The sequence below is a fragment of the Ictidomys tridecemlineatus genome, chromosome 3 (assembly GCF_052094955.1).
Source record: "Ictidomys tridecemlineatus isolate mIctTri1 chromosome 3, mIctTri1.hap1, whole genome shotgun sequence".
Taxonomy (NCBI): Eukaryota; Metazoa; Chordata; class Mammalia; order Rodentia; family Sciuridae; genus Ictidomys; species Ictidomys tridecemlineatus.
In genome coordinates this window covers 47,710,958-47,936,863 of record NC_135479.1, presented here as the reverse complement: position 1 = coordinate 47,936,863, position 225,906 = coordinate 47,710,958, and the positions used below count along the sequence as shown (strand labels likewise).

Below are 225,906 nucleotides of genomic sequence, written 5' to 3'. Positions count from 1 at the left end.
CATATTGCCTTCTGATTACCATGAGTTGTCCTGTGTTTCCTGGAATCTTTTTAGCATGGCCTCCATTTTAGATTTCACTCAGTATTAGACCCCTATTTATCTAACTACACTGACTACCTAACTTTAAATCTGGCTTCATTCCCCCCTCTAATTTGGGAACTCCTTACCGCTGTGAGGAAGGGGGACGAAGAGGATCTCTCTTAGTTAGTAAATACCATACAATTTACTGTTTAAGCCAAGAGGGGTGTTCATGCTGAACAAGGTTTCCCAACATGTTATCAACCACTATAAACTACTGGGAGGGTCATCTGGCATCCCAGGTATTTCCCTGTCTCATGCTGATTGGTGGCTGCTAGGGGGTTGCTATGGATCCCCACCTAGCCTGACTGAGTCAGGGACACCTTGCTCCGAAGATCTCTCCTGTTATTTGTAGATAAACAACTTAGCAGGGTGGGAATGTGCCTAGGAGTGCTCTGTGGTTCTTTCCAAGGAAAAAGGTCACCCCCCCTTCCTTGGACATGCTTTGCTCTGAGGTAGAGGCTAGTTTTTCACAGGCTGCTCCTGTCTGCTTCCTGGCCATCCTGTGAGGGGCTGCCCGGAGCTCCCTCCAGAAGGGGTGTTGGCAGCCCATCTCTGCTGCCTCTCCATTTTAGCCCTCACATCTCTCACCTCCTTATTGTTCTCCTGGTTGTGGCCATCAGCCTTCCAATCCTGGCCCTCACAGGCTCTAAGCACCTAACTGGCCAGGCCCCAGCCCCTCTCAGGGGCTGATCAGTAGGCTTTCTTCTGGGTCTGCTCTCCTGACTCAGGCTCCATCCATGCAATCCCCCTACCCACCGCTTTTCAGGCCTACCCCTTCCTCCAGGGCACTGGCCTTCCCCAGTCCCTGCCTTTGATTGTCAAAGGTGGTCCCACCCTCTAAGGCCTATTAGGCAGTAGGAACTTCCAAATTGCTTTTTTTTTTTTTTTTTTTTGTACTGGGGCTTGAACCCAGGGGCACTTAACCACTGAGCCACATCCCAGCCTGTTTTATTTTTAATTTTGAGAGAGGATCTCTCTAAGTTGCTTAGGGCCTTGCTGAGTTGCTGAGGGTGTCCTTAAACTTGTGATCCTCTTTCCTCAGCCTCCCAATTTGCTGAGATTACAGTTGTGCACCACTATGCCCAGTAACAGTGGGAACTTTAAAAAGGAACACAGATGCTTAATGTCATTATCTCTGAGTACAACTCTTCTAAGAGGCACCTCATAGGGAAATAAGCCCAGAGAGCAGTGAGTAGCCCAGTGACACATAGCATGTCAGAGAAGAGCCTGTCTCCTGCACACCCACCTCCACCCAAGCCTTCCTACACCAGCTATCAGAAAAACTGGGAGCCCCACACATCTGAGAAGATCAGAGACAAGAGACACTTGTGTTTTTGTGTGTGTGTGTGTGTGTTTTTGGTACTGGGGATTGAACTCAGGGGCATTTGACTACTGAGCCACATTCCCAGCCCTGTTTTATATTTTATATAGAGACAAGATCTCACTGAGTTGTTTAACCCCTCACTTTTCCTGAGGCTGGTTTTGAACTCATGATCCTCCTGTCTCAGCCTCCTGAGCCGCTGGGATTACAGACATATGCCACTGTGCCTGGCCAGAGACACTCTTCTAGAACTCACCACACAGGGGAGCTCAGCTGGGCAATAGGGGGCCCAGCTGAAGGTTTGGGAGGCACTCTAGATATCTTGGGCTCCTGATCTCCCACAGATCCTTTGCCTGGTTGACCCCTACCCCAAACCCTCTCAGCCTACATGGCAGTCTTACCAGGGGAGGAGAGGGAAGGGTGTTCAGAGCCACCAAGAGTTCCAGCTTTTCCAAGGGACACACATAAACACCCCTCAGGTTTCAGGGTCACTCCCACCATGCCTAGGCAGACATACTCGCACAGCCTCCCTTTGGGCAAACAAGTTGACCTGTCTACTGGGCTGTCTCTCTGGGAAGCCATGCAGTGGGTGGTGCTGGGTTCTGGGGTCTACTGAGGCCCAGGAGGAGACCAGGAATATCTGGAGAGGAGTCAGTCCTCTCTCTCACCACTGACAGAGCCCCTGGCCTGCAAGGACTGATTCCCTGTGCTGCTCTGGCCCCTGCTGGACAAGGCCCAGGTCAACTGTGTTCCTGGGTTCTAGTTTCAGTGACATTCCCTCCCCCATACACACTTACTCAATTCTACCTCTGAGACCTTAGACACATCTGTTTTTCCAGCTAGGATGACAAAGCCTGGGTCCTTTTGACCTTCAGGCGCTGCCTGTCCCCACCCACGCTGTGCTGACCAATTTGTCATCAGCCCAGCCTAGCTTTGTGGTCAGCTTTCCTGCTCTCCTCACTGCCTAGGCTCCGCCGTCTCCAAATCACCTCCTCCAGGAAGCCTTCCCTGGGCCATATCTGTGATGTGTAATCTGTGGTGTCATTGTCTCTCACAAGACTGGGACCAGGGCTTCTGCCCACAGCCTCACTCATTGGCTGAGCCCTCTTCCCAGCTTCTCCCTGCCCACTTACTATTCCCCGCTGCTGAAGATCACTGGAAGGGCATCTCAGCTGAACTGCTGGAACAGGGCCTTCTTTTGGGAAATCCTGTTCTTTGTACTTGATCCCCACTAAGCCCTTTCTCTGCCTGTTTACCTCTGGTCTTTTCTGGTCCTCTGTATTCTGCTCCTCAACTTACAATGCTCAGATCTTAGTAAGAACTACATTTCTGTCCTTTTTGCTTTCTGAAGGCAGCTTCCCTGTATTTCAGCATACTGTCCTCTCTCAGACGCCCTCTGCATGGGCTCTCTGTCCCATCCCCGGCAGGACTGGTAACTATTTGTACTAGCCATGGTCCATGTGGTTGGTGGATGCCCTCTGCACTCTGACCCCCAGCCCTTTGGTTCCCCCCACCCGCGCAAACACTCACGGCTTTTGCGCAAGTCTACACTGAAGGAATGGAATCAGAGCTCAAAGCAATGAGGAACTGCAACACTGTGGGCATCTGCTAAACAATTCCTCACTTGGTCTTCCAGAGTCCAGGAGGGTCCATGCCTAAGTCACTGAAGCTTTCATAGGGAGAGGACATTGCTCTCAGTTGCTCCCTTTTCCTTTAAGGCCGTATCTACCCATTTCCCTGGGAACCCCACCCCAAAACTGAGAAAGTGCTCCCCCTGTGGTCTGCCTGCTCCCCTCCATTCCCATTCAGTCTAAAATCTAGGCTAAGATTTTAGCCTAGCAATGTGTTACAATCTCCTGGGAAGGGTTTAAATAGTCTTGAGGCATGGGCCTCCCTCTCAGAGACTGATCCAAAGGTCTGGCTGTACTCTGGGTATCAGCTTTTTTTAATTTTTAGATTTTGGTACCAGGGATTGAATCCAGGGGCAGTTAATTACTGAGCCACATCCCTAGCCATTTTTGTTTTTTATTTTGAGATAGGCTCTTGCTAAGTTGCTAAGGCTGGCTTTGAGTTTGTGATCCTCCTGCCTGGGCTTCCTAAACTGCTGGGATTACAGGCGTGCACCACCATGCCTGGATGTCAGGTGTTTTTTTTAATGAATAGATTTCAGGGTTTTTTTTTCCAAGTAGTTTCAGATTTCTAGAAAAATTGAGCAGAAAGTACAGACAGTCCTTATATACCCCCAACCTCCACTTCCTGCCTTCCAGTTTCTCCTATTATTACCATCTTGTATTGGTTGATTAATCAATTTTGTTGTTATTGCTGTGAAAGTTCAAAGTTCACATTAGGATTCACAGTTGGTGTTATAACTTCTAAGGGTTTTGACAAATGTATAAGGACATGCACCCACCATTATAATGTCATTGACATTATAATGCTGCTCCCCGACCCCCAAACCATGGATCAGTTTACTGTCTCCGTAGATGTGTCATTTCCAGAATGTCACATAGTTGGAATCATACACACCCAGGTAATTTTAAAGAACTGACAAGAGTAGCTCTCATTTGAAGTTGGTAGGGGGTGGTGGGGGTAGATCTGGTGTTCTATGCATCTAAATCTAGTGTGGACAGAGGCCTCATTTTCTTTTGCTCAATCTATCTAATATTGTCCAGGGCCCTCTGTAACCTGGCACTGAGTTGGACAATCAACTAAACCAACACAGTTCCACCAGCTCTCAAGGCTCTCCTGGTCCATCTCAGGAGTCAGACACTAATCAAGTTGCCATGCATGTGTGCAGATGATTTTGAACTGATATAAGCACTTTATAGAAAATATTCATGGTAGATGGCTCTTTGAGAGCAGATGGAGAGGCTCCACAGAGGAAGAAAAGATCCAGTTGAGATAAAAGTTGAGGAAGAATTAACTAAGCTAAGGGTGGGGAAGGCAGGGGAAGAAAGTCCCTATCAGAAAGATCAGCTAATGCAAGGGCCCTGAGGTAGGAGGGAGTGTGGCACTTTCTAAGAACTGAGGTGGTGATGTGGGCAATGAGGAGAAAGCAGTCCAAGATGAAGCTGGATGGGAGCTGGGTAAATGTGTGTTGAAAAGATCACTGGCTACCATGTAGAAGACTGGAGTGGAAGAAATAGAAAAACAGAGATCAGTGAGCAGGCCACTGCAGTGTTCAGATAAGAGGTGATATAAGGGTGACCATGGTGGGTGGAAGCTGAGGGGTGGTAGCTGAGGAGATGGAAAGAAGCACACGGATATGAAGATATATGCACAAGGCCAGACTGACAAGACTATCTGGCCGGGCTATGGGGATTGGAGTGGAAGGGGTCAAGGGTGGCTCCTGGCTTCCAAGCTTGCCTACTTGGACTGACTGTTGTGCTACCAGGGAGGTAGGGAACCCATGAATGGACCTCCAAGTGGAGTCTGAGGTGCCTTGAGACATTCAATAGGCAGCTGGCAGGTGTTTTGGAGCTGAGATGAGAAAGGGCAATGGAGACCTGGAGTTCCTCAGGGTATCATAGCAGTAGAGCTGGAAGCCATGTATTGATGAGCTAGCTTAGGAAGTGAGCATGGGGTGAGAAGAAAGAGAGCCCAGGGCTGAGCCATGATAGACTGTCCCTGCTGGTGGAGGAGAGGAACCTGCAACGGCACTGGGACAGGAGCAATTGAGATCAAAGAACCAGGGGCAGCATTATTACAGAAGGATGCATATGGTTTCAAAAATTAACGAGTGGCCAGTGGCATCCATGATAGTGTACAATTAAAAGAGGTGGGGCTGGGGATGTGGCTCAAGCGGTAGCACGCTCGCCTGGCATGTGTGCGGCCCGGGTTCGATCCTCAGCACCACATACCAACAAAGATGTTGTGTCCGCCGAGAACTAAAAAAAAAAAAAAATAAATATTAAAATTCTCTCTCTCTCTATCCTCCCTCTATCTTAAAAAAATAAATAAATAAATAAAAGAGGTGAAGGCCATACAGAAAGTGAGGGAAGAGTCTTTCCAAGAATTTAGCCATATAGTGGTGGGGGGACACGGACATAGCTCCCTTCCCAGGGCCATTGGCCTCATGACCTTTTCGTTTCCTGTGGAAACTCTTTCTTAATTGCTGACCTGCATATGTTACAAGGATAAAAGTGAACTGGAGGGTTTGGGGTAAGGGAGTTGTAGGTGCCTGATTTAAAACTGTGTTAAGGATCATCTCTGCTTAATTAGCTGGGCTCACCTCAGGGGACCATTTAGCGGCCCTCAAGCAGCATCTGATTTCACCTTTGAAGCTTATATTACCTCTTATTTATTTTTGTGGTACTGCCTTCCCTTCACAGACATTGGTCTCCTCAAAGCCACTAATGGCTAACAATTCTCTAGACCCAAGCCAGATTTCACTGTGAACTTGTATTTGAAGATTCCTTCTTCTTCTTTTAATATTTTTAGCTGTAGATGGACACAATACCTTTACTTTATTTATGTATATGTGGTGCTGAAGATCACAACCAGTGCCTCACAAGTACAAGCCAAGCACTTTACCACTGAACCCCAACCCCAACTTGACAATTCCTTCTTAAAACTCTCTCCCCAAGCAGTCCCAGTTATCTACCTTTCTGGTTTCCAATGTAATGGTGGGGCCTCTGACCTTAACCCAAAGTTGGCAACCCCAAGCACAAAATTTCTTTGAAATATTCCCTAAAATGCACACAAATGCATTCTACGTATTCAATCCCACGTTGTAACTATTTTGTGCCCTTTTCATCAAGCAAAATCAGTTTTCTAAAAAGTTCTATCTTGAGCTGGGCATGGTGGCTCACACGCTTGTAATCCCAGCAGCTTGGAAAGTTGAGGCAGGAGGATCAGAAGTTCAAAGCCAGCCTCAGCAACTCAGCAGGACCCTAAGCAACTCAGCAAGACCCTGTCTCAAAATAAAAAATAAAAAAAACTAGGGATGTGGTTCAGTATTTAAGCGCCCCTGGCCTCAATCCTTGGGACCAAACAAACAAACAAAAAGGTTCCATCTTGTGTTTGTCCTATGGGTTATCCCCAACTTCAGAAAAACTATAAGGTACTGTGCCACTTTCTGTTGGCTCCTGTATCTACATAATTATCTCATTTAACTCTCTCAACCTTCTTTGGAGGTAACATGGTTCCACTTTACTGATGAAGGATCTAAGGCTTGAAGGGTTAAGTGGCTTGCCCAAGGTCATACATGTTTTGTCTGACTCTGATCATGAGTTTCCTTGGTTTACAGTTATTTGTCCCTCCATGAGTAGAGCTGGTAGGGCTTCAGAGTAAGGTCCCAGGCACCTCTTCCTCAAATGGGAAGACAGACCCAGAAAGAGGCTAGAATAGCCTGAGGTTATACAGGGAAGAAGATACAAAATCAGGACTCAGAGCAAAACCTGACAAGGGGCACCTTCTGGAAGCCTAAGCATGCTCTCTTTCTCAATTAGGGTCTTACTACAAACATCTGTGGTAAATCTTTGCTCACAGGTCTCTGATGGATGGAGCCCTCAGGAATCAGAAATTGGAGTCCACACTCTGACCTTTGGGTGGGTCACTACCCTCTTGGAGTCTCTTTTTTTTTTTTTTTTTTTTTGCACCAAGGATTGAACCCAAGGGCTTCTGACCACTGAGCTACACCCCTAGCCCTTTTTATATTTTATTTTGAGACAGGGTCTCACTAAGTTACCTAGGGCCTGGCTAAGCTGCTGAGGTTGGCTTTGAACTTTTGATCCTCCTGCCTTAGCCCCTGGACTCGCTAGGGTTACAGTTCGGTGCCACCACGCTCATCATTCAATTTTTTAATATATGAAATGGAAGAAAGAGACAAGGGTTTACATGGTAATTAACTTTGTAAGCCTACAGTCTACTAAGAGGTGATAGAACAGGCTCATTCTGGGCTCTTGGTGCCAGACTAGAGTGGGATCCAGGCTTTTGTCTCTTAAAGAGCCTGAATCTTGGGTAAATTTCTGCCTCAGTTTCCTCACAAGGAAAATGAAAGTAAAAATAAGACCTAATACCTAGGATTGTTGTAAGGGTTCGAGCACTTGGAAGCGTCTGGCACACTGTGATCCATTTGCAGTTAGCTTTTAGGGCAGGTTTAGTCCTCGGTGTGCAACATCGGTAACTTCAGACGACCCCGTCTCCTCCAAGCCCCGCCCCCGTCCTTACTCGGTCCCGCCTTCACCTCGCTGGGTCCCACCCCAAGCCGGCCCGGTTCCCTCCCGCCACCGGGGGGCGGCGGCGCTAAGGGCAGCTTTCTGGCAGAAGCAGGCGACGCTCTAGGTGACGACCGCACTCGTCTGTGACCAGTGGCGGCGGCGCTCTAGTCGGCGGGTGTGCGGGGCGGGTTGTCAGTGGTGCGGCCGGCAGGCAGCGATGGCGGCCGTACGCGGCCTGCGAGTGTCTGTGAAGGCGGAGGCCCCGGTGGGGCCGGCCTTGGGGCTCCCGTCGCCTGAGGCGGAGTCCGGTTTGGAACGCGGCGAGCCGGAGCCCATGGAGGTGGAGGAGGGCGAGCTGGAGATCGTGCCGGTGCGGCGCTCCCTGAAGGAACTGATCCCGGTACGGGCGGGGGGTGGGGGGCGAGGAGGAGGTCGCGGAGCTAGTGCCCCGCGCCGGAGGGGGCCGGAAGGGGAGGCGGCCAGCGCGCCGGCCGGGGGAAGTCAGGGGAGGAGGAGAGAGGCGCGAGCGCCGGCGGGCGGGGGGCCAGGCGTGAGAGACCCCGAGCAAGAGAAAGGACGCCGGGGCGCCCGGAAATGGGTGTTGAGAGGACTGGAGGAGGTGGGGGAGAGCCGAGAGAGAGTTGAGGACTTACCCTTTGCTGCCCCTCGGAGCTAGGCTGTGCGGGGGAGTGAGTGAGGAGAGACTGGGGTCCACATTAAAGGGGAGTCCCGGGCGGGAACCCAACCAGAGCGATCCAGAGGGAACTGTGAGGTGGCGCCGGCATCCAGGTCTCCCTGTGGGTCCCGCTCTGATAGAATTGGTGTCTGTTAAACATGGCACTCGCTCTTTCTCTTGCGAGGACTGAGCTTGTCAGCAGCAAACAGTATGTTGCTGTTGTGACTTGAGGGTCGTCTTGCCCCCGCGCACCTCCTCTGCCTTGTAGCACCTCTACCGTCGTCCCAGCATCTCACTTGCAATGAAATCAAATGATCAGGGACCAGCATTTGCCCTTGGTCTCTTTTACCACAGCGGGGATGGTGAGTGGTGTTTTGCTTGTGGTTTTGTAGTTATATGTCTGGTTCTTAGATCAGGTCTCAAGTCTGGATGACTTAGTTGCACACATAATATGAACTATTTGAAAAAAACAAAACAAAACAAAACAAAAACCAAATAAACCCCTGCATGTCAGCAAGTCTTGCTTTTAAACTGAAGTTATGTGAGTTATGGAAAAAGGCTAAGGTAGGATAGCTAGTGATGGACAACAGTAACGACCATGGTAACAACATGACATTTTGACAGTTGCTACTCTATGTCATTTAAAAATAACTGCAGTTGTTGGATAGGTAGTATCATCCCTTCATTCATTTTATGCAGCCCCCACCATGTGCTAGGCATAGTCCTATGTGCTAGATCAAGATCAGACTTCCTCCTAGAGTTTGTGTTCTAGTAGGGACATAAGCAAATAAATGATTTCCACTAGTGTTAATGCTTTGAGGAAAAAAATATGCTAATGAAATAGTACAGGGGCCAGGGGGGTGTGCAGAACATAAAGCAGAATGTGATAAGATGGTCAGGGAAGTCCACTGAGACAGTGACAATTAAGCCGAACCCTACATGACAAAAAGGGGCCAATCATGTGCACAGTGGAAGTGAACATTCCTAACAGGGGCAACAGCAAACACAAAGGGTCTGAGATAGGAACAAGATTGCTTTCTTGGGGAAATGTTAACTTCTGTAGCACAAAGGGGAGAACAGAAAAAGAGGTTAGGAGATAGGCATATATCACGGAAAAGGCCTAGACAAGTCAAAGTTGTACCATATAATGTAATTAGTGAAAGTCACCCTTGAGACTTACCCCATCCTTTCATTGCAGTGTGTGTTTTCCCAGGAGTTTTAAGTGAAGGTTGGGTTTTCTACATTTTGGTGGAGGTTTGTGCTCCACCTGGTGGCCTAGTGTGGAAAATCTGTCCTGTCTAGGGTGAGGAGTTTAGTGACTCTATCTCATCTTTAACATTTTTCACAAAAGCCTTTAGATTTTCATTTACATATGTACTTTCAATTGATAAAGGTACTTGAGATTTTGAACAGGCTCTGATCTAGAAAATACTTCTTATTAAGAGTGGTTGATTACTACTGTGGAGTCAGGGGATTGTCTTCTTAATAAGGGGTTGTCAGGGTTTAGGGAAAGGTTGCTGAAAAGAATGACTTTTCAAAAAGAAGCAGTTGTTAGGCTGCCTTTTATCATGGATTTTTCCTCCATTACTTTCAGAATTTCTCACCCTTCCTCTTTGTGTTAGGACACAAGCAGAAGATATGAAAATAAGGCTGGCAGCTTCATCACCGGAATTGATGTTACCTCCAAGGTGAGACAGACCATGATTTATTTATTCAGTTTGACAAATGAGTAAATTTAATGAACTTGGTCCCTAGGACTTTTGTAGAACAGTAAATATTCTTATCCCCTTTTTTTCATTTGTTGCTGGATTAAATTTTTAAATTTCTTGTTATGCAATGGTGTCTTCATGAATCCTGAAACATTCAGGCAGCATTTGTGTATTCTTGCATCCACAAAAAGATGAAATCACTATATCTGGATTTCTGAGTTTAATCATTTCCAAGAAAGAGTGCTGCACTGGGATTTATTTACTTATTTATATTTTTTTGTGAGGGTGGACACACACTATTTTTGATGCTATGTCCATTCTGATAAAATGTGTTTTGTTTCCTGAGGGCTCCACCCATCAGAGACCTGTGAGCACCTAGCACATAATAGGCCCTCAGTAAATGTTTTTACTCCTCACTGGTTGCAAACTTAGAAAAATAGTTTCCTAATTGTGTACCTGTCTAAACTTTGAAGATTAAATCAACTAAATTATTCTCAGTACTTGAGAGCAAAGATTTACCACAGATGTTTGTAATAAGACCCTAATTGAGAAAGAGAGCATGCTTAGGCTTCCAGAGGGTGCCCCTTGTCAGGTTTTGCTCTGAGTCTCCTGATTTTTGTATCTTCTTCCCTGTATAATCTCAGGCTATTCTAGCCTCTTTCTGTCTTAGATTACTTAAAGACCAAAAGAAAGAACTAATCATTTTCTGGACAGACAAGAAAATAGACGAAGTGAAGGGCTTGGATTAAAACTAAGTGGTAGAGCTGGGCACAGTGGTACACACTTGTAATCCCAGTAGCTCAGGAGGCTGAGGCAGGAGGATCTTGAGTTCAAAGCCAGCTTCTGCAAAAGTGAAGCACTAAGTAACTCAGTGAGACCCTGTCTCTAAATAAAATACAAAAAAAAAAAAAAAAAAAAGACTGGTAATGTGGTTCAGTGATTGAATGCCCCTGAGGTCAATCCCCAGAACTAAAAAAAAAAAAAAACTCCAAACAAAAATAATTAAGTGGTAGAGTGCGTGCCTAATACAAAGCTCTGGGTTCAATTTCTAGCACCCCCCCACCCCAAATAATAATACATAAAGTGAAAGTGTTTTCTTACTATGCTTGAGAAAGAAGCAGACTGTTCTTAATTCTACATCATTTGCCATTATATGATACAGGTATATGGGGAAAGAGTAGAAGTCCCAGAGTTAGTATCTAAATTGTTACTAAAGGAAAGTAGATTGTTGTTTGTAATAGGAAGACTTCAGTGAAAAGAATTAGCATAACTATTGAGAAATAACAAAAGTGTTGCTGCTTTACCAATCCTCATAAGCTTTCTATAGTCAGACCTTCAATTAGTGTGACAAAGTCAATATACAATTAATGAAGGGTTCCCAAGAGCCAGCCACAGTTGGACCTGGATTATTTTAGCTCCTTTTTTTTTTTTTTTTTAAATTTTTTTTAATATTTATTTTTTTTAAATTTCTCGGCGGACACAACATCTTTGTATGTGGTGCTGAGGATCGAACCCGGGCCGCACGCATGCCAGGCGAGCGCGCTACCGCTTGAGCCACATCCCCAGCCCCTATTTTAGCTCTTTTAAGACACTTACAAAGCTGATTATTTTTTCAGTAAAGCATCAGTGCTTATTGTCACTTAAAAATGAAAACAAGCAATTCTGTGGACTGAAGGATGGAATAGAGGAGTTTCTTTGCTTCAGTGTTATTTTTAAACAGGAAACTAGCTTTAGGGAGTGGACTTTTCAGGCAGACATAATGTGAAAGAGGGTGATAGGTGTGATTACTGTGCCCACATAAAATGTGAAGTGGTGGCAGGGAGTGCTCTTAAAAATAGCATTGGATTTAGAAGATCTGTCCCCTTAGCTAGAAAAAGTACATCCAGCAATTTTTTTTTTTTTTTTTTTTTTTTACTCATTTATGCCTCAGTTTCTGCAGCTGGAAAATTGAAACGTTCAGATTGTTTAATTGTAATTTGTTGGAGGGATTGCCAATAATAGATGAAACTTCATAAACATATAGTCATTGATTTCTTACTATGTCCCAGGCATAGTAATCAACTGTGTTAGGATGGAGGTGATTATAAATTATAACAGTATTACTTTATACCCTCTAAATGCGAATATCTGATTTTTGCAAAACTCATTCAATGTGCAGTGTTGCTTATTTCTTCTGATTTATTTTAGAGTTGTCATTGATGCATCATGTATTTGTGATTTAACTTTCTGTTTCTATGCTTTACCTCTTTGATTTTTTTTTTCTGGACTTTCTAGGAAGCCATTGAAAAAAAAGAACAGCGAGCTAAGCGCTTTCATTTCCGATCAGAAGTAAATCTTGCCCAAAGAAATGTAGCCTTGGACCGAGACATGATGAAAAAAGGTACAGGGTGTTTTGGGGGCAATTTTTTCACGTTCTTCTAGAGAGTGGCTTTTCCCTGACATTGCCTCATGCTTTTGGCTTTGTCTTGTATGTCCTTTTCTCACCCCAGTACTCCCAACAGAAGGAACTTGTGAAATCTTCCATTCTAAGGTTACCTGTTAAAAATTGAGATGCTGTCAACTATGTCTCAGATGTTAGAGGTGGAAAAAGATTATCTTCCTTAAAGCGGCCTAGAGAAAGAATAGTTAAATGCAGAGATGAGATGAGAACCTATGCTTCTATGGACCATTGCTCATTTTCTGCTTTTGTCATAAAGGTTGCTTTTAAATGTAGTGGAAAAGTATCACAATGGGACCTTTTTCTGGAATTGGAGCAATGTAGGGACTGGTGGGAGAAAGCTGTTAATACTTTCATTGATAATAAATATGTAGAAAATACAAACCACACATTAATATCCTGTTGTCAGAGCAAAACTAATCCTGCTCTGGATTTTAAACCTGCTCCTATAGTTGAACTCATTATTTCATTTTATTTTTGTGTTTTATTGGGGTATTTTGCTCCCCAGAACTCACCTTGACTTATCATGTATGGTAATCTGCCCAGTCTTACCAAAGTAATTTATAAATAAAAGGGAAAATTATTCCGTTTAAATGAGTCTACATCCTTATTTATTATTCTACTCTAATATAAAATCGTGAATGTAAAAGGTCTCCCTCTGTTGAGTTGCAAATTTGTGTTTACAAAGGGCTCAGAAGGCAGCCCTCTGGATGCCTATTGAAGGTCTGTGCTGTGCTGTGTAAGTTTCTTCAGCCTTATGTTATTATTATTTTTTTTTTTTAAAGAGAGTGAGAGAGGAGAGAGAGAGAGAGAGAGAATTTTTAATATTTATTTTTTAGTTCTCGCCGGACACAACATCTTTGTTGGTATGTGGTGCTGAGGATCGAACCCGGGCCGCACACATGCCAGGCGAGTGCGCTACCGCTTGAGCCACATCCCCAGCCCCAAGCCTTATGTTATTAATAAAAGCAAAAGCCCAGTAAATGAGTGAATGAAAGAATAAATACTATTCTTTTTTGGGAGCTTAGCTTTCTTACCATATTTATTATTTACATATTTATTTTTTATTTGTTTCTCACAGCAACCCTATGAGGAATATCTTATTTTATATTTTGTTGCTGGGGATTGAACCCAGGAACACTTTATTTATTTTATTTTATTTTTTTTAAGAGAGGGGGAGAGAGAGAGAGAATTTTAATATTTATTTTTTAGTTATCGGCAGACACAACATCTTTGTATGTGGTGCTGAGGATCGAACCCGGGCCGCACGCATGCCAGGCAAGCGCGCTACCGCTTGAGCCACATCCCCAGCCCCTGAACCCAGGAACACTTTACCATACTGAGATATATCCCCAATCCTTTTGATTTTTTATTTTGAGATAGGGTCTTGCTAAGTTGCTTTGGCCACTAAGTTGCAGTTTTTAGAGAGGACCTGGCAAATAGTAGGTATTCAGTAAATGTTAGTTATCATCATTATCTGGCATTCTCTCTCTTCTAAGCAGTCATTTAAGTAACCCAGCCTCTTGGGAGAGTGGGGAAGTTGGATTAAGTATCCTAACTCCTCTATAGCCATATTAGGCATCAAAATTATTTCTTTATTAGTGTTAGCAAAAATAATAAAAGATACTGTTTGTTAAATGCTTACTGTGTTCCATTTACTCTAATATGTGGATAACTTACTTTTAGGAGTCCTCTGAGGGGAAGGTATTTATCATTTCCATTTTACTTATGAGAAAACTAAGGTGCTATGAGGTTGAGAAGCTTGCCCAAAGTCCCACAGCTAGGTAAGTAGCAAGGCTGGGACTGAAAGCTGATTTAATAGAAGCATGTAGTCCTAATCACTCTGCCAGCTTCAGGGATGCAATTGGGACTATTCTGCCTCAAAAATAACTTGTTAGCGGGATGTGGTGACACATGTCTATAATCCCAGTGACTTAGGAAGCTGAAGCAGGAGGATCACAAGTTTGAGGCTGGCCTTAGTAACTTAGTGAGGTCCTAAGCAACTTAGCAAGACCCTGTCTCTAAATAGAAACTAAAAGGGGCTGAGGATATGGGGATATGGTTTAGTGGTTAAGTGCCCCTGGGTTCAATCCTCAGTACTCCCCCCCTTTCCGCCCCCTGCAAAAAAAAAAAGTGACTTGCTACTTTTGAATGGCTAGGTGTTGAACAGCTTTGGTCTCCCTATCTCCAAGATCAAAGTTCTCATGGTTGGAGGATTGGAAGGACCTTAGAGGTCATCTAGACCAACCTCTTGCTGGCCACTGCAGGCTTTTTGGCAAAGTTCCTACTGGTACTTTGGCCTCTGCCTGAATATCAAGTAATGAGGCAGACAGCTCTCTCTTTGAACACTTCCTCATGTTGAGTATTACTTTCTAGGAAATTTTGTCTTGAGGGTTGCTGTGTGACTCTTAGAACAACACTGTTAAGTCCTTTCTTCCTTCACATAATAACCCTTCAGGTGATGGAAAGCTTACTGCCTCTTCCCTGGACTTCCTTTATGTGGCATGGCTTTCTGGTCTTCCTTTCCTACTTTTTTCAGCTTCTAAATGTCTTCCTTGGGGCTGGGGATGTGGCTCAAGCGGTAGCGTGCTCGTCTGGCATGCGTGCGGCCCGGGTTCGATCCTCAGCACCACATACCAACAAAGATGTTGTGTCCGCCGAGAACTAAAAAAAATAAATATTAAAAATTCTTTCTCTCTCTCTCTCTCTCCTCTCTTACTCTCTCTTTTAAAAAAAAAAAAATGTCTTCCTTAACATCTTGTCGGATAGATAAGATACAGATTGCAGGTGTGGTTGGGTACATGGAAGGTGGCAGAATTATTGCTACCTTTCATCTCTGTCCAGCTAATTCATAGTATTGTACTTGTGATCCAAGTACTCAGGTCTTCACTTAGAAATTTTCCAAGCAAAATAATCTTTCTCATATTGTGCATGAGACACTTTAAAAATTATTTTTTAATTTATTCCTGTTAAATTACATCTTGTTGATTTCAAGCTTCCACTTTTAGGCTATTTTCATTTTAACTCTAATTTCACCTTTTTAGCTACTCTTGTGTGTCCTCTTCACCGTAATATGTTTGGCTTCTGTTTCTCATCAAGTTATCAGAGAATGTTGAATAGTATATTCCTGTATCATGCCATGAATCATAAATGGGCTAATTATAAGTCTTTCTTTGTTATCGTCAGGCCCACATTTCATTTTATTGTCAGGAAGAACTGGATTATATGTCTTAATGAACTCAAGATGAAACACGGTCTTTTATATTCTTTGAATTTCTTGACCTAGTAAACCTGTTAAAAAAAAGAAATGAGGTTAGTGTGACTTTCTTCTTTCATGTCATTTCCTTTGAGAAAGACTTAGTTTCTTAAAGAATCATAGATTTATCTAATAAGTGACTTTCTTTTAAATTTCAGAGACTGATAAGCTTTCCAATCTGTAGTTTTGGAAATTTTTCTTTCCTCTTAGGAGGAATTGGTACAGGATTAGTCCTTCTAAAGGATTTCAGGTACTTCTGTCCTAAATCACAACTCCATGTTTTTTTTTGTTTGTTTGTTTTAATGTATATTTTTCTAGGTGTAGATGGACACAACACATTGCCTTTATTTTTATGTGGTGCTGAGGATCAAACTCAGGTCCCACCCGTGCTAGACGAGCGCTCTACCGCTGAGCCACAATCCTAGCCCCACAACTCCATGTTTAAGTCAGTACATTGGGATAAAATTCTGGATTGGGTGGTTTAAATCTATTAAAATTAATTCTTATGCTATTGTTTTCTGTCTTAGGTTTTGACGCTTATTTAATGATAGCTGTTCTATTGATTAGTAGAATAGTAGAATAAGTCAACAGTTCTGCCTTTTTTCTTGCATCATCTTCCCAGAGCAGTATTTCTCTAAACACTTAAAAAAAAAGAAAGTCATCAGCACTTTTTTAAAAATATTTTTTTAGATGTTGATGGACTTTTATTTTATTCATTTATTTATATGTGGTGCTGAGAATCAAACCCAGTGTTTCACACATTCGAGGCAAGTGCTTTACCACTGAGCCATAATCCCAGCCCAGTCACCAGCACTTTTAATGAACCTGTTCACTTTGGACTACAACCTTTTCTTCATTAGGTATTTTATAAGCAATTCATACTCACCAAAGAAAATTTAGAAAGAATAGGAAGGAAAGTGGTCGCAGTTGTACTCTCATTCATTGCCAGCATTTTGTGTATTTACTTTTAAATCTTATTTTGGGCATGGACTTTTTTTCCTTTTTTGTCATACTGCTTTTTTCATTTTCACTTGACGGTTTATCCTCAGTGTTTTCTGTATTGCTGTATAGTGTGACATCAGTCTCTCAGATTGTACTGTTCTTGTTCTCTTTGTCATCATAATTTACCCTTTATCCATTTCCCATATGTGTTCTTTTCACCTAAGTTTTGCTGCTTTCTCTTTCCTTGGGACCATCTTTCATGTTGAATTGTTGGATTTAATGACTTTTGACTTCTTGGATAATTCTGATTTGAGGCCTTAGAATTGATAACTTATTCTCCAAAGACTTTGAGTTTTATATACTATTACCCCATTATTTGTTAGGGTAATAGAATATAAAAATATTTATATTAGTATATAAAGAAACTTTCCCTGTTAGAACATTTAAAGTAATACCCTTAACACCTGGTTTGTACTTGACACATAGTAAATGTTCAGATCTCATCCCTTCGTGCATCTGTTCATTTCCCCCCTCAATACTTAGCCCTTTCTGATTGATTGGGCAATAAGCCTAGCAGCCTGTTTTGTTGCTTTGATTTATTTTGCGTGGTGACACTGTTAGCAGGGTAAAGGCCTTCTTTTTTGGCAATCTTGATTTTTAATAAAATTCCCATTTATAGTGGATCTTGCCACTGCCAATTTGGTTCTCTTTTAAGAATATATTTTTTTTCCCACGAGCTAATTTTGAGACCTGTCTCTGCATTGATAATGCTTTTGCTCGCCCCTTACTCCTTACCTACTTCTTTGGAACATAATTGTCCATGGGTCAATTCTTGATATGTATACCATTCTGTCTGAATAAAAGTAAACGTTGGGGCTGGGGATGTGGCTCAAGCGGTAGCGCGCTTGCCTGGCATGCGTGCGGCCCGGGTTCGATTCTCAGCACCACATACAAAGATGTTGTGTCCGCCAAAAACTAAAAAATGAATATTAAAAATTCTCTCTTTCTCTCTCTCTCTCCACTCTCTCTTTAAAAAAAAAAAAAAGTAAACGTATGTGTCCAGAGGTTTTGTTCTTTTTTAAAATATTAAAAACATTTATTTATTCTGTATGTGACAGAAGTTTTGTTCTTTACATTCTTTTGTACTTAAATATTTTGTCATTTTTTTTTTTCCTCCTCTGGATGTATCATTTAAAGTGAAGTCACTTTTTATAAGTTCACCAAGTCTCCTACCTGAAATTTTTTTTCCCCTAATTTTCAGTGTGTTTCCTTTCCTATCACTGGGTGCCCTCCTGTTTTTCCTTACCATCTGTGGAACCATCTCTTGACTTCTCAAAGGCTCTTTTTCTTCCCAAATTATAGTTTTCTGCTCAAGGAACCGAGGAGTCTACCTGGGCAAAATCAGCCCTTGTTTCCTATGTGTATTTGGGTTTCTATTCATTCTTGCACTGCTGGACTCCAATGAGGACATGCTGGAGTTCATAAATCTTTAGGGTGTCTATGTCTTCATGTATCTGGACTGTCAAGAAAGTACTCTCTTGAGCTGGGCATGGTGTTGTACACCAGTGATCCCAGCAATTTAGGAGGCTGAAAACAAGAGAATTGTGAGTTTGAGGCCAACCTCAGCACCTCAGCAAGACCATCTCAAAATAAAATAAAAAAAAAAAATAAAAAGGCCTGGGCCCTGGGCTCAATCCTCAGTACCAAAAAAAAAAAAAATCCAAAAACCCCTCACCCGATTTAGTCATACCTACATGGGTACTCATTAAACCTGTATCTCTCTCTCTTTCATTTAGTACCAGGGATTGAACCCAAGGATACTTAACCACTGAGCAACATCCCCAGCTCTTTTTATTTTTTATTTTGAGACAGAGTCTCACTAGGTTACTGAGAGCCTCACTAGTTTGCTGAGCCTGGCTTCAAACCTGTGATCCTCCTGTTTCAGCCTCCCGAGCTAATGAGATTACAGGTGTGCACCACCATGCCTGGCTAAACACATTTCTTATTCTTCAGAATAAAATGACAAAACAAACATTAAATTTTTTTGTATTTATAAGTATTCATAAGTATTTTAACTTTAAGTAAAAGTAATATATTGCATATAAAAAGTATTTGGTAATAGCCATTCCATTTTTTTTCTTTTTTTTCCTTCTGAAATAGCCATTCTTTTTTTTTTTTTCTTAAATATTTATTTTTTAGTTTTTGGTGGACACAACATCTTTATTTTATTTTTATGTGGTGCTGAGGATCAAACTCAGTGCCTCATGCATGGTAGGTGAACGCTCTACCTCTGAGCCACAACCCCAGCCCCTCATTGTGGTTTTGATTTGCATTTTTCTGATAATTAGTGGTTTTGAACATTTTTTTCATACGTGCTGGCCATTTGTCTTTTGAAAAATGTCTATTTAGATCTGTTGTGCACTTTGTAATTTTTTTTTTTTTTGCCATTGAGTTTTTGTAGTTCCTTTTATATTCTGTTTTTCTCTCTCTCTCTTTTTTTTTTGTTGGGCGTGGGGGGTACCAGGGATTGAACTCAGGGGCACTTGATCACTGAACCACATCCCCAGCCCGATTTTATATTTATTTAGAGACAGGGTCTCACTGAGTTGCTTAGCACCTCACTTTTTGCTGAGGCTGGTTTTGAACTTTCAATCCTCCCGCCTCAGCCCCCCAAGCTGCTGGGATTACAGGTGTGCACCATTGTACCTCGCCTGGCCCTCCTTGTATATTCTGGATAACAACCTTTTTAGTTTGCCAATAATTTTTCCCATTCTGTAGATTGTCTCTTTACTCTGCCGATTGTTTCCTTTGCTGTGCAGAAGCTTTTTAGTTTGATGTAATCCCATTTATATATTTTAGCTTTTATATCCCCTGTTTTGGGAGTCTTGTCCAGAAAATCTTTACCTGTTCTAGCATCCTGAAGTGCTTCCCTGTGTTTTCTTTTAGTTGTTTCATGTCTTTCATTTTATTTATTTATTTTTTTTAGTGATTCTTTTTAAGAGAGAGAGAGAGAATTTTTTTTAATATTTATTTTTTAGTTCTCGGCGGACACAACATCTTTGTTGGTATGTGGTGTTGAGGATCAAACCTGGGCTGCACGCATGCCAGGCGAGCGCACTACCGCTTGAGCCACATCCCCAGCCCCATGTCTTTCATTTTAAATCTTCAATCTATTTTGAGTTGATAACAAGTGTTGATGAGAATGTGGAGAAGGAGGAACCTCTGCATAGTGTTGGTGGGAATGTGAATTAGTTCAGCCATTATGTTAGAGTCATCCCCACTCCCCCTACGGTGCTGAAGATTGAACTCAGGCCTCACACATGCTAGGTAAGTATTCTATCCGTGAGTTATAAACCAAGCCCTAATACAGCCATTAGGGAAAACAACCAAAGGTTCCTCAAAAAATTAAAAATAGAATTACCATATGATCCAGCAGTCTCACTACTGTGTGTGTGTGTGTGTGTGTGTGTGTGTGTATATACAGTCAAAGGAAATGAAGTTGGTATGTCAAAGAGACATCTGCACTCCCATGTTTTTTGCAGTACTATGTGTAGTTGCCAAGATATGGAATCAAACTAAGTGTCCATCATCTGATGAATTGATAAAGAAAGTGTGGTACATATATATATACACTGGAATTTTTTTTTTTTTGTAGTTGTAGATGAACAGAATACCTTTATTTTATTTGTTTATTTTGATATGTTTCTAAGTATCCAACCTAGTACCTCCCACATGCTAGGCAAGTGCTATGCCACTGGCTACAACACCCCAGTCCCTAAACTGAAATATTATTCAGCTATTAAAAAAAGAATGAAATCCTATCATTTGTGACAACATGTATGGATCATTATGTTAGGCCTGGCACAGAAAAACAAGGACAGCATTATCTTAACTCAGAGACTGAAAAAGTTGAACTCACAGTTATCAGAGACTGGGAAGAGAGAGGGATGGGAAAAGTCTGGTCAGAGGGGACTAAGTTACAGTTAGGAGTAAGAAGCTATGATTTTATGTGTCTGTTTGTGGTGCTGGTGATTGAACCCAGGGCCTCTTATATACTAGGAATGTGCTCTATCTTCAGTGGGCTACATCCTCAGCCTTAGAGTGAATATATATATAACAGTTATATACTGTATCTTTCAAAAATCTATAAGAAAAGATTTTTGAATGTTTTCACCGTAAAGAAATCGTACATATTTGAGGAGAGAGATATTGAACCTGATTTAAATGTAAATATATATAATTTTTTTTAAACATCACTTAGCAACCATTAATATGTGCAGTGCAGGAAGGGAGAGAGGGATGTGGAACGATTACAGGGGCCCCCATTTTATACGAAATGTTTTACTTGTCTGATCTTTTAGAAATTAAGCTTAAAATTATGAAGTAGACATATAGGTATTTTAAATTTTTATGATATGTTTATATATATTTTGAAATTAAATAGATTAAATGATATAATGTACTTAGAAGTATTTTGTGTAAACATAACAGAATTCTGATGAGGCTAACTTTCCTTTTTGATCACAGCTATCAATCTTTCTCCCTCCTCAGAAGTATCAACTATTATCAGTATAGTGAGACTCATACCAGGCTTTTTTCTAGGTATTTGTGTATACAAATATATTTATCTCGAGAGTGGATGGTTGTTTAATTTTCTACAACTTTTTTTTTCTTTTTTCTTTGTTGGAGATTGAACCTAGGGCCTTATGCAAGCTAAACAAGTAGGCAAGTGCTCTACTACTGAGGCTATATTCCCAGCTTTTTTTTTCCCCTCTTTTGAGACAATTTGAGTTGCCCAGTCTCTCTTTAAACTCATAATCATCCTGCCCTAACCTCCCAAGTAGCTGAGATTACAGGTGTCTACCACCATACCCAGCTCTCATTGTTTTTTTTTTTAACTGTATTATATTCTATAATATGGATAAACTGTGCTTTATTTAATATAGATAAACCACAATTTGTTACTCTTGCAGCTACTTAATTGTTAGAAATAGTGCTGCCCTAAACATCTTTGTGTGAGCTATTTTGTGAGTCTGTGTGTTAAGGTAGATAGGACTAGAGTTTCTAGGGGTGTGTGCTAAATTACATCCCTGTTTGTCCTTCAGAGTGGCTGTGCCAGTTCCACACTCCCACTGGCAAGGGGAGTAACTCCCCACCCACTGCCAACACTTTATACCAAAATGCATAAAATCTGTTCAGTGAAAATTGGTATCTTCTTTTTAATGTGAACTTTCCTGGTTAACAGAAAGGTTAGCCCATTTCTTCACATGTTTATTGGCCTTTTGTAGTTTCTTTTGTATAAATTGCCTGTTTATGTCCTTTGCCCATTTTTATTTTGGAGTGTCATTTTCTTAAGGACTTGAGGATTTCTTTTTTCTAGTTTCATGCCATAAAATTTTTTTTTCTTTTCTTTCTTTCTTTTTTTTTTTTTTTTGGTATTGGGTATTTAACTGCAGGAGCTCTTTGCCACTGAGCCATGTCTCCAGCCTTTTTATGTTTTATTTTGAGACAGGGTCTTGCAGAGTTGCTTAGGGCCTCGCTAAGTTACTGAGGCTGACTTTTTTTTTTTTTTTTTAATTTTTTTATTTTTTTAATTTTTTTTTTTTATTGGTTGTTCACAACATTACAAAGCTCTTGACATATCATACTTCGAACAATAGTTTCAAGTGAGTTATGAACTCCCATTTCTGAGGCTGACTTTGAACTAGCAATCCTCCTGCCTCAGCCTCCCTAGTCACCTGTTACAGGCATGCACCACTGCATCTGATTTCGCTCTATAATTATTTTAGTTTTGTGTTTTTATATATTCAGCAGCAATTTCTTATCCTTCATGATTATCTCCACTATTGTACATCTCTCTTTGACATGTACTTAAAACTTTTAGAATCAGATTGTCAAGTATAGAATAATCCTTTTGAATTTAGTATTGCTTTCCTGCGGGTTAATGTGGGGATAGGTATCATGTGCTTTACTAACATCATATTCTGAGCCTAATATCCCTTTTCTGAATTAAATCATTTGTTTAATGCTGGTGTTCATTGATAAAAATTAAAACATTTTAGTTTACCATCTTGTGTTCTTTTGAACATCTTTCTTTCAGCATATTTCTTTTCTAAAATTTTATAAATAGTACTAGTGGAATGTGTGATTGCAGGTGGGAAAATTCTGTCATCTTTTCTGTCTTATTTTTATAGCAATTCCCAAAGTGAGACTAGAGACAATCTACATTTGTGGAGTAGATGAAATGAGTACCCAGGATATCTTTTCCTATTTTAAAGAATATCCTCCAGCACACATTGAATGGTTGGATGATACCTCCTGTAAGTACACCCAAGTTTTCTGTTGAATATGCTTTTAAAAATGAATTATTAAGAATTCTTGCTGTCTAAAATGGTAAATGATTATGGCCCAAACTCCTTGTTTATGCCTAACCTCTGTCCTTAGCCTAGAAGAAAAATATTGCCCATCGATGAGAATCAGCATGCCTTAACCAGTCTGTTAACTCATACTTCATGGGTATTCCAAGTCAACTCATAGAAATCCAGGCTGTAGCAGATTGATTACTGCCAACTGCGCCTTATATACTTGATTAAGACCTCTCTTTCTCCCATGGTCTCCCAACAAAGGGGTGGATCCAGCTGCATAGTTTCAGGGCTATGTTTTTAAGGCTTGAAACTTTGGCATTGCTACTTGCCATAGTTATTCAAAGGGTTGAATTTGCTCCAGTGTTTCTGATCTAGAACTAGACGAGAATGCTCTGACAGATGTCTCACCTTTACTTGCCTTGTACTGTGTTTTCTGGAATATCACCTACCCTAACCTGTGTGTTGGCTTGGGAGCCAAATGTAATTTTTAACTTGCCTTCCATGCCAAGTCTGACTTGACCTCTGGTAACTACTTTACTGGCTTCTTGTCTTGGCTTACTTCTAGTCTGGCTTTACTTGCTGCCAGCTGGCTGACCTACTAGGCAGTGCCCTAGATGGCATCTAGTTTCTCAGCTAAAAGGTGTTGATTCAGTGTTTTCATTGAAAGAAACATGACTGAGACAAGGGTTTCCTCCTTTTCTCTTTTTACTTAACTTTCAATATCCAAATTCAAGGTCAGTAAACCTTTTTCTAGAAAGGAACAGATTATAAATAGTTAAGGTTTTATAGCCATATGGTCCCTGTAACATATGTTAACGGCTGTGGTAGCATGAAAGCAGTTGTAAACAGTATAAAAACTCATAGCCTGGCTGTTTTTCAATAGAACTTTTTTTACAAAAATGGGCAGTGGGTATGTATTTATTGTACATTAATTATTCTTTAATAAAGATGGTTCAAATATAAAAAGTACATATGATGGGGCTGGGGTTGTAGCTCAGTGATATAGCGCTTGCCTAGCATGTGTGAGGCACTGGGTTCAATCCTCAGCACCACATAATAATAAATTTTAAGAAAGGTATTGTGTCTATCTACAACTATAAAAAAAAGGTGACAGATGATGGGCTGGGTTTAGCCCATGGGTTATTGTTTGCTAAACTCTGATTTAAGTCATTAAATCTATAGCTAAGGATATTAGAATTAAAGGGATCCTTGGAATTATTCAGTTCAGCTACCTCATATTGTGCATCAGAAACTGAAAAATAGATAAAGGAAATTGTTTGCTCAAGGCTTTGTAGCCTAACATAAGTGAAAGTCTTTAGGCCTTAATTTCCCAAACCAAGATATAGGGATAACATAATTTTGAGAAGTGCTATTTGAAACAGTTAAAGAGGTCTTTATTCTACATGACTTTTCAAATCCTTTTTCTTGGTTAATTTTCTTTCTTAAAGGGGTAAATTAGATTAGTTGCTGCAAAGCCAAGTGGCTATCATATCTCCATGGTACACATCCCATGGATACCTTACTTACCCACACTTTATTATGGGGGAACATCACTTAGCATGTCTAGATAATAAAGAATAACAGGGGGCAATAGTATAATAGATAATCCAAATTTACTTGACAGTTATCATCATCATCATCAAGAACTGCTAACAGGACTGGGGATATAGCTCAGTTGGTAGAGTGCTTGCCTTATATGCACAAGGCCCTCTGGTCGATCCCTGGAACCACCAAAAAAAGAAAAAAAAATTGCTAACATTTAGCTGGATCAGTGCCTATAGTCTCTACTATGAACTGATAGAGAAGGATTGCTTGAGCCCAGGAGTTTGAGGGTAGGCTGGGCAACAGTGAGATTTCATCTCAAAAAAAGAAACTGACTAACACTTGGCATATTCTATTTTTAAAATACAGAATTCTTCTTCGTGGAATATTTAATAATTATTTTGTGGAACCCAGTTTGGGAATATAGCTTTAGGCTAAATCCATCAAAGAGATTTTTTTCACTACTTTTATACTTCTTTTCATTAACTGATATGTATATTTATTTACTGATGACTGTCTATAACTAGATTAAGCTGTAACAATGAATATGATGCAGAATCTGATCTCAAGTAACTTAATCATTTGGATGCATTGTAACATTTTATTTTAGGTAATGTGGTTTGGCTGGATGAAATGACAGCTACACGAGCCCTTATCAATATGAGCTCTCTGCCAGCCCAGGATAAGATCAGAAGCAGGGATGCCAGTGAAGACAAGTCATCTGAGAAAAGTAAAAAAGGTAACAACACAAAGGAGGGAACTTTGGCATGAAAGTCCTGTTCTTTACATAGTCCAGTCCTTGGGAAGTGAAATATCATATGGTATATCATCAACCCATGTTTTTGAGATAAACTATGTTGTTTGGAATCAGCAGTAAACATGAGTAGAAAATACTAGACTTTAAAAGTTCTATGAGATGGCGTTATGTTAAGGTTCATCTTGTCCTTTACATTCCATTTTAGACAAGCATGAAGACAGTTCAGATGATGACGAGGCTGAAGAAGGAGAAGTTGAAGATGAGAACTCAAGTGATGTAGAGGTTAGTAATAGGGCAAAGATACCTGTAAGATTTTATTGTAAAAAAATTACTTATTGGGGCTGGGGCGGGGGCTCAGCGGTAGTGCTCTTGCCTGGCATGTGTGAGGCACTGGGTTCGATTCTCACCACCATATATAAATAAATAAAATAAAGATCTATTCACAATTTAAAAAATAAAAAAAATTACTTATTGTTGTTTTAAATTTAATTCTTAAAAACTTTGTTGTGTTCTTCATTTAGCTTTTACCATGAAACCTTCTGAGGGTGCACCAGACTCTTGGCCTTTAACTTATGTGGTTGTAATAGTTTATCTTGAGATCTTAGAATAGTGTTCATATTTCTTCCTGAAAGAAAATGGTTTTAGTGGGCATGGTGGTGCACACCTATAATCCTAGCTACTTGGAAGGTCGGGGTAGGAAGATCCCAAGTTTGAGGTCAGCCTGGTCAACTTGGCAAGACATGGTCTCAAAGTAAAATTTAGAAAGAGCTGGGGATATAGCTGGTAGAGTGCTCCTAAGTTCAATTCCCCATACTGGAAAAAATATGGTTTTACTGAGAAATATTTTGAAGTGTTATTTAACAAATAAAATTAAGGAAAAGCAAAGTAGGGTTGGGGCTGTAGCTCTATGGTAGAGTACTTGCTTAGTATGTGTGAAGCTGTGAGTTCCATCCCCAGCACCACAAAAAAGAAAAAGCAAGAAATGGTATATTCCCTAATGGATTTTATATTATTAGAAATATGAGTGTATTTATTATAAATATTTAAATTTTAAATGTCTACGGTGTACCAAATTCTTGGTAATAGAGTACATCATCAAACAAAACAAAGTTCTTACCCTCTTGGAACTTACATGTTAGTGGGGAAGATCGACAATACAGATACACACATACATGAAGGTAATAAGTATTATGAAGAAAGATAATGATTAAAGGAAAAGAGAGTGATGGAGACTATTGTTTTAAACAGGATGGTCAGAGACAACCTCTGACTTTAAAATTCTGCAGAGGAGCTAGGCTGCCAGGTTGATGGGTATTAAAGGTAGAAGGCTTTTTTTTACTGGTTAATTGTCAACTGAATAAATATAAAAAAGATTTATTTTTACATTGAAAATGGTCTTTATTTTTCTTAAGTTGGACACATTGTCTCAGGTAGAAGAAGAGTCTCTGTTAAGAAATGATCTTCGTCCAGCTAACAAACTTGCTAAAGGAAATAGGTTATTCATGAGATTTGCTACAAAAGGTAAAATAATTTTTTTTGGCATTTTTACCTTCAATCAAAAATGATTTATTATTGAGTGACATCTCTCTCTTTTGAAAAGAAGTTAGATCAAGTCATTTCAAGGTTCCCTGTACACTGTGGTATTCTGTGTTTATGAAAAATGGTTTGTAAGCTGAAAGGAATTTCTGACTTTCAAAGTGAAAATCAACTGTTTGTGTATGTTGGTGAATTCTGGCTACCGTAAGTTATTTTCTGTTAAAGTGATTTGCCCCGTGTGCTTTTCAGCCAGTTATCTGAACTATGAAAACTTTAAAAAAATTATCCTGTTAGCTTATTATAGCAATAACATCCTGGTGACATCACTAATATGCCTTTCAGCTCTGATTCTTTTCTAATAAGACTTTTTGCACAATGATTTTTGGTGGGAATTAGAAAATATGTATGTATATGTACATATTTATATATACACATATATGTTCTTTTAATCATTTGAAAGCAAGTTGGCATTAACATCTCTTTACCTCTAAATACTTCAATATGTATTTCTGAAGAATAAGGACATTGTCTTAACCTACAAGCACAGTTATCAAAAATCAGAAGATTTAACTTAATACCATACTTAATACCTAATCCATAGTCCATGTTTAGATTTCATCAGGTCTTCCAAAAATAGGTCCTTCATGGATTTCCTAACCCCACAGATCTAGGATCTACTCCAAGATGGAGTATTTAGGTATGTCATTTGTCTTTTTAGTCTCCCTTAATCTGGAACTACCCCTTCACTTTGTTTTCCTTGACTGAGAAATTTTTAGAGTATATGGGCTCAATATTTTATAGACTTTCCCCCAGTTTGGATATGTTTAATATTTTCTTCTGATTAAATTCATATCATTTTGAGGCAAGAATACTACAGAAGTGATTATGTGTCATTTTTAGTGGGTTGTATAGGAGGAGGTACATGAAAGCTATTCTTCCCATTCTCAAAGATATTAACATTATTTACTTAGTTAAGGTAATGATTTCCTGTTTTTCCAACTGTAAAGTTAACTATTTTTCTGTTTGTAATTAAAACAGTTGTGGACAGACACTTTGAGATTATATGAATAGCTTGTTGCTTATTGCACTTACATGCAGTAGCTTTAGCATCCATTAATGGTTATTTCTTTATTAGTTGGCAGTCTACTCTAGGGAAGAACTTTCTTTTTTACCTGTTTATGTATTTGTTTATTTACTCATATAAGTTTAGACTCGGATTTTTATTCAATAAGCCATAATCCATAGCTGTCATCATTTTGTTTCACAAATTGTCTTGGATTTGGTCCAGTAAAGCTCCTTCAAGCTGTATTTTGATATTCCTACAGTTCTTTGAGCACTTGCTTACTTGCAATACAACAAAACATCTTATTTTTCAAGACTTAATTTGTACTTCACCTTCCCAGATCTGAAATCAGCCATTTCTTCAGGGAGCTGGTTCACATGGTCTTTTGGAGAATAATATAGGGGAGGTACACATACTGATAGTTGATGTCCCGTTTTCCTGTAGCACTGGATACATTTACAGTGTTGTTTGTCCTTTGCAATCAGAGAGTGCCCAAGCAGCTGTTGAAGGCCTTTATATTACTGCTTTGACCAACCACCTTTCTTTCCTGTTAACTAGCATTTTAATGTGACAAATGTGATCTTTTCCACATTTACTCATTTGAATGTTTTTTTGAATATATTTGAAATGTTTGGTACTCAATTTTGTTTTCTTGAAGTCAATTTGAGGAATATAAAAATAAGCTAGAAAAAAAAAGATTTATTCAATATGTGAAATTATGGGCTGGGGTTGTGGATCAGAGGTAGAGCGCTTGCCTAGCACGAGTGAGGCACTGGGTTAGATCTAAAGATATTGTGTCTGCCTATAACTAAAACATAAATATTTAAAAAAATGTGAAATTATGTTGTTTTATTCTTTAACCCTTGTTCTGTGTTATTGGAGAGTTTGTCATTCAGAAATGAGTATCATCCCTCTAAGGACCACAAAAGTGTTATCTCTTCTAAAAAAAAAACCTCTCATGCCTCTTAGAACCTTGTATCTTGTATCTTGTTTATTTTTTGTAGTATTTCTTCTGTCAAGTTAGTCAGTCCTAAACAGCAGCTTAACCTCAGCCATCTGTGTATTTTACTCCACCTCCTCCACACTTGCATTGCCTTAGTGAACACTCAGAGAGCAAATGTTTATAGTTTATAGGGGCTCTGTCCTTTTTTTTTTGGGAGATTGCACTGATCAGATCCAAGCTACGGGAAAACATGCACTTTTAAAAACCATTCAACGTTGCCTTCATGACCAGGAATATCTAGCTAACTGTTTTAATTAATTTTTAGATGACAAAAAGGAACTTGGAGCAGCCAGAAGAAGTCAGTATTACATGAAATATGGGAATCCAAATTACGGAGGCATGAAAGGAATTCTTAGCAATTCTTGGTGAGTCCAAAACCTTTAAAATACAGTAGTTTATATAGTAATTAAGCTTTTCTTAATTGTTCAGTTGGTATTCTGTAGTGAAATGTAAAAACCCTTTGTGGACTGAAAAAGGAAGATGAGAAAAAAGAATTCAAGCTTCTTAACTGTGGTAAATGATACGAGAATGCTGTGCTGTTTCATTTAAAATATCTGTTTCAGCACCTACTATTGTGTCATTGTGCAGTTGGAATGAATTAGTAGTTTTCAAAATCCTTCCTATTGATTTCTGATTATGTGCTTATTTTGGCAATGTTCCAGGAAGCGAAGATATCATTCCCGTCGCATTCAGCGGGATGTGATCAAGAAGAGAGCCCTGATTGGGGATGATGTTGGCTTGACGTCATATAAACACCGACATTCCGGTAGTTGCCTGCTCAGCTCTTGGGTAGACACATGTTTGGCTCTCGAAATCATATTTTTATTCTTAATACAGTCTTTTAAGGTTCCACACTTTATCATCCTCTCTTCCTTGCCCTCACCCTCTGCCAACATATAGGAAAGTAAGTCATGTCACAATTAATTTTAAATTGCCCGTGCAAAGAGGTCAAATGATTTTATAAAACTGTTCTATCAAAAAAGGCCAAATGTAACATAAGAAAAGCTAAATAAAACTTTTCTTAGAAACCTAATTTTTCTACTATTAATATCAACAACTGCATGAAAAATAATTTTTTAAATTATCTGATCAAATGGGCTGATTTTATTGTTCCTTTTCTGATAATGTAAATAGGCTGTTATGTTGAGTGCTTTATGCTTATTGATTTGTGCCCAAGAGTACCACAGAAAAATGGGATATCATGACTTGGGTCTTTCTCTTTCTTTTTTCTTCATGCTTATTTAGTAAATTAATCATTTTCTTAATGTTTTATGAAGATTTGTTTTTATTTGAACTTAATGTGTGGAATCTTCTACATGTTTATAGAACTAGTCAAGTCATCATACAAATAGAAAAACATGTACACTTATATCACTGGAATGGGATAGGAAGAGGTGAAGTCTATATATTTTTACTTAATGAGTTTGAAATCTGAGTATTAATAATGTGTATATTTTTCTATTATACTTTTCCAATTTCAGTTAAGATATCCACTCTTTATGCTAAAGAAATTAAAAAGTAAATTGCCCCTAATTCTAGTCCCTAATATAACAACTGATTTCATTTTATATTTTTCCCATGTTTATTTTCATAATAAATATTTATAATTCTATAAATATATATTTTATATTCACTTATTATAAGCATTTTTCCACAAACTTTAAAATTAATAATTGACTTTCAGTAATTGGTGTGGTTGTGTACTATGAAGTCACTGCAAACATTAAAATAGTAAATACTAACAATACGAAGCCTCAGGTCACACTATTTTCATCAGCTGTTTAAAGATACATTAGTTTACATATATTGTTGATTAATTAACAGTGAATTCACAGTCAACAACAGTACTTTAACTTAGTCCTGAATGAGGCTTATCTAACCACATGTATTTACTCTTTAAGTCATATCACAGCCTTCTTGCACTTAACAACAACACGAAGAATGCTGTGCTGTTTCATTTTCACCAACAAAAAGCATAAGAAGCAGAAAAATAAGACAGTCAGTAGACTATAAAAAGGATGTTTCTTACAGTATGAGATGAAACAGAAAAATAGAGTGTTGCTTTGTTTGACCTCTGCTGGAAACAAACTCATCCAGTGACTCAAATTTCTTGGTTGCTCTGCACGTGCCTGCAAATGACCTTGAAAGTACCCCAAATATTGATTTAGGGTTACAAGTAATTTTGACAGATTTGCAAATACAGAACTTGTAAATAATGAGAATTGACTGTAATTTAAATAATTTTATATATAATATTCCATTAAGCTGCTAGATCATACTTTACCCAGCCATTCTCTTCTGGACATCAGAATGGTGTCTGGTTTGGCTCTGTTATAGATAATGCTCCAATAAATCTCAGGGGTAGGAATTTTTCTCCTTTGTAGAATAGAAAATCACATTTACTAGTTTTAGCTAAGCTTTTCCTAATGTCTTTTGGTTAAATTTCTTCAGCATTAGTGAATGTTCCTGAGGAACCTATTGAGGAGGAGGAAGAGGAGGAAGAGGAGGAGGAGGAAGACCAGGACATGGATGCAGATGACAGGGTGGTGGTAGAGTACCATGAGGAGCTTCCAGCTCTTAAGCAGACCCAGGAGCGGAGTGTGTCTAGGCGGTCCAGTGCCAGCAGCTCAGACTCAGATGAAATGGACTATGATCTAGAACTGAAAATGATTTCCACTCCTTCACCAAAGAAAAGCATGAAAATGACTATGTATGCTGACGAAGTAGAATCTCAACTGAAAAATATTAGGTAAAAGTGTTTATCAGTAAAAGTTCCCTGTATTCCTAGACCCTCATGATAACAATTGTTAGCAGTTAAGTGAATAACCTTCTAGTTATTTTATGCATATACATAATATACAAAGAAACTATAGGTATATTTGTATAGAAATGACGCTATGGTATTTATATTATTTGCAGTGTGCTTTTCCCCATTTAATATATTATAGACATCTTGTTTTTTTCAACCACATGTAGTCTATTGTTTGAAAGTATCATGATTCACTTAATTCCTTATTGATGGGCATTTAGATTTATTTTCTTACTATTTTATTAACTAGATAGATTCCTCAAAATCTAATAACTGTACTAGATTTCTTTCTAGGTTGTACCCACACTGCACCTATTACCCAAATCTACACCAATCTTAGGTATTCCATTTTTCCTAATCTTTTATGAACAAAAAATATAGTTATTTTAATGTGTACTTTTTTTACTATTAGGGATGAGCATATTCAGTGACTGCAGATAGTATATCTAAAACTCCCAAGAGTTAAATTCTGGGGATGGTTTATGATGTTCTTGGTGATACATTTGGCAGAAGGAAGAAAGACCTTTAAAGCTGATTGATTTGTTTGTATGGACTTGTTCACATCATTAGTATTTTTAAAATTAATTTAATTAGGTGTATATGACAGCAGAATGCATTTTGATTCATTTTACATTTCTGTGGTTGTACACGAGTAGTGTCATACCATATATACAGTCATACATGTACCTAGGTAATGATGTCTGTCTCATTCCACCATGTTTCCTGCCCCCAAGCACCCTCCTTACCCTCCTCCCCTTTGTCCAAAGTTCATCCATTTTTCCCATGCATCCCCCCTCCCCATTATGAATCAGCATCCACTTACCAGAGAGAATATTCAGCCTTTGGTTTTTTTGGGATTGACTTACTTTACTTAGCATGATGTTCTCCAACTCCACCCATTTACCTGTGAATACCATAATTTTATTCTCTTTTATTGCTGAGTAATATTCCATCATGTGTGATTACCACAGTTTCCTTATCCATTTATCTATTGAAGGGCATCTAGGTTGCTTTCACAGTTTAGCTATTGTGAATTGAGCTGCTATGAACCTGGTGTGGCTGCGTTACTATTGTATGCTGATTTTCTGTTTCTGTAAGGAATGACATTGGGATTTTAATTGGAGTCACATTGAATCTGTATAGCGTTTTGGGTAGTATGGGCCATTTTGACAATATTAATTTTGCCTATCCAAGAGCATGGGAAATCTTTTCTATCTTCTAAGATCTTCTTCAATTTCTTTCTTTAGTCTCCTGTAGTTTTCATTGTAGAGGTCTTTCACCTCTTTTGTTAAGTTGATTCCCAAGTATTTTATTTTTTTGAGGTTGCTATGAATGGGGTAGTTTTCCTAATTTCTCTTCCAGAAGATTTCATCACTGATGTATAGCAATGCATTTGATTTATGGGTATTGATTTTATATCCTGCTACTTTGCTGAATTCATTATTTCTAGAAGTTTTCTGGTGGAGTATAGAATCATGTTAGCAAATAATGATAGTTTGAGTTCTTCTTGAACTCACATCATTATTTTTAATTTTCATAGAACTTCCTAATAGAGCCTACTGGCAGAATAATATTGGTACATAGCATGGTATTAGAACTTGTTGACAGAGAAGTCTGCCCTTTAAAGAAGGGGATTATAGACCCTATATGTGTTGACTACAGCCAGATCACATTCTAGGTGAGCAGAAGCTCTTTGCAGGCCTCAGCTTAACATTTGTTTGTCCCAGAAGAAGGGTGCTTATAGTTATGTACTCTGTGATAGTGTATGGGTATCATGAGTGGAACTCACCATGGGAAACAGCATTCTGCTCACCCTTACTAGTCTCTTCACAGCAAGATGATCTTGGTTTTCCTTAGTAAGTTATAATCATATGTGGTATTTGTAAGTGAATGTTGGCCATTTTGGGTTGTGTCTCTTAAGTTGTTTTTTCTAGAGTATGAGATTATTGCTTGGGCTTTATTTCATAGTTGAAGTTGACTAACTGTGCACTTTACTTTTTTTTTTTAAAAGGAACTCCATGAGGGCAGATAGTATACCCACGAGCAATATAAAAAACAGAATTGGTAACAAATTGCCACCTGAGAAATTTGCAGATGTCCGACACCTGTTAGATGAAAAACGCCAGCACTCCCGTCCACGGCCACCAGTCAGCAGTACTAAATCAGGTATCTTTCTTCGTTTATGTTCCTGGTCTTCATTCTGAGCTCCAGCGAGCAAACTGGGGCAAGGATAGGTTTTTTGATAAAACTTTGCTGTTTTGAACTGATTTAAATTTCTGTTCATCATGTCAAAATTTTGGTTTTATATTGGAATTTCAGAACATGAAAAATAATTGGACTTTGGCAAAACTAGCTTTTAATATTTTTGTCCAAAATAATATTTTACTCTTTATGTCACTGGTATACATTGTATGCAAGAATAGTAGAAATTAAATTGGGTAGTTTTATAAATGGTTAAGAGTTTAAACTAGACCATTTAAGCATGCATTCATATAGCAGGTATACAGTTGTGCTTGCTGTCAGGCCTCGGTTAGAAGCTGGCATGTAAGAAATCTTTGGAAAGACTACAAAACCATCATAGATCTACTGGGAGAATTGTGGAAGGCTTCTTAGAGGAAATGGTTTATGTGTTCTAGAAAGATAACTGGAGGGTGGAGTAGGGTGGGTTAGAGAGTTAAGTAAATAATGAGAACCTGAACTAGGTCAGGGACAGCAGAGACAGAAACGGTGAGAACATCCTATTCTCAGTCTTGGGAAGGAAGACTTGGTGCTGGGAAGTAAGGGGGGAAAGGCAGAGAAACATAGAAGGGGCTCAGTCTGAGTGATCAGGGAGATAAATAGGTGCCTCTCTCTGGGAGCAGTTTAAGTAAAATGGGCAAGAGCCCCAGCACAAGGCTTTTGCTAATGAATGTCACTAGTGTTGTTGCTGTTAGGGGGAACCAGTTCAAATAGCTTTGTGAGGAGGGGTAAGAGGAAAAACAAACAAATTTGGCTTGGGTATCTGGCCTTGATCCTTTGCTTTTTGCCAATCTTATTATGTTTACTGGTTAAATGAAATAAGTTTATCGAGAACAACTTATTTGTTCAAAGATTGTGGCTTCTCCCCTTGGGGAACTTGGAGTTTTCATAAGTTATTTAGTCTTGCTTGGTTCCCCCCTGCCAAAAAAAAAAAAAAGGTGTTTCTGCTTCAGAAATTTTTTTCTGAATTGAGATTCTTTTCCCGGTGATAGCACCTGCCTCTGAAATTCCCTAGCAAAATAATGTAGATTAATTATGAAGAACAGAGTCTTTTGGAAGGTTGATTTTGTCTGGTCCTATGTCCTCACTCAGGGAGATTTGGTACCAGGTCTATAAGAAATTTCAGGTTAACAGTACAAGTAATGAAACATGCACATTTGATCACTGTAGTACTTTTTTCTTTTTCCAGATATACGACAGCGGTTAGGAAAAAGACCATATTCTCCAGAAAAGGCTTTTAGTAGTAACCCAGTGGTTCGGAGAGAGCCCTCTTCAGATGTACATAGTAGGCTAGGTGTTCCCAGGCAAGATATTAAAGGCCTCTACTCTGATACTCGGGAGAAGAAATCAGGTAGGTAACCTTAAAACTGATGGGAATGGGAATTGGACAAGAGCAGAGGCAAGGAGCATCACTTGCTACAAATAAATTATTTTTCTCTTCCATTATGTTATCATGGTTATTGTCATCATTATCATAAGGCTAACAAGAAAGTTTAGACAGTAGAAAAGAATACATACCCCTGCTTCTTTTAGATTAGCACAGTTCTTTTTAGTTTCATGTATGTATTCCAGTCTTTGTCCATATACATATCCTATTCTTTTTAAATGGTATTTTATTGTAATCATTTTTCCATATTGTTATACTCTTCATAAATTAAACTTTTAAATGCTTTATAGAGTATCTGCACGATAAAATTCTAAACACGTATTTTTCTCTTGTTAGATTTTAATAAAGTATATTTTAAAAAATGAATGGACATATGCTGAAAATAGTTTACAGGCCCCCCTCAATTTGCAGAATGTTAGAGCTACAATTTCCTGGCAGAGTGAAGCAGCACACAGTGTGGTGAGTCTCACCCAGTCCGGGCAGGTGTGGCAGGGAATAGCCTCTCATGTGCTGGACATGGGGGCACCTGCTCCTAGCAGTAAGGATCGCCCATTCAGTCCTGACCCCTTCATTTGCAAGCAGGAGCTGCTGCAGCCAGGGAAGTGAGTTTTTTTTTTTTTTTAAAGCCTTGGCTTTACAGTGGTTCCAAGTGTTACAGACATTAATATCTCTTGCATGTCAGGGGTTTGTCAGTGCCCCTGCTTCCTCAGAACTACTCTGGATCTCAGCATTGGCTGCCAAACTAAAATGCCTTCTCACCCAAACAGGTAGCTTATGGACTCGCTTAGGATCTGCACCCAAGACCAAAGAAAAGAATATGAAAAAAGTGGATCACAGGTCACCTGGCACTGAGGAAGATGACTCCGAGCTACAAAGGGCGTGGGGGGCTCTGATTAAGGAGAAAGAACAGTCTCGCCAAAAAAAGAGCCGGTTAGATAACTTACCATCTCTCCAGATTGAAGTTAGTCGGGAAAGCAGCTCTGGTTCAGAGGCAGAGTCTTGATGCCCCCAGGGCCTTGCAGCTGCCTAAAGCCTGACATTCTTCCACAGGGTAGGGTGAGCCGTAGGAGCCTGCCCTGCAGGAGTTGGCGCCCCTCCCTGCTCCTACTCATACAGTCACCCTCAGCTCTTGCTGCTTCAGCAAGTTTTCTTAAGAATGTGACAAGTTTTGAAGGGCATCTCTCTTTTGCTGCAGTTATAGTTTTGGGCCCTCAATTCTTTCCCCACTACCCCACAAGCTTTACCCTTTGAGAAAAAGGCAGCCCTGCAGATTTTGTAGACGTTTTTCTTAATATTTTTAACATTGTGTCTTTTAAAAAGAAATGTTTTACACAGTTCATCCAAAGAGCAGAGAACTGAACTTCTCACTATTGCCTTGGCCCTGACAGCTGTTACCAGCACCCTTTTCCCAAGAAAAGTCAATTCCCAGGTGCTTATTGGACAGCCTCCGAGGGGGAAGATGAGGGAAACTGCCAGCTCACCCTTCCAGGACCGTAATGTGGGGGTCGAATCTCGTGGACCTGACCTCAGAGGTACACCAGTGCCGCCCAGGTAGATAAGAGACGCAGCATCAATCGCGCTTCCGTTCCTCCCTTGGGAATTTCTGTTAGAGGCCTCTTACTGGCTGTCAGCTTGATGTGAAGATAAAAGTTCAGTGCTGTGGAATTTTTAGGAACAAAAAACTGTGACTTCTGGATTTGGGGTTGATTTTTGTGCTAGGGGTGGGGTCATGGGTTAACGTTGAACAATTTTTTAAGTCTGTATTATGTTTTAAAAATATTAATGATTTAAAAGTTTAAATTTTTAATTTTTATATGTGGAAGTTTCTCCTGTTGGCTACAGGGAAGTTCAAGTGGTGTCTTCTTTGTGCTGTTAAATATATATTATATACTTTAGAAGAAGACAAAGAGAGGAGTCTCATTATTTTTAAATGATCCTAAGTGTATGGTCTGTTTTTTGTACATAGAATTTAACTTGCTTTTTGGCCACTGTAGAAAAAAAAAAAAATCCATCCATCTGAGATGAGATCTTGTTTATTATCACTTTAGAAGTGAAACATTGATAATTTATTCTTTCTGTCTCTAAGTTGTGGCTGAAGACTTCTTGAAAACTGGCAAATGAGATAATAGTTTCAGAAATTTTTAGTTTATTTTTAGCTCCTTTCAGATTATTTTACCATATAAAGGAGGTAGATTATTTTGTCTTCCTGTCTGATTTTTATGTTGAAGTATTTAATACCATATTCTTCTACAGGCTTAAAAGTTGCATTTCACTTCACTTCATTAGAACTTGGGAGTTAAAGAGATAGTAAGTAGTAAGGCTTTAATCCCTTTTGTGATGCTACAGTTCTTCACTTGCCCGGATTGTTCCAAACCCAGTGCAATGGATCCTGGAGATCTTGTGGCTGAGTTGATGTCATATTGGTAGTTGATTACACTGTGATGCTAATAAATGCAGAACAGTGTTGTTAATAAAGAGAGTAAAGGCTGTGAGTCTTGAGGGCTGTAATGAAAACTGTATTGTACTATATTTTGTTGGTTAATCTGCTTTTTTTCCTCCCTTTAGAAAGATGAGCTCATATAACCAAGGCATATTTCAGCTTCCTAGGATTCTAGGAAAGAGGTGGTTCTGACTTCTTTGCCAGTGGAGACAGGCCTCTGTGATTTCCCAGCTCAACTCTACTTGCCTTGTGAAGCACTCAGCTCAGAGCCAGGTTCTTAGGAAGAGGATTTCAGGGTTTGGGGGATTGGTAGAGTTAGAAGTGCAAGGCCTGTGAGTCACATAACCTGTGTGCCAACTGCTGGCTCTGCTCCATGGACCTTAATTTTACACCTAGCAAATGAATGAGCCTCTGGCTTTGTTGGAGCATCTCAGCGGTGTTTTATTCTTCCCAAAGCTGCCTTTGCAGTGGACTATTCAGTACTGCTTTGTGTTGTAGGTGGCCAAAGGGTCAAAGAAACAATGGCAGCATGAGGTTGTGGATAGGACTTATCCCTATCCTATCATAGTCTCTGGTTCTACTGATGGGTTAATGATATCCTTGTGGTTTCCTAACTGACATGGTCTCTATAGGGTTTAGAAAATTCCCCTTCAGAGACTTTCCTTTTTTTGTTTCCCAATAGGAGTTCAACTCGTCTGCTCTATGGCTTTTTAGAACTCTTTAATCTCCTAAATTTACTGGCTTCTCTGCCTCTCTCACTCTACAGCCACTCAGGTCTTGCAGTGTCCCAAGTGTGCCGTGGATGCTCAGCCCTATCTTTGGAGCTTTGGAGTGAGAAGATGGGCCTGGTGCACCTCTGTGATAACAGAGACTCTGGAGGCTAAGGCAGGAGATCCCTAGTTTGAGGCCATCCTTAGCAACTTAGTAAGACCCTGACTCAAAATAAAAAAATTGTACCAGAGATGTAGCTCAGCAGTAAATATTCCCTGGATTCAATCCTTAGTGTTGGGGAAAATAAACAAAAACAAAAACGGGCAGGACAGTGGAGACAGATTGGCGAGCACTCTGGCATGTTTTTTTAGGGCACTCTCTGTACATGAAGGCAGTAGGGCTACATGCTTTTTGTATTCCTCTTAGTCCTTTCACGTAGGATATTTTAAATACAATTTTGCTTCTTGATAATGACTGCAGATACCTCATTTCAGTTTACCACCCTCCCTCATGGGAGAAGTACTAGGTACTCATGAGAATTTTAAGAGCCCGCCACGAGATGTAAACTATCCTCCTCTGCCACCCGCTCCTCCCAGTCTATTTCCATAAATCTGGTCTCCTTGTTTCACTGTGTATTCCATTCCCTCTTCCTTGGCCTCTGCCTGACTGTCCCTCTCCATTCTGCACACTGCAGCTGGGGTAGACATGTGTTATTGGCAGCTTAGTTGAGATATGATATGCATAGCATATGATTCACTCATTTACAGTGTGTATATACCTCAGTGTGTAGCCATCAGCATAATAAATTTTAGAACATTTCATCACCAAAAAAGAAATGCTGTACTTCTTAGTAGTCATTCCCATTATTTTCCCTTTCCTAGCCCCTGGCAACTGCTAATCTTTCTTTCTTTATGGATTTGCCTATTCTGGACATTTTTGTATAAATGGAGTCATATATTCTTTTGCTTATCATATTTTCAAGGTTATCCATGTTGCACTATATCAGCACTTCATTCTTTTAAATTGATAAATGATATTTCATTGTATGGATATACTAAATTTTATTTATCCATTCATCAGTAAATGTACATTTGGGTTGTCTCCACTTTTTGGCTATTATGAATAGGTTTCTATGAACATTCATGTATAAGTTTTTTCATGGATATAAGTTTTCATTATTCTTGGGTTTTTACTTTGGAGTGGAATTGCTGGTCATATGATAACTTTCTTTAATTTTTTGAGGAACTGCCAGGCTATTTTCCTAAGTAGCTGTGTTTTTTCCTTTCTTACCAGCAGTGTATGTGGGTTCCAGTTACCCCCACATCTTTGCCAACACTTTGTATTTTCCAATATGAAATGTTGTCTCATTGGTTTTAATTTTCATTTTCCTAATGACCAATCATATTGGGCAATTTTTCATGTGTTTTAGGATGAACTTTTTTTATGGGGAGGAATACTGGGGATTGGACCCAGGAAGGCTCTACCTCTGAGCTACATTCCCAGCCCTTTTTTAAAATTTGAATACAAGGTCTTGCTAAATTGAGGCTGCTCTCAAACTTTTGATCCTCCTGCCTCATTCTCCTAAGTCGCTGGGATTACAGACATGTACCACTGCACCCTACGTGGAATGAACTTTCTTAAATATAAATCTGATCCTGTGTTTCCTCTGCTTGAAATCTTTCTAGAGCTTTACCATTACTTTTGGAATAAATTCTTTTCCTTTGATAGCTTATAAAGCTATTCAAGATCTAGCCTCTGGCATTATTTCTGTCCTGTTCTCCCCATTCTCCCCTGCCTTCTGCTTACTAATTCTCTGGATCCCTCTTGATCTCACCAGCCTTCCAGACTCTGCAGTTTGCCCTTCTACCCCATAACATGTTTATTCCCATTTTCTCCTCCTCCTGCCTCGGCCTTGCCTTCTTTATTCCCCTTATTCTTGAGGTGTTAGGGGCTCTTACAGGAAGTAGCCTAAATTTCCAGAGCCAAAGTACAGGCTCTTTCTGTGTGTCCCATGATATTGCCACAAAGGAGTTGTAGCTGAGTCCAGGGTTAGGTTATAGTCAGCACCTAAGCTGCATGTGGTGGTGCACACTTATAATCTCAGCAATTTATTTTGAGGGTCTGAGCCAGGAGGATGATGAGTTTGAGGTCAACCTTAGCAGTTTAGCGAGACCCTGTCTTAAAATAAATCAAGGGGACTGGGGATGTAGTTTAGTGGTAAAGTGCCCCTAGGTTTAATCCCAGTACTAAAAAAAAGAAAGGAAAAAATCATCAGCATCTAAGATCATAAGTGAATATAATCGAAATTCCAAGGCAAGTGCCACATTGAAGAACACTATCACAAGGTCCCTTGCAGCTTGCAGTCAGTTTTGTCTGTATGGGAAGAGATCACTGTTCCTTTGGTTGAGTAACATTTGAAGTAGTTGACCTGCAGTTAGAGCCATGTTATACAAACTCACTGATATTTAGGTGTTAGAATCACACTAAGTGAGAAGGTCACTTTTGAGGAGCTTGAAACTTTGGCAGGCCACAGAGGCAAAAACTTGCCCAGGCAGTACTGCATGTTTAGGCTTATTGAGGGAAGGAGAGAAAGATGGAATGGCCAAGCCACTTGAAATTGTTTTTCTTCTTGTCTTATTTTGGGGGAGGGGTACCAGGGATTGAACTCAGGGGTACTCGGCCACAGAGCCACATCCCCAGCCCTATTTTGTATTTATTTAGAGACAAAGTCTCCATAAGTTGCTTAGTGCCTCACTTTTCCTGAGGCTGGCTTTGAACTCACGATACCCCTGCCTCAGCCTCCCAAGCCGCTGGGATTACAGGAGTGTGCCACAGCGCCTGGCTTCTCCTTGTCTTTTTTTTTTTTTTAACTTTATTTTTCGGATAAATACTATTGTGTTAACTAAGTGAAAAGTGTACGTATAATGCAAAAGCACTACTGCCCCAATTCAGCACCCTTATACACTGGACTGTAATTTCCTATTCTTAGTTTGTCTGTTTTGCTAGACTGTAAGCTCTGTGAGAGCAGGGACCATGTCAGGCTTGTTCATCAGGGTTTACCCAGTGCCTGCCGTCATGGTTGGCACCTAGCAGGTCTTCCATAAACAGCTGCATCCTTGAGGCCCGTCCTCTTACAGGCTACTCACATTTCTGCCATGGATGTGCAATGCCTTATTTTCCTGTTTTGTTTTCCATCTAGCCTATAAGCTTGTAACAAAGAACATGTCTCCATGTTGTTTTCTCTGTAGCCTAGCACCAGGAGAGCCCAGAGTAAGTAGTGCTTTACAGGTGTTCAGGAAATAATTGTTATAACCCTGTCCAGATGAATCACCATTATCTGCAGTTTAGCCTATTCTAGATGAGCCCACCAGATACAAAAAGGGGAAAATTATTCAATGGTATAAGAAAAAAAAGTTCTCTGGCTGGGGATGTGGCTCAAGCGGCAGCGCGCTCACCTGGCATGCGTGCGGCCCAGGTTCAATCCTCAATACCACATACAAAGATGTTGTGTGCGCCAAAAACTAAAAAAATAAATATTAAAAAATTAAAAAAAAAAAAAAAGAAAAAAAGTTCTCATTACATAGACCTCAGTAAACATCAGATTTTGATGGTTGGGCTATATCTGAGCTGAAGCTTCCCCACCTCCTTAAAGAATTTGTTAGGAAATAATGCAGATAGTTCAGACTGTTTTTTAGAAAAACAATTCTGCCCTGGGATAGGAGGGAAAGGAAGCTGGCGGGTGAGAGGCATGAAAGAGGCCCTGCTGAGTCAGTTTGTAGCCTCTGGTCCTGTTGGTGAGGAAAGTGACAGCCATCCAGACAGGTGACAAGAAAGTTTATTCCAGCAGCAGAAGAAACAGTTTATTCCAGCAGCAGCTCTGTGGCCTAAAGCAACATTCCTCAAACTTATTATGCCGAGCATCCTTTAAGGTCATGATGAAATGCTAACATGCACTTTGGATTACAGTCAACAGCAAATTGTGGCTTCACAGATTAATTAACTGGTAAGAAGCAAGTTTGATGCATGAGTATTTACTTTTAAATCTATATAACAAGAAGTAAATTAGAAGTTAAGTCGTTTTTTTCTTTAAGATAAGAACTGAAAGGAGAGAGTGCTTTTTGTAATCTTGAGAACAGCACATTTGCTTCAAGGAAGATTGTGATTGCATAATTTGACCAACAATAAACATCTACTTTTCTTACATGTTTATAAAATAAAATAAATGTTAGAAGAAAAAATACTGTAATGCTTTTTTTAATTTTATTTTACCTCAAAGAAACTCTATGAGAATTTTATAGAACTTCAGTGTTCCTGGGAGATCTTAGGGAAATGCTGCCTCAAAAGCCTATTTTAAATAATTGTGAGGCATTAAAGTAGGATTTTGCTGTACTGTATATAAAACTCAAAAGAGTGTGGGTAATATTTGACCTACCAAAGTCACTACTCTGCTTGGGGAGTTCACTACTCATCTATTTGAGTGATTCCAGAGGCCCTTTCCAGATGCCCAGATTCTTATGTAGTTAAGACTTAGGAGTACTTCATACTGTTTATCACCTTCAACCCCATACCAGTGTAGGTTAGTGAGGACCAAGAGGCCCCTATGTTGGCAGGAGAGAAGACATGGTCTTCCTGTTTTTCTCTTCCTAGGGTTGTTGTGGAAGTGTTTGATTTCATGATGTGTATTCCTCAGAGGGCATGTAAACAACTGGCAGCATATTTAGCTCAGGAGGACTGTCTTTTGGGGAAAGTCAAATAAGATGGTGGCTGGAGCTGGGGCTAGGACCCTAGGGACTCATTCTACCTCATAGTCAACTGGGAAAAACCAAGTAAGTTCTGTCCTCTCTGGGCCTTAGTTGCCTTGTCTTTCAGGCAACTTGGATGATCTTCAAGTTTTCTTCTGGTGCTAATGTATGTCCAGGACCCCTTGCTATACTTTCCAAGGAGCATTGGGAATTTGAAGTTAGACAGGAAGAAGGTGAGGCAAGGAAGAAGCCTGGTCCCATGCCCCAGTGCACTTTTCCTAGCCTCTCAGCTATGAAAGGATAAGAGAGTCCTCTCCCTTGCTCTCTCTGCCACTCCTCTGACTTCTAGCACATGCACATGTATGTGTGTAGACATACCATACAAATCCCACTCAGTCTTGTTTTGGGTAGGTACCCAGTGTATCAGTCTGCTCAGGCTGCCATGATAATATACAGACTGCATGGCTTAAATAATAAATATTTATTTTCTATTAGATCTGGAGGTTAGGAAAGTGAGCTCAGGGTGCCATCATGGTGAGGGCCTTCCTGGTTTCCTAGCTCATGGCCTTTCCTTTGAGTGTGCATGTGACCCTTAAAATGCCACTGATTTTATTGGACTAGGACTGGGCTCCACTCTTCTCACCTCAGGTAACCTTAATTATCTCCTAAAAGACATGTCTCCAAATAGAGCTATATTCGGGGTTAGAGCTTCAGTGTATTAATTTGGAAGAGGATGCTATTCAATTTATTGCACCCAGTGATGTAATGATGCCAATCTATATTTGTGGAAGGAGCCTCCCCCCCTCTTTTTGGTAATGGGGGATTAAAATCAGAGGAATTACATTCCCAGTGCTTTTTATTTTGAGACTAAGTTTTGCTAAATTGATGAGGTTAGCCTTGAATTTGAGATCCTCCTCTGACTCAGCCACTTGAGTCCCTGGGATTAAAAGCATGTACCACTGTGCTGGGCTAGTCCCTATTGTTTTGTTTTAATTTAGTTGTTGATAGATCTTTATTTTTTATTTATTTATATTTTATTTATATACTGAGAAATGAACCCAGCGCCTCACACATGCCAGGCAAGTGCGTTACTGCTCAGCCCCAGCCCCAGCCCCAGCCCCAGCCCCAGCCCCATAATTCCTAATTTTTTTTTTTTTTGAAGTTCAAAACGTGTGTATTTGAAGGCAGGAGGTTTATAATGGTTCAGTGTCCTGGTTCTGAAGGAGACAGACCTCTTTGATTTCCACTTCAGCCACTTACTAATCATGTGGCATTTGGCAAAGTACATAACTTCTCTCTGGGAGTTGGCATCCTCATCTGTGAAATTGGGGTACCCTCGGAAGAGGGTTTACCTGAAAGGCCTTGGCCCTGAGTTCAGTGCTCCCTATTGAGCATTCAGTGAGTGGTGGTAAGTACCATTGCTCTGCCCCCGACTCCCTTGCACCCTTAATAAATTTATTCTTCTAGCTTTCTAGGACTCAGAAGCTAGGTGGGTGTCTAGAACCTTTTTTTTTTTTAATTGTTGATGGACCTTTATTAATTTATTTTGGTGCTGAGAACCGAACCCAGTGCCTCACATGTTCTAGGCAAGTGTTCTACCAACTGAGCCACAACCCCAGCCCTGTTTAGAACCTTTTCCTGTGTCTGGAGGCTAGGGACAGGCTGGGGGACCAACCCCTTCCACTTTCAAGACAATGTGGGTCCACCTCATGCTGCATACTTCCATCCCTGGATTATTTTAAAGAGCTTTTTATTATGAAATAATTTCAGAATAATAGAGTGTCAAGGGCAACAGAACATTTTGCCACATTTTACTATTCATTCTTTCCTTCCTCATCCTCTGGGCTCCTCCTTTTTCTTTTCTTCTCTCTGAGCCATGAACTATTTAAGAGTTATTTGCATACATCATGCCTCTTCATCCATACAGAGTTTTTTAGTGTATGTTTTCTAAGAACAAAGGCATTTCCTCACATATCCATAGCATAGTTACCAAATTCAGGAAATATGTAATCTCTGGCCTATATGAGAGCTGCTTATTTCTATGTAGTTCATCCCTCAGTTTTGTCTGCTGGCCCAATAATGTACTTTAAAAAATATTTTTTCTGGTCCAGGGTCCAATTCAGCATGGAGGACTTTCCTGCCTTTAGTAATCCTCTCTTGTTTCCTTTAAACTGGAGAAGTTCCTTAGTCTTTTTTTGTCTTTCTTGACATTGATTTGTTTTGAAGATTACAGTCAAATTGATGTAGGATATCCTTTCAGTTGGCCCCTTAACATTCATTTAAAGTAAAATGAGTTAGGAAAACACTTTCCCTTTTCTTTTGTATAAATATGTATTTGCTGAACACACAACCTTGTATTGCATGCTGTGAGGGAGGGACAAAGCCTGGTCCCAACTTGAAGACCTTAAGTTTGGGTTTGTGGGAAAGTATTTCCATCAGGTAGGCTGAAGGGACCCCCTATGTTCTTGTGCCTGGAGGCACTCACAAGCCTGGATACTTATATCTTGGATGGATGCAAGATGAGTCGGCATTCTAGAGGCCTACAAAGATGCAGAAAATGGCCCTGCTTCCTTTCCAGCATCAGTCATCATTACCTGGACTCCTGAGGTGCTCCAAAGATCACACTCCAAACACGAAGTTTTGTGGAAGTCTTGAATGAGCTGCAGCCATGGTTTCTAGCCCTGCCTACCAAAGGATCTGCTCTGATTTGGGGATACTCCCTTTCCTTCTGGGCCAGTGCTGGGAAGAAGAGTTCCTGTGTGGCTCTACTAAGTGCCACTGGAACTCAGGATGAATTGGGGAAAAGAAAGTCACTGAGCCCTGGAATGATGGGAAGATGGGCTGCAGGTTGCAGGCCTCAACGCAACCTGTGACAAGGTTAAGCAACCTTAGGATGATCTGCATTTTGACCTGGCTGGCAGATTAGATCCTCAGACCTGAAGCTTTGCTTTTTTCAGCTTTTTAGCTTCTCTGCTGGGTGATACACATGGAAAATCTAGTCAAGTATTTTGTCAGACCAAAGCAGACAGTGCAAAAACGTTTGAAGAGTCATTGAATCTTCACAAAACAGTGGCCAAACGAGGTTTCAATATGAGAAACAAAATAAAATTGATTTTCATGTGGTCATTAAGTCAACACCATTGCCTACTTTGTTAATACACTAACATTTCAAAGTACTATCTGGGCTGCAGACATTCCTATAATAGATGAGAGACAACCCTGCCTTTCTGAATTTAACTTAAGTGTTAAGTACAAGCTGGGCATAATGGCTCATGCCTGTAATCTGAGCGGCTCAGGAGGCTGAGGCAGGAAGATTTCAAAGCCAGCCTCAGCAACTTAGCAAGACCCTAAACAACACAGTAAGACCCTATCTCTAAATAAAATATAAAAAAGGGCTGAGGATGTGGTTCAGTGGTGAAGAACCTATGAGTTCAATTCCTGGTACCAAAAAAGAAAAAAGAATAAGTACAATATAAAATTCAATCCCTGGGTTGCTTTGATGACATTTTAAGGGCTCAGTAGCCACATGTAGCCAATGGCTACTGAGTTGAACAGTGCAGTTCAGAGCAGTTCCACCTCTGCACAGAGTTAAGTTGGACTGTGCTCCCTGCACTTCCTGAAGCTTGAGGAGCTGTGGTGTGGAGAGGCCTCCTTCCCTGATAGACTTTCACAGGGGCAAATTTGACAAAAGGTGAAATTTGCCCTTAAATGTGATTGGAAGCTATTAGTAATTTGGTTTCTGGAAGGCTGGGATGGGTCAGAGGTGTACTGAAACACTTTTGTGCTAGACTGACAGCCCAGAGCCCTGTGAAACTAGTTTTAGTATCAGGGTGACTTAGCCAGATTTTTTTAAAAAAAATTCTAGGCAATTAGATGGAGCAGTGGTGTCAGCTGGTACATGGGGTCTTTCTACTCACCTGGTCCCTTGTAGCCCCAGCCCTTTAGTGCAGGGGCAGGCACAGGAGCCCAGTTTCTAACAGTGGGGGCACTTCCTTGGGGAGGGGAATCCCTATCCCAGTTGCCGAGGCAACTGCCACCAAAGACCCTGGGCTGGGAGTTGAGCTGAGCTGTCTGGTGGTAGATTTTGAGGCAGGACAGGCTGGGAACTCACGTGGATGATACAGACAACAGACAATGGACTGGATTGTTACTGCTCCTGCTCCTCCTCTGCCAAGAACATCCAGAACCACTACCCCAGTCAAACCTCTGTTCACCATTCCAAGAAAGTGGGGTGTAAGCGTGAGTGAGGGAGTGGGAGGACAGTTGTCTCTAAGCTCCTGGGACCCAGCCCACAGCTGCTGAGGAAACCATACGGCTGACTGCACACGCGGGAGTGACTGTGGCTCTTTGTAAGTGCCTATCTGCCTGTGGGTCCTTGCCTCTGTGTGTGCACCTCTGTCCCCGCCTCCCAGCCTCAGCTAAGGAGGGGAAGCTGAGTGCCTGGCCTGGCCCATCTCTAGCTCCCTACTCAACTGCTCAGCTTGAACGCACCTGCCTCTGCTCCAGCTAGGATGTGGCTCTTCCACGCTCTGCTCTGCATGACCAGTAAGTCAGTCTCACCCCATGCCTCAGCTCCAGCTTGATGTCTACAGCATGTAGCCTTTTGTTTGGGGGCTCAGGGCCAGTGTTAGAGAAAGCAGGAGTTTCCCCAGGGATGTGCTCTCACTTGATGGGTCAAATCTCCAGGCTTGTTGAGAAGGACCTATGGTGCTCTGCTTCGACCATGTTGATAGCTTGTGGCTATGGATTCCAGCGTTCTGCCACCCAGTTCCATCTCCAGCCAGTCTCCTCTTTCCAGGGCACCCACTCAGGGCAGGTCCTTAGGTCTTTGCCAGGTTAGTTGATCAAAGGGCAAAAGCCCAGCTCCACCCAGCCGAGCACCCTAATGTTACAGAGCAAAGCTTTTGCTGTTGAAGGTGAGGACCCCATGGGAATATAAGCACCAAGAGACTGGGGTGAGTATGTTAGGAAGCAAGAGACTGCTTCCTGTTCCTGTGGTGTGTGGGTGGCAATAGAGAGGCACTTCTGCTACTTGGGGGTCCCATTCTGGTCTTTAAATTCCTCACAGTCTGGTTGTGCTTGTGTGCACCCATAGTCTTAGCTCACTGGCTAGCCTGGCCTTTTTTAGGGAGAATGTAGGCTCCTAGGGGCCTTTATACTGCTCTTAGGATTACTTGAGCCCAGGAGTTCAAAGCCAGCCAGACCATGTCTCTAAAAACAATAAAACCTCTCAAGAAAGATACTTTAGGCAAGCCAAGTCCTGAGTCTGCCCACGAGTCCCTGGGGACAGGATAGCATGGTCAGGGAGCCCTTGGAGGCTGTTTAGATAAGAAAAGTGATTCTCACTAGTGGTCCGGCAGACCTGGGATCTTCACGTGGTCGAAAGCTTGGCAGAAAAATTAGGTGGACCTCAGGCATGGTAATGCAAAGGCTCCTAGGAGCCTGCATTCTCCCTGGAACAGGCCAGGCCAGCCAGTGAATGCCAGTGTCTGAAAGCTAAGTTGATGCTTAGAGCTTAGAGGATTAACATCCTCCATGGGCCAGATCACCCAAGAAACACACCAGAGCATGCTCTGCTTTGCTGTAGCACCAGCAAACATACATTTGGAACAAATTTTTTTTTAAATATTTTTTTAGTTGTTAGTGTACCTTTATTTGGTTTATGTGTGGTGCTGAGATTCAAACCCAGTATCTCACACATGTTAGACAAGTGCTCTACCATTGAGCTATAGGCCCAGCCCCATTTTGGAACAAATTTTGATATTTGATATTTCAAAGCATCAGAGTAGTCATTATGGAAAAATCAAACCTTTGTTGAACTTCCTTTTTCTTTTTCTTTTTAATATTATTTTAGTTGTAGATGGACACAATACCTTTATTTATTTATATATTTTCATGTGGTGCTGAGCATTGAACCCAGTGCCTCATACTTAGGAGGCAAGCGCTCTGCCACTGAGCCACAATCCCAGCCCAAACTGCCTTTTTCGTATTGCATGGTTTAGACTTGTCTTTATTTTTGTTATATACGGGGTATGGAGCAGATTTACCTTTCTTATGGCTTTGATGCTCAATCACCAGGAATATCTGGAGATATTTAGACTAGACTCTGGTTCACCTTCATCTAGTATGGAGGACGTGATGAAGGCCCAGAACAAGACAGTGACTGTCCAGGGTAGCAAGAAACACCAATGAGTCAGGGCTCAAGCCCAAGCCCCAGTAGTCTCTGAGCTCCAGAATATTCCCATAGCCTGGGATGCTAATCCTGGCATCTTCACTCTGGGCTCCTGATCATCTGTCTCCTGTTGCTCCTTAGACAACCACCATCACTTAAGAATCTTCACCAACAGGTACCATTTGTCAAACCCCTTCTGAGGCCTAGGCATGTCCCACATTGGTGGACAGCAGAGAACAAGAGGAGAAGACTGGCAGCACTAAGACCTCTTAGCCTACAGCTTATCTACACTGTGGGACTGGTGAGAGCAGGGCTCCAGCCACTCAGTCTGAGTGGGATAAATGATGCTGTGACAGTCCTGCTATATGCTGTGAGACCCTGAGATCTGGGGATAAACAAGTCTTGGGGGGCTTCCCAGAGAAGGCGAGACTGGTTCTGAGAGTCTTGATGGCTGGAAAGAATCTGGAGAGGAAGCGGGGAGGTACCAGGGAGGATGGGAAGAACCCCTCAGGCCATGAATTCAGGCCCACCCCAAAATTCTGTGCTGGGTTAGCTTGGGCTGAAGCAAATCCAGAACTATTTCTGGCTTGGCTCTGACCTTCTACCCTTTCCAGGCCACCTGCTGTGGCAATGTCCTCTTCTAATCACTCTTGGGAGCAGATGAGATAAAATTATCTAAAGGTTTGGAAAGAGTCAGGCACAAATAAACAGACACCCTGAAACGTGGAGCCACTCACACCTGAGTCCCCAGCCCCAGCATACCCTGCTTCCATGTGGCCCCCCGAAGTCCCTAGGTCACTCCTCAGCCCTTACTCATTCTGTGGCCACAGCAACTCACTTCTCCCTCCAAGGGAGAACTTAAGTCTACTTCCCTCATGGTGTGAAGAAGGAACTGTGCTATTGACCTATGAAACCCTGGGGGTGAAGAAAAAGGAACCAGAGTCTAGGGCCTGCTCTGGTCTGACACCAGCTCAGGCTGAGGCTTGTGGCTCTGTCCAGGGGGCAGAGGGGGCAGACCTGGCTCTGCCTGGCATAGCCCTGCGTCTGTGTACAAGTTGGTGAGAGAAAGCTGGGGATATAGCTCAGTTGATAGAGTGCTTGCCTTTATACACAAAGTCCTGGGTTCAATCCCTAGGACAAAAATAAGTGTGTGAGAGAAAGCCTTGGTCCTCATGGAGAACTGTGGTTTCAGCTGGCCCTGGAGGCTGGGGAGGTCATTAGCAAGTAGTCTGGTAAAAACAAGGGGCTTTCTGGTTTGGGAAAAGACCAGAGATGGAAACCTGGGTGTGTGGAAGATGGAGGGTGAGGTTTGCGTGGGACCAGAAGACTGTGTGTTCTTGTGTTGTCTGTCCTACTCCAAGATCAGAACATCTTGGACCTGGTGATAAGGGAATTGTTCCTCTCCTATGTAATGAAAAGATAGCACACACAATAACCTCTCTAGCCCCATCAGAAGACCTAACAAGGGTGCCCCCAGGACTTGATGGGGAGGGGTCAGGCCATTTCAGGTGTGGGAGTGAGGATAGCCCAAGCCAAGAAGAGCCAGCATGGTGACCAGTGACTATGGAGGCTAAAGCAGGAGGACTACCTTATCAATGTTGCAAGACCTTGTCAAAAAATAAGAGCCTGGAGCAGTGGCACATGCCTGTAATCCCAGCAGTTTGGGAGGCTGAGGCAGGAAGATTGAGAGTTCAAAGTCAGCCTCAGCAACATAATGAGGCACTTACCAACTCAGCCAAGATCCTGTCTCTAAATAAAATGTTAAAAAGGGTGGGGGATGTGGTTCAGTGGTTCAGTACCCCTGTACCCAAAATAATTTTTTTTAAATAAATAAAAAGGGATAAAGGTAGAGCACCCCGGGTTCAATCCTTAGTATTGTGGGGGTGGAATGAAAGAAATAAAAGAAAAATGTCAGAGAAGGGCAGTGCTTTAGGAGCACCAGGTGGAGTATGGGCCCTGTGGAGCCCTGGGAAATTGGCTTGGTATGTGAGGTATGTATGGAGTGTCTTTGGTACATATGGGGTATGTATGGGATGTGTATAATATATATGTTGTGTATGGGGTATGCATGATGTGTACAGAGTGTATACAGGGAATGTATGGGGTGTATATATGTGTGTGAGGTGTATGAGGGCCAGATAGTGCGTTGGAGGGGTATATATGGGGTATAGGAATGTTATGAGGTATGTGTGCTGTGTGTGGAATACATATTGTGTATGGGGTATATATGTTGTAGATGGGTATATAGGATGCAGGTAATGAGTATAGGGTATGTGTAAATGTATAATGTATAGATGTGGGGGGGATATATAGGAAAGCATATATGATGTGTGGGTGGTGTTTGGGGCATATGAGGTGTAGGGGTTGTATGGGAATGTATATGGGGTATAAGGATATATATGAAGTGTATCTGCTGTATGTATATTGGGTGTGTATAGGGTAGGGTGTATGTGTGTGTGGTATGCATGGGGTGTGTTTTACTGTATATGGGGTATATATGGGTATGTGTGTGTGCATTGGTGTACATGGGTGTGTAGAGTTTGTATGGTGTATGGGGTATATGGGGCTCATGGGGACACACAGGCAGCCAGTCCTGAGAGGTCCATGGTGATGGAGGTAAGGAGTGTGGAGGGCCCAGAATGCTAGGCTGAGAAAGCTTGGAAAGGGAATAGGAAGCCATGGAAGGCCTCAAGCAGGGTAGTGACAATGTCACCTTGCTTCAGTCTGTCTTTGAGACACAGGGACACATCGACAGACTTGTATGTTGTATGGAAGGTGGAGTATAGAAGAAAGAGGATGCAGAGAAGCCAGCAAGAAGGCTACAGTCATGGTCTAGTCCACAGGTGCTGAGGATGGCAGGCATGAGGAGGAGGAGGCACTCATGAGAAATAGGAGGACAACTGGAACAGCAACAGGTGCTTAGCATAGTACCCCACACATAATGTTGCTCAAGACCTGTGGCTATTGTTTCTAGCTAGCCTGTGGAGGGCAAGGGAGCCAGTGACCTCAGGTGACTAAGGTTTGAGGTTGAGATGATAGAAAGACCAAGGGAATGGACTGAGGATGTGGTCCATGGGCGGCTCCCCTGGGCAGGCTCTCTGCAGATTGTTCTGAGGTGTAATCCTCTCCCAAAGCCTTTCTAGGCATTCTGGGCCAGGTGTCAGGACACTCGAATCTAATTCCACTTCTAGAAGCTATGAGCTATGCAGCTCATTGCATAGATTTGGGCAAACCATGTCCCCTGGCCTTTGGTTTATTGGGAATGTCAATGATCACTGTACTGCAAAAATGTGTATTTAAAATGCTCAAAGCAAGCCAGGCATGGTGACACACTTCTGTGATCCCAGCTACTCAGGAGACTGAGGCGGGAGGATCTCAAGTCTGAGGCCCTCTCTCAAAATAAAAAATGAAAAGGGCTAGGGGAAGTAGCTTAGTGGCAAAACACCCCTGAGTTCAATTTCCAGTACCACAAAAAGTAAAAAAAAAAAAAAAAAAAAAAAATGTTCAGTGTAATGGGGAAAGGGAGAGGCAGTGGGGCTGACAGGATGGAGGGGCTCTTGGTCTGACTCAACAGGCCCACGTGGAGAACAGACCTGTGGGTAGTGTGGTGACAGACACTGGTTTAACTGCCTGACAGCATGTGAGGGGGCTTGTGGTGAAGCGTGGGTGAAGCTGTAAGACAATGTGACAGACCCTCACCTGTGGTTACAGCTCTGTACCCTCAGCATCCACATGCTGGGCCTCCACACAGCCCTGGGTCACAGAGGCAGATACTGAAGTGAGGTGACAACTCAAGGTCCTTCAGTATGTAGAGCAAGAATTTGAACTCAGGACTGAACTACCTCTAGGGCCTGTGCTATTTTCTCTAAGTCTCAGTGTAAAGAGTGAGGGAAAGGGTTGCGTGACCTAGGGGCAGCCCAAGCAAAAAGTCAGGGGCCCCATGGTGGAGCAGGGTGAGTGGCTCTGGGCAGACATAGGCACCAGATGGTTATCAGGGAAAGTTCAGCAAATATGGTGACTCCACCATGACACACATACACACACACAGAGGTTCTCATGCCATTCTCCTCCACAGTGTTCTTATCAACCTAGTCACCATCTCTAAGGTAGGGCTGTATCCTAGCAGTGAGTGGCAGAGCAACAGGAACCTGAGCCCAGCAGGGGCAGTGCCCAGCTCCTCCAGGCACTTTTGTGATCTGCTCACTTTGTTTACCAACTCCCCAATGCTTCCAGCTTTGGAATCAGGCAACCCTGGGCCCCAGATACAAATATTTAATTTACTGATGCTCGACCTCTTTGAGCCTTAGCATGTAACATGGTGCCTGGGAGATAGCAGGTACTCTGGGAGGATGGCTGTGATTGTCTCTCTGCTCATTTCTTCCCTATTCCCACCCCTTCAAGACCTCTCCCTTGAGCACAGCAAAAATGAGGGTGTGGTTGATGAGGAACATGAGTATCTGGACCATTTTGACATTTTCAGGACAGCTGTTCTAGGTCTGGCCCTGTGCTCAGCTGGGCTCTACAGTTGGGGGTTGTGGTGGATGATTCAGGTTTATGGGAGACAGATTTAATCACAGTTACTCTGATCAAGACAGGAAAGCCAGAAACACCACAGGTCGCTGACTGAGCTCAGGGACCAGTGAGCTCCTCTGCTAGGGTCACCATTGGCTCCTTGTTCCTGGCTGAGTAGGGTCTCAAAGGCTAGGCTGTCAGAGGGGCAAGACTGATGAGGAAGGTATATGGATGGAGGGAACAGCTTGGGCAGAGGAGGTAGGAAGTGTGCAGGTAGCAGGTCCAGAGCATGCCAGGCTGAGAATATACTAGGCGGGGTGTCTCAGATGGCCAAGTGACACACTGGACTATTCTCAAGGGTCTCAGTTGTAGACAGTAAAGGAGCAGGGGAGGCCCTGCACTCACACTTGTAGCAAGCTGGGAATTCCCACATATAACACAGTGCTCCACCTGAAAGAGGCCAAGGAGACTGTCCCAACTCCTACCAGACATCTTCCCTCTAAGCTCTGGAGGACAGTGCCACCCTCTTCTTGACCTGGGAGTTCTTGGCCTGGAACCCTGAGGGTCTACAAGTAGTCTTCAGGGGTCCACTCATCCAGGCCAACCAAGTGTAGACCACTGAGCCAGGCCCTGGGAGAGCACGGTGAGCCAGGCAGTTGCACATCTTTGCCCTTGTGGAAGTCATTGTCTGGGGGAGGAGACACTCAAAATAACAAGTAAACAAGAGAAGAGCAAAGTCAATCCAGATTATGGTAAATGGTCAATGCTTGTGGGGAATATATTGGCCCTCTGGAGTTTGGAGGCAAGGAAGCCCTGTGCCAGGAGGTGAGCAATGAGAATGAGGAGGAAGTCACCTGGGGAAGCAGTCTGAGGGAAGAGCACTTCCAGCTAAGGGAAGATATTTTACTGGGCAAGGGAAGAATGACTTCCCTTCAGCCTTCTGGGTTCTTTGGGCTACCAATTGAACTGACATAGGGCAGCTTAACAAGAGAAAACAGATAAAAAGGATCAGAAGCAGTGTCAGGTGAGTAGCATCCTGAGCTACAGAAAGAAATAGGGGCTTAGGAATTTGGGGGGTGGAGACATGCTTTGTAGGAGGGTCCAGGAGGAACTGAGTGGTGAATAAAGTTCGTTGTGGTTTACAGATAATCTCTCTCAGGTAATGAAAGTAATCTCTTCCTATAGATTACTAGGGTTTATGTGTGTGTGTGTGTGTGTGTGTGTGTAAGAGAGAGAGAGAGACAGACAGGCACTGGGGATTGAATCCAGAGGTGTTTTACCACTGAGCTATATCCCAAGCCCTTTTATAATTTTTTATTTTGAGATAGGGTCTCACTGCATTGCTGAGGGTCTTGCTAAGTTACTGAGGCCTCGAACTTGAGGTCCTCCTGCTTCCGCCTCCTCGTTTTTGGGATTCCAGGTGTGTGCCACCACACCCAGTTAGATTTCCTTTACAAATAAAATTTCTCTTACAACAGGACAGCTTTTCAGAATTACTCACTCCTCAAAATAACCAGCTCAAACTATGCCAAAGAAATAAATTTAGGGGTGACACTTTCTTGTCTCCTCCAGTCATATCTTGGGGGGGGTATGTCTTAAGCCCTTTGGTCTACATAAGGGGATGGGAAGAGCTCTGATGCTTGCCTCAGATTCTCAAAGGTATCCCTGACCCCCAAACAGGGTCCTGTTATGTTCTACTTTGGGGCAATGGCAGGGAGAGCATGAATCACAGCTCTGGGAAATGAGATTTGGGGTCTGTTCAGTGTTTTCACTAAGAAGAAATCCAGGGAAATATTTTCTGGCTTGAATAACAGGACTAGTTGTGCTTCACCAGAACAATTTCTTGGGGGCTGGGGATGTGGCTCAAGTGGTAGCGTGCTTGCCTGGCATGCCTGGGTTCGATCCTCAGCCCCTCATACAAAAAAAAAAAACCAAAGATGTTGTCCGCCGATAACTAAAAAAAAATAAATATTAAAAAAAAAATCAGAACAATTTCTTTCTCCAATTTTGTGGACACTGTGAATGATGCTGACTGATCATTTTCATCTTTATGTTGGCTTCAAGAAAGCTTATTTCATTCATGTATGAATTTATCCAATGAATAATTTTATTAAGCTTCTCTTAAGTGCCAGTGCTATGTTTACAGCAAAAAGTGGGGTCATCACAGAAAGTGCCAGCACTGGTCGATATGTATATAAGATGTCAGTTGACCGCCTTCCTGTCTGATTAGATTCTTTTTGTTTGTTTTTTGTTTTGGTACTGGGGATTAAATGCAGGGGCACTCCACCACTGAGCCACATCCCCAGCCCTATTTTAGAGATAGGGTCTCACTGAGTTGTTTAGCACCTTATGCTGAGGCTGGTTTTGAACTTGCAATCCTCCTGCCTCAGTCTCCCAAGCTGCTGGGATTATGGGTGTGTGCCACTGCACTAGGCAGATTCTTTCCTTTTCTTTCTTTTTTTTTAAATATTTATTTTTTAGTTTTCGGTGGACACAACATCTTTATTTTATTTTTATGTGGTGCTGAGGATCGAACCCAACGCCCCGCACATGCCAGGCGAGCGCTACTGCTTGAGCCACATCCCCAGCCCTTCTTTCCTTTTCTTAAACCACTATTTCCATTCTGTCTTTTTTTTTTGCCTGCCCCATAATTGTGACTTTTATTTTACCATATTATATATTTTTATGAGCCAGCACAAAATTTTCTGGGCAAGGTAGAAATATAAAGAAAAAGAAATAGAATATAGATGCCTACTGTGATATTGGCAAATATATATTTAGTCTTTGTTCCTCACTTCCTGTCATACAAATCCTAAAGTCCTTGGACTCTCCAAATGATACATGTCTTTCTATGTGGTAATGCACGGCTGATGGCAGCCCCTAGGCAGCAGGTTGGGGCTGTTCTTGGGAAAGATGGAGGCAGGATTGGAGGATTGGGACTTTCAGCCCTACCTCTAATCCCCAAGAAGAGAGAGGAACTAAGTTGTGAAGTTGACCACCACTGACCGATGATGTCATCAATCATGCCATAAACTCCAGAAGGACAGGGTTCAGAAAGCTTCCAGGTAGTGGAATACAAGAAGGTTCCTGGTGGTGGTGCAACCGGAGAGGGCTTGGGAGGTCCACACCCCTTCCCCCATACCTGGCTCTATGCATCTCTTTCTCCGTGTTTTATAATATCTTTTATGATAAACCAAGAAATTTACCTGTTTCCCTGAGTTCTGTGAACCACTCTAGGAAATTAATTGAACCCAAGGAGGGGGTCATGGAATGCAGATTTAGATCCAGTTGGTCAGAAGCACAGATAAAATCAACATGGGGCTCACTGTTGGGATCAGAAGCATGGTGGAGGATGGGACAGTCTTGTGGAACTGAGCCCTCATCTTGTGGGATCTGACATGGTCTCCCAGTAGAGGGTATCAGAATTAACCTAAATTAGAGGTCATCCAGTTGGTATCCATTGCTGAGGGACTTTTGTTTGGTGTTTATGGGAAAACTCCCATGCATCTAGGGTCACAGGAGTATTTTGAGTAGTGAGAATGTAGGAGAAACTGAGTTTTTCCCTCTATCCTCTCACTACTTTGTTTCTTCTCAGGGAGAGGAACTGGAAATTGAGTGATGAGAAACCCAGAATAGCCCTCAGAACCCTTTAAAAGATTGCCACTCCAATCTTTAAAAGATTTTCAGTAACAAAATCTTAAGCCTGTGTGAACACAAACAAGACAACTGTAAGAAACCCAATACATTCATCTCCTAGATGACACCATTATCAACATTTCATCATACTTACTGCATTTATTTTGCCCCAACTCCTTTTTTTTTGTTTCATTTTCCAAAATATTTTGAAAACTTTCAACTCAAAATGGGGTCTGAGGACCAGTAGCAGCACTGGCATCACTGATGAACTTTTTAGAACAGAATCTCAGCCCTGCTCCCTGACCTCCTCAGTCAGAATCTTCAATTTAATGAGATTCTCAAATGATTCATTCACACGTTAATTGTTCAAGAGCATTACTTTAGAGCAAATCACAAATAAAATGTAGTAATGTCATTTCACCCCTCAGTGCATTTCTGAAGAAGAGCATGTTTTCTTACACATAGTGTTCTCATCAACTAATAAAATTAATGATAATTCTTTGGTATCATCTAATATGCTGTCCACATAAAAATTTCCCTGTCTTAAAATGTCTTTTAACGGTTGATTTGTCATATTAAGATTCAAACAAAGAAAAATAAAAGGGGATCAGAGGCTCTTGGTCTGATGCTACCTTCCTCTAGTCTTACTCCCATGGGGGGAAAAAGATGGGGGTAGGGGGCTCACTTTTCTCATCTGTGAAAGGGGGAATAATGACACCACAAGATTTGATGAAATAATGGGTGATAAAGGCCCAGACTCCTTCATCAAATGTTCCTCTTACGCCCATAGGCCAGGTTCTCCTGGAGGCCTTCAATGTGGATGTGACCCGGCCCTGGATCACAGCTGAAAGAGACTCACATTTCGTGCTCAGCTCCCTTCTGCACCAAGACCCTAGCACCAATCGAACCTGGTGAGTAGAAGGGTGAAGATTGGTGGGTTTCTGGGGAGCCTGAGAGGCATCCCAAGATGGTATCAACACCTCACCCCTGCAGTCTGGACAGAAACTCCCTTCACTTTCAGAAAGATACTCAGCAGAAACAAAAGGTACAGGAGGAGCCCTGGGCCCAAACTGGTCTGTAGAGTCCATAGAGCCCCCATCCCTCTCCTCTTTCAATCCTCTTTCTGCTCCACTGCTTGGGGGAGGGAAACCTAAAAACTATTTTAGAATAAAGTTCATAATGGTTCTTTTGTTTCTTATAAAAGCAACATGTGTTCAACATAGACAATTTAGTATATTAAAAAGTAACATGTGCTCAACATAGAAAATTTGGAAGGCCACCAAAAAAAGTTTAAGAAAAAAAAAAAAAAGAAAGAAAGAAACTGAAACTATGAGGCCCAAGAACTAGTGATTAAGAGGCAGGCTATGATGTGCTGGACCCAGTGTCACATCTCTACTATAATCCCAGCAACCCAGGAGGCTGTCAGGAAGATTGAAAGTTTGAAGACAGCCTCTGCAACTTGGAAAGACCCTGTCTCAAAATAAAATAATAAAAGGACTGGGGATGTAACTCAGTGATAATGCTCCCTGGGTTCAATTCCCAGTACCAGAAAAAAAGACAAGAAAAAAATCTGACAGCAGTGTGCAGTAAGGGATGTGGTAAAACAGGGTTGTAGGGGGTGTACCTTGGTTTCACCACCTTGGAGAGCAATTTTGCCATATCTGGTAAAATCGGGGATGCACGTAGCCTTTGACTCAGCAGTTGTACCCCAGATACCAACCTTAGAGACACTCCCATTAAAAAAAAAAATTACACACACACACACAAACACATTTTTAATGTGGTTCTTGGGATTAAACCCAGGGCCTCATACATTCTAAGTACATGCTCTGCCACTGAGCTATGCCCCTAGCCCATAATGTGTGTGTGTGTGTGTGTGTGTGTGTGTGTGTGTGTGTGTGTGTGTGTACAGGGTCAGAGTGCTGGGGATTGAACCCAGGGCCTTGTAAATGTTCTACTGCTCAGCTAGACCCCCAGCTCTTACAAATTGTTGATTGTATGTTGCTAATAATAGTGAAAGACTAGATAGATTCATCATTGGGAAAATGGAAAAATAATATATGAATTATGTGAAGCAGTTCTAAGGTTAAATGAGTGAAACTAGTACTTTGGTGATTAATGCAGATCAACCTCAAGACATACTGTGAGATGACAAAGGGTAGGTTGTGGAATTAAATATACAATAGTCATTTACTCAACAAATATCTGTGGAACACCTACTAATGTGCCAAGCCTTAGGGATGCAGTGAGCCCAGCAAACAAAACCCCCAAGGCTTGGGGAGCTTACATGTTGGCAGGGCATAAATAGGTCAAATATGTCTTCTATTATGTGGTGATAATGATGGTATGCTAGGGTAGGATTATATCTATATTTAAGAGAAGCTTCCTGTTGTCATCAAAATGGCTTTTATAGCTGTGTTTTTTTAAAGCAGGATCTGGTTGTATTCATATTGTTGTTGTGTCTTTCTAATATATTTTTAAAGCAGTCCTTTCTTGCCTCCCTCCACTTTTCTTTTTCTCCACAATGATTATTGTTTTTTTTCTGTGCTTGTCCTACCACGAAGCCAGGCTTAAGTCCAGCCCCAGGATTCTTCTTTCTGTCCACTTTCACCATTTAGTTTCTAGTCATTGGTCAAGTGTTGACTTTAAACTAGCTCATACGAGCCTATGGTCTAGACAGATTTTGGCTAGAGCAATGTGAGGCGCTCAGGGTTCTGCAGAATAGAGCGAGCAGCTCTGCTTGGTGGAGGTTGAGTGGGCAGTAGAAGCTCTTAAAGCAGCCTCATAGGCCCTGGGACAAGGGCTATGACCCTGACAATCAAATAGTCTTGGTCCCTTTTCTGGTCCCTAGTTTCTTTGTACATTGAACAGTCTGGTGTAATCTTGTTTATATTGTCAATAGTGAGTTTCTGTTGTTTATAACCAAGAACTTTAACTGCAATATCAATATTAAAATTGGAAATAGTCCATGTCTATTTTAGTAAGAATGGCTTATAAATCATAAAATAATTACCATAAATTAAACTTTTTCTATGCTGGTCTAACCTCCATTCCTATAATAATAAACTATGATGTTAAGGGCTAGGCTTGAGCCTGGAGCTGGGCCTGAGGCTTGCTTGGTGGATTTAATCAGTAGGGTTAAGTGATAAAGGAAGGTGCCATTCATTCATTTATTCATTCACTCCTTCAGCAAGGATCTATATTCAGGGTCAGCATAGGGGGATGAGATAGTACAGATATGGCCACTGTTCTCATGGGGCTACCAGGCTCCTGAGGGAAACAGACAAGTTGGACAATGGCAAGGTTAATGACAGCTCTGGTGGGGGCATCCAGGGTACCCAGGAACATAGAGACAGCTGTGTTCTTCAGTATGTACAACAGGACTCAGGAGATGAGTAGAAGTTCGTGTGAGAAAGGATGGAAAAGGAAAGTTCAGTCAAAGAGAACAGCCTGAGCAAGATGAAGGACTGAGAAAACTTCATGTGGCTGAGGCTGACAGTGAGGAGAATCTGATGGGAGAGGTGGGTGGTGCTTTGTCACCAGGCACAGAGGGTTTGAAGGACCTAGAAGGGTACTAAGCAGGAATGGATAGTGAGAAGATTGTCAGGGAGATTTGGGCTGTGGGAAAATGAATTAAAAGCCTATGTTTATGGTGTTTTGTTTAGGTGAAATTTGATTGACATATGCCATGTGCAAAAAAATGCACACATCAAAAGCATGCAAGCTCATCCTGCTAAGCTGCCTGTGCAAGCAAAGTCCAGATCTAAAGGACTGTGGCAGCCGGTAGAAGCCTCTGGAAGCCCCATGGTCAATTACAGACATATCCACTGCCAATAGTAGCCTCCTCCTGACTCTTGTCTCTGTAGTTTAATTCTGCCTGTTTTTGAACTTGATATAAATGAAGCATACAATATGTGCTCTGAATTGCTCCTCTCACTCAGCATAAGGTCTGTGAATCTCATTCATGGTATTGCCTGAGGTTATAACTCTCATACCCGTTGCTAGATTTTTCCATTGTGTGAACAGTACTAATGGTGGGCATGTGGGTAGTTTCCTTGTATACTTCCATTTGACGGATGGGTGTACTTATTTTCATTGGGCCCATGAGTAGTATTACTGGACATGGATATGCATTAATTCATCACTGAGTTTTCCAAACTGTTTGTAATGCATCAGAGTCCGAGTTATCTGTGACCATCTCCTGTTCACCTATCACTACTCCAGTGGATCCTCCCCAGAATGTTCCCTGCCCCAGAACCCCAAAGGCCCATGTAGATGAGGGATGTCTGTTTGAAGTTCCTGGTACAGAGGGCTCAAAGCTTGCTCAGGGGTGGAGGAGAACTCAGTGGGGCTCATGAAACCTCCCAGAACACCTACTTAAGCAGAGGGGGTCACGGGTTTTCACATGCTGGGGAAGAGGATGTGGTAGAGGCACTTCTGAGTTCCTGCCACAGATGATAGTCCACGAGACCACGGGCAGGAAATGCACTGGTTGGCCAGTTGGGCCATACAGAACAGGCTGCCTCATCTTGCCTTTTGCATGTCTTTTCCCCATGATGATCACTGGGTTTTTTCTGTGCTTGCCTACCACCAAATGAATTAAAAGTCTATGTTTTCCTAAAAGTCAATTTTACCTAAACAAAATTTTACCACCTACCACCAACTCTCTCTAAAATATAACAGACCAGGGCTGGCAGCACCCTGGGCTTCGGCTGCTGCAAGGGATATGGAGTGGGACATAGAGCAGGCCTCCCCCCTGCCTGAGAGGCTTGGGAATGGACTCCAAGAGAGATAGGATAGATATGCAAGAAGGCAGGAGATAGACAAGGGGTGCCGGGGCTATAGCCAGCCCTCAATAGAATAGGGTCCCTGTAGCTGTTAGTGGATGGCTGATCCTCTGTCACTGCTGGTCAGTCAGTGTTTAGTGGATTTATCAGTCACTGGGGATCACTGGTCATGTGGGAAAAATGGGATGGGGAGCAGAGGCAGCTCAGACTGGGCCCCAAATCATGCTATTGAATGACTGTGATAGAAATGGCAATCTTTGGGATCTGCAGTGTGTAGCTTGCATAGATGTACATGGTAGTCTCTTGGGAACTCAGTTTAAATGGGAACAGAGGACAGGAATGAGAAGGGAGGCTAGTAGTTGGGACTACCTACTGGCCTTGGAGGGGATCAAGTTTCACCTTCCTTTAGGAGGGCTTCCTAAGTAATTGGTGTCTGGATGATTCTTCTGCAGGAGAAGGAAGTGGAAGGCAGAGAAAACAGCTTGGCCAAGGCCTGAAGAGGAGAGAGCTCAACTGGTCCAGGGCTGTATGTGGCCCATGTTCTGAACCCACCTGTTGTGGGGAGCAGGGGGAAAAGTGCTGGGCAAGGGCTGAGGCTTAGGCTGAGGAGAAGTTTGGGGAGAGCAGCAGGGCTGCTGAGGGTGACCTAATTTGGGGGCTCAGCTGCACCTGGCCTTCCTCCCTCTCTGTTGTTGCCTGGGCTGTCATTCATATCATTCAACAAAGATCTACTGAGCCCTTGCTCTGTGCCAGGCCTTGGGAATTACAAAGTGAATGAGTTAGAGACAATCCTTAGGGAACTCACTGGTTAATGGGGAGACACGGAATAAATAGGTAATCAAGTAAACCAGATATGATTAGGTGGCAACAGGTTCTGAGGAGGAAATAAAATGGGGTAATGTAGCGGTTAACAGGGTTGTGAGGTGGGCCTGGCTAGAGAAAACATTTATGAGGAGAGACCATTAAGCAAGGCACAGGAATGAGAATGAACCAAACTAGTGAAGAGTGGAAGGTTCTGGGCAGAGGGAATAGCAAGGCAATGGGCCAGAGGCAGGAAAGGACCAGAGGCTGTCTAGGGTACAGGGAAGGCCTGAAAGGCAGGGAGGGTCTAGACTGCAAAGTCTGTGGGCTGTGCTAGAGGTTTTGACCATTTTTAAAAGTGTGTGGGTGTGGAGAGCGGTGATAGTGAATGGGAGAGCAGTGTCTGAAATTGAGGTCCCTGATGATTTCATGGCTGTGACATGCTTGGTGCCTGGGGAAGTTTCTGTGAAAAGGTACAGGATGCCTAGTTGCTATGGTAATGCCCTCCATGAAGAGGCCCTGTGCTAGAGTCTTATCAGCCTGGACCTTGATCTCAGACACACAACTCCTGGGAATAAAGGAACTCTTTTGCTAGACAACCACAATGTTTCACCAGCTCTGTTGTTCCTGAACCTGCCTGCATAATAGTAACTTTAAACAATGGACTTTCTTGAGAGCTGCACAGTCTCCTAACATTGTACATTGCAACTGTAAAATGTAACTGAGGAATAAACTGCATAATGTTGCTAACTCTGTAACTTTCATGAATACAATGAATAATGCTTGCATAGTCTTTAATCTAATTAGTGAGACAAATATAATAAATATTGCTGGCATAATTCTTTAGACCTGCTTTTCCATCAGAAAGCAGTGTTCCACCTAATCCCAGCTTGTATCTTCAAAAATCTGCATATGTGACTCTTTATTTTTCTAATTGACCTTCAATGGAACCTGCTAGTTTGGCTGTGCTGGTCTCAGGCAGTTGGGGGCCTGTATGGATCCAGACACAGGGGAACTAGCAGGTTCCATTGAGGGTCAATTAGTTATGGAGGTCATAAATCTGACACAGGTCCTACTGGGCTAAAATCAAGATGTCAACAGGGCCACATTCCCTCTGGAAGGTCTAGGAAGTGTTTTCTTGCCTTTTACAGCTTCTAGACACTATCCATATCCTTGGTTCATGGTCCCTTTCGCCAGCCTTACATCCTGTAATATCACATATTCAGACCTTTTTTTCAACATTGAAAAATCAATATTTATTTGACAGATAACTTCTGAATTAATATAAAGAAATGACAATAACTTGTATATACATTCATTCAAAACATTTTCATTAAGCACCAAGTAGAATAGTTTCTGATCTTGAGCCATGTCCCCAGCCCTATTTTATATTTTATTTAGAGACAGGATCTCACTGAGGTTGCTTAGCACCTGGGTTGGTTTTTTTTAACTTTTATTTTTTAGGTGTAGATGAACACAACACAATGCCTTTATTTTTATGTGATGCTGAGAATCGAACCTGGGTCCTGCCCGTGCAAGGCGAGCACTCTACCGCTGAGCCACAATCCCAGCCCCAGCACCTGGCTTTTGATGAGGCTGGCTTTGAACTTGCAATCCTCCTGCCTCAGCCTCCCGAGCCACTGGGATTACAGATGTGTGCCATCACACTGGGCGTTTATTTAGGTTTTTAATCAAGAAATCTAAAGCTGCCAATCAGAGCTTCTAAATGGCATGAGATGACCAAGTTAAAACCCTTATGAGTAAAAAATAACTTTTAAGTTTTGACCTATACACTCCAACCAAGGGGAGATCTGCTGGCCTCAGGCTAGTTATCACAGGTCATAGGTCCACAAGCCAAGAATCATCCTCACAGCTCACAAACAAAATGAGTAATACATATACACAAAGTGAGTATAAAATACATGTTCCTGTATATTCCAGAGCAGTAATGCCTATTTCCCATGAACATACAATGCAGCAAGGGGCACAAAAAAAGATACCATTCACTAACCCACAAGACAGTGGAAGGAATAAAAGTCCTATGCCCTGGGATGGAGTGGAGGCTTTGTGGACCAGGTGGCATCCAGGCCAGACCAGGAACATGAGTGGATATCGAGGTTCATGGGAAGGGATTTTCAGGGTTGGAAAGGACAAAATGAACCGAGACACAGACCTACTGACTATTCAGAAGACAGAGGAGTGTTTGTACTGGCTGAGGGATATAATCTAAGAGTTGAGGAAAACAGAGAAAAGAAAACCTTTTCTAACAAGAGGGCAAAATACCTTCTCCACAGAGGATCCACATGCTCTCTGTGGAGATGAAGGAGCTGGGGATCACTCTGCAGGTCACCTCCACCCCAAGACCTAGCCTCTTAGAATCAAATCCACTGACATTTTTCTGACATATTTACAAAATGTCTGCACTCTGTACTGCTATGGAAGCATTACAAATGTTGTATTAGATTCCTCTTGAGATAGTTAAAAGTCTTGAGACAGCAAATTTACACATTTTTCTCGACTACTATGGATGTGTACTAATCATAAAAGGCCTAAAACCAAATTCCTTCTCCTGATTCTAGGAGTACTTTATTTTTCCCCCTCAGATCATAACAAACTAACAGCTGAGGAAAAAAACTATATATAAACTACATAAAATTTTAAAAACAAGCAAAAAGCCAAGAAAAAAATCTGTGGCAAACTAATAGTCTAAACATTGTTATAGACAACAGAAACAAAATGAAACCTCACTTTGTCTACTAAGCATTTTATAAAGTACTCAAGTAATTAACAGCTCATAAAAATTGGGGAAATTTTTAGGTGGAGATAAAATTAACACCAACTCATTCTCTGGCAAATAGATGTTCTAAAATGCCATGTCCACACAGAGAGGTCTGGAGGAACTATCTGCAGGAGGCTACCTTGTAGCCAGACCTCTCTCCAGGTCACTTCAGAGGTGCAGGGATATTGGCAGACGCCTGCTCCAGGTAGGCCAAGGGGCCGAGGGACTTCAGCCGGCTTTTTATGCTGCACATTGATGTCCTCCAGCACCTGCTGCCAATGCTTCAGCTTTTTCAAGTGCTTTTGCACCAGTGCAACTTTCTGCTGCAACTCATTCCTTAGTTCTGAGACATCCTCTTTGATAACTTGCTCAGGTTTCTGGACAGACAACTGCAATCTTTTTTGTAGAAAAAAGCATTCTGTCTGTCTTAGAAACTTCTGGATACACTGATCAACACTAGTTCAAATTTCTTCCTGATTGGTGCCATTGACATAATCCTGACTCACGAGAGAAGCAAAGAAGCCTCGAATGACGACTCCAACTTGTCCACCAAGGTGCTGCTAGAAGTCCTCGGCATGCCAGGCACTGCCTGAAGAAGCGAAGCCTGGCCGGGAGTCCCAGAGGGGGTTGCGGGGGCGGGCGGGAAACGGGTGTCCGGAGAACATACCACCCCGTGGAGCCGCCATGTCTGAGGTGGTGGGCCTTGGCCCACTGACCTTCAGATCTTTCTCTGACTCTGAGTTTCCTGCTTCCTTCTTAAAGGGGCTAATAGTAGGACTATTAGCCATGTCCACCTGGATAATCCAGGATCATCTTTCCATCTCAAGATCCTTAATTTAATCACATGTCCCCATCTCAAAGATCCTTAATTTAATCATGTTTTCAAAGTCCCTATCACTGTGAAAGGAAACCTATCCACAAGTTCTGGTGACTAGCATATGGACAAATTCTGGGGACTAGGATGTGGACATCTGGGAAGCCATTATTCTGCTCACAGAGCCACAGCTGTCTGGTCTAACATCTGTCTGCTAGAGGGACACTGAGGCCACTGATGTGAAAGTGTGAATTTGAGCATTGATTCAGCACTGAAACCATGGGCGGGAAGGGGTCACCATGGAGAGTGTGATGGTTAGGAAGACAAGGAACAAGTCTTAAGAGCCTGGTGACATTTTAGAGGCCAGACAGCAAATAAGCCAGTGAAGGAGTTCCAGAAGGAGAAGTGAGAGAGCAAGGAAATCAGGAAGAAAGAGCATCAGAGAGGACAGGCCACTTACATCCTGGGCTGCTGAGAGGTTAAGGAAGATGAGGATAGTATCTACCAGATACTGATAACCTTGACAAGAAGTGTAGTAGAGGCAGAAGTAAGCCTGGGGTAGGTTCACCTGGGTTGGGACACATGCAAAGATGTAGACTTCTTATTCTATAAACCATGCAAATCTGTGAATGTATTTTATAATAAAAACTTTGTATTGTGATAGGAGGTGAGGAAGTAGAGACACCACCTCACTTTTGTTCCTCATCCTGTGCTCTCAGTCTGTCCCCTGCCCCACTGTAACCATATCATGATCTTTCAAAAGCACAGACTAGTCATGTGCTTCCCCTTTATAAAGTCCTCCATGGTTTCCCACTTCTCCCAACAGGAAGACTTTGAACTTGGTTGGATCACTGTTACTAAGCCACGCCTCCTCAGATCCCTTTCCCACTAGCCCTGACTTGCAGCCCTCAGCCTGAAGTGCTCGCCCTCTGTCTCAGGGCAACCCGGCCTTCCCCTGGACTACATGGAAAGTGAGAAGGTTTAGTCTGATACTGGACTCCGCCATCTCCCTGTCTGCTTAGGGTGGGGGAAAAATGTAACCAGAATCACATCTCCTGAGGATGGCTTCATCAGGCCCCCACACCTCCAGTGCTGACTGACCTACAGGGGCACTGGCATGTTCTTCTCAGGAAACGCTGTCTCTGAGTACTACCCTTGAGTGATAACCAGGAAGCCAGCAGTGCCCCCCAAAGAACCAACTGTGTTGCTGGTGGCTTCATGGCTCCTCCTACCCCCATCCCCATCACCAATTCAGTTCCCAAGAGAGAACTGAGTCTTTACCTATCACCAGAAACTCTGTCAGGGTGGACAGCAAGCAGAGAGGGGCTGCATCTAACCATTTCTTGCCCAGAGCTGAACAGAAGTAGAGGCTGAGAAAATACCTTCTCTGTAATGCAGAGGCTGATGTCTGGGCTAGGACTCTGCCTGTTTCTCCTGGGGTCTGGGCCTTCTCCATCGCCAGATGGACAGGGAGGCTGTGGACCTGGAACAGGAAGACCATGCCTGGTCAGAGAAGGGAGTCCTTAGCTGGCTCAGCCTTGCTGTCTTCCCACCCTTCCTCCAGGCTCCTGATCACCAGCCCTAGAACAGCAGCACCCCTGCATCAGTGTTCCCTCAGCCAGGATGAAATTGTCTGCCAACCAGTAGGTAAGTCAACCCCAACTCCAGGTAATGCTCCCCAGATCCCCTTTTCTAGGAGTCCCACTCATTCCAACCCAAACCCTTGCAATCCCAATTCCACCTAATCCAGCCCAGTATCTCCACAGTGACCTCCCATCCGGCACCCAGACCCCTTCGCACCCAGCCCCATCACCTGCCCACCTTCCCCCATTCTGTCCTCTATTTACTGAGTGTGCACAGTATGCCTGGTACCCTGCTGAGTGCCTCATTCACTTTGAATCCTCCAAATCATGCCATTCACAGGAGAGGAAGCTACAGTTCACAGAAGTTAAATTTTTTGGTTTCCAGTATGGCTAAAGTGATACCTCTGTCATTGGTGGTATTACAGATGCAAACCCCACTCTAGCTGATTCCAAACCCCAACCCAACCCAACCCAACCCAATTCCTCACACCTCCAAGGAATTCAGCCCTCCCATCTGGTCTCACTATGTCCTTCTTTAAGGTCCAGCATGGGGTCTGGCAATATAGGATATGTGGTAAGTGCTATTCAAATGAAGCGTGAAGGAAGGAAGGAATGTGATTCCTCATTAACCAGATCTACCTTCCCACCCAATGCAATTTACATCACCCAGGCTCTGACAGACATTGAAGTAGAATCATTGTCTCTGGGAGAGGTGTTGAGTTGTACAGACTCAATCTCTGCCAAGATAAGTTCACAGTCCAGCAGGAGAGCTGGAGGATTCTGTGACTCAAAAATAAGACAGTATCTTGAGGCCATAGCAGGGGGATGGAGGAAGGAGCTTTCACTCCTGCCTCTGGGGTCGTGGGGCAGTAAGATTTCCAGGGTTTTTGAGGTTGGAAGCTTCCCTGGCCCTCATAGGTGGTCCTACAGCATCTTGCACACTCGCCTGGTACTGCACTAGTAGTGCTTTTTTACCTGGACTCCAGACCAGGAGCCCCTTGAGGAAAAGCCCTAGGTCACAATCATTTCTGGATCCCCATCAGCCACAAGGCTGGGTACAGAGCAGACATCAAGGGGCATTTGTGGAGGTAGTAAATGAGGCCAGGGAAAGGCATTGCATCCAGGATATGTCCAGGCCTGTCCTTGGAGCCCTCCACCCCAATTCCAGCCTCTTGGTACTGCTCAGGGTCCCTTACAAAGATGGTCCTGTGCCCTTGGAACTTGGATGTAGGATTGCCTCCCAGCATCTCTACCTTCTTACCTGGTTGAACTATTTCAGAGCATGTCCCCATCCTAAAAGGAAGGTACCATGGAGTGACAGTTGTTCGGAACCACCAGGGTGTTTTGGTGAGTATGCCTGAGTGGGAGGATGCAGGGCCCTGAGGAGGCGGTGCTGACCCCTGTGAGCGACTCTGCTCTTGTGCCAGACCTGACTGATGTTCTGTTTTCCTGGTGCATTCCCTGGGCTGTTCATGCTCTGACTACCTATGCTCATGCCAGGGCTGACCCAAGTATTCCATATGGCCTGGCACACCTACCCTGATGCTAACCTCAGGTTGAACCTCAGCACCAACTCCTCCCCTGTTGAGGGGTGAGCTTGCTGTCTCCGTGTCTCCTGATTGGTTGAGTCACTGAGTTCCACGATGAGGATTATAGTGTGGCTCTGACTAGAACACCGGGGGCTCACTCAGCCTTTTTTCTCCCTTTCTTCTTGTCCCCCCAGATATGTGTTCAAGTTCAGGCCCGGCAACTCCACAGCCTCAGCTCAGAACTCACAGGCAACTGCAGCCTGCTGGCCCCTGACTTACGCCCCCAGGCTCAGGCCTACTTCTCTGACCTTGGTAAAAATTGCATGCTCTCCAACCTTGGGCAGCTTTAAAGAGATCTTCTCTACTCTCCAATGAGAGGCTCCAGCCATAGCAGGGACAGAGGAGCACTGAGGCCAAGAGTGGGACAAGGCAGGCTCAGGACCCCATGTGAAAGGAAACATCAGGGTGGAGCTGAGTATAAGCTTGCCTCAGGGGAAGATGGAGCCTTCTGATTCTGAGCTCTTTCGTGTGTTTCTTAAAGAAAATCTCCTGGATCCAGAAGAACATGTGGACATAGGGGACTGCTATGGAAACAAAGGAGGCAGCTGGAGGAAGGATAAAAACACAGCCAGGAGGCGCAGGGCCCTGGAGAAGGCAGAGGAGGAGGAAGAAGAAGAGGAAGGTGGTAAGAAGAGGCAGATGTGGGGCTCCCAGAGCCAATCCCCAGGCGAGCAGCCTCCTGGGGTGAGATGTGCCCAGGTCTGGGAGATGGAGGGCAGTCACTGTGCTCTACAGACTTGGGTAGTGTCAGCTTTTCTCCCTCCATCTTATGATGGGGAAACTGAGGCCCAGAGTGAGAGCGACAGAAGTGACTCACACAGCAAGTCAGAGGCAGAGCAGGTTCTAGCTCTCTTTGCCTCTGAGATAAGAGCTTCACTCTCAGGAGATTCCCTAGCTTCATTCCTGAGCTGAGTCCTCAGGGCTTGATTGAGGTGTGTACCCTACAGGGCAGGACATATGCCCACACTCCTGCCCCTAATCTCACGCCCACTCCACATCTTACCTGACCTGCTGCATTGTCTTGGCCAGGCACTGAGATTGCCATCATCTTGGATGGCTCAGGAAGCATTGATCCCCCAGATTTCCAGAGAGCCAAAGACTTCATCTCCAACATGATGAGGAACTTCTATGAGAAGTGTTTTGAGGTGGGTGTCTCTAAAAGCGATCTCATGGAGTTTACCACTTATCTATTGCCATGTAGAAAATGACCTCAAAACAACCACCATTTTATTTGCTCATAGTTCTGTGGGTGAGATATTTGTGTTGGGCTCAGGTGGGTGGTTCTTCTATGGATCTGCCTGGTTGCCTGACTGCCTCAGACCTGGATTGTCTGGGCCATGTGTCTTCAGAAGCTCAGCCCAAAATTTCTGTGGCAGTAACATTACAAGAAGGAAGGGCTCAATGCATGAATTTGCTGATGTCCTACTGGTCAAAACAAGTCACACAACTAATCCCAACTCAATATGGAGGGGGTCTACACAGGAACATGAATTCAGGGAGAAATCTGATATACTGGGTTTCATGACTGTCATATGTTCCTCTATACCTACTTGCTTGGTAATTAAAATCTCCTTCTGGGAAGGGGGACAAGGTGGATGAGAGGATTCTTCCAGTGTTTCCAGGGGGAGCCACCTCAGGGATAGGGATGGCCTTGTGCATGGCAACCCTGCCAACATCCTCTGTCCCCTTACCCCTCCCTTCCAGTGCAGCTTTGCCCTGGTGCAATATGGGGCTGTGATCCAGACTGAGTTTGATCTTCGAGACAGCCAGGATGTGATGGCCTCCCTCGCCAGAGTCCAGAAAGTCACTCAAGTGGGGAATGTTACCAAGACCGCATCAGCCATGCAGCACGTCCTGTAAGTAGGATGCCAACTAGCAGCTCCACCAGAGGCTCTGTGTGGCATCATGCCTAGAGAAGGTGGCTGCACAAAACTGAGAAGAGGAAGTGGGGTTCTCATTCTTTCCTAGATGAGGGGATGTAGGATGACATCCCAGGACCATCTTCCAAAACGCTTTTCAAGGACTTCCTCCCATAAGACAGACACAGTAGAGTACAGTGTTCAGTGGATAGGCTACTCAGATTCAAATCTCAACTCTAGCTTATACTTATATGACCTTGGGCAAGTTGCCTCCTAACCTTTCTGTGCTTCAATGTCCTCACTTTTTTTGAGTCAGGGTCTTGTTAATTGCTGAGGCTAGCCTTGAACTTGTGATGTGATTCTTCTGCCTCAGCCTCCTGAGTTGTTGGGATTATGGACTTGTGCCACCACATCTAGCCAATTTCCTTACTTTTAACATGAGGATAATAATAGTCCTTGCCTCATAGGATTTTGTGAGGATTAAATGAATTAAAACACTTACAATGCTCACAACAGTGCCTGGCACATGATAAGTGCTTTGTAAGTACTATCTACCATGTAATAGCAACACTATTCCTGCACACACATAAAAGGGACAAAATCAAGTTGCTGTCTAGCCCCTTTCTGACAGGAACAGGTGAGGAATAAGGATATCTGGTTGCAGATGCCTTGCTATGTAGCATAAGGGACATCACTCTCCTTCTTTGGGTCTTGGTTCTCCACTTGGGAGGGCTTGTTAAACTTCTCAATTCTGAAACTGATCAGTGAATAGCATCTCCCCTAGAGTGCAGTCATCCCTTTAAAAATGTTCTCTTCATTGACTATCCTACCTAGAGACAAAATCTTCGTCCCAAGCCACGGCTCCAGAAAAAAGGCGTCCAAGGTCATGGTGGTACTCACTGATGGTGATATATTTGACGATCCCCTCAACCTCACAACTGTCATCAACTCCCCCAAGATGAAGGGTATTGAGCGTTTTGCCATCGGGGTAAGAGCCAGGAGCCAGGAGGTATTCCTTTACCCTGAACAGCCTGGGTGGGGAGGAGCCCCTGATAGGGGCTTCTGAAAACAGTGTACCCAAATGCTTTCTATTCTCCAATACTCATTTTCTCCTGGTCCCATGTGCTGTGACCCATTGGGTCTTCATACAGAGGGCTTATTTCCCAGTGATAGTTACAGCTCCCTGGCTGAGTGTGATGGTGATAGCCCAAAGAAGGTTCCTGGAGGAAGTGGTGGGCTCCATGTCCTGGAGGACCAACAGGAGAAGTTGGCCTAGGGTGTGGGGGGAGCACTCTGCAGGCAGAGGGAACAGCAAGTACTGAGATGAGAAGGAGCCTGGCGTCTTAAGAAAACAAATTCAGCTTGGTAAAACTGGACTTTTGTCCAGTATCGCCATTTATCTGAGCTGGTGACCTATGCTGGGTTCACAAAATCTGACTACTTCAATTACTTAAGAAAACAGCAAAGAAGGCACACAAGCACACAGAAGTACCTTTTCAAAATCCAGGGAGAGCTCTGCAACCTTAGGGGTCTGTGGAAAGAGAGAGAGCCACAGGAATTCTTTATTCTTAAATAGAGGACACACAAGGGGAGGTTCCGTGGAACATTCTATCCAAAAAAAGGGCAAAGGGTAGGACTACAAAGGAACAAGGAGGCAGCACACTCCAGTTGGGCAATGCCCACTCCCAGAGCTGCACCTTTCTATCCGAGCAGAGGCAAGTGCACTTGCATTGCAATAGGGGCAATACCAGTCCTATACCTCTTTACTCAGGACTTAAAGGTGTCTGCATAGCTCCTGTCTAGGGCGACCCCCGACAGTCCACAGTGTATGTGTGGAAGAAGAGGTATCAAAAAGGAGATAGGTGATAGAACACTCCCTGATCCAGGGCTTCTTTGCAGGTGGGAAATGCATTCCAGAATGTTAAGACCGACAGGGAACTGAAGCTGATTGCCTCAGACCCCAAAGAGACCCATGCCTTCAAGGTGACCAACTACACAGCACTGAATGGGCTGCTGAGGAAACTGCAGCAGAACATCATACACATGGAAGGTGAGGACCCCAGGGACCCCCAACCTATGGCAGCCCCCCTCAGCACTCAGCAAGAGGCCCTGTGTTCTAGCCCAGCTCTGTTCCACTTTCCTGGGGGTACCTCAGACCTCTCCCAACACTTCCTGAGCCTCAGGTGTTCATCTCTAAAAAGGCAACACTATCCCCAACCCGCCTTACCTCCCAGAATCTCTATAAACTAAACTGGTACTGGAGAAACAAGGATGACTTCCTAGGAACTCACAGAATGGGAACACCGAGGTCCAGAAAGAGGGAGTGAGTTTCCCAAACCACTCAACTAGTAGTCATTAAAGCAGGACCCAGGTCTCTATTCTCAGTCCCATGCTCTCCCCATTATATTTAACATCATCCTCCTGGGGGTGGGGATGAGGCCAAGTCAGACCATTCCTTAACATGGTCTCTCCCTTCCCCTGTCACAGCAGTGGTCTAACTGGGTTTCTTGTTTCCCAGGCACAGTTGGAGATGCCCTTCACTACCAACTGGCACAGACTGGCTTTAGCGCCCAGATCCTGGATGAGGTTTGTGGCCCCGGGCTTGCCCTTAGATGATGGGCCTCAGCAATACCCAGGGAATTCAGGCTCCCAGCTCACAGTACAAGGCCCTGTGGTGGTGCCTGTGAAGGAGCCATTTAGTATAAAGGTGGACAATTTTGCTCACTCTCCTTCACTGGACTACTGAGATAGACCAAAGGATGGCCATATTTATTATAGGAGGTCATTTTTTGTGTGTGTGTTCAGTGATTGAATTATTCCCCTTAGACATGCAAATAAACCAAGATTTGGCTGGGTGGGCTAGCCAATCCCTTGCTTACTTCTCCCACAGATAAAAGATGTCGAAATGGTGGGGACACCATCCTCACCCATGATGGTGGCACAGTTAGCTCATGCAGTTAGCTCATTTCACATCCACTAAACACAGTGGGCCTCCAGTGCCAGGCCCTGGCTGGGCAAACTGAGGAGGATATAAGCACTCTATTGCTCAGTTATATTTTGTATTTAATTTAATTGACTTATTTTTGGTAGTGGGGATTGAGCCCAGGGTGCTTTATCCCCAATGCTTTTTATTTTGGGAGGGGGTCTTGCTAAGTTGTGGAGGCTGGCTTCAAACTTGCCTCCACCTCCCAGAGTCACTGGGATTATGGGTATTAGCTGCCATGCCCACCAATCATAACTTTTAAAAAATGCTCAACATCTGGGCCCCTGGGGGGGCTTCTGGAGACACAGCAGCCTGAAAGAGTCATAGATACAAGGCAGAAACCCAGTATTTGCCATCTTACTTTCCTGCCTGCCTCTCTGGCTAGATTACTGCATGCTACCAGTCCCCCTTGTCCCAGCGAGAAGGTTCACTGCACTGGCCTTTGTGTTCCTCCTGTTAATTTAGTCCCATCCCTGTTCCTGCAGGGACAGGTGCTGCTTGGAGCCGTGGGGGCCTTTAACTGGTCTGGAGGTGCATTACTCTACCATACGCAGAGCCGCAGGGGTCGCTTTCTGAATCAGACTGCGGCAAATTCCAATGTTGTGCAATACGGCTACCTGGGTAAGGGCAGGGCCAAGACTAGGACTCTGAGGCTGTACCCTTGTCTACACAGTATGATTCTTGGTCAGGGTGGGGGTGGGCACTGATCGGTTACTTGGGTCACATGGGGTGGGCCCTGTTTAGGGAACCTGAGGTTTAGAAGTGTGGGTTAAGGCAGGGTAGCCTTGGGTGACTGCCTAGGGAAGGACCAGACTGCTCTATGAATAATAGCAGTGGGTGCCCCTCACACCCCTCACCCCTTATGTGTGTGTATCACCTATGTGACCAGTGACTGTGCATAAGTATGCTCGCTGATTGTGAAGGCCTGGCTGGGTAGGAGGGACTCCAGGGATTGGTGGGGACAGCCTGTTTACATTCACTTCCCTGCTCCAGGTTACTCAGTAGCAGTGCTACACAAGACCTGTGGTGTCTTCTATGTGGCCGGGGCTCCACGGTACAAACAGCGTGGGGCCGTGTTTGAGCTCCAGAAGGAGAGTAGAGAGGCCACCTTTGTGCCGGTCCTAGAGGGAGAGCAGGTACTTGCTTGGAAAGCCCCCTTCTCCTAGGGAAAGGGATGGGCCCAGCTTGCACAAAGCTCAGGCTCCTGGGTAGGATTCGATGGCTCTACGTGTCTGCATGGTGAATCCTCCATTGTTGAGCACTGGGCTACCCATCCAGTCCCCTGTGTTACTATCAAATTAATTTGGAACAACTGCATTTGGGTGATCTGGGAAAAGCATATACAGAAGTCTAGCCTTGCTGAGGGGTGGAGGAGGGACCTCCCCAGCATTTCCCCAGTGCTAAGTTCCTCCTGGGCTGTAGATGGGGTCCTACTTTGGCTCTGAGCTGTGCCCTGTGGACGTCAACATGGATGGGACTACGGACTTCTTGCTGGTGGCTGCTCCATTTTACCACATCCATAAAGAAGAAGGCAGAGTTTACATGTACCGTCTGCATGAGCAGGTGGGAGGGTCTCCATCTCCATGAGCTTGCTGAGGCTGTGGCTACTCAGCCTGGCAAGAGGTAGCAAAGGCTGGGGAGGCCTGGCCCTGCCTGGTAGCAGTGGGTAGTAATGGGGAGGTGTTCAGAGTAAGTGACTGCCAGATGGGGCAGCTGCTTTACTCCCCATCCCCTACTTTCACATTCTGATAACATCTCTCATAGTTTCAAGTTGACAGGATCATCCATGATCTCCCTGGTTTCTCACAGTAATTATAGAAAGTAGCTGTCATTCCTATTTTACAGATAAGGAAGCTGAGGCTCAGTGAGCCTCAGTGATGTTGAGACTTGCTCAAGTTACCTAGCAAGTAGGTGGGAGAGTGACTGGAATCCAGGCCTTCCAACTGCCAATCCAGTTCTCCTCTGCATGGGAATAGAAGGAGGCAGACTTGAGGTACTGAACTTCAAAGCAGGAGGACCCCAGATTTACCACTGGTTCACTGTGAGATCTTGAGAAGGTCCCTCATTTTTCCAAGTCCAGACTGCTGCTGAAGAATCAGAATCAAGAGGCCCTGTGAGCATGTCCCTGCCAGGTGGCACTGAGGTAGACATCCTTCATTCCTCTCTTGAGGGCTGAGTTACTGGTTTGCTTTGCAGGATGGTTCCTTCTCCTTAGTATGCACGCTGAGTGGGCTTGTTGGATTCACCCATGCCCGCTTTGGCTTTGCCATGGCAACTGTGGGGGACATCAACCAGGATACGTTCACAGATGTGGCCATCGGAGCTCCCTTGGAGGGTTTTGAGGCAGATGATGGTGCTAGCTTTGGCAGTGTGTACATCTACAATGGACACTGGAATGGCCTCTCTGACAAAAAACCACAGGTAACCTGTGGGGCTCTCTCTTGCCTCTTCTCTGGGACTCTGAAGTCCCCCAGTAGGATGACCTGAGCCTTAAATCAGGCCCATTCCTAAGTTCAGGACTGGCATTGGTGGTTGGGAGTACATAGTGAAGGAGAGAACCCACCCAGGCCAGGTGAAGGAGGTTCCAGACCAGGGCTTCCCCTAGATCCTTTAGATGGGGAGAGATTGAGACACTGTCTACTTCCTACTTGTATTTCTTCCTTCTTTGCCTTTCCTGACCATTGACCTGCTTCAGGTACCTCCCTCCTCTCTGCCCCTTGTCTGGCTCTTGTCCTTCACCCAATTCCTCTCAGGCTCCAGGCTCCACTGCCAGTCAGGCTATATCTTTGATGGGCACTTTCCCCACCTCTAATGGCTTCCTGAGAACCTCACTCTTCATGACCCCCAGGCTTCACTCTCACACACTGTTCAACCAAGGGCTCTCCTGGGTCCTTATACCCCTCCATCCCCATACCAGAAACCTGGCATAATCCCAGGTACTTTGACACCGGTACCTTAGGTGGTAGGGTTAGTCCCTACCTCCTAATGATTCTAGTTCTCTCCCAGATCTAGTTCTTCATTTCCATCCCCATCACCCCAGCCTAGGTCTTATCATTCCCTTCCCTGGGCTCAAACCCTAGTAGCTCCTGCCTCCTGCCCATCTCCACCCCATGCCCTTTGTGGTATTTCTAAAATGTAATCCTGATGTCACTTCTTTAAAAAAGCTTTTCTGACACCCCTAGCCCCTCTCCCCCATCCTCCTTCACTGGCCCTTGGCAGCTTCCTGGAAACTGCTCTTTCTGGATCCCTCATTCTTTTCTCTCCATCTCCACTGTTAAGATCCACCTGCTCTTCAAAGAGCCATTCAAATTCCATTTCCCCTAGGAAACCTGGTTGCCTCTTTCCTTTCCTAGATTGAGGACTCCTTGGGGCAGAGAGGTAGTGATACTGCTGAATGGAATAGAACATGAGAGGACTTCTCCTTTTCTGTTCCCCTTCTCCATTCCACACCTTGTGTTTCTCTCTTCACAGCGGATCAGTGCCTCAGCTGTGGCCTCAGGACTCCGCTACTTCGGCACGTCTGTGGCTGGTGGCTTAGATTTTAGTGGCGATGGCCTCGCTGACATCACCGTGGGCACCTTGGGCCGGGCAGTTGTGCTGCGGTAGGGGTCTGCCCTGCCTTCTGGGGTCCCAGGCCCCACCTCAACCATTTGCCCTCTTCATTAAGCCCAGACTTGATTGCTGCTCACTGGCATCTTAAAGTGAACACATACCAAAATGGAGCTCTTATTCTCAAACACTGTTCCCCCAAGTCCACCCCTCCCTCAGGCTTCCAGTCTTAGGGAAGGGCACCATCATTCACACTAAAGTCTAGGACAAAAACCTTGGAGTCACTGTTGATTCCTCTTTTTCTTTCTATCAACAAGCTTTTCCTGGATCTGCCTCCAAAACACCTCCTGGTATAAGGTGCTATCATCTCTCACTGCATGGACCACTGTGTGGCGGTCTTCCCTGCTTCCTCTCCCTGTTCTCCATTCTCCAAACAGCAGCTGGTCATCCCTTTACTTTGCTGCCTAAGACACTTCAGTGGCTCCCCCCAATTCCTCACCATGGCCTCAAGGGGTCTCTGAGACCCAATCCTGCCCATCCCTCCAATTCCATGTCCCATTATTACCCTCTGTCTCACTAATTATGTATCAGTCATGCTGGTCTTTGTATTTCTCAAACAAATCAGACTCATTTCTGCCATAGGCCTTTTTCACAGTAGCTGTTTTCTGCCTGGAATGTTCTTTTCCCAGATCGTCACTGAGCTGGCTCTTCCTTATTAACAGATCTCCATCTCAATGCCTCCTTATCTGTGAAGCAACCCCTGACCACCTAATCTTTGTAGCCCTTGGTCTCCATCACCTTATCCTGTGTCATTATACTATTACCAGTATATAATATTTCCTTATTTGTTCCTATTTATTTGCTTGTCTGTTTTCCCACTAGAGCAGGGACTTGTCTCTTTCTCTATTGTATCCTGACTCCAAGCACCCCTGCATAGTAGAGGTATTCATGTGAATGCCCAAATGAGTGCACTGACCCAGAAACCCAAGGTCACTTCTCACAGTCCTCTCTGCTGTCTTGTTTAGCTCACTACCTGTGGTTCGGCTGAAGGTGTCCATGAACTTTACCCCCAGTGCACTGCCCATTGGCTTCAATGGCAGTGTGAATGTACATCTGTGTTTTGAAATCAGCTCTCTGACCTCAGCGGCTGAGACAGGTAACAGGCAGCAGAGCAGCCCTGGGTTGTTGTGGCCATTCCTTATTGGCTTTTGTGGGAGGCAGGGAAAGAGGACTGTGGGTAGCGGGTTGGTAGGAGGTTCTGATGGTTAAGATCCCGTGCTAGATCTTAGCTCCTGTGACATTAAGTTCTATTAAATGAGAACTGCCCCAGGAAGATCTGATGTTCCATCCATCTCAGAGAAGCTTTACTGACTGGGCTGGGGAGAGGGGCATTGCTTTTTTCTCAGAGATGCTGGTTTGAGTTTCTGAAAGAAGACTCAGAAAGGCAGCTCCATCTCGTTCTTCATCTGCTGCTTTCCCCGGCCTCCTCCCAGTGTGCGTTTGTGTGTGTGTGTGTGTGTGTGTGTGTGTGTGTGTGTGCGCGCGTGCATGTATGTTGTTCATTTGTGTCAGGGGCTCTGAGAAGTACCCTCCCTCTTCTTCTGAGTTATATCTTCTCCTCTTCCCTCATTGTATCCCCCTGGCCAAAAATAATCTGCTAGAGACCTAGCCCCTCTTCCATCCCCTTATCTGACATTCACTGGGAGATTGATTCTAGAAAGAAAAGGCGGGCATGGTTCCCATAGTCCCTGTGTCTACTGCCAATGCAAGTACTGTTGCCCTCTCAGCAGTAGTCCCCAAGGTTGAAACTCTCAGTAAAAAACCCTGCGATGACTCCCTGCTCCCTGCAGGTCAGAGAGCAGAATCCTGGGTTAGGGCCTCTGCTTAAACCTGAGGGTAGAAAATGATAGACCTGTCACTTCCAGGACAGAGCCTGCTGAGGGCTGTGTGCTACTAGGAAGGTATCTTTCCCTCTTTGATCCCTGGTTTCTGTTTTGTACAGTAAAGGAGTTGTTGGCCCAGGGAATCTCTAAGGTGCTTCCAGGCCTGCTATGCTCAGATTTTACGCTGTGATTTCTCCCTCTGTTCTCTATATTCCACCACCTTTTCCCTTCCTCCTCTTCTTCCTCTTCCTCCTCCTCATTTTTTCCCCCTTGGTCCCATCCTCCTGGAGAGCCTTCTTCCCTAAGGAAGGCAGACTCAGTCCTAGGAATATGCTGTATCTGGGTATAGGGCTGGAGTGCTGAATGGACCTTCACCAGGTTCAGGGACAGTGAGAAGAGCATCTTTGAAATAAAGACCCTCAAAGTTGAGCTCCAGGAAATTTGCTGCATGGGATATTGTTCAGGAAGGGTCACAGGATCCTTGGGCAGGCTGGAGGCTCTCTGTCTGGGCCATGTCCATCCCAGCCTCTCCAGGAAGATCTGGTCTTCATCCTCAGGCCTCAGAGGGACATCGCTTAAATTCACACTGGATGTGGACATGGAAAAGCCGAGAAAGAGGCTGCAGTGTTCTGACTCGAGGGACTGTCTGAGCCACCTCAGGGAGTGGAGCAATCAGTCCCATCTTTGTAAACCCCTCCAGCTCAACCCCGTGGAGGAAGAGGTAAGTGGAGGAAGTAATACAGACATCTAGAAAGGTCTAGGACACTGAGAAAAGCTTTGAGTTAAGTGCAGTGCAGGATATGAACTCATACATATGAGGAAGGCAATTAAAACAATTATAAAAGATCAATAATCACAAAATGGCATGGGAGACGTAGATAATTATACCAGAAGTCCAAATTTTAAAAATCTGGGTTGGGGATGTAGCTCCATGATACAGCATGTGTTTTGCATGTATGAGGGCCTGGGTTTGATCTCTAGCACTGCAGAAAAGAAAAGAAAAGAAGCTGGACTAAAGGGGGGATGCTCTAATTGGTGGTATTTTCCTTGGTAATAAATTAGGAGTGTTTATTATGTCATCTAACCCTCTTGGTAATAACAGTGGGCTGAAGGCCCTCATATGAGTCAACATCAGAAAAATTGATTAATTCCAACTTTTGGAATAGAAATAGAAAGACAGAAATTATCATTCAGAATGATTTTCTCCTTTGCCAGAAGAAAATTATATCTTCCATATCTCTCTGGAGATATGGAAGAAAATATTTGTCAGGACTTGGAGCTTAACAGGACCTATAAAGGTAATTTACTCTAATAAACAAACTCATTAATTATGTTTCAGACTACTATATTCTCCTAAGGTGATTGTTAATTGGTTTAAGAGTTTCTAGTCTAACTATGGTCTTCTTAAATAAAAGCATAACTACCCTTTCCACCAGGGAGTCAAGCTTGTTTCCTCTCGCATGTTCAAAGTCCTTTTCATGGCCAAGAGTTTCATTTAAACAAAAGAATGGCAAATAGTGTCCTCAGCAATATCCTTATTTTTAGTTTTTACCCAATATGTCCTCTGTGCTGCTTTGGGAAAGATCTATATGTGACCATGACTCTTCCCTCATATGGCTTCCATTTGCTTTCCAAGTAAAGTCTGAGCCAGTTCTTAGTCCCTGGTGGACAGAATCCCTTTGTAACTGGGGTGAGAACCCTGAGGAGCTATGATACCTGAGGCCATAGCAGTTCAATGAAGATTTTCCCCCCAAGCTCTTAGCAACTTTCTTGAAGGAAGTTTCCCTTCAGACGGGATTATTTGGCAGATACTTAGGACTTCCGACTCACAACTTTCAACGTTTATTTCTTAATGGGTACAGCAAAGTTAAAATTATTCTCCTTGTCACCTTCTCCAAATCCAAATCTAATCCTGCATTCCTCTGTGTCCCTGCAGCTCTGTGAGGAGGACTGCTTCTCCAACATCAGTGTCAAAATCAACTACCAACTCCAGATACCAGAGGGATGGAAGGGCCACTCCCGCCCCATTCTGGAGTCCCCTCCGGAGCCCTCAACCATTTTCCAGGTGACTCTGCCTACAACAGCTAGGACCCAACCCTACTAGAGGCCATCCCACAAAAGCACCTGATATCCTAACTTCAAAGAATGCTAGGTTGGAGGGAGGGTCTTCAGACAGCAGCTGGGTTCCTCACAGATTTGGAAGTGGAGACTAAGATGGTGTTCATTTGCTCAGGGCCTCATTGGTGGGTAACAGGTCTTCAACCCACTTTAAGTTCACAAAAAGCACTCACTACAGATTCAATGAAGCATAGACTACATTAAAATATTGAGATCCTCACTTGGTAAAGGTTTCTGAGGATGGTGTTGTGGATATTCCTGAGAGAGGTGGATTGGAACTGTCCTGACCTGAGCTGCAAGAGAGGAAGGCCTTTGGTATACTTGCCTATTCAGGCCCTGCCCAGAACCTTCAGGCTGAACCTCTGGCCCCACCAAACCCCACTGTCTCCTTTGGTGCAGCTAAGAAAAGCATGTCACAGAAACTTTTTTCATGACTAAGAGAAGTCAGAGGAGGCAACAAAGAGTCAAGTTTCCCAATCCTATGAGATCTCACTTAGGCCCTGACTCCCAGGGTGCTCTGCCAATTTCCATTTAGAGAATATAGGAGAATCTGCAGGGATAGAGAAATGTCAAGGTGAACATTAAAAAATAATAATTATCGTCAGTTGGGGTGAATTAAGTCTTCAAAAACAAGTCAAAATTAGTTCATGCAGGTACAGAAATCTTCAGGCAATGAGGAATATCTCCAGGTTAATCATAGGGCACTCATGACTGTCCAGTATTTTGAACAAAACATGCTCTGTGTTAATTAAATCATATAGATTTTTAGCTCTGCTTTTTATCAATACCTAACATTTCAGTCATGAGGAATGATAGAAATAGGAAGAGTAACATAATCTGGTGACCATTCCTATTGCTCATCTGCCCAGGAAGAGAGATTCCCTATGAGCAAGATTGTCTTCTGAACTTTTTAGGCAAAGGGACTTTATTTTAAATTTATAAAAGTGTACTTATTTTTTGTAGAATTTTAAAAATTTGGTATTGGCAATAAATTAGATGATTCAGAAAAGACTGAGAGAGCTAATGTAATAGAGTTTTGGTGATAAGTATATTACCATTAATTAGGGTAACTAATTTTGAAATATTCAACCTACCAGAAAATTACAAGAATAGTTCAGAGCCAGATATGATGGCATGTACCTGTTGTCCCAGATATTTGGTAAGCTGAGGTGGAAGGATTTCTTGAGCTCAGGGGTTCAAGGCCAGATGGGCAACATGGCAAGACAGATTTAAACCAAAACAAAATAAATATCCCTGAGCATTATTTATTGAGAATAAGTTACAGATATGTTATCTCATTATCATGAATGCTTTAGTATATATTTACTAAAAAACAAGGGCATTGTTTTTAGATAGCACAGTACAAGCATCAAAATCAGGAAATTACTGATAAAATATTATGATCACTATAATTATAAATGTATTCAAATTTTCCAGTTGACCTATTAATGTCCTTTGTAGCAAAAGGAAAAAAGTTCTGGTCTAAGATCATTTATTGCATTTTTGTCATTTATCTTCATCTCTTTTAATGTGGAACAATTTATCTGCCTTCTCTTGTCTTTAATGAACTTAACCATTTTGAAGGGTACAGGCCAGTCATTTTATAGACTGTTCCTTAGTTTATGTTTGTTTGATGTTCCCCCATAGTTTGATTCAGGTCAAATGTGTCTTTGGTAGGAATATCACAGGAGTAAAGTATGTCCTTAGAATATCACATCAGGAGGCATGTAATGTTGATTAGTTCCATTACTAGTACTATTTGCCTTTGTAATTGATAAATATTTATGGTGAGATGCTTTGAGATTATGTACATATCTGCTTAACATCTATTTATCAGTCTTACCTTAGTCATTGCTATAATGGTTTGGGAAAGACATTAAATTTTTTTTATTCCATCTACAAAAAGAATAAGGAAAAATTTTCTGGTGCAGGCACATAAATGTTGCCAGAGAATGAGTTCTATCTGGGTTTAACCCTGTTCCCTTTCACTGAGGTTGGATGAAAGAGAACAGGCCACTTGACTATATAAAAAACAAAACAAAAGAACCCTGCATAAAACTGTTGACCCAGTTAGATAGAGCTCCACACTCCGACTTTTGTAAATTGCATTTCCCTTCTCCAGGAAGTAGAAAGTCTCCTTTCAAGCTCTGGGCTCCCAATCCCACCCCACACCATGGTAACAGTCTGGCAGAAGTCTGCTGTGGTGATTGCTGGCTGCTGGGGACATAAATGCAGAGACTCCCCCAGCTAAGGAGCTGGCTGTGCTTCCTTCATTACAAAAAATAGACCCCGCTACTTTGGAAAATTTTATCTTTCAACTCAAACTGGGGCTTTTTAACCTTGAAGGGTTCTTTTGAACCAAATGTGACTTCCTGAATTAGTTTATGATGTGTAGGCAAGCTTGCTAGGGAAATAGCTAGTTTACAGAGAAGACCAGCTGTAGGGGAGAGAAACTTTCCAAGGATTGGACCTGGCATTATTTGATTAGGTGGCCCCATTCCTGCCCTGGCTTCTCCTGCCTACATTTGGAAAGGCTAAGGAAGCTTTCCTTCACAGATGTTTCCCTTCCCAAGTGTTTCAAATAGTGAGCTGCTTGAGAGTGTCGCTGCTTCATTCATGTGATATGAATGTGATGGGCACACCCACCATTCCACAAAGGTCACCCCATTTTTTACCTTGGCCAGAGGCCTGGATCATGGTGTGCCTGTGTTACAGGCTAGATTCAGGGACATCAGTCACAACTCTATGGGCACAATCCCAGCTAGCGAACCTTTACCTCTCTCTAACTGTACTTTTCAGAGTAAGCAGGAAGGGCAGGTCCAAGCTTCTTAAGGAGATGATCATGAAGCAGGGCTGCCAGGGAAGGCACTGATCCTGCCCCTCTCTGTCTGCCTACAGCTACCCTATGAGAAGAATTGCAAGAATAAACTGTTTTGCATCGTTGAATTACAGTTGGTCACCAGCATCTCTCAGTGAGTTGGATCCAGTTGTCATAGTTTCTGCAGTTAACTTCCTTTTAAAGATTTACCTGGGCAAACTCCTCATGGGGGGATCCATGGCACACTTCTTCCTCCTTCCCCCAAAGGTCTTTACATTGATTGTTCAGTCACCTTATGAGAGACACAAGACAGAGATTTGTGTTTTTGTTTTATAGATCAGGAAACAGACTTTTAGTAACTGAGAGCCTTGGTCATTTGGTGAACTTGAACCCAGGTCTCTTAACATCCTGGATGATGCTATGTTCATAACTCAATATACCCCATTACTAGGGCTACTTTGGCTAGAGGTAACTTCTTTCCTGGCTCACCTCTTGACCAAATTCATTAATTGATTCAATAAATATTTCTGGAGTGTCTACTCTGTGATATGCATTCTAGGCACTGGGAAACCTTACAACACAGGCAAAAATCCCTGCGCTCCTGATGTTTTTAGGGGGAGAATAATTAAGTAAACTCTAAGTTGATGATATGTACTATGAAGAAAAATAATGCAGGGAGTGCTGGGTGGGGGTTGGGCTTCAGTTTTTTTTTTTTTTTAGAGAGAATTTCAATATTTATTTATTTAGTTAGTTTTAGGCGGACACAACATCTTTGTTTGTATGTGGTGCTGAGGATCGAACCCGGGCCGCATGCATGCCAGGCGAGCGCGCTACTGCTTAAGCCACATCCCCAGCTCCTGGGCTTCAGTTTTAATTGGGGTAGTCAGGGAGGGTGGTATTTGGCACTTATAGGAGGAGGAGGTGGGGGAATGAGCTATGTGAGTGCCTGGGAATAGAGCAACTGCCAGTGCCTTGAGATGGGAGCATGCTTGGCAGGTGGAAGGTAGGACAAGGGCTTGGTATGATTATAGTGAGGTATGGAAGTGGGATTGGGGAAATGTAAAGGGGTAGGGAGGATCATTGGGGCTTTTAGGTCCTCAGAAGGACTTTCACTGTAAACTGGGAGGCCAGAGGAGTTTATGTGTTTGTGTGTGTGTGTATATGTATGTATGTGTATTATATATATATATATATAATACACATATATACATAATATGTAATATATTACATATATAAATATATATGTATATATACATATATATATTTTGTGTATGTGCATAATGTAATTTGATCAATTTCATTTTTTCCATTACCTCCCCTTTCCCTTTCTGCCTCCCTCCCTACCTCCCTCCTGATGGTTTCCTTCTTTTATTGGTTTCCCTTCTAATTTCATGAAATTCCTCTCACCTTTTTTTTTCCTCCTTTTTTTCTCTTTAGCTTCCACATATGAGAGAAAACATAGGACCCTTGACTTTCTTAGTCTGGTTTATTTTGCCATTAGATTAAGCTTATTTTGCTTAACATAATACTCTCAAGTTCCACCCATTTTCTTACAAATAACATAATTTCAATTCTTCTTTATGTCTGAATAAAACTCCATTGTGTATATATTACCACATTTCTTTATCTATTCATCTGTCGATAGGCACCTAGGCTGGTTCCACAACTTGGCTATTATGAATCGTGCTGCTATAAAGATGGGTGTGTGTTAACATTATAATTAACATAATTCTTGCTGATATGTTGAGAATAGACTGGGGGACCAAAGGAGGAAGCAGGGAGACAATAAGTAAGTATTACTGTAATAATGCAGTTGATAGATGAGGGTGGCTTGCACCCAGGTGATAGCAGAGAAACTGAGAACATTTGCTGTCAGAGTAGATGTGGGGAGTGAAGAAGAGTAGTCACAGCCTGAGTATCTAGAACTATACCATCTAACATCTTAGCCACTAGTCCCATTGGGTATTTAAATTTAAATTCATGTCCTCCCTGGTTACTAGTGCTGCGTGTATATCATGATACTGACAGTCAGTTGGCTGGAGATGGAATCTGTGGGTGGAATCTGTAGGGAAGAATGGTGTTCCTTGAGTCCTGGAAAGCCCCTCATAGACAGTTGTAGTTCTTGAATTTCAGATATGGACAGCTTAGTGCTGCCCATCACTAAGGACCCAATTCAAGACTTTGGAGTGCTTTGGAATCCGGCCCAACAAGCAGACACAGCTGTTTTCAACAGGGAATTATTTACAGCCAAGAACCATCCACTCAGCCAATTCCTTGTGAAACAGATAAAGCATGTATAGCTTGCCTTGCATCATCCCCTAGCGAAGAAGTCAAGCAATTGCTTCTATTTCAAAAGTTGCTGAGTCTGTCTCAGTGGTTTTGACCTTTCTGCAGACATAGACTCTCAAAATAAATAAATAAATAAATAAATAAATAAATAAATAAATAAATAAATAAATAAAAATCTAATGAAAACTATGGACCCCTTTCCCTAGAAGACTACATGTTCATTCATAAATAGTTTCTGGGCCCTCAGAAACTATTTCTGGAACTCAGGTTAAGAAACACTATTAAATATCCTGGATGATTCTTGGCTGTAATTAATTCCCTGTTGAAAACAGCTATGTCTGCTTTTTGGGCCGGATTCCAAAGCACTCCAAAGCCTTGACTCCTAGAGCTTTCTTATGGACTATAGAACAGTATGTTTGACTAACAATCAGCACCTCTACCTTTAATCCTATAGGCACCTCTTCTCATAACTGAATTCATCTTCCTCCATCCTACTTCCTCTTGTGTTCTCTCCCTCAGAGGGTAACATCACTTGGCCAGTCAAGCTGTAAACTTAGAATTCACCCTTGACTACCTCTCTGCTTCCCTTATCTTCTTTGACTCCTCTCTTCCCTTTTTCTGCGTCCAATACTATTGTCTTATTTCAGGCATTTATCACCTGATGGATGAATTTCCACAGCAGATTCTGTCTCTGACTCCTGTCTTTCCCTCCAATCAATCCACATCTTCTCAGCTGTGATAAAATTAAAAACAGGACCAAATAATAACAACAAAACATATGTTGCATCACTTACCAGATCTGTCTATTCCACCTTTGGACATTTTACATGGTTAAAAAGTGTTTTTGTATGTTACTATAAGTCTAGTCAATCTCAATTAAGTTAAAAAGTGTTTTTGTATGTTACTATATGTCTAGTCATTCTCAATTACTGAGGTTGTTCGGCAGTCTGGACCTCTAAGGTAGAGTTATGTGCGTCCTGCTTTCCAGTGCTGAGCAGATCTGTAAATAATTGTGGAATGGATGAATGTGTGCCATGGAGTGCCTTGCCTAGGGTCAAAATGAATTAATTGGTGGTAGAAAGAGGATTTGGATTTGATTTTCCCTACTTCTCTTTGAAGGCTGCTAGACCTCAGGCCAAGTGGCCTCTTTGGGCTTCTGTTTCCTTTTCTACAAAATAGAATAATTGTGCCATTTCACAGGGATTTATGAGGATTAATTGAGCATGTGAAACACAGTCCTTGGCACATGGTAAGTGGTAGGCATTATAATCTCACCTAGCAACGAAAATGAGTGTGGCAGTCCAAGTTATGTTGAGGGGATGAAAATCTAGGCTAAATGGCAGTTTATCTGAGAAGGTAGTTAAGAATGTGCTGTCCTATTGCATCCAAGTTTGTACAGATTAAATAAACTGGCAACATTTTTATCTTTGCCTGTGCAGGCAGGAATTGGTGGTGGGTCTCACCAAGGAGCTGGCCATGAACATTAGCCTAACTAACTCTGGGGAAGATTCCTATATGACAAGGATGGTTTTGAATTATCCCAGAAACTTACAGTTTAAGAGGATACAAAAGGTAACTATAACAGCAGCTTCAGAAACATGCCACTCGACCATTTCCCTTGCCATACACCTGCTTTTCTCTTGCAACCTCCTTACTAGTCTCCCTGCCTCCAGCTTCCTTCTGGTCCATCCAATAAATGATTAGTAACTAGGTGAGTCTTACCCCACCCAATTGTACTAGATTCTTTCTTTGCTTTAAATACCATTAGGGCCTCCATTTTGCTGCACAATTAGCCCTCTCTGCTTGCAGCCTTTTTTAACCAGGGCTTTGAGAGATAAATACCCTAAGGCATTGAGAAAGTAAAAATTAGCTTGGGCTAGGAAAATGAAATTCTGCCCAGCCCTTTACCAAGCTGGGATCACAGATACAAAGCCAGGTACAAAGATACTAGGAAATATTCTTTCTCCCAAGGACACCTACAACTATGAATTATCACAGCACTGAGAAATTTTATTCTCTAAACTTACAGATGGCCAGAAACTTTGCTGTTTGATATTTAATCAATAACTGTGAAACCATCTTGCTCTTGCCTGGAAGACCTAAGTCATTTAGGGGGAGGGGTCCCGGAGATTGAACTCAAGGGCACTTGACTCCTGAGCTATATCCCCAGCCCTATTTTGTATTTTATTTAGAGAAAGTGTCTCAATGAATTGCTTAGTGCCTTGCTTTTGCTGAGGCTGGCTTTGAACTTGAAATCCTTCTGTTTCAGCCTCCTGAGCCACTGGGATTATAGGTGTGTGTCACCACGCCCATCAATCTAAATCATTTTGACAAAGAGCAGTTTCAATTTCTATCTGAGATATAGAGCTTCAGATAAAGTATTTCTGGACACAGCTTTTACATCTATTTTTAATTTACTTATTTCCAAGGAAGTGGTCCCAGACCCATTGTTGATTGACCCTTTAACTCAGCTTTGATTTGCTTTGAGGCTATCAAAACTGATTTATTTACATTTACTTGAACTCCATCCATCCTCTGTCTTTTCCTTTGTTGGGTGACATATACCACAGTGTAATTTTGTTCACTGTTGGAACTATGGGTTTTCTCCACTCTTAGGCTATTTGGCAAGGATGGCATCCAGTATATGAAAAATTAAAATTCTCTCTTATGCACCTAGAATGGATCTAGTGATATACTATTCGTGGGAGAATTGTTTTCTGTATTTAGTAGTCCAGATGAGGAACCATGGTTGAAAGGCTACATAGCAGTGCTTGGGTCCATGCTGGCCTTCTCCCACCCGCCTACCCCTCTTTCTCCTCCCAGATCCACAGAGCTGGAGCTGCTGCCACAGCTGCAGTCACAGTTGTAGGCACTGTGGCATCTGGGGTTACATTGAATGATGAAGTTATCAAAATTTTTAAAATCTTTTACATGAGAAGAGATCAAAAAAAGAAAGAAAGCAGTGACATTTACATTGGTCCACAGCCCAGTTCATATTATCTCCTTCCTTATGAGGATAGAGTCCTCCTAGTTGGAATTCATCTTTTCTTTTGCTGTTCTCTGCCTCACTTGCAGAACCAACCCTTAGACCTTTGATTTAAATTTCTTAACTCTACTACTGAGCCTACCAGTCCTGCTTGTGAGAAAAATAGAGCAAGTCTGACTTATTTTGTTATAGCTCCTGGCTGGGTTAATTTTTACTCCTTAAGAAGTATTTCTTTCTATATTCACAGCCTTCTTCTCCAGACATTCAGTGTGATGACCCTAAGCCAACTGCTTCTGCCCTGGTCATGAGCTGCAAAATTGGTCACCCCATATTCAAGAGGTCATCTGTGAGTCTTTTTTTTTTTTTTTAATTATTATTATTTTTTTTTTAAAGAATGAGTGAGAGAGAGGGGGACAGAGAGAGAGAGAGAGAGAGAGAGAGAGAGAGAGAGAGAGAGAGAGAATTTTAACACTTATTTATTTTTTCTTAGTTCTCGGCGGACACAACATCTTTGTTGGTATGTGGTGCTGCTGAGGATCGAACCCGGGCCGCACGCATGCTAGGCGAGCGCGCTACCGCTTGAGCCACATCCCCAGCCCTTTTTTTTTAATTATTGATGGACCTTTATTTATTTGTTTATATGTGGTGCTGAGAAGTGAACCCAGTGCCTCACACATGCTAGGCAAGGGCTATACCACTGAGCCACAACCCCAGCCCCCTATGAGTCTGTTTTGATTGGTTGGCTCTTTGCACAACTCTGGAGTTGGTGATGTTTACATCCCAGCTATATTTGAACCTCTCAGTTGTGGTCTCTATGCTTCTCTTTACTGTACAGTCAATCTGTAGCAGGGCTTACATCTGCTAAGCTTGCTTTGAAAGGAGTCAGTCAAAGACAGTGTTGATTAATCCCAGGAAAAGTGTGAAGTTGGGGGGTAGTACAGAAGGGACATCAGACCATATTATTGATACTGGGCATTGAACCCCGGGGTGGGGAGGTGCTTAACCACTGAGCCACATCCTCAGCACTTTTTAAATATTTTATTGAGACAGGGTCTGGCTAAGTGGCTTAGGGCCTTGCCAAATTGCTGAGGCTGGCTTTGAACTCGACATCCTTTTGCCTCAGCCTTACCAGCCTCTGAGATTACAAGGCGTGCAATACCTCGAATGGCAGTAGAGATTATTTTTGTGCCATGGGAAATCTCAACTGTAGAAGGGGAATAGGGTAATGCTGCCTGCTCTGCTTACTCTATATTTGCATGGAAGGCTTATATAAAATAATGGATGGAGAGGTATACTGTGCTACAAAAATGTAAGAAATTTAAATTGTTTCCTAGGTTGGTTTGTAGTAGGCAGTTAGAATTGAGAATGGTACAGACAAGAATCAAGTGACCGGGCTGGGGATGTGGCTCAAGCGGTAGCGCGCTCGCCTGGCATGCGTTCGGCCGGAGTTCGATCCTCAGCACCACATACAAACAAAGATGTTGTGTCCACCGAAAACTAACTAACTAACTAAATAAATATAAAAAAAAATTAAAAAAAAAATCAAGTGACCATTTTTCCCCCTTTAAAATATTAGGCAAACATTTCAGTAGTTTGGCAGCTAGAGGAGAATGCCTTTCCAAACGAGACAGCAGACATCACTGTGACCATCTCCAAGTAAGTAGTGCCTCTATCAAGCCTATTGAGGCTATGGCCTTGAGGGAATCTCCCTCCCATGTGCACGCTGTGAGAACTGTGACTTCCTTACTGCCAAGGGAGGAGGGGAACCTTAATGAACCCACAGAGGCCTCTGTTCCCCCCCCATAGTGATTCGGTTATTATTATTATTTTTAATCAAAGCTATTTAAAGTGTTCTGTTCTTCTCACAAAGTAAAACTATGACATAGTCTGGTGGAATAAGCTTTGGACTCAAGTTCTAGTTCTGATTTATTTAAATTTGGAGTAACTATTATCTGCAAAGCCTCTAGGTTTAGGGGCAACATGAAGTATGGTGTTGGGAAGGGGTGATTCTGCTTCCTAGAGGTAATGCCTGAAGACATTTTTTATTGCTATGACTTAGGAGGTGCTACTGTATCTAGTGAATATGAGACCAAGAATGTTGCTAAACATACCATGTATAGGACAACACAACAAAAAATTATCTGGCCCAAAATGTCAACAGTATTGATGCTGAGAAATCTTTTTAAAATCAACATTACTCTTAAGTATGATTCGTTTGCATTCTAATTATTTATCTCTAAGAAGCTTTTTTTTACCTGTTACCCCCACCTTTGTACCCTGACACTGAGAAGCCAGGATACAAAGAAGTTGTGCTGTGAGCTAACAGTCTTATTCTCAGTTCCAACCAAAGGTCTTTGGCCAGAAAAACCCACAACCTTCGATTCAGACATGCCTTCATTGCAGTTCTCTCCAAGTAAGTACTCCATGGGGCTAACACCTGTGTGGCTGCCCACAGCGCACAGCTTCAGGCCTTCTCTCTTTATGAATGGAACTGGTAATCAGGGTGGATGTGAACATTGTGTTTCTCTGAGATGAATGAAGCTGCTTAGAACCTAGGCTCTAGCACTGATCTTTATGGTACTCACAGCTGGGTTCTAAAAACCCTATGGTGGTCATCAAAGGAGGAGCAGTGCCAGCTGGTCTTACTACAAAAGGGAACTGAGGGTAGGAACTCTGGAGGAAAGACAGGGGCTGTGGTATTGGGAAGCAAAAAGGGCGAAAAGTAAGGCTAATCTGAGGAGTTGTAATTAGAAAATGAACCAGCTCAACTATACAGAATGCAAATATTCTACCTCCTATCAACTACCCTATGACCACTCTACATTTTGATATTTACCTTGGATTCCTCTTAAGGATCTGGTGCCCTCTGTCATAGTGTATCCTATTGAAAACATTCAAGTTCATTCAAAAATAAAAGGGGACTCTGAGGTCTAACAAGTCCTCTCAATTGCAGGCCATCTGTGATGTACATGAACACAAGCCAGGGGCTTTCTGACCACAAAGAATTCCTCTTCAGTGTAAGTGCTTAGTGTTTATTGCAAAGCTACAGGTGGCAAAGCAACCTAAGCTTTGACTTCCTATTCTGATTTTATTTGGCAGATACATGGGGAAAATCTCTTTGGAGCCAAATTCCTGTTGCAAATTTGCATCCCAATCAAATTGCAAGGTCTCCAGATTGTAAGAGTGAAGAATGTGACAAAAACCCAGGTATTCACAGGCAGTTCTTATCACATTTCTTTCCAGAGTGACTATGGATTCTCAAAAGATATAAAAACTAGGAGCCTTAGGAGTAAAGTTAGATCTTGTTTAATCTAGTAAAACAAGATTAGCCACAGGAAAACATTAGGAGTGAATTACCAGTTATGTTCAGAAGGAATATCAAGTACTCAGGCCTTAAAGCAGCATTTCAATTTTCCTCTCCTTGAAGAAAAATAAGCAAAAATTCAAACATTTTTGTAGTCATGGAGACATTTATTTTTCTTTTGAAAATTGATAAACTCTGCCTCTGCTTCTATGTGATTGGTGAGTGAGACTGATAAATGTGACATTTCTCACACTGCCCCCTACAAACCATCTGTCTTTTTTTTCCTTCCCTCCACTCCCTCTTGGTCTTTGCTTTGCTATATAGCCTTTTTGTTTTTATTTGACCTCTTATCTATAATGTGGTTCTCAACACCAGGCTTATTACTTAAAGGAACAGGCTCTGATCACTTTAACAGCTGTAACCTAGGCTTTCTTGATTTTTTGTTTGTTTTTTTGTTCAGATTATATAACAATTTCAAGGCTCAAAATGAAAATGTGGAATTTACAGAATGGACTCTGCTGACAATTAGAAACAGGACTTATAAGTTATAAATACTTGTTCTTACATGTAGTTTAAGAATATTTGTTAACAGCAAGTTTAATCAGTTCAACAAATATTTCAGTTTCCACTTGAAAACAAAATTCTTGCTTGAAAAGTTGACTGGAAACATATAAGAATGGAATTCTACTTTACCCTGCTCTGGGATGGAGATTGAAAACAGGACCGAAGGCGTTAAGACCAGGGCTCTCTCAGTTTGGGACAGTAAGACACATTCAGCTCACTTAAATAGACTGTGTTGGCAGAGCAGGTCAGTGGCGGAGGTGAAGTTCAACACTGTCCTATGGAAATGCTGGATCTTTCTCTTCATTTGCTTCATGGCAGTGGTGTTACATTTAGTCTTAAAGGTCATTTCATTCAGAATCTTGTCTGTGAGGTAATGTAGCCAGAGCACATTGTTATAAGGGTGATATTCACCCCAGCAGTTGTTGTTCTCCTTCCTCATGAGCCTGTAAATCTCATATTGGTAGTCACCTTCACCTGTAAATAGTTCTTCATCCATGGAAATGTCACAGAAAACCACAATCCCATCCCGCTCCAAGCGTGACAGGGTGTAGTCAATGATATTGACTTGCAACCCACGGGTAGGAATGGTGTTTGTCTTTCCGTTGAGGGTGTAGCGGAGCTCCTTGTGGCTGGTCTTCTTTAACAGCACATTCCCCCAGTGTAAGTCTCGGTGCTCAAAACGCAGTGATGCTTCTGCCACTGCAAGGGATGCTGTAATCTGGTGTATGATGCTCTTTGCTGTAGCCACAGAGGACAACTTTGTTTTCATTTGCTCTAGGTCGATCCCACCAAACTCAAATTCTAGTACAATGAAGAGCTGACTTTCCTCAAAATAGTCAGGCCGGTCATTTGCAGACTTTTTGGTTGAGTTATAGTGATCCCAGGCTTTGAGGAGCAAGAGAGGGTAAGGCCCTTGAACACAGTGCACCGAGTTTAGCCCAATAAAGCCTTCTGTGCGGTTGTAGGCCTCATCAGATAAGAGGCTTAACTCTTTAGAGATGATGATCTCTGGCAGGATTTCCTCAAAGGTTTTCTGATGGGATCCATTGACTAAATCTGATCCTTCAATAGCAATGATTTTTAGGGCTACAGGTTTCCTATCAACAATCATTTGAAACACTTCACCAAACACCCCTTCCCCAATTTTCTCACATCGTTCCAGTTTTTCTGTGGAAAGGTAATGGCTAAAGGGGATAGGTCCTTCCTGACCGCATTCCCAAAAAACCTTTTCAGCCTCAGAGGCCTTTTTGTCCGCAACACGTATAATGTTTAAAGGGCTTAGCAAGTGCAAAGAAGAGGAGTGCCGTGGGGACAGAGCAGTATTTGTTGTGTTTAAGACAGGAGGGTTTGAACATTCTGATACAAAAGACTTAGAGGGAGAACTGGAAATGGTATAGATGCTGCTTACCTCTGACACATCAGTCACAATTTTCTTCTTGTGGAAATTGAAGGAGGCCCTGATTTTGGTCCAAGAACAGGACTTTGGTAAATGAGTCAGGTCCTGAGATAGGAATGAATCTTTTCCCATCTTTTGGCTCTTTTTAAATCGGTGGTGATGGAGAGGAGAGGTTTCCCCTGCTTCCTGATGTTTCCTCTTTTGCCTTGGCCTAGTCCTCTTAGGCCTGTTGATTTTCCTAGGTATGATATGGCCTCTGCAACCAGTGGCTTCTTCAGAGTCTATCAGGGTGGCCCTTTGAGACCCTCTCTTTTGAGATGAGTCTCTGCCTGTGACCCTCTTTTTACCTGTGCCCTCCAGTCTGTTTCCCATCACTTTCCTTTTACAACAAGACTCCGTGTTTTTTCTGTGTGTCCCACACTCACGATCCACTGGATATCTCGAGTCCATAAGGCTAGAGAGAGCAGACGTGAGGCTGGTATGAGCTCGGTGGACCATACTAGTGACCGAGATTCCTTCTGTTGCTGTTTCCTGGGAGCGTGGGGGAGATGCTAGGTTCAGGGAGGCTGATGACAAGTGGAAACCACTTGAGTTTGCAGAGGTTGCATCTGAAGAGGCAGAAGGACAGGTGGAGATGATACTATCCCCTGGCGCTGGCGGTCCGGGGCCAGACGAGGGCCGGGGGCTGATCAGGGAGGCACTGAGGCCCAGCTCGTCGTGGTCCTTGGGCTGGCTGCATTCACTGAAGTCGCTGAGACGGCCCCCGCGGCTGCTGGGGAAGCGCGGCGGTCGGAGCGGGCAGTAGGGGGTGCTGCACTTCAGCGGAGGCCGTGCTCTCAGCCTCAGGCGTCTTGGGGTCGCGATCAGGGTGGGCTGCTGCTTGGAGACTCCGCGGCCAGGACGCCTCCGCCGTCGGCTGACGGGGCTGCCGGGGAAGTCCGGGTCGTCAGAGTCGTCGGAAGCCTCAGGCTGCGACGGGCTACCGCTGCTGGTGTCGCTGCTGAAGAGACCGTTCCGGTTCTGCGGTGGAAACCACTGCGCCGCTGCCCGGCCCGGCCGCCGCCGCGGCCCCCCGCCACCGGCTGCCCCGTACGTTCGGAAGAGTCGGATCTCAGATCTCGGGAGTGACGCCGCCATGGCAGACACCCGCCAAGCAGTTCAAATGCAAACACCGCGAGACTTCCGCGTGGTGCGCTCGCCTGCCCTTTGGGTCCTAGTGCCCGGCGGCAGGCGTGCGCAACACACCCGGCCTTACTGGAGTGAGGGGGTAGGTAACCATGGAGCTTTAGTTTGTTGAGTGCGTCCCTGGAATGGCTTTCGTTTCAGGCTTACACTGGGTGCACCGAGAATCAGCCCGTTTGTGTGAGCGATCCATTTCAGGTGAGCGTGGTTCCCCGAGAGGGAGGGATTGAAGCACGTGATAGGGAGAAACCAGGATGCTACTTTTCCAAGTTTTCCCCTGAAAGCAATGCACGGCGGCGGTCAGGGCCCTCCTCCCTCCCCTCACTGGGTTTGCCAGGGTTGGTGCTTTACTTGGGTCAAAGTGAGGGCTCAAACTGCTCACACCCCCTGTTCTGGGACCTTGAAATATTCTGGACCTGAGTGTTAAAAATTTCACCCTTCCCACGGTAAAGGGATTAAGCTAATGAGATTCTTTTTGCAGCGTGTGGACGAATGGTATTCAGTGAGCTGTAATATCACATCAGAAAAAGAGAATGTAACTGTGGCTGCAGAGATATCCTTGAGTCACGCTGAGCAGGTATTTTGAGACCAAAATTCTCCAGATCTGATTATCCAGCTCTAGGCCATCTCCCTTAGAAACTGTAATGGCATTTACATGTCCAGAACAGCACCCTCCCTCCACTTTTTAATCTTTATTTATTTTAATATGTGTGTGTGTGTGTGTATGTTTTAGTTGTAGACAGACATAATACCTTTATTTTATTTTATGTGGTGCTGAGGATGGAACACAGTGTCTTTACGCGTCCCAGGGGAGCACTCTACCACCGAGCCCCAGCCCCAGCCCTCTTTATTTATTTTTTTATGTGGTGCTAAGGGTTGAACCCAGTGCCTCGACACACACTAGTCAAGCTTTCTACTGCTGAGCTACAACCACAGCCCAAGAACAAGCCTCTTGATGACTTTCTGTCCCAGCCTGCTCCTTAGCCAGTTACTGAGGCTATTCTTTTTAGTGTGGGGGGGCCAGGGATTGAACCAGGGTCTTGTGCATTCTAGGCAAGCACTCTACCAACTGAGCTATATCCCCAGCCCCCTTGGCTATTCTTAATCCTGTTTCATACTAGGAATTCTAGGAATTATCTGTGACTTGCTCCTTTCCTATACCTCATATCCATTCCACCAACAAACTCTATTTCACTTCCAGCATATATCCTAAATTCATTTACTTTCTCCATCTCTACAGCTACTGTCACTTGCTGGGGTAATTGCAGTAACTTTGGACCTGTTCTCCTTGCCTCTGCTTTTCCCACACCTATAAATAATTCACTTAACCACTATCCATCCACATTAGATTGTGCTTAAAAAAAAAAGTGAAGTTTGAACACCCTTAGATTCTGATCCATACCTCCCCCCGACCTCCATGGCCTGCAAGGTACTACATGGTCTGGCTTGGCTAATTTTTCAACTTTCTCTCCTAGTACTCTCTTTTCTCTCCTGCTGTCCCTTTCTTATAACCCAGCTATTCTGTCCTTTCGAATTTGCCAATATTACTATGGTTACAGGACCTTTGTATTTGCTGTTTCTTTGCATAACATTGCTCTTCTGCTAAGTTCATGTGGGTGGTTTCTTCTTGTATTTAATACAGATGTTACTTTCTTAGAGAGGCCTTCCCTGATCACTTATTCTGATGTGGGAACTAGTAATCAAGTTTAATATCTTGTAGTGATCCAGATGAGAGCAGTGTGGTATAAACTGAAGAACTGGAAATGGGGGTGGAGAAAAAAAGGAATATATGCAAGAGAGGATTAAAAAAAATTGTTAACTGACTTTGGCTAGGAATAGTGGAATGAGATAGAGGGTAAAGGAAAAGAATTTAAGGATTAATTGCAGATTTCTTGGATGCTGGGGACATTAATGAGACTAAAGAATACTGGAGATGGTACACATTTAAAGGGAATGGTGGTGAATGCTGTTCAGAAACAAGGAATCCATGCTTAATATGTTTTGTTTCTCTTCTTCCTCCCCCTCATCTAATAGTTACTAAGAGATGTAACTGAACTGCAGATTTTTGGTGAAATATCTTTCAACAAATCTCTATATGAGGGGCTGAATGCAGAGAACCACAGAACTAAGGTAATCCCTGGCTGTTTTCTGGGTAGTGTCCTAGGAGAACTGTGTGTAGCTCTTGAGTCCTTGCACAGCCACTCCCTTGTTACTCTCTTCCTATTTTCAGTTTTATCACTTCTGTCCTTGGCTCTGCTACTCTTGCTACCTTTGTGATCTTGAATGAATCTGCTTCTGCCTCAGTTTTTACCTATCAAATAAAGAATTGAGTAAAAAGGCCTAAGCTGAGGAGGTCTAAGTTGAAATAACTAGCTTAGATCCAACAGCAGTGTATACTTTGATTTAAAAATGTTTGCTGCAACCAGCATGGCCGTTAATTCAGAAACCTGAGGGATGATGGGGAATGAAAAAAAGACAAACACATAGAAAAAAAGCTAGGGCTTCCACCATGCGGCCAGCGCAATGGTTCATTAATGAGGTTGTTGGCATAAAAGTTAGCTAGATGAGATCGAAATAAAACACACGGACTCAGTTACCTTATTTCTGTTGCCAGGTCCCAGACGGCTCCCCTCTCTGGTTCCCTCCTCTAACCGCCCAGCAGGGCAGCAAGGATTACTCAGGGCTAGCAGGAGAGAGAGAGTGTGAACAGCCTGGGAGTAGCTTTTTATTGGGGAACAAGAGATTCAGGGGAGAATTCCATCCAATGAAGGTTGAGGGGGGGCTGCACTCCAAGGTCAGGGTCAGTGATTGGGCCCCCGGGGTCAGTGGTCAGGCACACCCCCACACGGATGGGCTCTCTCATCAGGAAAGGGCCGGGAAAGTTCCAACACAGCCAGAACGCCTCAGACCCTTAATGGGAGCCACCCAATCACGTGTCAGAAATGGCTTCCCACATAGGGCCAGATGCCTGGGGCCTGGTAAGGCTTGACTGACATCAGAGCTAGCTAAGCACATTTATTATATAGTTTTTCTCATCAGAAGTTTGTTTGTGTGAAAGTTTTAGCAAAGTAGGCAGCCTGAAGGATACAGCAAAACTTGCGCGACATCAAGGTTATGTCTAGAATTTTCTCTACCCCTGGGAGTTGGTGTCTGAATCCAAGATTCTAACTGATAGAGCTGTGCACCTTTGCACAAAACCTCCTTGGGTGGGCATCACCATAGCAACTAGGCCATCTTGGCCTGTACCTTTACACAGGAATTTCCAAGCACAGATGCAGCCATGAGGGAATCAGGGACCATGGTTTGGGTCACTGCTTTCCACATACATTGACTTTAAAAAATTTTTTTCCTGAGAAATTATTCTTTGCATATATAAACTATCTTTCTACTGTGTATATCAGTGTTTAGTTATAGTATTAAATAGTTACAGTACTAATGAATGCATAATTTTTTAAAAAAAATTTTTAGATGTTGATGGACCATTATTGTATTCATTTATTAATATGCTGTGCTGAGACTCGAACCCAGAGCCTCACACATGCTAGGCAAGTGCTCTACTGCTGAGCCACAACCCCAGCCCCTGCATAATTTTTAAAATAAGACTTAGATTCAGTACTGGAACTCTTGGAATTTGATTTTCAGAAGTATGACCAGAAATTAAATTGACCTCTGTGGTCTGTGGGTTAAGTGCTCTTGTGTGTGTTACACTGCATTAAAAAAAAAATCATAGTATTTATTTAATTGTCATCATTTTTTGACCTATTTTACTGGCTAGGGCTTTAACAGTTATATACAGTCTGTAAAAACTCAATATAGGGGGGCTGGGGATGTGGCTCAAGCAGTAGCGCGCTCGCCTGGCATGCGTGTGGCCCGGGGTTCGATCCTCAGCACCACATACAAACAAAGATGTTGTGTCTGCCGAAAACTAAACAAACAAACAAACAAACAAACAAATAAAAAACTCAATATAGGCCTGGGGCTATAGCTCAGTGGTAAAGCATGCACCTAGCATATGTGAGGCACTGGGTTCAATCCTTAGCACCCCACATAAAAATGAACAAATCAAATAAAAGCATTCTGTCCATTTACAACTACAAAAATAAAAAAAATACATACTTTAAAAAAATACGTTTTGTATTCTGGCAAATACATGTAAAATTAAAGTTACATTTGTAACTATTTTTAAAAGTACAATTCTGTATCATTTAATATATTCATTATTCACTATGTATACCATCACCAAAATCTAGTTCTAGAAATTATTTGACATGGAAAACAACCAATGCCTGTCAGCTGTTATTCCCTTGGTTTTCCTTCAGTAAACCCTGGCATAACACTGCATTTTCATACTTGTTGACTTATGCCAGGACATGCTCCTGATTTCAGAGATGATGTTATCAATGAGCTTTTGAGTTAGGCATGATTCTTTACTAGAGCAAATGTTCATAGAGTGAGCCTGGATTGCTAAATATAAGTACTCAATTTTCCTTCTTGGAGGAGGGGAAAGGAACAATTCTCTAGATATGTAAGATAAACATTTTCTTTTATTTCAAAGTATCTCTCTCTCTCTCTCTGTTTTTTTTTTTTTGGTGTGTGTGTGTGAGGCAGTGTCTTGTTGTGTTACTATGCTATTCTTGAACTCCTGGGCCCAAGCAGTCCTTCTGCCTCAGCCTCCTAAGTAGCTGAGACAACAGGCTGTTTTTAAAGTTCTTCCAATACAGAAAATGACATAATAAAGAAACATAAGTGCCTCATTATTGTATTGCCTAGAATTTTAAAAATAAAATAGCAATAAAATTTAATCCTTATAGAAAGGTACCAACTAAAACAAATTTTCTTTCACTTTCTCCTGCCCCTAACTCTCTTTCCAAAGAGAATTATTATTAATAGTTCATTATGTGTATATTCTTAATTTACTTATATATTTCTTCCTCTTATTGATGCTTTTATTTCTATAGCATAGATTCCCCAAAATCCTTTTCTTTAAATTCAGTATCCTAAGCAAAATATTAAGTAGTTCCTGCCAATAAGCACCTGACTTACAGTGAATTTATGAGAATAAATAGCTGTGTATCCAGATGTATTTTAGCAACAGATATGGGGAAAAAATTCAGCTAATGTGCCAGAAGGGCATGTACTGTTTATTTAGGAAGGAATGTAGGCCCTGCTTAATGGCCTGCCTCCCTAATCCTTGTGTGTTAGATAATGCCTTTCTTCATGTCCAGCATGAAGTTGCCAATCTCCAAATGCCATAAGGTTGAGTATCCTTTATCCAAAATGCTTGGGACCTCACATATTTCAGATATCAGAAAATTTTGGAATATTTAATAGACTTTACCAGTCATTCATTCCCTAATCTGAAATCCAACATGTTCCAAGTCTGAAACATTTTGAGCAGCAACAAGATACTCAGAAGTTTTGGATTTTGGGACATATTGGAGTTTGAATTTTTGGATCAGGAATGCTCAATTTGTATTTCACATGACAGAATACAAACTAGGAAGCAAAAGGTCACCAAAAGCATTTTTCTTTATGTGCCTTCCCTTTTCAGAGAGGAAACTTCTCTAAAAATTCCCAGGAGACATCCCTTTATGTCTTTGTTTGCTTGTTTTTAATATTTTTAGGTTTATATGGACTCAATACCTTTATTTTATTTATTTTTCTGTGGTGTTGTTGATAGAACCCAGTGCCTCACATGTGCTAGGCAAGTGCTCTAACACTGAGCCACAAACCCAGGCCCCTTTAAGTTTTATTAGTGAGGACTGGATTTCATCTTAGTCACTGTCAAAAAGAAGATAGTTCTGTTGTGATTATCTTAGATCAGTCTTGATTCCTAAACAACATCTGAATGGAGAAAATGGCTATTGAGTAGGTCACTGTCAACGTTTGCCACAAGGAGAATATCCTGTATCCTGCTTCTCCCTTAACCTCTGCTAGGTAGCTTTGGGGCCCTTTTGGGAACCTGTGCATTTCAAAGAGGAAAAAGGAAGAAGACTTTGAAAAATAGGTGTGGTTCTTCTACCCAAATCTGGCCTGATTCTAACACCATCACCTTGGAATTTCCTTGTACTTCCTAAACCCAGGTTATTGAGTTCTGCTACTTTCTGCTTAAAAAAGAAAAAGGGGGGGGAAAAAAACACCTCTTTTTTTTCTCTTACTCTGTTGCTTTGACACTTCCCTACTTTCAAGGCCCAGAACTTAAGCCCTATTAAGTTCAGCTGCCTGTGAGTTAAGTAGGGCCTGGAGGATCAATCTTAAGTCAATTAATTTTAACTGTTTTGGAAGAAGCCTCAAAGGTAAGTTTGTGTGGTTCTGTACTCCATACAGAAATCTCTCTGAACACCCCCAACTTTGCGTTTAAACATATGCATGAAGGAAATTCATTGTCTTGGACAGGCAGAGGAGTCTTGATGGCCCTCTGGCTCCACTTCAGTTCTGCACCTTGCTATGGTAACAACCTGGGAGGGCTGGGTCTCAGTCAGGATGCACTTACCCCGTGCTTTCTAGCTGAGCCCTGTTAATGAGGAGATGAGATACCTGAAATTGAGAGATCCTTTGGAAAAAAAACTGGGGTAATTTATACTAGAAGAGCCCTACAAGTATTACACATGAATACAATTTTGCATGTATTATCATGTCCCTGAGGAACATATGTCCTTAGTCTAGTGAAGAGCAGATCATTGCCTTTGTCAAATGTTTCTTGTAAGGAGATTATATTGCCAAAGAATTTAAGGGATTTATGCAAGATCAAAAAAAGCTGTGAGGGCTGGGATTGTGGCTCTGTGGTAGAGCACTTGCCTAGCATGTGTAAGGCACTGGGTCTGATCCTCAGCACATGTAAAAAATAAATAAAATAAAGCATTGTGTCCATCTACAACTAAAAACACTTTTTAACAAAGCTGTGAGAACTGAGTTGGAGAGGACTTGGAGATCATTTAAGATAAATCATCACTTTGAAGATAATTAGTGTGCGACTCAAGGACACATGGAACATGGCTTTGTAGAATCTTGATTTTCTGTCTTGAAGCTATGGGACTCTCTTTCCAACTGTTAGAGCATCTTTAACTCAAGGTCACACTCTTCTGACACAGCAGTTTTAGATAAGAGGCTACAGTGGTTTCTTATAAGGTATTTTGGTCGTGAGATGATTTTAGATCATCTTAAAGCTGCATCAGGGGATGTTACTGTCAGCACTCTTGATCAGTGCCCAGGATGTTGCCAAGTCCTCCTGTTTTCTATTTAAAATAACAAGAACTTGTTTTCCTTCTTTGCTGTACCTGATTTATTGGACCATCTCTTTGTCTTGTCTAGATCACGGTCATCTTCCTAACAAATGAGGAGTACCATTCTTTGCCTCTCATCATTGGAAGCAGTGTTGCTGGCCTTCTGGTTTTGGTTGTGATTATAGTCATCCTCTTCAAGGTCAGTTCTCATTGTATTCAATAAGGATGAGATAAAGCTGGGTTCAGTGGTGTCTGTTTATAAACCCAGTGACTTGGGGGCTAAGATGGGAGAATCACAAGTTTGAGGCTAGCCTCAGCAACTTAACAAGGTCCTTAGCAATTTAGTGAGACCCTGTCTCAAATTTAAAAAACAAAACAAACAAACAAAAAACAGGGAGTGGGGTGGGGCTGGAGATGTAGCTCAGTGGTAAAATGCTCCTGTGTTAAATTTTCAGTACCAAAAAAAAAAAAAAAAAAAAAAAATTTCAGTACCAAAAAAAAAGGGGGAGGATAGGACCTGGCTGTGGTGTTGGGCACTGTACCCCCAGGATAGCCAGTCCTTACTTAGAGCAGATACCCTGGCCTTGTGGCCACTTTCTCCTCTTGCTTCAACCTTATAACCCATTTAGGCAAAAGAGAAACTTGGTTTCTGTGTGAAGGAATAAAGATCTAATTGAAGAGAGATCTTCCTAAAACAGACTGATGGTCATTCTCCTTTTTAAATCCTTTCCTTGTCTTCCCTGTTTGAGTGTCTAAACTTTTTAATTGCTGTTCAAGATCCTGTGCTCTCTGGCCTGTACCCCTCTCTTCCCATGCCCAAGTCTTGTTTTCTTCTCCAAGAAAGGTGCCCATCTTTCTGCTTGAACACAGACTACTCCTCTTGCCAGGGGTGCTCATTCCCACCTTTTCACTTTTGCTTACTCTCTCCCTTGAAACTCAGCTCAGAGATTCTTGGATCCTCTGTGTTGGGCTCCTCTGTGTTGGGTTTTGTGCTTGTCCTGTGAGCTCCCTTCTGGAAACCCTTTCACATGGCAGTTGTCACACCATATTGTAATTTTTTCCTTTCCTACTAGATTTTGAGCTTGGTGTAGGAGGCTGTACTTGATCTCTTTCTACCCTCAGCATGGTAGGCTTACTGACTATTACATAAGTAAGATTAGATCCAGTGCAGCCCAAACTATACAACTTTGTAGAATTAGTTAGAAGAAAGGTTTAAATTCTGGGGGTTCAGAGTGAGATGGGAAGTCAGTTCCAGTTGAGGACTGAGTACCAGGAAAGGTAGCATCAAAGAGTCTGGGAGGATTGACTATCAGGAAGAGACTCAGGAGAAGGGAAAGGGAATACAAGTATAAGAAGCAGAGTTGTTTAGGGGCTATGTAGGCAACAACTGGAAGTATGTTTTCTAAAACAGGTATTTTAGGCCTATAATTGGGCTTCCTTTCCTTTGTTTCAGTGTGGCTTTTTTAAAAGAAAATATCAACAACTGAACTTGGAGAGCATAAGGAAGGCCCAGCTGAAATCGGACAGTCTACTCTTGGAAAAAGATTAGGACCTGCTTCCTTGTCCACTGGGAGAGAATAACCAGCTAATTCTTGAACTTCTAGAGATTTGGCATTGTACTGATTACTTTTTCCTTAGGATAATCTAGAGCAGCATTGAACAAATTGTAGAATATTATTTTTTAACCACACATTGTCCCCAAAATGTTTGTGCATTGTACAAAAAGTAAACTTGGGAAACATCTGCTATTAAATAAAGTTGAACTATTTCCTTTATAATAGTGCTTTTAATTTGCAAGTATACCTTAAAATAAATATCCCTTTGCAATAAATTTTTATATCTGCTTGGTTTATCTTAAGTGTATAGCCTTAATGGGGGAGCATTGATATGTTTCCAATATTGTTTTCCTCCTTAGAAAAACAACATTTCTCTAACTTGCTGAGGTTTTTAAAAACACGTCTGTTGTAGGGTTTTATCATTTTCTTCAAAGAAAGAAGACCTTTATGAAGGTCATTTGTAAAAACCTTTATTTCCAGCTATATATATATATAGTTTTGTTACTATTATGATAGTGAAAAATATCTTTTTTTTCCCCTGATTAGAGTTTGTCTTTAGAACAGTTGATTGTTTTGAATATTTATCCAGCCATTTTTCTGAGCTGTGTTTTCTAATTAGCTTTTTAATTGGTTCTCTAGCTTCTGGGACCTAGTATCCAGTTGCAGTCCTGGGGGCACATTGGTCAGGGGGACTGAGGGGTGGTTTCTTCTCTCCAGGGCCTGGGAATAGGTTGGACTAGCCCTACCTAGAGCACTAGCAGATGATCTCAGGCCCTTGGCTTGGGTCTCTGGGTGCTGTCTTTCCTCTCTTTAGAGCCATGTGGTCTGAGATTAAGGTTGGAGTACCAGGGTAGGAAAAAATGGCCCACTTTGGTTGTGCAAATGTTTTAGATTTCTGAACCTAGCAAAAGGCTGCCAGTAACTGGAATTAGGACATTGGGGCTTTCGGACCAGTATCTCTTGGACAGAGAACTCACAAGGTGAATTGGCTGGCTGCTTAAGATTGGCTAGTGCTTCCTGGCAGAGGTTTCTGGCTTTTTGTATTATAGACCCTTTTGACAGTTGAGAGACCCCTTCTCAGGCTTGGTCACTCTACCAAAGACACTTTAAGTATATGGGCTAAAGGAATTTAATTAATTCATTATTTATTTTGCAAGCCTTGGCAACTAACTGCTTCATTAAAGTTCTCTGGTTCAAACTGGGGAATCCTTTTCCTGCCCTCATAGCTCTGTTCTACAGATGTGTACCCAAATGTGACAGTGAGAGAAAAAGCAACGATCCAGACCAATGGGAATTTAGGAGGAGACAGATGCCTGCAAGCTGAACCTTGAAGCTGCCTGCAAAGGACTGAGGTGAGAGTTGTGGAGGTTAGAAAATGAAGGATGTGATAAAGCATGTAAGCCTATTCCACTGAAGCTGAGTTGGGGAATATAAGGTTGGAATGGGAGGTGAGGACAGTGTATTGTGTAAGAATCTACATGCCTCATGGTGGCACATGCCTGTAATCCCAGCTACTTGGGAGGCTGAGGCAAGAAGCTTGCAAGTTTGAGGCCAGTCTCAGCAATTTAGCAATAGCTAAATTAAAAAGGTTTAAGCATGTAGTTCAGAGGTAGACCCCCACCTGGATTCAATCCTGGGTACTGTCTTCCCCCTGCCAAAAAAAAAAAAATCTACATAAGAATTATGTACAAGGAACTAAATGGGAAGCCAAAGATACCTCACTGTTTTCTGTGAAGGGACTGGGTCTGCTCAGTTGCTTAGGGCCTTGCTAAGTTGCTGAGGCTGGCTTTGAATTGCAGCCCCTGCTTTACTATTTTTGTTTGATACTTTTGTAAAGTTTTTCCCCATTGGGAGCAAAGTAATAAGTACCAACCCATCAATTAAGATGGTTCCCTAGAGCTGCTGATGGATGTGGGAATACTTCCCACAGATTGGAGCTTCCTTTTTCCTATTGACTATATTTAAGCAACATTAATAATGTATCTGCTAGTTTTTATGTGGATCAGAAATGCCTATTAATGGAATGTGTTTGTTATAGCAGGAGCAAAAGGTGAATTAAAAGACAGGTTGCTTTGTGAGGCCATTGGTGAAACCTTTCCATGCTGTGGCTGTCCCATGCTTGTCTCTGGGCTACCAGGGTACACGAGGCTCTGAAGGAAGGCCCGGTCATCTTGTAATGACTTTTGTGCACTAGGACAGATTCAAATCTACCTCCAGGCCTTCCCTGTCCTTTGAGGTGGAAAATAGAGTTTACTAGGCAGAAGAAACATCTGAACATCCGTCCAAGACCTTGGGGTGGGACAAGGCCTTGGCACCACTGTGGTTTTTACTAGAGGTTGAGCAGAGCAAGATGGTCCCAGGAGTAGGTCCAAACCACACAGAATCATAGATTAAAAGTGTCAGCAAGTCTTAGGAGCAAGTGAGATGATATAGAAAGGCCCTTTAGAAATCCATTTTGCAATTATTTTGCATCACATATACCTTAAATCACCCCACTAGTCAAAGGCTCATGAACAAGATGAGAATGGTTTGCTCACTGCTAATCCCTTCCTTTACTTCAGGTGACAGCACTCATCCTAGTAAGGCAGGGTGTGTGTTCTGGGGAGGGAGGTGACGTGAAGGGGTGATGAGGCAGGGACAGGGCTCTGATTACTTTGATGACTGACAATGCACCCCTGTCTCCTGTCCCTACAGTGAAGTTTATAGGCTTGAATTTAGCTCCTGGCTTTCCAGGATAGTGCTCCTGGCCCTTGTGTCAGTGGGAGCCACTGCAGAAGGTGCCCATTTTCTTGACTGACCTTCTCTTCTCAAAGAATTGAGTCATTTCCTTCCAAGGAGCACTATGTGACAGGGTAGGAAGATGGGGTGTGCAGGATCCTGGCCCTAGCAGAGGCCTCCCTCACAGCGATAGGGTGGATGCATGCACTACACACTCTGTGTCCTCCAGAAGAAGCCATAGTTCCTAGAGGACATGCTGAAAGCCCCAGTGAATGGCCAGGAGACCCCTGGGCCTTGTTTCAGCAAGTGTAAAGTGGCTTTGCCGTGACCTCTGGCTGTCTCACAGAGCGAGTGTAGAGAGGCGATGTGGAAGCTATAAAGCATCATGCTCATGGTAACAATGGAGGCGATTGCTTGGACTATGGAGCCAGATTTCCTGGATCCAGTTCTGGCACAGATGCTCACTAAGGGTGTGGATTGTGGGCACATCTGACCTCTTAGGATAGGTCAGGGTAATGACAGTACCAACCACAGAAGTGGTCATGAGAATTAAATAGGTCCCTCCATGTAAGGCATTTAGAGCAGAGCTCTGCAAGCAGTGAGCACTAAGAAGTGTTCACTGTGGTAATAGTGGTGAAGGTCATGTCCATCGGGCACTATGAGGCTCTAAGACTTGACATGGGGCTAGGCAGAATCAAGGAAAATGCACTCAAAAGTAGCAGCCAATTTTCTCTCTCAGGGAGAATTCATCTTGATTTTGGAAATGTCCTTGACTCAAGAGTTTTAATGATGCAAATGTAAAAAGCAAAGGGGTGTCACGGGCTTGTTTCCCCAGGTGCTCTGGAGACTGAGACAGGGGGATTGCTGGAGCTCAGGAGTTCAAGGGCAGTTTGGGTTAACAGCAAGATCTTGTCTCAATAAAAAGCAAAAAAAAAAAAAAAACCCTCTTCTCCTCTACTCTCTTTTTAGGTATATTGGGTGTTAAGCCTGAGCTTGTGGGGATGGTGAGTTAGCTCCAGCCACGTGAAGATAAAATGCAGATACTCTGGGCATAGCTTGTACATATTTTTCACACCTACAGAAATATATTCCATTTCATAATGTCACAGACAGACAGTCTTGAAACAAAAACTTTACTAAACAATGCCTATCCTCATTTCTTAAACATGCTCTAATTTTTAAAAATTCTAGTTGTAACCTAGCAAATCAATGTTGTGACTCACCAGGGAATCTTGGACATAGTCTAACCAGCTGTGTTGTCAGGGACCCCACAAGGAGGCAGCTCGTTCTCCTTGGATGCCATTCATGCAATCTCTAAAGCTTTGTGAGAAGTTGCAGGTTAGTGTGGGAGTTCAGGGAGGTCCAACTACCTGGAGGACAAGTAAGAGCACAGCCCTTTCTCCAAAGCCAGAGTGGCAGCTGTGACAGGCTAAGAGGTTAGTATCTGGCATTCCAGCCTCTCCAGCAGCACACAGTATGAGCTCAGTAAAGGTTTGAGCAACCAAGAACAGAAGAGGTTCTTGGACTGGGGCTCAGTGCCCTCAGAGCCTCAGTTACCCCTCTGGTCTCTGGAGATCCCTCCACAGAACAAACCAGCTCTGGTCACAAAACCTGCAGCTCCCTTTGGGGAGTGGAGAGACTCAATGAAGTGCCATTCTCTGTGCCACTTGTACAAGAGTGGTCCTGTAGGGTGCTTTCCAGCCTCTGGAGTGCTTCCCAAGAGCCCTGAGTGGTGGTGAATGCCTGTAATCCCAGTGACTCAGGAGAATTGAAAGTTTGAGGCCAGCCTCGGCAACTTATCCAGATCCTGTTTCAAAATAAAAAAATAAAAAGAGCTGAGGATGCGGCTCAGTGGTAAAGTGCTTCTGGGTTCAATCCCTAGTACCAGCCTCTGGAGTGCTTCTCTAGGCCAGATGCAACTCAGGGGACTCCTGCCAGCTTGGAAGGTCTATCTTCCTCTTTGCCTTATCCTGCAGCAGTGTCCTCAGGTTCATAGGAGTGATGTAACTGCATGGAAGCTGCTTCCCCCCCCCCCAGGGTTGGAGAGCCACATGGGGGAGGGCTGAGGGAGAGGCTGGCAGCTTTCCCTGTCATGACTGGGACAGGGTGGCAGTTCCAAAAGCCCTCTCTATTAAAAAAAAAAATGGCTGAGTTTGTTCACTCATTCAACAAATATGTACAGAACGATAATGTGGCAGGCACAGAAGTGAGCATGGGATACACAGATGTCCAAAGGCAAGGTCACTTCCCTACTGGAGCTTCTCATCTGGGGGGGCGGGCACAGTCAATAAGTTAATGAGATCATCTCTGATAATGACAAGTGTTTTATGGGAATAAGATAGGGTAATAATAGGCGGGGGCGGGGGAGCTGGGGTTGTGGCTCAGCGGTAGAGCGCTCACCTAGCACATGGGAGGTCCTGGGTTCGATCCTCAACATCATATAAAAATAAAGATATTGTGTCCAACTAAAAAAATAAATATTTTTTTTAAAAGATGGGGTAATGGGGTAGAAAGTGATTGGGGCCAAGTGTGGTGGCCTACACCTATAATCCAGGCTACTTGGGAGACTGAGGAAAGAGGATTGCAAGTTTGAGGCCTTTGAGGCCAGCCTGCGCAATTTAGGCTATCTCAAAAAGTAAAAAGGACTGGGGATATAAGGCAATGGTAAAGCATTCCTGGGTTCAATTTCCCAGTACAAGGGGGAGGGGTTTGGGGGTGAGGGCAAGGACTACTTTTGGTGTATTTGGTGTATGATCATAAAAATAAACATTTTTGAAGAAATGGCATTTGTGTTAAAATTGATGAAAGGAATTAAAGATCCATGCCTACCAAATAACAACTGGGAGCAAGACAAGGATCTGCAGGTCTCATCCTAGACTTAGTGAATGAAAAAATTTAAGGGCAGGACCCAGGAATTTGCCTTTTTCTTCTCTAAAGGGTTCCATGCGTGCTAAAATTGGAGAACTTCTCCCCCCGGGTCTTTTGAGAAGATCACACCTTTTTGGGAGGATCACACCCTGTGAGCTTTAGAGTTCCTTCCTACTCCCAAGACCTTCCAGTTCCAGGAAGGGAGCTTCTAATTTAGGGGAAGAGGCTAGTGATAAGGAGAGGAGCTGTGGTCATGTTAACGCTGTTTACTGGTGACAGTTCTTGCTTCCTCAATGCTGAAGTATAACACCAGAGAAGCACGCTGAGGCAAATTATTATTAAATTATTTAATTATTATTATTAAAGGACAGCAGAAAAGACTTCTCCCGGAGGAAGAAGGGGACCCAAGAGGTGGAATCCGTGGAAGGGGGAGATCTTCCCTCTTTTATAGCTAAGGTCTATCTTTCAGCTTTCCCGCATTTCTGTCGATGTTCCTGTCCTTTGTTCTGTTATCTTGCAGTGACAGAATGTAGGTGGGAGACCCAAAAGGTGAGGGGCAGATGGGCCAGAGGAGTAAATAAATAAAAGGTAAAGGCATTGTGTCCAACTACAATGAAAAAATAAATATTAAAAAAATAAAATTTAAGAAAGAGCTGGAGGTCTAACTCAGTGATAGAGCACCCCTGGGTTCAATCCCCATTTCCAAAAAAAAATTAAAAAAAAAATACGCGTTCCTATTTTCATCTCTTCTCACTCCTGCCCAGCCGCCAGCATCACAGGGCAGTACTGTGAACTCTTGAGGGCCCTCCCAGACCAGTGGCTGGGGAGGACGGCCGGTGGTGTCAGGCAGTTGCAAGGTCGCATTCGGAGGTTCTAGGCTGGCCGCAGCCCAGCTCAACGCCGGGGCTTTCCGAACCTGGCAGGTACCCAACGGCGCACCTCGCGCTCTACGCCCCGCAGCCCAAGCACACGCTTGACCATGCGGGTTGGAGCTGCGCGTCCTCGGGCTGCGGCAGCGCGGACGCAGAGCGCACCGCCGACCTACCAGCAGCGGGCGGCGGCAGCTCCCATGCGGCACACGTGGGGCTGGGCGCTCTGGAATCCCCGGTGAGCCGGCGGCATGGGGCAGGCGGGCTGGAAGGGGCTCTGCCTGTCGCTGTTCGACTACAAGACCGAAAAGTATGTGATCGCCAAGAACAAGAAGGTGGGATTGCTCTACAGACTGCTGCAGCTCTCCATCCTGCTGTACCTGGTCGTGTGAGTTCCTAGACGCTTTCGGGAAGCTGGGGGAGGGGCGGGGACAGGACTCAGAAGGGAGGATGGAGAACAGTAGCCAGGGTCTTCTCCAGGGTCCTGGAATTTGCACGTGTGCACGTGGCTTTCCCTGTGCTCCCTGCCTGCGGAGAGGCCGACCTTGGGCTCTTGTGGGTAAAAGGTAGCCCTCTACTCCCCTGCCTGCTCTGGAAGTGAGGAGACGTGGGCTGGGGCTTCTGGGTCCCTGGGTTTATGAGACTGTCCACAGACAGCTCCTTTCCCTAGTGCTGCAGCCCCCAGTCTTAGGGCCACGGGAAGGGGGCAGGGATGCGGGGGGGCTGGGCTGTGGCTTTCTTCCCAGAGGCCTCCCTGGGCCCTGGCCTGACAGCTGGCGCGAGCATCAGACAAGTTATTTTTAATCACTGAGCGTCAGTGTTTTACTCTGGTCTGGGGCAACTCATCAGCCTGGCATGTCCGGGAACTCCCTTCCTGTCAGCTCACCTCACCTAGCCTCTCTGGTATCCAGCTGGGGGTCCTGCCCAGAGATCTCTATCCCCAAGTTCATCTGTCCCCTTCCCCCACCCCCCATCCTACTCAGCAGGAGCTGGGGCCACAAGCTCAGGGGTCAGTTCTTCAGGGTTGCTCATCAGGCACTGTTCAGAGTCTTCACCTCTGACTGACAGGAGGGAACAGGTGGAGAGAGAGAGCAGTCATGGATAACTGGGATGTACCTTCTCGAACTCATTCAGTAAATGCTGTGCAGTTTTTCCCATTTCCTCCTCGGGGGCTACAGCCTTGGCCTTGCCCTACTCAGTCCTAGAGGTCAAGCACTCAGCTTTTCCTGAACTTCATCCCCAAGGCACCTGGATGCCTTCCACCTCAGGGCTGTTGTACATGCTGTTCCTTAGCCAGGCATGCTTTTCCTCCTTAGTTAGTACTCACTCATTCTCCAGACCTGGGTTCTTGAATTACTCCCTCTCCTTTCCTTCCTGGCATTCTCATGGTATGATTATCAGCTAATTTAGGGGAACAGTTGTTCAGTATCTATTTCTGACTCCCTGCCAGTCTGGGGATGCCATGAGGGTAGTAGGGCCTGGCATCACCTCACTAGGGAACAGGTGTGAAATGAATGAGTGAATGAATGAAAATGTGTTTTGAGTATTTGCTTCATGTTGCTGTCCGAGCTAGGCCAAGGGTGTCCTTACTAAAATGATTGGTTGGCTCAGGGGGGTCATAGACCTCTCAGAATTCCTTAGAGACATGGGAGCCTAGAATCCAGGGCACCCTAGCTCTGTCTCAGAGGTGAGATGAATGCATGTACATTGGCATCTGCCACGCTGAGAACCTTCACTGGGACCCTGGGACCCACCACTTACTGCATGTAAGCGGTAGCAGCTTCCTGCTCCCTCAACCTCAACTGCCCCAACTTTACCAAGAGGAGTCAACCTGAACTGTCTCTATCAGCAACAGCAACAAGTGATGAGTTCTATTCATTGGGTTCTTCTTCTGTGCCAGACACTGTGCTCAGCAATTTATATGTTCTATCTCATTTGTGTTTATATGGATGAGCCACATTTTGCTTATCCATTCACCAGTTAATGATATTTGGATTGTTTCCACTCCTTGGCTGATAAGAATAATGCTGCTAATTATATTCTTGCACAGTTTTTTTTTATAGACTATGTGTTTTGGGTTCTCTTGGGTACATACTTAGGAGTGAAGTTCCACAGTCATTGTAACTCCCTTTTTAACCTCTTGAGGAACTTCCTACAGTGGCTACATCATTTTACATTCCCACCAGTAACATATTGAAGGTTCTTATTTCTCTACATTCTCACCAACAAGTGTTTTTTGTTTTTTTTTTAGTTTTTTAAAATTATTATTTTTAGTGTGAAGTGGAATCTCATATTATGGTTTTTATTTATCTTTTCCTAATTTATCTTTTTTGAGGGTGATGTCTAATCAAATGTTTTTAAACATTTTTATGTTCAAAATGTTTTTAAACACATTTTTAAATTGGGTTGTCTTTTTAATTGCTGAATTGTAAGAGTTATTTATATATTCTAAATACTAGTCCTTTACCAGGTATATGACTTACAAACATCTTCTCCCCATTCTGTGGGTTGTCTTTTCACTTTCTTGATAATGTCCTTTGAAGTGCAAAAGTTTTTAATTTTTTAAATTTGGTACCAGGGATTGAATTTAAGGGTGCTTAACCACTGAGCCACATTCCCAGTCCATTTTATTTTTTATTTTGAGACAGGGACTAAGTTGCTTAGGGTCTCTCTAGGTTGCTAAGACTGGCTTTGAACTTGTGACCTTCTGTCTCAGTCTCCCAGGTTGCTGGGATTGTAGGCATGTGCCACTGTGCCCAGCAAAAGTTTTCAATTTTGATGAAGCCTTACTTATCTATTTTTTTTTCTGCTTATGTTTCTGGTTCAAAGAATACAGGATTTTGTGCTCTTATTTCCTAGATTAGTTTCAGGTTATGCACTATCTCATTTAACCTTCTCTGTTATCCCTGACGGGGGGGGCATTATTATCCCTGTGTTACCTTGGGAAACCAGTGCTCCCAGAGTGAGTCGCCTTGCCTGGAGTCACAGCCTGTATGAGGCTCAGCAGGTTTCAGCCCAGGCTTGCCTTGCTCTGGGGCCTCAGCACCTGAGAGCAGTGGTTTTTGCCTCTTTAGAATTCCTTCCTCTGGGGTTGCTTGTCACCTCTGCTGCTTGCAGGACTGAGTTTTAGGCAACCATGGGAGCTGTGAGCCCTACCCAGGAGCTGCTGGAACAGGTGGAGCCCTAGGAGTTGCTGTGATGCCCACTCCAGCCTGGACTTGGGCAAACATCCCTGAAGGCAGTGATGTGGCTGACACCCTCCTGCTGTTCCCCTTCCCACAGGTGGGTGTTTGTGGTGAAGAAGAGTTACCAAGATGTTGACACCTCCCTGCAGAGCGCTGTTGTCACCAAAGTCAAGGGCGTGGCCTATACCAACACCTCTGAGCTTGGGGAGCGGCTCTGGGATGTTGCTGATTATGTCATTCCACCCCAGGTCTGAAGCCCTGCTTATCACTGGGGCCCCAAGCAGGCAAGCCCTGGTTGGGGGTGTGTCACATGGGGAGCTGCTGGTTTGCCCCAGGAACTCCATCCATTGTCTCCTTCACCCAGCTGGAGACCCTGTCCAGATCCTTTTCCCATGCCAATCCCCTGCCTTCGTTTTCTGTGCCTTGTGTGACTGCTCTCTTCCCAGTGAACTCTGAGTCTGTTAAGACCAAAGGGGGCCCAGAAAACCTTCAGGTCATTGTGAGTCAGGTGGCCCAGCACAGAGAACTCCTGTTTTACATGCTACTGCCCTGGGAACAGCTCCTCAGTCTATTCACAATTGTCGTGCCCTAGGGCCAGGGCAACCCCATTACTGCCTCTGCTCCTCTGAGGTCTGGGCTTGGACCCCAGTAGCTGAGTTTAGAATAGGGATTCATGGGCAGGGCACTTGGGATTTGTGGGCCTGGGAAGGACCTCTAAAAGAACATCTTCTCAGGAACTGTAGGGTCAGTGAGATGATGGATCAAATCCACCAGTTTTGTGGCCCTATTTCCTCCAACACCCATGCAGAGGCCTCACATTGCCAGGAAGCCCTGGGAAGGAGGGTCCTCCTAAGAGGGTAGGAGAAGGTTCCTCAATGCCTCTCTGGCTCCCCAGGGAGACAATGTCTTCGTTGTGATCACCAACCTGATTGTGACTACCAACCAACGGCAGGGCACCTGTGCTGAGGTTTGATTTGGTGTGGGGAGTAGGGAGGGGTGGGATTGTGATGGGGTGGACCCCTCTCCTGAAGTAGGGGCTTCTGTGTGCTCTGAGGATCCTTGTGGGCTGTATGCACTGGTGAACAGTGTCTGCATAGTTTGGGGGAGAAACAGATTCTCAGAGGGTGTGTGGGCCCAGGCCAGGGAAGAAGACCTCTTCTAACCCCTGGTGGCCCCAATGAGGCCATCCTTATGCAGCGCCTTTCTCTTTTGGCAGTATGAAGGTGTCCCTGATGGTTTGTGTTCTCAGGACCATGACTGCCATGCTGGGGAGACTGTTATAGCTGGAAATGGTGAGGGCTTGGCATGGTCAGGGGAGGTGGGGGTGAGGGGGACCTGGAGCTGGGAGGCTCCTGGCTTCGTCCCTGTCCCACCCTGCAGGAGTGAAAACTGGCCGCTGTCTGCGTGTGGGGAACTCAACCAGTGGCACCTGTGAGATCTTCGCCTGGTGCCCAGTGGAGACACAGTCCATGCCAATGTGAGTGGCTCCAGCCTCTGTCCCTTGAGGAGTTGCCGGGTCCCATGCTGTGGGTCCAGCTTGGATGGAGACACGTCCCCTCTGAGATTCTCGTTCTGAGGGAGATGTCAGGACATCCCAGAGAAGCCTGAGGACCATCCCAACTGAGCAAATTAACTGTCTTTGGCAAAGTCTCCAGGGGACCCAGGGAACAGGTCTCAGCCCTGTCACAGGCCTGGGGAGGCGTGGAGGGGCCATGGCAGGGCCTTCTGCTCAGTCGGTCCTGGACTGTTTTCAGGGAACCACTCCTGAAGGAAGCTGAAGACTTCACCATTTACATAAAGAACTTCATTCGTTTCCCCAAATTCAACTTCTCCAAGTATGTGGGGCTTGGCCATGGGCAGGGGGTGCTCATGGGATGGGGCCTTAACTCAAGCCCCCTGAGGGCCTTGGTTGGCCCTCCCCGTGGCTGTGCATGGGCCTTTGTGCACACAGTATCTGCATGTGAATGAACTTCAGGGTGATGTTGGGGCTCCCGTATGCCTGTTGTGGGTGTGGGCTCTGTTCTCGACAGGAGTGGGGTAGGAGCTGGGGAGTGGTCAGTTCAGGCAAGAGCCCACTGACTCGTGGGTCAGGCCCAGGAACAGTGAGTCTCGCTCATCCTTATTTCACTACTTCCACCCAGGGCCAATGTGCAGGAGGACACGAATTACCTGAAATCCTGTCGCTTTAGCCCCAAGAATCTTTACTGCCCCATCTTCCGACTGGGGTCTGTGATCCGCTGGGCGGGGAGTGACTTCCAGGACATCGCCATGAAGGTGGGTGGTACATGATCAGGGAGCCTTCTCTAGGGGCCTGGGACCACATGAAGCAGGTGTGGAGGGGGACCTATAGGTCGGGAATGACCCTGCAAAGTCACCTGCCTCCATGAGCTCACTGTTTTCAGAATTATCTGTGCCCGGCTTGGGCCCAGAGTCTGGTGCTCATTGAGGGGCAGACTTGCCCCTGTGGCATAGTTCTCAGCCCCTGGGGCTTCGGGCGAAAGGGACATCCTGGCCATGTGTAAAGTGCCTGTCTAAAAAAACTGCTCTCTCTGGGTGGTTAGCTCCTTTCTCTCCTGAAGAGTAAAGAGAGTCCATACTGTAGCTAGAGCAATGTGACATTCTCAGCCATTCTGTTCCAGAGGTGGGGATAGAACCTCCCTGGAGGGCTGTCCCCAGGGCTGACCTCTAGCCTGAGCCCTTTATCTGTTTTGTCCAGCTCTCTGTATGTGACTTCTGTCCCTCTCCAGAAGGCTCTGGGTATTGAGCCTTGTCTCTTGTCTCAAGGGTGGTGTGATAGCAATTAATATTGAATGGGACTGTGATCTTGACAAAGCTGCCTCCGAGTGCAACCCTCGCTATTATTTTAGCCGCCTGGACAACAACCATGTAAAGTCTGTCTCCTCTGGGTACAACTTCAGGTAACTGTCACCTTGTGCCACCTTGTGACCCTGACCACATTTCACATCCGACCCTGGGTGCCAGCACTGTGCTACCCCTAGGATGGGTGTCAGAGTAATAGATGCAAGGAGAGATGGCCAAGGAGAGGATCCCAGCAGAGTGGTGGGGAGCATCCTGTGAGCGTATCTGTCTGGTGAGAAGGGTGTCTTTTCTTGCCATAATACTGATAAGGCTCAACTTCTTTGCTGGATCAAGTTCATCCATATTTTGTTGGCCCAGGGGTTAACCTAGAGTGTAGTGGGAAAGCCTTGGCCCTTGGGGTAATGCCTGGCTTAGATTTCAAAGGCCTGGAAGCATCTTTTATACTTGGCTCAGTGAGAGGGTCTGCAGCCCTCTTCTAGGTCTGCTGAGAGTCAGTCTCCTGGGGGTGCTGATAAATCCCCAGAGCAACCATGGTCCATGCTGTGCTGCTAAAGAGGGAAGGCACAGGCAGGCTGGGGCTTCCCCTGGGCTTTGTCTCCCCTAGGTTTGCCAGATATTACCGAGACTCTGCCGGGGCGGAGTTCCGAACCCTGATAAAAGCCTATGGGATCCGCTTTGATGTGATAGTTAATGGCAAGGTGTGTGGGTGGTCCTCCCATTCAGTGGTTGGGTAGGGTGGGGTGTGGGAGGTTGGAGATCCCCTTGGGATCTGACCGTCCATCCAGCCTTACTTACCTGTCTTGTCTCTTGTCTTTCAGGCAGGAAAGTTCAGCATCATCCCCACAATCATCAACGTGGGCTCTGGGGTGGCACTTATGGGTGCTGTGAGTACCTTCCTCCTCCCTCCCCACTTTCTATTCTCTGAGCAGGGAGAGTGAGGTAACTGACTGCTCAGGAGGAGTGTGCCCCAATTCCCCAGAAAGCAGGAGACTTGGTGAGATCAGAACCTACATGGGTAAAGAGGGCTCTTTGGGATTTCACACCATGCCAGCTGCCCCCAGATGGAAGTGACAGCTGGAATTTCTCTTTTTAGAGCCAAAGAGGCATCTGCCTGTAGCTCTGGAGCTTTGAGGTGGGCTGGGGGTGGAATTAGGTCATCCCCTAGCCATGGTGTGGGCTGGGGTCTCTGGAATCCTGGGTCAGCCCCCGAACTTCTAGTCTCCATCTCCACTTCTGCTTAAAGGGGGCAGGATTACCCTATGAACGGGGTTTCTCAACCTCCGCACTATTGACATTTTGGGAGCTATCTTATGCATTGTAGAATGTTTGGGAGCATCCCTGGTCTCTACTCACCAGATGTCAACGGCACCTTCTCTGAAGTTGTGATGTTCAGAAATGTCTCCTGGCTGAGAATCAGTGGGCCAAGGAGATGAAGGCTAGGGAGATGGCCCTATAATCCTTCCTCTAGGTGGCTCTTAAGTCAGCCCAGAGAGGCTCATAGGAGAGGATGTTGTGACTGGAGGGCTGGGCAAGTTGCCTCTGAGTGCCTGTAATGCCCTTTGTACTTCTGGAAGGGTTGTTAAGGATATGGGAGTTGGTGGGTGGCTGCCCATGCCAGCAAGTTCCTTTCCAAGGTTTCCAGCTGCCTCTTCCCTCATTCCTCTGCATGACAATCCCAAACAGCCTCATTGGCAGATTCAGTCAGGATCTTGGGTTGACTTTTTCTTAAAATCAGGAAAATTGTGCCTTGTAACAGAACTCAGAACTCAAAAAGGCCATGCATCTAAGAGGTGATTGATACCAGAGGGCTCCAAGTGGATTCCTTCTAACTGGAAACATTGTTGCTAGGGAGTTCCAGATATGTATACATATATGCAATCTTCTTACATTTTGGATAAAATACAGACATCTGAGAGACCTACTTGAGAAATGAAGATAATGATGCAGAGAAAAGGTGGTGGTGGAGGTTGAAGAAGGAAGGAGGATTAAGGAACTGATAAATGACATTTTTGGCATCTGGGAAAGACAGTTATGCAGTGTCCAGAGTCAGAGGACCAGGCTCAACTATCCATCAAGCCATACTGGTCTTGGTGCTTAGGAACCTCACGCCCAATCCTGGGCTGTGGGTTGCATCACCCTTTAGTGGTGCAGATGGACATTACACACAACTTGCTGGGGTCTGAAGTTGTGTTTATGGGTCAGTTGGGTTCAGATGGGTTAGGTCAGGCAGCTTCTCTTACCCTGAACACTGCTGTCATGTCTTTGTTAGATATAAACCTTCTCCAATCAATCTCATGCTGACTTTCTAAAATGTTGCAATTCTGACAGTCTCCCCTCTACCTCAAGGATTAGGATGAATGCCTCAAGAACATTCTCACACAGGCTGGTTCCCATCCACCTGTGCGGAAGTGCATCACCCTTCCCCCACAGGCCATATGGCATTTCCCAGGCATGACAAGCTTTCTCCTCCCTCTGGAATGCCCTTCCCAGGCTTTGTATAAACTCCTATTTAGCCCCAAGGCTTAGTCCACCCCATCTAGCCTGAGTGAAGCCCTATCTTCTGTCTACTCCTGTGCCTCTCCCCATTCATTAGAAGACACATCACTGTGTCATAATTTATTTGCTTGTCTCCTAGCAGAGGGAGAGTCCCTGGAAGATCCCTCTGGTCCACATTCTCCCTGTACCCCTGTGTGGTCCCAGCTTGTGGTGGGTGCTCAGCAAATGTATATTGACAGAATGGGTCAGGGTAGTATGGGGGGGGGTTCCTAGTCTGTGGGATCTGGTGGCAGAGCTCCAGTCTAACTTTGCGTCTACCATGGTCCAACTCTGCGGCCCTAGACAGTTTCCTTGTGTGTTAAAGGGGGACATGAGGACCCCTTGCAGATTGTTGCAGAATCAAGTTAAGAGTTCTGAGTTAGGCCTGCAACTGTTTTGCAGGGGGCTTTTTTCTGTGACCTGGTGCTCATCTACATCATCAAGAAGAGGGAGTTTTACCGCGACAAGAAGTACGAGGAAGTGAGGTCAGTTAGGCTGCCTTTCTGCCAGTGGGCCCCATGGGCCCCACTGACTTAGAGCCTTTGCCTGGTTGGCTACTGGGTTTGGGGTGTGGAGGCAGGGGCCAAAAGGCATGGGGAATGTGGGGTCTTTCAAATATACCTGCTCCATAGAACTGGATTCTGCTTCAGAGCAGCCCAGGGAAAGAAGAGGCCTTCCCAGGCTACTGGCAGGGTGGGCAGGTTTACAGCCTCTTCCTATGATTTTGGACGAGTCTCAGATGGTTTTTCTATCTGCAAAGATGAGAGTTGGTTTACATATCACTAGTATTTTGGGATTTGGGGGGCTTGAAGGTTCTAGTGGGCTGGGAATCTGGGTGGTAAGGAAATCTGCAGGGGCTTCTTTCCAGTTCTCTTAGACCACTGGCTTGTGTGTGAGTGTGTTTGTGTGTGTGTATGTGTGTGCGTGTGTTTGCAGAAGCCAGTGTGAGGGGGAATCGTGATGGGGGTGGAGGCTGCAGGTAAGAAGGGATAGCCCTTGTCTTGGGAAAGGCTTTCTGGAGAGGCTGGGATCAGAATGAGGAACTGGGACGGGCACCTCGGAGCTCCCTCCGCCCCGCACATCCAGGACGGCGGGCGCAGGATCTGCCTGAGTGGTGTGGTTTGCCTCGATTGAACTCCAGCCGCAGCTTGAACCCAGCCCAGCAGCGAGGAGCCCGACCTGGCCGCAGACCGTGCTGCTGGAGGAACGAGGGCAGCTGCCTTTCTTGGCCCTCTCCGCCTATGTCTGGGGAGGCGCGTACAGGGCAGGGTCGAGAGGGCAGTGCGCTGGAGACCGAGGCCGAGGTGGCGCAGCCAGGGCAGCCGGAGGAGGAGCTGCTGGAGGAGCAGCCCCAGGTGCTGCCCAACCGTAGCCACTGGAAGGGAAATGGCAGTGTGTGCTCGCATTTCCCCGAGCTAGCCAGGTGAGGCGCTGCTGGGCAGAGCCGGCTGAAGATGAGTCTTGCAGAGGGGGGCCGCTAGGACACGCGCTCCAGGTTGGCCTGGACACCCGGCAGGATGTCCAGGACTCGCAAGGTCCCTCCCAGCTGGACTTGGGAGAGAGGGGTTGCTGGTGGTTCTGTAGGCCCCCATGAGCCTCCATTAGCGCCCCAATCCCCCTGGATCCACGTGCAAACCAAACATCTTGCTCTGCTGCCCTAGCATTAAAGCAGCAAGAGTACCCCTATTCACCCAGCGCCTTTCCCTTCCTTGTGCTGCCCTGGGCCATTTGTATATGTTAATTCATTTAAGCATCTTAATGAGGTGGACACTGATATGCCTTACTTTGTTAATGAGGAAACTGAGGCACAAAAAAGGTTAAATAATTTCTTCAAGTTCCACAACTAATAAGTGGCAGAGCTGGAATTTGAATCTCGGCAGCTCTGGGATCTTGTATCTCTAGGATCTAGTTCTCTAGTGGGTTACCTTGTCTATAAAGACCCTCATCCCCCCATCTCCCATCAGATCATTCCCCTGTGTCCCTCTTCTATGTAGACATTCTGGAGCTGCCCTTCCCCTGGGCACTGCCTGGAAGTCCTGGTCAGCCTGCTTTTTCTTCTGCAGATTGTGGGGCTGGAGCTCTAGTCTGAGTCAGGTGACCTGAGTTTAGGCGTGCTCTGATTATGCCCTGTGGTGTCTTGGGCCTTATTTTCTTTTTCTTTTTTCCTCTCAGTAGGGGTTGGACCCAGAGCCCTCTCCTACTTGGTCAGGCTGGGATGTTCCCAGTCTTGGGATGGCCTTTCCTCCAATCCCAGCTTTCTTTCCTTGCAGACTCAGGATTTGGCAGCTTACAAATGGGAGCTTAGGCTTGTCTGGAAAAGAGCCAGAGAAATAGTCTGGGATGGAGCAGAGTGAGGAGAGAAAGGTGGAGGCTAGGGTCTGCAGCAGTGGGGTCAGTGGCATAGAGTCTAAGGACCTGGGTGGGGTAGGTCTGAGCCCAGCAGCCCTTTATGTGCTCCCTGAGCTGACCATCACTTCCTGGGCGCCTGCCTAAATGCCTTACCCTGCAGGGGGAGAGAGTGGCCGCCTTGCTTGTCTTGGCCCAGCCTGCCTGTTGCTGTGGGAGGCTCCATGCTCATGGGCCTACGCTCCGGCTGCCACCACAGATGCTGCTTCTCAGTGCTTGGCGGTTCCTGAGGACTCAGCTTGAGCATCCCCATGTGTTTGGGGTGCAGCCAGGAACCTGGACAGATTTCTCCTTTCTCCACATGCTCTGACTGCCTGCAGTGCTGTCAGTGGAAGGTGGAGGCTGCTGCATGTGGCTGCCTTTAGGGAGGTGACCCATCCACAGAGTTCCTGACAGTCTTCTCTGCCTTCTGTATGCCCCTTTCCCACCCTCTTGCCCACAGGTCTGGCCTTCTGAAGAATGTAGAGGTGAATGCTGAGCAGCTGCAGAACCTGCAGACAGTGGAGACATAGCTAGAGCTGGTGGCCTAGAGGAGTCTTGAGGATGTTGGGGCCAGAACCACCCACAGCTCTGAACTGAGAAGAGATGTGCATGTGTCTGCAAGGGATAGGGGCTTCCAGGAACAGCCATCTCCCCTGACTGAGATCCTGCTACAAGCCTTATGTTGTATGGAGGGGAGTCTTGGCAGCCTGACTGGCTCAGATCCAGAAGAGGAGGCCCTGGGGCAGGCGCCCAGGGAACAGGGCAGGCCAGGAGCCTGAGTGATACTAGATTATTTTAATTTTTCCTGAGAACCTGACTGGACATTCATATTCATCCATCCATGCATGCAGTAAATACTTATTGATGCATGCTGTGTGCTTGGCCCTATATAAGAGATGCTTAAATGAGATACTGACCTGGTCTTCAGAAATGGGGTAGACACACATATAATGACCTTCAAGCCAACAGAGACATTACTGCCCAGCTACTCTGGCTGCCTTCCCGCCTCTAGCTGATAAGTTCACAAATCCCTGTAGAGAATGACAATTGCTCAGAGAAAGCCTTTAGATAACATCCAGGGGAACACTTGGTCTTACCCATAGGATAAAATTTAAAGGTGGCCAAAGAGGCAATAGGAAAGGACTGGACCAGTTGGAAGGCCGCTGGCCCATAAAGGGAGAAGCCAATTGCAAGGGCTTTAAGGTAAGATGGGAAAGAGAAGGCGGGGAGAACTCTACTCCATTCTTTTAGGTAAGCTCAGCAAGACCATGTCTCCCACTCACACCTCCCCAAGAATAGTGACCTGCCCAGATGTGAGATGCTTTTGCCTGTGTGATTTGGCTCTTGCTGTTGTGTGGGGCTGGATGTCCCTGCTAGCTTCCCCTCCTTAAGTGCTAACCAGGTAAAGGATTATCTTTTAGCAGGTGTCAAGTTGTTAGGGAGGCCCTCACTTCCCCACCCCCAAAGTGGGGTCTGTGGACCAGCATCACTAGGGGGCCTGTTAGAAATGCAGAGTCTCAGCCCCCTCCCTTGTCCTACCAATTCAGAACCCATATTTCCCCTTAGGTGATTTGCAAGCATATTATTATTGCCTGAGAAACCCTGATTGTGAGGGGAGAGAAGGCCAGCTTGGCTGGAAGGAGCTAGTTTCTAGACATACCTCCTGAGACCAGGATACCTCTCCCACTCACACCTACAGCCTGAAAGCAGCATTATGCTCAATTTGTTTGAATTAAAATATCTTGACTAGGTAATATTTCTATGATTCAAACATGCCTATAATTCTAGTGATTCGGGAGACTGAGGCAAGAGGATCGGAAGTTTGAGATCAGCCTGGGAAGGCAGGGAGGCCTCTACTCACAAGTCCCTGTAGAGATTGATGTTATCCAAAGGCTTTCTCCTTTTATCCAAAGGAAAAAGCCTTTGGATAACATCCAGGGGGACACTTGGTCTTACTCCATGGGATATAATTTAAAGGAAAGGACTGGACCAGTTGGGAGGCAGCTGGCCCTTAAGGGGAGAAGCCAACTGCAAGGGCTTTTAGGTAAGCTCAGCAAGACCATGTCTCAAAAGTCTAAAGGGCTGGGAATGTGACTCAGTAGTAGAGCACTCCTGGGTTCAATCCCCAGTATGCACCACCACCCCCCAAACAAAAAGGAGTAGTAAAAAGTTCTTTTCACACATTCTCTGGTGGCAATTACCAATTCCAGAAGACTTCCTTATTCTGCTAAGAATCCATGTTCACATGGTTACTTATGCACTAACTCAGGAAATGATCTTTTCCTGTAAGGCAGATGCTCCTGTGTCAGAGATGGACATGAAATGTGCTTAAATATTTGGCTTGGGGGCTGGCTAGCTCTTTTCCCTATCCCATGGCATCAGAGGAATGGCTGGGTGAACCCGATAGCATCCAGGAAGCATACCAGGGAACATCCTCTTTGGAAGGGGATATGGTCTTTGTACACAAGGGGGCAGCAAGCCTCCTTCCACAGGAGCCTTTGGGGACAAATAGTCTCAAGGCATCCAGTAGGAGGTTACTGCCACTGGGGCGGTGGAGCATGGTGCCCAGAACAGGACTCCTTATAAAGCAAGCAGCTCCCTCACCTTGGGTTGTCTGGGGACCTGTCAATGAGTGAACCGGCACTCTGAATAGAAAGTGGAAAATTTAGGTGATCTATTTAAGTGTTTTACTTCCTCACTAAAGCAAACCCTTGGGTTTTATAATCTAGCATGTTACTTTTATGGTTGGGAGGAGGTAAGAGGGGCAGGACTTGTGGCTGCTTAGCGATAGATCTGGTTCCTTTTAACCTGATTTTGAAATGGTGTTGTCATAGTCAAATAACCTGAGGACAATGATACTATTTTATATTGGAGTATAAATGCCTGCCTACAGTCATTCAGTCAGTAAATATTTACAGGGTCCTTATTATGTGTAAGGTGTTGGAGTAAATGATGGAGATACAGTTGTGTTCAATGTATAGGGTCCCTGCCATCGTGTCCTTCCTGGCTGGTGGGAGCTGGACCACCTTAGCCAAGGGGTCACACCTATAGTCACAGACTCAGAGTGCTTGGAGGGTTTTTAACCAGTAGTAGTCAGAAAGTTTCTCCAAGGAATTTTGACATATTATTTGAGACCTGAAAGGTTAGGAGCGGCTGACTGGGTGAGGAAGGAAGCGGAACCACATACGTAGGAAGAAGCCAACTGAGGATATGCGTGAAGGCAGTGCAGCTGCACAGCGTTTTGTGAGGCTTTCCTGTTGTTGGCCTTAATTTTTTGGAGGGTAGGAGGCACCAGGGATTGAGCCCAGGAGCACTTAACCACTGAGCCACATCCCCAGCCCTTCTTTTGTATTTTATTTAGAAACAAGGTTGCTTAGGGCCTTGCTAAATTCCTGAGGCTGGAACTTGATCTTCCTGCCTCAGCCTCCCAAGCTGCTGGGATGACAAACGAGCCGCCATCACGCCCGGCAGATTTTTTTCTTTGGTGGTACTGGAGACCAAACCCAGGACCTATTTGAACTCTAGGTGAGTCTTCTACCACTGAGCTACATCCCCAGCCCAAATTGGTTTTCTTTACCTCTAAGGATTGCCCCATTACACTTTATTGCCTTAAAAGGACTAATTCAACCTAATTGTTTCTTAGAGGCCAGCAAAGCTGTCCAGGCGGCCTCAATGGCTACATGTCAGGGGGCCCATACTCAGAAAGACCAGGGAGCCCATTACAGCTTCTGGACATCACTGTACATTCCTGCTAGATTTGCCTTGCTTTTTGCAGACTCTGGCTTGCCACATTCTGCATAATCTTGGTGTAAGAGTTGGCGGCTCATTAATCTTACAGAAATGTGCTTTTAAATGGAGAGAAATGAAGTAGGAAGTTGAGCTCCTTCCAAACTTTTGAGAAAATCCCTTTCTCTCTAGGCACTGGTTGCCTCATTGGAAAAATGAGAGTTCAAGCTCTAAGACCTTCTTTCTTTTTTTTTTTTTTGGCGTTGGAACCCAGTGCCCTTGTACCTGCTAAGCACACACTCTACCACTGAGCTATATCTCTGGTCCAAGAGAGCTCCTTCCTATTCTGATATTCTAGGTCCTAGCTTAAACTTGCTCATCAACTATTTTCCTAACAATTATTATCATCCCAAGCCTTTGGGAGCGCCATACTAGTTACACACTGGGTGCTATTAATAGTGACATCATGGGAATCAGCCACAAAAGGTCGAAATTCCTCCATTCTTGATGCTGGGGGTCATTAACACTGAACAGTCATGGTTGCCTTTTTACCCCCACCCACCCTCATCAGTTCTTCTGTTCTCAGTGGGGGAATCAGTTGTAAAGGGAGAATGTTACTTTTTCTAGGTATCTCTGAGCACCTCAGGGATCGACTACTATGCCCTGTAGAGTTCTTAAAATCACCCTACTTGGAATGACATCTTGAGTCTATGGAAAAGGGCTCCACCCATTTCCAATCCACTACCTCCCAAGCGATATGAGTTTCCTCAGAGGAAACTCTTCACTGCATCCAAGAACGCTTTTTCTCCGAAAGACTATTCTGTACTGCCAGCTGTTTCCCTTTAGGCTGGACAGAGTTAAAGGGGGCAAGGTGGTAAGCACCTTCTGGGACCTGCCCAATATATGTATTTTTGACACTTTTATTTGGTTCTCAAACAATAAAAAGTATCAATTTTAAACATGTCCTGATTCTTTTTCCCTTCATATCTTCATGATTACCCATGTTTTAGGGGAAAATGTAAGGAGAAGGCGAGATTAAGAGGCAGATACAAGAAACAAGTTAGTAAGCAATACATTATGCTCCTTGTTACCTTGCAAAGAAACTCAAACGAAAGTTTGGCAATTCTTTAAAAGAATAAACATTAAAAGACTAGGAAGACACTGATAAAACTGGTACTTTTTATTAATTTGATAAAACTCTGGAAAGCATTTGGAATCAAGTTATCTTCTATCCTAGGAGCTTAAATTCCCCCCAAATCACTTAAATGTGAAGAAATTCATTGCAATATTTCTTTTAATAGTGAACACTTCCAACAAACTTACTGCCCAACAGTAGGGAAATGGTTAAGTAAACCAGCCTACAGATCCCTCATCCCTTCTCTTTTCCTCCAACAGCAGGACCCCTCTGCTTCCTCCTTACTTTACATTAGGAATAAACCCTCCCTTCTCATTCAGAGAAGCCTGAGAGGACTGGGCTATACAAACCATGAGTGTGAGGGTTCTCAGTGATGGGCAGAGAGAGGGCTCACTGGAAGAGAGAAGCAAAGCTGTAGCTCAATTTTTTGGCTTGGGGCACAAGTAAGTGATCTGGAACCCAAGATGGAGTTCAGGTATGAGTCCTAGATTCATTTCCATTATTGGCCATGGGCCACTTATGGTCTATAGAAGAGGTCTTGGATTCAAGCTCTTGGATCCTCTTCTGGTCTCAAACTGATCTTTTAAAAAAAAAAAAACCCAAATCTGATCACATCATTACTAAAGCTTAAGCCTTCTCCACAGTTACTCTTATGATCAGGCAAACTGCCCACTAAGGAGCTCCAGGATCTGTTCCAGGTCTACCTCAGGACCTTTTCTTTTCCTCTCCAGAGTTAGGTCATACTTTCCTGTCTACCCAGGACTCTTTTCTGTAAAAGCAACCTCCCTCCCTTTTGACATTCAACCTCCAGGTCTCAGATGTAAGGTTATTCCTTTAAAGAAGGCTTCCTCGATCAGTCCCAACCTGGGCTAGGTTTGGGGATTCTATCTACTTTCTTCATAGCACTTACCTAACTTAATCTGTGAAATTAGGTAATGCTAATTTCCTTAATTAGACTATAAATTCCACAAGCAACATATCCATTACTAAAACTCCACTGCAATATTTATTTCTCAATTAGACATATATTTCAAAATTCTCCTAAAAAGAATGAATAATGGATTAGCACATAGGCAGAGGCGTTTACACCCTCAACAACCCCAGAGTTTAGCTGGCAGTCCAATCTGTTTAATCCTCACAAGACGTATTCTTTTAAAAAATGCATGAATTTATTTTTTCTTATGGGAAAGACAACTAGCTGTGACTAGGTGAAATTGAACTGACATGACTCCATTCATATCTGGAAAGAGTGGCTAGTTGGAGGGAATACTGGGCTGTGAAAAAAATATACTCAATGCTCATCCAATTCTGCAAAAGCAAATTAAGAGAACTGCATCTGAATCCTGGCTCTGCCTCTTCCTAGCTGAGTCTCCACTGGCAGAGGTATTTAACCTCTTTGAGCCTATTTTTCATTAACAGGATTAACAGTAACACTTCCATGTTATTGCTAGAATTAAATGAAATAAAGTTCATAAAAAGTACAAGGCACAATGCCTGGCATGTAAGGAAATAATAAATACACTGTAATCCGTTTTCAGGATGTTAACAGTAAGTAGCCCTAGTAGCCCCTGTCTGAAATGCCTACATGTAAGCAGGGAAATTACAGACTATGGCCCAAGGCCTGCTCTCCAGAAGTCAAATCTTGGCGACTTTGCACCACTGGTAAACTATACATTAAGACAAGAAAGAACTTCACAAAGTGTCTCACACTTCATTTAATCTGAAGAATATTACAGGCTCTCTGTCTTCAGATATAAATTATTTATAACGTTACAGAACAAGCAGCGAATTCAACAATTTAAAAACTAAGTAAGTCTACACGGTGTTAATTTCTGGCAACAGTCTTCCAATCTGATGTTTTAAAAAAGGCACCCCTGCCCTCATTTCAGTAGACGTGCACCATGCCATAGAGGAATGTCCAGAACAGGACGTAGGTGAAGAGGCCTCCGATAAGGCCTCCTGTAAAGAGAGGTCTTCGTGATTTAAAATATTTGTTCCACCTCCTTCCCGCCTTGAGGATCAGGAGCAGGGAGAGCAGGATGGAGGCAAGCAAGTAGAAGATGAAGCCGTAGAGGCCGGTGAGGCCGAGGATGCCGGCAGTGGCCCCCGACAGCGCTGACACCGAGGTCCGGCAGTAATCCAGGACGGCCGCGTTGCCCCGCACGGCTGCCTCGCTGATGAACGGCGGCCCTTCCCGCTTGGCCACCACCGCGGCCATCGCACCCGCCGGGGCTCAGCCTCTGCTTTCTTGAGGAACAAGGCAGAGCTGCGGAGAAAACCAAGTTACTAGTGGCGCCTGAAGCTTGGCAAGTTGGGTTCACACCACCCCCTACCCCGGGGCTTCCGAGACCCGGCATCACTCGTGAGTTTCTGACCTTCAAAAGACGCCGAGAAGACTAAGGGCTCTGGCCGGTAGCACGTCTGCATCCCCCGGCCAGGGTTTCGCAATTACCTGAAACACGGCGGCGTTACTTAGCGTTCCCTCACACAGGTCGAGGTAGAGATTCCCGCGGCGCCATCTTGTGCTGGAGGCTACTGGGATGGCTCAGGCTGCGCATGCGCACACAGCTCGCCCGCCCTCCTGCGCCTGCGCCTCGGCCACGCTCCGCCCTCTCTCCGCTTCTCTACGTACGCACCGGGACTTCCGACAGCCGAACAGCGCTCGGGCCGGTAATTGGCTGGAGGTTTCTTAACAATTCATGAGGGGGCGGACCAAGTAGGGCTGCCTTTGTTAACCAGAGAGGGCGCGGCCGCTGGCATTCTCACTGCGGGCTTCTCTCAGCTGTACTTCGTTGCTAGATCGGGTCGAGATGTCTTACATCCCGGGCCAGCCGGTCACCGCCGTGGTGGTGAGTGCGCTCGCGCGGGTTCCTCAGCTTGGTCTGACCTCATTTTTTCGAGCGATAAACTGACACCCAAACAGGTTGACAAAGCATTGAACCGGGGGCTCCTGCAAATAGGGGGGCCAGAGCTCCGGCCCTCGCTTTGCCGGCCGGAGCGGTGCTGCAACCTCCCATGGCAAAGAAACATGACTGGAACTCGAGCCTCCCGAAAACCTAGGTAGAGGTCAAATCTTGTGCATCGCCGCCGTCTGGCGGACTCCTTTCAGCCGGCCGGGGTGGAGAGAACCTAGTAGTAGAAAGACCTCGCCCAACGGAGTCTGGAGGAAAAAACCCAAAAACCCAAACCAAAACCCTTTCCCGGGCCTCCTTGTCCCCAGCTGGGCAGCCACGGGGGGGTGGGCGCCGGCTGCGACGTTCGTGAGTCGCAGCCTCTGGAATGAGGAAGCGCTTCCTCTGCTCCAGCTGGCTCCGCGGTTGCCTCCCATGGGAGGGAGATTTGGTGGGTGGGGCTGGACAGAGCCTCCTGTAGCAGCCCCCTTACCCCTTCCCATCCAGCCTCGCTTCTGGGACCCACCCGCCGCCCTGTCCAGAGCGGAAACTCATACAACAGGCTTGATCCTTCTCTCAACTTTCCCTGGATCCTCAGCCCTTGGGGCAAAGTTCAGGTCCTTCACCTGAAACTGGAGGCCTGAGACCACCCTTTGGACTCAGCCCAGGCCTCTGGCTACCTCCTTGCCTTGTCTTGGATGCTGGGTGCATTTAGAATAGGCAGAAGGAGAAAGGAAGGTTGGGACGCTAGACCTGGGCACAAGCTTCCCGGCTGACTGGATCCTGGAAGCCAACTCCCTGGTAGAGGTGGGGAAATTGAATCCTAGAGAGAAGTCTGGTCGTGCCTGGCCTTAAAGGAAGCCCTCCCACCCTTCTTCCCAGAGGTTTCAGAAAATGGGAAGAAATGCCTTCCCGGCAGGCAAGGAGTTAAGTAAAAGTTCCAGCCTTGGAGTCATAGGGACTGGAGGTGGTATCTCAGATGGGTGTGCTGGAGAGCTTCTGTAGTCAGGAGGGTGGGGCAGAGGAGCCACAAGATAGCATGTGAGGGTGAACTTGGAGCAGCAACTCAAGCCTGGACTGCAGGATCAGCTTACCGCTGTCCTAGTTTCACCCTGCACCAGCTTGACTTTTCCAGATCCCTAGTTTCCCCAGAAAGAGGGTTCCAGGTTTGCTTCTTAGCTGGAAAACAGGGAACACAAGTGAGGAGCCAGAGAGCCACCTTAACTGCTTGACTTCTCCCAGCAAGTCAGTGACAGGTTTCTGTTTCTTTTCTGACCTTGGGGGTGGGTTGGAGGAGCTCACACTTTTAGGCTTGAGGATCCAGGTAAATGTGCCTTAGGGATAGTGTTTCCTGCTCCTTTCCCCTCACGTCATGCCTGGTTCTAGGTTCTTCCTCAAAGTGTAGGACCACAACTGTCCAATTCTTCTAACATCAGGAGCATGCCTGAACATGGTGGATGGGGTTTAACCTCTCTGGCTATGTCTTGGATTGGGAAAGGATTCTGGAAGCTTTTCCCCCAGTCCTGCCCTCCCCCATATAGGTTTGAGAATTACAGCCATTTTGGTCCCTTCTCTGTCCATGTGGAGCAAAGGCTTCACAGCCCTGTCTTCTGGACACCTGTGTGGGTGGCTTCTGGCACTCAAAGTTTATCTTCTCCTCCTAGATCCCCATCTGAAATGATAGTTGTGTTCAGCCAGATTAGATGGCTAGATGCTCAACTCCTCTCCCTGATTAACAGTCATCAAGTCTATGGATTTCAGTTTCCAAGTAGCTCATGTCCTCTGGCCTCTATGCCCACTCCACACAACACATTCATTCTCCTACTTATGACCTAAGTGGCCATTCTAGCATCAAATGTGATCATGCCTTGCCCTATTCCCTAAATTCTCTGTGCTCCAGTGGGTTCACGGTTAGATGGCCACAATGCTCATCACCTCCTTAAGGCCTGGTACAAATGATCCCTTCTTTGTGAAGCCTCTCCAGGTCCAGATACAGTTGCCATTTGCTGTTTTTCCCCAGTTCTTCCTGTTAAAACTTTACACCTTGGGGCTGGGCGCAGTGGTGCATGCCTGTAATCCCAGCGTTTTAGGAGGCTGAGACAGGAGGATCACGAGTTCAAAACCAGCCTCAGCAAAAGTGAGGCGCTAAGCAACTCAGTAAGACCCTGTCTCTAAATAAAATACAAAATAGGGCTGGGGATGTGGCTCAGTGGTCAAGTGCCCCTGAATTCACTCCCGGGTACCAAAACAAACAAAAAATTCCCCAGAACTTTCCACTTTTGATTAATCTTTGTCCTCAGGATCTAGTGAATGGAAGGTACCTGTTTAGGGCTCTGAAAGGTGGGGAGCTGAGTATGGTGGTGGGGGGGGGGGGCTAGAATACTGTCCTCAACCCTGCACAAGAGCAAGATCTGGGGCTTCAGGGGGACCCCCCTCTCCCATCTAGGAATAGTCGTAGGGGTCTGCATCTCACAGCTGTCCTGAACCGGCTGTAGGCTCATCTTACCTCACAGTTCCACATCTTCATCCTCTTTGGTCTCACAGACCTTCAAGGCGTTGCTCTGCTTCCCTTGGCCAGGAAGGAAGCCCTTTCCCTTTGGTGCAAGTTTGATCTTCTCTACTTTTCCTGAGCACCTAAGTGTCTTGCCTTTGACAGTGCTGGCTCAGCAATCTGAGCTGCCTTATTGTACCTGCATTGTGCCTGACCCTCCTGCCCTGTGGGTCCCCTCCCTGGGAAACTGGACCTCTCTTCCATGGCAGCCACAGCACCCTTGACTCTTGGGCCAGAACGGGTTTAGAACACATGGTGACCAAAGCTGGGGAAGTAGGGGGAAGACAGGGCAGAGAGCTGTGTGGGTGGGTCCATGTTGCCAAGTTTTAAGTCCCAACTCCCAGCCTCCCAGGCTGGGGACCAACTAGATTCCTATTGAACTAGATTCCTATTGGCCCCATGATCTTATCTCCAATCTGCAGCCCAGCCCTATTGGGCCACACCCCTTGGCATAGCTCTGAGGTGACCCAGCAGCCTGAGGCTTCTGCTTAGGACTCAGACAAGATTCATTCTCCACTCACCCCATCATGCTTTTTTTTTTTTCCTTTGCCAGCAAAGAGTTGAAATTCACAAGCTGCGTCAAGGTGAGAACTTAATCTTGGGCTTCAGCATTGGAGGTGGAATTGACCAGGATCCCTCTCAAAATCCCTTCTCAGAAGATAAGACAGACAAGGTGAGAGGGAACTAGGTCCTGTGACCTTTCTATGGGGCATAGAGGCCTGAGATGGTGGGTCTCTGCTTCCTGGGCCTGTATGGAAGGAGCAGATCTTTTTCTGGGACAATCCTGATAGAGGTCAAGATATAATATGGTGAGAAAAGGAAGGGTTGGGATGGGGAGTGGGCCTCTGAGCCCTCGGAAGGCCTGCTTAGACAGCCCAGGAAAAGTAGAGGAGGTAGTCATCAGCAGGGCTGGAACATCTCTGGGTAGCCATGCTTTCCCCCTGGCTGTCCTAGCACAGTCTATACTGGTGGAATGTGCTGGGGGCAGGCTGGGCCCAGGGAGAGGAGTGGCTGGGAGTATGTTATGTTAGGCTCTGCCTTGTGGATAAGGGGCAAGTCCAGTGACCACAGGTCTTGACCTGGGCTCCCTCTTTCAGGGCATTTATGTCACACGTGTGTCTGAAGGAGGTCCTGCTGAAATTGCTGGGCTGCAGATTGGAGACAAAATCATGCAGGTAACAAGTGACCCAGAGGAGGAGAGATTAAGGTTTGGACCAAGGGGGCTGAAGCACATGGGGTTGGGAGAGATTGGCCCAACCTTCCTGCAGAGAGGGACTTACCGAAGCCAACTGGAAGTCATGCTGGTATGGCCCACAGACAAAAGGCTCTTCTTTGAACTCAGTTCTAGTGCTTGACATCTCCATGTTTGGAGATTTTGGTCTGGGGGCCTGCTTGGGTGGCCTGGGTACGCCAATAGTTTTCTGCTTGCTGATCCTGGAAGCAAGGAACTGAGGTGGGCTGTTTTCTCTTCCTGGATCAGGTGAATGGCTGGGACATGACCATGGTCACACATGACCAGGCCCGGAAACGGCTCACCAAGCGCTCAGAGGAGGTGGTGCGCCTGCTGGTGACGCGGCAGTCGCTGCAGAAGGCCGTGCAGCAGTCCATGCTGTCCTAGCAGCCCACCTGTGATCCTTACCTTGTGCCTACCTGCCTATTTGTACAGCGACACCACTTCCACGCTCTCTGCTCCTCCAACCTGGCTTCTGCTGCATGCTGGGTTCCAGCTCAGAAGGGCGACAGCTGATCCCAGAGGCCTGAGCCAGTCCTGTTTCCCCTCCCACTCTAGCCCGAGGCTCTGGGACCAGGTCTGTCTCTGGGATACTGAGGATTGGAAATAAGGGCCTGGAGCTGAATGAAGCCAGTCTGCAATGACCAAAGCTCAACCCACTGCTGCTTCAGCAGTGCCTGGGTGAGCAGAAAACACCACTTTCTGAGAGCTGCCAAAGCTGGGAAATGCCACTCGGGGCTGGCTTTCCCTCATTTGCCCCGGCTGCAGGGCTTGGCCCTGCCTTCCTATGTCACTTCCACAGTGCCCAAGCCACATGCTGTCCACCCCGACATTGCCCAGTGGGGGGCTAGACCCCCCACACTCCTGGAGGCACTAAGAAGGTTCATCTGGATGGCAGCTGGTAGCCTCCCATGCACCCTCACTTCCCTGAGGGGTGCTGGCCTCCCCAGGGTTTGCCTACTTACAGGATTTAGCTGAGGTTCAAACTGACATTTCAGGGCAGCTCTCAGGATTGCCATTTTTCTCTATGCCTGTGGTTTTACCTTTTGTATTTTTTTACTCACAACTTTGATACACAGTGTTTTTACCTTACTATTTGGAGATGCCAGTTCTAGTTTTGAGTCTAGCTTACTAATTCACATGTGGGAGCAACTACTCTTAGCACATGAACAGCCTTACTTTGGTTACCAAGGAAATGGGGCAGTATGATGCTGCCCCACTCCCAACATCTCATGTCCAATAAAGAACGCTGGAATTCATGAGGGATCCTTGCTGAGACATGGAGTGGAATGGGACAAGTGCTTTGGTTTTAAGGATGGCTAACATGTCTCCCACTGTTCTGGGACAAAGCCCAACTCTTTTTAGGCCCACCTGCCCGGGAAAGTGTGTGGCTGGTGTTGCCTTAGAAGCTTTAGTGAGGGCTGAAGGTATAGTGGTAAAGTGCTTCCTGGCACAGGGGAAGCCCTGGTCCCAGCTCTAGTACCGTGGTGGGTGGTGGAGCCTCAGTGGAAACACCCTGTATGTGGCAAAGGCCACATCTATGTCTGGGTATACCTTCACTGCAATTAAGGTGAGGAACCTGGGGTGTCACTGTGAAGCTAGGTTACATAAAGGAAGTTGGGGGTACTTCAGTGTAACCTACCTTCAGTTCCCACCTGAGAGGGGCCTCATGGGCACTCTAGGGTTCATGGGAAAAGCATCTGCCCCTGAGACTCTAGACAGTTTTGATCCACAGCCAGGGACATAACCCTGGATGTTCCCACAAGTCGAGAGTAGCTAGGTAGTAAGCAGTGAGTATCTAGTCCTCTGCCTACTAGCTCTGAGAAGGTGCTGCCACTTCTGGATCCACCTTACATTGCCAAATCAGATTTGTGAAGGAAAGTCCAGAATTTGAAATCTCCTATTTTTAAAGTGCAATACCCAAGGACATATTTTATAAAAATCTCTGGGTGGCCTAAATAAAACTGGTCTATAGGTTTGGTTGCGCTGCATTCTCTGCTCTAGGGAAACAAGACCTTAAATTCCTTACAGCTGGATAGAATAATCTGGAAAATAAGACCTTTACTTCCCTGATTCCAGTGAAGTCATGCCCTTAAAAACCTCTAACAAACCCTTGCCCACATCTGCAGCTTGCACATGCTGGTGTACCTTAGTAATGGCATATGAGACCCATAAGACATACCTACCTGGCCCTGAGTGGGCATACCCCCAAGAGGGCATACCCAATGAAGCGCAGGGTCAGTACACAGCCACCTCAGATCAGTGATCTCCCAGGCCCTACATATTTCTTTACCAGGAGGTCAGTAAGGCTAACTCCCTAAGCCCCCAGGGCTTAGCTCTAAAGGCCAACAGAGCAGCCTTCTGCATCTAGCAAATGCCTGGAGTGTGCAGAAAGAAACAAGCCAGGTTTTAATTAAGGATACAAGCACCATGAAAACAAAAAGGATATAGGCCGCTTACATTGGCCTTGTAGTAAAAAATGTGTGGGCCAGCGAACTCAAGGCACATCCTGGGACCCTCCCTTCCTGCCCTAGGAAGGACAATAGGTTGGGGTGGGAGGAAAGGAGGTTTGAGATTAAGATTATGCCCACAAGCATTGTGTGAGATAGTATCAATTACTTTGAAGCCCCCAAATTGGAGGTCTCAGGGGCCTGGGAAAAGAGAAGGGGGCCTGCCCTCCCCTTGGGGGAAATATGCTTACCACTTGGTAGGTCTGACAGGCCTCTAAGGCACAGGCTGGTAGAGTGTGTCCTGTTGTACAGGTGCTGGGTTAGGAGCACTGTGGGTTCAGATGGACTCCATCTGACTCAAAAAGTGGAGGTAGGAGAAAAGACAAAAGAAAGTATGCCACTTCCATAACATCCCTTCAAAAACCTGAATGGAGTTAGTGTGGTATCTGACTTTGTATGATAAAGTTCCAGAGGGCATTGGGCATCAGTTCACTTCAGAATCGATCTGGCAGGCATCTCAAGGTTCAGAAATCCTCTTCACCAGGCCCTGGCCGGGGCCATCTGTACTGCTGTTGTGGAATCTGAGTTATGTAGAATGAGAGTCTTGGGAACCTTCAGACAAAGGACCCCAAGGCCTAACCCCCAAATCCTTGCCCCTCCGCCACCAGCACCAGCACCTTTGAGTCCACTGGTCACAGCACCCGGCTACTTGGTCTCTAGGAACACAGCAGTGGCAGCAAAGTGCCCTTGGCTCTCCTGGCTGCAAGGTCAGCCCTTCGAGGTGCTCCCAGAAACATTGGTTGTTTGGGGAAAGGCCTTCAGCTGCAAGTTCTGCACCCAGTTCCACCTGAGATGGCTGTCAGGACCTGTGTGTGCTGCCTGAAGCCTTAAAGAAAAAAGATGGAGCATCACGATGCAGGAGGGCCAGATGCCTGGCCCTTGAGGCCTGGGAGGGGCTGAGACTTCTGGGGAGGCTGGGAGGTCTAGCTTTCAGTCTTGGAGCAGAGTCAGGTGTCTGTCCCAGAGAGAACTGGATGAAGTCAGGCTGGTTGAGTTTAAGGCACTGGCCCTGAGGAAGAGAGCACTTCTCCTCTGTCAGCACATCTGAGCCAGCCCTGCACACCAACCTCTTCTCTGGTGTTTGCTGGGTGCAGCCTTACCCACCAGGGCCCAGGGTCTTGGCCATTTACGCTAGGTCTCTGGGTGCTAGGTCAGCTGCTCGTACCCTGGTCTCTTTCTGTACAAACAGAAGTGCTGAATGAAGAAGACAACATCAAAGAAGATGGAGAAGACGCCAAGTCCAAACTTGGTTGGGTCTCCGAAGATCAATGTCCATTGGTCTGTTAATAGTCAAGGGGACAGAATCTGGTTTTAGGTTGGCAGTTCCTGTGGCAGTTGGCACATTTGCCCAGGACTGCAAATTCTCTAGCTGCAAAGCCCCTGGGTGAGTTTGTCCTTGTAGGCTGGGATGAGCTTGGAATCCCCAGGCTGCTGGGAGTAGCTATGGCTTGGGGATGGGGGCAGTGGGTCCCAAAGCCTGGCCCTACCCTGTGTCTACACCCACTGGGTGGGGGCAGCCTGTTGGCTGACTCACCATTATTGTAGGACTGGAGGAACATCTGGAGGAGGCTGAAGCTGCCCCCTATGAAGTCCAGGAGCACATTGCCAATGCTCCAGCCCGCAGTGCTTTTGTAGTGAAAGTTCATGTAGGCCTGGGTCACACAGACAGATGGAGGGCTGTGAGGGGGCTGGATGGCTATGCCTTATGTCTGCCACTCTAAACAAGGGTGGCTCTGATTCATCCCACTTTTGTGCCCAAGCCTTGGCTCCAAGGAACATGGTGACCTTTAGGCTCTGACAAGCCTCAGCCAAAAGAACAGTCTGGGTGGTCCTGGGGTTTCATCTGCAGGCAGGGCAACTGAAGTCCTTCCTTTCACTCCAGCACCTCCCAACTCATGGGAGGGAGGGAGGGAGAACAGCAGCTGCCTTCTCTACTCCTACCCATGGATGAAGCCCTATCCTGGTTTTCCAGCAACTCTGATTCTTCTTCCCATCTCTAATGAAGCTGTCCCTGTATTCAGCATGGACTTGTGCTGTGCCTTAACAACACAGGCTGGGAGTCTGGCTTCCTGGTTTGGAATACCTGCTCCATCATCAGAGCTGTTACCTTGGGCAAATCACCGAGTTCTCCTTGCCTTAGTTTCCCCATCTGTAGAGTGAAAATAACTCCCATCTGAGCCATGCTGGGCTTCCGGGGCTCCTCTTTAGTATCCTAGGTCTTGTGGGTTTTGCTTGGACATTCCCTTCTTCCTCCTGCCTAGGTTCCATAGCCCTCCTCCAAACCTGTGGTGCTCTTTGGGCTTCCTTGACTGGTACCACATGGGAGGGAGGTCTTGGCCTCTTTGGTGGTCCTCTCCCAGTCAGGGTCCATATTTGCTATTACCTCTGCAGTCCCAGATGCTCCTAAATGTCTTCCACTGGGGCTCCCTACCTCCCAGGGCTCACTGGTTTCCACTGAGGTTTTCCACCCTAGTTTCCTTGCCCTGGCAAAAGCTGCCTTGGGAGTAGGGCCTGAGCTTAGGACCTCTCACCTCTCACACTACCGGCCATATGATAATGTAGCAAAGTCCTGGAGTACCTGTGGAAAATACTTGACCAGTGTGACAGCAAGCTTGATGTAGGAGAAACAGAAGAGAAATTGCAGCCATGTGGTTGCCCCAGCTGCAGCCACAATCATGGTGATGAAGGCGAAGAGCCACGAGAGTACCAGGAAGCCGATGGCAGGCCGTGACACACGCTGGCTGCCTCGCTGAGGATGAGACAAAGAGGATAGGGCTATAGATAGGGGCACAGGGGCTGCTGCAGGATCTCAGGAGGGGATGACCATGAAGGAGGGGTGCAGAGTGGGTTGAAGGGGAGAGCTGGGGATGGAAGCCTGGCATTGGCATAGCCCATGTGAGGGAGGCCTACACTGAGGCTATGTTCAGTGAAAGGTGGGATGAAGGAAAGATACCAGGGATCCTCAGGCTCCATCTGGGACATGGAATAAGTTGACACTTGGGCTGGGATGAGGTCCCAAGCTGCCAGGCTGTGAGATCCCATCCCCAGCACCAACTTTACCTTGCAGTCTCCCGTTTCTATATACTTTTTGTTTCTGCTTTGCAAAGCTGGGTGGCCTCTAAGTTCATTCCAAAAGGAGTGAGGGGTGTTGAGGATGTAAATTCCAATACCGGAAGCCCAGCAACTCATCCTAGCCCAGGTTTCGACTTGTTCTATGACCAGATGGAACCTCTTTAATATCCTAGGTCTAGTGGGGTTTGCTTGGACATTCCCTTCTTCCTGGAATCTGCCTTGACCCCAGCCTTTCTCCAGACATGGTGCCAAGTGGGCCTTCTTCACCAAAGTTTTACAGCCAAGGATAAAAAAACTGAGAAGGTTCATGAAGATGGGGGCCACACAGCCCCTCTGTGGGCCCTGAACAGTATGTAAAGAGAACTCACCAAAGGAGGTGACACATCACAGGGAAATGAAAACAAAGCTGTCACTTCAGGGGTTTTTGTGCCCTTCCCTGCTGAGACCCTTAGACTCCAATGGGCCTCCAACAAGGCTGATCCTAGGCTCCTCCTAACCTCTGTGGAGCCAGCTCTCCAGCTGGCACCCTAAGCCCTGGTCACACCCATCTGCTTATACTTCCTCTCAAATGCTCCTCAGCCTCCAAAATTCTGTCCCTTCATGGGGAATGACAACCCCATCTTCCTCTTTAATAACACAGGAACGTCATTCACCCTGGAACCACAATAAGAATCATTTCCTCATCACCCTCCTTTCCTTTGCTCCCTGGCTGGCTTTGGGCCTCTACTCTGCCTCCTGTGCTCCCTGTTCCACACAGCTCTCAGCCTGATGTCTTGTCACTGCTTTTCTCTGTGCCCCTCATAAAAGACTTTGGAGCCCTGTGGGTTTGATCTCACTAGGTGTTCTCTGTGCCTGGCACAGGGGCTGATCCATTATCCAGGCCTGGGAAGTAGATGCTGAATGAATATGTTTCCTTTCTGAGGATTCTGCATCTCTATCCAGTGGCAGGTGGGAATGGCAGGTGACATGTGGGTGGGTTGGGACAAGTGTTGGCTGGGATAGCTCCTGGTGGGCCTGGCTGCCAGGCCTCATCTCTCACCTCATACAGGAAGCACTGCATGATGACAATCAGGGTGAGGGTGACGGCATGCAGGCTGAAGAAGACGTCATTACTGTCCACAGGGTTCACGCCATTGGGATATTTGATGAAAAACTGTTCCTGTTGAGGGTGGGGAGAAGCTGGGAGGTGAGAGGCAGGTAGTCAGCAAGAAGCTTGGACAAGTCGTGGGGGACAGGCAGTGTCATACCTTGATGTAGGGTATCCACAGGAGGCCGATGTTGAACACGCTGTAGGCCACAAAGCCCATCAGGTTTAGGGCCACAAAATCAAAGCTCAGACCAATGACACTGCCAAGGGCAAAGGGATGCAGAAGGGAAGGGTGAGACCTGGGAGGGGACAGAGCTCCTAGCAGGTGAAGTGTGAGGAGAGCACTGTTCTTTGGTTCTTTAACATTCCACAGTCAATGCCACCCAACCCTTGTCCTCTTGGGTGCTAATTCCCTTCCTCCTTCACTTGCTCCTTCAGCCCTGGCTCCCACAGGGGATCCTGGAGGCCTCCTGCAGAAGTACCTCTGCCCTCACTGACTCCCTGCTATGAGGCTCCCACGGCTAGGATGACTGCAGCAGAGCTGTGTCCTTGCTGCATGAAGATGCACCCCCAAGCCTGCTTTCACTTTTGTCTTTAAAATCAGGTGGGAGTGCTTGGTCCCTGGACTGAAGGATGAATGACTTGACACCTCAGTCTTCCAGGGCTCTGGAGATTTGAGTGGGCTTTTCCCCTAGAAAAGCTGAGAAGCTCATCTTGTTGCTTCCACAGGGAGGACCAATGCTCAGCACTGGACTCCTACCTAGGCTCTTACAGAGGACTTTTCCATCAGGACAACCTTCTTGAGAAGGCAGACAGAGAAGAACAGAGGGAAGAGTGGGAAGCAGCACCAACTGTAGCCTCACTGGAATGCCCCTTCTCACTGCCCCACAGGCCTTCAGGCAAAACTTAGGTTACCTCTTCCGCCTCCAGTTCTTGATCACCTGAGGGTAGAAGGAGATGGACCAGGCCACAAAGTAGATCCACCCAATCACCTGGTTTACGATGCTAATGGTGTTGCTACGGATCACCAAGAAGCGTATCCTTGGGCTAGAAAGGGATTTGGGATGTGATGAGCTAAGGCTGGGCTTCTGAAGAAAGCCCTTCTGCCCTCTGCCCAGCATGGCCTCCCTTTCCACAAGGCCCATGTGGCCAGGGAGGAGGCCAGCCTACCTGGTTGCATTGGAATGATTTCCATGCAGATAAACAGTCACTTGTCCAACATTTTGAGAAGTCACTTGAAAAGAGGAATTTGTCACTCCGGGAGGCACTTCAACCTGTTAGAAAGACTTAATTGATCTGAGGCCACATATAATTATTTAGGGCCTCACCAAGTGTCTGACACCATCCTACAAATGAGGGAATGACAAGGTCCATCATAGATGGTCCCTATCTTCAAAGAGCTTGCTGAAAAAAAAAAAAGCAGAATTGTTGAGATAGACAACCACTTCAAGCCCCCTACATCTCTGTGTTTGACTTTTTGAGCAGAACTATGGACTGGTCCTTAGGGCCTTCCCGGGCTCAACTCTGAGGGAGGGTGGGATGACTTTCTTTCTCTCACTACTCATGTTATTTAAGCTCTGATTTCAGTCTGATCATCTATAAATTGGAATAACACAAGTGACTATCTCACAGGGTTGCTGTGAATGACATGATGTCCACAAAGCTTCCAGTACAAAGCTTGACACACGGCAAAACAGTGAGTGCTTCTTTTCATGCTGTACTCTGACAGTTGTGTTACATGTATTTTCATCATCATTAGACTCCTCAAGATCCACAAGAGGATGTCTGTCCCACCCCTCGCCTGGTTGCCAAGTGAACAAAACAAGAGGTGCATACACAAAATGTTTGGCAAACATGAAGGTTCTTAACCACATTTATGCCTAATGTGCTGCTCCAGGAAAATGGACTTGGAGGCCTGCCTGCAACATCTGCTCTCAATCCCCCCGTCCCAGGGTAGCAGGGAGCAGGGTGATATATCTTTAGTGAACCAAACTGTCTCCTGTGTCCTCAATCTGTTCCCTGGGTGAGACCTATGGTCTACCCTCAACTCATATAGTTGGTTCCATGGAGATACAGCTCCATGGATGTTAGCTGATAATGGCTCCTTAATAAGGACCCTTGAGGCACTGGCTTTTTGGTTTTAGCACCAGAAATCAGGGGACTTTAGCAGGACAACCACTTCAAACCCCCTACATCTCTAAGTTTGACTTTGAAATGGAAATTTGATGACATGCACCACTCTTAGCTCTTTTATTTTCCTGTCACTTCATTTGCAGTGCTGTTTGTATATTTGTAAGTGGTCATTAAATCCCTTTGGAACTAGGCAGGGAGAAATTTGGTGAATCAGAAATCAACCAAAATAAGGCAGACTGAAATGATTAGGCCGGATATTTTATACTTGCTGGTATTGCTTTTAATCCTCACAGTGTAGTCAAGTCAGACATTATAAATGATCTTGTGCTGTGTCCTGATGAATGACCTTATCTAAGGCTCACAGAACAGGTTCCTAGACAACCCAACTCCCAGGTTCTAATCAGTGGCTTCTAATGTCACTTCTAATGGTCAGGAGTGGTAAGAGCTGGATGAGGAGGGGCCAGTGAAGCATGAGTTTGAAAAGTGTCCATGAAGGTAATTTGATACATATGGCTTGTTTGACTCCCACTGTGAATTTTTTCCTAATAAAATGAACTGTAACACGCATACCGAAAAGTACACACATCACAGCTGGATGAAATGTCTACAGACAGAATGTACCCAGCTCCCAGATCAAGAAATGAAACAACACCCCAGAAGCCCTGTTCTACCCGCTTCTTTGGTCTCCTGACCCCAAGGGTAACCGCTGACACCATATGGTCACTTTGTTAGTACTTTATATACAATGAATCCGACAGCCCATGATTTTTGTGTCGGCCTTTTTAGCTTGATACTGTGTGGCTTCCATTTACTTTTAAAAGAGGATTACTCTTATGTAGATGTTTGCCCTAAACTAAGTAGTGTGTTCCTCCCAGAGTCTAAAAGTGATCTGTGGATGAAGAGGGCTGCTCAGACCTGCTATTGGAACCAGCTGCTCTTCTTGTACTGCTTGCTGGCCCTGGACCCTTGGTGGCAGGAAGCTGTGAGAAATGGCACAGGCTAATGCCTTATGGTGCTCATCAGGGGATAAAGGTCTCTTCTCACATAGATCTCTTTAAAGGGACACTCTGAAGCCCCTCTCTCAGCAGTGCTGCATTTGCCAGATTCTCCTACTCTTGAGATTGATCATGTTTCACTACTGTTTGCATGCTGGACCTCACTGCTGATTTGCTGTCCACCTCCACACTTCCCCGCCATGGCCTCAGGGCCTTCCAGCTCAGCCCTGCATCCCTCCCCAGCCTTGTGAAGGTATGATTGACAGAAATGGTACTATGTATAATGTTCAGTGTGATACACACATATTAATTAAATCAAGCTAATTAACATATATAGCATCCTTTTTTTTTGTTCTTGTTGTGGTACTAGGGATTGATCTAGGGATGCTCTACCACTGAGCCACATCCCTAGTCCTTTTATTATTTATTTTGAGACAGGGTCTCACTAAGTTTCCCAGGCTGGCCCTGAACTTGCGATTCTTTTGCCTCAGCCTCCCAAGTAGTTTGGATTATAGGCGTATGCCACCATACCCGGCACTTATTCTTTTTTTATGGTGTAATCTGTTTTTTGTTGTTGTTGTTTTTTATGGTGGAAACATTTAAAATCTTTTAAGAGTCTTCCATCATAGTCATGACTTCCTTAATAATGGGGTATGTTCTGATTTAATATATTAGGCAATTTTATAATTATGTGAACATTATAGAATGGATAAATACAATTTGAGATGGCTAACTTGTCACTATACAGGATAATCTTATGGGACCACTGTCTTTTATGTGATCCTCTGTTGACCAACAGGTTATTTGGTGCACGACTATACATAATACCTTATTATTAACTATAGTCATGATAGATCTCCAGAAGTTATTCATCCTAACTGATTTGTGTTCATCTTGTTTTTTAAAAATTAATTTATTTTTTAAACTCTTATTTCTCCTGAGTTGCTATCTCCCTATTCTTCTTCTTCTTCCTTTTTTTTTTTTTTTTTTTGGTACCAGGGGTCTAATCCCTAAGCCACCTCCCAGCCATTTTTATTTTTTGAGACAGGGTCTCACCAAGTTGGTAAGGGCTTCACCAAGTTTTTGAGGCTGGCTTTGGATTCCCTATCTTCCTGCCTCAGCCTCCCTAGCTGCTGGGATTACAGGCATGAGCTAAGATGCCTGGCTTTCTGCCTCCCTATTCTTATCTAGTTGAATGGCAACTGGCTTACATGCCTGGTAAAAAGGAAACAAGGTACATATAAATAGATAAATACTGGGTTTTACAAATGATATCCACCCAGTAGTGTCTCAGAAAAGAGTTTCATAAACTTTTTTTTTTTAAAAATAAATGTACTTTTTTTTAAGTTGTCAATAGACTTTATTTATTTATATGCAGTGCTGAGAACTGAACACAATGCCTCACATTATGAACCCAGTTTCATAAACTTGGGCTGGGGTTGTGGCTCAGAGGAAGAGTGATCACCTAGCATGTGTAAGGTACTGGGTTCGATCCTCAGCACCACATAAAAATAAAATAAAGGTACTCTGTCCACCTACAACTAAAAAAATAAATGTTTAAAAAAAAGTTTCATAAACTTTAATGTGGACCCTAATCATCTGGGGACCTTGCTAACATATACACTTTGAATCTGGGATAGGGCCTGAGAATCCATGTTTCTAAAAAGTTATTATTATTTGGTGTTGGGGATTGAACCTAGGGCCCCAGCATGCTAGACACATACTCTACCATTGAGTATAGCCCCAGCAACTAAAAGATTTTTTTCCTTCTTTCCTTCCTGAGCCATATTCCCCAGCCTTTTTATTTTATTTTTTAATTTTTGAGACAAGGTCTCACTAAGTTGCTTAGGGCTCTGCTAAATTGAGGAGGCTGGCCTCCTATCTCAGCCTCTTGAGTAGCTGGGATTAGAGGTGTGTGCCACCATGCCTAGCACAACTGAAAGATTTTTAAATAAGGCCAATGCTGCAGGTTCATGAATGTTCTTGAGTAGTAAGGCCTTAGAAAACTATCTTTTTTTAAAAAACATTTATTTTTTTTTTTAGTTTTCGGTGGACACATCTTTATTTTATTTTTATGTGGTGCTGAGGATCAAAACCAGGGACCCGCGCATGCCAGGTGACCGCGCTACCGCTTGAGCCACATCCCCGGCCCCAGAAAACTATCTTAAGAACTTCTAATTCTCAGAACCACTTTTACCTCTGGCTTTTTACTGTCTCCTTCTTAATCAAAGTTATATAGCATAAAATGTTCATCCCCAAAGAGATTAATGAAAAAAAAAGTCACAGATTTTTGGAATGATGAAACAGGCATAGTCTAGGTGACCCATTGCTACAAGCTCTTAATTACAACATGTTTTGTTACTTAGCATTTCCCATTAGTTAGATTTGTTACTTACTTCATCAGGGAGTTCAAGGATAGTAATATTTTTTGAATGAAATGTGATTTCAAAAGTGATCACCAAGGTTGCATTTAATGGCTGCCTGTGGAGGACAAGAGTCTGATTATTGCTGAGAATTTGGACACTGTGAAATCTCAACCAACCCTCTGGAATTTGCACCAGGCCTTAATTTCTCAAGTAATCAGGAATAAGAAATGCTACATGCTCAACCCTGAGGGGTAGAGAGGTGGAATCCCCTGTTCCTTAGGTGTCTTCTATCTTTACCAGAAAATTAGATGTCCCTTCAGGGTAGAATGAGAATGTTAGAAGGTAGAAAACTGACTGTGAATGATTTGGGAGGCATCCAGAGATGGATAAGATAGAGGCTCCCTGTGGCAGTGGGAAAGGCTTCCCAGAGAGGGTCAGATCTGAGCAGGGTTTGGTTACAAAGTCAGAATCTGACTGAAGGAAATGAGAGCCCTTGGGGAGCAGACCATAGGGACCTCAAATCTGGTTGTAGAGGCCAGCCATAAGCCACTCAGGGACTCTAGAGGGGGTGAGTTGGGGATAAAGGATGACTTGGGACATTTACAAGGTATGGACGTGCCGGAATGATAGGAATTGGAAATGAAATGGCAGGGGGCTGTAAGGGAAACTGGGAGCCATACCTCCCAGGAAAGGTAAAGAAAAAAGGACAGGGTTCCAGATCTTCAACTCAGGGCATCCTCACAGCTGGGGTGCATGAACAGGGTGAAAGTAGCTAAGGGCACAAAGGGAGAGGTGGGCTCTCTGGCACAGTCTAGACTAGGTTAAGACCCTTGTGCCTAAATTTGAAGGGGTCATCAAGTAAGAGTCTCTGACAAAGGCCAAGCATGAGCATTGCAGGAGTGGGATTATGCCATATGGTCACTTCTGCTTTTGGAAGTAACCTCAGCAGGACTAATCAGTAGTTCAGCTTCTTGCCTCTTGACCTTCAGGGATCTCCTCAAGTATTTAGTCTTGGAAAGGGTCTTGAAGCCTGGCATCGATAGCTCATTACTCTAGAACTCTCCATATGGGGAGAAAAGGGTTGTGTCTCTGGTAAGAAGCACCCCTTCTTCTTCCTCCTAGTGGAAGGATTCAATTTGGGGGTTCAACTGAGATCCTACTCTGCAGCCCAGGGTTAGTATGACTGTTGTTTCTATGGCTTGTCCTCCAGCTAAGAGGCAAAAGCGTCACCTCTGAAATATGAATAGACTGAACCACCAGTCAGCCTTGACCTAACTGTAGGGCCCATCCAAGTGGGGCTGAGGACAAAAATGGGCCTGACAACTTACCCCAGGGTGATGCTGACGTTGGTTGAACTGCCATTTTCCAGTTTCACAACAGGAGGCACGGTGAAGATGACAGTCGATTCTGGAAGGACCCAAGTCAATGACGTGAGTCATCAGATCAGAGTGTTCAGGCCCATGAGAAGAAATAGGCATAAGGGCCCCTGACATCTGATCACTGACATCCTACTTTCTAAGTGAAGTGAGGGAGGTACTGGTGGCTCCATGAGGAGACTGGATACATGGGCCTCATTATGCTCCTTCCACATGTTGCCAGAGACAGAGACAGAAGGTGCCATAGGCCAGAGCAGGAAACGCTGGAGCTTTCTCCCCAATTCCCTCTTCTGACAGGCTCTGAAGGCCTGAGGCTTAGTTACCTGGAGACAATTTACAAGCACGGAGCTCCAAAATTACCACAAAGGAATTCATGCCACCATTTGGGATTATAAATGGTGAATGGAAACTACCTTTTCAGATGGATAACACAGGGGTCTCTTCTTTATAAGGTTATATAATCCTGAAGAACTGGTCCAGCCCCTCTCTGCAGTCTCAAGACATGCATGGGTCCCAGCTAACATGGTTTTAAAGAACCCTTTTACAATCTCTTACTGACTCAGCTTAACCCATGCATGGATCCCCCTCCTGAAGCTGGTGATAAGGTAATGACTGGAGAATAGTTAAAAATTTACTTTTTTCATCATAAAGGATTTCTTCTTGGCATTAAGATGTTAACTCAAGATAAGGTAGACAAATAGGTGCTTCCAGGATGAGAGAGGAAGCCTGTTTGGATGTTAGAAAATCACCTTGGGAAATTGGGTGTGTAGTTAAATGGTAGAGCATGTGATTAGCATGCAGGAGACCCTGGGTTTAATCCCCAATACCAAACAACAACAACAACCAAAAAAAATCACCTTGGGAGGTCAACTACTCCAGGATACCCTGGTCTCAGAACATGACCAAACTTGCCTCTTCAAGCTCTTCTTGCGTTCTTCGGGCAGCCCACCTCCTCATCCCTGCCCTTACCTCCACTCCAGGTGTGCTTAAAACATTATGCCATAACCTCCCCATCTCACCTTTCCTGTCTCACAGACCTTAGGGTTATGCAGTCCAGAGGTCATGATTATGAATCTAAATTGGGATGGGAATGGCACCCAAATGGGAGAGCAGGTGCTCAACTCTGATGAAGATGGTTCTTGTAGGGGTAGAGCCTGCAAGCAGGGCCCAGGTCTCCTCTACCCAGACTCCTTAAAGGCAGATAATGAAGAACTGAGAACTAAAATTTAATTCAGCTTCCTTTGTTGATTCTCCTTCTTCAATACTCCTACCTGGTAGTTCTTCTTCCCCTGCCTGGACACCTACAGGGAGAGTCATCTCATCTTCTCCAAGGTGCTCAGGCAACCTGAAACTCACATTTCTGGGTCCAGTTCTGCTAGCTGGAGCCTCTCTGACCACATTTGAGATGACTTCTCCCTCTTAGCCCTTCATCTAGGAATGTGGATGAAGGCTGCTTCCAGTCTGAAAGTCTCCCAGCTGAGATGCCCACTGTCTGTGATCTATAGTATCCTCTTGCCTGGCTCCCTCAAGTCCTTGTATAGGCCAAGCTGCTCATAATATGTTGGTCCCTCTCTCTCTCTCTCTCTCTATTTTGGGTACTGGGGATTGAACTCATAAGCACTTAACAACTGAGTCACATCCCCACCCTATTTTGTATTTTATTTAGAGACAGAGTTTCATTGAGTTGCTTAGTGCCTTGCTTTTGCTGAGGCTGGCTTTGAACTCACTATCCTCCTGCCTCAGCCTCCTGATCCACTGGGATTACAAGTGTGTGCCACCATGTCTGGAGATCCCTCTCTTAACTGTAGCCTCAGAACCTGGAGGCAATTTGGTGACTCTGTCCCACATTTTGTTTTCATTCTCACTGCTCTGATATAATTTCAATTTAGTATATGTGCTGCAGAAGGGAGCACCACTGCTCTGATACCTGAGGCTTTGTTCTGGTCTTGCAAACAAGGGTGGTGCAGTTCATTTTACCCAGAACTGAGGACACACCAGATAAGCAAGTCCCAGAATAGGCTCAGGACAGAGGTACTAAAAGTGACATCAGGCAGCTAGCCATACCTCTAGGTACCTAGGGTTCTTTTGGAACAGTGGGCAGAGTGAGTGGGAGATCCACATGGCCTTAGATCTTCCACAGACTTTGCATGTAAAAGGAAGAAGTTATGAACTCTCAAGGAACCAGATCCAAGAATGTTTATGTCCCCCTCACTCAGCACCACAAAAGAGAGCAGTATTTGGTACTCTGAAATCACACAGTTCTACCTGGCTCTGACTCTTCCTAGCTATATAACCATGGGTAAAGTACTGAACCTCTCTAAGTCTCCATTTCCTCATCTGTAAAATGGGGGAAAATAGCAAGACCTATCTTAAAGGATCACTGTGAAAATAAAAGGTAGAAATGTCTGTAACATGCTTTCCACTTGACCTGCATATGAAATAATTATTGGTTACTATCATCATCATCATTTTGAAACTACAGGACATTTTAGCCCAAGATAGGAGGCAGCCAGGAAGCTGGTACCATAACCTGGAAAAGTACATCTAAAAGTTTGCTCTGGAGTGGGAGCCTCTAGACACCATATCATAATTACCAAAGGAGTCACAGTGAATCCACCTCAGTTTTCCCTTAACAGGCTCTGTTTTTTTTTTTTTTAAACTAATACTTACTGGGACCTTTCCTGTTCTTCATCTAATTTCATGCCAGCCACTCCACTATATTCTTAACTCCCATTTTGTAATTATTACAAGGAGCGGGCATTTAATATAATTAATTTATATATTTATTTTTGGTACTAGGGATTTAATCCAGGGGCACTTTCACTGAGTTACACCCTCAGCCCTTTTATTTTGAGATAGGGTCTTATTAAGTTGCTGAGGGCCTTCCTCACTAAGTTGCTGAGGCTGGCCTCCAACTTGGTATCCTTCTGTCTCAGGCACCCAAATTGTTGGGATTATAGGCATGAGTCATGATGCCCGGCTCATTTATTTTTTGATGTGGAAAAGGGAATTACTTCTGTGTTGATTTTGTCGTGTTGGGGATTGAACCCAGGACCTTGTGCATACTAGGCAAGCATTCTAACAGAATGCTATATTGCCAGTCAGAGGTAGGCATTTTTTCAGTCCTACTTTAGATATGAGACAGCTGAAAATTCTCAGAGGGAAGGTGTCTTGCCCATATAGTTTAAAAATGGTGGGGACAGGAGTCAAACTTGGAATGGTCTGATCCAAAGCTCAGGTTTTTGCTGCTAGGCTGCACTGCCTTAGATTCCACCCAAAGAAGTCAGAGATAAATACTCTGGAGGTCACTCCTCTCATCTATAGTCCTAAGATCACTCCTCAAAGCACAGAAGAAGGGTACAGCAGAATCAGCTAGAAATCTAGCTCCAGGTGCTTGATTTTATGGTAACTCGCACTATTCTTTCATAATGACATTCAGGAAAGGAGGCAAAGTGATATAATGGAGTAGAGATCCTAGCAAAGTCTTAGCTTTGATTCATTCTAGCTCTGAATTCTACTCTGTCTTGGCCTAAGTTTCCCCTCTATATAACTGGAATAGTGGAAGCTTAATTTTCTCTTCTTTCTTAGCTAAGGGAATTTATTAGCATTACTAAAAGGAGGTTCAATGTGCATGCACACATGCACTCACACTCTAACCTTAATTCCAGAGAGCCATTCTCTCAATATGGCTGGTGTGAGGCTCTGGCATCCCTACTGAGAAACAATGGACCTCATGATCAGAGGGACCTTGCCCTTTTCACAAACAAATTATCAACAAGATGTGACTACAAAGTAACATGACCAATATTTAACAAAGCTGATCAGATGACCACTGTTTCCTCAGAGATTAAAAGGCTAGATAACTTTAATGGTACAACCATTACGCATAGCTCTTAGAAAATACATGCAGGGTTGGCATGGTTTGTACCAATTCACTTGACATCTTCAGTCAAGGATGTTTTTTTTTTTTTTCACAGTGCTGGGAATTAAACCCAAAGTCTTGTGCATATTAGGCAAGCACTCTACCACTATATCCTCAGCCCCTTTAGTCAGGGATTTCAAGATGCATCTGCATTTATTTATTTTTCTTATGTGTGTGGTGCTGAGGATCAAACTCAGTGCCTCACACATGCTAGGCAAGTGCTCTGCCACTGAGCTACAACCTCAGCCCCAAGATGCATTTGCTTTTTAACAACAGCCAAGTTAATGATCAAAATAATGGGACTGGCACCTGTGGAGTGCTAAACAGAGCTTTTCATTGGATGGAATTTCAGAAATGCTTTGCATAGTGGGAGAACAGCTAGAATTGACACAGCACTTGAAGGTCCCTCCTACAAAGACATGCAAACCCTGATACCAGCTGCTTCTCTGTGGTCCCACTATCCCTGTTAGCTGCTATTCCCTGGTCCTCTGATCTTCTCTAAGGGAAAGGTTTTAGTTTATTACAAGGTAATGTCAGGAAGACTCCTCAGGTGTCTGTATCTGGAAGGATCAAGTACAATAAGGTGGCCATGTCATTTGGCTCCCCAGTGTCTCCCAGAACACCTGACTCTCTTGGTGAGGTCCATGGGGTATAAACCTAAGTCATTATTCACAGATATTATCTCAGCTTGTTGGAACTCTACAGTTTGACTTTGAGAACCACTTGTACAATCTGACTTTAAGAACCAACTGTTGACTTTAGTGATGTGGAAAAGGGAACAGGGACCTGAGGGAAGAAGGACAATTATTTGTGGACACATTTGGCTCTTTGTGAAACTCCTGGGCCCCAGAGCAGACCACGTGGCCGAAGGGCAGGCAAATATACATGGCCTGGACAATAGTAGACCTTCAGTGACAAAGAGGACAGGTTACTCACTGTTTGTTTCTCTTTTTTAAAAGTTGATGACTCATTTTTAAACTTACCACATTTCTCTACAAGCTTCAGGGGGAAAAGGATAAAAATAAGCAGCCAATTCCTTATCATGTTCCTTGATTTTGCAGAACTAGGAAGAAAAAACAAACAGTAAGAGAACATCATGTTAAGGATGAATCTGCTCAGCTTTAGGTAGATGATATGCTCCTGGAATCATGGCATGGAATGGCCCATAAAGGACTTTCACTTCACATTTCTGACTTCATGGGTTTTGCACCACAACCTCAGAGAAGGGGATCCTTCTTTCTATGAAGAAAGAGGAGGACTTATCTTTCTTTGATATATGGGGAAACCAGCTCAGAACAGCTTAGAGGGTTATGTAAAGTCCCACCCTGAGGAAGTGAACACAGACTTGAATTTTTCCCTCTTCAGCTGCTTTTTGCAACCTAGTTAACAGAAAGAAAGAATTCAGTTTTATTGTCTTATTAGAGTTTTTGCTCCCCCCGCCCCTCCAAAAAAAAAACAAAACAGTTTCTTCCTCATTTCACAGACTGTCTTGAACACTTGGTCAGCAAAAGTCCTTCATCCCCAAAGGCTGAGACACTCAGCAGGAAGGATTCCAGGAAAGACAAAAAGACATTGATAGATAAATTGATTAAAATGCTTAAAAGTCAGATTGATAATCTAACTATCTAATCTCACTATCACATAGAATTTAAATGATATGAGATGTAAAGCATGCATTCTCGATGGGGGCTACAATTGGTTTCTGGGGATGTTGAAAAAAAAAAAAAACAACCCTAAGATATTGCAATGCTTTTTGGTCCTCCCAAGTGCCATAATATATAAACAAGTACAGTTTATCAGCACAATTAAAAATCTGAAGGTGGGAGTGGGTTGACAAGGGTAAACAGATTGAGAAACAATGATGTAAAGCAATTACTACTGTTCCCTAGGGCACCTAGCAAGCTCTCACAAGGGTTCAGCTGTCCTCCCTTCCTTCAGTTTGAGAACCCCAGAGGGCAGGGTCGGGATTTCCTCCTGCTGACTGCCCCGGAGCCTAGCACTGGGCAAATTAACAGGAATTCCTGGAACGGTCACCTCAGCGTCTGCCCTCTTCAAGAGATCTGCACACCCAGATTCAAGAGGCAGCGAAGCAGGAGGCGGGGAAGGGGACTGAAGCACTCTAAGATAGAGTCATCCACACACCATCCCGACAGCCCAGTGTCCCAGGTTCCGCTCACCACCACCCGAGTTCTCCCATCAACGTCAGGTCTCTCCAGTGTCACCAAGCCAGGACTGGTGACAGGAGATGGAACCCAGGCGCGGCTAAGGGGCTGGATCCGCGGCAGGCTGTCCAGCTGACGTGCTGTGCCAGTCTCTAGGCCTTGGGGGATCCGCTTGGGAAATGGGAGGCTGTCCAGGTCCTGCCGACTCTCACCTCATAGAGAGCTTCCTAGGCTCCGGGGACCGATCTCACCGTTCGCAGCAACCTCGCGCCAGGTGCCGCATGGGAATGTACCCGATTCCCCGGGAGGCTCAGACTTTGTGTGAGGGCGGGCCCAGCTGTCACCTGACTTGAGCCACCTGACTTATGGAGGCCAGATCTCCGCGCAAGGCCCTCTGGAAGTTGTAGTTTTCACGTCTCAGCAGGCCAGAGCTGGGCAGGGTAAAGGGGAGAGCGAAAGGCCTTGGCAGAGATGAGGGCTCCCGTGTGAAGGAAAGTCAAGCCATTTCTCTCGGAGCCTGCATGGTTTACAGGTGAAATCTGTGCTGCTTCAGGGAGAGAGGCTGGATCAACGATCCAGTCCCCGAACCTTTGCCCTAAGGGGCGGAACCCTCTGGGTTCCGTCTGGAGGGCGTGAGAGTCCGCCTTCCTCGGCCAATGGGAAGAGAAGAGGCCGCCATGTTGAGTGTGGCTGAAAGACTGGCAGGCGAAGCCCCGCCCCGGCTCCTCCCTCCCGGGTGAAGAGTGAGCCTGGGTTAAGAAACTGGAGCCGCCGGGTTACCGCCGCTATGGCCTCTGGGTTAGTTACTCTCGGCATCGACCTGGGCACCACGTCCGTGAAGGTGGCCCTGTTGGAGGCCGCGCCGGGCCACCCGTCCGGGTTCGTGGTACTGGCGAGCTGCGCGCGGGCTTCGCGGGCGGAGGCCGAGAGCGAGGCGGCCGGGCCCCAGGTGAGGCAGCGCCTTGGAGCCGCCGCCTCCAAGAGGCTCCTGACACCCAACTTCTTCAGGAAGGCCTTCCTGGAAGCCCCCTCCCTCAAAGAAGTCTCCCTGACCTCTCCAGCCTGGCTGACATCGGCCTGACTTATCTGGGCCTCGGTCTCTGCAGCAGCTCTGCAGTCCCGTCCCAGGAGCTTTCCCGCCTGTTGGCAACTATCTCCCCACTCTCTGGCATTCTCTGGGGGCCCTGCTTATGGCGCTGGATCCCTGTGCTTTCTGTCCTCCACTTTCTGACCGTCGAGGAGTCGCTTTCCTGTGCATATGGAATACCCTCGGGCCTCCCAGTTTCTCTGGCTTCTGTCTGCTCCTCACCTCTGCCCGGTGCCCTCAAGGTCAGGAATCAGTTTATTGCCTAGGGCAGAGTCTAGGTTGTCCTTTGGAAATCAGACCTACATTTGTAAAAGCAAATGTGAATTTAAATACTCAAAAACATTTGGCCAGCAATAGTCTCCCAGCTCCCAAAGACTGAGACACCTGGAGAAAAGAATTCAGAGCAATTAGACACTGAAAGACGAGTCCATTAAAATGTTTGTTTTAAAAGGATTAGCTGGATACCTATAAACTACAGCTAATGGCTTGTGGGAGTTACTAGGTTAGAAACAGGATAATGGGCTCTGTTGGGATATATAGGTGGGTTAAGAAATTGGATCAGTCAGTCCTTAGAACTGGATCCTGTTCAAACTGGCCACAGTGGCACTTGCTTGTAATCCTCAGGGGGCCAGCCTCAGAAACTTGGCCAGACCCTGTTTAAAAATAAAAATAAAAATAAAAAAAGGCTTGGGGGTGATGTTCAGTGGTAGAGCACTTGCCTAGCAGGCATAAGGCCCTGAGTTCAATCCCCAGCACTATAAAAACAAACAACAACAAACACCCACAAATAGATAATATCCCTCACCCCCCCAAAAAAAACCCAAAACAAACCAAATTGGATCTTGTCCATTTCCTGAAAAAGTTAGCTTTATCAAAACTAAATGGACACATGACGAGAATTCCATCTCCTACATTACTCTCGTCATTCTCCCTCCTCCTCGCTGACTTCACCTTTTAAAGGGATTCGATTCTGTCCTATTTATGTTTATTCTTTATGGTACCTAGCTCAGTGCCAAGTTCATAATATGTAAGAACTGTTTCCTTAGAAAAGTATCTTTGGGCATGTTGCTCAATGCTGAGGTGTATTTAGAACGCACAAGTCCTTGGGTTCAATCCTCAGCACCGAAGAATAAGAAAGAAAAGTCTGTACAATTAACATGGTCATGATTGGCTAACCATATATGAATGCCAGTTCCTCCTCTTTGCTGAAGTGTGTTAATGCAAACAAATAAGTATTTTTAAAAATAGATGATTTTTTTTATTTGTAACATATGCACATGATATAAAATTAAAAAATAAAAAAGAAAAAAAAAGTTAGCTTTATGTTCAGTCAATCGACAGTAGAAATTACTATCAAGGAACTTTTCTGTCTAACCTCTGACTTTTCCCCCATGCCTCAGCTTGTTCTCTGAATTGAAATAAGTGGCCTCTTAGTGCCTTCCAGCCAGAAACCTCAATTTTCTGAGCCAAGCCCCATCCCCAAGAGCTTTGTTTTTCATAAGCTATTGCTTGCCGCATTTCAGAGGGTAAAGGATTTCAGGAGCACTTTGTATTTTTATAGAGGCTTTCAAAACTAGCTTGGTTGGGGTAGCAGAGTGTTTTAGAATGATCATTTTACTTCATGGACTACGAAATAGAGGCAAAGTTGGCTCTGATCCTGTGGGAGTGGACAGTGAAGTTGGGATTACAGGAAAGGGGTTCAGGGGTGCCGTTTCCTCTTGAAATAGGGCCACTTGTTGAAAACGTTTCCCTTTCCCCACAGCATTCAGCAGGCTGTTCTCTGCTTACAGGCAAACGCAGCATGTTGTACCTGCTCAGTGAGGCACTTGGGGGAGGGGTCCGTAGTAGCACCCTCCATACATCCTCCACATATGAGCTGTGCTCTGGGAAAAACTGCATTGCTGGGATTTTGTCTACAGCAGGTTTTTCAATCACGGCATGTGGACATTTTGGACTGAATAATTCTTTGTTTTGAGAACAGTCCTATGCACTTAGAATGTTTAGTAGCATTCTGGCCTCAACTCACCAGTAGCACTTCCCCACTCCCATTGCGACAACCAAAAATGTCTTCTCATTGCCAGTTGTCCCCAGGGAACCAAATCACCCCTGAGTGAGAACCACCAATTTATAGCAACATATGATGGCTGTGTATTTTTTTTGTGTGTGGGTACATTTTTCTTTCAATACTGGGAATTTAAACCAGGGGTGGCATACCACTGAGCTATACACCCATCCCCTTTTTTTGGGTACCAGGGATTGAACTCAGAGGCACTTGACCACTGAGCCACATCCCTAACCCTGTTTTGTATTTTATTAGAGACAGGGTCTCACTGAATTGCTAAATTGCTAATCGATAAATTGCTCAGGCTGGTTTTGAACTTGGGATCTTCCTGCTTCCACCTCCCAAGCGGCTTACAGGTGTGTGCCACCACACCTGGCCCTACCCCCATCCCTTTTTATTTTTTATTTTGAGACAGGGCCTTGCTGGGTTGCCCAGGCTGACCTCAAACTTGCAATCTTGCCTCATCCTCCAGAGTTGCTAGGATTGCAGGCACATGCCACTGCCTGGCATGTCTGTACTTTTTACTCATCTCTAAGTACTGTGTATAACAGGGTCAAACTTGGCAGCTATGTGGTGAAGATCAGAATTTTAGGTATTAGCAATTTAAAACACAAGTATTATTATTATTATTATTACTTGAAATTGAACCTAGGGGTCTCTACCACTGAAATACATCCTCTATCCTGGGATAATGTACCATCTGATGGCCATGTGGGGACTCTTTAAAGGAAAATAGATGAAATTAATTTTAATTACATGATTACAATCCCTTTTATTTTTCATTTTGAGATAGTTGCTAAGTTGCTGAGAGTCTCCATAAATTGTTGAGGCTGGCCTTGAACTTGTGATCCTCCTTCCTTAGCCTTCCTAGTGGCTAAGATCACAGGTGTGTGCCACCACACCTAGTCAAAATACAGAGATTCTGGGCTGGGGCTGTAGCTCAGTGGCAGAGCACTTGCCTAGCATGTGTGAGGCAATGGGTTCAATCCTCAGCACCACATAAAAATAAACAAATAAGATAAAGGCATTCTGTCCATCTACAACTACAAAAAATTTTTAAAAATTTATTTATTTTTCCTCTGGACTTCAGACTCTTCAGCTGTCAAAAGGGGCGTGTGTGGCTGAATAAGTTTCTAAGTCCTAGCATTTATCTGGGCATGGTGGCTCATGTCTAATCCCAGCCACAGAGGATTGTTAAATTCTGTGAGACCCTGTCTCACAAATAGAAAAAAAAAAACAAAAACAAAAATTAAAAGGGCTGAGGGTGTAGCTCAGTGTTTGAGTGTCCTTGGATTAGATTAAATTCCCAGTATAGAAAAAAAAAGTTTTAGGATTTAATGTGGATGTGGACAGATTGATATTCTGAACCAAGAAATGGGAGCAAAGGCTTTTCCATTGTACTTTGGGTGTGTCCATTGTCTATCCAAGGGCTACCCCCAGAGCACACTCACCACTAAAACTGGAACTGCAGAACACTGTCTCCTTGTGTTGATCCCATCCAGCCTGTTTCCCTCCTCCACTCTTTCCACCCTCACAACTCACCCACCCTGGACTCATTTTAAACAGTGGCTCCTCTATCTTGGGATGATGTACCATCTGATGGCCATGTGGGGACTCTTTAAACCAGCACTGCCTAATAGAAATGTGAGTCATAAACGTTAGCCATGTTGGGTAATTTTCAGTTCTTGAGTAGTCTGGTTAAAAGAGATAAAAAGAAAACCGATGAAATTAATTTTAATTACATGTTTTATGTAACTAATGTGTGTAATATATTTGACGTGTAATAATCAATAGAAATTTATTAATGAGATATCATACATTCTTTTCTTCACAATGACTCTGCAATTTAGTGTGTATTTTATTTTTTATTTATTTATTTTTTTAGTGTGTATTTTATACCTATAACAGATCTCAATTCAGACAAACCACATGTGGCTAATGGCTGCCCTCTTGAACAGTGTAGGACTAAACAAATGTCTCTTTCCTGCTCCTTCCTCCCTCTTCCCCCTTGCCCTTTTGCTTCCTCATTGGGGATCATGCAGAGCCATGGTCCTCCTCTGTGTCCCTCTGTCTTTCACTTCTCTGCCAGTTTGCCTGTTGTCCCTTCCATATACAAAGGATCCTTGTTAGGATCTGGGGCTGTGCCTCAGGAAAATGCTTTGTGTTCCCTCTCTACTCCTTCCCCCATCCTACTCCTCCTTGACTTCCTTCTTTGTTTGTTGTTCATCTTTATTAGGGGCCAAAAACTGTCCCTGACCAAGGTCAGCAGGTTTGTTCCAAGGAGGGGAAGGCTGCACTCCCTGGAGGGACCTGAGGGGCTTAAGGTCTTTGGATGCTTTTCCAAAACCATAGACTTTTTCAGCTGCCCAAAGAACTGACATTTATTGAAAGCTGAGCCACATTTCTCTTCCCTTTCTCTGAACTTTCCATGGATCCTTCCAGTTGTTAAATATAAGTTAATTTTGTGACTTGAGGTAATTTTTGTGTGCCAGAAACAGTTTATTTTTAGTGAGATAAAAATATTCAATTTATAAAATTTGGAACACTATTTCTTAAGTTTTTAAATTTAGCTTGTAAAGATTATTCCACTAATAACATTTAAAAATGTATCAGTTCTTTTTATAAGTAACATTTTTTTAAAAAAAAAAGAAAATTAAGAAACTAAAAAAAAAAAAAAGTCTAACCTTTAGCTTTACTCTGTTTTTCAATACTGAGGATTGAATCCAGAGCCTCACGCATGCTAGGCAAGTGCTCTACCCACTGAACTACACCCCAGCCCTTTATTTTATTTTATTTTGGGAGGTGGGTGGGTACTGGGGATTGAACTCAGGGAAACTCAACCCCTGAGCCATATCCCCAGCCCTATTTTGTATTTTATTTAGAGACAGGGCATCACTGAGTTACTTAGTGACTCGCCATTGCTGAGGCTAGCTTTGAATTTGTGATCCTCCTGCCTCAGCCTTCCGGAGCTGCTGGGATTACAGACATGTACCACCACACCTGGCTCCTTTATTTTATTTTTATTTTTGAACATTTTAAACATGTATATAAATTTTTTTTGTGGTGTTGGGGGTCAAACCCAGGGCTAGACAAGCTTGTACATGCTAGACAAGTGCTTTACCACTGAGCTACATCCCCAGCCCCCTTACATGTTTTAAATTGCAGTCATATACTTGGTCTCTTTTCTTGTTGAGGGACTGCTTTTGTTGAACAATTCAAACTCAGAAACTGGACTGGGGTGGAGCTCAGTGGTAGAGCATGAACAAATCAGAAATTGCAAAAGCAAAAGACTTTATTTGGGGTGACAGGAATTGCAGTTCAGGAGACACAGCTCTGAATCAGTGTTCCAATGGGCAGACAGTGCAAAGAAGAAAAAAATTCCTTTTTAGGGAATTTCTATTGAAATTGAAGAACAAGTGCTGTATGACAGGGGCTAGGTGTCTGGTAGAAGATAAAGAAAAGAATGATTATGTTTTGGTAAAAAGGTTCAATTCCTCTCAGTATACATCTTGACTCTCTGGACACAATGTAATTAATTATCTGTTATAGAATCTATAGTACAAGGGGGAAAGTGACCAACTTGTACATTCTAGGCAAGAGGTGTTTTTTTTTTCTTTTCAATTTTTAGTTGTTGATGGACCTTTATTTAATTTATTTATTTCTTTGTGGTGCTGAGAGTCGAATTCAGTGCCTCACACATGCTAGGCAAGCACTCTACCACTGATAGGCAGGAGTTTAAATTGAACATTAAGTCCTGTTTCCAAAGGCCTCTTGTCTGGCTTTGGAAATCTCCTTCAATGTTACTTTCTTTCTTTTTCAATGTTGTTTTCATTATGATTTTTCTTTTTATTTTCACAAGTTGTCTGTCTTAAATATTTTCAGAATATCTAAGTTATTCTTATAAATTGAATAAATTAGATATATACCCAAGTGAACTTTAATGTTCTTATATGTTTCTTTTCTTTTTTTTTTTTTTTAGAGAGAGTGAGAGAGGGAGAGAGAGAGGAGAGAGAATTTTAATATTTATTTATTTTTTTATTTTATCGGCGGACACAACATCTTTGTTTGTATGTGGTGCTGAGGATCGAACCCGGGCCGCACGCATGCCAGGCGAGCGCGCTACCGCTTGAGCCACATCCCCAGCCCCTCTTATATGTTTCAAATCCTTTTATAAGTAGTGAGATTTGAACTTATAATCATAAATCTAGATCAGTTACTTGATTGCACATTTTAAATTGTAATTATGAAGGTAGCCAAGGCCAGATTCCTTTAAAAATATAAATTTACTTAAATGCTAAGTACACCAAGATTCTTAAGCACAAATATTAATAATCCTTGAATTTATGTTCTTCTTGCCTCAGTGGTAGAGCCTGAACAACTCAGAAGTTGCAAAAGCAAAGAGTAGCTGGGATTACATGTGTGCCACCATATTGGGTGGCATGATTCTTTTAAACATGCATATACATTTAATTTTTCTTCTTTCTACTTTGAATTTTACTTACAAAGAAAACAATGATGTTACCTGAGTTGCTTCCCCAAGTGAATGTTTTCTGGTGGCTTTCTTAGCTTATTGAAATTTAGAGAGTTCTTTTTCTTTTCTTTTTCACCTGGGTACTGGGGTATTGAACACAGGGGTACTTTACCACTCAGCCACATCAATGGTTTTTTTTATTTTTTATTTTGAGACAAGGCTTCACTAAGTTGCCCAGGCTGGCCTCAAACTTAAGAAGCTTCTGCTTCAGCCTCCCAAGTTGCTGGGATTACAGATGTGTGCCACCATAGCCAGCAAGATTTAGCGAGTTCTAAATCTGATTTTAAGGCCTTCTTGTTTCCTTTGGATCAAATTATATCATTTTTTTGTTGTTGTTCAGTATGCCCCCAAATGCCATATCTAGCAGGTATTGTTCTCTGAACCCCAACATGGGAAAGATGCTGTCAAGAAAGGCCCAAGGCACTAAAAGCACTTTAACATGAGCACTAGTGTTCTAGGCATCTCCTAGAATGGGATGTGACTTTGGGGTCACAGTCTGACAGGGACTTAATAATTCAAAGGAATGAGGTGGTCACAGTGACTAGATTTCTTAGGTTTGCATCCTCTCATTGCCTACTTTGGAATAGGCCATGATGGCTATAATGATGTCTCTAATTCCACCAGTTTAGATATAATGCTGGATTGGAATTGGCCTTTCTTTAGCTGTAAGATGTCAAAATGTGTTCCCCCGTATGACTCTGAAGACCCAATCTGAACTTGTCCAAACCCTGATTCAAGATGTATAAAATCTAGGCAGGATGTGGGGGAGGATCATTGAAGCCCAGGACTTTAGGGCCAGTCTGGGTAACACAGTGAGATCCCATCTCAAAAACAAAACAACATCCCCCCCCCCCCCAAAAAAAAAGAAAAAAACAACCAACAAACCAGACAAACAAGAGGACTGCTAAGGAGTAAGAACTGCCTCCCATCCCTACCTAAAACTCATCTATCCCAGAAAAGAAGACTGAGGACTAAACATACCTGCATGTACTTCTCTTACTAGATAATGTCTATCCCTTGGACTCATTCAAATTCCAAAGAGAATCACTTTACAAGCTCATTTCTGTCTGCCACTAATTATCATTTAAGAATTCTCAAAGTTGTCTGCATTTCCCATTCTCTCCTCTCCTACAGGAAAAGGGGTACACAAGCTTCTGAATCATGGTAGGCTTGTGGGTACTTTCACTCCTGTCATTTTCCTCCATGCTGAGATTTTTCTCTTCTGCATATTAATATATCCATATGCATTTTCTTTAATTTAATCAGGACTGAAGGGGAAAGGAAGGGAAATTTCCCTTCGCTCCTATACCACCAGGCTCCTCCAACCTCATCACCCCATATGCCTTGTAAAGAAGACCCTTCTGTGATTTCCCCTATTGACGGTACGGAGGAGTGCTTTTCTTAGTTCAGACTGACCCATGGTGAAGAGCAGAGCCTGAGCCATATGGTAAACCTCATTTGCAAAATCGTCTTATATGTGAAGCCAGAGTGTGGTTTCTTGCCAGCTGCAGTCCTAACCTCCCACCCCCAGCCTTCACCCAGAGCTGCTCAGCATGTCTTGGAAGTGACCCCAGTGGAATGAGCAGGGCAGCCATCCTCCAGGAAATCCTTTAGGCCTGCCCGCCTCCCCCTGACCTTTTGTCTGTTCCTGACCTGTCATGTTCTGTTTACAGGGGCGGGAGCAGGATGTGAGTAGAATCATTCAAGCCCTAAATGAATGCCTTGCTGCCCTTCCCCAGCAGCAGCTTCGGAAAGTTAGGGCCATCGGAGTGTCAGGACAGATGCATGGCGTCGTATTTTGGAAAACAGGCCAAGGTATGCTGGGCTCAGGGGATGACCTCTTGCTGCTGATAGTCACTTACCAAATGGGAAAAGTGCTATGAAGTCCTCTTTGATCAGAATCAGGTTATCCTGCTATGGGAATAATTTATTGCTTCCCAAAACGGATTAGCACATAATACTCCTTGTCTTTCATGTACATTTGTTTGGTTCAAATGTATAATGAAGTGAACTGTCCACTTGCATGTCATTTGCACATTATCTATCCATGAACAGACAGGGGGAATATAATGAGTCTCCTGTGATTCTTTTGTAGGTTTTAGCAGAGTGGATTTTCTGCAGTTCTCTCTCTATTTGTGTTGGTGTCTCACAACATTAGTGCTGACAACCAAGAGATTAGCTGTTACTGTGTGAGATGTCAAGACACAGAGGAAACTCTTTAGAATTGGGGCATAGATTTTGTTCTTTACATAACCACAGATGTTGATGATTTCTTAAAAAAAAAATTCTAGGGAGTATTCTTTTTAAGGGCTCAGTTGCAAAGTTTTATTCAGTGTATCATCTGATATAGGTCTGACAAAGTGCAGAGGAGGCTGACCTGTTTGGTTCCTGGGGGAAGCTAAGTCAGTAAAGCAACAAGAAGCACTTCACGTGTCAGATACTGGGCTAAGGACCTTATCTGCATGATCTCATCAATCTTTCCCACAACCTTATGATGGAACGTGACTGTCCCCATTGTGTAGATGAGGAGTTGAAGTTCAGAGAGGCTGGAATAACGTGCTCAGAGTCATATGGCCGCAAGCAGTGACTCCATTTTGTGCACGCAGGTCTGTCTGTCTTCAGGCACTGAGCTTTTAGAGGACTTTAAGGAGGAGCAAAGCTCCAGGAGGACATGATGACTCAGTAAAGGGAGGGATTTCCCAACAGAATGTCCCAGGAAGGATTAGACTCCTACAGAAAGTAATGACCTCCCTGTTATGCTAGGCATTCAATTGTTTTTAAAACAATTTATATAATATACAATAGGGAGAATAGTATGATGAACCAAAACATACCTATCATCTGGTTTCAACAAAATCAGCATTTGAGTCCAGGTGTTGTTTTGTTTCTGACTCTTCAGGCAGAAAACGGTGGCTGTGGACTGAATGAGTGGTTGGTGACTTGCCTGTCAGTGACTGGGGTCTAGTGACATCCTTTGATAACTGCCCAGGATGGGGAGGGGAACTGTAGAAGCCAACATAATCTCTCTCTCTTCCCTTTCCTAGTGTGCCTGATGTCAGGCTCTTTGAAACTATGGGAGCCGCTTGGCTCCAAGCTGTGGCAGAAGCAGAAGGCCGATTAGGGCATTGGAGCCGACCTCTCCGAGGGAGTCTAGGTTGTAAAAAGCTTTTTAAACTCCTTAATTTTGCATTAATGAGAATAAATGTCCTTTTAATACTAAAACCTTTCCCAAAGAAGAGAGCAGAGATGTAATGATTGTGGTCTGGTCGCACATCTTCCTTTCTGCCCGTCTTCTAGATTTTGTACCAACCACACAAACCATCCATCGGCCACATTGTTGGAAAAACTCTTAATATTTCATTGAGCCAGCCCAGCATCTCCTTGTTTTGCTGCTGGTTTCTGGGAAGGAGGAAAGACATTGTTTGGTGGTGATGATTCCTGCTTAGTGGGACTGAGTGAAATTGTACTTGGGATCAAGTTGTTCCCGTTTAGTGGCAGCCTTTATTAAGTTTGGTTTCAGTATCCACAACATATAAGGCCCTGTGCTGGGCCCTGAGGGAGATATAGAAATGAGCAGATGAAACCTCTACCTTCTAGAACATAGCCCGCACAGTCGGGCACCAGTAACTTGAGCAGAGAGCTAAGTGCTTCCACGAGGGCATAGGCCAGCAATTTGGAGAGGAGGGAGTGATGAATATCTTCTGAGAGTCCTGTGGTTATGCCTGTTTTTCAGATTCCATTTTCAGGCTCAGTAAAAGCAGGAGAGAAACAGGGATCATAAAGCAAAACTAAAAGGTGAGCATCAGACTGGAGGAAATATTTGCCAATATAGAGGAGATGAAGGACAGATATCAGTATAAATAAAGAAACAATAACAAAGAGAGGAAAAATGGGCTAAGGATCCCAACAGGCAATTCCTAGAAGAGGAAATATGATGGCTGATAAACATATGAGGAGATGCTCCATGTCATTAATAATTAGGGAAGTGCAGATGAGAACAACAATGAGAAGTCATTTCCACCTATTGGATGGTGAAAAATCAAAAAATTTGGAAACATGAAAAGTTGTGAAAATGGGGCTGGGGTTGTAGCTCAGTGGTAGAATGTCTGCCTTACATACATGAGGCACTGGGTTCGATCCTCAGCACCACATAAAAATAAATAAATAAATATTGTATCCCCCCCCAAAAAATTGTGAAAATGGTTAGAAGACTGGTTCTTTTTTTTTTTTTTTTTTTTTTTTTAGGTTCTAGGGATTGAACCCTAGGGTGCTGTACCACTGAACTATACCCCCAGTCCTTTTATTTATTATTAATTTCTTGACACAGGGTCTATCTAAGTTGCCAAGGAGGCTGGCCTTGAATTTGTGATCCTCTTGTGTCAGCCTCTGGAGTTGTTGGGATTACAGGCCTGAGCCACTGTGCCTAGTGAAAAACTAATTCTTTTAAAAATCCTGATGTAGGATAAATTAGGAGAGCTATTTTGGAGGAACTATTAAAATAAGGGAATAGCTATAACTCAGGAATTCTACTATTTGGAGCCTGTCCAGGAAAAGTTCTGGAACACATATATCCTCGAGGAGGCACCCTCATGGTCCTTCACTGCATCCTCCTTTACACCATAGTGAAAATGTGACATTTACCTGGGGGACAAATTAAATAAATGCTGGTAGGCCCATACATATGCAGTCATTAAAAAGAGGAAAGTACACTCAAGCCATATTGACAAAGAACTCAAGAACATGTTGTGGACAACAATAAGTACGGTATTTATTTATCACTTTTGCCATTAAAAACTTAAAAAAAGAGCTGCAGATGTAGCTCAGTGGCAGAGCACTTGCTTGGCACATGCCAAGCCCTGGGTTTAATCCCCACTACTACAAAAACAAACAAAAACTTAAAAATGTATCAATTCTATTCAAGGGAAAAAAAAGAAGAAAAGAAATATAGAAAGAAAATGAGATCTCCATTATGTCAAATTCTAGAATAGACTATCTAAATTTGAATCCTGATTCTATCATTTAGAAGCTATGTGAACTTGGGCAAATTTTGAAAACATTGTGTTTCATTTTCTTATGTGTATTTTCTTCATTGTTTATTTGGGGAAAATTATGATCCTGTCTTATAAAGTTATCATGTAGATTAAATGAATTAATATTTTGAGTGCTTTGAACATTGTCTGGTACTCTATTTATTTTATGATAGTTTGAAAAAAATTAAAAATGGTATCAAAAGAGTTTTGGAAGCAAATAGAGAGAGAAAAAAAAAACACTGTAAACATCCAGCTTTAGGGCTGGGATAAGAATCCCAGGTTTAAAAAAAAGAATCCCAGGTTTACATTTAGGTAGAAATGCAGCTGTGGGGTAGATTATTCTCAGGAGGACCCCTTCCCTATTTCCATCCCCACCCTATTTCCCTGCTTCCAGGTGAAAGTTAATATGATACCAAGAAGATGTTGCAGGTACAAGATGCTGTAACATACCTCCCTGCTGTGCTGGATATTGGCCAGGAATGTTAACCAGAGATTGCTTGACAAGGTCCTTTACCCTCCTTGTTCCATTCACCTGCAACAAGTATCCCTTGATATTCTTAAAGACTTACACCCTTAATCCATTCATGTTCTCCTTCCCCCAATGTCACCTCAGAGAGGACTTCCCTGACCACCCCTAACAATCATCACTGTCTCTCCCCTCACCCTGCTGCACATTTTTCATAGAAAGTAAAAGTACCTGGCACTGTACATTTGCTTATTTATATTCTGTCTCCAGCCCTGGCATATAAGCTTTGTGAAGACAAAGCTTTGTGAAGACTTTTCCTTGTTATATTTTCAGACCCTAGAACCAGCACCTAATATACATTAGATACTCAATAACTATATCATACAGTCAGGCACATAAGCATGAATGAATGAATGGATGTTGCATGGCCTGGAACTAAGTGGGGAGGGCAGGTAAGTTTCTTTGTTTCTTGATGAGTGAATTTACAGGAAAATATAACAGCCTTGGTTTCCAAATCTGGGATCTGAGATCAGACAGCCAGAAAATAGCTTTCTGTGACATCTGACCTGCTAGACTCATAGCAGGCTCCATTCTTCAGTGGTAGCCAGATTCCTACCTCCATCTAATAGATTTGGGGTGTCCTCAATTGCTGTTAACTTTTCTGGACTGGCACCTTATGCCAGTGTTCTGCAGCAGTGGTTGTATTCATATTACATGGTGGCATGGGAAACATTCCATATTTGAGAAGAAAGAACAAAAGTTATATAAAGGAATAGCAGGGTTTAAAAGGTGTATGCCACCTTACCCAGTTCGGCTGGAAACAGTTTTAGGTGAAATATTTATTTAAATAAGAGCAGAGAAAATTCCAGAAGATGTTTCAGAATATAAATGAAGTAAAGTTGGTGTTGTTAGTCAACTTTCTGCCACTGGGATAAAATACCTGAGAAAATCAACTTAGAGGAGGAAAGGTTTATTTTGGCTCAGGGTTTTAGTCCATGGCCATTTGGTCCCATTGCTGTGGGCCTGGGGTAAGGCTGAACATCATGGTAGGGAGCATGTGGCAGAGGGCAGTGCTCACCTCATTGCAGTTAGAAGTGTGTCAGAGGGCAGGGTCTGGGGATAAAATGTGTACTTTAAAGGCATACCTCCAGTGACAAACCCCTTCCGACAAGGCCCCGCCTCCTAATGTTTCTACCACCTCCCAATACCACAGTCAGCTGGAGACCAAGCCTTTTGGGGGATAGTCAGATGCAAAGTAAAATAGATGGCCAGATTTCTTAGTAGAATTTGATGTTTAAAAATTAATTAGCTCAGGACTGGGGATGTAGCTCAGCGGTGGAGCATGTGTTTAGCACATGTGAGACTCTGGATTTCATCTCCAGTACCCACTGCCCCAAATCAATTAGCTAAGATCAAAGGATAATCATTCAGAATCAAGACTAGGTAATATCATCATGCTGAGAGTTGGAAAGACTGTGGAGACCAGGGGACTTGGGAGTATACCAAACAACTTTTGGGGTGTGAGGAGATACATAATATCAACTTAAAGATTAAGGAAAAGAAACAGAAGTGAGACAAATGGAGGGAGTAAAGTCATTTGCTTAAGGCTACAGAGCCATGATATCAGGGCCATGGGTGAGCCAGGTACTGCCACAGGGTGCAAGTGCCTGTACCCTAAGCTCACCAGCTGAGACGTCTCAAGGACATGCTGCTGCCCACTTGGGTTCTCTTTTCTGTATTTTTGGTCATCTTGTTTATTCCAGGCTGTGTCTGGACAGAGGGAGAGGCTGCTCCTGTGTTCAAGCCCAGAGCTGTGAGCTACCTGGTCACATGGCAGGATGGCCGGTGTAGCAGTGAGTTCCTGGCTTCTCTGCCCCAGCCAGAGTCCCACCTCAGTGTGGCCACAGGGTTTGGCTGTGCAACCATCTTCTGGCTTTTGAAAAATAGGTAAGACAACTCTTCTTTGAATCAGTGGTGGATTTCTAGGGGGGATGACAGTGGCGGATTTCTAGGGGGATGACAGGAGGCTGAACCTCCTGCTGATCAGCATCTCTTCACCTGATAGACTGTGCCTTGGTGAGTGTGGCCTGGCATACTATGCCGTCACAGATCTGGATCTGATCCAGAATGGCTCATTTTGCAGAGGGCTCACTATGGGTTATCCAATTCTAATCAAGAGAGGGAGAGGAGGGGACAGAGAGGGCAAGTGATTTGCCAAATTGAGTTCACAGTAGGGTCAGGGCTTCAGGTCCTGAAATAAAGCAGGACCATGTCCTGCTTTCCCAGGCATAGCAGTTCCCCAAGTTCCCCAAGTCCTTCCCCTTAGAGCTGACTTGGGTGGCTTTGCTTGGAGCAGCTGGGAGGTCCTAACCCCAGGGCTCTAGTTAAACATGAGCCACAGCACGTAGACTTGTGGCTATGCCTCGACTATACCAAATCCAGTTTCTATGTCCATAGCTAGGTGCAGCACATGTTTCTGCATCCATGTTAGACCCAGTTGAATTGTTTTTGGTGTGAAAACAGCCCAGACTTCCTGAAGTCCTACGATGCAGCTGGCACCATCCAAGACTACGTGGTTGCCATGCTGTGTGGCTTGCCAAGACCCCTGATGTCTGATCAAAATGCTGCTAGCTGGGGATATTTCAACACCCAGGGCCAAAGCTGGAACTTGGAGATGTGAGTATAACCTCAAAGGCTGGCTCCAGGCTGAAGGGAACCTCCTGAGTGAGAGCTTCTTTGTAGTTTTCCACCTGGAATTTCCATTGTTTGATACATTTTAAAATAAGATTAAGAATGGGAGGTAGTCTGGAGGGATGCATTTTAAGTTATTTTTCAACAATCATTTACCTTTTCAGGTACAGAAGTCCGGTGCCTATAGGTTTACTTCCTTCAGGGCCCAAATTCTGAGCTCTGAAATAAAAGCAAAAAGTACCTGGTAGTTCAGGTAAAGAACTTTCTAGCATGTTTTATAAAATTTGGCAGCCCTATATTCACTAACCTGAGTGATGGATGCATTTGACATTCAAGAGGCTGGTGGGTTTGACTTTGGTCTGGACTGTGCTAACCAACGCTAACTTTGTGTTGAAACTGTGGTCGCCTCCCTTTGCAGAGGGTTTGTGTTTTCCTCAAACACAGGGGGCCAGAATGCTATAAAATCTGGCTCTGATTGCATCCTTTTTGATGGCTGTGATTTAAACTGGTTGTTTTCTTCTTCTCTGGAAGATGCAAGCTTTTGTTCCCTATTTACAAAAACCATGTTCATGATTTCAAAAAAAGCTCAAGAGGAAGTCTGTGATGACACTGGCTTCCATTCTTCCTTCTCCTATGTGTGACCTATAGCATGTTCCCTTGCTAAGTCTCCTGGAAACAACAAAAAGCAGAAAGCTGAGAGCCAGGTAAATACAGGTGTCCACTTCTGTTTTGCAGACTGAGGGTCTCGGGCTTTCCTGTCCACATGCTCCCCAACATTGCTGAGCCAGGCAGTGTGGCAGGAAGAACTTTCCACTCCTGGTTTGAAATCCCAAAGGGGACGCAGGTGGGTGTGGCCATGGGTGATTTACAGGCCTCTGTCTACTCTTGCATGGGCCAAAGGACAGATGCTGGTAAGTTTTCTTTTTGTTTTCTTAAACTTACACAGGTGCTTCCCAAACACCTGCTCTGAGCAAGGGCCTGAGGGATGCCTATAACTTACCATCCTTACTATCCTAGGGGATCCTGTTCTGTAAAGATGAAAAATACCCTCATCTTTGCAGGTGAATCCCTCTGCTCAGGAAGCTTATAGGCCAGCAGGCAAGTTCTATCCCTGTGCTTACCTTTTGTGGCCTGGTGAGGGAAGTGGCTGTCTCTAATTGGCTACTTTCTATGCACTGTATGGCCAAGAAATAGATGATAAGTTTGGGGCTGTGGCTCAATGGTAGAGCATGTGCTTAGCATGAGAAAGGCCTTGGGCTTGATCTCTAGTAAAACACACACATACATAAACACACACACACACACACACACACACACACACACACAGAGAGAGAGAGAGAGAGAGAGAGAGAGAGAGAGAGAGAGAAAAGTAGAATAGGATTGTTGTTATTATGAGTTTGTCAGTGAAAGTAGTGTCAGATCTGATTAGAAGTGCACAATCTTTTCTGAATTTGGGTTAAGAGAAACACAATGAGGTGGAGGTAGTAGTCAGGACAGGGGTTAGCAAACTGAAAAGGGTCAGAGAGTAAATGTTTCCTCTGTGTGGAAAACATAATCTCTTAACCTTGCCATTGGGGTTAGAGAAGCCACACAGCATGAATGGGCACAGTTGTTCCAAGTAACATGTTGGAACATATAAACACTGAGATGTGACTTTCATAGAATTTTTATGTATCATGAGATATTCTGCATTTGATTTCTTTTCAAGCATTTTAAAAATATGAGAACATGCTAGCAGGATGGTAAAATAGTGTGGCCCTTTTGGAGAGCAATCTGGTAGTTTCTCATGTGAAACATGGAGCCACCATACGACCCAGCAAAGCTGGCTGGAGTTCCCACAGTCCCATCTTTGTGTTCAATTAATTTCCTTGAAAGGCTGACAGCAGACTTACATTTGCTGGTTTATTATAAAGGACAACAAAAGATTCACAGATGGAGAGATGTATAGGGTGAGGCACGAAGGAAGGGACATGCAGGTTCCATGCCCTCTTTTGGTGTGCCACACTCTAGGAACCTCCAAGTGTTCAGTCCTGGAAGCTCTTTGAACCTGACCTTTTTTCCCCCTCCCTAGAAAATGAATCTGTATCTAATGCTAGAGACTAGGTGGGGAAACCCAGCAAGATCCATCTTTTCAGATTCTTCTTGGTCTCTCTGTGCATCATTCCTTGCTCGCAGGTTTGGGAAGGACTGTTTCTGAAATGAAAGTCTTATGATCTATTGTCAGACACAGTAGTAGGTCAGGGAAATGTGGAAAATACCGAGTTTTTATCACTCACCCTGGGGATGAAAGACTCTTTAATTCTAGTTTCTATGGCCTATTATTGAAGGGAGTTATGAGCCAAGAGCTGTGGATGAAAACCCCCAAATGTATATCATAACATCACAGTTGTACAATTGTGAATAAACCCACTGAATTTTATACCCTTTGAAAGGATGGATTTTTTTTTTTTTTTTTGGTACTGGGAATTGAACCCAGAAGCACTTTACCACTGAGCCACATTCCCAGCCCTTTTGATTTTTTTTTGTTTTGGCATAGGGTCTCACTAAGTTACTTAGGGCTTCACTAAGTTTCTGAGACTAGCCTCTAACTGTGATCTTCCTGCCTCAGCCTTCTGAGTTGCTGGGATTATAAGCATGCACTAACATGTTTGGTTGAGGTTGGGGATTTAAAAATATTTTTTTATTTTGGTATTGGAGTTTGAACCCAGAAGTGCCTTATCACTGACCTACATCCCTAGGCCTTTCAATTTTTTTTTTTTTTTTAATTTCAACTCTGAGATAGTTGCTTGAGGGTCTTGCTAAGTTGCCCAGGTTGGTCTGGAACTTGTGTCTTCCTGAGTTGTGGGAATTTTAGGCTTGTGCCACTTCACTCCACTTTGGAGATGTATTTCAGTGGTGGAACACATGATTAGCTTCTACATGTAGTCCCCAGCACTGATCCCCCCAAACCCCCCCCAAAATAAAAAAATTTAAACTGGGTGGGTTTTACAGTAAATCTGTGTGATTTACACATCCACAAAGCTATTATTTAAAAAATGGAAAAGCCATTTTTAGTTGCTGGGCCATACAAAAACAGGTGGTAGGCTGGTCATGGCCTGTCGGCTATAATTTGCCTATCCCCTGGTTTAGGGTATCACCTGGGCCTGCCCAAGTGGGGTGGTAGCTGAGAATACAGGTGTGCACTACTGCACCCGGCTAGATGCAGACATTTTGAGGCAAGGTATTCTGATGTACTTATTACCAATATAGCCAGCACATGGAAAAAGGACAAGATTAGCTGACGAGGAGACTGTCCCTTTTGTTTGTACATACATGTGATAAACTCTTTTCAGATAAAAAAGTTCAAAACCACCTTTTTACTTCCAAATTTTCAGCAACATCAAAGCCCCAGGAAAACATGCTAAGTTTATCTTGTGACTTATTTTTTTTTAAAGCAGTATATACCATCTTTGCCTCATATTCCTTCCTCTCAAAACAAGAATCCCAGTGAGCTCATACAGGCTCTGGAGTTCAGATCTTCTGCTTCCTCTAGTGTGAATTTGGACAGCTGAGTTTCTTCCCTGAGCATTTGTCATTATCCAAAATGAGGATGACAGTCATTGCCTTTCTCATAGGGCAATTGTGGCCTTGGGATGGTGCCTATAAAGAGCCTGGCTCTTTTTTTTTTTTTTATGTTAGGCGGTACTCTCTTCAGAGGGCAGTCCCCTGTGCCCATGTGCTTTCTAAGTGGTGGGAGGCTAGTCCAGTGGGAAGCAGGTTAGGATTAGACCCATATTAGTCTGTTTTCTGTTGCTACAATTGACTCTCAGATTGGGAAATTTAGAAAGAATAAAGGTTTAGCTGGACATGGTGGCGAATGCATGTAATCCCAGCTATTCCGGAGGCTGAAGCAGGAGATTCTGAAGCTCAAGGCCAACCTGATCAGTGTAGCAAGATCCTGTCTCAAAATGTAGCTCAGTGATAGAACATTCCTGGGTGGTTCAATTCCTAGTACAAAAAAAAAAAAAAAAAAAGAAGAAGAAGAAAAGGTTTCTTCAGTTCATGGTTCTGGAGGCTGAGAGGTCCAAATTGAGGAGCTGCATTTGGAGGGGTCCTTCTTCCTGGGTCATGGCATGGTGGAGGTATCACATGGGGAGACAGAACAAATTAGCCATAATGAGATCTTCTTTTTTATAACAAAGTCACTTCTTCCATAACCCACGAATGGATCAGTCCATTTATGAGAATGGAGCCCTCATTATCCAATCACATGGTAAAGCCCCTCCCTGGTCCCTTCTCTTAATATCTCACTATGGGGATTAAATTCTAGCCTGTGTTATTGTGGGGACATTCAAGCCCTAGCAAGGCCTCCTCTTCCCTGAGGTGGTTGGAGCCTCTGGTTCCAGCTTGCGGCTGCTGGCCTGTGCTCAGCTGTGACCTGTCTGTGGGCAGTGTTGCTTGGATCCTTTCACTATCCCTTTCCATGGGTAGAGGGCATGTTGCTTCCAGTTTAGGGTCATGGTAGGAGGCTCACTGTAGTGAAAAGTGAAGCTTATTAGCTTCCTGTGACTCCTTTAAAAACCAGTATACCATTATCGCTTTTGACTCCCTGGTAGTGCTGACCTCAGTTAGTTTGGCCCCTAAGCATACTAATTCTCAAAAGTCACACACTGTCACTTTGGCTTTTTTTTCTTGTCAGAAGCGAGTCACTATGCCAGGTCCACACTTAGGGAGAGGGGAGTCAGCCTCTACCTCTTGAAGAATATCTAAGAATTTGTGGACGTATTTTTAAAACTGCCACACTCTCCCTTTGTCCTCTTATGATTTGTGACCCCCGAGTTAACACAACAGACCTCAGCTTTGCTCTCTTTGGATCCCAGTTCTCAATATCAGCACTTCCGTGCAGCTGGCGGCCTCCATGCCTTCAGGATTCCAGCCGGTGCAGATCCCAGACCCTGCGGCCCCAGTTGCCTACTTCCCATACTTCGACAGAACTTACCTGGGGGTAGCAGCATCGCTCAATGGGGGCAATGTGCTGGCCACATTTGTCCACATGCTGGTTCAGTGGATGGCAGATCTAGGTAAGGCGTGGCCCACACAGTGGTGTGTTCTCTGCTCATTTTTTTTTGTATGGCTGTGTCTTGGAGCTTAATGTGCTGTTTCAGCATCTGGCTTCAGGTTTCAGACCCATCTAGGTTCCTGCATATTCCTTTCTGCCTTAGGGTGTCTGAACTTGCAGCCTCTTTCCCTCTCTTCTCTGAACAGCCGTTGCCTATTCTCTTCTTTGCAGCAGGTGGGAGGCACCTTTCCTCTTGCCTTGACTGTGGAGTATTATAACAGCTTTCCTAGCTTCTCCTGGCTCTGCTTTCTTCATTTTTCTGCCCCCAAATCCCTGAATATGTTGCATTTAAGGTTTTCCTTATAATGACTTCAGATAGTTGAACTGGTGTGATCAGACACACGAGCAAAAAGACTCCTGGTATTTGACAATGTAATAAAATCCTATTCTAGGTCCAGTGGTACACACCTCAGGGCTGCTGAGGCAGGAGGATTGCAAGTTCAAGGCTAGCCTCAGCCAATTAACAAGGCCCTACCTAAAAATAAATAAATAAATAAATAAAATAAAAGGGCTGGGGATGTAACTCAGTGGTAAAGTTCTCCTGGGTTCAATTCCCAGCACCAGAAATAAAATAAAATAAATCTTCATAGTACTAGTGAGTAGTTCCTGTCTCTCTGGAAGGCTTCCTCGGGACTCTGAAGCCCTCTTACTCCCTTCTCTTACTCCTGAGAATTCAACACGTCTTTCTCTGCTCTTAATGGACAATGACACGTGCAACTTCATTCTTCCACAAGAGGTCTGCTTTGCAAACACTTAAGGTAGATATAACATATCTGATAAGCCATCAAGATCTAGGGAAATAATGACCATCAGATGTAATGGTCACCTGGAGGAGTTCAAAATTAGTAGGAAACATCCAACATAGTAACAAAGCAAGGTCCAGGCAGCAGAGAGTGTATGGGAAGCTCCTCCTGGTTGTACAACAAGCTACTGACTAACATTGGTGCCTTTGTTATTGGAATTCTTGGCCAAAGGCCTGACTTTGAGGTCCCAACAAACTGGGTCCAGCCACTTGCCCCAAATACCAAAAACAAAAGGTTATGGTGAAATGCAGGAAAAGAACTTTACTCAATATGGCCACATATTGGGAAGGCAAAGATGGGATCCAGCATCCTAGCCCTGTCTGTGGAGTGTCAACAGGAGCTACAGAGGAAGAATTGGGGCAGGAGTGAGAGATATGCACAATTAAGCAGTCTTGGTCAAACTGTGGTTTGGTCAATTATTCTCTCAGTTCTGCTTCTGCCAGGTGGCTCTGGAGAAGTCCTTATCATCGGAGGGAGGACACTTTGCAGGGTGCAGGATATTTATCTGTAGGATCTGTGATCCTGGAAGGAGACAATTTAGTTACATTAGATTATTGCCCCTGCTGTTCTTGGACAGTGTAAGATAAGGAATGAAGACTTCTAGGTGCCACTCCTGGGCTGCAACAGGTAGCTTCCAGTCTTGTCTCAGTCTTGAAGGGGGATGAAGTAAGTTAGGTAAATTTAGGGCTAATAAACCTTATATTACTAGTTTTTAGATGAACACTCCTTCAATGATTAATATTCCTAGATGCAGAGCTGAGCAGGGACCTAAGATGAATACAAACTGAAGGCAGAGATGCCAAGCTTTATCCTGTTTTCAGTTACCTTTTGGGGCTCTGCAGGCCCAAGTAAAGAGAGCTTTTAGCAAAGACAGCCTTTCTAAGTCCTGGTTACACTTTCAGGATGGCCAGGGACATTAGGATCACAGGGGAAATTCTCCCTGCTTGGGCCCTCTTGAGAGATGCTTCATGGAAAGAACTCAGGAAAGGTTTTTCAAGTTGCAGAATCAGTCATGCAGTCATGCGAGCCAGAATCTAGATACTGGTGTAATTGGATTGGGTCTGTTAATTGTTCGCTGAGTTGTGAGCAGGGGACTGTTTTTCTTAGCCCTGAAAAGTATGCTGATTTTTTTCATTTATTTCTCTGTAAGATCCTTTTATATATTCATGTCTCTCATTTTTTGATGAAACAGGAGTGCTTTCAATGTTAGTATTTTTATGTAATGTAGCCTTTTATGAAGTTTCTATAATTATGTAGCCAAACCTTGATCAAAGGCCTGGATCATGGCCTCTTTCCCAGGGAAGAAGACAACTCTGTGTATATTCTAACCTTCCCTTAATTTTTTTTTCAAATTTTTATTAAAGAAATACAATCACATGACTTAAAAAATCCCATAAAACTAAACTTGAGGCTTTTTATTTGAATTTCACCAGTTTTTTCCACTAATGTCCTTTTCTTGTTCCATGATCCAGTCTATATTGCATTTAGTCATCTCCTTAGCCTCCCTGCCTTCTATTGGATTGGTTTGTTTTTTTCTTCCTTCTGGTCTTTTTTCATTCTATATCTGTTTTTTTAAAGAAGCTATAGCACACATGTTTTATAGGGTGTGGAGAGATTGTTACTCTTATGTGTTTTTTTGGGGGGGGGTAGGTGGGTACTGAGGATGGAACTTAGGGACACTCGACCACTGAGTCACACCCCCAGCCCTATTTTGTATTTTATTTAGAGACAGGATCTCACTGAGTTGCTTAGCACCTCACCATTGCTGAGGCTCGCTTTGAACTAATGATCCTCCTGCCTCAGCTTCTTCAGCTGCTGGGATTACAATTTATATGTGGTCATATAAATTGGTACAATGCCTGAGGGTTACCTCTGAAAGAGGTAGTAATGTTTATATATTTTTCTGTGAGATTCTTTTGCATATTACTGTTACTTTGATGAAACAGGCAGCACTTTGAAGGTTAATATTATGAAATTTCTACTATTATGTTCATTTCTTTTGATCCAGCAGTTCCCCTCCAAAGTTCTCATGCTTACAGTTTATGTACTTGCACATACCTACCAGGTTATTCACCAAAAACATGATTAAAAAAATTTTTTTTTGTTTACTCAGTACTGAAGATTGAACCCAGGGTTTTGGGTATACAAGGCAAGAACTCTATCACTGACCCCATGAATATGATTTTTAAAAACCGAATAATATAAAAAGACTTATAGAGGAAAAATTGTCCCACTATTTCCACCGCAGCCCTGGACCTCACAAGTAGTCACCTTAAACTCTTTTTTTTAAAAGAAAGAGTGAGAGAGAGAGTGAGGAAGAGTGAGAGAGAATTTTAATATTTATTTCTTAGTTTTTCCGCGGACACAACATTTGTTTGTATGTGGTGCTGAGGATCGAACCCGGGCCGCATGCATGCCAGGCGAGCGCGCTACCGCTTGAGCCACATCCCCAGCCCCACCTTAAACTCTTACAGATACTCTATTTTTTTTTTTTGTAATGGGGTACATCCACCGCCCTTTTCTCTTACTTTTTATTTTGAGATAGGGTCTTGCTAAGTTGTTGAGGGCCTCACCAACTTTCTGAGGCTGACCTTGAACTTGTGATCCTCCTACTTCTGCCTCCCATAATGATGGTTTTATAGGTGTGTACCACAAAACATGACCTCTGTGCATTTGAGAAATTCCAGTCTTTGTTTTGGTTTGGGGACCAGATTTTTTCACTGGAACTGTGTGTGGCCTGGTAAGTTTTGGGGGAGTTTTCTGGTGCAGCCCACAGGCAGCAAACAGGACTGTGAAGCACTTGGCTAGGTGTCTCTGGAGCCATATACATGGGCCTATAACCTCTTGGGAAGAGTGGGACAGGATGAGGCCAGCAGAGTATGCAAAGCACCTGGAGGCTATGCCAGGGCCTGAATTTTGTGTACTTCTCAACTGTGGGCTGATAAGGCTTTTTGGGCATGAAGTTCTCCCAAGGGGGATAATTGAGCTGCAGTCACCATTGGGGTACAGAAAGGTTCAAGGGTTTTTTGTTCTGGCCCTGATGTGCCTCTGCCTTCTGAAGTATCTTGAGCCTCCCAGGCTCCAGTTCCTATGGAAGAGGAACTAGTTCTTATTAGCACCTCCTTTTGCAGATTCCCAGGCCAGAGCTCCCTCTGCTCTACAGTCAGTTTTCATTCTGTTATCTGCTTGTCTCAAATAAGGGTCTTCATCTCTCATTCCTCATCATTTCTTCTCCTCTGTTTTCTCATTAAGAAAAAAAAAATGTGGGGCTGGGGATGTAGCTCAGTGGTCGAATGGGTGCTTATCTTGTACCAGGGCCTGGATTCAATCCTTAGCACTGAAAAAAAATTGCTGATATTTTAGTGGAATTCTTAAAGGAGGAGGAAAGATACTTATATTCATTCTGCATCTTTAACTAGGATTCTTGGTGATCAGTTTTAAAAGTTGCCTATGATATTGAAATCATTTCTAACTCCTGAGTATGTGCAGTTGATTTTGTATATGTTAAATGTTCTGGTGATGTGAGTACATTGTGACTCTCTAGATTAGTGGTTCTCAGCATTAGCCTCACACTGAAAATAATTGTGGAATTTTAAAAGAATACTGACATTCTTATCTTATGCCTAGAAATGCTGACTTATTTAGCTTGAGGTAGGGGTGAGGGGTGGGGGCATTTTCCATGATTCTGATACCTATGTCTGCTGATAAACATCACTCGAGTAGATCCAGCAACACCTGCTTTCTCTGGAAGTTTTTTAACAAATGCTCAATCTCAGGTCTATCCAGGGTGTGCTAAGTCAGAGCTGCATTCTATTCTAATAAGATCCCTAAGTGTTTGGAGAAAGGACCTATAAGTCTAGGCTGGTGGCTCTCCACCCTGGCTGCCTTTTAGAATTACTTGGAAGGTGTTTAAAAATTCCAGTGCTCAGGTTGTATCCTAGAGCAGTTACATCAGAATATCTGGAGATGAGGCCCACAGTGCTTTCAAAGCTTCTCAGGGGATTGCAATGGACCAAACTAGAAGAGAGCCCCAGTCTGCACAACTTTCTTCTTGTCAAAGCCAGGTTTGTTCATAATAGCTAAACTATGGAACCAACCTAAGTGTCCTTCAACAGATGAAAGGATGAAGAAATTGTGATACACAATGGAATATTACTCAGCCTTAGAGAAGATTGAAATTATGGTATTTGCTGGTAAATGGATGGAACTGGAGAATATCATACAAGTGAAATAAACCAATCCCAAAGAACCAAATGTTTTCTCTGATATGCAGATGCTAATTCACAATAAGGTGGGGCTAGGGAAGAATAGAGGTACTTTGATTAGACAGAGGGGAGTGAAGGGAGGGGAGGGAGTAAGAGGGTAGGAATGATAGTAGAATGAATCAGACATTATTACCCTATGTGCATATATGATTACATGATCAGTGTGATTCTACATCATGTACAACCAGAAGAATGAGAAAAATCCATTTATGTATAATGTGTCAAAATGAATTATACTCTTATGTATAACTAATTAGAACAAGTTAAAAAACCCCTAAAAATAAACAAACAAAAACCCCAATAGTAACAATAACAACAAAAACAAAACTGGTTTGCATTCTCTGGTTTAATGGCAACTTAGAGATTTTGCAAAGTGATTCTTTTTCTTTGTGGTACTGGGACCTTGTGCTTGTTAGGTAACCTCTGTACTGCTGAGTTATAATGCAGCCCTCAAAGTGATCCTAAGATCAAAGCCCAGGGTGCCCTGGGCCTCAGGAACCCTGTATATATACTGAAGGTGGCCTAGATTGTGAGCAGCCTAGGATCTTGGGATTGCTATGGTGTTGCTAATGGCTCCAAAGGCATCATGACTTTGATGGTACTTATTAATTAGTGTATGCATTTGGCCCTCTTGGGATCAAAGATTCTATAATTCTGTGATAGCTATGATGCTCAGGTTAGGGTTAGGTCTCACAGAAACACTGAAAAGATATTTCCTTAAAGTCTGACTTCGGCTGCAGGGAGACAACTGGCTGGAATCCAGGGCAGAGTCTAGCTAGCCAAACTGTGTGAGTCCCTGAACCCCAAAACTTCCAGCTGCAGTGAGAAGAACACCTGCAAGTAGACCTGTCCTATCCCCTAGGAACTTTTATATTTCATCCAGGGGCTGCATAAGCTCACACAGATCTTCCCTGTTTCTGGCAGGTCTGGAGGTTGAAGAATCCACTGTGTATTCACGCATGATCCAGGCAGCTGCACAGCAGAGAGACACCTGCCTAAACATCACCCCAACAGTGTTGGGGGAGAGGCACCTGCCAGATCAGCTGGCTTCAGTGACCAGAATCTCCTCCTCTGACCTCTCCCTGGGGCATGTGACCCGGGCCCTGTGCAGGGGCATCGTTCAGAACCTGCACTCCATGCTTCCAGTGCAGCAGCTCAAAGAGTGGGGCGTGGAGCGGGTGATGGGGAGTGGGAGTGCACTGTCCAGGAACGAGGTGCTGAAGCAGGAGGTGCAGAGGGCCTTCCCTTTGCCAATGTCCTTTGGGCAGGACGTGGATGCAGCTGTTGGAGCAGCTCTGGTCATGCTACAGAGGAGCCTCCACCAGAAAGAGTCTTAATCAGCAGACCCTTTGGCTAAAGGACCACTGTGAATTTTACCTAATCAACATTACTATGTGATCTCTGGGTCATCCTTTTCCTGGACAATTATGTGGGCAGATTTTTAAACTGTTTCATCTTAGGGCATCATCTTGACCAAGAATTTACCTTCAAGGGCATATTCTAGTAATGTGGCCAGGAGTCACCAGCAAGATCCCAAACTAGCACCTTCTGAAAGAGACCTACCTGAGAGTTGGTTGAAAATGTAAATGTGTATGTGTGAGGAGCGGGGCTCATCTGTGATTCATCTGTAGAAAGAGAGAAAACACATGTGCCTTCAGACACCAAAATGTCTAGTGGTCATGGCTCCAACTAAACAAAGAAGACTGTTCTCATGTCCAGTTTTTTGATTGATTTTAGAGACACGAAGCCCAGATTTGAGTCAGATTTGCACTGTTGAAAAAGTCCTTTCCTCCTGGATTGTATGCTGTGACTGTAAGCCCCACCCCCAATCTCACTGTCTGCTACAGCTGATGTCTGGATCAGACCCACTATGAAGCAGGTTGGCTGGGATGAAGATACAGAGGCTTGAGCTTGTTTTCTTGCCATGCACACGAACTCCCAGGAAAGCGTACTACCCTGGAATTGCCCCGAATCCTCACAACAGAACTGGCTTGAAGATACATCACAGAAAAGAAGAAACAGATGGCATGACCAGCAAGGGAGATGGAAGCTTTGTGGCTAGCACTGTTCTGGCACATTGTCCCCAAGAAGCTGACAAGGCTCCAGCAGGACCCTTTCTCAGGATTGTGTCTGTATAGCCACATGTTTTTGCTTTTGTCCAAGGGGAGTGGCAATTTTATCTGAAAGACACTCTTATCCTGCTTGCCCCAATCCTTCTTTCCCTTGGTTTGGACCCTACTGACCCATTGTATTCCTGACTCAGCAGAAACATCTTGCTCAAGTTGGCCTCCCTTAAGTCCTCCCATTATTGGAAGGGATGGCCTTGGAATGGTTTCCAAGAGTGGGCCACTGCATCAACTCCCAGACTCCCAGAGGATCCCAGTCTTAGGCAATCCTGTCTCTGAGGCACCAGACAACCATGATTTTGGGAAGCAGTCATGTTGTCTCTTTGTGAATGTCATTTTACAAGTCATGCTTGCCAGAAGCCCTTAGGTAAATTTGCCAGGTGATACTGGTTGCATTTCAGATACTAAATAAATCTTGTTCTTTCAGAGCCTTGTCTTGTTAATAAAACACACATCTGTCTGCTTTGGAAAGAGTGTACATTACAGCATGTCCACAAAGTTTGGTTCAGGAGGATGACAATGCTCTGGGTATCCTCTCTAGGTTGACCTCTAGAACAGCCTTGCCCCAGCCTTGCCTCCCAGGCTTCTACCAGGCAGGTGGGTGCAGATCTCTTTCACAAGTTGGATCATGTTTCTCGGTCAGATGAGTGAGACCTGGTCTCCCATCGAGGGCCTTATGAGAGAGAGGGTGAAGCTGAGGGACGTTTGTCCAAGGAATCAGATCCTCATACTTCAGGGAGGCAGCCTGTCTTGTATGCTCAGGCTACTATGGATGGAGCATATAAGATTAGGCACTAGATGGGTGCTGTGTAAGCCCAGACAGCCCACTCTGTGACCAGTGTGGCAATTGAACTCTCTTTCCCTTTTCTAAACCACATGTCCAGTCTACCCCTGAAGGCTGAGGCTTGTCAACCAAAGGTCCTGTTGCTCCTTCAACTGCTTGTGGCCTGGGTCCTCTGCGGGGGAGATGGATAGAGCACAGAAGGTCCTCATACCTCAGGGAGGCAGGTCCTCATACCTCATACCTCATATTTGGCTTTGTTTCTCCAGCCAAAGTCACTTACTGGTTCTGCCCTCATTCCCAGAAGGTGGCAGTAGGCCTTTGAAACCAGCTTGTTCCTCATTGCTCCTCAAGTAATGAATGAGGCTACTGTGCAGGATTAGGGCTGCATGCCAATATCCTTGTTTTTTTTTTTTTTTTTTTTTCCTGTACTGGGGATTGAACTCAAGGGTGCTCTACCACTGAGTTACTTTCCTAGCCCTTTTATTTTTATTTTTTAAATTTTGGAGACAGGGTTTCACTGTTACCCAGCCTGGCCTCAAATTTGCAATCATTTTGCCTCAGCCTCCTGAGTCACTGGGATTACAGGTGTGCATCACTGTGCCCTCCTCACTATTCTGGTATTAAGGGCTTTTGGTAGAGTTGTACTTTCCTATTTGCTTGGGTGGTGAAATGGGAACAGAGGGGTGTTACTTCTGGGCAGAAATCTTTAGGAGCCAATGTGTTACTTGTCACACTCTTTTCCCTTTGTCACAAATGACTGGCAGTGTTCCAGAGACTGCAGGCTCTGTCATGCTGGGTCCCTGAATGAGGACAATGTGGTGTCAGGTCCTTACCAACCAATGAGGGGAACATAGTATGAGTGAGAAATAATCCTTTTAAATAATCACTGAATTTTGGGAGATGTTTGTTACAATAGTGCACCTTAGTTCATCCTGACTGCTACAGCCACAGTAAGACCAAGAAGTCTCTACTACTCCCAACACAGACCAGACTAGTCTAGTGGGCTCTGAGGTGCTCTCATTTATGGAGCACCCAGTGGGAGCTGTGTGTTCTGTCCAGTAAGCAGGTATGTTGTTGAATTTCTATTACAAGATGAAACATTGTGTCAATGACCCAAATGCCCAGAAGGAGGAGTAATTCATCCTCCATGCAGGTGATACACAACTAGAACTTGAAAAGTTTCAATTCATTGACACCAATAGCAGTTAACCTTTTTTTTTTTTTTTTGAGTAGCTATTGTGTACTTGGAACTGCTCTAAACTCCACTTATTTGAATTAATTTAATCTTTATAAGAATCCCTGAGGGTGGGTACTATCATCCCCATTTCTCAAAGGGAGAGACTGACACACAGAGTTTAAAGTAACTTATCTGAGACCCCAGGAATCAAACCCTAGAGCCACTGTCTTTGGCATTTTAGACATAAGGGTCAGGCTAGGTGAATATGTTTATATTAAAGGGTTTATGTGACCAGGGTGTGATATTGTCTGGAGTAAATTTTTCATAGGGCAAATGAAAGAATGTCATTGGAGTTGTGGTTGGAAGTATGGACCAGACTTTGAGGAGGTCTTGGATGTCAGGTTGAGGGCTTTGAAACTGTCCTGAAATCAACAGACTTTGGAGGTCTTTAGGAATGTAACTGATCGTGTGGGTGCTGCATTGGAGGGTAGGTGTTAGAGGAGGCAGAAGCCGAGTAGAGGAGGCTATAAAATGGCCCGGAGAGAGAAGGGCAGCCTGGCCTAGTACAGAGCAGAGGTGTGAACTCCAGCCCATTTAGTTTGTTCCCCTTTCCCCTGACACACACCCTTTGAATGACACATATCCTTTTGAATGTATCCACTTCATGTTTATGTGGCTTTCATGTTTTTTTTTTTTTTAAGTGGACTGAAACTTCCTTTAGGGCAGAGTTCCTATTGGATGTTCTCTACCCTGTCCTCTTGTACCTTAACTTAAGTTGATGTTTAGAATGTCTTCCTTGCAAGGCAAAATTCTATACCTTGTCCACAGCCATGCCCAAATGTCATCTGCCTACTGCACACTGTCTTCCTAGTGGTACATCTGTCATTGGATTATAACTGGAATCTAGAACCTTGGTCAATGCTCACTGTTGGCACCAGGCCCCTGGCTTGTGCCAACTACTGAGTGCCCTGCCTTGCCTGGTGTCAGCCAGTCTGTGCAGGTCTTCTCTGCTCACCCATTGTGGGCTCCTTGAGAGAAGAGACCATCTTATTCACCCTATTGTACTGCTGTGGGATTCCAAAGCACATGGAAAAGGAAAGAGAGTCCCATCTGACCTCTTGTCTCAGTCATGGGTAGATGGCTAGACCATCTTTGACGGTGAGATATTCTCATTATAGAGATGCTTGCTTGCCTGACTCATGAAACATTAAACAAATCTTGTTTTTTTTTTCATTTAAAAACAATTAGTCACAACCTCAAGCTAATGGCCGGATATAGCTCAGCAGTCGGCAGACATAGTTCTGAGAACAATAACCTCTCCTGCCTGCCTTGTGCTCTACTAGCTCCCAGAGCCCATTCAAACCCAGTATCCTTATTAAACCCCAGAAATCCCCACAAACCAGGCAGGGCAGGTACTTCTGCCCATTTTTGGATGAAGAAGTAGCCCCAGAAGTGGGGCTACCAGCCAGGTTCACCCCAAGTTTATATAGCTGGCATCCAGCACAGCTGGGCTTGTTCAATCTCAGTTCATTCCCAGACCCTCCAGCTGCCCTCTACCTCTCATTTCTGGTCCCTGCACTGGGACTCAGCTCTATAATGCTCCTGTCTTCAGTACTGAGCAGGTGCCTGATCCCTTCCAGCTCAGATGGCCAGCTCCATCTACTTTTGGAGGATGCTAACTCACAGATCCCTGCTTTCCACTTGACTTGGTCTTTAAACATTTTTTTTTTTTTGCATCAGGGATTGAACCCAGGGCCTCACACATGCTATAGACACACAGTGATAACACACAGACCAAATGCAGATGGAAAGTAATTTTCTTCCAGGTTTGCTGTTTGCCATCTGGATCTGGGACTCCTGAAGTTGTTTAAAATCTGGGAAGCAAAAAAGAAAAGTCAGAGAAATTAAATCCCAATACAAGATTTAGCAAGTTCAAGACAAGCCAAGTAGAATTGACACTGTCCTTAGGCAGTTAGATAGAGGCGCCTGCCAAGGTGTCTTAACTACTGCCTGGGCCTGGGACTGACACCACTTGGTTCTACCTGGCTCCTCTTGGAGATGTCAGGCTGAAGGTTGCCAATTTGGTGATAATTAGTCTTTTTCAGCACATGGGAATTTGCTAGTTTCTAACAGTGTCATAAAGTCTGACCACAAATCTGAGAGGAACCCAGATGGATTAAAGAAAAGAAATTTGGCTTCTATAACCCGGGTCAGTAGCTCAGCGTAGGTCAATGTACCCCCTGGTGGTAGCACTAAAAGAGAGGATGGTAGTTCTCAGTGGCTTTCAGCATCTGTCATATCTGATCTGGCCAACCATCTGCTGGTGTGTCCTCTAGTTGCTTTGTGGTGCTGCCCCTTGTCACCATCAATCCTGAGCTTAGAGAAGCAGCCTCCTCCAAGAAGTTATCATTAAAACATGATGTATTTCTAAGAGTTTTAATGGGTACATTGTTATATAGGTCCAAGAACACCAAGTTTCAAATTATAACCTCCCAAAACCACATTGATTGCTAAGATGCTAACTGTATTGTGAAGTCTAATGAAACCACTTAGTGCAGGTGTTGTTCAGATAAAGCCATACCAATAAATAATTCCTGCCTTCTGCTTAAGGCAAGGCTCAGTGCTAGGTCCAGAGAAGACTGGTGGCATGAAAACCTTCTCTTGCCTTGGAGCTATTTAAGATTCTGAACAGCATGCCACAAAAAGCAGAGAGGTGAAATCTTTATTCAAGCATTAGGAAGCTCCTGAAGATACAAGTATAGCCACTACTGTCCTTGGGCAAGTCATGGGGCCTGCCAGTGTTTCATTTTCATATTTATAAAACGAGGACAAAAAATACCCAGTTCATGAACCTTTTATGAGTGTCCAGTGAGATAGTGTATATAAAGTGCTTATCCCAATATGGCATATTCTATACATGCAATAAATATTTGCCACCATTTTGGTAGAATTAAGCATGGATGTGAGCCACATAAACACAGCCCAGACAGAGAAGAGAGGTTGAAGGTGATAAAGAACACCAGATTTGGTGACCAGAAGAAAGCTAATTCCTTTATAGGCAGGGAGGATGCTCAGAAGGAGTTGAACGTGGATGGAGGAAGAGTCCATCTTGAGGGAATAGGATTGTGGTCCTCACCTGCAGATTCAACAAGGCAGGGAGAGAGTTCAGGGAGAAAGCTGGGCTGGACACCTGGATGAAAGAGTTGCAGGTCAGATGGGTCCTGGGGAGGAGGGAAGGTTTCTAGGGAGGGCATGTGAACTGGGAGGAGGTAAGGGGAAGGACTTGGTTCTGGTGGCTCCTTGTGTAAAGGAAGATCATGATGGGGAAGGGTGTCCATGGAAACAGAGTAGAAGCAGCCAGGGGAGGAGGAGGGCCAGGTTCTCTCTTGCAGGCCTGGGAGTGTGCACAGGGCCATTAGACTCTGGGAGATATGCTACAATCTGAAGGCTCTGTTAACAGAGGGTGCATGTTGGGCCATGGGTGCTGTCTTCAGTGGAGGCCGAAGTCACATTGGATGCTAAGGGCATGATTCTGAGGAGAAGTGTCAACTTCTCTTTCCTTGGATATTGCTCTGATTCATATGGTTATAAGGAAAAGGACCCCGAGGACCCGTGAGTTGAGGGGTCACTGCTGGAGAGTCTTTTTTTTTTATACTATAGATTCCACTTCTGGGCATGCAGTATGCCCACAAGGGTCAAAAGTAAGGATAGGAACCAATATTTGTGCACCCCTGTTCATATTAGCCTTATTCATAATAGCCAACAGGTGGATGTAACCTAAGTGTCCATCAACCAATAAATGGATATACAAACTGGTATGGAATGAACTATTATTCAGCCTTAAAATGGAAGAAAAATTTGATATATACTAAAACATGAATGAAGCCTGCTAATTGAAGAAAGCTAGTTACAAAAAGACAAATATTGTGGGATTTGTAGAAGGATAATAGATAAATTCATGAAGACAGAAAGTAGGAAGGAGGTTGTCAGGGGTTAGAGGAAGGGACAATGGGTAACTGTTGTTTAATGGGTTCAGAAATTCAGTTTAGGAAAATGAAAAAGGTTCTGGAGATGGAGGGTGCTATATGTGTTTAATGCCACAGATCTGTATACTTAAAAATGGTTAATATAGTTTTAGGTTATATGTATGTTACTACCTATGGGGATCATATGGATTGAAGCTGAAATGACACATATAACAGGAAAAGATGTCTAAGCAAGGCGTGGAGCCTGGCAGGATGGCACGGGCCTGGCTTTCACACCCAGGCCAGCAGTGTGGCCAGGAAAATTGTCTCATTGCTTGTGTCACGGATTTCTCACTTGTAAACTGGTTATGACGGCCTCTGTCCTCTAATTGTCTGGGGTTGTTCTATGGCCTGGGAGAGCAGGTTTGGGAAAGCACTTGGTAAACTGTCTTGTAGAGCCCTTGGGGGCGAGTGTACTTTAATGCCTTGACTCAGGGGTCAGAGCTCTCGAGCTTCTCCAGGTAGGGCTGCAACAGGCATGTGGTTGCTCATGTCAGGTTATGTCTGACCGTGGAGTCCTATCAGGTTCCTGAGGGCAGCTGCTAGAGTGACCTTAGCAGGGCATTTTGGTCTGTGACCACTGTGCACATCCACAAAGTCTTTAAGGCTTTTCTCAGCAGATTCTGGGAGAGAATCATCCAATTATTCTCTTAATTCACTGTAGGTGATGCATGAACGTGTTCTCTGTGCATCTAAGATGGTACTAGTGGAAGTGAAAAAACAGGCTGTCATAGTTTTCTGTGTTCTGGGGTTCATTGAATAACCCCAGTTGAGAAAAGCTGGGACCTGTCAGACCTAGATGCCTCCCGAACCCCAGTCTCCACCCTAGGTTTAGGTACACAGGAAGTAAGAGACCTAAGGGAAACAAAGACTGGGTCAAGTTTTCACAGCATCTCAAGACAGGTCCCTAAATGCCAGGCCAGGGCTGTGTGATGGGTAACATGATGGCTCCATTCCTTTTTCTTTATTCTTTTTTTTTGTGTGTGTGTGTGATACTGTGGATTGAGTCCAGGTACACTTTGCCACTGAGCCACAACTGTACCCCTTTTTATTTTATTTTGAGATAGGGTCTCTCTAAGTTGCTGAAACTGACCTCATACTTGTTATCCTCCTATCTTAGCCTCCCCAGTCGCCACTTCCTTCTTCATTTTAAAAACAGGGCAGACTCAGGTTGCTGGGTTTTACTCCACTGGTTATGATGGTACGTTTGGGGAGCTGCTTCCCTGACCACTATGTGCAGGAAAGGTGGGTTTGGGAGGTGGAGCAGTGTTCTCCTTCCCTGAGAGCTGAGGTCACAGCTGTGGGGCTAGTTCTGCAGGCAGCTAAGTGCGCTGTGGCCCTGGCATGGCTGGAGGAGGAGCAATAGCTAAGTGGTTTCTGAAAAAGGGCAAAAATGATGGGAAAAGCTTTGGGATCCTCTGGGAATCAGAGCCGTGGCAACAGCAGCTGCTGCCATTGCTGGAAATGTTTCCTTGAGTGCCAGAGTGCGCCCACGGCCTACCCCTGCAGTACGTCCTGGGGAGGGGCCAAAGGACCCTCACAGAGGCAGGGAGGAGCCAAGGACCCTCACATCAGCCCAACTCTTGCTTCAAGTAGCAATTGTCATTGAGCTCCCTGGCACCCACCGGGTCTGTGGTGTGCCTGAGTCTAGCTGGTAAGTCCCTTTTGTTATTTGATGGTCAGTGCTTTTAGAATGGCCAAGCTGGGCCTTACCATTTGCCAGTTGTGTGACAGTAGGTAATTAAACCAGACTCTCAGTGCCTCATTTACCCCATCTAAAAAATGGGGATAATAGCAGTGATTCATGGAGACTCTTGCTAATGGGGTGCTGCTAGGCAGGGATTAGTTTATTCTTTTGCATCCTCAGGGGTCACGGTGAGGCTGAAGTATAATTACTCTGCACTCAGCTTGGCTAATCGTAAGTACCGGGTAAGTGATAGCGCTGTTGTTATCAATGTTATATTTTGTTCTGTGTTGGGTGAGGAGGCTGCAGCTGCTGCTGAGGCTGGAGGTTTGTGGCTGGAGGTTTGCAGGACATTGCTCTCTCTGTGCGCCGGAGGGGTGCAGGTCTGGCTGGGGTCTTGTCCTGGCTCTTGTCTCTTTGTTCTTGGCAGAGCCCCTCTGTTTTTCATTCCTGGTTTAGGGAGCCTTCACTTCTCCATCCCTCCTGGGGAGATGCTGAGTTCAGAAGAGGGGGTGAGGATGATAGTACTGGGTCCTAGACCAGCATTGTCCCAGCTTCTCAGAATGTCACAGGTGGTAGGAGGGAGGTGCTCCCAGTGGATGGATGACTTGGGCAGAGAGACAAGTGGGAGAACCCCACTCAGATGCCTTGCCTGTGTTGGGGATGGAGGAAGGGAGCCTTCTCCCAGGTGAGGGGCAGTGTCCTGTCTGGCTCTGGAGATGAGGGAGACCCAGAGGTCAAACCAGGTCTTGGTGGGCAGGGTTGGTTTTCAGGGGCATCTTTTAGTGCATCTTGATGAATTTGTGAATCTGGCATAAACCAGAATCCCCACTTCCATTAGAAGACCAACGTGTGTCCACAGACAACACAGTTGGAACCCCCCGTGATCACTGTCAAGGGTTCAGATGTGACAAGTGCATTGCTGTGGGACTTATGTGCAGGGCACACCCAGGCCTGGCAGTGAGACAATCCTGTCCCTGTTCCTCCGTCCACCCTATAGCAAGTGGCTCCTTTTCATTCCTGGGAGAAGCTTGATTCCAGTAGGAAATTATGTAAAGAGTGTGTGGTGCTTATTTGGTGCTTATCTTGCTTCAAGTAGCAATTGAATGGTTTGTGAATAATCACAAATGATGGACTGAATGGCAGTACCTCATGGGTTGCTTCCTATTTACTAGGTTTGGTTAAATTGGGACAAGTCAGAGGGAGAGACAAAGCCCCTAACCAACAACATCACTGAAAGATTCATGGAGACTCCTGCTAATAGGTGCTGCTAGGCAGGGATTAGTTTATTCTCTTGCAGCCAGCCTTACCCAAGAGGAGACCATGGACAGTCCAGGGAAAGCCTAGCATGGGATGTGACCTGGGTCTTATTTGCATTTTGGGTTTTGAGCTTCTTAGGATGCTTGTCTGAGTGGAAGAGTACTTCAAGTTTAGGGCTTGTACCTGGCCCCAGGGGTGGGAGTTCCAGGTCTGAACAGCCCCAAGCTTCTGGTGTGGGGTCTGGGGCTGAGTTTAATGTTCGAGAAAGAATGCCAAGCCTTTCAGAGAGGTGGTTGAGTACTGGCGATGCTCTAGAGTCAGGCCAGCTGGGATCAGATCCAGGTTCCACCTCTTTCTATCTGTGTGATCTCAGGAAAGTAACATAACCTTTCTGGCCTCAGCTTCCACATCTGTGAAATATTTACATCTGAGAGCTCTTGGGAGAATTGAGTGTATGCAGGTAAAGGGCATAGAAGGGCTGTCTGCCTTGTGCATGGAGGATGCTCAAACATGCTGGCTATTCCTATTCCCATTCTCCTCCTATGCCTTTATTTGCATTTGTTTATATTTTTATTAATATATTATTATTATTATTATTATTATTATTATTATTATTATTTAGTGCTGGGTATTGAACCTAGGTCCTTGCTCATGCTAAGACCATGCTTTACCACTAAGCTACACTCTCAGTCTCCTGTGCCTTTTAAATGACTACAGGCTTCCTATACTATGGATGGTCCTTGACAGAAAGTTATCTTCTGAAAGCACAGGTCTCCATGCTTTTGAAGCTACTGGTGGCTTCCTGCCATCCACACAATCGTGTCCACATTCTCTTTCTTGGCCTTCGAGACCTCCAGCCATCAGGTTATAACCCACAGCCTGCCCTATAGTCCCTCTGACTTGCTCTTCAGCTGCTCTGAGATTCTGCCATCTCCCCAGCCTCTGTTCCATCTGCTTTCCTTCCAGGCCCACCTTGTCTGTCTTTCTTCCTCAAAGCCTCCTTCAGCACCTCCATCCTTCCTGTCCCAGGCAGACTCTGGTTTCTGTCTCCCATGGGACATGATTCCTTTTAGACCCACCAGCACAGAGCTGGGCCCCTAGGAGGCTCAGCAGATGGGTTGAATGATGGGATGAACAGGTTGGGGAGTGGCTGTAAGGGGGCTTTCTGTGGCAGGGGTACACTCCCTGCTATAGGGTTCTATCTCATGGGTGAGTTAGGGACAGACTCAGGCCCTCCTGAGAGCAGACCACAGGGGAAGGAGAGTGGACTGTCTTCAGCTGTCTGCTCTGTTTACAAGCTGCAGAGCAATGAGGCGGGCTCACTTTTTTAACATGATCTGGGCATCAGATCATAGCTGATTTATTGCCATGGCCTGGCCATATGCTCTGAGTTTTCACTGTTGAACTTTCACTTGAAAATGCAGGACTTGAGCTGCCTCTTAGTCCTTTAGTGGCTATTTCCCAGACATGGCTGGAATATTGATCTCCCCAACTCACTGCAGAAATAAAAATAAAGAAGCTCTGTGTCTAATTGTTCTCAATTCTCCCACAGAGACCAGAATAGCCTTTTCATAACAGGACACATCAGGCAAGGTCTCTGCTCAGGAGAAGTTTGCAGGGTTCAGGAGAAGTAAAGCAGTGACAGATAGAATTTGTGGACCAAGTGCTGAACTGGGCTAAGGCTATGAGAGTGAATGGACAATGAACCAGGCCCTCTGGAGTTGGGAAGGGCATGACCCATGCAGGGATTAGGAGGTCTTGTGCAGGCTGTATCAGTACCATATCTCAAGGGGAGAGACTGTCTAAGAGATGATAGGATTTGAGCGAGGGGAGAAGAAAGAAAGAGCACCCCAAGTGAGGCCCCATAGGAGCAAAGACCCCTGGGATGGGGTGGCCTGGATATCAAGGAGTAGGATGCCCAGCTGGGTGGGAGGGAAGCATGGGAAATGAAGGCAGGGAGGAGGTGGAAAAGAGCATGAACACCTGCTTACAGCTGTATGTGTGGACCCTAGCAGACAGCTTATCTACTGGGGTTCAGGCCTGGAGGGCCCACAAGCCTCAAATCACTTCATGTCTGAAAGTGCAGGCAGGGATGCCTGAAATACACTAATTTCACAAAATGACAAAAAACCTGTGATTGAGTGCATGCACACACGTAGACAAGCCCCTTCTTATGTCAATGGTTGTGGCGGCCAGGCTGAAGGGCAGAGGCAGGTGGTGCATGTAGCACTTGGGCACCTGAGGTAGGAGGGATGCCTAGTGCAGAGAGTAGGTGTCACCCTGTTCCAGGATACAGACCACTTGACTCTTTGGGGCTGAGATTTCCTCATGACTGACCTCCTTCCTGAATGTAGTTGGTAACAACCACTTTGATGGATGCTTTTATTCTGATCAGGGGAGGGAGGCAGGCAGTGGTACTCATCCTCACTCTGTGGATGAGCCAACTGAGCCTAGAGAATCCCAGAGGAGAGATCCTTCTGCCCCAAGCCCTGAGCCTGTGAGCTGCTCACCCTGGGGTCCAGGGGTGGGAAGTACAGTCCCGAAATCTTTAGTTCTGGGGTGCTGGGGGAAGCAATGGTTGAACTTTTGGGATGTCTTGCTTCACAAGAAACCTGACAAGGAAAGCAGGTAGGGGCTGAGGATGTGCAGTCAAGCTGCAAACAAACCCCATCTCTGTGGCTGTCCACAGGTTGCATACTGATCCACAGAGGATCTGGCAAGGATGAAGAAGTGGGCTAACTTAGACTCAGGTGAGTCTGAGGACCCACCCCACGAGGATTCCTGCCCAGACCCCCCTGATGGAGACCCTAACTCCAAGCAATCTCCAGCCAAGCCTCACATTTTCTCCACGACCAAGAGCCGCACTCGGCTCTTTGGGAAGGGTGATTCAGAGGAAGCATCTCCTATGGATTGCTCTTATGAGGAAGGTGAGCTGGCCTCCTGCCCAACCATCACAGTCAGCTCAGTTGTCATCATCCAGAGGCCTGGGGATGCTCTCACCTGTGCCAGGTAAGTCTAGAGTCCCCTCCCTGCCAGGGTCCCAACCAGCTCTAGGGGCAGCAGGCCCAATCATGAATATAAGACAAGTGGTCCCACTTCTAGGTTAAAGGCCACAGATCTGGGAAGCTGAAGAGCTTTGGGAGGTGGTCTGCCCCAGAGTCTTCACTCTTAAGACCCCTGGGACTCCTGGTTACTGTTGTTGGTGTATATGCTGATCCTAGTTGCCCGTTGATGGCTAGGAATTCAGGCCTGGAATGCTTACCAGCCCTAGACACTTGACTCAAGGTCAGGAGATTTTAGACAGGACAAAACAGCTCCAATGAGAAGCCCATCAGCCTTCCTGTATTCTTCAGAGCAAGGCATGGAGGACTCACAGGCTGGCTGATTTCTGGGCAGTGGTAGGATGCCTTTATAGTTAGCAGGCACCATGCAAATTCCTGCCTCCAGTGCCTTCCAGGTTACTGCCCCCTGAGCCCCAGCAGAGAAGCAAATGAGCTGGGTGTTAGCGGAGGTGGCAGTGATGAAGACTTTATCAATGACACCTACAGTGTGGGGACAGAAGGGAGACACATACTCCAAGGGTCCCTGCTACATTGGAATTCTGGAAGGTCACCTAAGCTGAGGTGTGACTTGGGGATATATATATATATATATATGGTTTGCCTTGGGGTTTGGTCATGTTTCCCTGACAAGCTACAAATGCCCCTGGACCAAGGAGACATGAAGGTATGTGATGAAGGCCTTATCTGTCCCCAGGCAGCTGTCCCAGGACTCTGTCTCTGCTGGTGCTGAGAAGCCCCTCAAGCTCTACGATCGCAGGAGTATATTTGATGCTGTCGCTCAGAATAACTGCCAGGAGCTGGAGAGCCTGCTGCCCTTCCTCCAGAAGAGCAGGAAGCGCCTCACGGACAGCGAGTTCAAAGGTGGCCCCCAGAGGGCTGGCTTCCTGGGAGGGGCCCTTTGCCCAGGTCTGCTCTGACTCTCAGTCTGTCTTTCAGACCCCGAGACAGGAAAGACTTGTTTGCTGAAAGCCATGCTCAACTTGCACAATGGGCAGAATGACACCATCTCTTTGCTCCTGGACATTGCCCGGCAGACAGACAGCCTGAAAGAGTTTGTCAATGCCAGCTACACAGACAGCTACTACAAGGGTGAGGAGGGTGGCAGAGTTGGGCATGGATCAGTCCACCTGGAACCAGAGGGGGGCTCTTATTCCCCTAAGCTCCTGACTCCCTGTACCAGCCACTGTTGGTTTCTCCTGGTTCTGATGGCTACCTTCATCTTCTGCAGTTTCCTCCCTTGGCCCTGGGGTCCCTGCCTCCCTCCTGCTGATTTGGTGGTCCCTGGCCCTGGAAGTCATGGCCTTTGGCCTCTCTACTACCATTCCTTGCCCCTGGGCAGTTTTGACAACTGTACCTTGCAATCTGGTACTTCTTGTTCTCAGGAGTCTCTATCCTGTCTCAAGACCTTCCTAGGTCTCCTTTGAGGATCCTGGCTTGGCCTTCTGGGGTGGGGAGGGGTCATTGATGTACTTTCTGTCCAGTTCCTTCAGTAGCAGCTGCTGCCTGCCCAGGGCCCTTTCCTGGGTGTACCTGTCCCAGTCCCCACAGGACTATGATCACAAAGCCAACTGTGAGCATCCTCCATAGGCCAGACAGCATTGCACATTGCCATTGAGAGGCGGAACATGGCACTGGTGACCCTCCTGGTGGAGAATGGAGCAGATGTCCAGGCTGCTGCAAATGGGGACTTCTTCAAGAAAACCAAAGGGCGACCTGGCTTTTACTTTGGTAGGAATGCCATATGGCAGATACATGGCTTCTTCACTTTTGCTAATGGGATGTTTGAGGCAGAGGAAGAGGCAGAGTCAGAGGCTGAGGCAGAGGGAGTTGGAGGCCCTGTGGTTCAGGGACCGCCAGTCTCACCATGAGCCCTGTGTTGGCTGCAGGTGAGCTGCCCCTCTCCCTGGCTGCGTGCACCAACCAGTTGGCCATTGTGAAGTTCCTGCTGCAGAATTCCTGGCAGCCGGCTGACATCAGCGCCAGGGACTCAGTGGGCAACACAGTGCTGCACGCCCTGGTGGAGGTGGCAGACAACACGGCCGACAACACCAAGTTTGTGACGAGCATGTACAACGAGATCCTGATCCTGGGAGCCAAGCTCCACCCTACATTGAAGTTGGAGGAACTCATCAACAAGAAGGGGCTCACACCGTTGGCTCTGGCCGCCAGCAGTGGGAAGATTGGGGTAGGGAGGGAACTTTATCCTGAGTTGGGGGCAGCTCATGGTGTGGGTGGTGTGGGAGAGGATGGTGTGTGCCCATGGGGCTATTAGAGTAAGTCAGAGAGACTGTGAGCTGCTGAGCAAAACCAGCAAAGCAGATTTCCAACTCTTCAGTATCTCCAAGTCCCTGGGGTCAGGGTGGGGCTGGGGCCTAACTGGGATAGGGTTGGCGGAAACTAGGGAGAGAAAGAAAAAGTTGCTCTTGGTGTTTTTCCATGGCAAGCATGGTTTTATGGTAACAGGGAATGCCCTGAGGGGATGGTTTCAGGTAGGCCAAGTCCAAATCCAATGGGGCTACATAGATGATGCCAGGTCATGGAAGGCTGATGGAAGGGTTGGGGCTCTTGGGAGTTGGAGGAAAGGGGCTTCTCAATACCAGGGCATTCTGCAAGATTGTCCATGCTCGTCTGAGCCTCACAGGAGTCTGACTTTATGCCCTTGGTTTTATTTCTTGGATTTTCTTTTATTTTTTCTGGCTATCCTTCACTGAGGCATGGTAGAACTAGGGGCCCAGATGTGGTGGGACTGATGTGGCTGCCACTAGAGTCTGAGGCAGCAGCAGATCCATTTTGGTGGTGGTCAGGAGCAGGTGGGGGCTTGCCTGGGTGGGAAAAGATTGATTTTCCCAGCAGCATTCGTGGACTGACTGCACGGAGCTGCAGCCTGTGTGGAGCTGGGCCCCCAGCTGGTTTCTAACCTGTTCTTACGCCCAGCGCAGGTCTTGGCCTATATTCTCCAGAGGGAGATCCAGGAGCCTGAGTGCAGACACCTGTCCAGGAAGTTCACCGAGTGGGCCTATGGGCCCGTGCACTCCTCACTCTATGACCTGTCCTGCATCGATACCTGTGAGAAGAATTCAGTGCTGGAAGTGATCGCCTACAGCAGCAGTGAGACCCCTGTGAGTGGCCAGGACTGACACCCAGCCAGGGAGGGCTCCAGTTATGTTGCACCTAGCCTCACTCTAGCTATGGTCTGGCTCTGCCTGGTTTCTTTTTTTTTAATATTTATTTTTTAGTTTTCGGTGGACACAACATCTTTATTTGTATGTGGTGCTGAGGATTGAACCCAGCGCCGCGCATGCCAGGCAAGTGTGCTACCGCTTGAGCCACATCCCCAGCCCTCTACCTGGTTTCTCAGGGTGTGAAAACCTACAGCCCAGGGCCCATGTCCTGCATCCTCATCTCCTCCTTCCTTTCTACCAAATGCTTTCCTGATGATTTTTATACCAGAAAAATAGGAACATTTCAGAAGATCATAGTAGAAACAATCCTCCTTTTCTAAACACATAGCTTCATTTTGATTACATAAGTGGAAATCATTGCTGAAAGCAGACTCCAGCCCCTAGGTCTGCTTTAGGAACTTAGAGCATCACCTCAGATATAGGAAGCAGGTGAGTGGCTTTTCAAAGCAATGGGCAGGATGGACTATTCAATAAGTGGCACTGAGGCCAAAATGTAATTAAATAAAATCCCATCCTCATCCCTACACAAAGATATTCCAGATAAAATGCCAAACATGAAATATAGCTATAAAGGAGTGAAAAGAAAGTATAGAAGGATATGTGTATAATCTTGAAGCAGAAAAGCCCCTCCTCCCCAATTTTCTTACTTAATTGTGTCTTGTGGATAGTTTTATATCTAGCACATATGGGTCTATACTTTGGCCTAGTATTCATAGTAGGGGTAAGGAGTGAATGTCCATACAAAGATATTTGAGTTATTTGCCATTTTTGCTACTACAATGCTGCAGGTCACTTGGCCATAGGCTTAAGATATTTTCAGTGAAAGATATGTGGAATTGGAATTGCCAAATTGAAAAGTATGTTCACTTAATATTTTCACAGCTACTGAATCAATGGATCTGTCTATCACCTGTAGATATACAACTGTATTCTGACCATCATCATTCTTCCTCCTCCTCTTCCTCCTCCTCCTCCTCCTCCTCCTTCTCCTCCTCCTCTTCTTCTTCCTCCTCCTTCCTCCTCCTCCTCCTTCTCCTTCTTTTGGTACTGGGAGTGGAACCAAGGGTCCTTTACCACTGAGCCACATCCCCAACCCTTTTTATTTTTTTATTTTGAGATAGGGTCTCATTAAGTTGCTAAGGCTGGCCTGCAACTTTTGATCCTCCTGCCTTAGTCTCCTGAGTCACTGAGATTACAGATGTGCAGCATCATGCTAAGCAATCTTTTTTAAAAGCTAGTTTTAAAACCCTGGAGCCAAAAATGCTATCTCATTGATATCTGGATTCTCATTTTCTTGATTGCCATGAGTTAGAGCATTTTTTATGTGTTTATAGACCTTTCATGTTTCTTTGATGATTTCCTATTCATAGTCCTTTGTAATTTCAATGGGACCATTTGCTTCCTTTGTTTTGGTTTATAGATGTTCTCCTTAATAATGAATCAATCCTTTCTCTGTGGAAGTGTTGTAAGTATTTTATTTTCTCCCAGTCTGTCTCTTGGCTTTTAACTTCATTTATGGCATCCTTTTCTTTAAAAGGTTCTCATTTTAATAGGGTCAGACTGGTCAGCTTTTTTCTTCTCTAGTGACTTTTTCTTCTCTTGTGACTTACTTAAGAAGGATCTTTTCCACTGAAAGATTATACATATACTTTCTATATTTTCTTTTTACTTGTTTATAGGTATTTTATGTTTGGCACTTTATCTGGAATGTCTTTGTGTAGGTGTGAGGATGGCATTTTGCTTAATTATTCTGGTTCCAAATGAAGGTCTCAATGCCATCTTGTGTACTGCCTTGAAAAGCCACCTCACCTGTCTCCTCTTTCTAAGGTGATACTCCAAGCTCCTAAAGCAGACTTGGGGGCTGGAGTTTCTGCTGTCAGCAATGAGAGGCTGCCATGTGTCTCATAGGGTATATTTATAGGAGCAGAGTCCAGCAAAAGTGAAGTTTCCCTGCTCTGCCCTTTTGGCCCCCACTTGGGCCACCATGCTGGATCTGGCCTCAGTCTCAGAGTCTCAGATGCAAGAGTTCCCAGAGAGGTGGTCCAGAGAGGAAATGGCTTCAAAAAAGGACTGAGAAGTTTGACCTGGGGAAGAGATGGCTTTGGGGCTACCTTTGACATCTTCATGTCTCCAAAGATTCTCAGGGGCCAGGAGTGCGGGCTTGTCCTGGGGCCATCCAGCTACAGCTGGGATCATTGGTGGAAAGTACAGAAGGCCAATTTTACTCCAAAAATAGATGTCTATAGTTAGTTTTTCTCCATAGGCTTCTTGAGGGAGTAAGGAGCTTTCTGTTTCCAAAGGTATTCAAGAAGACACCGAACAGGGACCACATTGAGGGAGCTCAACATTGGGCTGGGGCTTGACCTCTATGTCCTAGGAGAGGTCAGGATGACTGATTTGGGCTCATATATCCTGAGGACACCTCAACCTTAACAGTCTCTGGATATGAGACTTGCCTCAAAGCACACTTGTAACGACAGTATCTGGGCACAGGGCTCCTGCTATTGGAAGGGTCTGCAAGGTCCTTTCACATTTCCTGCATAATTGTCACCCCTGCCTGACCCAGGGCTGGAAATGTGTGAAATGAAGAATCCAGAGGTTCCTTCCTGCCCCGCTTCAGCCTCTCCCCCAGAAGCCTTGTGCCAGGCTCTGCCTGAACTAGCTTCTTCCCATTTTTATGGGAACAGTAAGGATGAAGGGTCTCGGGAATAAGTCATCAGGGATAATGTACTCAGAATGTTGAGCAATGCTGTGGCTCCTTAAGCGAGCACTTAGGTTGTGTCCATTTTCACCCCATTCATTATACACATGGGGACACCAAGGTCACAAGGGTGGGAAAGCCAGCCAGCCCACTGGCTGCCCACTAGTTCAGACCTCTGGGACCCCTCAGCTGCTGGGTGGTCTGAGAAGTGGGTGACATGGATGTGAGTGTGCCAGGGGCTGGTGTAAGGCAGTTCCTGGTGGGGGAGTAACCCTGGCTTCTTTCTACTCCTTTAGAATCGCCATGACATGCTCCTGGTGGAGCCTCTGAACCGACTCCTGCAGGACAAGTGGGACAGATTCGTCAAGCGCATTTTCTACTTTAACTTCTTTGTCTACTGCTTGTATATGATCGTCTTCACCACCGCCGCCTACTATAGGCCTGTGGATGGCTTGGTGCGGCCTAACTGTGGGCCTTGGTGGTGGAAACGGGGTGGGGATGTGGACATTCCCATAAGACCCTCATGTTCTGGGTCAGAACCTGCCCTGGACTCCTTCCTGGCTCACTGGAGTGGTGGAAGGATCATCCACAGGTCGTTATTTCCTTGGGCTCAGTCTTCCCTGTCCCAGGCCATCCTGGGCACCCACTCCTTTCCTATTTAGGCATCTCTCCTTTAGCCTTGTGGTCCTGGGAGGCTGAGCATGTAACCACTGAGGTCCCTGATTGTTTGGGAGGGGGATACTGAGAAAGAATGAAGGTCAGGAAGCAGCTGACCCCTGGACTGGCTCCAGGGTCCTGGGATGGCAGAAGGCCTCACACCCTTGCTACCCTGCTAGTCTGCCCTGCTTTATGCATTCTGTGGGTCCTAATTTATTCTCTAGATCAGGAAAGAAGTGCAGTTGTGTTACTTCTTCTGTGTCAGCCCTGGGCCATCCATCAAGTTAGCTTAAAACCAGATATATATATATATATATATATATATATATATATATATATATATTTACTTCTATCAAGAGCCATGAACTTCATTGAGTTTTTGAATTGAAAATCGGTCTCATTTAATACCCAGAACACTTAATTTGCTGCTTTTATTTCTGGGACATCTTGCTTTTAAATTTAGTTTTAAAACTCAGTTTCATAGTTAGGTGAAATCTGATTTCTATCCACCTATTAAGACCAATTAATGACTTCATTTTAAAAGAAAGGAGAAATGTACTAATAAGACAAGTTAGTGAACTAATAATGCTTATCAAACATCCACTCCAGAAAATGGTGGAAACTGCACCCTTAGGTGTGTGGGGGATGGTTTCTCTCTCCCTCATCCTTGGAAAACTCTGACACTCTTGGGTGACCAGGTGTGCACCCTGGGCAGTGAAGGCAGCAGGATTCATATGGCATTGGGTTTGTGAGATGTCTCCTCATGTCCCATCACACAACTCCCAGCCAAGCAGAGCTCCGAGCAGGGACATTGCCTGGGAGGTAGTAGAGTATGGTACACATGCTTCACTTAGCACCTGGACTCTGCCACTGTGGAGAAATCAGGTCCCACAGAGGGGCCTCCTTGCAGGTGTCCCCATAATAATAATGCATTATCTTTATGTCTCTCCTTTTGGAGGCTGTGCCTCCCAGGAAGAGGCTGGGTCTTAATTACAGGGCTTTGCACCTGGTAAATGTTTGCTGAGTAAATGAGTGAATGGAGTCACCAACTTCTCTGCACCTCACAGCCTCCCTACAAGCTGAAAAACACAGTTGGAGACTATTTCCGAGTCACTGGAGAGATTCTGTCTGTATCTGGGGGAGTCTACTTTTTTCTCAGAGGGGTAAGCATTCTTTCCCACATTGTGACTTTTCATTATCACTGAGATGAAAAGCCAAAGGAATTGTTCATCACTCACACACCTTTTTATTTATTATATTCATAATGGCCTGGCTGGTGTTGCTGAGGGTGTGCATATGAAGCTGAGGTTCCTTCAGGCATTGATGATTGGATTCAGGGATTGCCTGTCCCCACTGGCCCAGGGCAGTCACTGTTGAGATAGACGGTAGGGGTTCTCCTTGGCCAGCCTCCCACTGAATGTAATATATATTGGGGATTTAACTCGGGGGGCTGAGCCTCATCCTTTTTATTCTGAGACAAAATCTTGCTAAGTTGTTTTGAGCCTTGTTGAATTGCTGAGGCTATCCTTAAATTTACAATCATCCTACCTCAGTCTCCTTACTCGCTGGGATTATAGACATGTTCCACCACACCCAGCTTGAATATAATATTTAATTACATGTATAGGGTGGAAATGTTTTAAGTAATAGGATCATAACTGATAGTCTAACTCATCAAACAGTCTGTTAAAGCTCAGAACAATGAAGGGGACCTACTCATATATCAGAACTATTTTATTTTAATTGCAAACTCATGCAAGCATATTCCTTGGCCATTCTCACATAGCAGCAGGCTTTTCTTCGGACGCAGGTCCATGGTTTGGAATTTTATGTCACCGTGCCTGCAAAAGCCAAACTTATAATGAAAATTTCATTTATGTTTTCAGCATCTTTAGAGAGGAGCTTAGATGCATACCAAGAGATCTGAATGCAGAATTTGAGATTATAATTTTTGACTTCTAGTCTTTTTTTTTTTTTTTTTTTTTTTTTTAAAGAGAGAGTGAGAGAGGAGAGAGAGAGAGAGAGAGAGAGAGAGAATTTTTAATATTTATTTTTCAGTTCTCGGCAGACACAACATCTTTGTTGGTATGTGGTGCTGAGGATCGAACCCGGGTCGCACGCATACCAGGCGAGCGCGCTACCGCTTGAGCCACATCCCCAGCCCGACTTCTAGTCTTTTTGATCTAAGCTATATCTACTTTTAAAAAATTCTGCTTTATTGGTGATGCACTGTTATGGAGTGTTTACAAACCACTGGACTTTGTCTTCTCAGAAACAACGCTCTTTTCTCACAGAATATGTATTATAATAAAGTATAAAGCCATAGCAGCAGGTGCAGCTGTTGAGCGTGAGCATGACAAACAGAGGGTTAAGCTGTGGGAGGAGGTGGAAGTGTGTGTGTGTCCTCATGGGGACCTCCCAGCCCCAGTGGCTAATCTGGTGATTAAAGTACACTGGAGGCAGGATAGAACAGTTTAACTATAATGTTTATTTAAAGAAAAGTAAGAAAAAAAGCAATTAGAAAAAAAAATTTCCTAGTCTCTCCTTTAAATCCCAGTGATTGATATCATTTTAGTGATTTTTTTCCTTCCTGAATTTATTTCTAGGTATAGTTGTAATTCCACTCTATATTTTAAAAACAAATCACTCCAAGTCACATAATGTCACCCCATTAGCCTGAGCCATGCTGTTCCACTCTTCATAATCTCTGTTTTAACACACTCCAGTGTCTCATTATGATATATTTAGGAAGCATTCTGGGGGCTCCTCATTGAGTCACATCTAACATTTTCTGGGACCTTGCTCTGTCTTCTCACTTGCAGATTCAATATTTCCTGCAGAGGCGGCCATCTATGAAGACCTTATTTGTGGATAGCTACAGTGAGATGCTTTTGTAAGTGACACTTTGACTCTTAAACCTCTTTTGTCCCTGAGGTGACAGAAGTCCATTCTCACTCATCCTCTTTCTTGCACCTGGCCTGGCATAGAGGTAGGGCCTTGCTAAACATGTTGTAGCAATTATGAAAGGCACTTGGTAAATATTTGTGGGATGAATGAGTACTGAGGGTTTTCCTTCTGTGCCAGATAAGTACCAGTTACTGAGATTGACTGACAGTGTCATAGGCTCATATGACAGAGTCTAAGTTAGATGTGCCTGTTCACTTTTCCAACCATTTGTCCTTTCCCCTGCCATTCACTGGGTTAGCACTGGAAGACTGAGATGAAATAGATGTGGTTCCTGCCTTCAAGGAATATCACATCTTTTAGGCAGATCTTCTTAACCTGGCTCTATTGACATTTTGGACCAGATAATTCCAGTTGTGGTGGGGAATGGGCTGTCCTGTGCATTGCAGAACAGTATCACTGGCTTCTACCCACTAGAAGCCAGTAGCTTCCCCCATCCTCCAGCCTTGACAACCAAAACTGCCTGTGGATATTTCCAAAGGCCCTTCATTTGGTATGGGATGTACATGCCAGAATTGTTCCTATTGAGAGTCACTGCTTTAGGAAGAGATGGATAAACAAAGGCAGCTATAAGACAATGTAGATGTCTCAGGGAACCACTTTCCTTCATAAAATAAGCTAGAATCTCCACACAGCAGCATGCACGGGTGGTGGGGGTGGGCGCCTTTTGGACAGAGAGGGTCCCATCTCCAGGGATCTCAGCTCTCAGTCTCTCTTCCCATTCCCAAGTTATTCTCATTCCTGGGGCCTCTGACTTCATAGCTGGCAAGAGCAAGGAGGTGGTTTCTAATCCTATGTAAGTTAGCTTGTACTTAGGGGGGTCATAAACTCTGTTATTTCCCACTAATCTTGAGATACTTATTTTTAAGCCCCAAAGGGCAAATTCAAGGTCTATAGGGTTAGGACAATACTGATTTGCTTAAGAGGAGTAATGTTCTCCTATGTAGGGTTATGACAATAAACTCAAGAACCTATTCCTAGAAAGACCCATTGAGATTATGTTAAAAAATACATAAATGTATGTGTGTTTACACACATTGTGTACATATATGTATATATATGTACATATATGTGTAATATTTTGTGTATATAAGATATATTACATATATATGTATAACGTTTTTATTTTATCAAATCTTCTCTTGAATATAGGTAAAAACTAGTACAAAAAGCTTATAATCTAATATAGGAATTTCTCATTCTAATTTTTGTTCTCTGTAATCCTCCTTCCCCAAGCACTTTCCATTCTTTTGGCTCCTTCTTCTGGCATTTACACAGCTAGTAGATGAGGATGTTATGGAGCTGGGGCCTTCCAAGAAATGGAGGCAGCTCAAGGACCCCTCTTCAAAACCTGATTCTTGCAATCAAGTCAGAAAGATTTCAGACATGTCACTCAGAGTAGCAGGAGTGAGTTTATTGAAGGGGTAGGAGAAGGAAAAAGGAACAGTCTCAAGGCAGAGAGTGGGTTGTCTCAGAGAGGAAAGGGACAATGTTCCTCTTTTGCCCTTCAGTTTTACTGGGGATCCTAGAGAAGTTTCCAGAGAGTCCTGCCCAGGTCCACCTTTTGACTTTTGACTGACAGCAGGGTGACATCAGACTTTCAAGTACCCACTGTCATGGCAACTCTAGATCACTTTGGCCCATGGTTCTAATTTGATTACTAGTGATACATTCTTACAGGTTTTATGGCTAGGAGGAACTATTTTTATCTTCCAGAGTTTCAGGATCTGGTCACAAAAGCCTCCTCCTTCGAGGTAACTTGTGTTCCTCTTATCAACATTATTTTGAGCCTGCATTTCTCCTGCAGACTGTGACATAGCCTGTCCACCGAGGCCAGGCAGGGCTGCGGGTACATTGCATCTTGGAAAAGAAAGCATGTGGGGCTCAGCACCATGGGCCCATTTGATAGAATTATTCTCTGAATCTCGTGTGTTCCCACCATTTACACTTGTCAGTGCCACAACAAGGATTTATCATTTTTCTTCCCTTCTGCTTCCTCTTCCATTCTTCCAATGTGGTTATAGAAGAGTTTTTTGTTTTAATTTTTTATTTGTTGTAATTAGTGTTTGTATTTTTATGCCTCTGTAAATATTCTTTATGATTGAGCTTCACTATATTTCATAATATTTCTTCTTTTTTCTGCTTCTTCTAAAGTGATCTTCTTTTTCACTTGTTCAGTTTGTGTGTGTGTGTGTGTGTGTGTGTATGTGTGTTCTTCCCACACCTCCAAAAGACTCTTGGTACGATTTTCCTCAAAGTCAGTCCCATAAATCACATTATCAGAATCACTTTTCAATATTATGCATATTGGTAGGTACTTTTAAAATGTGTGTTAATTTGGGAATGTCTGCATGGAGGATAAATTCAATGATATTTTTACATTAATTTACATTATATTAGATACTGCTGCTAGATATATATATATAAATAGTTTGTATTTGCAAGGGCATCTGTGATGGAGTGGTATGTGAAATATAAGTTAAGCTTTTCCCAGCCTTCCTGTTTCAGTCACTGACATTACCCTGGTAAAATTCCTATAAGAAGTTTTCCTAATGTCTTAGGAATTATCTGTAACCAAAAGAAATAACATTATATTTGTATTATTTGAAGTTTAAAAGGCAGGAGTTATGAATTGATGAGGGAATGCATATGAATAAACAAAGCCTTTCTCATTGTCAAAAATAAATAAATAAATAAAAAGGACTGCAGTTGTAGCTTAGTGGTAAATCACCCCTGTGTGATTTTGTACTGGGTTCAATCCCTAATGCAAAAAAGGAGGGGAAAAAAAAAGAAAGAAAGAAAAAGAAAAGGTGGTATAATGGTAGAGGACACACAGAGATGGCAGCACTCAATGTGCCTGAGTCTCGGGTCACATCATTCCCATTCTCTCATTGTCACCTTAGAGAGATCCCTTTCATTTCTCTCCTGAATTGTCTCTCTTATTTTCCAAACCCTATGTTTCCCTCTTTCATGGTTTATTCCCTTGTTTTAGGAGAGGACATCTTGAACCAAGGAGAGAAGGCATGTGGTGAACAAGAAAGGAGAAAACTTTCTTTTAAATCTTGCATGTCTGCATTATATCACCACAGTTGATCGATAATTTGATCGGTATAAAATTCTTTAAAACTCAAAGATATTTCTCCATTGTTTTCTAGCTTCCAGTATTATAGATGAAACCATTCTCATTCTGGATCCTCTATTAAGATGTTTTTGCTTTTTTTCTTTGTAAATCGATTGCATCTTCTTTTAGTTCCTAGTGTTCTAAAACTTAATGATGTATTTTTAGATGGGTTGATTTTTTAAATACTTAATGGTGTATTATAAAGGATACTTTTAAGGATACAAATAAGCAAGCCAGATGGTGATACACAGGGCAAGGTCTGAAAGGGTCCCCTGCACAGGCTGAGCCTGGGAGCTCTCATCTCTTTGGAGTTGGGGTGCACCACTTTCCTATCATATGGATGAACTCTCCTCAGCCCTCTTGCAAGCTTCCACGTGTTAAGCTTTCATGGATGCACTCAGAACCCTATCTTTTAGTTTTTCTTCCCTTTTTTGGTAGTGGTGGTTGGGGAGACCTCACTATATAGGCGTGATTGCTACTGCTAATAGATTAGGTGGGGAAAGCCAGCAAGGGCCTTTTCAAATTCTTCTTGGCCTCTCTCCAGGATATGGCACAGGAGTCCTCTGGAATGACTATCAGAGAAAGGTAGGTTGGAGAATTTCTTTACGACCAGATCTAAGATAGAAAAGCAGGGGAAGATAAGGATTTTTATGACCCACTTTTGGAAGGAGCTAATGAGCCAGGAATCATGGACAAACCCCCCAAAATATGTAATACAACACTGGGGTTTCTACAGCTCTTAAGCTACAACCTCCTTGCCTCATTCCTCAATTTCATATAGGCCATGCTTACCTGAAATCGATCTAAATTCACTTGCTATTTAATTGTCAAATCCCTAATTCTAATTTACCTTATTTTTCTATAGCATTTGACAATGGTGCCAACCTCTTCTTCTTTTTTTTTTTACTGATTATAAATTTATATTCAACTAATGTTGGCACAGATGGGTTGATTTTGAGTGTGGGGGTGGTGCTGGGGATAGAACCCAGGGCCTTGTGCATGTGAGGCAAGCACTCTACCAACTGAGCTATATCCCCAACCCCAGATGAGTTGATTTTTAATCTAGTATTTTTAGAATTTACTGGGATCTTTCAATCTGGAAATTTATGTCTTCTTGCTTGGGGGTATTATCTTGAATTATTTCTGGGTCTCTCTGGAATTCCTATGATTTATATTTTGAATCTCCTGAACTATCTCTGAATTAGGTTTCTTAAATTTTCTTAATTTTGCATACTCTTTATATTTGTCTCCACTTCCTGAAAGATCCAAATTGACTTTAATTTCCAATATTTCTAATGTGTTTATCATTTTTTATATCATGTTTTAAATTTCTAAGTGGTCTTTTAAAAATTCTGTTCATTCCTTATTTATAGCACTCTGTTCTTTGATGGATGTGATATCTTGTTTCTCTGAAGCTATTAAACAAATTGTTTTAGAAAATTTTCTTCTTTTTTTAATAGTTTTTCTTTATTCAAAGTTATTTTCCATTTGTTTGCTTGTTTTTTTCCCTCTCTTTTATATTAGAGATTGTCCTCAGAACATGTGGAAATTCTTGACATCTGCTTATAACTAAGAGTGGAGAATTGAAAGGTGGTTGCAGTCTCTTTTTCAAAAAAGTTAAATCTATTTTTTTCTCTTTCCACAATTTTTATTGATGCATTATAGTTGTACAGAACAATGGGATTTGTTACTACATATTGGTACATGCACCCAATGTAACAATAATTTGTAATGTAACATGCACACAATATAACAATAATTTGGCCCATATCATTCTCCAGCACTTCTCCCCTTCCTCACTGCCTCTTACCCCCTGGTCTCTTACCTCTACTGATCTTTTGATTTTCAAGAGATCCCCACCCCCTCCATGGTTGAAAGTTATTAATGTTGGATGGGAGTATCAATTCTGAGCTTCACAGCCAGCTGATCCAGACAAACCAAGTCAGTCTATTTAGGTTTTTCTTCTTGGTTTTGTCAAATTTCACATAGGACATTTTTTTTTCAATCTTTTACCTGGAAGGAAGAAGTCTGTCTGCCAGCTTCCCAAGGGCTTTCTGTTAACTGTATTGTATATAATTCACAATATCCCTGGTTTTGGTAACATATCAATGCTTTCAATGGTGCTAGGTGAACTGGGGTCCAAAGACCCTTTGTTTTATTTTCTTAGGCCTCCAGTCTTATTTTTGGGCCCTTTTTACCCCCTCTGGGGGATTTCTAAGCCTTTTGAAACTCCTTTTGAAGGTTAAAAGTGTTGTTCCTCAGCTTTTCTCATGTCTGGCTTTGTATTTGGGTTCTTGGGTCTGCTAAGTCACTTTCCATTTGTCCACACTCTCTAGCTCCTCATATTCATATGTGGGAAAACCATTTGTCATCAGAGACAATCCTTTACCTATTTCCTCTGGCATCAGTTCTCATTTTGGCCCAGGGTTCTGTAAATGCTGAGGAATGTTTTTTCTTTGCAGTTAAACTAGAAGACAGATTCCACTTAACGAGCCTCTTTATGGATGTCAGTTTTCAGCAGACCCACCTCAGCACAGTTGAGACTTTTTGCTGGGTTCTCTCACACACATGGGAGGTGAGGCTGTCCTTGTGGTCTTTTGTGTAAGTGCAATCAGGAGGACTTCGTGGAGGGGGTCATGAGGAACAAGGAAACCCGGGATAAATAGGAAAGAAGGGACCACAGAGCAGACATGTCAGGATCACCTAGATGTCTTCCATCTTGTCCACTGGACTAAGGACCTGAGGGACATTTTCTCTGGCTCTTTGCTGAGTCTGAGGGTGTGGCCAGAAACCCTGCTATGGGTTTTCAGGAGAGCATGGCCTCATAGGCTTTTGGCTTTTAGGTTATCAGTTGTCCCATGAAGTTCTTGTTCTTGGGGACCAAGCAGAAAGTTTGTTGTGCTAAAGCAGTGTTTCTTAGGTTTTTCCATTATTGCTTTTGAAGACATTTTTCATAACTAAGTACCCACCCCCAACATGAAATTTTAACACCATGATTATGTGTCTGTTTATGTATGAATGGTCCACAACTTGTAGTGATTCAACTTAAAATTTTTTTGACATTATGATGGTATGCAAATCATATGCATTGAGCAGAAACTGTGCTTTATTTATTATTATTATTTTTTTTAGTATGGGGGATTGGACCCAGGGGTGCTTAACCACTGAGCTACATCCTCAGTCTTTTTTTTATTATTTAGAGAAGGGTCTTGCTGAGTTGCTTAGGGCCTTGCTAAGTTGCTGAGGCTGGCTTTGAACTCGAGATCCTCCTGTCTCAGCTTCCTGAACAACTGGGATTTTAGGTGTGCATCACCTCATCCAGCTGTGCTTTAAATTTTTAATTTGAATCTTTTCCTATGCTATCTATATGCCATATGATACTCTGTTATGATGCTGGGCAGTGACAGGGAGCTTCAGCTTCCTGTCAAACTCATAATCACACAAGGAAACCACCATGACTCTTCAGTGTGCTGTGTTGCTGAGCTATGATGTTCAGTAGGTTAGACATATTCAATGCATTTTCAATTTATGACAAGTTTTCAGGGTGCAACCCCATCACAAATCAAGGAAAATATGTACTACTTTGTACCCGTGCTTTATACATGATAAGACCCTCCACTCCAATCAATTTTGCCCCTTAGGGGTGGTGATATTGCTCCCCCTGAGAATACATGGACTAAAGGAAGCAGGACAGCCTGCCTTAGCTCCTACCATGACCTGTGGTCTCAGTCTTCAGGGAGCCTGAGGACTTCTGTTCTTGGGGTGCCAGGCCTCCCAGTTACTTGTAGACAGAGCTTCCTATTCTTCCACCCTCAGCTTTGTGCAGTCCCTGTTCATGCTGGGATCCGTGGTACTGTACTTCAGCCACCGCAAGGAGTATGTGGCTTCCATGGTGTTCTCCCTGGCAATGGGTTGGACCAACATGCTCTACTACACCCGTGGCTTCCAGCAGATGGGCATCTATGCTGTCATGATCGAGAAGGTGCGTCCATAATCAAGTGGTTTCTTCTCAGAACCTATTTACCACATGGGTGAAATACTGTCCCATAGACTCTGTCCAGCCTCCTGGTATCTTCTGAGGAGTTGCTAGTTTTACTCCCAGCTCATCCTTGAAGAATCAAGCAGTTTGGACTGTCCTGGGTGCCAGGGCTTCCCTGAAACTTGACCTCTTTGCATCCTAGGCTCCCCTCTCCTGACTGGAGCAACAGCCATGGGGGGAAGGGCGGATGAGTCTCTTATGACACCTGAGCTGTGAGGCCTAAGCCTCCTGCATGTTCCTTGGTTCTGCTCCAGGCCTCCTCCCAGGGCCTGGCCCTTCCCTTGCCTCCTCCCAGGGCCTGGACTTGCCTCTGATAAGTCTGCTGTCTCCCACAGATGATCCTCAGAGACCTGTGTCGGTTCATGTTTGTCTACCTCGTTTTCTTGTTCGGGTTTTCCACAGGTAATGGGCTTGGTGGGGGCTGGTGGAGGGCTCCAGCTCACCTTGATTTCCTGAGGCTTCTGCCAGGGGCTGGGTGGGATGGACAGATGTGTGCCTGTGGGTCATAGGGTGGATGGACAAAGAACACACAATGAGCCCCAGAACTTGGAAATGGGATTCATAAGATGGCTCTGATAGTTTTTGAGGAAGGAAGTGCTGTTTGCCTATAGTGACGTTGTATTTTGGTTCAGTCATTTCTTCCAAGTTTTCATTTCATCATTATTTCAGACTTAATGGCAAGTTTTAAGAATAGTACCAATAACTTCTCTGTATTCCTCACCCAGATCCCCCAAATTTTACCAAATTTAAAAATCACTCTCTATCTACCTACACACACCCACACACGGACACACACATACACACACACCTACCTCACACTTCAAAACCCGAGAGTAAGTTTCACAAGTACACATTGATTTGTACATTTAACATTTTTTCTAGCACATAATGATAAAGTTCTTATTATAACAAAGCAGTATATTAAGACAATTTTCTGATAGTTTAGAAGAAGGAGTACTTTATAAAAACCATACACACAGGTCTTTCATGGCTGAGCAGCATTCTTGCTGTAAACCCATCCTGGGGTAAGGGCTGTATGTCAGGGCACCTGGGGACTTGGCTTCCATCCAGTTTCCCCCATTCTCTCCATGGCCTGCAGCGGTAGTAACACTGATAGAGGATGGGAAGAATTACTCTGAGCCAGCTGAGTACACATCACATAGGTGGCGGGCTCCTGGCTGCAGGCCACCCGACAGCTACAACAGCCTGTACTCCACGTGCCTGGAGCTGTTCAAGTTCACCATCGGCATGGGTGACCTGGAGTTCACGGAGAACTACGACTTCAAGGCTGTCTTCATCATCCTGCTGTTGGCCTATGTGATTCTCACCTACATCCTCCTACTCAATATGCTCATTGCCCTCATGGGGGAGACCGTGAACAAGATTGCACAGGAGAGCAAGAACATCTGGAAACTGCAGGTGTGTCAGTGGGGTGTGCTGCTAGGAGGTGTCTGTGGCTATCTGCTGGCTGTCACATAGTTGAACACATGAGCTCCTGTGGTATTTGGGGAGGGGGTGGAAAGCCCAGCCAGGCCAGGGATGAGCAGCAGCACCCCTTAGCTGATGCCCGTCCCACAGGGTTCTCTGCTGAGCATGGGCTGCACAGCATTGGGTTAGCTTAGCGGGTGTTCATAGATGTTGTTTGGCCATGGACGGGGCAGCCCTGGAGGGAAGGAGATGGAGTGCTCAAACCTGTGGGGTGTCCACCACAGAGGAACTTGATCTGGGGCAGACACTGGAGATCAGATTCAGGGTGCAGCTCACATGGGGAAGAGCTCTAAAAGCTCCTGTCTGAGCCCTGTGGTCCACACCTTCTTCCCCAACTACTGCAAAAAAACCCCAAAAAACAAACAAACAAAAAACCCCCAAAACATGATCACTCTTCTTAAGTGGAATTTACCCAATGATAGGTCCTGTTCTAAGTGTTTTGCTCATCTGATCTCATTTAATTCTCCCATTCAATGGAGTGATTCTATTACTATCCCATTTTTGGGTGAAGGTGTTGAGGGACAGAGATGTCAGCCACCTGTGTTCCAGGCCACACAGCTGGTAAGTAGCAGAACAAGGATTCAGACCAGGTGCTCTTGCTTCTGAGGTCCTGCTCTTAACTATCACCCTAGGTTGTCCTTTCATGAGCTCCTCAGTGAAGGGTCTGGGACACTCCATATCCCAGCTCCCTGATATGGAGGCTGAGCTCCCTTCCTGGAGTGTGTACCTGCCATGCTATGGAGACAAACCTAGTGTAGAAGGTCCCTGAGGTCCAGCTTGGAGGCATCAGGGACAGGGAGAGCCTCTGGAGGGGCTGAATCCTGGCATCCAGCATGGGCAGTCAGAGTGATCCCTGATGAGCCCTCTGCCTCTCTGCACTTTGTGTCTTCCTGCAGAGAGCCATCACCATCCTGGACACGGAGAAGAGCTTCCTAAAGTGCATGAGGAAGGCCTTCCGCTCAGGCAAGCTGCTGCAGGTGGGGTACACACCTGACGGCAAGGATGACTACAGATGGTGCTTCAGGTAATGCCCAGGCAGAAGTGAAGGCCGTGGAGCTCCAGGACCCAGTCATGGGTGCCAGGGGCCCTCCTGGAGCCAGTTGTGGGTACAGAGGCTGCCTCAGGATCTTTTGGGACCTGTTGTAGGCCAGCTGTAGGTATGAGGGTGACCCCAGAGCTTAGCAGTGGGCATAGGAGATCCACCTCAGATCTCAGCAAAGAGGGATGCAGACATTAAATCTTAGAAAATGTGAAATGTCCAGAAGGGACCACCTAGTGAGGAAGGCCAGGAACAGGAATCCAATAGTTAAAGTCCTTGGGCCTCATGGTATGGTTAGAGAGGGGGTGCTATCCAAAAAGTAGGCCCTCTCCACCAGCTGTGTCTCCATTCAGATCTGTGGGTTTTTGGGATCTGGAAACTGCAAATGGCCCTGAGGCAGCCAGCTCCCTGACCTCTCTCCTCCCCTGCAGGGTGGATGAGGTAAACTGGACCACCTGGAACACCAATGTGGGCATCATCAATGAGGACCCTGGCAACTGTGAGGGTGTAAAGCGCACCTTGAGCTTCTCCCTGAGGTCAGGCAGAGGTAAGGCGTGCAGATCCATGCTGTGTGTGGAGGGGCCCTTTGCTGGTGGCCTGATGTTAGGCAGGTGGGTCCCCTACTCCTTGCAGGCCTTTCTTACCCCCTCAAAGGACCTGGGCTCTGTAACAGCCCTGTCACTGTGCAGAGGCCCAGGGAGGTCCCTCCAAGGAGGCTGCAGGATCTGAACTCAGCCCAGGTGAGTTCTTGATTTATGCTGTGAGAATAATTACAGAATATGTTAGAAGAAGACACAAGCAAAGATTTATTTAAGGACAGCAAATGTATCCACACACCAAAGGCAGGGGCAGATGCCTTTCAGAGAAGAGCAGAGTGATGATGGGTCCAGGGTTGAGTCCTCTGATGATATATATGATTCTTTTGGGAAAAAATGTACAGATTTTCAGGCAAGCTCCTTTGAAGATCAAATCCCATATGAATCACTTGCTATTTGGAGTTCAGAATGTTTCTTATTGATTGAGAAGTCTAGCCATAAATCAGTTGTGGACATATTGTGTAGGTCTTTGACTCTGGTGACATTTAAATTGATTATACTTTTTGTTCTGGTTGGTCTGCCATAAGCATACACTGGGGGATTTTGTTGATCTATGTATGTCTACTAAGGGTCTCTTTTTCTGTCTCCCCTGAGAGCCCACCTATCTCAGTCCCAAATGTCAGCCATCTACACACACTCAGCTGTGGGTGCTCTTACATGCCCTGGTATGTGCCTGTGCAGTGAGCACTTGGTGTTCCAGCAATTTGGTTGTGCCAGCCTGGCCCAGGCACTGTCCCCAGTGCCCAGAGGAAGCAGCTTAGGTCACTTTCCACTCCCTGGAATGGTCAGTGGGTCAGGGATGCCCTGCCTCCTGGCTCTGCTCCTCATAGCCCATGTGTGCTGTCACAGCTTTGTGAGGCTAGAAGACACAGACAGATGCATGGGAACACTTCCTTTACACAGAAGCCTGGGGCAGGTGGCGGGGTTAAGAAAAGGGTACACATGGAGAAAAAAGATAAAGAAAGAAAGAACCAACAAAAACCCTGGGGAAAATTATGACCGGAAAGCAAAGCCATCTAATAGTTTGATGGTAAGCACTTCACAATAAGCACCAAATTCAGGTCTGCGGACATTTATTTAAAAATGAAGTGGACATAGTTTATATAGAAAAAAGTTTGAGTTATGGTTATACAGGTGGGCCACTGCACACAGCTTAAAATATGCACATTTTAAATGTACAGTTTTGTAAGTTTTGACAAATGTACATGCGCACTTAGTCGACCACCACCCTACTCCAGATATAGAGCCTTCCCATCATGCCAGAAAGCACCCTGAAGTCCCTTCAATTTCAAATTCAAGGACTACCTTCTGGGTAGTCTATTTCACCTTCCCCAACCTAGGGAACTGTCTAATTTCTGTCAGTATAGATTTGTTTTCTATCAGCTTTTGTTTACCTGAGAATGTCTATTTCATCCTCAGGCTTGTTTCACTGGATATGGAAGTCTGGGTTAACAGGTTTTTATTTTTATTTTTTTTATCTCAACACTTTGTTTCTTCACTTGCCTTGCCTTCTGGGAGAAGTCATCATTATTTGATTGTGTTCTCGGGTATGTAGTACGTCCCTCCTGCTCCCTACCCCCCACTGCTTTTAAATCATTTTCTTTGTCTTTAGTTTTCAGCAGTTTTACTAAGGTATACGTAAGTATGATTTTCTCTGTTTTTCTTTTTTTTCTGATTAGGGTTTACTGAGATTATTGGATCTGTCCATCAATATGTTTAATTAAATCTGAGAAACTACACACATTGCTTGACTCTCCTTATCTTTTCTTTTTGGGACTCCAATGACATGTGTATTAGACCATGTGCTATTGTCCTATAGATCTGAGGCTTTGATTATTATTACTCATTTTTTCCTCTTTGTTTCTCATATTTAATAATTTATTTTGATCCATGTTCACATTTAATGTCCCTTTCCATAGCCATCTCCAAATTGCATTTAATGTCATCTAGTGAATTTCATATTTCAAGTAATGGGCTTTTGGTTTTAGAATTTCTATTTTTTAAAAATATTTCTCATTTCTCTCTGAGATTCCCTAGCTATTCCCTCATGAAAACTATATTTCCCTTTAGTTCTTTTAACATATTTATAGTAGCTTCTTTAAAAATTCTGTCTGCAAAATCCAATATGTGAGTTATCTTGGGGTAAGTTTCTTTTAACTGCTATTTTTCCTGACTATGGGCTGGCTATATTTTTTCTTCCTCTTCCTTCCCCACCCCCTCCACTCTTCATCTCCCCCATCTCTTTATACCTTATATTTAAAAATTATATACTGGACATTGTAGATAATATACTGTGCAAACTCCATATTCTATTACCTTCATTTAAAGAATATTGAATTTTATTCAGTTAGTGGTTCAGTTACTAAGGAATCACCTTGAATTTGTGTAGGCTTAATTTGTTGGTATGGCAGATCTGTGGAAATCCTAAAGTATATTCTTGTGAAAATCCCAAAGTATATTCTAAGCCCATTGAACTCGTAGGACTCAACCTCTGAAATTTGTCTCCACTGAGGATCTTGTCAAAGCTTGTTAGTATGGATCTTGAGTAGGCTCAGTCTAGATCATGGCCATTACTTTTAAATGGAACCTGTCTTGTGTCTTCACTTGATACTCAAGAGTTTAAAGGAAGGTAAGGAGACCTCTCCACTCTGGTTGGGCTCCCCTAGTATTAGTCAATATCTCCCCAGGATTGCTCAACCTTTAATATCTTTCTCTGTCCCCCACCTCCTTGAAGTCAGGGCACTTTACCCGTGAGCTATACCTCCAGTCCTTTTTATTTTGTATTTTGAATCAGAGCCTTGCTAAGTTGCTGAGGTTGGCCTTAAACTTATGATCCTCCTGCCTCAGCCTTCCAAATGATTGGGATTAAGGTGTGTGCCCAACTTCTGCTTCACTTTCAACCCCATAAGCTGCCACTCTCTAGTAAGGCTCATGAGCAAGCACAGCCTAGATCTAAGCCAAGGACTTTTGGGGAATCAGCCACCTCAAAGCCTTCTGAGCTTCAACCCCATAACTCCTTCTTCCTCTTCTCCTGTGCCTGCCTCCTGGAGTCTACCTGATTCAGTTGCCCCAAACTCCTATTTCTTCCTCCTTAGTTCAGAGGTAGTTCCATGTTCTGCTGGGATTGCCGTTCACTGCACTGTAAATGGGGAAATTGTTTCTAAGCAGATAGTCATGGCGATGGTGGTGCTTGCCTGTGAATTTCACTTCTCTTGAGGTTCACAGGTTTTCACTGCCTGTTGTCCGAACTCAAACACCTTTGCAGCATGTATTTGCCCAATTTTATAGTTGTCTACAGCAGAATGGCTAATCTGGTACAAGATGCTGCATTATAGTTGGAAGTAGAGAACTATTTCAAGAAAAGCTTGTTTTTGGAAAACTACTCAAGTGCTTCATCAGTTTTCCCACAGGTCTCCTATAGTCCTTTGAGGTTCCTATGAGTCTAATTGGAAGGACTTCCTGTGTCACATCCTAACACTTAGGACGATTATCTCTTCTTCAGTTGTTAGCTGAACTAATTTTGCTGGGGAGCTATTTGAAGATGGTTTTGCATGTGATTTGAGCAGTTTTTAATATCACTCTCATTGATTTCATGAAATCCACATCTTTTAGAAGATGCAGCATTTCAACTTGCAGATGATTTTTATTGTGTTTGCATGACATTGTTGGCTGTTTACAACATTGCACATTCACTGTGATATTAATAAAGACATTGACCCTGTGACAGGGATGTACACATATGTATTAATTGGAGAAGAGATGGGGGGAGGTTAATTTTCCTTAATTTTGCACTTAAAATTAATTAGGGAATATTTCTTGAGGATTTTGCTTCCTATTTTATAACAGGAGAATAGCCAACTATTTCAGATAATAGGATTCTTTCCCCACCAAACAGTGTGTGCAATAGGAAGGGGTGAGGGAACGTAGGAGGGAAAGGCCAGTAGAAAAGTTAGGGAAACATGTGAAGGGTCTTAGCATCAGAAATGTGGTAAGCAACATTGGAAGGCCCATTTGTCTTCTGAGGGACCTGGAACTGGGGTTAGGCTGATAGTGGTGAGGCTGGGTGTCCCCACCACCAAGCCATGGTATCCCCAAGGCACCTGGCCTATCTCACAATGTACCTCCTGCTTCTATGGCTGGGTTCCCTGAAGAATCCTTCATCAGCAATTGGTGCTAGGATCAGACTGGGGTGGCAGGCCAGTGTCAGCCTGAGGGTCTGGAAACTTCAGTTGAAGTAGTCACAGTGGGACTAGCCTCTGGCAGCTTATGCCTCTGAGCTGTGGTCCATGTTGGATACCAGCACAGGGGCCTGCATCATGGCCTGAGGCTGAGATGTGTGAGTTTAGTCTGGTTTTCCAGAGAGGTGAGACTCCAGGTGGCCAATAAGAGGGCTTGGTTAATCAGGACTCTAGCAAATGAAAGGAGAAAACATACAACCTACCTTCTTGGCTGTCATTCCTCTAAGGTGATCAGAGGCTAGACGTGGTCATCTTGGTTACAACTGGGTCTTCCTCAGGAGCCCTCTAGGATTTCAGACCATATTTGAGGTCCCCATTTGAGGCCCAGTGTTACATGTTTTCCTCAGCATAGTTCCTAATCTTCTAAGCCCTGGTGAGTCCTGGACCCTAAAATCCCGATCCTTTGGTTGGTGTTCGTTACTGTAGAGTTGACCTGGTGTGGAGCCACTCATGGGGCAGCCCCCCGTGTTGCTCTTTGGGTGCCTCCTCTCTCCCCCACCGTGGCAGGGCATAAATGGAAGCTGGCAGAGTCTCCATGGGTGGATTCTCATGTGGTCCTTACTTGTCCAAATGGACGAGGCTCCTTGAGCAACTGAGGGAAGAGAAAACTGCACTGATCCAGGAACCACAGGAAGCACCAGCATGCCCAGACCTCCTTCTATTTGGAGATTAGTGAGGCCACAAAGTGAATGTGTGTTTGTCTTTCTGCATGCAAGGTAGCAATGATGTTTTATCCTTTAGTTTCAGGGAGAAACTGGAGGAACTTTGCCCTGGTTCCCCTTTTAAGGGATGCAAGCACTCGAGATAGGCACCATGCACAGCCCGAGGAAGTTCATCTGAAGCACTTTGCAGGATCCCTTAAGCCAGAGGATGCTGAGGTCTTCAAGGATTCCATGGCTCCAGGGGAGAAGTGAGGGACCCCCACCTGGGGTGCTCTCCATGCTGGGCCTTTTGATACCCCACTGCCACAGAGGGGCTGTTCAGGGAACACCAGTGCCCTGTCAGCAGTGTGACCCTCTCAGGGCCTGCTCAGGCACATTCCTAGGACTGCACTGGACCTGCTGTGGGAAGTGTGGTTGGGTGTGTGGGGAGAGACATGCATCCACCCACCGCTGTCCCAGGTGAATCTTCAAACAAGAAGCCATCTGCCTTTCAACTTCTCACTGACTTCATTAAACAGTGTGAAGGGTAAGTCTGTACTTGGACATAGCTTAGACCCTTGCTGCCTTTGATCTTCATGTTACTGAGAGTAAATAGAGTCCAGAAAAACACCTTTGATGAGAACAGAACATTTCCTTCGATGTTGAAAGCTGAAGCTCTTACTCTCTGTATTGTGTTAATATCTCACCCGCCCAGAGCAGTCTCATTAGGGGATATTGTTTGATCCCCAGAGAAGGTGGGGAATGCTTCTCCCATTCCTAACTCCAGCAGAATGAGGTTGTCCCAAGAGTGTCTTTATTTTTTAGGGTGAAATATCAAAGTCCCCCAAATATTAGCTCTATTGTTGTTCAGATAAAAGCCCAGAATCATGTTCAAAGGGACACATGGAGGGAAGTTTCCAATGATCACAGTCCTGCACCCCTGCAATGCTAAATGCTTCCACTCCATTCATTTTGTCATCCATCAAATAAATAAATACATATATATACACACACGTATGTGTTATAACAAGTGTGAACTTTGTGCCAGGTGTCAGACCGGCACAGTACATGGCTCTGTGTAGTCTGTTTGTGTAATATGCACGTGTGTGCGCGTGCGTGTGTGTGTGTGTGTGTGTGTGTGTGTGTGTGTGTGTACTACCCCACACAGCAGGAGTCTCTATCTTTCTTTAGTTGTTACCCATGGGCAAGGATGTTACCTCACAAACACTATAGTCAGCAAACTATGGTCCATGGGCCAGATCTGCCCTGCACCTGTTTTTTTTTTTTTAATTTTAAATTTGTTTAAAATTTAATTTTAAATTTGTTTTCATTAGTCATACATGACAGCAGAATATATTTATGCACTTTGATATATCATACATAGATGGGATATAATTTCTCATTTTTCTGAGTGCACATGTTGTAGAATCATATTGTAGTCATATATATGGCAATAAGTCTGTTTCATTCTATTATCTTTCCTATTCCCAAAACCTCCCCCTCCCCTTCCTTCATTTCTCTCTACCTAATCTAAGGTTGTGAATTAGCATCCGCATATTAGAGAAAACATTCAGCCTTTGGTTTTTGGGATTGGATTATTTTGCTTAGCATGATATTCTCCAATCCATCCATTTACTGGCAAATGCCATATTTTATTCTTCTTTAGAGCTAAATATTATTCCATTGAACATATAGACCACATTTTTTTATTCACTCACCTAATGAAGGACACCTAAGTTGCTTCCATAGTTTAGCTATTGCCTGCACCTGTTTTTATGAATAAATTTTCATTGGAACACAACTTTATATTTATATAAATATTATATAAATATTTATATACTATCATTCATTTATATACTATCTATGACTGTATTTGTCAAAAAATGCAGAATTGAGTATTTGCCAGAGACTGAGAGACTCATAAATCCTTTATGAGTTTATTATATGGCCCTTTATAATGAAGTTTACTAACTCTTCCTGATACTGAAAGCTTGGTCTTGTCCCCAGTGCCTATCTAATAATGAGGTTGAGGGTTTGATAAAAAGGAAAAAGAAGTTTCATTGCTTTCCTGGCAAAGGAGAAACACAGGGCACTCCTGTCCCAGAGGCTGTGATTCGAACTGTCAGGGGACATGGGGATTTTACTAAAGGGATACAAGGCTACATTCCAGCTGTGCCCTGTTGGGAATCATAATTCATTTGTAGACTTGAATTTAGTCTGTTTTTTTCAGACTTGCTGGTGCCAGCGCTGAAATACACATTCCTTCACTCTTGCGGTCTGTGGTGCATGAGTTGTGAGCTGAAGGACAGGTAACTTGGCCTAGGAGGGGAGGAAACTTCATCTTTCTTCCTCCATGATTAAGGAGGAGGAGATGGAGGAGAGGAAGGGAAAAAAAATCAGTTTTAAAATAAGTTGCAGAGGCAGAGCAACAGGCTTATATATATATTTTTTTAATAGAATTTTATTTTTAATATTTATTTTTTAGTTCTCGGCAGACACAACATCTTTGTTGGTATGTGGTGCTGAGGATCGAACCCGGGCCGCACGCACTCCAGGCGAGCGCACTACCAGTTGAGCCACATCCCCAGCCCCAACAGGCTTATATTTGAAGCAGGAAATGTTCCCCTGTTATCTTCCTTTATGGGATAGAACTTAAACAAATGATCCAGGAGCAAGATCTGTTCTAGATGTGGGTGTGTTGTGTGAATGTCTGTGAATTGTGGAATGAGCTGCTTAGTTATGAAATTGATGGACATTGATTGGTTCTGGAAAGGATGTATGGCTTTAGCTAGGGCTGGGTTTGGACACTCCATGAGAGATGAATCTGGAGGAAATACTGAGGCTCTTCATGATCTCCAGTGTCACCTCTGCTCCACACATGGTGCCCCACAGAGGAGTCTGAGGGCTGCCCACTGAGGCGCTGTGGGTGAAGTGAGGTGTGTGTGGAGGAGGAATAGAGACTGATGGCATGCATGGAGCACAGAGGAAAGTGCTTGGTGTGTGTTACCCTTTAAGCCTCATAATAGCTCCCGAAGAAGCTATTATTAGCTCCATTTTATAGATAAGAAAATCAAGGCACCAACAATTAGTAAGGTTACACAGCTAATAAACAGCATTGCCTGGGTCTGAACCCAGGCAACCTGACTTCAGAGTTCTGTCTAAACTGCTGTGTCAGCCCCCCCTGGGGCATGCTGACTGATGCCCGGGTCAGAAGGGAGAGCAAGGGCCCCAGATGTTTTTACTTGTAGGCCTGTCTCAAAAAATGTGTAGATGTCAGATGTCTACAAATTGCTGCAAATTGGACTTACTCACACTGGAAGGAATCCTATAGGCATTCCTTTGCAAAACAAATGATTAAAATGTCTTGTATAAATCTAGGGTTATTTAAATAAGGATGTACTTGCATCTGGCCCATTCTTTTTAGATGAATCAACCATCTTTAAAGCAGTTTTAGGTTCATAGCAAAATTGAGCAGAAGAGCAGACTTCCCAGGTACCCCCATCTCTCCCCCTAGTCTGCCCTATAATTGACATCCTGCATTAGAACTGATGAGCCTACACGGACGCATCATTATTATCCAAAGCCCATTAGGCTTTTCCTTGGTGGTGTACATTCTCTGGGTTTTGGCAAATATGTAAGTATAAATATTCACCATTACAGCATCACACAGAATAGTTCTACTGCCCTAAAAATCCTCTGTGCTCCTTTAATTCATCCTTCCTTCCCCTAGCCTCTGGAAACCACTGATCTTTTTACTGTCTCTATAGTTTTACCTTCCTCAGAATGTCATGTACTTGGAATTACACACTATATAGCCTTTTGGGATTGTCATCTTTCACTAGTATTATGCGCTGTGGTTTCCTTTGTATCTTGATAGCTCATTTCTTTTTGGCACAGAAAGTTATTCTATTATCTGGATGTATCGCAGTGTATTTTTCCACTCATCTCCTAAAAGACGATTTCCAAGGGTTGGCAATTACGAATAAAGCTGCATAAACATTCACATGCAGGTTTTTGTGTGAACATAAATTTTCAGCTGCTTTGAGCAAATGTGGAAAAGCACCATTTCTGGGTCATATGGTAAGAGCATGTTCAGTTTTGTAAGAAACCACCAAATTGTCTTACAAGAAGGCTTGACCATTATGCATTCCCATCAGCAATAAATGGGAATTCTCTTTCCATATCCTCACCAGCATTCAATGTCATCATTTTTTATTTTGGCCTTTCTAATAAGTGTGAAATAAACAGTCTTTTTCTTTTTTCTCTCTCTCTTTAATGTTTTCTTTTAACCTAACAGGAGTAGCCAATGTGTTGTATGTATTTACATTTTAGTATATTATATTTTTGCTCAGGTCATGTTCTTTTTCAATTTTCTGGGCTTTTTCTTTGCTAATACTCCCATACAGCAAAATGGCAAAAAGAATGAAATAAAACAAAAAAAATCTTTGTTTTACACGATGTTATTATTGATTTATGATTCTGCATTCTTTAAATATTTTATTTATTTATTCATTTATGCTAAGGATTGAACCCAGGGCTTCAGGCATGCTAAGTATGTGTTCTACCACTGAACTATACTCCCCAGCCCCGATTCATTTATTTTTAATTGGCAAGTGTACATTGTATATATTTATGTTGCTATATGTTCTTTTGATATATCTATACATGGTAGAATGGCTAAATTAAACTATTTGTTGTATCGTCTCATGTGCTTACCATTTTTTGTGGTGCCAACATTAAAATCTATTCTCAGCAGTTTTCAAGTTTATTGCTCTTTATCTTTGCCTTCAAGTCCCTCCCTCCAGCACCTGGAAGCAGATGAGCCACACCCAGAATCCTGAACAGGGCTGGGGCACAGCTCTCCTAGCCCAGGAACAGCCATGTCAGGCTGTCATACAGATGTAGAAGTATCCTCTTGTGATCATGGTCAGGATCAGTCTGTTCAGGCCCGGGAAGGGCAATGGACTCTGCCTAGCTTCCCCTCCTTCCTCACAGTATCAAGTGAGGTATTTCCTGACACATCATTATTACCCAAAGCCCATTAGGCTTTTCCTTGGTGGTGTACATTCTCTGAGTTTTGGCAAATATATAAGTATTTTGGCAGATATATAAGTATGTTTCCCCTCCCTGCCTATACCCAACCCAGAGGACCTCCCCTTCTCACTATCCCTGGGGAGATGGAACCTGTGGACTTGTCACTGGGGCCTGGTTTATGTGGGGCCTTGGGAGGTGTGGGGAGTAGGGAGGAACAGATCTTGGTGTGTCTTCCCTGGGCATTTTAGCAGGCAGGAGGATGGCTTCTACAGATAGACCCTGCTGACTAGGGCTTCCACTCTGCCCTCAGTCTGGCAGGATGGGGACTCACTTGCAGGTATCTTGGCAGAATCTAGGAGCTGCCTGTTGTTCAGACCTCTGAGGGTGGGTCAGGGCAGGAATATTCAGAGGCTGCCCTTCTGCTCTCCCTGCCAGCAACCCACCCCAGGCTGGGCCCCATTTCCCTTGATGTTCTCCTTCATACATATGGCCAATCTGAAAGACGCCTTCCTGGATCTGTGGCCTCTCTGGGTTCTGGATGTTCTATCCACTTGAAGAGGAGATTCTGGGTCGCTGAGGAAAGGTGAGCACAGCATCACTCTTGGCAATTACAAGGGACCAGGATCTGGGTAGTGGAGGGCTCCTAGGCATTGGGGCCCCTGGGAATGAGCCCAGTGGTCAGGCATGTGGCTGTCAAGGGTAGGCAGGCAATGCTCCCAATGTTCTATGGGAGCTGCAGGCATGGTATATAGAGGTGGAACTTCAGGCTCTACACTCCTGTGACTGTGCTGTGTAGACAGACCCCAAACACAGGACAGAAGTAGCAGTGGGGCCAGCATCAGTTAGATTGACAGGCAGAGGCACTGCATTTTGTTTAAGGTGCTAGATCAGTTACCTGCCTGGTGACAGAAAACATCTATACCAGGCCATTGGCCATGTGCCCTGTGAATCTATGCCAGCGTAGCCCCGTGTGACTAAGGAGTCAGGGCTGACCCCGTGGCCTGGGGCCACTTGGCAGGCTGCACCTCACTCTGTAGCCCCGTGTCTGTCACCTACTGAGAACACATGTTGCCCCAGGCTTGTCGCTGTTCCTGGAACATGCCAGGGCCTCTGGCCTCTGAGCCTCTGCTGATGCAGCTTTTGACTTGTAGATGCCTCCCTCTTTCCAAGCCCAGCCCCAGTGCTCCCTCTGCCTGGAACCTATGCCCCACCTCCCCATTAGAGGACTTCCTCCCCCTTGGTTGGTCCTTATGGCCTGTCTGGCACATTATGGTTCCTTCCCCAGCCAGTCTCCCATGGTCCACAAGTTCCTTGAGGATGGAGACTGCCTCCTCCCATTCTGAATCCGTCCTGGCTCCCAGATTCCCTGCCAGGGTCTCCCACATGGACTCTCATGACCTGGGATTAACTGGGACTAAGTGTGGACTACATATTTGGGGCGCGACTGGATTTTTCATGGACCAGTGCCTCTTTCTCTGTTAGCTGGCCTGGATCCTGCAGAGGGGGCTTGCCTTATTCCTTGCTGGGCACAGTGCATGCCTTTGGGTGGGGACCTTTTTAAAACCAGCTCCCTCCTGGTCCCTGAGAATAAGCACTAACACAAGGAAAATGTCAACACTGAGGATTGGCAAAAGCCTCATCTGCAGGATCCTGAGGGGTGAGGGGCTGAGTCAGCAGAGGGTCCATGAGTAACGAATGGGGTGGCGGGGACTATGCTTCACACAAGGTTGGGCTGTGATGGTGGAGTTTCAGCATAGTTAAGAGATTTCAAATCACAAGCAGGAACTTCAGGATTCCCTTGTCTTAAACTGCAAAAGCAGTCCCTCATCACCCAAAGTGGCAAGCCCGCTCTGCCCTGTAGTGGCCGCAGGTCCTGCTCTCATGGCCTGAAAGCATGACCCTGCCTCCAGCCACCTCCCCAGGCCTGGCAGGTTGTGGTGATGAGGGATTAAGGGG

At 44.4% G+C, this 225,906-nt stretch overlaps 9 protein-coding genes, 2 long non-coding RNA genes and 1 pseudogene across 22 annotated transcripts; 7 read left to right on the top strand and 5 right to left on the bottom strand.

Annotated features, from left to right (window-relative positions):
• Window positions 1–3,413: 3,413 nt before the first annotated feature.
• LOC144376148 (uncharacterized) lies at window positions 3,414–7,717 on the bottom strand. The gene is made up of 2 exons (XR_013436274.1): window positions 7,423–7,717; window positions 3,414–5,289 (listed from the first exon to the last, which is right to left on the bottom strand). It is a non-coding gene; the product is annotated as an uncharacterized LOC144376148 (long non-coding RNA).
• Window positions 7,533–37,797, top strand: Ncbp3 (nuclear cap binding subunit 3). The gene is made up of 14 exons (XM_078042670.1): window positions 7,533–7,963; window positions 9,862–9,927; window positions 12,223–12,328; window positions 22,778–22,903; window positions 25,101–25,229; window positions 25,453–25,529; window positions 26,660–26,768; window positions 29,115–29,214; window positions 29,512–29,615; window positions 31,301–31,598; window positions 33,670–33,824; window positions 35,086–35,251; window positions 36,055–36,213; window positions 36,672–37,797. Exons 1-14 carry the CDS (start codon window positions 7,781–7,783, stop codon window positions 36,778–36,780), a joined length of 1,887 nt encoding a protein of 628 aa, XP_077898796.1. The 5' UTR covers window positions 7,533–7,780; the 3' UTR covers window positions 36,781–37,797.
• On the top strand, window positions 36,695–105,834 carry Itgae (integrin subunit alpha E). Of its 3 annotated transcripts, none has more exons than XM_078042668.1 (31): window positions 36,695–36,834; window positions 58,287–58,407; window positions 68,242–68,324; window positions 69,540–69,607; window positions 69,984–70,101; window positions 70,331–70,474; window positions 70,879–70,994; window positions 71,554–71,705; window positions 72,543–72,696; window positions 73,608–73,758; window positions 74,227–74,294; window positions 75,177–75,312; window positions 75,685–75,827; window positions 76,114–76,254; window positions 76,888–77,112; window positions 78,163–78,293; window positions 79,266–79,396; window positions 80,681–80,844; window positions 82,060–82,188; window positions 85,140–85,213; window positions 88,788–88,920; window positions 90,582–90,680; window positions 91,911–91,990; window positions 92,673–92,747; window positions 93,288–93,351; window positions 93,434–93,541; window positions 96,925–96,978; window positions 97,262–97,357; window positions 98,815–98,910; window positions 104,092–104,202; window positions 105,457–105,834. In XM_078042668.1, the coding sequence occupies exons 1-31, from the start codon at window positions 36,780–36,782 to the stop codon at window positions 105,550–105,552; spliced, it is 3,516 nt and encodes a 1,171-aa protein (XP_077898794.1). In that variant the 5' UTR covers window positions 36,695–36,779; the 3' UTR covers window positions 105,553–105,834. The 3 variants fall into 3 exon arrangements, with proteins under 3 accessions (XP_077898794.1, XP_040125470.2, XP_040125473.2); XM_040269536.2 differs by lacking the exon at window positions 36,695–36,834 and adding an exon at window positions 46,429–47,721; XM_040269539.2 differs by lacking the exons at window positions 36,695–36,834; window positions 58,287–58,407; window positions 68,242–68,324; window positions 69,540–69,607; window positions 69,984–70,101 and having other exon boundaries at window positions 70,336–70,474; window positions 71,559–71,705.
• On the bottom strand, window positions 66,027–66,549 carry LOC101977685 (mediator of RNA polymerase II transcription subunit 28 pseudogene; annotated as a pseudogene).
• Window positions 93,785–96,993, bottom strand: Haspin (histone H3 associated protein kinase). Its single transcript, XM_005337307.5, has one exon. It carries the CDS (start codon window positions 96,733–96,735, stop codon window positions 94,417–94,419), a length of 2,319 nt encoding a protein of 772 aa, XP_005337364.1. The 5' UTR covers window positions 96,736–96,993; the 3' UTR covers window positions 93,785–94,416.
• A 6,147-nt stretch (window positions 105,835–111,981) lies between the features above and the next one.
• P2rx5 (purinergic receptor P2X 5) lies at window positions 111,982–127,627 on the top strand. Of its 4 annotated transcripts, none has more exons than XM_013363785.4 (13): window positions 111,982–112,402; window positions 115,297–115,447; window positions 116,095–116,166; window positions 116,416–116,491; window positions 116,580–116,676; window positions 116,954–117,034; window positions 117,341–117,473; window positions 117,984–118,117; window positions 118,624–118,717; window positions 118,838–118,903; window positions 120,957–121,039; window positions 121,696–121,977; window positions 123,403–127,627. In XM_013363785.4, exons 1-13 carry the CDS (start codon window positions 112,266–112,268, stop codon window positions 123,470–123,472), a joined length of 1,476 nt encoding a protein of 491 aa, XP_013219239.2. In that variant the 5' UTR covers window positions 111,982–112,265; the 3' UTR covers window positions 123,473–127,627. The 4 variants fall into 4 exon arrangements, with proteins under 4 accessions (XP_013219239.2, XP_005337366.1, XP_077898799.1 ...); XM_078042673.1 differs by lacking the exon at window positions 115,297–115,447 and adding an exon at window positions 115,132–115,296 and having other exon boundaries at window positions 112,270–112,402; XM_078042674.1 differs by lacking the exon at window positions 115,297–115,447 and adding an exon at window positions 115,089–115,296 and having other exon boundaries at window positions 112,270–112,402.
• Window positions 127,628–129,503: 1,876 nt separating this feature from the next.
• Window positions 129,504–130,579, bottom strand: Emc6 (ER membrane protein complex subunit 6). Of its 3 annotated transcripts, XM_078042682.1 has the most exons (3): window positions 130,440–130,579; window positions 130,179–130,255; window positions 129,504–130,069 (listed from the first exon to the last, which is right to left on the bottom strand). In XM_078042682.1, exon 3 carries the CDS (start codon window positions 130,019–130,021, stop codon window positions 129,689–129,691), a length of 333 nt encoding a protein of 110 aa, XP_077898808.1. In that variant the 5' UTR covers window positions 130,022–130,069; window positions 130,179–130,255; window positions 130,440–130,579; the 3' UTR covers window positions 129,504–129,688. The 3 variants fall into 3 exon arrangements, with proteins under 3 accessions (XP_077898808.1, XP_005337361.1, XP_021590250.1); XM_005337304.5 differs by lacking the exons at window positions 130,179–130,255; window positions 130,440–130,579 and adding an exon at window positions 130,256–130,410; XM_021734575.3 differs by lacking the exon at window positions 130,440–130,579 and having other exon boundaries at window positions 130,179–130,386.
• Window positions 130,514–135,735, top strand: Tax1bp3 (Tax1 binding protein 3). Of its 2 annotated transcripts, XM_005337302.5 has the most exons (4): window positions 130,514–130,652; window positions 133,799–133,918; window positions 134,343–134,420; window positions 134,726–135,735. In XM_005337302.5, the coding sequence occupies exons 1-4, from the start codon at window positions 130,614–130,616 to the stop codon at window positions 134,861–134,863; spliced, it is 375 nt and encodes a 124-aa protein (XP_005337359.1). In that variant the 5' UTR covers window positions 130,514–130,613; the 3' UTR covers window positions 134,864–135,735. The 2 variants fall into 2 exon arrangements, with proteins under 2 accessions (XP_005337359.1, XP_077898806.1); XM_078042680.1 differs by lacking the exon at window positions 134,726–135,735 and having other exon boundaries at window positions 134,343–134,687.
• A 1,125-nt stretch (window positions 135,736–136,860) lies between these two features.
• Window positions 136,861–154,710, bottom strand: Ctns (cystinosin, lysosomal cystine transporter). 3 transcript variants are annotated; one of them, XR_013436275.1, is made up of 13 exons: window positions 154,115–154,298; window positions 152,921–153,000; window positions 147,968–148,046; window positions 146,670–146,754; window positions 142,316–142,419; window positions 142,061–142,192; window positions 141,306–141,405; window positions 141,098–141,217; window positions 139,565–139,735; window positions 138,521–138,638; window positions 138,152–138,266; window positions 137,604–137,812; window positions 136,861–137,507 (listed from the first exon to the last, which is right to left on the bottom strand). XR_013436275.1 is itself a non-coding variant. In XM_078042677.1 (12 exons), the coding sequence occupies exons 1-12, from the start codon at window positions 154,314–154,316 to the stop codon at window positions 137,695–137,697; spliced, it is 1,227 nt and encodes a 408-aa protein (XP_077898803.1). In that variant the 5' UTR covers window positions 154,317–154,710; the 3' UTR covers window positions 136,861–137,694. The 3 variants fall into 3 exon arrangements, 2 of the variants coding, with proteins under 2 accessions (XP_077898803.1, XP_077898802.1); XM_078042677.1 differs by lacking the exon at window positions 154,115–154,298 and adding an exon at window positions 154,312–154,710 and having other exon boundaries at window positions 136,861–137,812; XM_078042676.1 differs by having other exon boundaries at window positions 136,861–137,812.
• An 82-nt stretch (window positions 154,711–154,792) lies between these two features.
• Window positions 154,793–182,686, top strand: Shpk (sedoheptulokinase). Of its 2 annotated transcripts, XM_005337300.5 has the most exons (7): window positions 154,799–155,048; window positions 163,453–163,594; window positions 169,039–169,222; window positions 169,799–169,951; window positions 170,702–170,877; window positions 174,826–175,026; window positions 181,057–182,686. In XM_005337300.5, exons 1-7 carry the CDS (start codon window positions 154,887–154,889, stop codon window positions 181,467–181,469), a joined length of 1,431 nt encoding a protein of 476 aa, XP_005337357.1. In that variant the 5' UTR covers window positions 154,799–154,886; the 3' UTR covers window positions 181,470–182,686. The 2 variants fall into 2 exon arrangements, with proteins under 2 accessions (XP_077898801.1, XP_005337357.1); XM_078042675.1 differs by lacking the exon at window positions 174,826–175,026 and having other exon boundaries at window positions 154,793–155,048.
• Window positions 174,889–219,929, top strand: Trpv1 (transient receptor potential cation channel subfamily V member 1). The gene is made up of 16 exons (XM_005337297.5): window positions 174,889–175,026; window positions 193,878–194,197; window positions 194,945–195,111; window positions 195,187–195,339; window positions 195,838–195,978; window positions 196,137–196,435; window positions 197,190–197,369; window positions 200,430–200,588; window positions 201,858–201,953; window positions 203,613–203,683; window positions 210,692–210,857; window positions 211,250–211,316; window positions 212,014–212,333; window positions 213,299–213,426; window positions 213,873–213,988; window positions 219,017–219,929. Exons 2-16 carry the CDS (start codon window positions 193,911–193,913, stop codon window positions 219,187–219,189), a joined length of 2,523 nt encoding a protein of 840 aa, XP_005337354.1. The 5' UTR covers window positions 174,889–175,026; window positions 193,878–193,910; the 3' UTR covers window positions 219,190–219,929.
• Window positions 219,930–220,765: 836 nt separating this feature from the next.
• On the top strand, window positions 220,766–223,671 carry LOC144376147 (uncharacterized). The gene is made up of 2 exons (XR_013436273.1): window positions 220,766–221,348; window positions 221,514–223,671. It is a non-coding gene; the product is annotated as an uncharacterized LOC144376147 (long non-coding RNA).
• The last annotated feature ends 2,235 nt before the right edge of the window (window positions 223,672–225,906 follow it).

Bases quoted from the DNA above. Each gene is read 5' to 3' on its own strand.
- Ncbp3 (XM_078042670.1), top strand. From the start codon at position 7,781: ATGGCGGCCGTACGCGGCCTGCGAGTGTCTGTGAAGGCGGAGGCCCCG. The intron at 12,329-22,777 runs GTACAGGGTGTT...TTATTTTTATAG, and splicing joins CCGAGACATGATGAAAAAAG to CAATTCCCAAAGTGAGACTA. The intron at 36,214-36,671 runs GTTAGATAACTT...TGGCCCTGACAG, and splicing joins TCTCGCCAAAAAAAGAGCCG to CTGTTACCAGCACCCTTTTC.
- Itgae (XM_078042668.1), top strand. From the start codon at position 36,780: ATGTGGGGGTCGAATCTCGTGGACCTGACCTCAGAGGTACACCAGTGC. The intron at 74,295-75,176 runs GTTTGTGGCCCC...CTGTTCCTGCAG, and splicing joins GCGCCCAGATCCTGGATGAG to GGACAGGTGCTGCTTGGAGC. The intron at 88,921-90,581 runs GTAACTATAACA...CTATATTCACAG, and splicing joins AGTTTAAGAGGATACAAAAG to CCTTCTTCTCCAGACATTCA.
- Haspin (XM_005337307.5), bottom strand. From the start codon at position 96,735: ATGGCGGCGTCACTCCCGAGATCTGAGATCCGACTCTTCCGAACGTAC.
- P2rx5 (XM_013363785.4), top strand. From the start codon at position 112,266: ATGGGGCAGGCGGGCTGGAAGGGGCTCTGCCTGTCGCTGTTCGACTAC. The intron at 116,167-116,415 runs GTTTGATTTGGT...CTCTTTTGGCAG, and splicing joins GGCAGGGCACCTGTGCTGAG to TATGAAGGTGTCCCTGATGG. The intron at 117,474-117,983 runs GTGGGTGGTACA...TCTTGTCTCAAG, and splicing joins TCCAGGACATCGCCATGAAG to GGTGGTGTGATAGCAATTAA.
- Emc6 (XM_078042682.1), bottom strand. From the start codon at position 130,021: ATGGCCGCGGTGGTGGCCAAGCGGGAAGGGCCGCCGTTCATCAGCGAG.
- Tax1bp3 (XM_078042680.1), top strand. From the start codon at position 130,614: ATGTCTTACATCCCGGGCCAGCCGGTCACCGCCGTGGTG. The intron at 130,653-133,798 runs GTGAGTGCGCTC...TTCCTTTGCCAG, and splicing joins AGCCGGTCACCGCCGTGGTG to CAAAGAGTTGAAATTCACAA. The intron at 133,919-134,342 runs GTGAGAGGGAAC...TCCCTCTTTCAG, and splicing joins CAGAAGATAAGACAGACAAG to GGCATTTATGTCACACGTGT.
- Ctns (XM_078042676.1), bottom strand. From the start codon at position 154,134: ATGGGAGAACTCGGGTGGTG. The intron at 141,406-142,060 runs GTAACCTAAGTT...TGCCCTTGGCAG, and splicing joins AAGAACTGGAGGCGGAAGAG to TGTCATTGGTCTGAGCTTTG. The intron at 138,267-138,520 runs GTGAGTCAGCCA...GACTATTAACAG, and splicing joins CCTCCAGTCCTACAATAATG to ACCAATGGACATTGATCTTC.
- Shpk (XM_005337300.5), top strand. From the start codon at position 154,887: ATGGCCTCTGGGTTAGTTACTCTCGGCATCGACCTGGGCACCACGTCC. The intron at 169,223-169,798 runs GTAAGACAACTC...GTGTGAAAACAG, and splicing joins TTCTGGCTTTTGAAAAATAG to CCCAGACTTCCTGAAGTCCT. The intron at 175,027-181,056 runs GTAAGGCGTGGC...TGTTTCTGGCAG, and splicing joins TCAGTGGATGGCAGATCTAG to GTCTGGAGGTTGAAGAATCC.
- Trpv1 (XM_005337297.5), top strand. From the start codon at position 193,911: ATGAAGAAGTGGGCTAACTTAGACTCAGGTGAGTCTGAGGACCCACCC. The intron at 194,198-194,944 runs GTAAGTCTAGAG...ATCTGTCCCCAG, and splicing joins GATGCTCTCACCTGTGCCAG to GCAGCTGTCCCAGGACTCTG. The intron at 195,340-195,837 runs GTGAGGAGGGTG...CATCCTCCATAG, and splicing joins CACAGACAGCTACTACAAGG to GCCAGACAGCATTGCACATT.